The 261,451-nt window shown below is 37.6% G+C and overlaps 4 protein-coding genes and 2 long non-coding RNA genes across 14 annotated transcripts; 5 read left to right on the top strand and 1 right to left on the bottom strand.

The window, feature by feature from the left end:
* Positions 1-41,949: 41,949 nt before the first annotated feature.
* LOC100020922 (procathepsin L-like) lies at positions 41,950-51,943 on the top strand. Its single transcript, XM_007474710.3, has 8 exons — positions 41,950-42,095; positions 42,633-42,814; positions 43,604-43,726; positions 46,723-46,872; positions 47,271-47,483; positions 47,977-48,139; positions 50,345-50,504; positions 51,010-51,943. Exons 2-8 carry the CDS (start codon positions 42,689-42,691, stop codon positions 51,107-51,109), a joined length of 1,035 nt encoding a protein of 344 aa, XP_007474772.1. The 5' UTR covers positions 41,950-42,095; positions 42,633-42,688; the 3' UTR covers positions 51,110-51,943.
* Positions 51,944-81,015: 29,072 nt separating this feature from the next.
* Positions 81,016-91,088, top strand: LOC100020867 (cathepsin S-like). Its single transcript, XM_007474744.3, has 5 exons — positions 81,016-81,141; positions 82,293-82,415; positions 89,597-89,746; positions 90,149-90,361; positions 90,879-91,088. Exons 1-5 carry the CDS (start codon positions 81,016-81,018, stop codon positions 91,086-91,088), a joined length of 822 nt encoding a protein of 273 aa, XP_007474806.3.
* Positions 91,089-116,557: 25,469 nt separating this feature from the next.
* LOC103103265 (zinc finger protein 501-like) lies at positions 116,558-160,561 on the top strand. Of its 9 annotated transcripts, none has more exons than XM_007474706.2 (6): positions 116,558-116,670; positions 117,806-118,130; positions 118,587-118,675; positions 143,777-143,903; positions 144,250-144,345; positions 151,545-160,561. In XM_007474706.2, the coding sequence occupies exons 2-6, from the start codon at positions 118,115-118,117 to the stop codon at positions 152,765-152,767; spliced, it is 1,551 nt and encodes a 516-aa protein (XP_007474768.1). In that variant the 5' UTR covers positions 116,558-116,670; positions 117,806-118,114; the 3' UTR covers positions 152,768-160,561. The 9 variants fall into 9 exon arrangements, with proteins under 9 accessions (XP_007474768.1, XP_056678303.1, XP_056678307.1 ...); XM_056822325.1 differs by lacking the exon at positions 116,558-116,670 and adding an exon at positions 116,735-117,668; XM_056822329.1 differs by lacking the exon at positions 116,558-116,670 and adding an exon at positions 116,835-116,975.
* On the bottom strand, positions 145,416-169,380 carry LOC130458274 (uncharacterized). The gene is made up of 2 exons (XR_008917390.1): positions 168,949-169,380; positions 145,416-147,000 (listed from the first exon to the last, which is right to left on the bottom strand). It is a non-coding gene; the product is annotated as an uncharacterized LOC130458274 (long non-coding RNA).
* A 101-nt stretch (positions 169,381-169,481) lies between these two features.
* Positions 169,482-238,802, top strand: LOC100020729 (zinc finger protein 850-like). The gene is made up of 8 exons (XM_056822365.1): positions 169,482-169,836; positions 170,048-170,362; positions 171,080-171,271; positions 182,364-182,490; positions 182,833-182,928; positions 187,636-189,425; positions 231,656-231,661; positions 236,989-238,802. The coding sequence occupies exons 3-8, from the start codon at positions 171,161-171,163 to the stop codon at positions 238,501-238,503; spliced, it is 3,645 nt and encodes a 1,214-aa protein (XP_056678343.1). The 5' UTR covers positions 169,482-169,836; positions 170,048-170,362; positions 171,080-171,160; the 3' UTR covers positions 238,504-238,802.
* On the top strand, positions 204,928-218,611 carry LOC130458275 (uncharacterized). Its single transcript, XR_008917391.1, has 3 exons — positions 204,928-204,951; positions 207,363-207,421; positions 213,885-218,611. It is a non-coding gene; the product is annotated as an uncharacterized LOC130458275 (long non-coding RNA).
* Positions 238,803-261,451: the final 22,649 nt, after the last annotated feature.

The following is a 261,451-nucleotide window of genomic DNA, read 5'->3' as shown; positions in this document are numbered from 1 at the left end:
TCCATCCAGACCTCTTTGATATTCCTGAAGTTCCTTTGTATCCCCCAAGCTAAGCAGAGTCTGGTCTGCTGCCTGCATAAACAACTTGACCTCCTGGGGGAGGGAAGCCAGGTCTGGTCCCTAAAAAAAATGCTGTCAGGGTTTTTTTTTCATCTGTTTTATCTATTTCAATTTTTTTAATCTCTTTTTGGACTACTTCATTCCCTCCTCTTCTTGTTTGTAAGTCAAACCCTTGACTCATCAAACAGAGGAGAATAATGTGATCTTAAGGCCAAAAGATTAATAGCCTGAAGACACTGTTGGATATAGGTCATAAGACAGTTGATCAGGCAGGGTCCTATCAAGAGGCCCACTATTACTAATATGAGTGGTTCTGCCACGGCCATGATCAAGGTAGTCAGCCAAGGAGACCAAGAGAAAAGACTAGAATACCAGTTGCTGGATTGAGCACTAATCTGCTCGTCTCATGTATCCTTCCCTGGAGCAGGGCTAGAGATTCCTGTATAACCCAAGAATGATTAGTATAGAAACAACAGGATTCTCCCAATGCCATGCAGAGCCCCCCCTGCTTAAAGAAAAGGAGGTCAAGTCCTCGCCTATTTTGGAGAAACATTTCTGCCAGAGAGGCCAGTGATTTTTCTAGGAAATTAATAGACTTTTCTAATTCACTAAGGTCTAAATCAATCTGTTGAGAGACTGGAAATCCTGGTTTCCCTGAAACACGGCAGCAGTACTCAGGGCTGCAGTTCCTCCTATCCCCAGCCCTACTAGGATTGGGATAAGAATTGGCACTCTACGATGTCTGATAAGGCCCGTCATATATTCACACCCAGTGAATGGTCTGCATCCTTTCAAAGTGCTCTCTACCTCCCTCCCCTGAATAATAGTAAACCTGGGGAATAATATGAACCAGGATGCAAATTACAGGGTCACCTGCAGCATCCTTTGTTCTTAAGATATGAGGAGATAAACAAGGCATGAGACCTGAAGTGCAGGCGAACCATGTTCCAGGAGGGGCTTTCCAGTACCAATTCTCATAAGAGTCAACATTAGGTGCCGTGACAATGCTGACGCAGTGGGGAGCAAGAAATGAATGACTTAAATCTGCCCCAGACTCCATAAAACAAGTGCCATTTCCTTGCAAATCCCCTAAGTTAAGAATCGGCTCACGTCCCCACTTACATTGGACTTGGGCCTCAACATCAGTGATCACTGCGATATACAAAGCATTTGGGGAGACCAAGGGAAACAGGAACCTCTGGGCCCCAATACCAACATAATATGGAGGTTGAGGGTTCAAACAGCGCCAACAGTCTGATGTTGTCTGGGGGTGCTGGCATTTAAGAAGGAAAAGACAGTTGTGAGAATAGTGAGGAAGGATTGCTCTCTGTGAGGACACTCTATGGCAATTTTAACCGGTCACCCAGGTGCAAAGACAGTGGGGGTGGGTTCCAGCCCAAATCCCACGATGACCTCTTGGTTCTGGCCGACTGGTGAGGGTTGTGTTTTGTCAGCTCTTCACTGCACTGTAAATTCTATCCCTGGTCCTTGTCTCTCATATCTAGCCTAAGTCCCCAAGTCCAGCCTAGTAGCCATCCCTTATCCACTGGGTATCTAATAGTTAAAGAAAGGGGATTTCTGGAATCAAGGGGGGTGTCCCAGGCCCTGCTTTATTTCCTTTGTAGAATATCAGGGTCCCACCATGTGGCGATGGTTTCACATCCCCAGGCTGCGCAACAGGATTCTCTTGATGATTTGCATGACCGTGGCCCCGTGGATAGCAAGCATAGACAGGGGTTTTCGCTAGATACAGAGTCCCCAGCTGGAGTTGCGCACGAAAGTGTATGTGAGGGATCTATCCACTCACTCCCAAGAAAATCACACAGGTGAAAAAGAATTTAGGGGACTTTCTTCTCCCGGGTTGGTCTGGCACTAATTAATTCCTTCCCATCCCCTGTCCTACTGATTACCCATTGGTATTGAATTATCTGGAAGGGTAGACTAATTTCCAAAAATCCCAAGAGTACAAGTCCAAGCATAGCCCCATGCCATCCCATCTTCCCCTCCAAATATTTAAGGGGAAAGGGGCAATGGTGTCAGTCTTCTGTAGTTTCTTCAGACCTGAGAATGAGTGTAGAGCTGTTCCTGCCTATAGTCAGGAGAGAGGTATTGGCTGTAGCCAATGTCCAGGACTTCAGGCTGGAATAGTTGCCGAGGTTACAATGGCATCTGGGTGACTCCTCTGAGTGCTTCTATCCTAGAGAAGTGACAAGGTTACAAATGCAAAGTTCACATATCCCACAGGGGAGTAGCCAAAAATTGAACAGGGAGGGAAAGGCTATGGACACCAGGCCTTTAGGGACGTGTCCTCAGTGAATACCTGGGTCCTAGGTAGGTGGGGACCTGCTAGGAGATCTGAAGGATATCCAGCGACTGCTTCCCCCATTGGCAGACAGGTCATGAGGGGGAGAATCAGCCCCTAAGATAGAAGTGTAGAAACCAGGATTGGGGCAAAAACTAGAACACCAGATAGAAACAGAGAAAATTACTACAATAGTAATTGGCATTACACATTTGCATTTGGGTATCTTAGCCGACAGACTTCATCTTCAGAAATCATCTTCTGACAGGAATAGATACCTTTAGGAAATCGAATTCCTGAGTTGTTTGCAGAGTTGGTATGAAGTTAATAAACTCCACCTACTTTTCAAAGTATGTTCCCTAACAATTTGAGAATTTTCAATTATTAACCTAATAGGTTGTTGAGGAAATGGAAACTTTAATTTTAAAATTTGCATTATGTGCTGATTATGGGAATTTGTCACAAAGGAAAAGCCAATAGGGAAAATATTTCCTCATGTCCCAAGGGACACATAGTGAGGGCTTCATGTACAGGCCAAAGCTATCACTGGCTCATGCCATCATTGTATCACTCAAGGATTAACAGCCTAGATGGTCAGAAAAGGTCTATTCCCAGGTGAGCCCAGAATATGCCTCTGTAACCATCCCAGGACACTCTGTCCTTTGTATACTTTGTCACCATTAGATCCCAGAAGCCTTATTTTTCCTTAAAAGACAAGTCTCACCCATTACAGCTAAGAGAAATTCTCTTTATCAGCAGCCTAAAAACAAATTTCCATACCCTCAAACAAGCCTTTCATATCCCTACAAGGCTTATCAGTCAATTATTCTTATGTATTTTAGCAATAATTTACATATCACACTTTAGTCACAACACCTGAAATAAAGAATTATGAGTGCTGAATTGAATAGCTCCAATGTAATATAAATCAGAATTGTATCATTTCTTAGACCTAGACCATCTGAAAGACTAAGACAAGGCAATACAGGAATCATTTCAGGGTAACTGTCCAGAGAAATTAAAGAATCATGTGTGATTTTCCCACAACACATACATTAATTTTAGAAATTATCCCTAGGTCAGGGATCCAATTATAAGAGTAGATCTGTTCTCTTTTACCTCCCTATGTCTCTCTCTCTCTCTCTCTCTCTCTCTCTCTCTCTCTCTCTCTCTCTCTCTCTCTCTCTCTCTCTCTCTCTCTCTCTCTCTTTCTCTTTCTCTCTCTTTCTCTCTCTCTCTGTCTCTCCTTTCCAACCCTCTGCTTAAAAAGCAGAACAAGAATTCCATTCTTCCTTCACAAATCTGCATACTCAAGCTTTGATCTTTAGATCTCTAGATCAAAGTTCCTTTCTTCCAAATTCAAATCAAACACACCTTCCCACCTTCTCTGATTTGCTTAAGTCAAACAAACATACTGTTGGTATCACTTCAATTGCTAATCAGTAACCCAAAAGAATTTTGATTTAAAGGATTACATCATTGAACATCTTTAGCATAGTGCTCATCAATTATAAATTTCAGTTCATAGTACGAATTGGTGAACTGAGGTAACCACTGAGTATTGAACAAAATCTATGGTACAGTCAGGTTTACAATGAGCTTTTGTTTACATTCAAGCAATACTTAAAACACATGTTTTAGCAGCAACTCACATAACAATTGTAAAATCCTGAGCAAGCATTCTTCACATATATGCCATTTTTAACGTCCTACCCATTCCTTGGCTACTGTTTGCCATATATATCTTTATACAGATCAAAATGTAATCAAAATATCAACCAACATGTTCCCAAAGTTCGTGTGAGATAACATCAATTATCAACTCATTTTATCATTTCGGACATGGGATGTTTGCATTAAGATTCCACAGCTTCAAACAAGCTCCTTGGTCAGAAAGGGCTGGCAACATTTGTTTGCTTGAGCATCTTAAAACCTCCGAAATATACAATTAAAATATATACATCTTTAAGTTCTATCACACAGGGGTTGTCAACTCTTTGAGGTCCCTATTTCAGTCCCTAAGTTTCAATGGAACAATTATAAGCACTTCTTTCTCCTTCCTGTGTGCAAGGAAGGGGTTAATAACTTCTGAGCAATATTTCCTAAGGCTGCTTGACTCAATTTAGATTTTATTACTTAACAGTCTTGTCCCATCCTTCTTTAACCAGTGAACTTACTATAATTTAAAAGTTTGAATGTATCAAACCCCTTTCATAATAATTTACTCTCAGTGGATTTTAGTTTGAACTCTACAACTTCTGAATAACTTTAAGTCCTTTAGCAATGTTTCAGTGTGTAACCAAACTGAAGTTCAAATCATTTACCTGCACTCCTCTCAAACTTCTGTCTAAAGTAGAATAGAACCTCCAGTTTCGTCTTCTTTTAGCTCAAAACATTGCTGCATACCTGATTAAATTCCATCAACATTATTCCAATTTCTACTTTGTTGTATCTATTTCACACTAGAATTCATAGTATCAATTAGTATCTCTGTCCATTGTTCTTATTTCTTCTGGCTTCTCCTCTTTACCATTATTGTAAGTAGAGGAAAATTAATGTGCTGAATTGTATTAATCCTCATGACAACCCCTTCTTGATTTCAGGGCTGGTCAAATTTGTCTTGTTAAGGACATATAGTTTGCATATCATATACCCTTAACCTATTTAGGTGAAAAACTTAATTCTCTCTATAGTACAAATGCACATATAATTTGTATTCACTCCATTACTTTCCAGAAATTTGTCTCTGAATTCACGTTCACAAATTCCTTCCTATACATTGTGCACATTTTTTTAAACAATTCATATAACCTTAATCAAAGACAATAGCATCTAAAAATTTCCTCTTACAAAATACCAAATTCTTGGTACTTGTATTATTAAACCCCATGCACAGATTAACCACTTTAAAAACTTCTTGTGTGTCATATGATTTCTTGTTGCTAGTTCTGACAAAACATACATTAAAATAACATCTGATTTAAAGAAATCTCAAGTTTAAATTCTAGAATAAGTTCTCAACAACATAAAAACTTTTTCTGGATGACTTTTACATCTATAAAGTAGCCAGTACAATTTCTGTCCTTATAGAATAAAACATTCCCTCTCTGTGTCTGGCTGGCTATCAATCACATTTAAACAATTCTCAAATTCACTGAAACCATTATGCATTGCAAGGTCTAACAAAACAAATTTCTAACCATGAGTTTTTGTGCTCAATAAGATCTGGCTAACATTTCACATTTAACTAACAACCAGTAACCACAATACATGAAATTAAATTTGTACCATATCAAAATCATTAGCAATCCTCCAAAGTTGCATGCATCAACCATTAGAATTAATTTTAAGTGAAAATGGATAACTGTGGAGTAAAAATCTCCCTTTGCTGCTACGAATTTTTCTCTTTTTCACTCCTTTGGGGGGGTCCATCCAAAGGAAGAAAGAGGAAAAAAATCATTGAACAGGTAACTGCTTTTGTCCTTTGTTGAGGATTTTTCACCGTGGGAAGTTTAAACTTGCAACTCCCCCATTTTTACATAGAGACGAGACTGTGACAAAGACAAAGACAAACAGTAACCTACAACTTTGCAGAAAGCATGCTTTGAAAGGAAAAAAATAGGTGTTTTAGGATCCATTCTTAAGAAGGAATATTTGCAGGGAGAAAATTCATTAAAACAGTTTCAGCATACTGCCCCTTTAACTGAGGAAGCTGTGCTGAGCTAAACTACTGCGATTAGCCATCTGATTGGCTGAGCTGACTTTCTTGTTTCCTAACTTTCACTGAACTCTACATGCTGATCTATCTAAACTGTCTCTTTTTGACCATGATTTCTAACAAAATGCTCTTGTAGTATCTGGACAAAACTACTATCTGCTCCCAAATGGGGTTGGAGGTGAGCTGTTCATGAGGCTAGCTGGGTTTCTCAAGGAAAGAACTTTTAAATCCCCTCCTATTCAGATTCTCTCTCCAGCTTGGGAGCTTACTGCTGGAGCAGGTGCAGTCTCCTTCCTAGCCTGCCTGGTTGGGATGTAGGTGGAGGGAGCGGGGAACAGCCACGACAAAAGAAATTCCCCTTGGTGAAACTGCATCTTAAACTCTTTTTGCCTCTTTCTTTGTTTAATTTAGCCACACAAAAACAACAAAGATTCAACAGAAACCTATAGGACACACTCTCTCATACATTCATACACCTTTGAACCCAAAGGTTCCCCCAGAAGTCACTGAAAGACGTCTCTTTAGTGACCTGGCTGTGGGACTAAAGCTGCGTCCAGCAACCCAACAGCCTCTACTGAATCCGGACTTACAGAATAGAACAGAACTCCATGGCCAAACAGTACACCAGGCCAAAACAGGACTCTAGGGCCCAAACAGAACTTCAAGATAGAATCTTCAAGCTCAATCAAATTACCATAAAGATAAATTGATGACACAGGGGAAATAACACAAGATAGATCCAATAATTCATAGAGGTCAATATCCAGGAAGAAGGGAAGGAATAATACTCATGGTCTCAAATATCTACATACACATATTTGTGAAGAGAGAGGTCCAGAAAATTGGGAATTTTATGCAAGCAAATAAGGGCATCTGGGTGGCACAGTGGATAGAATGGTAGATTTAAAGTCTGGAAGACTCATCTTCCTGAGTTCAAATCTGGCCTCAGACACAGACCAGCTGTATGACCCTGGGAAGATAATTTCATCCCATTTGCCTCAGTTCCCTGATCTGTAAATGAGCTGAGAAAGAAAAGCTGAAAAAATAAAAGCTGAAGAAAGAAAAGGTAAACCATTACAGTAACTTTGCCAAGAAAATCCCAAATAGAGCCACCAAAAAAGTCAGACATGACTGAAATTATAACAACCAAAGTAGTTTTGCATGATTTCAGTCTTTGGAAGCTTTGTGCAATTAATTCTTTAAGAGAACTTTGTGTCCAGAATATAAAAGGTAGAACCCATTCATAGATCAGATAAGTGGTTACTTCTAGTAACCTCTCCACCAGTTCCTTACTTATTCATTTTTGTTGAAGATTCTTGAGTCGCTTAGAATCTTCAACTCACTAAAGATTTAACTTTATAAATAAAAAATTCGCACTTATCCTGTGTAAGATTGCTTAATGCTTCCCTGAACAGACATCCTTCTTTGCAAATGGGAACTAAAAGAAAGCTCAATAGACAGCTAAGAAACAGACTGATTGACTCTGTGTGAGACCAAGGGTAAATCCCAAATGGGACAAACACCCATATACACCTTATAGAGATTCTTGGGGGCAGTTCGTGGATTGAGAGCCAGGCCTAGAGATGGGAGGTCCTAGGTTCAAATCTGATCTCAGACACTTCCTAGCTGTGTGACCAAAATGACTTCCTGAAAGGAGACAAAAGGTGAAATCCAAAACAAGCGCCTTATACTACTACAATCTTCTATTCTTTTCATGAATTCATTATCTCATATCCAGTGTTCTTTCTTTCTGTACTTTCCTTTTCTTCTTTCCTTCCTTCCTTTCTCTTCCTTCTTTCCTTCCTTCCTTTTTTTCTTCCTTCCTTTCTTCCTCCCTCCCTCTCTCTCTCTCTCTTTCTTTCTTGCCCTTACCTTCCTTCTCAGAATCAATAATGTGCATTTGGTACCAAGGCAAAAGAACAGTAAAGACTAAGCAAGAGGGGTTAAGTGACTTGCCAGGGTCACAAAGCTAGGAAATGTCTGAGGTCATATTTGAACCTAGAACCTCCCATCTCTAGGCCTGGCTCTCAATCCACGAACTGCCCCCAAGAATCTCTCTTTCTAAATGAAGTTTTTTGAGATACAATCTTTGAAACCAACAGAGTTCGCAGGAGGGCTCTCTGGGGGAAAAAAATGGGGCTGCTATGATTCCTCTGTTTTTCAAGTGGAGGCCTGTGGTCTCAGATCAACTGGTTGAGGGGTGGTTGTGGGGATGTTGAAACATCCTAGATGGGTAGTACAGAGATATGTGGTCCCATATCAGCTTGTGGAAGATGGTAGTACCAGATGGGAGCTGCACCACCAAAGTCATGTCTGGCTTTCCCTTTAGTGTAGAAAAGATTCTAGTGTAGATTAGAATTATTCAATTTTCTTGTTCTTAGGGATTTGGGGCTAGGAATTACTTATAGGTAAGATTGATACCCACCTTGGTGGATATAGTCATTAGCCTCATGCATCTTGGCTGTATTGACTGGGCCATTACTGTAACCAGTATCTCCCAGGCTCTGTGACACTCATCAATCCACTCAAAGGAAGAAGGCAAGTTCAAGACATCTCTATGGTTTTGCTGCTATAAATATAAAGTTAGTTGAATGGTGGACTCCCCCAGGATCCTCCTTTGGGAATAAGGACTATAAGCAGATTTAACTGGAATGACTCAGATACACAGAAGTAGACTTGTAGCCGTCCACCCCTAGCTATGAGCAAGGGGAACAGTTGGTATGTACAGAGTCTTAGAAGAGATAATGCTCAGTCTTGAGCATGCTCAGTATTGCACATGGCTGGGAAAGCCTCTGACCCTTGACCCCAGCTTCCCCCAGGTTAGGTGGGAACACAGGTTTCTTTGTGCTCACCTGGTTAAGAGAAACCACACCTATACCTTGTCATTAACCAATGATGATCATCCCTATGTACTGTGTATATTTGCATATCAAAGAGATTAAATAGGGCCCAGCCAGCTCCGCCTCGCTCTCTTCTGCTCTTGCTCCCTTCCAGCTCACACTGATGGCTGTCCTTGCTGGAGCCTGGCCTTGAGCCAGGCTCCATCTTTAATCTTTCTCTATCATCTCTCTGACCTGTGTGGTATTGAATCTGGATCTCTGGACTGGTAAAAGCCTTCAGAAGGGTCCTTTGATTAGAGCTTGGCTGTGGTTTATTGGTAATTAATAAAGACTCATTCCTGCCACCTCATATCTATACTTCGACTCCGTCATCCCCCTTATGGTATCTAAAACTTCTATCCTTTCTCTATCTTCCTACCTTAAAGCTTCTCTCTCCCCTCTGAGGAAGCTTTAAGACTGAATCTGATCTTGCTTCTGTCACTTCTTGCCGCTCACCTTGCTGGTGAAAGCTAGGGCAACTAAGACATGGACTCCAAGGGGGACAAACACCTCCAAGTATACTCCATAAACTGTAGTTGTGACAAGGGGAAGAGGAGCAAAGCAGATGTTGCAGTGCTACAGACAAGATTCTCCTGATTTACACCCACATCACCCAAACACCAATTAATATAACATGCTCCTCCAGAAGGCAGAAATAAAGCCACTAAACTTCTTTTTTGTTTCCAACTTCTCTCTAAGGAATAATTTCTTGGGGGCAGCAACCAGGCCTAGAGATGGGAGGTCCTGGGTTCAATCCTGGCCTCAGACACTTCCTAGCTGTGTGACCCTGGCAAGTCATTTAATCCCTGTTGCCTAGCCCTTACCACTCTTCTGCCTTGGAAACACCCCCCCCCAAAAAAAAGAGTGTAACAGTTTAGTCCTAATATCTCTGATACCTCTCTATTCTCAATAATTACTCAAAACTTAATGACAGTGGACAGCTGTGCCTCAGTGGAATGAGCTCTGGACCTGGAATCAGGATGACCTGCATTCCAATGTGGCTTCAGACTCTAAATAACTAGGCAGCTAGATGGCAGCATCATATAAAGCTCTGGACCTGGAGTCAGCAGGACCTGCATTCCAATGTGATGGTAGACACTTACTAACTAACTGTGTGACCTTGGGCAAATCATTTTACTTGCTTCAGTTTCCACAACTGTAAAATAAGGATAATAACAGCATCTGTCTCAGGACTGTTGTGAGACTCAAGTGAGATAATATATAAATAATTGTAAAGAACTTAGCACACACTGTAGTGGTTAGCCCACCATTGGTGCTTAATAAATGCTTATTCTCTTTCCCACTAGCTCTGTTCCCTTGGACAAGTCACTGAAGCTCTGCCTCAATTTCCTCAAATGGAGATAATAATAATAATGCCTACCTCCCAAGGTTGTCAAGAGAATCAGATCAGATATTTGTAAAGCACTTAGCATAGTGCCTAGCATATAGTAGGTGCTTCATAAATGCTTGTTCCCTTCCTTCCAAAGAAGGTCAATAATAAAAATGAAGGTTCCATATACACAACACTAAAAAGAAGGAATCACTTTTTTTCACAGTACCAAAGAAGAGAAACTAGGTAACCCTCAGTTGTGGATTAACTAAGTAGATGGTAGTATATGAATGTTACTGTGTTGTAAGAAATGATGAATATAAAGTACAGGAAGCTATATATGAACTTCATATAAAATAGTCAACAGAACCAGGAAAACAATGACTACATGAAGGTCAATGGAAAGAGCACGAAAAATTTGAAATTGAGTGCAGTGAAATTATGCATAGGAAGCTTGGCCCTAAAGAAGGATCACAATGCACTTTTTTTTTTTTGCAGATGTGCAATACTGTGGATATGAAACATTGTCTAGAATATTATCCTTACTGTGTTTACAGAACTAGTCTTTCCCTCTTTGTTTTTCATTATAGTGGATGACTCTAGAGTGGGGAATGGGGAGGGATGAGATATATAATTCAATTGTAGGTGATGTGGAAATAAATGACAAATGAAAAAATTTTATAAGAATAAATTTTAAGTAAGCAAGCCAGACTTTAAGGAATTAAAAAAGTTTGTCTGAAAAAAGAATTGTAAGTTATCAATAACTATCTGAAGTTTTTAAGAGCACTAATCAAATTATTTTTATGCATCAATATAATATTTTATTTTAAAATGTTAATGATTATATAAAAAACTAAAATAAAACAGCAAAAATGGGGTAAATGTTCTGTTAATAACAAATACAAGAAATTAAGTAAAATCTTGGCTGTATCAAATAAAAACTTGAAATCAGTGAAAACCCAAATTAGCAAGTACATTTATACATCCATAACAAAAAAATGTTCAGTACACTGTATTTTTCCCTTTTCATTTGAGGATAAATTCTTGTTCTTTAAGAAATGGGGAAAGGGATGGATTCAGAGAAAAATGAGGCTTACATGAATTGATGAAAAGTAAGAGAACCAATACAACAAACATAATTACAACATTGTAAATAGACGTAATTTTGAGAGGCTTAACTCTGATCAATGCAGCGGCCATCTAGTATTCAAGAGCCTTACAGAGAGGTGGGGAACTTATAGAAGACTGAGATATACACTGAAATATATTTGGAGATGACCATCTCATTGTGTAGCTATATTTTCCTTTACTATGCTCATTTGTTACAAGGGAAGATTTTTCCCCCCTCAAATTTTGGGAGAAATCTGGGAAGGAGATTAGGATGAGGGATGCTGCCTTGCCCCATCAAAAAAGAAAAAAAAAACAAACAAGAAAATCAAGAGGTTCATTGTAGCATTTTAAAAAAATACACAGAGAACAGAAGGGAGTTCACAAAGAGACAAATAGGGTAATTAAAAAATTAACAGTGTTGAATTCATTATATTCTTCAAAAATGCAAGTTATACTAACCCTCTTCATTCAAGTGCCTTTCTTCTGTTATTTCTAATTTATCTTTTCTATAGTTTGCAGTTGGATATATTCCTTTGTATGTTGTCTTTCCTGTTGGATTGCAAGCTCCCTGAGGGCAGGGATTGTCCTCTCTTTTTTGTAGTAACAGCTCTACACATAGTCACTAATCAAATTAAAACAAGTATCACTGCAATTATTTCATTTGCAAATTTTGATAAAATATGGAATAATATAAGGTAGGGACTATTAGAAGATGGGCATGCTAATTTACCACTAGTGAAGCTATCATTATTATTATTATTACTGTCATTTTGGAAAATAATTTGGTCTCATACAAGAAAAGTTAACAGATGAAAGTTAACTACAACAAGGAAAATAAACTTAAGTACAACGATCTTTATAACAGCCAAAAATAGGCAACAAAATATATGCTCACCAGATGGGGAATAATTAGAAACTGTAGCATATTAATATAATGGAATATTTGTGCACTGTAAGGAATGACAACTATTAATGAAATCAAAGGATTCAATAAATATTAAGTACCTACTATATTTGAGCACAACTAGATGGTGCCGGGGATAGAGTGCGGGGTCTGGAGTCAGGAAGATTCATGTCCCCGAGTTCAAATCCGGTCTCAAACACTTATTAGCTATGTAACCCTGGGCAAGTCACTTCACCCTGTTTGCCTCAGTTTCCTCATTTGAAAATGAGCTGAAGAAGGAAATGGCAAATCACTACAGTATCTTTGCTGAGAAAACCACAAATAGTGTTACAAAGAATTGTACATTGCCAAACAACAACGATATTTAAGGTACTATGCAGGATGTTAGGGATGTAATAATTAAACACTCTAAACAGCCTCTGTCCTTCAGAAGCTTCATTCCACTAGGAGACAACATTTACAGACATGCACCAAGTATAGTTCTTGGTGGTTAAGAGGTACTTAATAAGTGTTTGTTAAATGAATAAATGATGAGTTACTGCAATTCAACTTAGGAAAAAAGAACACATTATAGGAAATATACCAGAGTATATGAAACCTTAACTAGACTTTGAAGGAGGCTAACAATGCTGGGATGTGAAGGATGTACATTCCTGGAATTAGGCATAGTTTGTGCAAAGGTATAGAGAAGGAAATGCAAGGCTGAGTTTGGGGAACAATGAGTAGGCCATTCTGGTTAAAGTGCAGTGAGCAAGAAGGGAAATAATGTTAAAATCAGTCTCGAGTGATTGACTACAGCCACATTGCAAAGAGTTTTATATGCCCATTTGTTCTAACTTTATGTGAACACTAGTTCCCCAGATCTCTGTCCTAGTGAGACCTCTCCCCCAACATTGAAATATTTAATTGAATTCCAATTTACCAATTGGAAAATTCACATTGACAAGATGTATTTTGGCCATGAGGTGGTGATTTCCTAGGGGAGGTACCTCAAAACCCTGGAAAATCCTGCTTAATTGAAGTCACTTGCAAGGTTCAAGTTATTAGAGTAAGACTACAGGTATCATAGGTGCCTTCTAGACCATGTCCATGTGGGAAAGTAATCACACTTAATTTAATCTTCTGCACAAGCCAGCTTTCAGAGAAAACCTTGCAAGGTGTAAATTTTTGCTCTATAACAAGGAGAAACTGCCTACCAATTCAAACTGACACAAAGTGTGTTACGCTGACAAAGAGTGTATTAAGATAATCAAGAATCTCAAAGGGAAAGACAGTTGCTCAAAAATATTTTAGAAAAGGATACTTTTAGATATGGATTGAATTCGATGACAACTGAGGTCACCCCTAGGTTTAAAGTTGCCAATTCCTCATCTTAGAATTCTATGTCCCAAAGACTACTTAAAGGTGACTCAATTTTGACTTAGTTGAAGAGGCAGTTTATGTCTCCACTGGAACATGTTTAAACTTTAAGAGTCTAAACATTGAGACCAGGCACTCGGAATTTTAGGGCAAAAAGAGCTCCTGGCCAGCTATCCCTTGTCATTATTACCTGTGGTTCTAAATTTTCCCAGAGGAGTCTTTCAAGAGTGAAATGTAGGAAAAGAACCTGAAATTAATGATCACAATCACCTGTATAGAAAAGGGAAGTAAAGCCACTACCTGGGGATGAATGCTTTAGGGGAATGGGGAATGGTAAGTGTATGGCAAATTCAATCACTCATTAATTCAATAAATATTTATAAAGTACCTATTATGTGCCAGGCACTGGATATAACAAAGAGGCAAAGATTATTGTTGTTTTGTTGTTGTTGTCATGTCCAACACTTTATGACCTCATTTGGAATTTTCTTAGAAAAGATATCAGTGTCATTTTCCATTTCCTTCTCCAGCTCATTTTATAGATGAGGAAACGGAGGCAAACAGGGATAAATGACTTATCCAGAGTCACCCAGCTAATAAGTGTCTGAGGTGGGATTTGAATTGAGGTCTTCCTGACTACAGGAAGAGCACTCTATTCACTATACCACTTCCTACCCAAATAGAGGAAATACAACAGGCAAACAAATATATGCAAAACAAGTTATATCAGGAAAAACAGGAAATATTCAAAAGAGGGAAAACACTGGAATGAAGAGAGGTTAAGGAAAGCTTCCAATAGAAAGTGGGATTTTGATTTAGACTTAAAGGAAGGCAAAGAAAGAGGTCAGTCATCAAGTTGGAGAAGAGGAGAGTGCATTCTAAGCATGATACACAATTAGAAAATACGTCTGGAGCCAAGAGATGGGGGTTTCTTGTTCCTAGAACAACCAAGGGGCTAGTGTCATGAAATCAAAGAGTATCTGATGGGGACCAAAGTATCAGAAGACTGAAAAAGTAGAAGGGGGCTAGGTTATGATGGACCTTGAATACCAAAAAGAGCATTTTGTATTTGATCCTGGAAGTAATAGAAAGACACAGGAGATTATTGAATAGGGGACGACATTATCATATCTGGGTTTTAGAAAAATCACTTTAGTGGCTACATGGAAAATGGATTGGAGTGTGAAGAGTCTTGAGGCAGGCAGACCTACTAGCAAGTATTGCAAAAGTCCAGGCATAAAGTGATTGAAGGCTCACAACAGGGGGAGGGTAGTATCAAAAGAGAGTAGGGAATATATTCAAGAATTACAAAGATTAAATCTCTGACCTATGTAAATATTTAGATATGGAGAATGAAAGATAATGAGGAATCCAGGGTGACTTTTGGTTTACAAAGCTGAAGGACTATGAGAATGTTATTGTCTTCTATTGTAACAGGGAGGAGAGTTTAGGGGGGAAAAAACAGGTCTGTTTTGGACATTTGGAATTTCAGATGTTGAGTTTAGATATCTGAAAGGCAATTAGAGAAAGGAGATTGAAGTCAGCAGAGAGACTGAGAAAGGAAAGGTAGATATGAGAATCATCAGCATAGATATATGGTCATTAAATCCATGAAAACTGATGAGATCACCAGGTGAAATAATATTGGAGAACAGACCCCAAGGTAGAACCCTAAGGGATATGTTGAATTAAAGGGTATGATTTGGAGGAGGATCCAGCAAAAAAAAAAAAAGAAAGGAATGTTCAGATAGGAGAAAAACAAGGAGAGTGATATTCCAAAAACCTAGAGAAAAGAGAGGGGTTCAAAAGTGTCAAAGCTGAAGAGAGGCAAAGGAGAATGAGGATTGACAAAAGTCATTGGATTTAGCAACTAAGATCATTAGTAATTTGGGGAAAAGAAATTTTGGCAAATTAATAAGATTGGAAGTCATATTATCAGGGATAAGAAGAGAGAAGATAGAAGAATTTATTGTAAATAGCCTTTTTGAGGAATTTCAATAAGAACAGAAGAGAAATAGGATGATAGTTATCAAGGAGAGAAGGATCAAGTGAAGGCTTTTTAAGGAGACACAGACAGGTTTATAAGCAATAGGAAGTGAGGCAATAAGCAGGGAGAGATTGAAAATAAGTGAAAAAATATGGAAGACAAAGGGGGCAAAACGTTGGAAGAGGCTGGTAAGGAATAGGGCCACGTCATCATGTAAAACAATGAGAAAGAGGAAAAAAATAGTAGAAGTCATCTCAGTCAGAGGAGAGGAATATTTTCTGTAAAATATGAGGTAATGATCTCCTCTGAGACAGCAGAGATATGGGGAGGTTTAAGGAGAAATGAAAAGATTTGGAAGAACTGCTACCAAGAATGGGACAGTAAGTTAATAAGGAAGATATAGAAGATTGTCTAGCAGCAATGAGTGCCCAGGTGAAGTTATTTAACAATTTATAATAGTCACAGTCAGATTGGTTGCATGATTTTCTATACCTTTAATCAACAGCATGTATGAAGGAGGGAAGGTGATGAATGAAGGGAATAATTCAAGGATGAAAAATGACAAGATGTAATCAGTAATATGATAAAAAGAATAGGGTTTCAAGAGAGGAGAAGAGTGTAGAACCAAATTCTTTCACCAAGGAATCAAAACAGAGAAGAGAAAGTAACCAATGGAGAGGACATAACAAGGAGAGAATTAAGGGGTCAAGGGATCATGGTAAGGATGAAGAATAAGAGTTATGTAAGAGAAGGCAGAAGGAGAGGTGAAAAGATAATAGGTTATGGTCACATATAAATTTTGTAATTCTTGAACACAAAGGCAGAACATTTATGGGTGATAGTAAAATTGATGGCATAAACATTTTTGAGTGTGACTGACTCAAGTGGAATGGAGAAATAGCTCATGGGAAGTTAGTATTTTGAGGTGTTGGGTGGTTAGGGAATTTGAGGGAGCATGAGTATGTGTGTTTAAAGATCCCTAGTATGAGGATAGGAGTTAGGGAGGAGAGGCAAACTGTAAGTCAGATATGAAATTCTTTGAGGAAAGAAGGAGAGTGACCTGGAGAGTCTGTAAATAATAGTTATAAGAATTTTTATTATTTAGTTTATATGAATAGCAGAAAACTTAAAGGAAGAGGGGGCGCTGTAAAGATTAAAATTTAGGAATATTGGGGAGACTGAGGCAAGGTAGAAATTAGTTTCTCTCTGCAAGGAGTATTATATTTTGTAGAGGTTTATTAAGGATTAAAGAAAAGACAGGATAAGAAACACGTGCCTAGGCCAGAGTGGCCTAGACAAAACCTCACCTACATTATGGAAAGAGCCATGTCTGCCCCAAATGGAAGTCCAAGAGAGAGTCCTCAAAAGCCTTTGAATCAGCTTAAATACCTTCTTGATCTGGGCCCAGGTGAGATTACAAGGCATTCTGGGGAAGTGGAGCAAAGGCTCGTGGGGATTGTAGTCCTGTATTCGAGTTTATTTTTTACAGCACCAAATGAAGGAGGAAAAGGAATAGAGAAATGACAATGGGGAGCAAGGAGTATTCTAAATCCCTAGCCTCTATCAGTGAGCAGAGGGGAAAGACTGAAGGTGCTACCAGTAATGGAAAAGGTGGCCAGGGAAGCTATATCATCAAAGAAATTACCATTCAGTGAACAAGGAACACTGATTCTGTACTCAACATAAGATAGCTTGCCATTTGGAATTCATTTGGATTTTTTATCTTAACCCAGTCCACATGAGAGTGTGATAGAGGCAGGCACTAGAGAAAAAGTGCTAAACTGAAGAGTATATGAAATTGATCACCTCCACAGGGGAGGGGCCCCAAGAGTGGAATCCTAAAGAGAGAAGACTCTGGTGAGGAGAGCAGCGAGAGAGAAGGTGGATAAAGACTTTCTCCTGAGGGTTACCTACTTTTTCTGATGGTGACTGGAAATCTTTACCCCCAATTGAATTCTTTACTTTATTGAATTCTTTACTGAAATCTTTACCCCCAATTGAAATCTTTACTTCCCAATTGAAGAGACTTTCTGAAGAGAAACCTGAGCAGATTTTACCTCAACTCCTGTTGCCATGGGGTGAGTCAACCTGACTTTCTCTCAGGGGGCTCAGGCTGCCAAGGCCTGAGTTCCTCCCAAACTCAAGGAGGGAGGAAAAGGGTTTAGATAGAGACAGGGACCCCCTTTTCCAATTTTTCTTTTCCCCATTCTTCCCTGCCTGTTATTTCCTTTTGTAGTACCTGATTGGGTTAACATTAAAAAGTTATCTGTTCCCCAAGCTGAGTGTGAGTGAACAGATCAAGGGGAGACCTTTTGGGTCTCAAGTAGTGGAGGGGGGACAAGAGGGGCAAAAGTGAATTGGGGAGAGCAGCTTTAGCTAAGGAGGGAAGGCAGAAGGGGGAAGATGTTCAAACCCCCTCTCCTCTCTCTGAACCAACCCGTTACATCTGCTATCTCCTCTTGAACCCTGCTTTGTGAAGAAAGGAGTTCTCTCTCTTTCCCTCTCTCTATACCTCGGGGTCTAAACTTCTTCCCTAGGGTGTATTCACTTCTCTTCTTTCCTTTTTTTATTTTTTAAAACAAGAGAGAGCTTCATATCTCCTTGATAGAACTGACTTTTCTCCACTTCTTTTATTGAACAAGGAATTGATTCCTTCATAGTAAAATAATGTTTCCTATACATTATTTACGAGCTGGACACTGAGCCAATCTTCCAGATCTTCCATGTACCTCAGGAATTTTCTCAAATTCTAATCTTTTCTATGTTCCTCTTATAATTAATGTCATACTTCCAGGAACAATGATAAAGTATCAAAATAATCTATTTCCATTCCTAAGGCTCATTCCTTGCACAACTATCTATGTACTAATTGACTCTATGCTCTTTCAACTAGGATGTGTAATGGGGTGAACAAGGCTACACATATATGGCAAGGGACAAGAACAACCGCTGTGGTATTGCTAGTGAAACTGTCTATACTATTTTGTAACCAGATGAAGAGATAATTTCCTGGGTTTTTCTTTGCTCTATGTATTGATTGATTGATGTGTTGATATTTATAAGAAGAAAATTTTGTTTAGCATTGGAGAGAAAGTGAATTACTTCCCTTCTGAGTATACCTTTATGTCCGTTGTGAATTAGAGCATCTCATCCATCTAATAGGAAAAAGAAACAGTTTAATAAAGAGGTTTCTTTTTTTAAGGCCACTCCAGGACACAGAGATATTTTAACTATCACTGCTAGAAGGCAAGAGGAGACCACAATATTCTAGTTATTTATAAATGGAAGCCAGAAGATTAGCATCACTGAAATCCAGACTACTTATCAGAGCTCCACTACAACCTTGTATCACCACTGCAAAAGATGTACTCACAGATTTATTTTTTCTTTTTTTTCTTTCTTTTTTTACCAATTACATATAATAAATTTCCACTTAGTTTTCAGAAGTTACATGATCCAAATCATCTCCTTCCTTCACTTCCCTCCCCCTCTTCCAGAGCTGGTAAGCAATTTGATCTGAGTTATACATGTATTAACATGCAAAACATTTCCATATTGTTCACTTTTGTGAATGAATAATCATATAAAACTAAAACCTCAAATAAAAATAAAAATAAACAAGTGAAAAACTGTATGCTTTCATTCACATTCCAACTCCAATAGTTCTTTCTCTTGCGGCGGATAGCATTCCTTGTCATAAGTCCCTTAGAATTGTCTTGCATCATTGCATTGCTGAGAGTAGCCAAGTCTATCACAGTTGATCATTCCACAATATTCCTGTTACTGTGTACAATATTCTCCTGGTACTACTTATTTCACTCTGCATCAATTCATGTAGGTCTTTCCAAGTCTCCCTGAAATCATCTTGTTCATGTTCATGTTCTTGTTCATTTCAACAATATTCCATCATCATCATATATCACAATTAGTCTGGCCATTCCCCAATTGATGGACACCCCTTCAATTTCCAATTCATTGCCACCACAAAAAAGTAGCTATAAATATATATTTTTTGCAAGTAGTTCCTTTCATCTTTTTTTTATCTGTTTGAGATACAGATCTAGTAGTGATATTACTGGATCAAAGGGTATGCACTGTTTTATAGCCCCTTGGGCATAGTCCAAAAATGCCCTCCAGAATGGTTGGATTGGTTCACAACTTTATCAGCAATGCATTAGTGCCTCAATTTTGCCACATCCCCTCCAACATTTGTTGCTGCTCTTTACTGTCATATTGGCCAATCTGGTAGGTGTGAGGTGGTACCTCAGAGTTATTTTGATTTGCATTTCTCAATTTGGGAGGGATTTAGAACATTTTTTTTTCATATGATTATTGATAGTTTTGATTTCTTCATCTGAAAAAGCTTATTCATATCCTTTGACCAAAAATTTGTCAAATAGGGAATGGTTTGTTTTCTTATAAATTTCACTTAGTTCTCCATATATTTGAGAAATGAGATCTTTATCAGTGAAATTTATCAAAAAAATTTTCCCAGCTTGTTGTTTCCCTTATAATTTGGTTACATTGGTTTTATTTATACAAACTCTTAAAAAAAACCAAAACCCTTACCTTCCATCTTAGAATCAATACTGAGTATTGGTTCCAAGGCAATGGGGGTCAAGTGATTTGCTCAGGGTCACACAGCTGGGAAGTGTCTGAGGCCAGATTTTAACCCAGAACTTCCCGTCTCTAGGCCTGGCTCTCAACCCACTGACCTACCCAACTGCCCCCCTACAAACCATTTTTAATTTAATATAATCAAAATTATTCATTTTATGTCTTATAATTTTCTCTATCTCATCTAGTCATAAATTCTTCCCTTCTCTATAGATCTGACAGGAAAACTATTCTGTTTCCCTAATTTTACTTATAATATCACCATATATGTCTAAATCATATATGCATTTTTACCTTATTTTGGTATAAGGTATGAGATACTGATATATGCACAATTTTTGCCTTACTATTTTCCAATTTTCCCAGGAGTTTTTGTCAAATACAGAATTCTTATCCCTAAAGCTGTGTTCTTTGGACGGGAATAACTTTTCAATCATTCCCCTTCTATCATCAAAAAATTCCCCATTTTCCTCCATGTCCAGAATTTTCCTACTTCATACTCCCATTTCTACTTTTCCTATTGATAACACCTCAGTCTCTCTCACATAAATAATGTTTACTTCCCTTTCTGTCCAATCATATCTGCCTCTCTAATCACAATTATGCAACTGAGCAACAGGCCTCCTCAAACAATATAAAATTAAACAATGCTAAATCCTGTCCAGATTTTTTTTAAGCTTGCCTATAATATTCATGATTGTATACACTTTAGTATTTATTTAGCATCTACTATGTGCTTGTTGATTGCTAAGCAATAGGTTCTTCTGCCCTTTATATCTTTCAGATGAAGGTATGATGGTGGAGTTGTTCACTATAAAAGCATAAAAGGACTGCTTGTTACCTACTAATACCCTCATCATGGATATCCTCAGTGTGTTTGTGGAAATGATTCTCAGGCAAATTTTTAAGTAATTAGAATTAGAAGTTTCTGTATTATAAAGTAGTGGTCATCAAAACAATTTGGTACTGGTTAAGAGACAGAAGGGAGGATCAATGGAATAGACTTGGGGTAAATAACCTGAGCAAGACAGTGTATGATAAACCCAAAGAGTTCAGCTTTGGGGACAAAAATCCACTATTTGACCAAAACTGCTGGGAAAATTGGAAAACAGTATGAAAGAGATTAGGTTTAGATCAACATCTCACACCCTACACCAAGATAAATTCAGAATGGGTGAATGACCTGAATATAAAGAAGGAAACTGTAAGTAAATTAGGTGAACGTAGAATAGTTTACATGTCAGATCTATGGGAAAGGAAAAATTTTAAGACCAAGCAAGACTTAGAAAGAGTCACAAAATATAAAATAAATAATGTTGATTACATTAAATTAAAAAGGTTTTGTACGAACAAAACCAATGTAATCAAAATTACAAAGGAAGCAACAAATTGGGAAAAAATATAACAAAACCTCTGACAAAGGTCTAATTACTCAAATTTATAAGGAGATAAATCAATTATACAAAAAATCAAGCCATTCCCAAATTGATAAATGGACAAGGGACATGAATAGATAATTTTCAGATAAAGAAATCAAAACTATCAATAAGCACATGAAAAATGTTCTAAATCTCTTATAGTTAGAGAAATGCAAATCAAAACAACTCTGAGGTACCACCTCACACCTAGCAGATTGGCTAAAATGACAGCAAAGGAAAATAATCAATGTTGGAGGGGATGTGGCAAAATTGAAACATTAACGCATTTCTGGTGGAGTTGTGAATTGATCCAACCATTCTGGAGGGAAATTTGGAACTATGCCCAAAGGACGCTAAAAGACTATGTGCCTTTTGATTCAGCTATACCACTGCTAGGTTTATACCCCAAAGAGATAATAAGGAAAAAGACCTGTACAAAAATATTTATAGCTGTGCTCTTTGTGGTGGAAAAAATTGAAAAATGAGGGGATGTCCTCTGATTGGGGAATGGCTGAACAAATTGTGGTATCTGTTATAGATGGAATACTATTGTACTAAAGAAATAATGAACTGGATGAATTCAGTGTGAACTGGAAGACCTCCAGGAATTGATGCAGAGTGAAAGGAGCAGAACCAGGAGAATATTATAAACAGAGACTGATACACTGTGGCACAATCGAATGTAATGGTCTTCTCTACTAGCAACAATGCAATGACCCAGGACAATTCTGAGGGACTTAGGAAAAAGAACAGTATTCGCATCCAGAGAAAGAACTGTGGAAGTAGAAACACAGAAGAAAAACATTTGCTTGATCACATGGTTTGATGGGGATATGATTAGGGATATAGATTCTAAATGATCACTCTGTTGCAAATATTAATAACATGGAAATAGGCCTTGATCAATGACACATGTAAAACTCAGTGGAATTGCTTGTTGGCTATGGGATGGGGGATGGGAGGAGGAGAGGGAAAGAACATGAATCATATAACTATGGGAAAAAATTCTAAATTAATTAATTAAATAAAGATTTTCAAATAAAAAAAGTTTCTGAAGCCGAAGTTATTAATGTTTTCCTTTTAGGTACTAAAAAGACTCCAAATCTTTGCCTTGCCTTATATAACTTCCTATCCAACAGGGAACTCAGGAATCAATTACTCAATACCCACAAACTGTCTCACTTGCCTCATATTTCCTCTATATATGGTTTATATAATCTGGTTCTTTTTCCTATCTTTATTCTGTTTACTATACTATTAACTTTATTCTATGTCTTATAAGCAGAAGAGATGGACTCAAGAATCAAAATAAGAGCATACATTTTCTGAAACAGTCAATATGGAAATTTGTTTTTCTTGACTATGCAAGTTTTCACAAATTTTTTCTTTGTTTCAAATTTAGCAGGAGTGGGAGGGAACAAAAAAATTTTGCTAACCAAAAAATGGGGAAAATTAGAAAAATATAATCATAATTTTTTAAATTCAGAGAGCAGGATGAAAACCAAAAAGAATAACAGAAAAACAATTGATTGTATATTTAGAAATCAATCTATGTGTCAGAGAGGTGCTAAGTCTTTGGGATACAAAGGGAAACAAAAGAGAGTCCAGACCCTTAAGGAGCTAACAATCTAAAAGGGAGACAACAAACAAAATTTTATTTGTGTGTGTCTAGTATGCAAATAATTTATATACAGGATAATTAGAAAATTATGGAAGTTAGAAGGATGGCATTACCACTTGAGGGGTTAAAATGCTTGAAGTAAAGATGAATTTTAGTTAGGACTTAACGGAAATCAGGGGGGTCAATAATTGGTTAAAGAGAGACACTATCCTAGTCATGGGGTACAAAAATTCCTGGTGCCAAGAGGTGGAATATCTTGTCCTTGGAACAGCAATTAGACCATTATCACTAGATCAAAAAGTACATGGTACTGAGAAAAGTATCAGAAGAAAGGAAGGAGTGAGATACTTTATGAAGCCCTTTAAATGTCAAATAAATGAAGTAGCATAAAAAGAGAAGAGAAAAGAACCTAGGAGAAAACCCTGCAGGCCACTTACAGGATGTGATTTGGATGAATGGTCCTAGCAGCTTGAGAAGAAGTAGTCAAATAGATAGGAAGATAATAAGGGAGATTGGCATCCCAAAAATCCTAGAGAGAAGAGAATAATTAGTAAGAGTAGGCTGATCAAGTGCCAAAGATTTCAGAGAGGTCAAAAAGAATGAGGATTGACAAAAGGTGGGCTATTAAGATCATTCCTAACTTTGGAGAGAGCAGTGTCAGTAGAATGACAAGATGGAAAGCCAGATTGTAAGGGACTAAGAAAAGAAGAAGAGGAATGAAATTGAGGACATCTATAATAAATGACCTTTCCAAGAAATTTCCAAAAAGCCAAAAACAAGATAATCAGAAGATTTTGAGGATTTTTGAAAGTGAAGCAGATAGGAGCATATTTCCCTGGGCAATAGAGAAGGAGCCAATTGACAGAGATTTAAAATAAGTGACATTATGGGGATAATAGAGAGGGCAATTTAATGGAGAAAATAGAATAGCAAAGGATCACTTGAATAGGTAGAAAGTTTCATAAGCTTTGTGAGTAAGGTCAGTACAGTCATTTATTTCCATAAATGGAAATGATCATTTTATTCAATGCATTTTAAGAATAAAAATTTCTAAAGAACACAAGTCAATAGTAAAATTAAACCCAAAGTTGTCACATCTCTAAAATCTTCCCTAATCAACCTACCCTTAAGTGTTCACTCCTTCAAATATCCTTGAGTCTCTCATGTTTATTCCTGATATGAGTCACTATATAGAGCTCTAATTTGTAGTTAATTGTGTACATGTCTTATTTGTCCTACTAGACCAGTGATGGCAAACCTATGACATACAGAATGCTCTCTGGGGGCAGATGCCCTGCTGTCCCCGACACCCCCAGAGGGACAGAGGGACTAGAAAGGCAGAGGGACTTGGAAAAGAGCCTCTTCCTTCCCCCTCTCCACTATGCCTAGTGACATTTTTTCACATCACCCATCTCTCTTCCTCCCTTCTCTGTCTGGGGGATTCCAGCAAGGCAAGATGGAGGGGGATAGGACACAGCATTTGTTCTGGGAGGGGGGGGGGGTGGCATGGAACTAGTTCTCTGGTGTGTTTGGGAATGGCACTCAGTCTCGGGGAGGGAGGGTGGACACAGCCCTTGGTCTTGGGGGAAGGGTTTGGGGGGGGGGCAGGGCCCGGCACTCCATATTTAAAAGGTTTGCCATCATTGTACTAGACTTTTAATCCTTTAGGGCAAGAACTAGCTCAAATCTGATTTCATTTTCCAAAGCACCAAAAACAAATCAATAAATGTTGGTTGAATAAATACATGATTTGGAGATGTTCCTGGTTACTTTTTCCTATATCAAGAGAATCTTGAAATCAGTTATTCTTTAATGTGATCTGGCCTTTTGCTAACATAACTGTAAAGCCAGTTAAGCCCATCAATACAAATGAACTTGCAACACTTTTAAGAAAACAAAATCTGCTGGTAGAAAGCAAAGGTTGAGAATTAGTGCAATAATTGTAGAAAGTAATTTGAATTATACAAATGCTAAAACTTAGGGAATTCATCAATTTTGCTTTCAACTACATCATGAAGAATAGAAAGATTGCCTCTGAGGAATGATTCCCTTATGTGCCTAAAAAATGAAGAAATACTATGCTGCTATTTTTGACATTAGGCTATTTTGTCATGGTACAAATACTAGCAAAAAGTCTCCATTACCCCAGATCTCTGAATAGGGATCAAATGAGGGTTCAGGGAAATAGGGCATGGAAATTATAAGGAAGCTGATAAAGGGTTTTGATCATTTGATTAATCCTTCTAAAAAGGGATCTTTTTTTTTTACATTTTTAAAAATTTTATTTAATTAGATGATTTAGAATATTTTTCCATGGTTACAAGACGCATGTTCTTTCCCTCCCCCCCCACCTCCTTCCCATATCTGATGCACAGTTCCACTGGATTTAACATGTGTCATTGATCAAGACCCATTTCCATATTATTAATATTTGCACTAGGATGATCATTTAGAGTCTACTTTCCCTGTCAGAGCCCCATCAACCAATGTGATCAAGCAGTTGTTTTTCTTCTGTGTTTCTATTCCCACAGTTCTTTCTCTGGATGTGGATAGTGTTCTTTCTCATATGTCCCTCTGAATAGTTCTGGATCATTGCATTTCTACTAGTAGAGAAGTCCATTACATTTGATTTTACCACAGTGTATCAGTCTCTGTGTACGATGTTCTCCTGGTTCTGCTCCTCTCACTCTGCATCAATTCCTGGAGGTCATTCCAGTTCCCATGGAATTCCTCCAGTTTATTATTCCTTTGGGCACAATAGTATTCCATCACCAACCTATACCACAATTTGTTCAGCCATTCCCCAATTGAAAGGCATCCCCTCATTTTCCATTTTTTTGCCACCACAAAGAGTGCAGCTATGAATACTCTTGTACAAGTCTTTTTACTTATTATCTTAAAGAGGGATCATTTAGGGAAGATTGTCTTTCCTCCAACACAGTGACTTCCCCTTTAAAAAGTGAAGAGAAGAGAATTTGACTGAGATTTTGCAACCACCACCCACCAAAAAATTATACAGCCTTGGATAAGGCATTTTAAAAAATTGTTCCAATAGTTGGTTGGTAGGGATCAATGTGTTTAGGAAGCCCTGTGAAGATAAAAGTTCCAGGCTTACATTGTAGCTTCACTTGATAGACATTGGTTCAGTGAACCCAGAGATGAACTTTTAATGAGTTCTTTTCCATAACCAAATTATGACAGCAAGAGCACAATACTCTGGGATTATAAATTCACCTTTTAAAAAATGTCTCTTGAGGTCTCCTCAGATGACATGTCATTTCATGAAAATCCAAGATCTCTATATCTATTTCTATGTATTCCAGAAATAGCCTCAGTACTCCTACAGACCTGAGTGTGCACCTTTTTTTCTTAAACCCTTATTGTCTTCCTTAGAATGAATATTGTGTATTGGTTCCAAGGCAGAAGAGTGGCAAGAGCTAAGCAATGGGGGTTAAGTGACTTGCCTAGGGTCACACAGCTGGGAAGTGTGGCTCAATCTACTGAGCTACCCACCTGTCCCCCTGAGTGTACACCTTTTAAGATCACTGAAATTGGAGACATTGCTTCTGAGGATGAATTGTCATTCATGTACAGTGTGGCCAAAGCCTGGTATCTGTGTCACTTGATGAGTTGATAGCAGGAGGTCATTTTTCCACTTTTATCAGTCAGGTTATGCCCTAGGGTTTATTTTATTTTGTTTTTTTTTTTTTACCACTCCTTGAATTTTCCAGGACTTTATTATGAACATTATTGCAGCAATCGATATTTGGTCCATACCATGCTGGGTCTGGGCTATGAATATGGAGAAAATCCAGGTGGACAAAAGTATCAAATCATTTAAAAATAGATAAACAACATTGTGATATTAGTGTATATATTGTCTGAGCTGAAAGAATGGCTTGGATATTGTATAAATGGAGATTTTGAGCCTTTGGACTTCATCCCCCAGAAGACCCTTAGTTTTTTCCTGAAATTTCATTTTCCTGCACCCCCATGTTTTGAGTGATTATATTTAAGTGGCTGTAACTCCTCCCTTTCTCTCTTTTGAACCTGTGACCAAGCTGAAGTCAGGCAGTTCTTTTGAGTTAGTTATTATTAATAAAACTTTATAAAATATAATATTTAATTATTAATTATAAATTTAAAAACCCAGAGTTTACAGTAGAAATTTCTCAGAAAGGAATCTTTAGGGAATCAGAATTCCTGCTTTCTACATAACAGAGTTTACCTACACTGTCATTTTGCTTCATGGACTATGGCAACTGAGGACATCACTTAGATTTTTCATCTCACTTCATTCCATTTGGAGGAAGCTAAACTTATCATTGATCTAGCTGATTTTTCTACCCACTTGCTCTTCTAGTCAAAAAAGGGTCACAATCTGAATCCCTACATGTGTAAGAGCTCTGTTTCCCCACTGTTAGGAAGTTTAGAAATGGAAACAATCTTTTTTTCGCCTCACCAAGTCTGTGGACATAGAGTTCTGGAATTTCTAGGAATTCAATTCTTAATTTCCCCAAATACTAAGTTTTTATTTGGGCCTCCTGGCACTCATTGTCACATTCACTGGACTGAGAGAAGAATAGAGAAAAATAATTTTCCTCCTAATTCTCATTTTCCTAATTTATGTGCCATAAGGACCCCATTGCTAACTGAGCTCTATGTTGCTTTTCAACTGAGATTAGGAATGAGGTGACCAAGGCTTTATCCTCATGGCAAAGGAACATTATGGGCCAGCGATTATGGCATTGCTACCAATGCCAACTATCCTTTGATGTAACCCAATGAAGACATCACTATGGGCAATTACAGTCTGTAGCCCACAGAATAAGAAATTCTCTTCAAGCATTCAGCTATGATAAGAAACACTGATATCTTGTCACATCTCCACATCATAACAATGTATCTTCAAAGTTTGGGGACATTTGTTTGCCACAAATGCTGTAAATAAATGTTAGCTGGTTATGCTAAAATTATAAGAAATAAAATGAACCATGCTTCTCGAACCCAGATATGATCAGAGAGTAACAGCTGGGGACAAGCCTCCCTCTTACAACTATGTACCTTCTGAATATGCTCAACATGTAAATAATGCCATGAATGTCATTTTGAGAACTTGTTTTTTTATGCACTGAATATCAAGTAGAATGTCTGGCAAATGTAAGGTATTAGGACATTACTTCCCTGCTAGAAGTAACTTTATGGTCACTGTGAAAGAAAATGTCTTATCTTGCCACTAGGAAAAGCAATTAATCCCTAAGAATATTACTTCCTTAAAGTCTCCACAGATCACAGAAAATTGCTAACTCTATCTCTGCCGAAAGTCAAGAGACCAAATGACTCTCAGTAATTGGAAGCCTGGAGATTAAAATCAAATTCAGGCTCCATCTCAACTTCACAATACCCTGTGGCTCCCAGCAAGGCAAGATTCCTACTCCAGATTGGGAAAGAACTCAAAGCCTATTGCCCCCTACCTGTCCTTGTTTCAACTCCTTTCTAGTCTATCTGCTGAATTCTTCCAATTTTCTTAATGTCTATTTCGTTGTCTTTGCTTCACAGATTGCCTGAGTCTCAGTCCTATTTACATAAAATGGTTTGACACCCCTCTCTCCCCTCAGTTCATCATTCTGCCTTTCTCATCTCACTTATGCAATATGCAAAAAAATTGAAAAATAGGTCTTCTACAGCATGATGAAATTAAATAGGGATAAATATAAAATCTTTTTAAGAGTTTAAAAAATATCATAGCCTTGATATTTATGATTTTATATATACTTTATTTATCAACATTTTATCCTCACTTACAGTATGTCACACAATTGATCAGAGTTGGAATCCCTGCAACTTTCAATCAACTGGGTGTATATCATGTAATATTGAAAAAAAAATTGCCTTCCTTTCCTGAGTAATGTAAACTAAGTAAAGTAAATTAAGGATATTTGAATGTTATATAGATTATGTTCACAAAAATAAAAAAAATATATAACATAGGTAGACAGATCTCTACTGATATTTTTTTTAGTCACATATTTTTGACATTAAAAATGTTCCATGGGACAGCTCTAGCTTGGCTCAATAAATTGAGAACTAAGCCTAGAGTCAAGGGGTCTTAGTTCAAATATGACCTGATACTTACTAGCTTTGTGACTCAGGGTAAGTCACTTAACCCGAATTGCCTAGCCCTTAAAACTAATCTCCTTTGGAATCAATTGGAATAAATACTTAGTATTGATTCCAAGATGGAAGGCAAGACTTTTTTGAAATGTTCCATGTCTTTGTTCCATGTCTTTCCATTTTCATCCTTAAAAGACCCTGTATGACTCTGCTTAGTTTAGCCTCTTATTAAGCTTTCCTTAAACTGGACTTCAAAAGAGAAATGCCATCAGTAGACCAGAAACTCTGTTGTAGAACTGAGTTGTAGTTTCATTAAGTTTCCATTAAGCTTTCTAAACAAATAGCATTTCTGTACATTTATTAAATGGCAAGGGGAGGAACAATCCTCTATCAAACAACAAAATTTAGAGAGGAAGTGGCTCCTGCTGAGCTTTAAAAGATTTACATGTATCTTAAAATAGATATATACCCCAACCAGGTTCACATTAATCAGTATCATCCAAAATATTAACTTTAAATATTTGTTATCAGTTTTCCAATATTAAGCATTACTAAATCTCATGATTAATAGATATGGTTAGAGAAGATGTAGCATGTTGCAGTAGATGGAAATTTTATGTAAGAGTCTGAAAGACTTGGATTCAAAGCTTTCTTCTGTCCCATACTGCTGAGTGGACCTTTGTAGATGGCTGACTATTTCAGAGTCCCAGACAACTCTCTTTCCCTTAGGTGCAGAGAAGATGACAGTCTGAATTGGTCAAGGGATTTCCTCACCCCAGGCTTCATACTTTGATGAACTCTCAAGGCCATTAAAAAATAGTGCATAGGATGACTTCCAGGTAGCATGGCGGCAGATTAGACACGGCTGGCTTTCCCTCCTCAGACCCAACAATATAGACAACCTCAAAAGACCCCAAAAAAACCATCCTCATAAGAACGGAGGGACTCTACACTAGGGCACAGCATTGAAGGTACGTGGGATTCGGGCATTTCCACATTTTAAGGGAATGAAAAAGCTCCCACCCAAAGTTGAGCTGATCTACCCTCCCCCACCACACCTACTGAGCCAGAGTTAAAGTCAGGGCATGCCAGAATCAACAAGTGAGGGAGGGGCACCCCAGGAGTGAGCAATGGACAGCTCCAGGTCTTGGGAGCTGACTAAGACCACCAAGGACTTACCCCTGAGAGCAGTAACACCTGAAACCCCGGCAGACAGGCAGGGGAGCTCAGATCATGGGCGCTTAGAACCAGCGCAACATAATCAATGAGTGTGCTAAGGGCACCCCTGAAGTGAGCAAGGGGCACCTATAGTTCTTGAGAGTTGACTAAGACCACCAAGGACTTACCCCTGAGAGCAGTAACACCCGAAACACTGTCAGGCAGGGGAGCGCAGACCATGGGCACCCCCGGGAAGGTAGCTTAGCTTTGGAGAATCAAGAGCTTGCCCCAGGCAAAAACCCTTGATCATTAGATCTATAAACAGAGAGCCAGACCTCCTCACTCAGATTTCTGACTGGAAAGTGAAGGAAAAACCATAGAGATGGCAAACAGTGCCCAGGAACAACTTCCCAATTCAAATACCAAGGAGCACCAATCAGGATCACACAAGACCTGGCAGCTTCCACACTGAATGACTGCAAGGCCTGGAACACAATATTCAGAAAGGCAAGAGAACTGGGTCTTCAACTAAGAATCACCTACACATCAAAACTGACTATACTTCCAGTTGAAAGTATGGACATTCAATAAAATAGAAGATTTCCAAGTATTTGTAAAGAAAAGATCAGAACTCAGGGGAAATTTTGATATCCAAACACAAAGAGCAAGAGAAACATGAAAAGGTAAATATGAAAGAAAGGGAACAGGAGAAAAATGGTTTTTTTCCTTCATTCAAACTCTCTTCTATAAGGGCCACAGTTAGATCAATTTATATATATTAGCATAGGGGGAAACATTATTTGTAAAGCTCAAAAATTGTATTCATAATTATAGTAATTAGAAGAATCACTCATAGGGAAAGATTGGAGCATTAAGGGCTAGAAGATGATGCATACAAAAAAAAAGAAGAAAAAAGGGGGGATCGAAGATGGTACCAAGAAATACTTGAAGAAATAGAAATAAAATAAATAGAATAATCTTTTCCACACAAAGATACACATTGGAAGGGGAAGGGGAAAATACTCTTATAAGAAGGAGAGGAAGAAAGTGCTAATAGATAATACTTAAACCTAACTCTCAGTGAAATCAACTCTGAGAGGGAAGAGCATCTAGATCCATTGGGATCCTGAATTCTATCTTATCCTACAGGTTAGGGGAGAACGGTAAACTAAGGGGGGTAGGTGGAGGGAGTACAAAAAGGGAGGGTAGGAGAGGGGGGAGGGAACTTAACAGACCCTGAAAAAAAAAACAAGAAGGGAACAAAAAGGGAAGGACCAGAAAGGGAAGCATATCAACGGAGGGAATTAAGGGGATTGATTAAAAGTAAACCACTGGTTTAAAAGGTTATAGCAAAGGAAGAAAGGACAGAACTAGGAAAGGATATCAAAATGCTAGGGAATTCACAAGTGACAATCATAACCTTGAACATAAATGGGATGAACTCACCCATATAATGTAGACAAATAGGAGAGTGGATTAGAATCCAAAATCCTACCATATGTTGTCTGCAAGAAACACACCTGAGGAGGATAGATATTCACAAGCTCAGAATTAAAGGTTGGAGCAAGACCTATTGGGCCTCAACTGCTAGAAGGCAGGAGTTGCAATTATGATATCTGACAAAGCCAAAGTAAAAATAGACCTGATTAAAAGGGATAGGGAAGGTAAATTCATCCTGATAAAAGGGAGTATAGACAATGAGGAAATATCACTAATCAATGGTATAGCACCCAAATTTCTAATGGAGAAACTAGAAGAATTGAAGGAGGAAATAGATAGTAAACCTATACTAGTGGGAGATCTGAACCTACCACTATCAAATTTAGATAAATCAAATCAAAAAATAAATAAGAAAGAAGTAAAAGAGGTGAATGAAATCTTGGAAAAATTAGAGTTAATAGATATATGGAAAAAATAAATAGGGACAAAAAGGAATACACCTTCTTTTCAGCAGCACATGGTACATTCAAAAAGATTGACCATATACTAGGCCATAAAAACATGGCATACAAATGCAAAAAAGCAGAAATAATAAATGCCACCTTTTCAGATCATAAGGCAAAAAAAATAATGATCAATAATGGTACATGGAGAGCCAAATCAAAAATTAATTGGAAATTAAATAATATGATTCTCCAAAATTAGTTAGTTAGAGAACAAATCATAGACACAATTAATAATTTCATTGAAGACAATGACAATGATGAGACATCCTTTCAAACCTATGGGATTCAGCCAAAGCAGTATTCAGGGGGACATTTATATCCTTGAGTTCATATATTAACAAATTAGGGAGGGCAGAGGTTAATGAATTGGACATATAAATCAAAAAACTTGAAAGCGAACAAATTAAAAACCCCCAGAAGAAAACCAAATTAGAGATCCTAAAAGTTAAGGGAGAAATCAATAAAATCAAAAGTGAAAGAACCATTAAACTAATAAATAAGACTAAAAGCTGGTATTTTGAAAAAACAAACAAAATAGACAAAGTACTGGTCAATCTAATTTTAAGCAAAACAGTCTATGACAAACTCAAAGAGCCCAATTTTGGGGACAAAAATCCACTATTTGACAAAAACTGCTGAGAAAATTGGAAGACAGTGTGGAAGAGATTAGGTTTGGATCAACACCTCACACCCTACACCAAGATAAACTCAGAATAGGTGAGTGACTTGAACATAAAGAAGGAAACTATAAGTAAACTAGGTGAACACAGAATAGTATACATGTCAGATCTCTGGGAAGGGAAAGATTTTAAAACCAAGCAAGACTTAGAAAGAGCCACAAAATGTAAAATCAATAATTTCGACTACATCAAATTAAAAGGCTTTTGTACAAACAAAACCAATGTAACCAAAATCAGAAAGTAAATAACAATTTGGGAAACAATATTCATAACAAAAACCTCTGACAAAGGTCTAATTACTCAAATTTACGAAAAACTAAACCAATTGTACAAAAAATCAAGCCATTCTCCTATTGATAAATGGGCAAGGGACAGGAACAGGCAATTCTCAGTCAAAAAAATCAAAACCATTAATAAGCACATGAAAAAGTGTTCTAAATCTCTTATAATCAGAGAAATGCAAATCAAAACAACTCTGAGGTATCACCTCAAACCTAGCATATTGGCTAACATGACAGCAAAGGAAAGTAATGAATGCTGGAGGGGATGTGGCAAAGTGGGGACATTAATTCATTGCTGGTGGAGTTGTGAATTGATCCAACCATTCTGGAGGGCAATTTGGAACTATGCCCAAAGGGTGATAAAAGACTGTCTGCCCTTTGATCCAGCCATAGCACTGCTGGGATTGTACCCCAAAGAGATAATAAGGAAAAAGACATGTACAAAAATATTCATAGCTGTGCTCTTTGTGGTGGCAAAGAATTGGAAAATGAGGGGATGCCCTTCAATTGGGGAATGGCTGAACAAATTGTGGTATATGTTGATAATGGAATACTATTGTACTCAAGGGAGTAAAAAAGTGGAGGAATTCCATGGGGACTGGAACAACCTCCAGGAAGTGATGCAGAGCGAAAGGAGAAGAACCAGGAGAACATTATTCACAGAGACTGACACACTGTGGTACAATCGAATGTAATGGACTCCTCCATTAGTGGTAATGCATTGATCTTGAACAACCTGGAGGGATACAGGAGAAAAAACCCTAACCACATTCAGAGGAAAAACTGTGCAAGTGAAAACACCAAAGAAAAACAACTGCTCAATGACATGGGTCAAAGGGGATATGATTGGGGATATAGACTCTAAATGATTAGTCTAGTGCAAATACCAACAACATGGAAATGGGTTCTGATCAAGGACACATGCAATACCCAGTGGAATTGCGCGTCGGCTATGGAAAGGGAGAGGGGAAGGGAGGGAGGAATAGAAAATGATTTTTGTAACCAAGGAATAATGTTTGAAAATGACCAAATAAAAAAATAAGTACAAAAAATAATGCATAAAATGTGTGATCTGACTAAGAAAGAAGTGGCAAAACTCTTAGCAAAACTTTCTAATCATTATCCAGAGAAGTCTAATTAAACCAGGGCTGTGTAAAAATTGTATCTTCTGGTCTCCCTGACTATTTCTTCCACCTTTCTAGTTAGCATAGTAAATAAGTTTATAGGGAGGCAGTATACAGCAGCAATAGCAGGAGGTAAGGTTACAAAGGGGGATCTAGAAGTCATTTATAGACTGCCCCATAGATCAAAGGAGCAAAATAATGGTTACTTACAAATTGTCTTCTAATTATCTAAAGGCACATCCTGAGAAGTGCTAAATTAGGGGAAGCCAGCTAGACCTTATTGTAAGGATATTTTGGTCCTGCTAATTGCTAATGGTTGATAGCCTTAGACAAGCTCCAGACTTCCCAAGACCAGCAGAACACCAGATATTGCTAATCTGTTCGAGCTAATGTGAATGTTATAAATTAAATCCAAGGTGACACAAATAAGAATTTGTTCCCCTACCAACACATGATTGATGAGGCCTCAAAGTTCTGCTTCCAATTACTCTTCCATCTTCTCAAAGTCCATGCTACTTGAGTGCTTCCAACTCCAGTCAATGGTTGTGTGACACTCTGTACCTCTCCTCCACCTCATTACAATTCCCATGCCCTACCGCATATCACTGAGTCTCTTCTCTATATACTATCTATGTTCTTTGTCTCTGAACCTCTGTCCTTTATTAAAGTGTTATGTGGTCTTTTCTAGTGCTTAACATTTCATGCAGCAGTGAAACATAATGAGTGCCATGAACAAGGTAAGCATTTACATGATAAATCATTTCCTTTAACCAAATAATTATTTTTAAATTAATTTATTTAGTCAATTTAGAACATTATTTCCTTGGTTACAATAATCACATTATTTCCCTCCCTCCCCTCTACCCACCCTTCAGGCAGCCAACACACAATTTCATTGGGTATTACTTGTGTCCTTAATCAGAATCCATTTCCATATTGTTGATGTTTGCACTAAGATGTTCATTTAGAGTCTACATCCCCAGCCATATCCCCTTGACCCATGTATTCAAGCAGTTGTTTTCTTCTGTGTTTCTACTCCCACAGTTTTTCCTCTGAATGTGGATAGTGTTCTTTCTCGTAGATCCCTCCAAGTTGTTCAGGATCACTGTATTGCCACTAATGGAGACGTCCATTACATTCGATTGTGCCACAGTGTCTGTGTACAATGTTTTCCTGGTTTTGCTCCTTTCACTCTGCATCACTTCCTGGAGGTTGTTCCAGTCCCCATGGAATTCCTCCAGTTCATTATTCCTTTGAGCACAATAGTATTCCATCACCAACATATACCACAATTTGTTCAGCCATTCCCCAATTGAAGGGCATCCCCTCATTTTCCAAATTTTTGGCCACCACAAAGAGCACAGCTATGAATATTCTTGTACAAGTCTTTTTCCTTATTATCTCTTTGGGGTACAAACCCAGGAGTGCTATGGCTGGATCAAAGGGCAGACAGTCATTTATCACCCTTTGGGCATAGTTCCAAATTGCCCTCCAGAATGGTTGGATCAATTCACAACTCCACCAGCAATGAATTAGTGTCCCTACTTTGCCGCATCCCCTCCAGCATTCATTACTTTCCATTGCTGTCATGTTAGCCAATCTGCTGGGTGTGAAGTTATACCTCAGAGTTGTTTTGATTTGCATTTCTCTGATTATAAGAGATTTAGAACACTTTTTCATGTGCTTATTAATCATTTTTATTTCTTTAACTGAAAATTGTAACCAAATAATTCTTGCTGATTAGAGAATACACAAATGTAATACTAGTAGGACAGCATTCATTGTCTATTCATTTCTTTATGTCCACCAGATAACTAATACCAAAGAGGAACAAATAGTCCATGCGGCAAAGCCTTCAAGAAATATTACCTCTTTCCTTGCCTAAGTCCAAAAACTGACTTTAGACACTACCTAGCTCTGTAATCTTGGGCAAGCCATTTATCCTCAATTGCCCAGCCTTATCACTCTTCTATCTTAGAACTAATACTGAGCACTGATTCTAAGATGGAAGGTAAAGGGTTTTGTTTTATTTTTTAATAGAAAAGAAATTCAGTCTGACACCAAGGGCAGTATTCAGGGCAGGTCCATTGTATAGACTTGATTGATAGAAGCATAAGAATGGGCTCCTAGCATCAATTGACACAAACATTGGCCCCACAGCTGCCTGCATGAAAATTGGTTCATGTTCAAAAGGTATATCCACAAATCCACTCAATTTAGCGATTGCACACTTGGGTTGATGGGAAGACTGGGCCTCTTCCTAAACCAGATAGAATTTTGGGGGGGTAGGTAAGCTTTGATTACTATATGTGGTTTGCCTGCTTCCTCTCAAATTCTGGCATTGCTATTTGTCACTATGGGTAATTCAGTTCATTTCTGTCCTAAATGCCAGGTACCGGGGAGTAAATCCCCTCAAAGGACCCAAGATTCTCTTATTGGGGTATTTGGAATCTCTGCAGAGAAATAAAACAAAAGATCATCTGAAGAGACAACAAGCACTAATAACATGTGGAGTTAGAGAAGGCTTTACAGAGGATCTGGCAACTGAGTTCAGTGCTGAAGAAAGATAGGAGATGGAGAAATGGAAGGAAAAAGTTCATTTTAGTCATGGCTGGTGATGGTGATGGCAGTTTATATTGAGTCAGCCTATGTAATGTTCAGTTTAAGCAATAGAGTGGAACAGTTTGAATAAAACACAGACAACTCCCACATGGGCAAATTGCAAACCTTTCCCTCCTTTATCACAATAGGCAGTTTGGATACAGATTCTGGAAAGTCATTAAAGGCTAGGCTGAGGAGCCCATATTAAATCTTAGAGGGGACAGGGACTTACTGAAGGATTTTTAAGCAGGGAAGAGATGTGGTCAGAACTATGCTTTAGGAAGATAACTTTGACAGCTATGGAAATAATGAGAGAAAGGAGAAACTGAAAGGAGGAAGGCTAATTAGGAGGCCATTGCAAGGGTCAAAGAGAGAGATTATGAGGGCCTGAATCTGAATGTCTTCCAGGTAAATGGAGAGAAGAATGCAGAAGATATGATGGAAAGTGTGGAGGAGAGAATTTACAATGCATGCAAAGGGCAAAAGGCTGGAGACAGAAGCTGTCAGTCAAAATGAAGATCCCATTTAGAATGTGACTGGGAGACAGTTGGAGTCAAGCCAACAGCTGAACTGGGATGAGGGGCTTTTGGCTTCTGACAGAGGTGGAGAACAAGCTACTTGTATTTCTGGGACTGATTTGACTGATTTGAAAGAAGAAGAAAGACAGTTGTCCTCATATCTCTCTGACTGACTCTGTTTCACAAGAGTGACTGGATTGCTATTTCTCCCAATATCCTCCTAACCCTCATTTTAGAGAATAGTAAACCCTATCCCTTTTACCTCATCCTCCATCTTTGTCCTGTCTTCCCCAAATAAACCCCTTGCTGAGAAAAGAAGATTAAGAACTATTTCATTGAAATCTCCTAGCTCACACTGAGTGAAACTGAAGAAAAGGAGGGAGGGGAAGCTGAAAGGCTTCTGAAGAAAGGAAGGAAACCAGGAGGATATCAAGGGAGGAGGGTAGAAAAACTTGATCTATTAGTTATTTAGTACACACCAATATTCCCCCCCAAAAAAATGCCATCTATTACAAGAGTCAACAAGACTTGGGAACTGATAGAATACTGAGGATGAGGAAGATGAGAAAGTAGATCACTTAGGCTCCCGGAAACAAGAATGTCCTCAATGGAAATAAAGGTTTGGAGGAGTAATGGATTCAAGAAATAAGATAATGAGTTTATTTTTTGACACATTGAATTCAAGATGTCTACAAAAGAATGCAGGAAAAGATAGGTAGTTCGTGGTGCAAGTGAGTTCAGGAAGAGTTGGAGGGAGAGGTTAAGGTTGGCTATATAGATTTGGGAATCATCTATATAGAGATGGTACTTGTACCCATGGGAGTAGATAATATCCCCAAGAGAGTGCCAATAAAATGGGGGAAAAAAAACAAGGGCAGGGATCTAAAAAAGGTCATACTAAGGAGATAGGAGATTTTTAAAAATTATCTAGCAAAGAAGACTAAGAAAGAACCAGGAGAGAATGGTGTCCCAGAAAGTTAAAATAAAATGTGATCCAAGAAGAAGACTTTGAGTTCCATGGTTAAAAGGTTTGGGAGGGAAAAACACTGAAGAAAGAGGTGTCAGTAGTTTCCAGAAGTTTGTAATTTCCAATGGAACTGCTCATTGACTATAGAAGGGAGGAGGGAAAGAACATGAATCATGTAACCATGGAAAAATATTCCAAATTAATTAAATAAATAAACTTTAATTTAAAAAATAAATTAAAAACCTCAAAGGATACTGCCTCATATTGTCAAAGATTTCTCTGCATCTATTTGTACTATTATGATTTTTAGGATTTTGTATTATGGGATATTAGTTTTACAGTTTTTTCTCCATTTAACTTACACTGAATCTGTTAAATAAATTTAAAAAAAAAGAAGTTGGTAACATACTTATGGCAAATTCTATGGCAGGCATTTTTTAAAACTATTTATTACATTTAAATAGCTAGTTAGCTCCTTGTCCCCCCATTAGAGAAGATATCATTTGACAAAAAGATACCTGTACATATAAAACTGTGCCTCATATTTCAATTAATTAGTTCTTTTTCTGAAGGTGACATACCCAAGTCATTCTTCAAATAATATTTATGTTACTGTATATAATGTTCTCTTGGGTCTGCTCCTTTCACTCTTCATAATTTCATGTAGGTCTTTCCATGTTTTCACAAAATTAACCTGTCATTTCTTACAGTGCAGTAGTATTCTATTACAATCATATACCATTCACCAATTGATGGGCAGTCCTTCAATTTCTAGATCTTTGCCGCCAGAAATAGAGATGCTATAAATATTTTAGGACATATAGATTCTTTTTCTTTTTTTTTCTGATCACCTTAGGAAATAAGCCATTGCTACATCAAAAAGTATACACAGTTTTAAACTCTTGGGCCATAATTCCAGATTGCTTTCCAAAATGATTGGGGCAGTTCACAATCCCACCATGAGAGTTTTAGTGTCCCCATTTTTCCATATCCCCTCCAACATTTGTCATTTTTCCCTTTTATCATTTTATCCAATCTGATAGGTAAATGATATCTGAGTTGTTTTGTTTTGCATTTATCTAATCAATATTTTTAGCATGTTTCATATAGTTATAGTTTTGATTTTTTTATCCAAAAACTGTCTCTTCATATCTTTTGTCCACTCATCAATTCGGGGGAATGGCTCATGTTCCTATAAATTCGATGAAGTTCTCTATACATTTTAGATAGGTGATCTCTATCAGAGAAACTCTATAAATTTTTTTCCAATTTACTGATTTCCTTTTTGTCCCTTCTTTTTTTATTCAACCGTTACTAACTGTTTTAGGATAAATTACACACACACACACACACACACACACACACACACACACACACACATATATATATATATAGGTTTCAAGGCAGAGGAGCAATAAGGCCTGGGAAATTGGGGTTAAGTGATTTGCCCAAGAAGTCCAAAGCCAGGAAGTGTCTAAGGCCACATTTGAACCTAAGACTTCCCATTCCTAGGTCTGGCTCTTTATCCATTGAGCCACTTAGGTGCCCCATCAACTTGATTTAAAAAAAAAATACAAATTACCAGTAGCAAAAATGAAAAGAGTAAATTCAAAACCAATGAAGAGGAAATTAAAGCAATTATTAGGAATTATTTTGCTCAAATTACATGCTAATAAATGATAATATAAGTGAAATAAATATTCTGAAATATATCAATTGCCCTGATTAACATAACAGGAAATAGAATACTTAAACAATCCCACCTAACTGACACTTCTCTATTTTTTTTATCACAACCTTGCATTTTTTTTTAGGAATATATTATGAGCTAAACTGCAACAGCTTGTATTTGGATCATTCCTTTTGGGTCATGGGTTATGTATACAAAGGAGAAAACATGGATGGATGGAAGTTTTGGATCATTAAAAATAGATATGGAGGATTGTGAGATAAATATATATAAGGATATATATATATATATATATATATATATTATACACACATGTGTGTATGGGTGTATGGGTGTGGGTAGCTTTGTGCATGAGTATTGTTAGAGCCAAAAGATTGTCATCTTTGTATAGTGGAAAGCATCTTATAGAGATATGGTGGGAGAAAAAAGGCTTCTTCATTCAGAAGGATTTGCTTCTTCTATTCAAATGTGCAAGGAGTATGGGAATTGGTGACCTTACTTAATATTTAGTTCACCCACCCATGAGGAGCTAGACATAATTTTGACATATATGACTCTCTGGCACTCCACAAGAGAATTTTCTGTTTCCCTTCAGTTAGAAAGTTTAAACATGGAGCCATTTTCTGTCCACCTCAACAATACTACCTGACTGACTAGTGGGACATTTTCAGTGCTTCTTTTCCCTATTTCCTCAATTACTAAGCTTATCTTTGGGCTTACTGCCACACTTCAGGCTAGCAAATGACTATGCTCCCTTTAATCCCCCATTTTCATGGCTCCTGAGCTATATCACATTAATATAATTAATACTGAAAACTATTTCAATTGTTTCTTCTAAGCAAAAACCAAGCATAGGCTTCCCTGCTCCATAAACCTTGAAGTCTATTCAAGTACTTCTAAACTTGGTATCCTTTTATACTCAGTATCTTCACCAACTTCTCATTCTCTCAACATAGGAAGTATTGCAAGTGGGTAACTCATTAATATTAGATAGCAGTGAACATTCAGCCTATCATATTTCTTGGCAGACTATCATATAGAGGGATTTACCTAAAGGGGCCAAGAACCTTCCCTTGATTGGCTGATAGCTGCACTAGATGGGGGCCCTTTTACCAACCATCAAAAGAGCTTTCCATTCCATTACAAGCCTGGTAATTTCCCAAAAGTCACCTCTACCTTATCTGTCACAAGGGGTAGGAGTAATACCCCATAATCCCACCTAGGAATGACTAAGGGAGGGCAAAAATATATAGGGACCTCTGTTTAGGAGGTCCCATACAAACTTTCTGAACAAAAGCACCTAAACTTTCATCATGCAACTTGATTCAAAAAAGAAATAATATCTCATATTCCTTTTGGATCTATCCTCCACTCACCTATGAATATAGATAATCTCAGTCAATAATCAATCAGTAATTTCATCTTGAATTCCTGAAGGCCTGTAAAAGGAAGGGATTTCGTTTTTTCAGTCCCTTCCTGATAACCTAAGTCCTCAAGGGCAAACAACCTATAATCTTTCTGCAAGAGACTCAGCCCTGAGGCTGGTTAGGCTAAAAACTAGGTATAAATAGGATGAGGAATAGGTATGGAGCTAAATCCAAATGTGGAGCATGAATAGAGTTTGTGGGAAGAAAGAAATCAGATTTCTCAGCATTTCAACATCGAAAAGCTTTCCTCTCCATTCCCTTGTGACTACAGCTTTTTCTGTCAGGTGAGTTATGGTACAGCTTTGGTTCTCTTTGTAGTGGGGCTGAAGTCTGGAGGGAATAGCCAAGGACAAGAAGCAGAAGAAATATGCCAGTTATTTTGGAAAGGGTTTCCTTTGGGAGTAGTGCATGTGCAGTTCAGTTACTGCCCATGCTTTGTGTTATTCAATAGCAAGCTTTGCATATAAGAGGTTAAGGTATTAAAATGATATATAAATATTTGGATTCTGAAAGAAATAAAAATCTAGGAATAGTAGAGACATACTAGGCTTAGAATAGGAAAACAGACTAAGGAATAATGGAAAAGGTAACCAGATACTTAAGAAACACTGACCCACCCTTACATCCTGCACTCATCACTAGCTTTACTCTCTCAACTCTTTTGACTTTCAAGTGAACTAAAAATTGCATGAGACCTCTTCTCACTTATCCCACCATCCAAAGACATTAAACAAGAATGGGAAAGAAGAGAGAGGTTTTCATATGTTGTAAGGATGAAGTTAGACATTCTTGTAAAAAGTTTGTGAATGTTTTTGACATAGGTTCCAGCAGTAAGAAGAGTCTCTAACTGCTTTATTAGCAGCAAAAGGTTGCTGACATGAGGCGATTTCTTTGTCTGCTTTCCCTTTGCTGGGGACTTTCATATTGTTTGTCCCCCAAAAATGAGAAGCTGGATGCTGAATGGGAAGCATGGAAGACCACATATGGCAAGAACTATTCTGAGGTGGGTGATATCTCGTTTGTGAGAGTCCACTAGTTATAGATGGGAATGTGCACATTTCAAAGAACTGAATGAAGATATAGTTCCCCTGAAATTTGCCCTACTCAGACTTGCCCCACCCCATTGGAATATTGAGTTCAATTTCTGGTGACCAACTGGAGAATTCATATTCACAGAATGTATTTTGGCCATGAGATAGTGACTACCAAGAGGAAGAACCTCAAAATCATGACATATATTGCTTAGTTGAAGTTGCTTAGAAGTTAGAATAGAACCTATGGGTATCATAGGTGCCTTCTAGTATATGATAATATGGGAAAGCAATCCAACTTAGTTTACTTTTCTAAACAAGTAACTATCAGGAAAAATAAACCTTGAAGGTATAGATCTTCACTCTCTAATAAGGAGAAATTAACTATCAATCTGAAAGGTCACAAAGTGGATTGAGCTGTCCTGGCATGTATAACAAAGACCTCAAAGATAAAGTCAGCTGCTCAAAATATTTTAGAGAAAATTAATTTTAGTCTTTAGATTGAATTAGATGACACCTATGGGGGTTCCTCCTGGGTTTGGAATTGGGCTACCAGTGTTCCACATCTTAGAATTCCAAGTCCCAAAGCCATAGAGACCACTTGAAGGTGACTCAACTTTGTGTTGAGAGGCAATTTAGGTACCCCATAGGACTATGCTATAAGAGTCTAGATAATGTGATTAGACCCTCAGAACTTTAAGGCAAAGAGAGCTCTTGGCCAGCTATCCATTCTTATCATGTGGTTCTAAATTTTCCCATAGAAAGAGGAGTCTTTCAGGAGACAAGTGTGGGAGAAGAACCTGAAATTAATTAATGATCACAACCGTTTGTTTAAAGAAGGAAAGAAGAGCTACTTCATGGGAATGAATCAATTTGGAGACATGGTAGGCTCCTGGTAAATTCATTCATTTGTGAATACAATAGATATTTATCAAGTCCTTACTATGTGTCAGGAACTGGCTATGTGTTAAGGATACAAAAAGGCACAATACTGTTGTGGAATCCTATCCCACCTTTTATGACTTCATTTGGGTTGTCTTGGCAAAGATACTGGAAAGGTTTGCTATTTCCTTCTCAGCTCATTTTATGAATGAATGAACTAAGGCAAAAATGACTTACCCAGAGTCATAACTAGCTATTGTCTGAAGCTGGATTTAAGATCAGATCTTCCTAACTCCAGGCCAGGAACTCTTAATTACTGATTTTTGTAATTCCACTCAAAGAGGAAGAGATGGTAGGAGAGAGCTTCTAGTCCAAATGGGAGACAACATACAAACAATATATACAAAGTAAGTTATGTACAGGATAAATAGGAACTAACTAAAAGAGGGAAAGCCCTGGATTGAAGAGATGTTAAGGAAGTAAGTCTTTCTATAGAAGGCAGAATTTTAACTGAGATGTAAATGAAGACAAAGAGGTCAACAGCTAAATTGGAACAGAAGAGAGAGCATTCAAGGCACAACCAAAAAAAAAAAACAGAAAAAAATACCTGGAGCCAAGGTGTCAGAAGACTGGAAAGGGAAGAGAGGGGTAGGTTATGAAAAGCTCTGAATGCCAATCTGTGCATTTCATATTTGCTCCTGGAGTCAATAGAAAGAACTAAAGTTTATTGAATAGAGGCTGACATGATCAGATTTGCATTTCAGGAAAATTACCTTTTTGGTTGAATGCAAAACAGATTGGAGTGGGGAGAGACTTGAGGCAGGCAGACCCATAAGCAGGTTATTTAAATAGTTCAAGCATGAGGTGATGAGAGCTGACACCAGAAAGGGGATAATATCAGAGGAGAGAAGGGACATACACAAGAATGTTGCAAAGGTAAAGTCTCAAGCCTTGGAAAATATATGGTTATGGAGAAGAAGAGATAGTGAGGAATCCAATCCAAGATGACTCTTAGATTGCAATCCTGAAGGAATGGGAGTATGGTGTTTTCCTCTATAGTAATATAGAATTTGGGTGAAGGGAAGTTTATGTGAAAGATAATGAATCTGATTTGGACATCAGGAGTTTCAGACATCTAGTTTGAGAGTTCTAAAAAGCAATTGGAGATGAGAGATTGGAAGTCAGCAGAGAGATTAATATAGAAAAGCTGGATTTGAGAATCATCAGCACAGATGGAAATTAAATCCATGAAAATTGATGAAATGATGAACAAGTGAAGTAATATAGAGGGAGAAGAAAAGATGGCCTGGGGCAGAACACTGAGGGGCACATATCACTAGAGGGCATTATCTGGAGAAAGATACAGCAAAGAGACAGAGAAGAAATTATTTGATAGGTAGGAAGAAAACCAGGAGAGACTGGTATCCCAGAAACCTAGAGAAAAAAAGGATCCAGGAATGACCAACAGTGTCATAGGCTGCAGAGAAGTAAAGAATGATGATTGACAAAAAAAGCCATTGTATTTGGGAATTAAGAGATCATTAGCAACTTTGGAGAGACAGTTTGGGCAAATTGAGAAGCCTGGAGGACAGATTGTAAAGGGATAAGAAGACAGGAGGAAAAGTGGATGTACTTATTTTAGATAGTTTTTGAGTAATTTTGATAATGGCAGAAGAATAATGGGAAAATTATTATGAGGGATAGCAAGACCAAGTGAGGGTTTTTTAAGGACAGAGGAAACATAAACATGTTTATTGGCAATGGGAAATAAGCCAGTAGGCATAGCGAGATTGCAAATAAATGAAAGAGTAGGGAAGACAGAGAGGGCAATGTATTAGAAGAATTAAATGGAAGGCAATCACTTGAAAATGTAGAGAATTTAACCTTGGTAAGGAGTAAGGCCACTTCATAATATGAAACAAGAACAAAGAAAGAAAAAGTGTCAGAAAACATCTCAGTGTTGGGAGATGAATATGTTTTCTGTAAAATATGAAGTAAGATTCTCCAATAAGATAATGGAGATGTTGAGGAGCAATGGACAGTTTGAGGAAAGATGAAAAGAGTTAGGGAAACCACTGTGAAGAGTGGAAGAATGAGCAGTGAGTAGCTAGGTGAGGCTATGTAACATAATTTACAGTGGAACTTATCTGAATGGTTGTATGACTTACTCCAACTTCTTTAAGCAGCATGTATAATGAAGGGGGAGGTAATGAAGGGCAGGAGGGATTTAAGGCTGAGATTTGACTGAGTTTAATCAATGGGATTAGAGATTCAAGAGAGAACAGTATAGAGTGAAATTGGTTCACCAAGGAGTCAAGATGGGGAGGAGAAGAGAGAGTGGTCAGTGCAGAAGAGATGACCTAGAAGAGAACTTAGAGGTCAAGGGCTTGGAAATCATGGTAAAGATGGAAAAATATTCATTATATAAGAGAAATCAAAGGGAAAGGTGAAAAAACACTCAATTATGTTAAGATAAGGGGAGACGTCTTTAACACAAAAAACATATATTTGTGGGGAATTACAAAATTGAAGCCATAACCACCTTTGTGTCTGACTGACTGAGGAAAGGTGGGAGGAGTGAGAGGTAAATTGGTTGAGAGATTGAGTGGCTACCATAATTGAGGGAGCATCAGTATGTATGCTGAAATCCCTCAGTACAAGGATAGGAGCTGGGGAAGAGAAACAAATCCCAAGGCAGGTATCAAACTCATTTAGGAAGGAAGGGAAGTGATCTGGCAAGAGGGGTTGTCTGTATTCAGTAGTTACAGGGATTTTGACTAATTTTGAATAGCAGTAACAAAGAAAGAGAAGTTGCCAAATTGAGGCAGAGGAATGGGGAAGTGGCAATGGGGAATAAGGAACTCCACTACCTCTGCCAATGAGCAAAAGGAAATGAGTAAAGATACAGCCATAACCAGAAAGGGTGGTGAGGGAAGCTGTATCATCAAAACACTTTCACTCAACAAGGAACACTTTGCCCAACTTGCCTTTCTTTCAGACTGATAAAGAATTTGAGAGTAGACTGAATCTCCGTATTGCACCAGTAAGGACAAGGAGAAATTATACATTCAAGAGGAGAATTTATTATCGCCTTCCTAAATCTGTGGACTGGAGAACACATGGCTATGTGACCCCCATTAGAAACCAGGTACTATCTCTTATTCAATGTTACTCTTTGGAGTTTTACATTTCCTGAGGATATTTTCTTCTAGTGTTACCACCTATGGACATTTATGACAATCCCTCCTTGCAAGAATCAGGACCAGGAAACAGTGAAACTTCAACTGACTGATCACTGGACCTAGGATATTGACCTTCACAGTAGACGATTAGGCATGGAACATAAATCAGGGCAATTCTACTCAGGGATCAGAAAAAAACAAGAATCTCTTTCCTGGGACCTTACCACATCTTTTTGCTTCCCATGAATTCATTTGTTCTTCCAGCAGATATTGATCTGTTCTGTCATATTCAGAGTCTTGCACTAAGCTAAGCATTATAAGACTTTGAGTACAAAAATCTTTTAGGTCCTATCTTATCTTTCAGGGAGAATGCGGTGCCTGCTGGGCATTTAGTACAATTGGATCTCTGGAAGGTCAGCTCTTTCGGAAAACAGGCAGACTTGTGGAACTGAGTAAACAGATGCTGATTGACTGTTCTGGATACTATACCTGTATGGGAGGATCTCTCACTGGGGCTCTCGATTTCATCCGACGTTATGGAGTTGTCTCTGAACGCTGCTACCCTTATATGAACGGGGTAAATAAAGACACATCTGGCATTGCCATGGTCAAATTTGCCAAGGCTTGGGAGAGGTGAACTCAGGTCCTCAATCTTGTGGATAAGACTAAAGAGACTGAGTTGCTGATAAAGCCAATAAAAAGTTTATAGAGGGACTATTTCCTATAGCCAAGAATACTGTTATAATATATGATGGTAATAACACACACAAAAAAGAAAACCTGAAGAGAATTTGACAAGGATTGGGAGTCTGGCATTTTCTTTTAAATCTGACAAATCTGAAGTGAATGGACCAGTAATTAGGAAGCTCCTCTAATAAATAGGTGAAGTCTTATAGTTCTGCTTCCCACAGGCAGAACTTCCTGAAACTTGATATACTGGTTATGAAAGTAAGACCACAATCATCTATGTATAAAAGTTTGACTAGATACTGAGGTTTCCTCAGATCCCTAGTTAGTGTATTTCCATTAAAAACCTCTGCTGACTTCCTCCAATTAACTATCTCTTACAGCAAAATTGGTGGTGCTACAGGCGTCAGTGTCCATTTGTTCGAATCCGAGACTATGTGACACTCCCCTCTGGAGATGAACGAGCTCTGATGCAAGCTGTGGCAACTGTGGGACCAGTGGCAGTGGCGATTCATGCCCCACCATCCTTCCGCTACTATCAAGGAGGTATGAGATCAGCTGCCTATGGTGTCAATCAGATATGGTGTCAAAAAATTTAATGCCCAAATATGTCAGCCTGAGTTTAGTAATAAACACATTTATATAGCACCTACTATGTATCAGACACAGTGCTAAGTGCTATTTACAAACATTATCTTTCATTGATCATCGCAACAACACTGAGAGAAACAAATTGTTATCATTTCCATATTACTAATGAGGAAACTGAGGCAAATAGAAGTTAAGTGACTTGCACAAGGTCACACAGCTAGGAAGTGACTGTTTTAACTTATGTCTTCCTAACACCAGTCCTGGTGCTCTTTCTTTTTTATCTTAAATTTATTTATTTGTTTATGTTAAAATTTCCAGGTAACTGCATCCTTCCCTCAAAATTCCACAAGCTAGAGAAGCCATCATTTGACAAAAATATATATGTACATATAAAACTATATCTTTAGTTCTTTCTCTGGAGGTGGATATGCATGTCATTATTCAAACAATATTTCTGTTGCTGTATATAATGTTTTCTTGATTCTGTTTATTACATTCTTCATAATTTCATGTAGACGTTTCCATATTTTTAAGTTACTAGTTCATCATTTCTTATAGTACAGTTACATTCCATCACAATTATATGCCATAACTTTCTTAGCCATTCCCAAATGATGAGCATTCCCTCAATTTCCAGTTCTTTGCCACTACAGAGAGCATTATCAATGTTCTAGAACATATTCTTTTTCTTTTTCCCCTTATCACCTAAGGAAATAAACTTAATAATTGTATTTCTGGATCAAAACCTATATATAGTTTTATAACACGTGGGGCATAATTCCAGATTTCTCTCCAAAATGGTTGGATCAGTTTTCAGTTTCAACAACAGTGTATTAGTGTCCTCATTTTTCCACATATCCTCCATGTGTCATTTTTCCCTTTTTCCATTTTTGCCAATCTGATAGGTGTGAGATAATATTTCATAGTTGTTTTGTTTTGCATTTCTCTAATAAATAATGGTTTAGAACATTTTTCATATAGTTGCATGTAACTTTCATTTCTTCATCCAAAAATTATCTGTTCACATATTTTAACCATTTACTGATTAAGGGGAATAGCTCATATTCTTATATTTTTTACCAAGTCTCTATGTATTTTAGGTATGAGACCTCTCTGAGAAACTGTTCATAAAATTTTTTTCCCAATTAACTGACTTCCTTCTTTTTCTTAAGCCCTTATCATCTGTTTTAGAATTGATACAAAGTATTGATTCCAAGGCAGAAGAGTGGTAAGGACCAGTCAATCAGAGTTAAGTGACTTGCCCAGGAAGTCCACAGCTAGGAAGGCCAGATTTGAAACCAGGATCTCCTCTCTGCAGACATAGCTCTCTATTTACTCAGTCACTTACCTTCCTCCTACTGCTTTCCTTCTAATCATGGCTATATTTGTTTTATTTGTGCAAAATCTCTTAATGTATTCAAAGTTATATATTTTATATCTCACAAAACTTTCTATCTTTTGTTTATTCATAAAGTCTTATTCTATCCATAAATCTGATGGATAATGTTTCCTGTTCTAATTTCCTTATGATATCCCCATTCATGCCTAAGTTCTATGTCCATTTTTTATCTTATCTTGGTAAATAATGCAAGATATTGGTCTATATCTAGTTTCTGACAATTTTCCAATTTTCCCAATAATTTTTACCAAATACTTAATTCTTATTCCAAAAGCTCAAATCTTTACTTTTGCCAAACACAAGGTTATTATAATCCTATACAACTGTTTGTTGTATGTTGTTCTGTTCCACTAATCCACCTTTCTATTTCTTAGTCAGTATGAGATAGTTTTAATAATTGTTACTTTATAAAACAGTTTAAAATCTGATAAGTTAGATCAACTTCCTTTACATGTTTTTCATTAATTCATTTCATATTATTAACCTTTTGTTCTTCCAAATGAATTTTATTATTTCGTCTATATGAATAAATTTTTTTGGTAATTTAATTAGAATGACATTGAATAACTAGATTAGGCAGGAATGTCATTTTAATTATAATGGCTCTACCCACCCACGAACAATAAATAAATATTTCTCACAGTATTTAAATCTAACTTTATTTGTGTAAAAAGTACTTTATAATTATGATCATGCTTTTCCACTGAGCTACCTCATTGACTCAGAGATTTTTTTCTTTATTCAAACCTCACATTCTCTAGGACCTTACATTGAACCAAGATGCAGACTGAGTTACATGAGTAATATGAACCATGCTTTACTTGTGGTTGGATATGGACCTCTAGAAAGAAGCAAATATGAAGAATTTGGATTGCAAGCATACATGCATAAAGATAACAAATTCTGGATTGCTAAAAATAGGTACGGAAGAAGGAAGATGACAGAGATAGAATGAAAAGGAATGTCTCTTGAAAAGAGAATTCCTTATAGAGGGAGAAGGGGTAAAGTAGGCTCTTTTCCCTAATAGAACTGGCTAAATTTAAGAACTGGGGCCCTCATTTAGTTTTTTTCATCTAAACATAGACCCTGTGAGGTAGATCTTCATATCTCCTTAACAGAGCTAACTCATCTCTAATTTTTTTTATTGATACCAAGGAATTGATTCATTCTGAGTCTTCATAGTAAAATTTTGTTTCTCCAAAACTAGTCACAGGTTGGACATTGAACTATTCTCTCATCTTCCATGCACCTCAAGATTTTTCCAAAGCCTAGTTTTTTGCATGGGCTTCTTAGACTATCATATTCCCAAGAATGAAGATATAACTTCATAATGAATCTTCATAAATAATCACTTATATTTCTAAGGCTCATTTCCTGCCCACCTCTATGTACTAATCAAATTGTTTTGTTTCTTTTTCCCTTTCAGCTGGGGTGAGCAGTGGGGTGATAGAGGCTACATCTATATTCCAAAGGACAGATACAACCAGTGTGGTATTGCTAGCAACGCCAACTATCCTATTCTGTAACCAGATGGAGAGATTAGTTCCTGTTGTTGGAATCTGGGACCCATAGAAGAAAAAATCCTCTTCCATAAACATTCAGCAGAGATATAAGAGCCTGATACCTCTTATCAGCAGAGAAGATAGAAATCAAGAAGGAAAATAAAAATATACCCTCTCTAAGAAAGCCAATATGGGAATTTGTTCCCTTTGACTATGAATGTTTTCATAAAACTTTTCTTTGTTTCATATCTGATAGGAGTGGGAGGCAAAGAAGATTATTGGTTAGTTAAGACAAAAGAAAAATTAAAGAAAAAAGAATCATTGGATCTTTTTTTTTTTATTCAGTGACTATGATAACAGAAAAACAATTGATTATATATTTAGAAATCGATCCATTTGTCAGTTACTAAGCACTGGGGGGTAGAAAGGAAAGCAAAAGTCATTCCCTCTCCTCAAGGAGCTTGAAATAAAGTAGGGAGACACATACAAACAAGCTATACAGGTTAATTTTAAAATTAGGGGAGTTAGAAGGAAGGCATTAGAATTGAGGGGTTATAAAGAACACATCCAGATGTGTTCTAGCCAGAGCAGAGGACAGCAGAATTGTCATCTGGCTAGTGCTTGAGATGAGATGTTTCAAAGCAGTTTCAGATCACATTTCTTTTTTTGGTATTATTAGTCATATTGTTGATTTGTATAGAGCTGATAAATAATCCATTAAACTCCCCAGGTATCTTTTAGACGAATTATCCTGCCATGCTTCTCACATCTCAGAATTATGAAGTTTATTTACTTCCTGAACATATTCAGACTTTATATTTATCTCTATGAAATTTTATCATGTTAGATTTGGATATATTCATTATAGGACAATGCATATGTTTGCATTTGTCTTCCCTTTTATACTTTTTCTTCAATCCTCTGTACATTTCTTTTCAAGTTTAAATTAGCTGAGTTCCCTTGAATTCACAATACACTTTTTAAAAGTAATTACCTTCCGAATTTTATTCTTGAAAGACTACAATACTTCATTGCTTAAATTTCACAATAGGATTTTAATCTATGTCATGCTGTCTGTCCTTTTTCTGGTCACTGACATTTGCTTTCCCCAGTATTAAGAGTATGAGAATCAATAACCTCTGTTAGAAATTCTAAGATGGAATTAATATATTAGTTGATTTACTTTGGGAAAATAGAAAACTCTAGCAGTATGAAGACAACATGACATGGTCAAAGATGGCATGGGCATTGTACCTGCAAAACTATAGAAGTGTTTCAGGCAAACTATGATCAGGGAAATTCCTTTGCTCCCTTCTATCCTTGTGACTCCTAACCCAAAACATCTCATAATTCCTATAAGACCCTGAGAGAATGGATCTCCTTGCACCATCCTTTAGATGTGAGATGGACAGAGAGATATATACCTCCTTGCTTCCATCAAGTTATATCTCAGATATCCATCTGTCCTCTAAACTATGAGGGTCATCCCCTATGTCTTCAGGCAAACCTTACCCCACCCCACAACCACCACAGGCACCCTTCCTGAACCCTGAGGGTTTCCACAAGTCCCCCAAAACAAAAAGATGCAGAAAAGTAGAGGACTTCACCACATGGTACCTATCAACAGGAAAATTATACTTTCTACTTCCTGGATTCTAGGGATTCAGAACCATCATTTCCCAGCATCTTTCTGCTACTTTTGCCAATATTCCCCAACCTGCTCGATCCTAGCATTGCCTAGACATATTCTTTTTTTTCTTTGTCCTTCTTTTGTATTTTAGAACTCTCACTGTCATTCATACATTTCCCTTCTCAAGCTAGGTCTAATTTAGGCGGTCCAGTGGTCCAGACTAAGGATTGACATGAAATAAAAAAACTTGTAGATCATCTAGCATTTAACAAAAAAGAAGATCACTTAAGAATAACATGGAAGGATATTCAACCAGGATACATACAGTACTGTTTCAGGCAGATGCAATCCTTTTCATCTCCATGTAAAAATGTATCTTCATCAGGAGTATGTTGATTCACCCAGTAGTATGATATGTGTTAAATCAGAGACTTCTCCTGGACAAGGTTTGGGTGACTAGAAGCTGAGTTAACATCAGAAGCCCTGGTGTCCTGGACCTATAACTTCATCAAGATGGCTTCCTTGACTTTTAGATGAAAACTAGAACAGTTTATATGGCAGGAACCTAGTTCATATTATGCTTCTCATATTCAACCTGCTTTGTGACAGGATACTAAAGGTCCTCTAGACCAGTGATGGTGAACATATGGGGCATGGGCCAAAGATGGTATGCAGGGAGCTCTCTGTGGGCAAGCACAGTACCCACCCCCACCCCAAGTTTGTTACTAGAAAGGCAGAGAGACTCAGGCAGAGCTACTCCTCTCTCTCCACCTGATGACATTTTGTCATATCACCCACCTTTTGCCCAGTAGCCCAATGGGAGCTCTTTCTCCCTCACATGTATAGGGTAAGGTTGTGATTTTAACTGAGAATTAAGGGAAGACAAAGAGGTCATTAGTCAAGTAGGAACAAAAGAAAGATTATTCTAGGCATGATAGACAACCAGAGAAAAAATTTGGAGTCGAGATGTCTTGTCTTTTTCATGGAGCAATCTTGAGGCCAGTGTCACTGGATCAAAGAGCACCTTGTGAAGGGAGTAAGGTGTCAGAAGACTGGAAAATGTAGGAGGGGCTAGGTTATAAAGGGCTTTGAATGCCATCTAGAACACTTTATATTTGCTCCTGAAGGCAATAGAAAAACATTAGATTTTATTGAGGCTGAAGTGATCAGATCTGGGTTTTAGGAAAATCTTCCTGTTGTCTGAATGGAGGATGGATTGGAGTGGGAAAAGACCTGAGTAGGGCAGGCCTTCCCACCAGCAGTATTGCAAAAGAGTACAGTTGTGAGGTAAGGCTCAATACCAAGGTGAGAGTAGTATCAGGGGAATAGAGGGTGTATTCCAGAGATACTACAAAGGAGAAATCTCAGCCCTTAGCAAACATCTGGTTATGGGAAGTGAGATAATGAGGAATCCAGCATGATTTCTAAATGGTTAGCCTGGAGGCCTGGGAGGATGTGGAAATTTAGACAGAGTGGAAGGTTTAGGGGAAAGCCTAGAGGAGTTAGCTATGGTAAGGAATGAGACTACTTCACCATATGAACCAAGGACAATGAAGGAAAAAGTAACAGAAGGTATCACAGTGAAAGGAAATGAGGTGGGTGTTTTTTTTTCTGTAGTATATGAGGTAACGTTCTCAACTGAGACAATGGAGGGATAGGGGAGCAATTTAAGATTTGAGGAAGGATGAAAAGATGTAGAAGAGGCCATGTAGTGAGTGGAACAGTGAGTTCATAAGGGAGGTATAGAATTGCCCAGTAGCATTGAGTGCCCAAGTCAAGGAATAAGTATATTTGAAAGTGGACCTAGTCATAAGGGCTGTGTGATTTTTCTCCACCTTCGATCAGCAGCATGTATGAAGTAAGGAAGGTGATGACAAAGGGTGGGAGTGATGAGGCTGAGGCTTGACTGGTTGCCCTTGACTGGTTGCCCTATCATGAGGAGAAGAGGAGAGAGTGGTTGGTGCAGGGATGTCCTGGGAGAGAATTGAGGGGGACAAGGGAATAGAGGTCAGAGTAAGGATGAAGAATAGGGTTACGTTAGAGAAGGCAAGGAAGAGGTGAAAAGGCAAAAGATTATGGTTGGACAAGAGACTTTCATAATTCTTAAACACAGAGGTGGTACATTTGTGAGCGATGGCAAAATTAAAGATATGATTATCTTTGTGTATGGATGACTAAGGTGGGGTGGAGGAGCTTATGGTAGATGACTAGGCTGAGTGTTTGAGGGAACATCACTATATATGTTGAAGTCCCCTAGTTTGAGTCTAGAAGTGGAAGAAAAAAGAAAAACTGAACAAAGTAACAAACTCATTGAGGAAGGAAGGGAAATAACCTGAGGGGGGGTCTGTAGACAATAATTACAAGGATTTTGACTGGGTGGCAGATATGGAGAGCAGAAACCTCAAAGGAAGAGAGTTTGCCAAGTGAAGGAGGAAGGGGAATGGAGAAATGGCAATGGGGATCAAAGATTAATCCAAATCCCTCGCCTCTACCACTGAGCAGAGAAGAAAGACTGAAGGTCTAGCCAGTACTAGGCCAGGAAAGCTGTATTGTAAACCTTAAAATTTCTTAGACTTATAAATGTTGGAAATTTCACCATTGGGAAATTTCATACTTGGAAAATTTCTTACTGATAGTCTATTGGAATGTGAACCCCATTGGCATGGGAGGTTCCTCCTCCTCCCTTCTTAAGATTACTTTAGGACAGAAACCTTTTGCTGAACAATGGAAAGGGCTTTGACCTATGCTTAAGCATAGAACAGGAATTTCTTTGAGTCATGATTGATTTTAGAATTGATACAATAGAGATACTTGGAATGACAGAACCAGGTCTTGGAAATTACAATCTCCACCCTACTCAGTCCTAACAGGATTTAGGAAGGGCTGCAGCACAGATCAAAATTTAATTATTCCAATCTCCACCCTACTCAGGGTAACAGGATTTAGGAAGGGCTGCAGCAAAGGATCAAGATTTAATTATTTGAGAATATGGCCTTCAACAGACATGTGCAAAGCCACAGACCTCTGGGCGGTCCTGGGTTAAGGTAGAGCCACCACTGGCACAGGGAAGACATGAACAGTGATTGGTAGATGTGAGAACTGAGGGGAGGGAACTTGGATGGTTTCCTTAAAGATAGCGGGGTCTGAGGACTAGAGGCTGTGGGTTGGAGAGGTTGTGCTCTGAGAAGCTTGCTTTGAAGGAAGCTGGAGGTGGAGGCCCCTGAGACTGTTTCTCCATTTTAGTCACGTGAGTGATAGGGACTGATCTCTTTTCTTTGCCTCAGCTATCTAAGGGCTTGGGCCTTTTGGCCCAGCCTAAACAGAAGGGGTATTTAAGCCCTATTCCCTTCTCTCCCCTTTCTCTCTCCCTCTCTCTCTCTATCTCTAATACCTTTCTTCCTCCTGTTTGTAATTAAACTCCATAAAAGGTTGACTGCTGACTTGAGTTTTCATTTAGGAATTACATAACTGAATTCCTTGGCGACCGTAAATTGATATATATCAGTCTTTTAAAGTGATTTCCTTGTCACAGTATCAACAAACACAATTATCTTTCACTGAACAAGGAATACCGATTCTGTGCCCTCTGTAAGTGCTGACATTCTTACAGACTATTAACAAAACTGCAAGAATGTTGAGCATCGCTACAGCAAGAATAAGAAGAGATACAAAGCTCAAAACATCAACTTTTCCTGACCTTCCTACAAGTGTGGACTGGAGGGAGCATGGCTTCATGACCCCTGTTAGAGCTCAGGTATTATTCCTCATTCAATGTGACTCTTTGGGGTTTGTAGTTGCCAAGGATATTTCCCTCTAGTGTTCTCTCCTATGGACATATACAACAATCCCTCCTGCAAAAATTTGACCAAGGAAACAGTAAGGCATCACGTAAGTGACCACTGAGCACAGGATATCGGTCACGTCCCCTTCATAATGAATGATTCGGCATGGAGAATAAACAAAAGGAATCCTACTTGGTTCAGAAAAACCAAGAATCCCTTTCCTGAAACCTTACCAGAACTCTCTTGCTTCTCATGAATTCATTTGTTCTTTGAACAAATATTGATCTCTCCTGACATATCCAGTCTTGCACTAAGCCAGGATTTGTAGGAGTTTGAGAGCAAAGATCACTTACTTCCTTTCTTATCTTTCAGTGGACATGCGCTTCCTGCTGGGCATTCAGTGCAGTTGGATCTCTGGAAGGCCAGCTCTTCCGGAAATCAGGCAAACCTTTGGAAATGAGTAAACAAATGCTGATTGACTGTGATAGACGCCAAAGCTGTCGAGGGGGAAGTGTCATTTTGGCTTTCAAGTATATGAAAAAAAAGGCATTGTCTTTGAGCAATGTTATCCTTATAAGGACAAGGTAAATGAAGACACACTCTACATTGCCATCCTGATGTTGGGCTGGCCAGCTTTACCAAAATCAGGAAAAGGTGAACTCGAGTCTTCTGACCTATGAATAAGACCAAAGGGATGAAGTTACTCAGCAAACCAATAAGTTTATGGAGGGAATATTTTTCCTAAAATACAGTCATCAAGCATATGACTGCAAGAACAACAAAATCTTGAAGGGTATTTGACAGATTCTAACTACATTTTCTTTTTCATTAGGGTAAGCCCAAATTGAAAGGACCAATAATTTAGGAAGGCCCTCTAATTAGTAGGTGAAATCTTACAGTTCTGCTTCACCAAAGAGATGATAATAACTAGGAACCCTTAGACAGAACTTCCTGAAACTTAATTCACAGGTTTTGATGGTGAGGCCACAATCGTCTTTGTATAGAAGTTTGACTACATATTGAGGTTTCCTCAGATTCCTAGTTAATGTCTTTTCATTTTAAGTCTATGTTGACTTCTTTTAATCGATTGTTTCTTTCAGAAAAATCAGTCGTGCTTGAACAAAACATGTCCAGTTACTCAAATCAAGAAATACGTGGTCCTCCCCTCTGGAAATGAACAAGCTCTGATGCGTGCTGTGGCAAATGTTGGACCAGTGTCTGTGACAGTTCATGCCATACGCTCTTTCTTCTACTATCGAGGAGGTATGGAATCAGCTATGATGCCAGTCAGATATGCTGACAAAAATTAATGCCCAAATGTGCCCAAATGTATTTAATTATATTCATATAGTGCCTATTATGTGCCAGGCACTGTGCTAAGTGTTATTAAAAATATGATCTTTCATGTGATCCTTGCAAAAACCCTGAGAGATAAGTACTATTTTCACTCCCATATTATAAATGATGCTGATACACAGGTGTATAGGGTGTTCTAGGAGGACTAGTTCTTCTGGGATAAGATTCTTTTCAGGGCTGATAATCCACCTTTGGTGTCCACTTTTCAACCAACTCTCACCTGTGGCTCTAAGAATCTATAGCATGTGCAGAAGCCATACCTGGGTGAAACTACCCCAGCAGGTGAGCTAAACCAAGTAACCAGTAGGTCTCAGACCCTTTATGAGATTATCTATCCTGAGTATGGGAGGATACTCCCTGGCAGAATAGGTAGCTTGTTCCAGAGACCAAAAAGGGGGCTGAAGCATGTGCCATGGAGTGCTTAGAAACTGGTCAAACACAAAGGATGCCATCCACTCACCTTAGGATGACTATTCAAATCATTCACTGCATCCCAGGTCATCATCAGTTGTCCTGATTTTGTCTTGTCAATGGATTTCAATGACTTTGGAAGAAAGATTAAGGCTGAAAACTTTGTGCCACTCTGCCTCACTTAAATCTAATTCACAGGGATGTTAAGATACCACCCTGGTCATCCTCTGAAAAGAAAGGAGGAAAAACAAATACAAATGAGGAAACTGAGACAAATAGAGGTTAAATGATTTGTCCAGGGCCATGTACATAGGAAGTAGCTGTTCAAAGTTGGGTCTTCCTAGCACCAGCCTTGGTGCTCTTTTCATTGAGCTGCCTAACTGACCCAAAAAGCTTTTTTCGTTACTATAATCTTGTATTTTCTAGGAGTTTACACTGAACCAAAATGTAAAAAGAAGTATATAAACCATTCTGTGCTTGTAGTTGGATATGGATATGAAAAAGAAAAATGAAAATAAAAAATACTGGATTCTTAAAAATAGGTAAGGATGATAAGGATAAAATGAAAAGAAAAGCCTCTTGAATAGAGGATTCTTTGTGGAGTGGGGAGGAATCAATTGGACTCTTTTTGTACTCAGTATGATCTGCCCAGACTCAAGAACTGAGGCCCTTATATGGAATTTTCATCTCAACCCAGTCCACTTGAGGTAGAGTTTCATGTATTCTCGGAAGAGCTGTCTTCTGTCCATTAGTTTTACTTAACAACAAGGAATTGATTCCTTCTGAGTCTTCATAAGAAAATTCTGTTTCCCTTACATTAGTACAGGTAGGACATTGAGCCAATCTCTCATCACCAATTTCTCCCCTTATGCACCTCAGGCTTTTTCCAAATGTGAGTTTTTTGTACGGACTTCTTAGATTCACTACCCTACTAATAGGAATGAAGACAGAGCATGAAAATCATCCATTTCCATTTCTTAAAAAAAAAAAAACCTCTACTTTGTATCTTAGAATTAATACTGTGGAAGGGGCAAAGCCAAGATGGCAGAGTAGCACAGAAAGCTGGAATCACTCTCAGAATCCACTCAAACCAACCTTAAAATAGTGCCTTAAAATGAATATTGTAGTTACAGAACCAAACAGTATCTGTTCTAAGGAAGAAGAGTGGGAAGGGCTAGATAATGGGGGTCAAGTGAATTACCCAGGGTCACACAGCTAGGAAGTGTCTGCGGACAGATTTGAACCCAGGACCTCCCGTCTCAAGGTCTGACTCTTAATACACTGAGCCACAGCTGCCCCCAACAGTAAATTTTTATGGAGACAAAAAAAAAAACAACCACAGACTCAGTAGGGGACAGTGAAATTAAAGCAGTCACACGCAAAACTTGAAAGAAAAATGGGAATTATTCTCAGGCACTGGAAGAGCTCAAAAAAGGAATTCCAAAATCAAATAAAAGAGATGGAAGAAAAATGGAGAAAAGAAATTAAAGTAATACAAAAAGAAAATGATGACTTAAAAAAGATGAATTGGTCGTGGGAAACAAGGCACAAAAAGCCAATGAAGAAAAGAATTCTGTGAAAAGTGGAACTGACCAAATGGAAAAGGAGATTCAAAAGGTCATGGAAGAAAATCAGTCTTTAAAAATTAGAATTGAGCAGATAGAAATTAATGATTACATGAGACATCAAGAAACAATAAAACAAAAATCAAAAGAATGAAAAAAAATACTGAGTATTAGTTTCAAAGCAAAATAGCAGTAAGGGCTATGCAATGGGGGTTAAGTGACTTGTCCAATGTCACACACCTAGGAAATGTCCATGGTCACATTTGAATCCAAGACCTCCAATCTCTAAGTCTGGCTCTCAGTTCACAAATCTACCTATCTGCTTCCTGTCCATTTCCATTTCTAAGGCTCACTACCTGATTAGTAATCTATGTATTAATTGATTCTGTTCCCTTTCAGCTGGAATGCAAGATGGAGTGAAAAAGTTTTCAAAAGGACTACAACAACCAATGTGGTATTGCTACCATCGCCATCTATCCTGTTCTGTAATGTGATGGATACATCATTCTGTTTAGCTAAAATTTTAGGCCTATAGAAGAAAAAAATCTTCTATAAGCATTCAGCAGTGATATGAAATCCAGACATCTGGGACCAAGTCTTGCCATCGCCATCGTAAGAATGCACTTTCATAAATGTTAGAGCAGCTATTAGCTAATTATGCTTAAATTGGAAATAATAAAGTGAATATTGTGTTAAGGACTGGTTTTTTTCTGTTCTCTATGCATTGAATAATAGATGCATTGATGTCTGGCAGATGAAAATTATTAGAGTTCATCTTGAAGAGAATACATTCCGTCCCTTCTTTGAATACTTAATATACACTATAAATTGAGACCTCTTATCCAGGAACACAGAGAAATTTAACTCTAGCCCTGCTGAAAAGCCAAGAGAAGACTACAATATTTTCTGTATTTTTTAATTTTTTTAAAGCTTTATCTTCCCTCTTATAATCAATGCTGTGTATTGGTTTCAAGGCAGAAGAGTGGTAAGGGTGAGGCAATGGGGCAGTAATGGCAAACCTTTTAGAGACAGAGGGCCATGCCTCACCCTACCACTGTACCTGCACCCCAACTCTGCCCGCCTTATGCCAGGGTGGGGAGGGAAGAAGCCCTCCCATTGGGCCGCTGGGCAAAGGATGAGTAAAGTGAGGAATGTCCTCAGGCACATGGAGAGTTTCTGGTGGTGACTGCAGGCATGCCCACAGAGGGGGCTCTGCATGCCCTTTTGGCACAATTGCCATAGGTTCTCCATGATGGCAATAGGGGTTAAGTGACTTGCCTAGTCCCACACAGCTAGGATATGTCTGGCCACATTCAAACCCAAGACCTCCCATCTTGAGGCCTGGCTCTCAATCCAATGAGCCATCTAAATACCCTCAATACTTTAACCCTTACCATCTGGCTAAGAGTCAATACTAAATATTGATTCTAAGGCAGAAGAGCAATAAGGGCTAGGCAATTGGGGTTAAATGACTTGCTCAGGGTCACATAACTAGGAAGTGTCTGAGACCACATTTGAACCATGGTCCATCTGGCTCTAGGTCTGGCATTGTAACCACTGTGCTACCTAGACATCCCTCTCTTTTTCTTAAATGGGCTCTATTCTAAGATATTGGAAGTCATGTTTGAAAGTAGGAATCTTTTTAGTAAAAATAATGTTGTAAATGGTGATTTAAATTCTTAACTGAGATCACAGAAGTCTACTTCATCCAGAATACAGCTGAACTATGGAACTTAATCACCATTTATAAAAGTGTATCTATGGCACATTTTGGGTGCTAGTGTAGGATGGCAAAAACATAATCTTTCTTAGCCACATCCCTGGCAATGGTCATTCTCCCTTCCCATTTGTATGCCTCTAAATGGTGATTTCTAGAGCAAGAGTTCCTGCCAAATGGGGTGATAAATGATAGGGATGGAGTCTACATTGGGGGAAAATGAGGAGTAGTCAGAAGTATTGTTCTGTTACAAGGGAATCACTTTAAAAGACTGATATATATTAATTTAAGGTCGCCAAGGAATTCAGCTATGTAATTCCTAAATGAAAACAAGTCAGCAGTAAATCTTTTATGGAGTTTAATTACAATAGGAGTAAGAAAGGAATTAGAGATAGAGAGAGAGAAAAAGGGAGAGAAGGGAATAGGGCTTAAATACCCCTTCTATTTAGGCTGGGCCAAAAGGCCCAAGCCCTTAGATAGCTGGGGCAAAGAAAAGAGATCAGTCCCTATTACTCAGGTGACCAAAATGGAGAAACAGTCTCAGAGGCCCCCACCTTCAGCTTCCTTCAGAGCAAACTTCTCAGAGCACACCGCAACCACTCTGGCCAACTCCTCCACCCCCCCCCCCACTCCCCCGAGTCTTCAGACCCCCCTGATCTTTAAGGAAACCATCCAAGTTGCCTCCCCTCAGTTCTCACATCTACCAATCCCTATCCATCAATTTCCCTGTGCCAATGGAGGCTCTAGCTTAACCCAGGAGCGCCCAGAGGCTTTGCACATGTCTGTTGAAGGTCATATTTTCAAATAATTAAATCTTTGCTCCTTTGCTACAGCCCTTTCTAAATCCTGTTAACCTGAGTAGGGTAGAGATGGGAATGATTAAATTTTGATCTAGGCTGCAGCCCTTACTCAATCCTGTTAGGACTGAATAGGGTGGAGATTGATTCCAAGTATCTCCATTGTATCAATTCTAAAATCAATCATGACTCAAAGAAATTCCTGTTCTATGCTTAAGCATAGGTCAAAGTCCTTTCCATTGTTCAGCAAAAGGTTTCTGTCCTAAAGTAATCTTAAGAAGGAAAGAGAAGGAACCTCCCATGCCAATGGGGTTCACATTCCAATAGTCAAGACCCACTATCAATAGGAACTTTTTCAAGTATGAAATTTCCCAATGGTGAAATTTCCAACATTTATAAGTCTAAGAAATTTTGAGGTTTACAGTTCTTAAAAGCAGCAATAGGATGATGTTTTCTCTTCTCTTTTCCTTGTCTCCTAATGGATTATCTTGTTGCTGTAAATCTAGGAACTTGGGTGTAGAAGAGCTCTGGTAGGGAGAGGAATGAAAAGTAGCTCAGAAGAATGAGACTGACTAGCAGGATGAAGTGTTCCTGCATCTGTGCTCATGTATGTACAGGGGGAAGTATAAGTGTCTGGCTGACAATATATTTTTGTGGGGACTTCTTGTATTTGCAAGATCCAAAGACTCTTAGCATCCTACTCAGTCACTTCTAAAATGCATTAAGAAATTGTACTTTTATTTTGTTATTATGCCTTAAAACTTGATTTTTAAATGCAAGTGGTGCCAACATTTTTTCTAGAACTATGTCTAGAAACTTTGCACTTATATTTCACAGTGTAAATTTTATGAGACATATTCTTACTTTTGCAGGGCAGAAATGAGAATAACAGTTGCACTAAAACTAGCAATTATATAACAAAAAAAAAAGACTATTTTAGAGGAAATTACTGTTTAGGCATGGCTTGGATTCAAAGGAATACTGGTTCTGTGTCTAACACAAGACATTTCCTTTTCGATTGATGAAGAATATATGCAAATATTGAAGACTAGTACCTGGGAAAGATTTTTCCTATTTAGTGACTGAAAAGCCAAAATATTTGAATATCTCAAGTTCCATAGATTAGAGGAAGCAAGGCTACATAATTCCTGTTAAGTTCTAGGCATTGTCCCTGACTTTCCATATCTGTATAGAGTTAGAATTAACTGAGGAAATTTCTTTAGAGTGTCACCATAGCTGGACAAATTGGATATACTCTTTCCTTAAGGAAACTGGGCAGACTGAAATTGATGATTGGGAAGAGATTATTGACCGCACTATGTCATCTTCATGTTTCTTTTTGAGGACCACCCTCATATTCTGCTTGCTTCCCATGAATTATTTTGTTTATACAACAGTTCCTTACCTATCTTATGTTTAGGGACTTGCTTCTGGGCACTGTGGGTGAAGCAAAGATCAATTAATGACTGTCTTATTTTTCAGGATAAATATGGCTCCTGCTGGGCCACATTGGGTCTCTGGAAGGTCAGCAAGTGGTGAGCCTGAGTGACTAAAACCTGATAGATTGTTCATAGACTCAAGGGAATTATGGCTGTACTGGGAGATTCATCAATTTTGCTTTTTGTTATAACATGAAGAACAGAAGCATTGCCTCTAAGGAGTGATAACCTTATGTGGCCAAGGTAAATGAAGAAATTCTATGTTGCAGACATTAAGCTGGCCAATTGTGCAAAGACTAGCAAAAAATTTCTGTTACCCTAGATCTCTGCCTAGGAATCAGATGAGGGTGCAGGGAAGTGGGTCATAGGTATGATAAAGAAAGTCAGCAAGAGTCTTTTCATTATTCTCCTTAAAGACAGATCTTTTAGTTACACTCCACCACAGTGACTTCCCCTTTTAAAAGTGAAGAAGTTAGAATTTGACTGGCATTCTGCATCCACCATCCACGAAATGATTATGTAGCCTTGGGTAAGGCTTTTTTTTTTTAATTATTCTAATAGTTGATTGGTCTGAAGAGATCAATGTATTTAGGAAGTTCTGTGTAGATGGCAAGTTCAGTCGTACATTGCAACTACATTTAATAGATTGGTTCGGTGAACCCAGAGCTGAAGTTGCAAATATTGGGACTTTTTTTCCATAACCAAATTATGACAGCAAGACTACAATACTGTGGAATTAAAATGTGAACAAATATTCACCTTTTAAAAGGTGTCTGTTGAGGTCTCCTCAAGTGACTCATAACATTTATGAGGATCCACTGAGTTCTTTGTATCTATTCTATTCCAGAAATAGCCCCCCACTATTCCTACAGACCTGAGTGTGCAGCTATTAAGGTCAATAGAATTGGAGATATTCCTCCTGAAGATGAATGATTTGTAATGGAAGGTATAGTAGAAGCCCATTGTCTGTATCAGTTGATCAGATAGCAGGAAGCCATTGTTCTGTTTTTATCAATCAGGTATGGGGGTGGAACTGCCCTGAATTCTGCCTATGATTTTGTTTCTTCCTTCCTTCCTTCCGTCCTCCCTCCCTCCCTCCCTTCCTTCTTTCCTTCCATCCTCCCTTCCTCCCTTCCTTCCTTCCTTCTTTCCTTTCTTGCTTCCTTCCTTCCTTCCATCCTTTCTCTCTCTCTCTCTTTTCTTTCTTTCTTCCTTTCTTTCCATTTTGCAGTCATCAATATTTGGACCATGCCATACTAGTCATGAGCTATATATTAGAAGGAGAAAATCCAGATGGACAGAAGTGTCAGGTCACTAAAAATAGGTAAGTAGCATTGTGGTGTTCAGGTGCATACTGTCTGAACTAAAAGAATGACTTAGGTAGAGAGTGGAAGCCTCTCTAACTTCATGAGGAATGAGATTCATGAGATTCTTTGGTCCTTTGATTCCTACAACTAGAGTACAATAATGTGACTGAGTCAACAGGAGCCAACAACATGTTACACTATAAGAAAACTGAGGAGAAAAGTGTTGTTCTTCTCTTCCTCTTCGACAGAATTTGTTGCTTTGCATTCTGACAGCATTCCTTGGACTTCAAACAAGAGTAAGAGGGGCTTTTCTACTTCTCTTCTGCAAGACAATTGCCTTCTCTAAGAAAACAAAATTAAACAGGGATGAATGTAAAATCCTATCAATAGTTAGAGATTTCCTTCAAGATTTCTGATTTTATATTCTCTTCATTTATCAACATGTTATCTGTAATTACTTAATGTGACACAATTGATAAATGTTGGTATATCTGATATTTCAGTCAACTGGATACTTGAAAAAGTATTGTACATCATGGACTATTGAAAAATAAAAGCTTTCCTCTTTCTAACTCATGTTCCCATCAAAGACATGAAATGGAATTCCAAACTCAAGGAAGACCTGAGTTAACCTCAGGCAAAGGAAGTAGTTATACTCTTAACTCCTTGTGGATCAAAGAAAGTATTTGGAACTGGGAGCAGAATGAATAGAAACAGATATCTAAAGTAAAAGGGCTTCTCCAATTCCAAGCAAAAATTAGGGTTTTGAAGAAGCAAAATATCAGGCCAAGGTTAGAACTCTAACGTAGTTTTATTGTTGTTCCATTAAGCTTAAGTGATGGAGTTCTCAACCTCTTTCTGTGTGACACATCCTCAAATGAAGACATCTATTTCCATCATGTCCTGAGAGCAGAAGGCTATGCCATTGTCTGCCGAGAAAATGTCCCATCTAAGGGTTTCAGAGAGCTCAATCCCTTAGCTTTGTATACAAAATGCAGTCCAAGGCCTGAAGAACCTGGTTTGACAGAATTGGGTCTTCCTTCCCAGCAGCATTACTTTAATGAAGATCAAGAAATAACAAGCCCAGAAAATGAAATGGTACCTCCGACGGAAGAAACCAACAAGAAGGTTCAACAGCTGAGATGGTGATGCAGCAAAGCACTGTGGAGTGCTTAGGGTGTGTTGGAACACAAAAGACAACACGGCCATCCAATGCAGCTGAGGAAGTCTCCAGGTGTAACGACTTTTCGTGCCACTGGACCCAGACTTCCAACGCCGAGAGAGTGGGACTGTCTCTGTGCATCGACTTTTCCACTTAAATCTCCTTCATGCACAAGTGTCTTTGTGCACACTCAACTACACTACAGATGAAAACTCACAAAGACAATCGTCATTCTCAGTTACCAAGAGACTACTACTATATTAAGCTTTATAAGCTAATACCATTTCTGCACATTAATTAAATGGCTAAGTGAGGAAGGACCCTTTATCAGGCAACAGAATTTAGAAATTGACGGCCCTTCTTAATTTTTAAAGAGTTTACATCTATCTTGTAATATCACTCCCATTAGGTTCACACTAAAAACTTACTTCAGTAAATGACTATCATCCATAGTATTAACTTTGAATATTTGATCTTCTCAGTTTCTCAGACTTTAGTTTTATGAGTAAATCTCATGATGAATAGAGAGTTAGGAAAAAGATAGGGTGCTATTGTAGGTCGAGATTTCATCTAAGGGTCTTGAATTCAAAGCCTGATTCTGTTCCATCCTGCTGGGTGGACCTTAGCAGGCCATTGACAATCTTGGGGTCCTAGGCAACTCTCTCTATATAAATTGCAGAGAAGGTGACAATCTCAATTGGTAGAGGAATTCTTCACCAGGAGTTTTACACTTTAATGATATCTCAGGCCCAGCAAAGGAAAGAAAGAAAGAAAGAAAGAAAGAAAGAAAGAAAGAAAGAAAGAAAGAAAGAAAGAAAGAAAGAAAGAAAGAAAGAAAGAAAGAAAGAAAGAAAGAAAGAAAGAAAGAAAGAAAGAAAGAAAGAAAGAAAGAAAGAAAGAAAGAAAGAAAGAAAGAAAGAAAGAAAGAAAGAAAGAAAGAAAGAAAGGAAGGAAGGAAGAAAGGAAGAAAGAAAGAAACTTTAATGGATAAAATGTGTGATCAAATGAGGAACTCCTTTCAAATCTGGTCTCAGACACTCCACTTTCTTCCCTGAGTTATCCTGTGCAAGTTACTTAACCCTGATTGCCAAAACCCTTGCCCTTCAGTCTTAGAGTTGTTACTAAGAAAGTAAGAATTTTTTTTAAAATCTGTCCTCCACCAAAACACTAGATGTAAGATGTCTCAAAGTCCTGCCTCTGAGTACTCTTTCATCTTTTAAGGGTCCTTGATACTGGAGTGCTTCCAGCACTAATTCATGCTTATTTAAGTGACTCTTTGTTCCTCAATCTTTCCCATTCCCAACACCATGCTATCTGTATCTCATATCTCTGCATCTTTGGTCTCTATGACATGGGCACTGTACCCCAGAAACCCATGCAAACTATTGTCAAGGGAACTCCCTTGTTGTTTTCTAACTCTGAGCCTAAAAACATCCAATGACCCCACCTAGGGTCCTGAGATGACTATCTTCCTTTGATCATCCTCTAGATGGTCAGAAAGATGCACCTTCAGACCACACCTCTATCCTATGGGATATCTGTTTGTCCCCTAAAACTAAGGAATCTTTATGTCCCCAGGCAGACCCCAGTATGATCACCCCACCTCATGCCTGAGTAACTAACTGTTGTGAAGAATGTATAAAATCCCCAGAACTGATGTTGTCTGGAGGACAGCCTCTCCATCCATGCTGTCCCCATGGAGGAACAGCCTTTCCTTTCATGCTGTCCTCCCAGGGAACTGCTCCCCACCTTGCTGTTCTACCTTGCTATCCTCCTGGCCACTCTCAACATTACTTTCTAAATTAATAAATCTCTTTTTGTTTTTAAGCTAAGTTTGGAATCATTGCATGCTTGGAAAAGGTATCCTTCCCGAACCCAAAGGGTATCCTTCCTGCCCATAACATTTATACTTCTGTGTCCCTTATCTCTGTCCCCTCTGTGCCTTTAAATCCGATTGATTGTGGAGTATTTCTGTCCTCCCCTGATCCAAAGGGGCCCTTTCTAGTCTCATGGAAGAGTCCCATTCTCTTATTTAGTCAATAATTCCATAAATTAATTAGCAACTCAAGAGTCCTAAGAGAGGAAACTGAAGCAGTGAACGTGGTAATGGAACCAGGAACAAAGATGGGGTAGAAGAAAAGTTTTACTTGACAAAAGAATGTGACAGCAAACTTCTTATCACAATTATCACCAAAATGCACCAAAATTCCATAATTAATTCTTTCTCTAAGGGAATACCAGTTTACTGAATAACAGATTCTCCTCAAAGAAATGTCCTTTTCTGGCCTCACATTCAGTTTTCATTCTAGAGACTTCCTAGCTTGTCAGTCACCTTAGGTGAGTGAAATGCTACAGCAGAATTGGTTTATAACTAAAAACTAATGCCTAGCTTCATTCATCCTGGAGCCTCCCCTAATACCAAGGCTCCACCTTTGGCCAGAATGAAAGTATTGCTTTTGTAAGAAATTGAAGAAATTAGGACAGCAAGTTGTTAATTGTGGGAATTGAGTGAAACACTGAATCCATCTTGTGACTCAGTACTGGAGTTAGCTTGGTTCCCTTTCTATTCAAATATAGGCCTAATCCAAATTCTGTCCTGCAAGAAAACTTTATTCAATTGTAGGAATTGGGAGAAAACCTCATTGCATCCTTTGAATTTAACCCTGCATGGCTAGGAGACTAAACCACTGGAATCTGTAGTTAAGAAACCCCTAAGCAAGGACCCAGTTTATGTTGACCAGAAATGCAACTGGATTTTAAGACTGATGAAGGCAGTTTTCCAATAGCTGTACATCTCAAGCAACCTATATGTCTTCACTAAGCCTGGCACCATTCTGATCAATTAGCTATTGTTTATGTTGCCTTTGAATGTTGATAGAACCTTAGGGAGGAGTGGGGCAATTTTTTTTTTTTACTGAATTCAGGCAACTGTACTCATTCACTCTAACCTTCCCAATCTTTCCTCCAATAAGAAATCAGATTACCTAATGTTGTATTGTTTCCTTTAAATTAATTGATCTTGGTTAAATAATTGTTCTTAATGTATAAAAGGCTTCCCCTGGATATATATATATATATATAGGTTCCAGCTCTAAGGTGAGGAAGGGGTCTAGTCCCACTTTGTTAGGCAATTGGCATGCATTGCTTAATAAATTAATATATTCAGAAGAACACTCCTTTGTTTCCTCAATTCATCTTTTGCCTGTTTTTTAAACAATTTTTTAAAATTTAATTTTAAGTATGTTTATTAGCTTTGTTTCCCATTGTCCTAAGACATACAAATTAACTGTTAGTGGCACTATGACCTGGAATTGGAGAAATTTGGAATGAAGTAATCAGTCACTAAAATTTCTCATATCATTTGACAAAGATAAGTTATAAATGGAAGTTAACTACCCCCAAAAGTATACAAATATTCCAGTATTCTAATTGATCTGTGATCTCATCAGGCCTCCACATCGCTTCCTGATCTTTTCTAAAACATTGTCTTCAATCCAGTCATTCTCTTTTCTCCTCCTGCCACCTCTAACAGAACCTTGAACTCTATCCCCTGGGTTGCTGGCCTCCAATAGAGGAGCTTTCACCTCATCTTTCCTAGAACCAGGTTTCTAATCAGTTCCTGGCCATTTCTAAACCATGCCACTATGTGCATTCCCTCAATCTTTCCCAGACTACCTCTATGTCCTAGCTCTCCTTTATGTCCCTTATCAGAATGTATGATCCTTAAGGACAAAGATTATCTTGTTTGCTTGTATATCTCAAGCAGAGCACTTAGTACCAGGCAGATAGTAAACTCTTAATAAACCTTTTATCCTTCATTCATCAGTGTAAGAATCCTCTCTAGTTATGCAGATCCTAAGCCATTCATGTCTGCCCATCCTGTGTGACTTTTCACAGTGGGTTCACCTCTTCTGCATTGTTAGAAATAACAAGCTGGAGCAGTAGGATACTGTTGTGGGGTGAAGAGGTACACCCCTGGGGTTTGAAAAGGATACCTTTTGGAAGAATGTAAGACTCTAAATTTAGCTTAAAAGTAAAGAGAGATTTATTAGTAATGTTGCTTTTTTGGCAAGCAAGACAGCATGCCTCCGTTCTGGGGATTTTATATTCAATGAAGACTTGACTCTGGGGCAAGGGGTTGGGGAGGAGTTTTCCCTGAAGGCATGGGGGTGGTTCTTATGATTTGGATCAAAGGGACAATCAAAGGAGGATAATCCTCTCAAGGTCGGATGCTTTGGATTGGGAGTCAGAGGGTGTAAGGGAGCAAAGGAATTTCCCTGATAATAGTTTGTCTGAGTTTCTGGGGGTACAAGGCCCAGGACAATACTACCTCGCACAAATAGTCATGCACTATAGTTTCATGAGAATTGAGACAGATCCTTAGAAACATCCAGCACTACATGAAGGACATGCGTTTGTTAAGGGGGGTGGGGGGCTGGCAAGAAAAACATAGAGCAGGGAGAAAATAAAAGCAAAGACACAGAGAGAAAACATGCACAAAGTTATCAAGTGGGAAGGAGCCCAAACCACTTCTCCTTAAGCAGAGGCTGAGCAGTTTGTATTTCAATGCAAATCAACCAATAAAAGTCATGCAAATTGGGGGCAGCTGGGTAGCTCAGTGGATTGAGAGCTAGCCCTAGAGACAGGAGGTCCTAGGTTCAAATTTGGCCTCAGCCACTTCCTAGCTGTGTGACCCTGGGCAAGTCATTGACCCCCATAAAGTCATGCAAACTCAAAAAACAATAGATGAAATAAATCAACATTTGTTTGTACAAAATCCTGGGGAAAGCTGGTTTATCCCTACTTTTGCTGATTCTAAAGCAAGATACTATATGCCAGTCTGTTTCCTGTAGTTTATACCTATCTACCCAGTTCTATCTATAGGAAGCCTTTCCTAGGATCATTGATATGTGAGAGTTTCCTGCTTCTAGACTTTTGGAAAACTGGTAGATAAGCAATTGGCTTGCTCAGCTGTTGAGTGAGAGGATGTGCCTCTTTGTATAAAGAGATAAAATATTGGCTTGATACTTTAGCCCCAAATCAACTCTTTGATTGAAATGTTGTGGGGTGCTAGAGGTGAACTCCCAGCGTTTGGGAATGGTACCTTTTGCAAGAATGCAAGATTCTGAAACTTAGCTTAAAAGTAAAAAGAGAGATTTCTTAATAATGTTGATTTTTGACCAGCAAGACAGCATGCGAGTAACAACCTGGAGGATTACTCCCAGAATGCCTCAGTTCTGGGGTGCTTCTACTCTTTACAACAGTGAGGATGTGACTTTGTGCCAAGTGTGGACGTAACTTAAGAGTGGTAAACACTCAGGCATTCGATTGGGGTGGGGGGGTCTGTCTGATTGGATCTTCCTGGAGACACAGTGGGTGACCCTGTCAACTAGGAAAAACACAGAACTATTAAATAGTCAAAATCACTCTTTAATCAAGGGAAAAGGGGTTAGCGCTACTAATACAACAACAGAGCTGCTTCCCAAGACTGCACAGAGTCAAGACGCCCTGGTCACCAGCCCCTGGGAGTGCCACCAACTCAGGATAGACTCCGGGGAACAAAAGAACTTGGGGAACCTATATACCTTTTGGGAAATCCAGGGGCAGGGAAAGATGATTGACATTACTATGGCTACAAGGAAAATGGGAGTGTTCAAACTACACTGACAAAATACAATCAAGCTAGGGAAAAGAATCATAGCTAGAAGCTAGGGTGAAAGAGAAGGGGCTGCTTACAATAGATACTGAAGGATGGTTCCAGCTCAGGTCTGACCTTCCTGAGAAAGGCTCTAATACAATAGGGGATGCTACCTAAAACAAAGAATGTGCTTAGCATATTGCTTATCTCACCCAGGGTCATCATTTCCCTTCAGGGTAGATTCCATGGGAACAGGGAACAAGGACAAGCTTTTGGGGTCTCCAATCTACAAACTAAATCTAAAATTGGGGTTCATCAGATCTTACTAGGTAACAAGTTTGGGATTCCTACATTCCATGTTGACACACACCCCTTTTGGTCAAGACCAAAAGTCGCTGACCAAACAAATGGACAAATGGGTAATGCTATATCAGATTGGACTCCATCCCTAATGGTGGGAAAGCTCGGGGATACCAGTTTGGGGAACTGGCTTTTGGGGGCATCCCCCAATGCCTCTGACTCATTGACATTTGAGCCAGAAAGGCAGGCAGTCTGCCTTTGGCAAAAAACTAGCAATCAAAACACTACCCCCATTTCCCAAAGTCTTTCACATCTGGCGGGTCCTGATGATGCCTTCAGCCTTCTCTCTCACATACTTCTATCCTCTGGCAGGCCCCTCCTTTGGTATCAGCCAGCTTCCTTGCCTGCTGCAAGAGAAAATTAAGAGAAATCCATAAACACATTTTTAACAAGACTTGATCAACTCCCTATATACTCACTCACTACAAAGATCATCCACGCTGCTAACCTTAAATCTGCAATCCCATCTCTTTATATTCTAGCAATGTCTTTTCCACACAAATTATAAAATTAGGTAATTTACATGCTTAATCAGAAAGATTACCTTAATTTAGCTAAATAAAAAATCCTACAAACTATAGAAATATAAAAGCAGAAACATCCACATCACAGGTTATTCAGGACTTTGTAAATCTGGAAATGGCCCTATCTCCTGTTTGTGGCCAAAAATTAAAATATTATTTAGCACCAAGTAATATTCTAACTAGATATTCTATCACCCCAAAATCCAAAACCACATTAGAATGACTTTCATGGCAACTTCAGCTTCAAAACTATTTTTAAAGTCAAATATAAGTTTCAATATTGAAATGAACTCCAAAAATTCTCACGATTACAAATGCTTCTAAATTTTCCTTAATTTTAAAACCTCATACACACCTCACACACACCCCTTTGGGGAGATTGAGATGCTAGGGATTTTAAAAGGTTTTCATTCACCTTTAATCACTTTAACAACCATAACCATGCTTAAATAGCTTAGGCTTTTTACTTCTATTAACTATTACCTAGTATGAAAAAAATGTTGCTAATGAGTCAGCTAATGTACAGTCTGTAGATAAAAATTTGTTAAAATAATTTTCCTGATTTGACTGAGTTATAGCCTTAAATTAGTTTTGGATACACATTTCATTGTCCTGAGTATTTATTTATTGGCAATAAGGATTCATTTACCATTGAACTTCTGCCTAAATCTATAGATGAATAGATTAGCTATCCTAGTCACAAAGGTTCTCTTCTTATCCCCCTTGTTTCCTGCCTTGAGGCTTCAAGATGTATAAACTTTACTGGTACTAGGGACAATTCAGTGTTCTATCAGAACCTTGTTTATTAAAAATGCTGCTTATAAGCTACTATTATGTGCAAGACCTCCCCCCTTTTGGCACTGGTATTTGGCCAGTTTTTCCTTATGACCTAAAACTCTTGAGAAAAGGGACCTCTTTTCTTGAGTTTCTTGAGTTTACTTATTCATAATGGCTAAAAATTTCTATCTGCCTCCACATTTTCCATAGTCTGCCTTGCCTTCCTGAGGCTCCTTTCATCATACAGAAAATTTGCTACTAACAGAAGAAAAGTGGGAAGTAACTTAAAATGAGGGAGAATTGGCCATGATCAGCAGTCACCTGTAGAATTTGGCATTAACTCTGCCTTTCCATTCACCCTTGTGACTGTATCAATAACCAATTTCCTCCATAGCTTTTCTTTTTCCCAATTATCTTCCAATACAATTCACTATTAGATGGCAATTCTCTCTAACCATGCTCCAGATTTGAAATATTTATCTTGTATTTCTAACAATCATTTCTAGGCTCCATCATTTCTTCCTAACTTCTGATACTACTTGGAGACAAACTAGCACTCTGGAATCTTTGCTGCAAATTCTCCAACAGATGTTACATTCGAACCTTAGTCAGGTAAATATGTTCCCATTTTAAACTTTTCCTACTTCAACTAAGTTTGGGAAATAGCTCTGTCCTTTCTAGGCTCTCTACTTAAAGGGATTTTGCTCAGGATAAATAGAATTTTCAGGGGAAATAAAATGGTCAGTTTTATGTCTGCTACAGAAACATTTCTAAAGTCAATGAAAATGATGAGAAACAATACTTATCCAGATCCAAATTTTGGGGTTCCTTTGGATTTCTTGTAGAGATCTTTTCTTCAGGAATCCTTCAGATTCTAGGGTGCAGGAAAATCTTGTCCAGGCTTTTGGCTCCTAAGAAATATCTTGAGGTAAAACTTAACTTTAATACGTTTTAATCACTTCACCCACACTCCAGAATTGGGGTGGTAAAATACAGGACATTCCTAGAAATTTGAGTTTCCCAGGTGAGAAATTCCTTTATTAGTGGTCATGTGCCAATGATCATCAGAAATAATGATCACAAAACCATTAGTTCTCTCCACTTAAAAGTAAAATTATCAGTATTCACTGGACTTTTAAAGCAAAAATTTATCTATTGTACTAGTTGCACTCTGGAAATTTACCTTAAAAATTCAAAATCAGGTAATAGTTCATGATCCTTTTTACCTTTAAAAAACCAAAACCCATCGTATCTTTCCTCCAAAACATAGGATTACTAAGAAAGCTTAAAAGTTACCTTTAACTCTGAATACCTATACAATTCTTTTTTTTTATTTGTTTTTTTTGTTGTTGGTGGTGGTGGTGGTTTTTATTTTGCTCTAATTAACTTTTGGCTCCAAGTTGTGTCTTTCTCTTAGCCTTGCCTCAAACCACTTTGGCCTATGGCTAAAGCCACTCCTAAAGAGGAAATTTGTTGGGTCAGTTTAAAATGTTCAGGGTTTCCTTACCATTTAAAGCAACGCCTTTTCTCCAATATTTCTTGTCACTTACAACAATTCAATGACCAGTCAGGTCTGCAGTTGATCATCCTAAAAAACCTCCTTTTGCCTCCTGCTGGATATCCCCAGCTCCAGATCACCAGTTGTGGTCTCACCTCATCAAACTTTTGGGAGGAATTCATTGTTAACACAACTTACAGACATTATTGGCTAATGTTTAAATCACAAGCATTTGAAGTTATTAGTGAAGTCTCCACCTAAGAAATCCATTAGACATATAATACAAGCAAAAGCCCACAGAAAAAAAATTTGAGAAGAAATCCAGAACTTAAGTTCTTAAGCTTCTATGAGAAGCTTTTTTTTTTTTAATAGTCAGAAAAACCAAGTCTTTAATCAGGATAGGGATAAGTCCAATTTGGCCCTTTACTCAGAGTCGGCGCCACCACTTTTTCAGGGTGCAAACCCTGGACTCTGGGGGTGTTATCCCTAGGGAGCGCCACAAGGCTAGATGATAACTCCGAGGAACAAAAGAACTTGGGGAACCTATATACCTTTTGGGAAATCCAGGGGCAGGGAAAGATGATTGACATTACTATGGCTACAAGGAAAATGGGAGTGTTCAAACTACACTGACAAAATACAATCAAGCTAGGGAAAAGAATCATAGCTAGAAGCTAGGGTGAAAGAGAAGGGGCTGCTTACAATAGATACTGAAGGATGGTTCCAGCTCAGGTCTGACCTTCCTGAGAAAGGCTCTAATACAATAGGGGATGCTACCTAAAAAGAATGTGCTTAGCATATGCTTATCTCACCCAGGGTCATCATTTCCCTTCAGGGTAGATTTCTCATGGGAACAGGGAATGAGGACAAGCTTTTAGGGTCTCCAATCTACAAGCTAAATCTAAAATTGCGGTTTATCAGATCTCACTAGGTAACAAGTTTGGGATTCCTAGATTCCACGTTGACAGCCTTCACAGTTTAGGGGACAGATGGATGTTCCAGATATAATTTGATGATATCAAGGAGGTGTATCTCTCTGTTCATCTAAAGTACAACCCAAGGAGAATAATTCTCTCAGGGTCTTATAGGAGTTAGGATTCCCAAGGCCCTAAGGGAGCAAAGGATATCCCTGCTAATAGTTTTCCTGAGTTTATGGGGGTGCAATGCCCATGCCAGAAAGATCCAGTACAAATCAATCTTGTGAATTATTAAATATAGCCATAACAAGAAAATTGTTTTGCAAACATATCTTGCCTTCACTGTCCCTCAACCATTGTTTATTGGCATCAGCTTTCACCATATTTTCATAATCCTCAGGATTCCTGGTGTCTGATTCCTATAGTACGTTCATCCTTACTTCTATAGTACAAGAAAGAAAACTGGTAACTAACAGGAGGCACCAACTTATTAGACATTTAGAACACTGAAAAGTTTTGTCCTTCTCTTGTTCTTTTATAATGTGTTGCTTGGGATCCTGACCACATTCCTTGGACTTCCAACAAAGGGGAGGAGGTGATTAAGTACAGGGGAGAAACAAGATGAAGACAATGAACATTGGACAGTTCTCAAGTCATGCTTCTTTCAATATAATTGAACAGGAAAAAGTTTTAGGATAAATCATACTTTTCAATCAAAATCAGGGAACTCATACTAGAGAAAAAGTCTTTGAATATGATTCATGTAACAAGAATTTTACTGACACTCCATTCTTGGTTAGGCATCATAGAAACCAAAGTAGAAAACAAAAAAACATAAAAATATGCTCATGAGTTTTCAGTTTCAGGTTGTTAACATAAAAATAATGAACTACCAAAGTAGTCAGAAAATCCAAGTCTTTAATCAGGAAAGAGATAAGTCCAATATTTGGCCCTTTACTCAAGAGTTTGGCGCCACAACTTTTAGAGGGTTTACACCCTGGAATCTGGGGATATTATCCCTAGGAGTGCCACAGAGCTAGCTGACCACTCCAAGGAACAAAAGAATTTGGGGAACTGATGTACCATCTGGGGAGATCCAGGGGCAGGGAAAGATGATTGACATTACTATAGCATCAAGGAAATGGGAGTGTTCAAACTATAGGGACAAAACACTAGGGAGCAAGGGAAAGGAATCCTAGCTAGAGGCTAAGGTGTGAGAAGGGGTTTCTTAGGTGTGGTCTTCTTGGGGGAAAGTCTCTAATACAATAGGGGAGACTACCTAAGACAAAGAGAGTCCTTAGCATATGCTTAATCCATTCCTACTAAGATTGTCATTCACCAGAGGGTCCTTTATTCAGTCCTGATAGCCTGAGATCCCCTTCAGGGTGAATTTTCATAGGAACCCTGAACCAGAACAAACTTTGGGGTCTCCAATTTATAATCTAGTCCTGAAACTTGGGTTCATCAGATCTTACTAGGTTACAAGTTTGGGGTTTCTAGATTCCATGTTGACGAGGTCAACCCATTGAATATCACAGAATTCCCACTGGGGAGAAATCTTATGAATTAAATTCATTTGGCAAGACTGTCAACTGGAGCTGAAGCTTTACTGGAAATGATAGAATTCATATTGGTAAGAAACTCTAAAAATATAAGGAATACAGGAAAACCACAAACTGGGGCTCATGACTTACTCAATACTTCATATGGCAATGGAAAATAAAGTAAAATTTTATAAGATAAATCATTCACTCTGTGTGAGGGGGAAATTGAGGAGCCCATGGAAATTTCAAAGTTCATCCTTCTTTACCACTTATTAACAAAAATATAACCGAGGAAATCAATCCTTTAAAATATAAGGTTTTGTTAGAGAGAGAGAGAGAGAGAGAGAGAGAGAGAGAGAGAGAGAGAGAGAGAAGAGGGGCATTGTTTCAGGTCGAAGACTCAAGACAGATGCCCCAAGGAATTACAGAAAATGTGGGGCACTGCCTCAAGTTGTGACCCAAGACAAATGTGTGTGTGTGTGTGTGTGTGTGTGTGTGTGTGTGTGTGTGTGTGTGTGTTGGGCAAAAGAATGGCATCTTTGTATAATGGGAAAAATAGTTGGGGCAAAGGAGACTTCTCTCTACTTAGAAGGGCTTTCCTCTATTGTGCAAATCTGCTAAGAGGAGTACGGAAATTAATTTTCAATTTACCCTATACTATTTGTGGGGAGCTAGACATAACCATGAGAGTATGTGGAGTGAGAAATTAGTGTGTTATTCTCAAGTTATTAAAAGTTGTTAATATCTAAGGTTGGTGTTGTTCCCCTCCTCCCCCCCATTCTTACCAAAGCTTTGCAGCTTTAAGGGAGCTTGACCAAAACTCAAGTTCCAATCTTGGATACCCTTTTGTCCCCAAAGACTCTCCTATTGTCTCTTTGTATCCCCTCCTAGACAATCCAGTCCTGGTTTGTATCTCTTTGTATCTGTCTCCAACTACCTGGTCATTTCTTTAAAAGATTGATTTGTTTTGAGCACAATAGTATTCCATCATCAACAGGTACCACAATTTGTTCAGCCATTCCCCAGTTGAAAGGCATCCCCTCATTTTCCAATTTTTTGCCACCACAAAGAGTGCAGCTAAGAATATTTTTGTACATGTCTTTTTCCTTATTATCTCTTTGGGGTACAAAGGAAGTCCATGGGGACTGAAACAACCTCCAGGAATTGATGCAGAGTGAGAGGAGCAGAACCAGGAAAACATTGTACAGAGACTGATACACTGTGGTACAATCAAATGTAATGAACTTCTCCATTAGTGGCAATGCAATGACCCTGAACAACTTGGAGGAATCCAGGAGAAAAAACCACTATCCATACCCAGAGGAAACACTGTGGGAGTAAAAACACTGAAGAAAAACAATTGCTTGAATACATGGGTCTAAGGGATATGGTTGGGGATGTAGAATTTAAATTAACATCCTAGTGCAAACAACAACATGTAAATAGGTTCTGATCAAGGACACAAGTAATACCCAATGAAATTGGGTGTTGGCTACAGGGGAAGGGTGGGTTGAGGGTAGGGAGGGAAATAATGTGATTATTGTAACCAAGAAATAATGTTCTAAATTGACTAAATAAACTAATTCAAATGGAAAAAAAAAGAAGCCAATTATGTGGAAAAAACAAATAAATGGATAAATAAATAAATAAAATAAAATAAAATATTGATTTGTTTGGATGTATCCATTGAAGCTATTCTCCAATTTCTTGAAGATGTTAATAAGTTTGAACTTCAGGGGCAGCTGGGTAACTCAGAGAATTGAGAGCCAGGCCGAGAGATGGGAGGTTCTAGGTTCAAATCTGGCCTCAGACACTTTCCAGCTGTGTGACCCTGAGCAAGTCATTTATCCCCCATTGCTAGCCCTTACAAACTAATATATAGTACTAAGGCAGAAGGTAAAGGTTTTTAAAAAATTAAAATTAAAAAAATAACTTGAGAATAACACATTAATTTCTCACTCCACACAGCTATGAAATCCAATCAAGTACTTCTATACTCAGCATCTTTATCAGCTTCTCATTCTCTCAATACAGGAAGTATTGCAAGTGGAGAAATTCATTAATATAAGTTAGCAGTAAACATTCATTCTGCAATATTTCTTGGTTGGCTCTCATTGCATTTTTTCTTATACAGGAAATGTACCTGAAATGGTAAGACCCTCCCTTGACTGGCTGATAGCTACACTGCCATTCCATTGCTGGCCTACTGATTTCCCAAAAGTCACCTCCAGCTTATCTTTCAAAAAGGGAAATGATATACTCCCCAATTATACTCAGGAATAGAGAAATTAAAACTAGTAGGGGCCCCTAACTAAGTACACAAACTTCTAAATTAGGAGCATCTAAACTTTCATCAGGCAGTTGGAACCAAGAAAGAGATTCTACCTAACACTCCCCTGGGACTATCTAACCCATAAGTTTACATAAACTGAGCCAATAATCAATCAATCAATAATTTTATCCTAAATGCTTTAAGGCATGCTAAAGAGACACAGATTGAATTTTTAGCATCTCCCTGATGCCTCAAGTAATGAAGATAGAGCAATTTATGACTTTTGTAAAGGATACTCAATCTTGAGACTGAATAAGCTGATACAGCACAAGATAAATTGAGGAAAAGGCCTGGAACTTGTTATATTGGGAATTTTGGTGAGGAAAGAACAAGAGGGAACATATAAGTAATTCAGATCCCATGTGACCCTTAGTCACATGCTCCTGTAAGTCACTCACTCTGACCTCTCAGTTTTTTGCAAACCATTCATCCTTTGTCACAAACTAAAACAAAAGGTGGAGTATAAATAGAGTTTGAGGGATGGGAGAAAGTCTTATTCCTCCTTATTGTTGAAGAGCCTTTCTCTGCACTCCTTTTTCACTACAACTCCTTCAGCCAGGTAAGTTACAGAACACCTTTGGGCCACCTCTTTGCAATGGATCTAAAGTCTAGGGGGATAGGCAAGAATAGGGAGAAATATGCCAAGAATTTTGGAAAGGATTTCACAGAGGGTAGGGGAATGGTACACACCAAGCCCAAGTTGTCACTGACCATATTTTGTGTCATTCATTAACAATCTTTACATAGAAGAGGTTAGGGTTTTTTAAATGACATATGAACATTTAGATTCAGAAAGAAGTCAAAATCTAGGAAACCTGGAGTCAGAGTCAGACTAGATCTAGATTAGGTAAACAGGGTGAGGAATGAAGAGAAGGGTGGCTAGACATTTAGGAAGCACTGACCACCCTCACATCTTCCGTTCCTCACTCTAGTTTCACTCTCAACTACTTTGATCTCCAACTGAACCAAAAACTGGCATGAGACCTCTTCTCACTTATTCAACTATTCAAAGATATTTAACATGGAGAAAGGGGAAATGTAGCTTTCACAAATTGTAAGAGTAAGGTCAGACATTCTTTTAACACATCTAACAATCTGTGAATTTTTTTGACCTAGGTTCCAGCAGTAAGGCAAGTCTCTGGCAACTCCAAGAGCAGCTAAAAAGGTAGCTGCCATGAAGTTCTCTCTTTGCCTCCTTCTTCTTTGCTGGGGACTTTCATATTGCTTTTCCACAAAAGACCCAAAGCTGGACTCTGAATGGGAATCATGGAAGACCACATATGGCAAGAACTATTCTGAGGTGGGTGATAAGAGAACTCTCTAGATAATAAGAATGTGCTTACCTCAAAGAACCGAGTGAGGCTTTCCAGAACTTTGTCCTAGTGTCCCCTCTGCCCTCCCACCCATTACAGAATTGAGTTCAATTTCTGGTGATCCAACTGGGGAAAAAAGTCACCTTAACAGGCTAGGCATGCAAACACTCCAAATTGAAGCATTTAAGCTTCTATCAGGGGGATTGAATAAAGAAAGAGATTGTACCTCCCCTTGGATTACCTAATTCAATCACCTATGCATTTGCATAAACTGAGTCAATAATCAAAAATTTTATCCTAAATGCCTTATAGAATGCTAAAGGGATTAAGATTTTGTTTTCATCCCCATCCTGATGTCTCAGGTAGGGAAGGTAGATAAATTTATGATTGCTATAAGTAAGGTGCAGGACCTGGAAACACTGACTTCTTCTTAGTTGAGTCACTAGGAAGATTCAAGTCTTGATAAGTGCCCTCCATGTGGGAAAGCAACCAAAAGCTTACTTTTCCTGACAAGGCAGCTTTCAGAGAAAAGCTTGGAAAATGGCTCTAGAATGAGGAGAAACTGCTTACTAATTTAAACTTTCCCCAAGTGACCCAAGGACCTCCAAGACGAAAACAGCTGCTCAAAAGATTTTTGAGAAGACTGCTTCTTAGGTATGGATTGGATTAGATGACCCATGAGGTCTCTCCCAATTTAAAGCTGCCAGGTCCACATCTTAGAATTCTATGTCCACAGGACATAGAAACCACTTGAAATAGATTCAACTTCAACTTGGTATTGAAGAGGCAGTTTGTTTCCACTAGGATATGCCCAGACTTTCAAAGTCTAGATAGTGAGTTGGGGGCAGTTGGGTGGCTCACTGGATTAAGAGCCAGGCCTAGAGACTGGAAGTCCTGGGTTTGAATCCTACCTCAGATACTTCCTAGCTGTGTGATCCAAGGCAAGTCATTTAACTTCCATTGCCTAGCCCTGACCACTTTTCTGCCTTAGAACTAATACACAGTATTGATTCTAAGACTGAAGGTAAAGATTTTTTTTAATGTCTAGATAGTGTGAATGGGCACTCAAAACATTGGGGCAAAGAAAGTTCATGACCAACTATCTTATGATTTCTTGTGGTTCTAAATTTTCTCACAGAAAGAGGAATCTTTCAGGAGAGGGGTGTGGGAGAAGAACCTGAAATTCATTAATGATCACAATCGCTTGCATAAGGAGGGAAAGATAACCTACTATCTGGGAATGAATGCTTTTGGGGACATGGTAAGTACATGGCAAATTCATTCATTAATTGAATAAACATTTATTTATCAGTTACTTATATGCCAATTATGTACCAAGTGTTAGGGATACAGAGTTTAAAAGACTCTTGTTGAGTCATGTTTAACTCTTCATGATCTGAGGGTTTTCTTGAAAAAAATACTACCAGAAATTGCCATTTCCTAGGCTCTTTTACAGATAAAGAAATGGAAGCAAAAAAGTGTTAAGTGACTTGCCCAGGTCACAAAACTAATAAATACCTTAGGCAGAAGTTGACCTCAGGTCTTCCTGATTCTAGGCCTGGTACTCTATCCATTGTGCCACTTAGCTGCCCAAATAAAGGATAACATAAGAGAAAGTTCACAATCTACTGGGAGAGAGAACATGCACACAAATATATTAAAATCAATCATTAAGTATAATTGATATATATATATATATATATATATATATATATGTATATATAAATCTATAAGCAAGAGGTCAGTCTAATTCAAATTAGACCCAGTCAAAATCAGTTTGTTTTTCCCCACCTTCATTCAGCAGCACATGTGAAGGTGATGAATGCTGGAAGTGATCCAAGTTTGAGGCTTGACTGGGTGCAATTGGGTCTAGGGATTCAAGAGAGGAGGGAAGTGTAGAGTTGGAGGAGAGAGTGGCCAGTGTAGAGGAAATGCTCTCTGTATAAGTGTGAAAACTCCCTAACCCCCTTCTATGAGGATTAGATTATAATGTTAGCACTAGTTCTTAGATAATCATAATTGTAATTCTAGGATAGATGAATAATGTGTAAATGAATTAATATCATAATACTCCTTATGATTTTAATGGTGTTTTTATGATTATTTTAGTATAAGTTTTATATAAAGATAACTGCTTGAGTATAGTTAATCATTGTTAGCCTGGGTCTCAACTCTAGGCCTAGCTTCAATTTACTCTATCATACAATCTCAGCAATAATTATGGTCTTGAACTTGTGATCCAGTATAGGTCCCTAGGCCTGACCAGGGTTCAAAAGCATCACCCATTCTTATCATTTACATTATCACTTCAGGCTCTCCAGCTCCCCCCTGGTCTATCACACCCAAACAATATCCTAAAGCTAACCATGAATATGTTTTATACAGTAATGATTTTTGATTCTCAGTGAATCTCCATGGAAATAAATTCATATAAAAATCTATGAAAAATTAACACTTAAGAGATCCTCATCTAGGGAATCTAGGTGGTTCAGTGGATTGAGAGCCAGGCCTAGAAATGGCAGGACCTGGATTCAAAACTGGCCTCAGATACTTCCCAGCTGTGTGACCTTGGGTAAGTCACTTGACCTTCATTGCCTAGCCCTTACTGCTCTTCTGCCTTGGAACCAATACACAGTATTGATTCTAAGATAGAAGGTAAGGGTTTAAAAAAAAAAAAGAAAGACTTCCAGGTGACCTCTTCAGTATATTTAGTAAGCACTATTCTCTAAGAAAAATTAGGGAGGGATCCTACAATCTCTATACCTCTATCTAGAATATGAATCAAATATGTGCTACACCGTTAAAATTCCAGACAAATTTTTGCTAATTATTGTGAGTGATTAAGGATACTTTCAATGCCTCTAAGGCCAATTCTCATATTTCATGAAGATGAAAAAAATTGTAACTTGAAAGCCAAAAAAAAAAATTAATTAAGATGAGGAGCTTTTAAAATAATAACTGATAAATAGTTAGCTAATTTGATTTTTTAAGAGGGGAAAATTGTATCAAAAGTGATAAAATGAATGCTCACAACTTTTGAAAAGGAATTAAGGGAATTATTAGAAATAATTCTGCCCAGGTAAATACTAACAAAGCTCTAACAAAAACTTAGAGGAAATAGATGAATCCATCACAATTATAAAATATCCAGATGATAAAAAAAGCAATAAATGAATTATGTAACTCAATAACAAAAAATAGATAAATAAGTCAAAAGTAAATTTACAAAGGAAAAAAATATAGGACCAGATTTATGAGTGAATCACCCAAAATAATAAATGAACAATTAATTCTAATATTATATAAAACAATTTAAGTAATAAAGAATAAGGGCAACCTTCCAAACTCTCTGTATCATAGAAATATGATCTTGATACCTAAAAACAGGAAGAATCAGGAAAGAAAATTCTTAATAAGTTTTCCTAACAAATATTTATGTAAAAATGAAAATAAAATATTTGCTATGATATAATCCCTAAAGACAGAATATACATTGTGACCAGTTTATACTTGAAATACAGGGTTGGTTCAACATAATGAATACTATACATCTAATAACTCATTAAATAATAAGCTAAAAACATATCAATAAATGGTGAAACTATTTTTGAAAAACTCTAGGAAACAAACAAAAAAAATCCTTTCCTGAAAAATATGATACAGAAATCCATTTTAATCTTTACACCCTGTAAGGTAGTTCATTCCACTTTGGGGTATTTTTAATTCTCAGTAAGGTTTTCCTTTGCAATTCCACCCATTGTTGCTGGCTGTGACCTCTAGATCTAAAAAAAATCAATCTTTTAATACATGGCAATTCAAAATATAAAATATAAAAATGTCAGCTACCATGCCTCAATCAACTCCTTTCATTTTCAAGAAAAAAGATACTACTCCCCACTGATCTTTATAGATAGAGCAAACTATTGAGGCCCTCTACCATCTTGTTTGCTATTCTCTGAATAATTTCCATCATAATAATGGTCCTTCATAATGCCCTGTCCAGAATTTTAATAAATACATCCAGATGTGTTCTAGTCAGAGCAGAGGACAGCAGAATTGTCATCTGGTTAGTGCTTGAGATGAGATGTTTCAAAGCAGTTTCAGATCACATTTCTTTTTTTGGTACTATTAGTCATATTGTTGATTTGTATAGAGCTGATAAATAGTCCATTAAACTCCCCAGGTATCTTTTAACAAAGCTATTATCCTGCCTTACCTTTCACATCTCAGGATTATGAAACTTACTTCCTGAACATTTCAGACTTTATATTTATCTCTATGAAATTTTATCATGTTAGATTTGGATAAAGTCATTATAGGACAATGCATATGTTTGCATTTGTCTTCCCCTTTAAACTTTTTCTTCAAACTTTTGTACATTTCTTTTCAAGTTTAAATTAGCTGAGTTCCCTTGAATTCACAATACACTTTTTAAAAGTAATTACCTTCCGAATTTTATTCTTGAAAGACTACAATACTTCATTGCTTAAATTTCACAATAGGATTTTAATCTATATCATGCTGTCTGTCCTTTTTCTGGTCACTGACATTTGCTTTCCCCAGTATGAGATATGAGACTATAAGAGTATGAGAATCAATAACCTCTGTTACAAATTCTAAGATGGAATTAAAATATTAGTTGATTTACTTTGGGAAAATAGAAAATTCTAGCAGTATGAAGACAATATGACATGGTCAAAGATGGAATGGGCATTGTACCTGCAAAATTATAGAAGAGTTTCAGGCAAACTATGATCAGGAAAATTCCTTTGCTCCCTTCTATCCTTGTGACTCCTAACCCAAAACATCTGATAATTCCTATAAGACCCTGAGAGAATGAATCTCCTTGCACCATCCCTTAGATTTGAGATGGACAGAGAGAGAGATATATACTTCCTTGCTTCCATCAAGTTATATCTCAGATATCCATCTGTCCTGAAGACATAGGGGATGAGGGTCATCCCCTATGTCTTCAGGCAAACCTTACCCCACCCCACAACCACCACAGGCACCCTTCCTGAACCCTGAGGGTTTCCACAAGTCCCCAAAAACAAAAAGATGCAGAAAAGTAGAGGACTTCACCACATGGTACCTATCAACAGGAAATTTATACTTTCTATTATCTGGATTCCAGGGATTCAGAACCATCATTTCCCAGCATCTTTCTGCTACTTTTACCAATATTCCCCAACCTGCTCAATCCTAAAAAATCCTAAAATCCTAAAATTCTTGTAGACCATCTAGCATTTAACAGATCACTTAAGAATAGCAAGGAAGGATATTCAACCAGGATACTGTAAGAATTAAATTAGTTGAAGGTATAAACTGTAGTGATTAAAATAGTTGAAGACTTAAATTGTAGTAGATATGAGTGCATGAGTAAGTTGTGACCTCAGGAAATATGTTTTCACTACAGTATTTTGTTTTTAAATCAAATATAATGTGGTCGCCAGGGAAATATTCCCAATTATTCAATATACCCAAGTCAGCTGGGTTTTAGAGATTTTAATTAATGCAAATGAAGAATTAAAGAAAAAGGAGAGAAAGAGAGAAAAGGGGGAATAATGAGAAAAGGATAGACCAGCCAGGACAGCCCTAGCCAACCCAGGCCTAAGCCCTTAAGAGAAAGATCAGTCAGTCCTTAATCACACACCACAAGATCTGTCCAAGCAAGAATTCTAGTGACACCAGGCCAGCATCATTTTAGCTGCCTCCATCAGCTCAATCCTCAATCTGAATGCCGTACTGAATGAATCTGAGCTCCTATTAAAAGGGCATTTTCTCCTATGTCACCTTCCCTAAATTCTTACATCTACCAATCATAGTAGGTGGTTTTCAAAGGACAGACCATTCTAAGAAGCTGTAAATTTTTGAGTAATTCACACCAGGAAAGCTCTGAGTAAGTTTCTCACCTCTTTGTGCCTTGTAAATTCACAAGTTCCTTGACCTTTATAGGTATTTATCACCCTTTTGTATTAGTCCTATAATAGGCATGGCTTAAAGAACTTTTGTCCTACTATAAGTATGGGTTTAAGTATCTTTCATTGTTCAGCAAGGAGTTTCTTCCCCTAAAGCAGGCTTAAGTAGGGTTGGAGTAGAGTTTTCACATTCCTGATCTAAGTTACTTTCATTGCCCGAATGGGGAATGGTCCCAATGGGGAATTTTTAAGGTTTACAATCCTAACCCTATGAAGTAGGGTCTGAAATTTTTTAAAGTTCACAATATATACAGTACTATTTCAGGCAGATGCAATCCCTTTCATCTCCATGCAATAGTGCATCTTCAGGAGTATGTTGATTCACCCAGTAGAATGATATGTGTTAAATCACACACTCCTCCTGTACCAGGTTTGAGTGACTAGAAGCTGAGTCAACATCGGAAGGCCTGGTGTCCTGGACCTACAACTTCATCAAGATGGCTTCCTTGACTTTTAGATGAAAACTAGCCCAGCCTATATGGCAGGACCCTAGTTCATATTATGCTTGTCATATTGATCTGCTTTGTGGCAGGATACTAAAGGTCCTCTAGACCAGTGATGGTGAACATATGGAGCATGGGCCAAAGATGGTATGCAGGGTGCTCTCTGTGAGCAAGCGCAGTACCCACCCCTACCCCAAGTTTGTTACTAGAAAGGCAGAGGGACTCATGCAGAGCTGCTCCCTTCTCTCTCTCCACCTGATGACATTTTGTCATATCACCCACCTTTTGCCCAGTAGCCCAATGGGAGCTCTTTCTCCCTCACATGTATAGGGTAAGGTTGTGATTTTAACTGAGAATTAAGGGAAGACAAAGAGGTCATTAGTCAAGTAGGAACAAAAGAAAGATCATTCTAGGCATGATAGACAACCAGAGAAAAAATTTGGAGTCGAGATGTCTTGTCTTTTTCATGGAGCAATTTTGAGGCCAGTGTCACTGGATCAAAGAGCACCTTGTGAAGGGAGTAAGGTGTCAGAAGACTGGAAAATGTAGGAGGGGCTAAGTTATAAAGGGCTTTGAATGCCATCTAGAACACTAGTACATCTAGAACATGTAGGCAATAGAAAAACACTAGATTTTATTGAGGCTGAAGTGATCAGACCTGGGTTTTAGGAAAATCTTCCTGTTGTCTGAATGGAGGATGGATTGGAGTGGGAAAAGACCTGAGTAGGGCAGGCCTTCCCACCAGCAGTATTGCAAAAGAGTACAGTTGTGAGGTAAGGCTCAATACCAGGGTGAGAGTAGTATCAGGGGAATAGAGGGTGTATTCCAGAGATACTGCAAAGGAGAAATCTCAGCCCTTAGCAAACATCTGGTTATGGGAAGTGAGATAATGAGGAATCCAGCATGATTTCTAAATGGTTAGCCTGGAGGCCTGGGAGGATGTGGAAATTTAGACAAGAGTGGAAGGTTTAGGGGAAAGCCTAGAGGAGTTAGCTATGGTAAGGAATGAGACTACTTCACCATGTGAACCATAACAGAAGGTATCACAGTGAAAGGAAATGAGGTGGGGTTTTTTTTTCTGTAGTATATGAGGTAACATTCTCAACTGAGACAATGGAGGGATAGGGAGCAATTTAAGATTTGAGGAAGGATGAAAAGATGTAGAAGAGGTCATGTAGTGAGTGGAATAGTGAGCTGATAAGGGAGGTATAGAATTGCCCAGTAGCATTGAGTGCCCAAGTCAAGGAATAAGTATATTTGAAGTGGACCTAGTCATAAGGGCTGTGTGATTTTTCTCCACCCTCGATCAGCAGCATGTATGAAGTAAGGAAGGTGATGACAAAGGGTGGGAGTGATGAGGCTGAGGCTTGACTGGTTGCCCTATCATGAGGAGAAGAGGAGAAGAGTGGTTGGTGCAGGGAATAGGGTTATGTTAGAGAAGGCAAGGAAGAGGTGAAAAGGCAAAAGATTATGGTTGGACAAGAGACTTTAATAATTCTTAAACACAGAGGTGGTACATTTGTGAGCGATGGCAAAATTAAGGATATGATTATCTTTGTGTATGGATGACTGAGGTGGGGTGGAGGAGCTTATGTTAGATGACTAGGCTGAGTGTTTGAGGGAACATCACTATATATGTTGAAGTCCCCTAGTTTGAGTCTAGAAGTGGAAGAAAAAAGAAAAACTGAACAAAGTAACAAACTCATTGAGGAAGGAAGGGAAATAACCTGAGGGGGGGGTCTGTAGACCATAATTACAAGGATTTTGACTGGGTGGCAGATATGGATAGCAGGAACCTCAAAGGAAGAGAGTTTGCCAAGTGAAGGAGGGAGGGGAATGGAGAAATGGCAATGGGGATCAAAGTTTAATCCAAATCTCTCGCCTCTATCACTGAGCAGAGAAGAAAGACTGAAGGTCTAGCCAGTACTAGACCAGGAAAGCTGTATCAACAAACACAATTATCTTTCACCGAACAAGGAATACTGTTTCTGTGCCCACTGTAACTGCTGACATTCTTACAGACTATTAACGAAACTGTGAGAATGTTGAGCATCGCAACAGCACCAGCAAGGATAAGAAGAGATACAAAGCTCAAAACATCAACTTTTCCTGACCTTCCTACAAGTGTGGACTGGAGAGAGCATGGCTTCATGACCCCTGTTAGAGCTCAGGTATTATTCCTCATTCAATGTGACTCTTTGGGGTTTGTAGTTGCCAAGGATATTTCCCTCTAGTGTTCCCTCCTATGGACATATACAACAATCCCTCCTGCAAAAATTTGAACAAGGAAACAGTAAGGCATCACATAAGTGACCACTGAGCACAGGATATCGGCCACGTCCCCTTCATAATGAATGATTCGGCATGGAGAATAAACAAAAGGAATCCTACTTGGTTCAGAAAAACCAAGAATCCCTTTCCTGAAACCTTACCAGAACTCTCTTGCTTCTCATGAATTCATTTGTTCTTTGAACAAATATTGATCTCTCCTGACCTATCCAGAGTCTTGCACTAAGCCAGGATCTGTAGGAGTTTGAGTGCAAAGATCACTTACTTCCTTTCTTATCTTTCAGTGGACATGCGCTTCCTGCTGGGCATTCAGTGCAGTTGGATCTCTGGAAGGCCAGCTCTTCCGGAAATCAGGCAAACCTTTGGAAATGAGTAAACAAATGCTGATTGACTGTGATAGACGCCAAAGCTGTCGAGGGGGAAGTGTCATTTTGGCTTTCAAGTATATGAAAAAAAAAGGCATTGTCTCTGAGCAATGTTATCCTTATAAGGACAAGGTAAATGAAGACACACTCTACATTGCCATCCTTATTTTGGGCTGGCCAGCTTTACCAAAATCAGGAAAAGGTGAACTCCAAGTCTTCTGACCTATGAATAAGACCAAAGGGATGAAGTTACTCAGCAAACCAATAAGTTTATGGAGGGAATATTTTTCCTAAAATACAGTCATCAAGCATATGACTGCAAGAACAACAAAATCTTGAAGGGTATTTGACAGATTCTAACTACATTTTCTTTTTCATTAGGGTAAGCCCAAATTGAAAGGACCAATAATTTAGGAAGGCCCTCTAATTAGTAGGTGAAATCTTACAGTTCTGCTTCACCAAAGAGATGATAATAACTAGGAACCCTTAGACAGAACTTCCTGAAACTTAATTCACAGGTTTTGATGGTGAGGCCACAATCGTCTTTGTATAGAAGTTTGACTACATATTGAGGTTTCCTCAGATTCCTAGTTAATGTCTTTTCATTTTAAGTCTATGTTGACTTCTTTTAATCGATTGTTTCTTTCAGAAAAATCAGTCGTGCTTGAACAAAACATGTCCAGTTACTCAAATCAAGAAATACGTGGTCCTCCCCTCTGGAAATGAACAAGCTCTGATGCGTGCTGTGGCAAATGTTGGACCAGTGTCTGTGACAGTTCATGCCATACGCTCTTTCTTCTACTATCGAGGAGGTATGGAATCAGCTATGATGCCAGTCAGATATGCTGACAAAAATTAATGCCCAAATGTGCCCAAATGTATTTAATTATATTCATGAGATTATCTATCCTGAGTGGGAGGATACTCCCTGGCAGAATAGGTAGCTTGTTCCAGAGACCAAAAAGGGGGCTGAAGCATGTGCCATGGAGTGCTTAGAAACTGGTCAAACACAAAGGATGCCATCCACTCACCTTAGGATGACTATTCAAATCATTCACTGCATCCCAGGTCATCATCAGTTGTCCTGATTTTGTCTTGTCAATGGATTTCAATGACTTTGGAAGAAAGATTAAGGCTGAAAACTTTGTGCCACTCTGCCTCACTTAAATCTAATTCACAGGGATGCACCCTGGTCATCCTCTGAAAAGAAAGGAGGAAAAACAAATACAAATGAGGAAACTGAGACAAATAGAGGTTAAGTGACTTGTCCAGGGCCATGTACATAGGAAGTAGCTGTTCAAAGTTGGGTCTTCCTAGCACCAGCCATGGTGCTCTTTTAATTGAGCTGCCTAGCTGTCCCAAAAAGCTTTTTTTCTTTACTATAATCTTGTATTTTCTAGGAGTTTACACTGAACCAAAATGTAAAAAGAAGTATATAAACCATTCTGTGCTTGTAGTTGGATATGGATATGAAAAAGAAAAAGAAAATAAAAAATACTGGATTCTTAAAAATAGGTAAGGATGACGATAAAGTATAAAATGAAAAGAATAGCCTCTTGAATAGGAAATTGTGGAGTGGGGAGGGATCAAATGGACTCTTTTTATACTCAGTATGATCTACCAAGACTTGAGAACTGAGGCCCTTATATGGAATTTTCATCTCAACCCAGTCCACTTGAAGGAGAGTTTCATGTGTTCTCAGAAAAGCTCTTTTCTGTCCATTTGTTTTACTGAACAGAAGGAATTAATTCCTTTTGAGTCTTCATAGGAAAATTCTGTTTCCCCTACATTAGTATAGGTAGGACACTGAGCCAATCTCTCATCACCAAATTCTCCCCTTCTATGTACCTCAGGATATTCCCAAATCTGAGTTTTTTGTATGGATTTCTTAGATTCACTACCCTACTCATAGGAATGAAGACAGAGCATCATCTATTTCCATTTCTTAAAGAAAAAAAAACAAACCCTTTAATTTCTATCTTGGAATTAATACTGTGAGAGGGGCAAAGCCAAGATGGTAGTAGCACAGAAAACTAGAATCAATCTCAGAATCTAAGTCTGGCTCTCATTTCACTAATCTACCTATCTGCTCCCTGTCCATTTCCATTTCTAAGACTCACCACCTGCACAGTAATCTATGTATTAATTGATTCTGTTCCCTTTCAGCTGGGGTGCAAGATGGGGTGAAAAAGGCTACATGCGTTTTCAAAAGGACAACAACAACCAATGTGGTATTGCTACCATGGCCGTCTATCCTGTTCTGTGATGTGATGGATACATCATTCTATTTAGCGAAAATTTTAGTCCTATAGAGGAAAAAATCTTCTATAAGCATACAGCAGTGATATGAAATTCAGATATCTGGGACCAAGTCTTCCCATCATAAGAATGCACTTTCCTAACTTGCACATTGTTTTGCCTTAAATGTTGGAGCAGCTATTAGCTAATTATGCTTAAATTGTAAATAATAAAGTGAATATTTTGTCATGGACTGGGTTTTTTTCTGTTCTCTATGCATTGAATGATTGATGCATTGATGTCTGTCAGATGAGAGTTATGTTATGAGAGTTCATCTTGAAGAGAATACCTTCCTTCCCTTTTTTGAATACTTTATGTACACTATAAATTGAAACCTTTTGTCTAGGAACACAGAAATTTAACTCACTGCTGAAAAGTCAAGAGAAGACAATATTTTCTGTATTTTTTAAAGGTTTATCTTCCCTATTATAATCAATACTGGGTATTGGTGTCAAGGCAGAGGAGTGGTAAGGGTGAGGCAATGGTACAGTGATGGCAAACCTTCTAGAGACAGAGTGCCATGCCCCACCCAACCACTGTACCTGCACCACAGCTCTCTCCCCTTACACCAGACATGGAAGCGATCAAGCTCTCCCACTGGGCTTCTGGGCCTAGGAATGAGTAAATGAGGAATGTCCTCAGGTACATAGAGAGGGAGAAGGGAATAGCTCCACCCCAAATCCCTCTGGCTCTCTAGTAACAATTTCTGGTGGTGACTACAGGCATGCCTACAGAGAGGGCTCTGCATGCCCTTTTGTCACAAGTGCCATAGGTTCTCCTTCATGGCAATAGGGGTTAAGTGATTTACCCAGGCTCACACAGCTAGAACATATCTGGCCACATTCAAACCCAAGACTTCCCATCTTAAGGCCTGGCTCTCAATCCAATGAGCCATCTAAATACCCTCAATACTTTAACCCTTACCTTCTGGCTTAGAGTAGATACTAAATATTGATTCTAAGGCAGAAGAGTGGTAAGGGCTAGGCATTGGGGTTAAATGACTTGCTCAGGGTCACATAGCTAGAAAGTGTCTGAGGCCACATTTGAACCAAGGTTCATCTGGCTCTTGGTCTGGCATTGTAATCACTGTGCTACCTAGATGCCCCTCTCTTCTTAAATGGGCTCTATTCTAAGAAATTGGAAGTCATCTCCATTAGGGGCAGTGTAATGTCCCTGAACAACTTTCAGGGATCCAGGAGAAAAAAAAACACCATTCATAAGCAAAGGATAAACTATGGGAGTGGAAACACCGAGAAAAAGCAACTGCCTGAATACAGAGGTTGAGGGGACATGACAGAGGATAGACTTTAAATGAACACTCTAATGCAAATACTATCAACAAAGCAATGGGTTCAAATCAAGAAAACATCTAATGCCCAGTGGACTTACGCGTCGGCTATGGGGGGTGGGGGGGAGGAAAAGAAAATGATCTATGTCTTTAACGAATAATGCTTGGAAATGATCAAATAAAATATATTAAAAAAAAAAAATTGGAAGTCATGTTTGAAGATTTTTTACTAAAAACATTTGTTTTTAGTAAAAATAATGTTGTAAATGGTGATTTAAATTCTTAACCGAGATCACAGAAGTCTACTTAATCCAGAATATAGCTGAACTTTGGAACATAATCTTAATCATCATTTATAAAAGTTTGTCTATGGCACATTTTGGGTGCTAGTTTAGAATGGCAAAAGCATAATCTTTCTTAGCCACATCCCTGGCAATGGTCATTCTCCTTTCCCATTTGTATGCCAAAGTTCTAATCTAAATGGTGGTTTCTAGAATTCCCATCAAATGGAGTGATAAATCATATGGATGGAGTGTACATTGGGGGAAAATGAGGAATAGTCAGAAGCATTCTAAAAAGTAGCAGTAATATGATGTTTTCTCTTCTCTCCTGTTTTCCTTGTCTCCTGATGGATTATCTTATTGCTGTAAATCTAGGAACTTGGGTTTAGAAGAGCTCTGATAGGGAGAGGAATGAAAAGTAGCTCAAGAGAATGAGATTGACTAGGAGGATGAAGTGTTTCTACATCTGTGCTCATATGTAAAGGGGGAAGTATACATGTCTGGCTGATTACTTTTGTTGGGACTGCTTATATTTGCAAGATCCAAAGACTCAGCCTCCTACTCAGTCTCTTCTAAAATGCATTAAGAAATTATACTTGTATTTTTTTCCTTTGACCACAATAGTATTCCATCACCAATATATACCACAATCTGTTCAGCCATTCCCCAATTGAAGGACATCCCCTCATTTTCCAATTTTTTGTTACCACGAAAGCTCAGCTATGAATCTTCTTGTGCAAGTCTTTTTCCTTATCTCTTTGAGGTATAAACCCAGCAGTGCTATGGCTGGATCAAAAGGCAGACAGTCTTTTAGCTTTCTTTGGGCATAGTTCCAAATTGCCCTCCAGAATGGTTGAATCAATTCTCAACTCCAACAGAAGTGAATTAATGTCCCAACTTTGCCACATCCCCTCCAGAATTCATTACTTTCCTTTGTTATTGCTGTTGTGTTAACCAACCTGCTAGGTGTGAGATGATACCTCAGATTTATTTTGATTTGTATCTCTCTGGTTTAGAACACTTTTTCATGTGCTTATTAATAATTTTGATTTCTTTATCTGAAAATTTCTTATTCATGTACCTTACCTATTTATCAGTTGGAGAATGGCTTGATTTTCTGTACAATTGATTTAGTTCTTTATACATTTGAGTAATTAGACCTTTGTCAGAGGTTTTTGTTATAAAGATTTTTTCCCAGTTTGTTGCTTTGCTTCTAATTTTGGTTGCATTGGCTTTGTTTGTACAAAACCTTTTAAATTTAATAAAAAAAACTTGTAGGTTTTTTGTTTTGTTTGTTTTAATTTTAATTTTAATTTTATTTCATCAATTTAGAACAGTATTCTTTGGTTACAAGAATCATATTCTTTCCCTCCCTCCCCTCCACCCACCTTTCCCGCAGCCGACACACAATTCCACTGGATATTACATGTGTCATTTATCAGAACCTATTTCCATGTTGTTGATGTGTGCAATAGGATGATCATTTAGAGTCTACATCACCATTCCTATCCCTTCAACCCATGTAATCAAGCAGTTGTTTTTCTTTGTTGAAAAAACTTGTTTTTTATTTTGTCAGTCTTTTGACTCTGCTTTATTAATTCTTACTGTTTTGCAAGATCATTGTCTTCCAGTTGCCTAATTCTGGTCTTTAAAGACTGGTTTTCCTTTTCAGTTTGATCTATCCTGCTTTTCGTGGCTTCCAGCTGTTTCTCCAATTGGGAGTTCTTGTCCTTTGAACTGTTATTTTCTTTTTGAATTATTTCCCACTTTTCTTGCCAGAAGGCTTCCATCTTTTTGATAAGCTCCAATTTTAAATTCTTCAAGAGCTTGTGGACAATTTCCATTTTGGGGAGAAGGTTTGGAGTTTATTTGAATTTCCTCCTGTATTTCCTCTGTAGCTTGGGTTTTTCCTCCATTAAAATTTTCCAGGGGTCAACCCCTTCTTCCTGTTTTTCTTAGAGGGAGGTTGTTCCTGGGCACAATTTGCCATCAATATGAAAGTCTGTCCTTCCCTTTTTAGTCAGACATCTAAGTGAGATGTGCAGGCTCTCTGTGTATGGAACTAAGGAGAAAGGATTTTGCCTGAAGCAAGCTCTCAAATCTCCACAGCTGTTGTTTGCTGCCCTTCTCTGTGATATTTTCCCCTGAGGACCCATGATCTACGCTCTTCAGCCTGCTGGGGTTTTAGGTGTAGCTGCTCTCAGGGGTAGGTCTTTTGTGGTCTTAGTCAGCTCCCAAGGACCTAGAGGTGCCCCTTACTCACTCTAAAGGTGCCCCTCGCTCACTGATTCTGGCTTGCGCTGGCTCTGATTTGGGCTCCATAGGTAAGGTGGGGGAGGGTAGTTCAGCTTGGGAGCTTTTTCACCCTCTTAGTGGAAATGCCCAAATCCCATGTACCTTCAATGCTGCACCCTACTGTAGAGTCCCTTCCTTCTTATGAATTTTTTTTTTTGGTCTTTTGAGGTAGTCTATTCAGTGAGTGCTGAGGAGAGGTCTAGACTGCCACAATGTTTACCCGGAAGTCGCTCCAAAAATTTGTTTTTTAAATGCAAATGGTGCCAACATTTTTTCTAGAACTATGTCTAGAAACTTTGCACTTACATTTCACAGTGTAAATTTTATGTGGCATTTTCTTACTTTTGCAGGGCAGAAATGAGAATAACAGTTGCACTAAAACTAGCAATTATATAACAAAAAAAAAAGACTATTTTAGAGGAAATTACTGTTTAGGTATGGATTGGATTCAAAGGAACACTGGTTCTGTGTCTAACACAAGATATTTCCTTTTGGATTGATGAAGAATATATGCAAATATTGAAGACTAGTACCTGAGAAATATTTTTCCTATTTAGTGACTGAAAGGCCAAAATATTTGAATATCTCAAGTTCCATAGATTAGAGGAAGCAAGGCTACATAATTCCTGTTAAGTTCTAGGCATTGTCCCTGACTTTCCATACTTCTATAGAGTTGGAATTAACTGAGGAAATTTCTTTAGAGTGTCACCATAGCTGGACAAATTGGATATACTCTTTCCTTAAGGAAACTGGGCAGACTGAAATTGATGATGGGGAAGAGATTATTGACTGCACTATGTCATCTTCATGTTTCTTTTTGAGGACCACCCTCATCCTCTGCTTGCTTCCCATGAATACAACAGTTCCTGATCTGTCTTATTATGTTTAGGGACTTGCTTCTGGGCACTGTGGGTGAAGCAAAGATCGATTAATTACTGTCTTATTTTTCAGGATAAATATGGCTCCTGCTGGGCCACATTGGGTCTCTGGAAGGTCAGCAAGTGGTGAGCCTGAGTGACTAAAACCTGATAGATTGTTCATAGACTCAAGGGAATTATGGCTGTACTGGGAGATTCATCAATTTTGCTTTTTGTTATATCATGAAGAACAGAAGCATTGCCTCTAAGGAGTGATAACCTTATGTGGCCAAGGTAAATGAAGAAATTCTATGTTGCAGACATTAAGCTGGCCAATTGTGCAAAGTCCAGCAAAAAGTTTCTATTACCCTAGATCTCTGCCTATGAATCAGATGAGGGTGTGTGAATTTCAAAACTATTCCACCCTTATCAGACCATTCTTTAGAAGATCTGATTTAGCTATTTCCTGATCAATAACAATAGAGATACTTGGAATAACAGAATCAGGTCTTGGAAACTACATTTCTCCTCCCCTCGTAGTTTAAAAAGATTAGGAAGGTCTACATTAAACTCAAGATTTAATTATCTGAGGAGATGGCCTTCAACAGACATGTGCAAAAAAAAGACAGACCTCTGGGCGGTCCTAAGTCAAGTTTGAGCCACCATTGGCACATGTGAGACACAGGAAGTGAAGTAGAGAACAGACTCTAGAGTTCTCGTGATTTCTTGTAGAGAGGGCTAGAGTTCAGTTCGATCCTGAAGCTTGAGCTTGGAGGAGCCCTGCAGACAGCTTTCCTTCAGAATGGTCACATGAGTGATAAGGACTGATCCCTTTCTCTGCCTTGGCTTTCCAAGGCCTTAACGCCCGCTTTGGCTCAGCCTGAGCCAGAGTTGTTCTGAGTTAAATTCCTTTCCTTCCTTCCCTCTTTTCTTCTCTCTCTCTTTCCTTCTCTCCCTCTCTCTCTCCCCAATATTTTCTTCCTCCTGTTATAATTAAATCACCATAAAAACTTGGCAGCTGACTTGGGTATATGATTAGTTGGGATTTCCCTTGGTGACCATTTAAATTTAGATTTTTTTCAGTCTCAACTGTAACATTCACCCTTTACAGGTGCAGGGAAGTGGGTCATAGATATGATAAAGAAATTCAGCAAGAGTCTTTTCATTATCCTCCTTAAAGACAGATCTTTTAGTTACACTCCACCACAGTGACTTCCCCTTTTAAAAGTGAAGAAGTTAGAATTTGACTGGCATTGTGCATCTACCATCCACCAAATAATTATGGAGCCTTGGGTAAGGCTTTTTTTTTTTTAATTATTCTAATAGTTGATTGGTCTGAAGAAACCAATATATTTAGGAAGTTCTGTGTAGATGGCAAGTTCAGTCGTACATTGCAACTTCATTTAATAGATTGGTTCAGTGAACCCAGAGCTGAAGTTTCAAATATTGGGGCTTTTTTCCCATAACCAAATGGTGACAACAAGACTACAATATTGTGGAATTAAAACGTGAACAAATGTTCACCTTTTAAAAGGTGTCTGTTGAGGTCTCCTCAAGTGACTCATAACATTTATGAGGATCCACTGAGTTCTTTGTATCTATTCTATTCCCAAAATAGCCATCCACAATTTCTACAGACCTGAGTGTGCAGCTATTAAGGTCAATAGAATTGGAGATATTCCTCCTGAAGATGAATGATTTGGGTTTTTTTTGTTTTTCATTTTACTTTTAAACATTATTTTATTTGGTCATTTTCAAGCATTATTCATTCGAAACAAATATCATTTTCTTCCCCCCCCCCCCCCCGCCCACCACCCTCCCATAGCCGATGTGCGATTTCACTGGGTATCACATATGTCCTTGATCCAAACCCATTTCTATGTTGTTGGTATTTCCATTAGGGTGTTCATTTAGAGTCTCTCCTCAATCATATACCCTCAACCCCTGTAGTCAAGCAGTTGCCTTTTCTCAGTGTTTTAACTCCCACAGTTTGTCCTCAACTTGTGGATAGTGTTTTTTCTCCTAGATCTCTACAGATTGTTCAGGGACATTGCATTGACACTAATGGAGAAGTCCTTTACACTTGATTGTACCACAGTGTATCAGTCTGTGTACAATGTTTTCCTGGTTCTGCTCTTTTCACTCTGCATCACTTTCTGGAGATTGTTCCAGTCTCCATGGAATTCCTCCACTTTATTATTGCTTTTAGCACAACAGTATTCCATCACCAATATATACCATAATTTGTACAGCCATTCCCCAATTGAAGGGTATCCCCTCATTTTCTAATTTTTGGCCACCACAAAGAGTGCAGCTATGAATATTCTTGTACAAGTCTTTTTCCTTATTATCTCTTTGGGGTACAAACCCAGCAGTGCTATGGCTGCATCAAAGGGCAGACAGTCCTTTATCGCCCTTTGGGCATAGTTCCAAATTGTCCTCTAGAATGGCTGGATCAATTCACAACTCTACCAGCAATGAATTAATGTCTCTACTTTGCCACATCCCCTCCAGCATTCATTACTTTCCTTTGCTGTCATGTCAGCCAATGTGCTAGGTGTGAGGTGATACCTCAGAATTGTTTTGATTTGCATCTCTCTGATTATAAGAGATTTAAAACACTTTTTCATGTGCTTATTAATCGTTTTGATTTCTTTATCTGAAAAGTGCCTATTCATGTCCCTAGCCCATTTATCAATTGGAGAATGGCTTGATTTTTTGTACAATTGATTTAGCTCTTTGTAAATTTGAGTAATTAAACCTTTGTAAGAGGTTTTTGTTATGAAGATTGTTTCCCAATTTGTTGCTTCCCTTCTGATTTTAGTTACATTGGTTTTGTTTGTCCAAAAACTTTTTAATTTGATGTAGTCAAAATTATTTATTTTACATTTTGTGACTCTTTTTAAGTCATGCTTGGTTTTAAAATCTTTTCCTTCCCAAAGGTCTGACATGTATACTATTCTGTGTTCACCTAATTTACTTATAGTTTCCTTCTTTATGTTCAAGTCATTCACCCATTCTGAGATTATCTTGGTGTAGGGTGTGAGGTGTTGATACAAACCTAATCTCTCCCACACTATCTTCCAATTTTCCCCGAAGTTTTTATCAAATAATGGATTTTTGTCACAAAAGCTTGGGTTTTGGGGTTTGTCATAGACTGTCTTGCTGAGGTCATTTATCCCAACTCTATTCCACTGATATTCCTTTCTGTCTCATAGCCAGTACCAAATTATTTTGATGACCACTGCTTTATAGTATAGTTTGAGACCTGGGGCTGCAAGTCCTCCTTCCTTTGCATTTTTTTCATGATTTCCCGGCATATCCTTGATCTTTTGTTCTTCCAAATGAACTTTGTTATCATTTTTTCTAATTCATTAAAAAGGTTTTTTGGTAGTTCAATGGGTATGGCACTAAATAAGTAGATTAATTTGGTAGAACTGTCATTTTTATTATGTTAGCTCATCCCACCCATGAGCAGTCAATGTTTTTCCAGTTGTTTAGATCTAGTTTTAACTGTGTGGAGAGTGTTTTGTAGTTGTGTTCATATAGTTCCTTTGTTTGTCTCGGCAGATAGATTCCTAAGTATTTTATATTATCTAGGGTGATATTAAATGGTATTTCTCTTTCTAATTCTTGCTGCTGAAATGGGTTAGAGATATATAGAAATGCTGATGACATGTGAGTTTATTTTGTATTCTGTAACTTTTCTAAAATTGTTGATTATTTCTACTAGCTTTTTGGTTGATTCTCTAGGATTCCTTAAGTAAACCATCATATCATCTGCAAAGAGTGGTAGCTAGGTCTCCTCATTGCCAATTTTAATACCTTCAGTTTCTTTTTCTTCTCTAATTGCTATTGCTAGTGTTTCTAATACAATGTTAAATAATAGAGGTGATAATGTCCATCCTTGTTTTACTCCTGATCTTATTGGGAAGGCTTCTAGTTTATACCCATTGCAGATGATGTTTGCTAATGGTTTAGATATATACTGTTTATTATTTTTAGGAAAGGCCCTTCTATTCCTATACTTTCTAGTGTTTTCAATAAGAATGGGTGTTGTATTTTATCAAAGGCTTTTTCTGCATCTATTGAGATAATCATGTGATTTTTGTTGGTTTGCTTGTTGATATGGTCAATTATGTGGATGGTTTTCCTAATATTGAACCAGGCCTGCATCCCTGGTATAAATCCTACGTGATCATGGTGGATGACCCTTCTGATCACTTGCTGGAGTCTTTTTGCTAGTATCCTATTTATGATTTTTGCATCTATATTCATTAGGAAGATTGGTCTATAATTTTATTTCTCTCTTTTTGACCTGCCTGGTAGTACCGTGTTTGTGTCATAAAATGAATTTGGTAGAACTCCTTCTTACTTTATTCTGTCAAATAGTTTTTATATATTTGGATTAATTCTTCTTTCAGTGTTTGGTAGAATTCATTTGTGAATCCATCTGGACCTGGAGATTTTTTTCTTAGGGAGTTCTTTGATGGCTTGTTCAATTTCTTTTTCTGATATGGGGCTGTTTAGGTAATTTATTTCTTCCTCTTTTAGTCTAGGCAATTTGTATATTTGTAAGTATTCATCCATATCACCTAGATTGCCATATTTGTTGCCATATAATTGGGCACAGTAGTTTTTAATGATTGCCTTAATTTCCTCTTCATTAGAGGTGGTCTCCCTTTTCATCTTGGATACTGTTAATTTGGGTTTTTCTTTCCTTTTTTTAATTAGCCTGACTAGTACTTTGTCTACTTTATTTGTTTTTTCAAAGTACCAGCTTCTAGTCTTATTTATTAAATCAATAGTTCTTTGACTTTTAATTTTATTAATTTCTCCTTTGTGTTTTAGGATCTCTAATTTAGTCTTCATCTGAGGATTTTTAATTTGTTCCTTTCTAATTTTTTAATTTGCATGTCCAATTCATTGACCTTTGCTCTTCTCAATTTGGTAAAATATGAACTCAAGGATATAAATTTCCCCCTGAGTACTGCTTTGGCCGCATCCCATAGCTTTTGAAAGGATGTCTCATTATTGTCATTTTCTTCAATGAAGTTATTGTTTCTATGATTTGTTCTTTAACCAATTTTGGAAAATCGTATTGTTTAATTTCCATTAATTTTTGATTTACCTCTCCATGTTCCCTTACTAATTATTATTTTCATTGCATTGTGATCTGAGAAAGCTGCATTCATTATTTCTGCTCTTTTGCACTTGTTTGCAATGTTTTTATGCCCTAATATATTGTCAATCTTTTTGACTGTACCATGTGCTGCTGAAAAGAATGTATATTCCTTTTTGTCCCTATTTATTTTTCTCCACATGTCTACTAACTCTAATTTTTCAAAGATTTCATTCACTTCTCTTACCTCTTTCTTATTTATTTTTTGGTTTGATTTATCTAGTTTGGATAGAGGAAGGTTCAGGTCTCACACTAGTATAGTTTTTCTATCTATTTCATCCTTGAGCTCCTCTAGTTTCTCCTTTAGAAATTTGGATGCTATGCCATTTGGTGCATACATGTTGAGTACAGATATTTCCTCATTGTCTACACTGCCTTTTATCATGATGTAATTACCTTCCCTATCTCTTTTAACTAGATTTATTTTTACTTTGGCTTTGTCAGATATCATGATTATGACTCCTGCCTTCTTTTTATCAGTTGATGCCCAATAGATTTGGCTCCACCCTCTTACTTTCACCCTATGTGTATCTACCTTTCTCATGTTTGTTTCTTGTAAACAGTATATGGTAGGGTTTTGGATTCTAATCCACTCTGCTATTCACTTGCATTTTATGGGTGAGTTCATTACTTTCACATTCAGAGTTATGATTACTAGCTGTGTATTTCCCAGCATTTTGATTTCTACTCCTGGTCCTGCCTTTACTTCTTTCACTATTTCCTTCTACACCAATGTTTGTTTTTAATCAGTTCCCCTAGTTCCCACCCTTATTTTACTTCCCTTTCTACCCCCCTCCCTTCTTATCCCTCCCTTATTCTCCCAGTAGTCTTTCTAAAATTACACCTCACCCCCTCCCTCCCTTGTATTGCTTCCCTCTCCACCAGTCCATTTGTTACCCTTCTACTCCCCTATAGGGAGCAAATCTATTCTCTGCCCCAATGGATTGGATTGTTCTTCCCTCTTTGGGTCAATTTCAAAGCATGTAAGTGTTGAGTATTTCCTTTTTCTGACCTCTTACCCTTCCAGTGTATTGATGTTCTCCCCCCTCCCACCACGAGCTTCTTTGTGACATATAAATTTACCCCCATTTGTTTCTTTTCCCTTTTCTTTTAATATTAACCTATTTTCAAGCTCTAGTTTTATATATATATATATATATATATATATATGCATACACATGTGTTTGTATTTATGCATGCATATATCTATATACCTATTTATATCTTGTCCTTTCATCCTATACAGTTTTTCACTGTTCCCTCTAACTTCTTTTAGCTGCCCAGGTAATAACAACAGTTTTTAAGAGTTTCCAATAACCTTTTTTCTTAAAGGGATACATGTCATTTTAACTTATTGAGTCTCTCCAAAAAACATTTTTTGTTGTTTTGTTTTGTTTTTTCCCTCTTTTTTAATTATCTTTTGATGATTCTCTTGAGTTCTGTGCTTGGACATCAAATTTTCTGTTTAGGTCTGGTCTTTTCTTTACAAATTCTTGGAATTCTATTTTGTTGAATGACCATACTTTCCCCTGTAAGAATATAGTCAGTTTTGCTGGGTTGTTGATTCTTTGTTGTAGACCTAGTTCCCTTGCTTTCTGGAATATCATATTCCATGCCTTTCGGTCCTTCAGTGTGGATGCAGCTGTAAACCTTAAAATTTCTTAGACTTATAAATGTTGGAAATTTCACCATTGGGAAATTTCATACTTGAAAAATTTCCTATTGATAGTGGGAACTCTATTGGAATGTGAACCCCATTGGCATGGGAGGTTCCTCCTCCTCCCTTCTTAAGATTACTTTAGGACAGAAACCTTTTTTTTTTTTTAATATATTTTATTTGATCATTTCCAAGCATTATTCGTTAAAGACATAGATCATTTTCTTTTCCTTCCCCCCACCCCCCATAGCTGACGGGTAAATCCACTGGGCATTAGATGTTTTCTTGATTTGAACCCATTGCTTTGTTGATAATATTTGCATTAGAGTGTTCATTTAGAGTCTCTCCTCTGTCATGTCCCCTCAACCGCTGTATTCAGGCAGAGGACAGAAACCTTTTGCTGAACAATGGAAAGGGCTTTGACCTATGCTTAAGCATAGAACAGGAAGTTTTTTGAGTCATGATTGATTTTAGAATTGATACAATAGAGATACTTGGAATGACAGAACCAGGTCTTGGAAAATACAATTTCCACCCCACTAAGTCCTAACAGGATTTAGGAAGGGCCTCAGCAAAGGATCAAGATTTAATTATTTGAGAATATGACCTTCAACAGACATGTGCAAAGCCACAGACCTCTGGGCGGTCCTGGGTTAAGCTAGAGCCACCATTGGCACAGGGAAGACATGGACAGTGATTGGTAGATGTGAGAACTGAGGGGAGGAAACTTGGATGGTTTCCTTAAAGATAGAGGGGTCTGAGGACTGAAAGGTGGTTGGTTGGAGAGGTTTTGCTCTGAGAGGTTGTGCTCTGAGAAGCTTGCTCTAAAGGAAGCTTGAGGTGGAGGCCCCTGAGACTGTTTCTCCATTTTGGTCACGTGAGTGATAGGGACTGATCTCTTTTCTTTGCCTCAGCTATCTAAGGGCTTGGGCCTTTTGGCCCAGCCTAAACAGAAGGGGTATTTAAGCCCTATTCCCTTCTCTCCCCTTTCTTTCTCTCTCTCTCTCTCTCCCTCTCTCTCTCTATCTCTAATACCTTTCTTCCTCCTGTTTGTAATTAAACTCCATAAAAGGTTGACTGCTGACTTGAGTTTTCATTTAGGAATTACATAGCTGAATTCCTTGGCGACCTTAAATTAATATATATCAGTCTTTTAAAGTGATTTCCTTGTCACACAGCCAGATCCTGCTTTATCCTCACTGTGGTTCCATGGTATCTGAATAACTTCTTCTTGGCAGTTTGTAATATCTTTTATTTGGTCTGATAGTTCTTGAATTTCGCTATAACATTCCTGGGTGTTGTCAGTTGGGGATTAAGTAAAGGAGGTGATCTGTGGATTCTTTCAATCTCCACTTTACCCTCTTGTTCTAGGATATCGGAGCACTTTTCTTTAATTATTTCCTGTAGTATGATGTCCAGGATTTTTTTTTTTTGTCATGGTCTTCTGGTAGACTAATGATTCTTAAATTGTCTCTCCTTGAATGATTTTCTAAATCCTCTGTTTTGTGAATGAGATGCTTCATTGTTTCCTCAATTTTTTTATTCTTTTGGTTTTGTTTTATAGTGTTCTGCTGCCTTGTGAGGTCACTTAATTCTAGTTGATGTATTCTGGTTTTTAAAGACTGGATTTCATCCCTGGCTTTTTGGTTTTCCTTTTCCTTCTGGTCTGATTTTCTTTGGAGGTCATCTTTCATCTTCTTCACCTCATCTTTCATCTTCTTTGCCTCATTTTCCAGATGGTTGATTTTGGCTTTCAGGACACTATTTTCTGTTTCCAGATGACTTATCTTAGTTTTTAAGTTCTTTTCCCAATTGTCTTCAGCCTCTCTTAATTGTGTTTTGAATTGCATTTTGAGTTCTTCCAAAGCCTGTATTCAATTCCCTGGGATTTCTGATTTTTCCTTTGCTGATCACTCCCCCACTGTTTCATTTGCTCTTTGCTCGTTACCTGTACAGAAGCTGTTTATTCTTATTTCTTTTTTCTTTTTCTATTGTTTGCTCAAATTCACCCCTTCTTTGCTCCTCGTATTTGTCTGTGCTCTTGCTCCTCTCATTTTTTTTTTGTTTTGGGGCTTTCTGTTAGTCTCCCCTCTTGGAGCTTTGTCAGATCTCTCAGTACAGACTCTGGAGGAAGAATGTTGGCTTCCCTGTCCTCTGGAGGCTTTTGATTGGATTAAGTTCAGCTAGGTTGGGCTATATGTGCTCTGAGGCCAAAAACTCCTGGAAGGCTGGAGCCAAATGGAAGGTCTCAGCTGCCCAGGCTCTCTCCAGTTCTCTCCAGCTGCTTCCCTGCTGCCTGCATTCCATGCTCTGAACCTGGCACAGCCTTGTCTGCAAGGTACACCTTCTAGACCAGTGCCTTTACACACCCAGAGGTTCCTGTCTTTGTGGGAGGCCCTGCACTCTAGGGTGGGGAGGGGTCCTGGCCTCCCGGAGCTCTGAGGACTCCTGATGGGATTAGGTTCAAATGGGTTGGTCTGGATGTGCCCCAAGGCAAAAACCTCCAGTGAGATTGGAGCCAAATGGAAGGACCCAGACACTGGGGCTGCCAGCTCTTCGATCTCTCTCTGGCTGCTTCCCTGCAGCTTGTGTTGGATGTTCTGAACCTGGCACAGCCCTGCTCATAAGGTACACCCTCCAGACCAGCACCTTTGCCCGCGCAGAGGTTCCCGCTGCAGCTGGGGGCTCAGCTGTAGCTGAGGTTGGGGGGAGTGGCCCTGGGACCTTCCTTCTGCCTTCCCTTTAGATCTGAGTATTCTCAGATTCTGGCTTTTTTGGGGTGTACCTTTTGAATTGAGTCCAGAAAGAGGGTTCCCTGGCTCTGTCCTATTGTTAAGTTTGAATTTCAATCCCCTAGGAGCATTCAGTTTGTAATCGGTAAGGAAGGGTTTTCAGAGGTCTGAACTTTTGCTGCCATCTTGACTCTGCCCCATCTTGACTCTGCCCCAAGGTGAATGATTTGTAATGAAGGTGTGGTAGAAGTCCATTGTCTATATCAGTTGATCAGATAGCAGGAGGCCATTCTTCTGTTTTTATCAATCAGGTATGGGGGTGGAACTGCCCTGCATTCTGCCTATGATTTTGTTTCTTCCTTCCTTCCTTCCTTCCTTCCTTCCTTCCTTCCTTCCTTCCTTCATTCTCTTCTCTTCTTTCTTTCTTTCTTTCTTTCTTTCTTTCTTTCTTTCTTTCTTTCTTTCTTTCTTTCTTTCTTTCTTTCTTTCTTTCTTTCTTTCTTTCTTTCTTTCTTTCTTTCTTTCTTTCTTTCTTCCTTCCTTCCTTCCTTCCTTCCTTCCTTATCTATCTTTCTTTCTTTCTTTCTTTCTTTCTTTCTTTCTTTCTTTCTTTCTTTCTTTCTTTCTTTCTTTCTTTCTTTCTTTCTCTCTCTCTCTCTCTCTCTCTCTCTCTCTCTCTCTCTCTCTCTCTCTCTCTCTCTCTCTCTCTCTCTTTCCATTTTGCTGTCATCAATATTTGGACCATGCCATCCTAGTCATGAGCTATGTATCAGAAAGAGAAAATCTAGATGGACAAAAGTGCCAGATTATTAAAAATAAGTAAGTAGCATTGTGGCGACTTGGGTATAGAGTGGAAGCCTCTCTAACTTCATGAGGAATGGGACAGATTCTTTGGTCCTTTGATTCCTACAACTAGAGTACAATAAAGAAAACTGGTGACTGAGTCAATAGGAGCCAACAACATGTTACACCATAAGAAAACTGAGGAGAAAAGTGTTGTTCTTTTCTTCTTCTTCGACAAAATTTGTTGTTTTGCATTCTGACAGAATTTCTTGGCCATCTACCAAAGAGTGAGAAGGGCTTTTCTACTTCTCTTGTGCAAGACAATGGCACATAGCACTTATGACAGTGAAACCATATGCATACTAGAGAGAAACAATATGTATGCAATGAACATTGGAAAGCTCACAAGAAGAAATCATCCTTTATTCAACATCACTGGAAAAATCTTAAGATAAATTATTCTTCTCACACAAAATCAGCAAACTCATATTTCAGTTACAACCTTTGAATATATTTTCATATGTATATAATATAATTCATAAGACGAGAATTTCACTGACACTTCATTCTGTGGTAGGCATCATAGAAATCATACTAGAACAAAAATACCTGCCATAAAATTTTTCACTTTCAGGTCAGCCCTGAACAGTCTACCCAAGAACTAGGAAGAGAGCCTGGATGATAGTGATACAGCAAATGGGTTTAAAGAGATAGACAGATAGGAGAGTCAAGAAAGAGTAGAGTCCAAAAAGAAAGTCATAGAATTCCTACTGGTGAGAAATCTTATGAATCTAATTCATATGGCCAAGCTTTTAACTGGAGTAAAAAATTACAAAATTCATATTGGAAAAAAATATGTATTCATATATATGTATAAGTATGTTATATAAATGTAATGTATAATATATATTACAAATATATATGTTATATAAATATAAAGAATATGAGAAAAAACATCAACAGGGACTCATTCCTTACTCACCACTTCATAACAATGGAATAGAATGAATGCTATGTACACGGTAAGCATGTACATGATAAATCATTTCCTTTAACCTTATTATTCCTGCTTACTAGGGAATTTACCAATGCAATAAATATAGGACAGCGTTTTTTGCCAACTCATTCCTTTTCATCCACCATATAATTGATACTAGATAGCAATTCTATGGAAATAACTGATGGGACAAAGTCTTCAAGAAATGCTACCCGTATTAGTCAGAGAAATTATCAGAATGCATTCCAGAGAGAAAACTTAGGAATTTAATGTTGCTGTTGGTCATGCAATGACTTTTCATTATCCCAAGGTCTTCATAAGAAAGATACTAAAGAAGATTTTCTCCAGTGTGTCCCCATTTTATAAATAAGAGGGCTAAGTGACACAGAATCACATAACTTGTAAATGTCTAAGGCCAAATTTGGTTATTTAGTCAAACTTTTACCAGAATAGGAAATGGAATCCCCAACATTAGCAAGTAGTCATCTAAGTGATCCAAAGATATGAACAAAGAATACTTAAATAAAAACTTCTAAACTAAAAACAACAATATTAAAGACTGCTCCATATTACTAATAAGAGAAATGTAAATCAAAACAACTCTGAGATTTCACTTTACACCCAGCAAACTGTCATCCAAAAGTATAATGAAATATCACTGTGCTATAAGACACAACAAGTATGGGGATACAAAGAAGCACAGGAAGACTCATATGAAGAAGTCAAAGCCATATATTAAAAAAATACCCTAATTTATCACTGATTAAAGAAATGCAAATCAAAACACTTCTGAGATATCATTTGAAATATATCAGATAGGCTAAAATGATAAAAGGGCCAAATAACAAATGTTGAAGGGGATGTGAAAAAATGGGGACACTAATATACTGTTGGTAGAGCTGTGAACTGCTTCAACCATTTTGGAGAGCAATTTGGAATTATGTCCAGAGAATTCTAAAATAGTGTATACTCTTAGATTCAACACTATTGCTATTGGTGCTATTTCCCAAGGAAATCAGGGAAAAAGGAAAAGAACCTAAATGACCCAAAATATTTACATCAGCTTTCTCTGTGGTGATAAAGAACTGGAAATTGAGGAGATGTCCATCAATTGGGGAATTAATGAACAAGTTTTGGATTATGATTGTGATGAAATAATATTTTGTCATAAGAAATGATGATCAGGTTAATTTAAAAAAACTTGGAACTCATTGCCACATATCACAATCTTCTATATGAAATGATGAATATCAAAACAAGTAGAACCAAGAGAACATTATGTACAGCTATAAAATTGATATTTGAAGAATAAATTGTGAATTATTACCTCTAGAGAAGGAACTGATCAATATAAACATGAAAGACATCATCTATATATATAGATATTCTTTTGTTGGGTGATACCTTCATTGGTGTGGAAGGAGAGAGAAAAGGTAAGATACCTGGGAATTTTAATGTAACTAATTAATTTTTTAAAAAAAGACATATGAACTGATAGTGAATAAACATACTGATATCATAGGAACTTGCCCTCTAGACAATACCCAAAATAGAGTCCCTTATCCCAAGAACTAAAATTACCATGTCCTTATTTATGTACTGCCATATGTTATCTCAAGTCTTCAGGTTTCACTGACCTGACCTAGGTCACTGACCAACCAATGTTAAAAAGGAAACATCTGGGACTAAGATTGATGTGTCTTCACTTTTGGTGCTGGTTCTCAAGATAACCCCCCACCCCTAGCCCCACTATATAAACCAGATTTATGCAATGCTTGAGGTCTTGTAACTGGCAAAATGTGGTTTTCCAAGAATATGAATTGCCAAAACTGTAAATGTTTCAGCCAAACTGTAAAGATAATTTTTAATGTCTTCATTTAAAATCTAAAATTAAGTGGTCGCCATGGGAAAATTCCCAAATATGAAAATACCCAAGTCAGCTGGGTTTTATGGAGATTTTAATTAATACAAATGAAGGAATTAAGGGAAGGAGAGAGAAAGAGAAAGAAAAATATTAGAAAGAGCCTAGGTCAAATGGCCTAGGTCTGAACCTAAGGGAGAGCAAGTCAGTCTTTATCACTCACCACAAGATCATCTCAAGCAAGCTCCAGTCCTCCACCGAACTCCTGAACTCCAATTCAACTTCCAAACTGAACTAACTCCAAACTGAAATGAATTATCCTTTTAAAGAAATTTTCTCTTATGTCACCTCCCCTAAATTTTCACATCTACCAATCACAGTAGATGTTTTTTCCCAGAACTACCCATTCTTAGTTCTCATCTTCTTTGGATCTCACCTTCTCTGGTTCGACTAAAACTTCACATCTCTTTTGTTAAGCTTGCTTTTTGTAAGTTGCTTGACCTTTTAGTGATTAATTTAACCTTTATAGATACTTAGCATCCTTTTGTATTAGATCTAAAAATACACCTAACTTAAGGTTCTGGCTTTACTATAAGGTGTGAGTTAGGGACTTTTCATTGTTCAATGAGGAGTTTGCAACTTTATCTTCCCCTAAGGCACTGTCTGAGTAGGGTGGAGTAATTTTAAAAGTTATATTACATTCCTGACCAAGTACCTCCATTGTTAAAAATGGGGAATAGCTTAATCAAATCATCTGAAGTAGAGTCTGAGCAGTTTTAAGATTCACACTTCAGCTTCTTGTGGAGGCCCAAGCTATAGCTTGAATAAAGTACTTCTTGTGTATTGCATTACCGTGTGTGTCTCCTCCTTGGAATCCGAATCAGAACACTACAGGACAATACAAAGTAGAATAAGCAGAACTAGAAAACTGGTATGTAGACAATGACTATAACAATGGAAATAGAAAGAATAAAAAAGAAAGAAATTGTTTCTGTGTGATTATAATAAGAAAGTTTGTCCCCCACAGAGATAATAAACCTCCCTACCTTATTTTTGTTACTTTTTTCTTCATTTTTTGTTTCTTAAAAGGAATGGCTCTCTATAGAGGGGAACAAAAATATATATATTGGAAATGAAGCTGATGTAAAAACACAAGACAGCAATAAATTGTAACTTATATTTTTTAAAAATACAAATCCCCTGAGAGGGTAGAAGAATAACATGAAAAGAGAAAAAATATTAATATAAAGAAGTTATTGCTACCTAGTAGTTAAGATTTCTGATCTAGAAAGCCAAGAGACAGAACTGAGTCTTAGCCATTTTAATGTACTAAACTTTGATTTCTTTTTTAAAAATTATATTAGCTCCTTCGTTTCCCTCCAAGGGGTCTTAATAGACAGATAGCTTTTTACATGAACTTCAGAGAGGGTATGGAGACAGCCCTGAAAGGGCAGAGTAGAGTGGGAAGTACCCAATCTTTTCACCTCTTGCAGATCACTTCCTCCCTATTTTGCTGTATATGATGCAACTCACACAGTAATGTAGTTTCATATTCGATTTAAGATGCTGTCAATGTGGAAATCTAGAAATCTCCATTTTATTTAGTTGGGAGGTAGAAACCCCAGATTTTGACCTTGTCACAGGAGAGTTTTCCCCCTAGGGGAAGGTACTACTTCACCAGACAATAGACAATCCACTTCAGGTGGGAGATAAATCCAATCTGAAGACCAGTGACTCTTTGGTGCTATAGGCAGTACATCAGTCTTGCAAGCTGAATATGCTGAGTCCAATCCTCTGAAGGAGGGTGTGATATACTGGGACATACCCTTTTATCCATTAATACCACTAACAGGGCTATATTCCAAAGGGAAAAAAAAATAAATGGGAAAAGACCTATTTGTACAAAAATATTTACAACTGCCCTCTTTATGGTAGCCAAGAATTAGAAACTAAAGGGGTATCCCTCAATTAGGGAATAGCTGAACAAATTGGTGATCATGATGGTGATGGAATACTATTGTGCTATAAGGAATGATGGACAGGATAACTCCACTTTTTTTAAAAAAAACATTATTTTTTAGATATTTTCCCATGTTTACATGATTCATTTTCTTTCCCTTCCCTCTTCCCTCCCTTCTGCCAGTGCCAACAAGCAATTCCACTGGATTGTACAAATGTTATCACTTGATACTTATTTCCATATTATTCATTTTTGCAATCAAGCAATCTTTTAAAACCAAAAATAAATCATATGCCCATATAAATAAGTCATAAGTCATATGTTTTTCTTCTGCGTTTCTACTCCCACAGTTCTTTCTCTGTATGTGGATAGCATTCTTTCTTATAAGTCCCTCTCGATTGTCTTGGATCATTGTATTGCTACTGGTAGTAAAATCTATTACATTGGATGGTTCCACAATGTTTTACTTTCTGTGTACAATGTTCTCTTGGTTCTAAACAGGATAATTTCAGAAAGAGCTGGAATGAAGTATATGAACTGATACAGTATGAAATAAGCAGAACCAGGAAAACATTGTGCAAAAGCAATATTGTGGAATAGTCAAATGTGATAGACCTAGCAACTCTCAGGAATAAAATGATGTAGGACAGTTCTGAGGAATTTATGAAAAAGAATGCTCTTCACCTCCAGAGAAAAAACTGTTGGAGTAGGAATGCAAATGAAAAATATATTATTTATCCCTTGTTTATTTGGATATATGTTTGGGGCTTTTGGTTTTATGAGATTATTCACTTACAAAAATGAATAATATGGAAACCTGTTTTGTGTGATAATACATGTATAACCTATACTGAATTGCTTGCTAGCTCCAGGAGGGGAGAAAAGAAGAAAGGAAGGAGACAATTTGGATCATATAAGTAAGGAAAACTTATGTGGAAATTTATTATTAAAAATAAAAATATGCAACCATATACCACAATTTGTTCATCCTTTCCCCAAATAATAGACAATTCCTCAGTTTTGCCACTCTTTTGCCCTTTCAGATTGCATTTACTTTTGTCAGGGTATTCTCAGTTGTAAATCACTGATTTCTTGCTTTTTGGAACATTGTATTCCAAGTTCTCCTCTTTCTAATAATGGCAACTACTTAGGATTGTGTAATCCTTATTGTGGTTCTTTCATGTTTGTACTGCATTCAGCTTTTTTTCCTCTTTGATTTGGAAGCTCTGAATTTCAGAATGATATTCCTAAGAGTTTTTTTTATTATGGGGTTTCTTTCTGGAGGTTGCCAATGAGTCTTAACTTTGTCTTCTAGTTCAATGTGTTTTGGGTAACTTTCATTTAATCAGTAGTCAATAAACATTTATTAAGCATCTACTATGTGTTAGGCAATGTGTTAAACACTGTGAACATAAATACGAAAACTGGTCTCTAATCCAAAAGAGTTTGCACGAGGATATAATATTTGTGAAGCTGAAACCAAGCAAAGCAACTGATAGAAAATGAAGTTGGTTTGAAAGTTCTGAGCCTTCTATAAAGGAAAGCTTTGGAAGGAATTTATTGTTCTATACTCCAGTTCTCCAATCTAAGGAGAGAAATAACTGAGGGTCCTGAGACTATCAATATTATCAAAGCTGAAGCAGTCTTCAAGATGATTAGATTTCAGGTAAAAAGCTTATCCTGGGGGAGTTATGATGATCACGGATTCAAAACCAAGAGGAACAGCTAGCTGGTAGAAATTAAGTTTCTTTTTTCCTGAAATATGGCATCCATACTTTTTCTAATCATAATTTTCAGAGAATCTGATAATTCCTAGACTAGAAATCGTAGACAATTCTTTCTTTAATATGTCTAGATTAGTTATGTTTGATACTGTATTTCTTAGGATTTCTTCTCTTGTAAAATTTTGTTTTGTTTTAGTATTACATCTTGTATTGCCGAGTCATTTTTTTCTGCCTTCACCATTCTAATTTTCAGGGCATTCAGTTATTGAGTGAGATTTTCCATCTTCTGTTCTAAGGTGTCATTTTTCCTTGTAATTGTTTCCTTCCTAATTTTTCCTTTCTCTGTCTCTTTTTGCTTTTTCACCAAGTACTAAAAGTCCCTGAAAGCCCACAGGGCATTTTTTTCTCTGAAGCTTTATTTAAATTTATTGTGAGGTCACTATCCTCTCTGGGGTTTGTTTCTACATATTTCTCAAGCAAAGATAGTTCCTCGTGGCAGTTAAGCATTTTTCTTGGAAGTGAGCAGTAGGGATAGGAGTTATGCATGAGTCCAGCTCCCCAACCATGAGGCTTGTTTGCTCCAGGATATCTAGACTCCAGAAGTTTTGCTCTTGATTCCAGGATTGGGTGGTGGAATCTAGAGATGATTCTATCTCCTAGAAGAGCCTGACGGAGTGTTTGTGGAAATCTTTACCCAACAGGTAGACTAACTCTCTATTTCAGAGATGCTCACTTGCTCAGTCACTCACTTGCTCAGTCTCTCTCTTACCCTCCCCATGACTACTTTCCTACAATTTTACAATTTCTGTTTCTTATTTTCAAACCCCCTATTTGCACTCTCTCTCCTCCTCAAGATTCAAAGGTTAGCAATGGAAACCAGAAGAATAAGAAATAAAGAATTGCCTCTACTAATGCTAGGTATTTACCACTAAAATAGACACATCCATAAAGGCTTGAGATCTATGGATTTGAACTAATATAGACTTAAAGATTGTCTTGAACCTAGGGTAACTTTTCTGAGGAGATCCATGTGTGAGTCTGAGCTGCAAGGCAGGGATGGGTGCACTGCAGGAGGTTAAAGGGAGTCCTTTGAAATTTACCCTCCTAGGGAATGTGGCAAAATGGAAACATTAACGCATTTCTGGTGGAGTTGTGAATTGATCCAAACATTCTGGATGGCAATTTGGAACTATGCCCAAAGGGCACTAAAAGACTCTTTGATCCAGTCATAGCACTGCTGGGTTTGTACCCTAAAGAAATCATAAGGAAAAAGGCTTATACCAAAAAATTCATAGCTGTTCTCTGTGGAGGCAGAAAATGAGAAAATGAGGGATGCCCTTCAATTGGGGAATGGCTGAACAAATTATGGTATCTATTGGTATTGGAATACTATTGTGCTCAAGGGGATAATGAACTGGAGGAATTCCATGTGAACTGCAACGACCTGAAGCAGAGTGAAAGGAGAACCAGAGTAACACTATACACAGAGACTAATACACTGGGGTACAATCTAATGTAATGGACTTCTTTACTAGCAGCAATGCAATGACTCAGGACAATTTGAGGGACTTAGGAGAATGAACCCTATCCACATTCAGAGAAAGAACTATGCAAGTAGAAACACAGAAGAAAAACAACTGCTTGATCACAAGGGTCAATGGAGATATGATTGGGGATGTAGACTCTAAATGATCACCCTAGTGCAAATATCAATGGTATGAAAATGCGTCTTGATCAATGACACATGTAAAACCCAGAGGGATTGTGCATCTGCTAGGGGAGAGGGGTGGTAGGGAGGGAAGAACATGAATCTTTTAAGCATGGGAAAACATTCTAAGTTAATTAAATAAGTAAATTTAAAAAAAAAAGACATTTACCCTCCTAAAGCTTGGCATCTCATTTGAGGACTTGAAAATCTCACTTTTCATTTCTTCATTCAGTTCATTCATAAAAATGTTAAATTTCAAGTATCTGCCCTAAGCTCCTTTTTATTTCCCCTTTTCCCAGTTCAAATTCTAGAGGATCCAGGCTTCCACAAGTGATACTATGCAAAAAAACCCAAACCCTAACCATCCTTTTAGTCTACAGGCCCAGAAATGGTGAGAACCAGAAAGGGAGGCTTTAACCACTGTTAAGGAAACATGGCGTGATAAATGATGGAACAGAAAAGAGAAGAAATTTCAAAAACCACGATCAAGATTATCGAAAGATCGCTCATTACCCACAGAGTTTAGTTTTTGGCGTCCACGTCCTCTCCGTAGAGAGATCTGACAAGTTATCCCTAGTATTGGTTGAGATGTTTTGGCCCCAAGAGGCTAAAATTTGGGAAACTAGTCACAGAAATCCACGAGAAAAGGGAAGCGGTGCATTCTGGTTATTGTAGTCCTCACATTCTCAGGGCGCAGGCCCCCTCCCTGTCTGAGACGGCATGAAGAATGCGCGCGCAGCCTCGACGCCATGATTGGTTCTTTGGCCCCGAACCAGTTCTTTATCTGAGGTCAGGCCAGGCCCCGGACCCAATTCCAGGTATTTAGTGACCCGGGCCCAGTTCCTCGCAGCAATCTGAACCCGAACTGGGCGGGTCTAGGTGGATACTAGAGGCCTGGCTCGGGGCAGGCTATCGGGGTCATTCCCTCCCCTGAGAGGGGCGGGACAAGGGGAGGGCTTAAAGAGACTGAGAAGGCACGAGCGGGGTGGGGGGGAAGGGGAAATGTTGGGGTGTATTGTGTGGGTGTGAGTGTGGGTGTATACTCAGACTAGAGCTCTGTGAGTGGGTTTCATTTGTGTAAGAAGTTCACAAGATTCACCTGGTTTTGAGTTAGCAATAACAAGTATGTTCTCTGTGTCAGTCATTGTGATAGACATTGTGGGGTACAAAAGTCCTCATAAAATATAGGCCTTCCTCTTCCATCACAATTTCGTGGGGAAGAAAATATATGTGTCTACAAAGCTCTTACATTAAGGATTGTTCGATAGATGTAATAGGTTAAATTTTGAGGATAGGTTACTTTGAGCTGGATGGGTTGAATGAATGGAATGGGTGGAACTCCTGTAGGGCCTTGAAGAAAAGAGGGGCTTCAGTTAGTGGAGTTGGGGGTGAGGAGTCCAGTTCAGTTCTAGACGTTAAATACAGTAATGGTAAATGCTTAGGCAAGGGTTTAAGAAAAATTTAAGAAAAGGTTTGGGGAAGTTTTTTGTTGGAAGGTAGAGTACTGTCATTCACTTTCCAATTCAATGTCATGTGAATTACAGCTAGACAGTTTTAATAGTCAGTTTGTAAAGGACTTCCAATGACAGTTAAGTTGTTTTTATTTATTTTTGTATAGTGGGAAGCCACTATTTGTATCAGAGAAGACACCTATGACTATTTAAGTGATGATGAGAGTCAGTTTCAAGAGCTCTTTGGCATTGTATGCTGGACAACATCAGTATACTAGATCATTAGCTCCTTGTTTTTATTCATCCTTGTATCCTCAATTGCACCTTGTACACAGATTTTTATCATCATGGATATCCCTTACAAGGTTGTTAAATGAACAAAATCCATTATCATTATATTCCTATTTGTATAGCTCTCTCTACTTTTTACCTGTTAGATCTCAATTCATTACCAAGTCTGCTAGGTCCTTTTTACTGATTCCATCTTCTCTTTGTTCTCTAGAGATTCTACAGGTGTCCAACCTTGGGTACCAAAAGGAAGACTTCCTACTGAGATTCAGCACCAAAGAGAAGTGACCTTGCCTTGGAGCTCACAGGTCCTGGGGATCTGGAATCCATCCCAAGTAGAGATATCACTGACCTGAAACTTTTGGCCAAAGCATCAGTGCAGAACCTAGGAAAAAAGTGTATATCCTTTTGGGGCTGGTTCCAGAACAGTTCCTGACAATCCTGCCTGGGAAAACAGTGCTGAAGTGACATTAGATCATTGAGAACCCAGTGAGGAGTGAGTGTCTTTGAAGGATTGATCTAGATGCTCAGAGAGAAAGGTGAGCATTACAGTAAAAGTGGTACATATCCATTGTAGGGGCTGAAGTGGACCCTAACCCTGTATTCTCATCCTGCTTTCTTCAAGGGATGCTTCTTGGAAGGAGTTGAAGATAGGATATTCTAATGAATCATAACTTAGTCCCTCCCCTAAAGCAGGCCAGGGAAGAGTAGAGATTTTTAAAATTGCGAATATGGATAGGAAGTATGCAATAGAATGTTTTGGCTTTGATTGATTCTATGCCTGGAGTGGGCATCATATTAATATCAGTAGATCTTGATCCATAATGGAACTCGGAAGTTGTTCCTGGATTCCATTTGACTTTACTTATTATTTCATAAAATGTTTAAGGAGTGAGATGGGGCATTATACGAACTCTTTGCTAAGAATTTCTAGCCTGCTAAGTGAGAACCACAAAATAGGAAGAGCTATCTTATGGCTTCTTTCTCTTTCTCAGCTCTGCCTTCTCAAGACTTTGTCCCTTCCCACCAAGAAAGCTCTAAACAAAAGAGGATGAACTCTGGATTCCTGACAACCAGATTGAAGGTAAGTTGGCTTTCTCTCCTGAAATGCTGGCTTTGGTCTCAGAGGGTGGAAACTTTTCTTTCCTGTGTCCTCAAGCTTTTCTGCCTAATCACATCCTATTAAGGTACTTAAACTCCAATTGTTTGACCCAATACACTGGAAGTATTCCCAATTCGTCTGGTGACATTTTTTAGTGATTTTCTCCTCCTTTGCCAATGTATCAAACCATTAAGCAGATTATTTCATCTTTCTATGTTCTTAGATCTGTGTTGGCACATTTGAAGAAAAAAAGAATAATTGTTTCAGGAGAGAACTTAAAAGATGGGAGAGAATCAAAGTTGACCTTTTACACTAAATAATTAGCAGAATGAAGATGCTAGGAGTAAAGATAGATATGATATTTTAAAAATTGTTATTACAATATATAGTCATCTAAACAAGTCATATGTGAGGTTTTTGCTAATTTTTTTTTTCACATGCTGTGCTTGTTCTTGCAACTTTTGTAGCAATTTGTTGTTTAGTAGGATAGATGGACCTGGAGGCATCAATTCTATAAGCAAGACTTCAGAGCTAATTGTTATTTTCTTTGAAACTGCCAATTTATGCTATTCTTGACAAAAACAAAACAAAACTATACCTGGGTAATTTATTCCTGGGGAGATTAAATATAATAGCTTTAATTGCTTTTTTGTCCATGGTAAATTAAATATTCTGGTATTTGCCCAATAGGATTACTTATCAAAAGACAACTTCCCATTTAAGGGTAATTGTTTTATAATCACATATGACTCAAAGGAGCCAGTTTCTTTGGACTTTAGGAGAAAGGAAGAGTCGCAGTCCATTATATTTGTCAAGACAGCCTAGTGAACCTCAATATACTATATACTGTTCAGAGATTTATTTTTCATGAATATATCATGAAAATGGTATTCAAAATTAAGCCAGTGAAAATCTTTTACAATATTTTCAAAGATTTTAAAACAAAAAAAGTTTTTTTGTGGTGAGGAAGAGCTCTGAGAGTTCAGGAAGGGCCTCATGTAAAAAGTAGTATATAAGCTCAACCTTTCAAGGAATTTGAAATTCCAAGAATGAGGAAAGGAAGAAGATTCTAGGAATGGAGAAGTTTCCAGAGTTATAGTGGTGAGAGATGATGTAGTGTTTAGGCCACAGTGAATAGAACAGTCTTGCTAGAACATAGACTATGAAGAAGAGTAGTGTCTGGAAAATCTAGTAGTGCCTGGAGTCAGATTTTGAAGGGCTTTAAAGGTCTGAGAATTTTCTAGTTGATTCTAGAGAATCAGCAGAAAACCACTAAAGATTTTTGAACTGAGGGTGATAGCTCTAGAACTTTAGACATCTAAATTTGTTTTGGCATATATATATTTGACCTTCGTAGGGAGTATGTTTGAGAGAAAGGAGGAAAGGAAGATAAGAGGTTGTGGATATGAGAAAATGAGGGAGAACAAAGACTTGAAGATTATACTAAGGTTCTGAATCTAGATGACTATAAGAGTGGTGCCCCTGAATGAGGCATGAAATGAGGAAAGTGTGTTTAGAAGAAAGGAAATGACATGTCTAGTTTGAGATATTTAATGGACATTCAGGTAGAGAAGTCTTGGAACCTAGTTGGTGATGTAGATCTGGGCTCATAAGCCACCTGGTGGCTAGATATGCAGACTCTAGAACAGGCTTCATATATTCATCTCATCTGACAAGAATCTCCTCTACTAATCCCCAAAAAGATGTCATCCAGCATTTTTTTTTAAACCCTTACCTTCCGTCTTGGATGGTTCCAAGGCAGAAGAGTGGTAAGGGCTAGGCAATGGGGGTTAAGTGATTTGCCCAGGGTCCCACAGCTAGGAAGTGTCTGAGGCCAGATTTGAACCTAGGAGCTCCCATCTCTAGGCCTGGCTTTCAATCCACTGAGCTACCCAGCTGCCCCCTCATCTAGCCTTTCTTGAAAGACATTTAGTAGAAAGGTTCCTGCCCCTATGTGTTCTTGAACCTCCTGCTGGCTTGATTCCCCTAAGAGCTGAGGGCCGGCCCCCTTCCTTTCTATTCTCTCCCTATCTTCCCCACAGAAAAGGCAAATTTGCATTACAAAAAAATAATTTACACAGAGATCTGCAGAGTGGTCTATGTATTTAGAGCAAGAGTAGTTTGTATAGCATGATCTTGAGGCCCTACACCATCTTATTTATTCTTCTCTGAACAATCTCCACCTTGATAGTGGCCATGGACTGTTCAGAATTGAATATAGTTTTCTAGGTGTTCTGGCCAAAGCTGAGGACAATAGAATTGTTATTTGCCTAGGTCTGGGTATGACACAATTCAATGTGGCTTACCTTTTTTGGTACTTTGTCACACAGTTGATTCATATTGAGCTGAAAATAGTTTATTAAATTCCAGGTATTTTTCAGACAAAGTTATTATCCTGCTATGCCTTTCACATCTAAAGACTGTGAGAAGTTGACTTTTTTTTTTTAAGCACATGTCAGACTTTATACTTATCCCTATCAAATTTTATCACATTAGATTTGGACTAATGTTCATGTCTGTTGAGATCTTTTTTGGAAGCCTGATCTTATCAACAGTCTGTTGGCTATTCTTCCAGGCTATCATCTGCATATTTAATAAGCATACTAGGTGGTTGGCATAGTGAGTAGAATGGTTATCCTGGAGTCAGGAAGACCTGAATTCAAATCTAGCCTCAGTTATTTCCTAGTCATGTGACACCAGGCAAGTAATTTAACCCTGTTTCCCTCAGTTTCCTCATCTGTAAAATAAGCTGGAAAAGGAATAGCAAATTATTCCAGAATCCTTGCCAAGAAAACCCTGAAAGAAGACATACGTGTCAGATATACAACTAAACAACAATCTAAATCACAGATAAAAATGATAAATAGCACAAGGCCAAGGACCAGCATCTGGGACCTTGCACTAGAAATTTTCCAAGTTGACATGAACACATTAATGTATAATCTTTAGGTCTAATCATTCAAGCCCTTTTGAACCTACTAAAGTACATGATTATGTAGTTGGTAGTTCTGTACCTAATCCACATAAATAGCATTTGTCAAATGTTTTGTGGGAATGTAGGGAAACTAAATCTATAGTATTCCCTTATTCTACCATTTTTTAAAAAAACACTTACCTTCCATATTGGTTCTAAGACAGAAGAGTGGTAAGGGCTAGGCAATGGGGGTCAAATGACTTGCCCAGGGTCACACAGCTAGAAAGTGTCTGTATCAGATTTGAATCCAAGACCTCCAGTCTTTGAACCTGGCTCTCAATCCACTGAACCACCCAACTGCCCCCTTATTCTACCATTTTAAAAAAACAACCACAAAAGGGAATTTGGTTAATTTTAAATGAAGCTATACCTTACTGACTTTCTGTAGCCACAGTTTTCTTTTTCTAAAAATTTACAACCATCTCTTTAAGAATGTTGTCAGGAGTTAAATTCAAGTTCCCTGGCCCGAGGTTGTAGAGACCTCACTTCCCTCCCTACCCCCTTTTTTGAAAATCAGAACAACATTTTTTGCTCATCTACTGTTTATGGTACCTTATCACTTTTAAAAAAAAATTTTTATATAGAAACATTTTTTGACAATTGTTTTCTGACATCTTGCAATTCAGATTCTCTCTCCCTTTCTCCTTCTTTCCCCTTTTCTCCTCCATGAGGCTGTAAATAGTCTGCTATAGATTATACCAGTACTTCCATGCAATACATATTTACATATTACTCCTGCCTTAACAGAAGACACACATAACACCTGCAATAAAAAAAAACCTCATGAAGGAAATAAAGTGAAAGATGCTGTGCTTTGATCAAATTTCAACAGTTCCTTCCTTGGCTGTGGATAACATTTTTTTTTCCATGAGTTTCTTGGGGTTATCTTGAAACTTTGTTTTGTTCATAATAGTTTTAGTCCTTCACAATTGATTATACAGTATTTCTCTTACTGTATACACTGTTCTCCTGGTTGTGCTCACTTCACATTGCATCAGTTTGTATAAGTCTTTCCAGGTTTTTTATATTCATCTTGTTTGTCATTTCTTATGGTGCAATAGTATTCCATTACAACCATATACCATATGCTTGTTTTAGCCATTCCTCAACTGATGGATACCCCCACAATTTCCAATTCTTTGCCAGTACAAAAAGAGCTGGTAAAAATAGATTCCCCCCTTCCCCCCCCCTTTTCCTTATATCTTACTTTATCACTTTTTTGTTTCTCTGGATGTAGTGTTGTTCACTAATTTCAGACTTTGTCATTTGAGGTTTTCTTGTCAAAGATACTGGTATGGTTTGCCATTTCCTTCTCTAGCTTATTTTACAGATAAGGAAACTGAGGCAAAGAGGGTTAAGTCACTTATGTGAGGTTATACAGCTAGTAAGTAGACACTTACTAGATGGATCTAAAGTCAGGTAGATGAGTCTTCCTTATCCAATCTACCATTTTCCTGCCTCTGGGCCTAGTGACTTGATCTTTTCAAGGGCACAAAATGATATCTTACTGTCTCCTTTTTTGTGTTGGGTTTCAGATGCCTTTATGTATTTTTATTTATTTTTATACTGTCTTTTCCAGTTCAAAGATTTTTCTTTGAGAGAGAAAACAGAAGCAGAAAAGGAACTGAGCATTTCTACTTTCTATACATTATTGCCATACCTTCCACCTGAAGCAGTGGCCCCATGCCTTCTTTGAACATGCTATTTTAACTAGAATGGCTGAAGAGCTCTTTTTATTGTTCTTAACATTCCTGAATAGCCTCAGTTTATTCTGAATTATAGCATTCCTAACATAGTTTTAATAGAATAATGTATTGTTCTACATTTGTCTTCAGTTTTGTGCCTGCCTTTTCCTTCTATCCTTTGTACGTGTAATTTTCAAGTTTAATTGGCTGATGAGTTCCTTTGAATTTATGTTGGACTTTTTTTTAATTCCAAGGTATCTAATCTCCTTCCCTTCTCACACCATAGAAAGTACCACCTTACCAAAAAAATTGGATATATAAATAATGTCTTTCTTGTGTCTGTTTATTAGTTCTTTCTCTGGAAGTGAATATTTACAAGTTATTCTTCAAATATTAATTCTGTAGCTGTATACAATGTTCTCTTGGTTCTATTCATTTCACTCTTCGTTATTTCATATAGGTCTTTCCAAGTCTTTTTTAAGATTAACCTGATTGGGGGGCAGCTGGATAGCCCAGTGGATTGAGAGCCAGGCCTAGATACGGGAGGTCCTAGGTTCAAATCTGGGCTCAGACACTTCCCAGCTGTATGACCCTGGGCAAGTCACTTGACCCCCATTGCCTAGCCCTTACCACACTTCTGCCTTGGAACCAAAACACAATATTGATTCCAAGATGGAAGGTAAGGGCTTTAAAAAAAAAAAAGATTAACCTGATCATCATTTCTTATGGTGCAGTAGTAGTCTATCACAATCATATACCACAGCTTGTTCAGCCATTCTCCCATTGATAGATTCCAGTTCTTTGTCACCACAAAGAGAGCTGTTATAAATATTTTGGAACATATATGTTCTTTTTCCTTTTTCCCTGATTTCCTTGGGAAATACATCCAACAGTGGTATTGATGGGTTGAAGGGTATACTGAATTTTATAACTCCCTGGGCATAATTCCAAGTTGTCTTCCAAAATGGTTAGATCAGTTTACAGTTCCACCAATAGGGTATTAGTGTCTCCATTTTTCTACTTCCCCTCCAATATTTGTCATTTTACCCTTTTATCATTTTTAGACAATCTGATGGGTATGAGATAACTCAGAATTATTTTGATTTGCATTTCTTTGATTAGTAATGTAGAACATTTTTTTCATATACCTGTGGTTTGGCTTTGGAATTTTTTCTTTAGAATTTAGAATTAGAATCCCTCTTTATCATAATTGTTTCTGTTTGGGTATTAAGAATTCTTTTTTCTAAACTCTTACCTTCCATTTTAGAATCAATACTGTGTATTGACTTGTCCAGGGTCATATAGCCAGGAAATGTCTGAGGCCAGATTTGAACCTAGGACTTCCCATCTTTGGACCTAGCTTTCAATCCACTGAGTCACCTGGCTACCGCCCAGAAAATTTTATTCTTCAAAGATTCCCATAATTTATTGGTTGAATTCAGCAGTAGGATTTTAATCTATATGATCTTCTTTGTCCTTTCTCTGGACACTTTAAAACTTGCTTTCCCCAATCTAGAGTACATGCTAGATTATATTCAACACTTCTTACCTTCTATAAAAATTTTAATTGGAAATTCATATATTAGTTGATTTCCTTTGGGAATAATAGAGAACTCTAGCAATTATGATGGTCTTCCATCACTACCATATCATGTCTTTCTGCTAGGCTTGCAGTGTTTCCCAAATTTATAATTTATAAGGATGAACTCATCTTCTGTCCAAGTAGTCCATAATTTACTCCAACAAAATTGCTTCTGTTTCATTCTAATGGCTTCTGTATGTTACCATGCTTCTCTCACCTTAAACCTTTTCCTAGGAATACATTAGGAACACAACAGGCCATCATCAAAGAATCCAGAAAATTAGAGACCCTAACCCTAACCTGATACCTCTCTATAGCAAATTTTTACTTTCTGCTCCCAAAATTTCAGTGATTCAGAATAATCATTTCCCAGGATGAGTATTTCCCTGCTTCTTTACCCAATATTCTCATCTAGTACAATCCTACCATTCCTTAATTTTATTTCCTTTTTTTTCTCTTTTCTCCTTTTGTGCTTTGGAATACTCACTCTGATTACCAAATTTCCCTTTTCAGGCGAGGTCTGATTTGGTTGGTCCAGTGGTCCAGGCTGAGGATTTAAATGAGATATCTGTAGTTCATCTTTAACACTCAACAGAAAGGATATGCAGCAAGAATACAGCACTGATTCAGAAGCAGCCTTTTTCTTCTGGTCAAAAAAATGTGTTGATTCTCACAGAAATTGTATATTTGTTAAATCTGAAAAGCACACAGACTTCTCTTGGATCAGTCTCGGGTGACAACAAACTAAGTCCACATTTGGAGCCTTGGTCTCCTGTACCTGTAAATTTGTGAAGCTGGCTTCCCTGTCTTTTAGATGAAAGCTAGCCCAGCCTATATTATTCCTGCCATACTCTACTTCTTTGTGGTGAGATGTTAAAGATCTTCTAGACCTTCAACCTCTTAATTGGCTTTAGGGCCATTCTGTATAGCACTAATATCTGTTATAAGAAACTTGGTGTAGGCAGCACTGGAAATTAGTGTAGGAAAAAATATAAACAAAAACAGAAAGAAGTTTTTTTAAATGATACTATAATAGCCCCCCTGGAAAATGAACAAATATGAAGGAAAACAAAGATTAGAAATCTGAGACTATATCTATCCCATTCAGAATCTTGATCATCAGGAACATATGATGGGTGATACCAGATTATTCCAATTCAAAATGGGTAAAGTAGTGAGTCTGAGCAAAAGTAGTACTAGGAACATGAGAGCCACAGCACAGATGACATTCCCAGCACAGTCATGGTCCTTATCTTGGGTCAGGGTCCATGTGGTAAAAGTAGATAAGAAATCATCAAATTTTTGTATGCAGCCTGTCCTGGTGGCAGGGTTAGTACCAATGCTTGCCCTATAGCATCAACAATTCATTGTTTTCTGGCCAACTAGACAATACTTCTCTATCCCTGGGAAGAAAGGAGACCCCCAAATCTTTTCTCTTTTACATACCAATGCTAAGGGGCTCCCCTTTCTATCCTAGGAGCTGGTCAAGGACTTTTCCTCACCTTGACGCAGGGATTCAGAAGTGTTAATCAGCTAAGGGTACTCTTTTCTTCCAGGTAAAAACACATTTGCTATAATAGTGCTGATAAAGTTTTATCTCCTCCATGCCATTAAAAAACAAGGCATCGCCAAACAATTCTATCTTTTGAAAGGAGTAAAGAGAAAAGGAAAAGAAACATTTATTAAGCACCTGCTATGTTCCAGACACTGTGCTAAGCACTTTACAAATATTATCATTTCATCCTCACAACAACCCTATGTAATAATTGAAATAATATTTCTACCCAGATATATATTTTATCAAGTTTAACTTCCTTGACACACCTATGAGTAAGATGTCACTTTTATTCCCATTTTACAGTTAAGGAAACTAAGGCAGACAGAAATTAAGTGATTTGTACAAGGTCAAACAGATAATAATTGTCTGAGGTCAGATTTGAACTTGGGTCTTCTTGACTCTAGACCTAGCTTGCTATCCACTGTGCCACCAACCTGCCTTGGAAAAGAAATGCATTAATTACAGTTGACCCAAGCTGTTTCTTCAAGTTGTATGAAGCCTCTTAGTCAGTGGAAGAGATCCCTTGCTACTCTCTTCTAGGGAGAGAATAAGAAAGGGCCACTTGTCAGTCAGAATTATGTCCAAAAGCAGTCCATCATTATCTAAAGTCTTAGAAGCCAAGTCTAAGGGGCAGCTGGGTAGCTCAGTGGATTGAGAGCCAGTCCTAGAGATGGGAGGTCCTAAGTTCAAATCTGGCCTCAGACACTTCTTAGCTGTGTGACCCCGAGCAAGTCACTTGACCCCCATTGCCTAGCCTTTACCACACTAATGCCTTGACACCAATACACAATATTGACTCCAATACAGAAGATTTAAAGAAGAAGAAGAAGAAGCCAAGTCTAAGAAACCTCTGGAAGATGGGCTTTCAGAAGAGTAGGAGGCCAGGGCTAGAACTAGAGAGGCCTCAGCCTCTAGTAAATTGCTTCCTGTACATGAACATTGCCAATAATACCATCAGCTCATGCTACTATGATACTTTCCACTGTGTGTGCTTGCATTGCTGCTGCTACTGGGCTTCAGTGCTTGTGGGTGCCTACTGTTTTCAAACTTCTGCTACCACTGTGACCTATTGCCAATGCCTGCTGTGCTAGCAAATATTAGTAGCTTGTCCTAGGTTGCATATAGGCTAATCTAGCTTCTCCCCATCTACTGTATTCCCCCAAACTTAACTGAATAGGAGTATCACAGTGGGTAGAGTGGAGTTGGGAGGACCTAGCTTCAAATCTGGACTCAGATACTTCCTAGTTGAGTGACCCTAGGCAATTAATAAACCCATTTGTCTAACTCTTACCCATAGAGTTGTAACTAAGATAGAAAATAAGGATTAAAAAAAAAAACAAAAAAAACTTGACCTAATGTTGATTTCCCACCCCTTAGCTTTTGGGCTACCATACAACCTATGGGCTTTGTCACCATGACCTTGTCTGATCTGGCCAAAATTATGTCACTGATGTAATAGTGGATGTCATTGTCCTTAGGAAGTGATGTCTCTTTTGGGTCTCTATCAGAGTAACTAAGAGGAAAAGTTGAGGTAGTAGCTGCAGAGAACAATTTGGAAGGTATATTAGAGTTTTTTCTAGGTAAATATAAACTGTTCCTGACTAGTCAGCCACAGAAATAGGCAAAAGCCAGTAAAAACAGACTATTCCATTTATGTGGAGCTTGGGGAACCACCACATTGAAAAAGTCAGGAAGGCCTCAGTGATTGTTGTGACAGTTTTGCCCAGGTCTCTGATATACTGTAAGTCATCAGGTGCCACCAACCTCCTTATTGGCTACATGAGTTTATTGTAAGGGGAGTTAGTGAAGTACTCTGGCTAGCTTTTACCTGTCCTAGAATTTGGGGTTGTTTAGGATTGACCTCACAGACTGGCTTTAGCCATATGGTGCTTTCCATCTGACCCCACCCAAAATACTTGCCATAGAACTTGTCAGAGGCACTTACTGACTTCCAAGAACTCCTGCTACCTCTTTCCTCAGTAATCTGTCCCTTCAAATCTCTTAACTGCTAAATCCATTTGCTGCTTCTCAGTACAGAGTTTATTTGAACTTTATGGAACACCATTCTGTCCTGGTTCTCCTGACTGCCAGACTGTTCCTCTATGGTCTCCTTTGCTGGATCATTATTTATCTCCTGCCCTCTTAGTGTGACCCTTTTTTAGGACCTTGCCCTTGGCTTTTTGTTCTCTTTAGAGCACTCTTTTAGAGATATTATTTGCTCCCATTAGTATAAATATCACCTCTACATAGATGGTTCCCAAATCTTTATGTCCAACCTTAGTCTCTTTCTCCAGCTCTTCCTGAACCATCTTCCACCATCAACTCCCTATCTCTCTGGATAGTTGTGTAGGCATCTCAAATTCAGTATGTCCAAAATGAAATGTATTTTCTTCCCTAAGGAAGCCATCATTCCTCCAAATCCCTATTTCTATCAAAGGAACTCTTTTTCCAGGTACGTAGGCTATCAACTTCGTAGTCTTCTTCATCTCTCATAACCAATCAGTTCCCAAGTCTTGTTCCTTGCACTCTTCTCTCCACTCACCTGGATAACATTCAGATTCAGCCCCATGTTCTCTCATGGACTCTTATAGTGGCCTCCTAATTAGCCTTCCTTCTTTCAGTCTCTCCCCTCTCTTAATCATCCCTCTGTAGCTGCCAAAGTCACCTTCTTTAAGCACAGGGTTTTTTTCTTTATTCAAAGATATTTTCCCCAATTACATGTAATAACAATTTTCAACATACCTTTCCCCAAATTAAAAGATCCAAATTGTCTTTCTCTGCCTTCCCTTCCCTCTCTTGGAGATGGTAAGCAATTTGCTCTGGGTTATGCATATATTATCATGCAAAACAGACTTCCATATTTGTCACTGTTATAAGAGAATACTCATATAAAACCAAAAAGCATAAATAAACTAATGGGAAAAGCAGTATGGTTTGATCTGCATCCAATTCCAACGGTTTTTTCTCTGGAGGTAGATAGCATTCATTAAAGTACAGTTCTAACAATGCCACTCCTCTGCTAAAAATCTCTTGGTGACTTTCTGTTCCTTCTAAGACTTAATATGAGCTCCTCAGCCTGGCCCTAAAGCTTCCAGTCTGCATCCAAACTGCCTTTCCAACATTATTTCATATTTATATACTCTGTATTTTATTCAAACTGCTCTACTCTATTCCTTGAGCTCAGCATGAGCTCAGTATGAGCTCAGCTCATACATATACTAATTCAGTATAAGCTGCTGCTGCTGCCACTGCCACCACCACCACCACCTATGCCTAAAATGAACTTATTTCTTCCTTTTAAGGCAACCATCTCTTAACTTTTTTTCAACACTGAGTTCAGCTGCCAGCTTCTAGCTTCTCTGTAAAGCCTTTCCTAACTTCACTTTTTGTTAGTGTTTATTACTCTTCAGATTATGTTCTATTTTTCTGCATAGATGCCATATACCCCTGTAATCGAATCTAGGCTTTTTGAGGACAGATATTATTTTTGTTTTTATATCCCAGTGCCTGGGATTTAGTGCATAATTTAATTGATTTGCCCATAGTAGCAGATAGATTGGCCATTGGCTTCACCATTGGCCCATGGGGTAGCTCTCTGCCAGAATAGGTAAGCTAGACCCAGGATCCTCAAAGGAACTTAGATACTATCTCTCATTTCCCCTAGTCACATAACAGGATAGTAGTGGTTAGGCCAAGAGAAAATTGGAGGACTCAACCTTGACCATAACCAAAGGCAAGTGTTATTTTTGGTCTGTTGTGAAAATGCCTACTCCTCTGCAGCTTTCCCCAAGTACTGGAAGATTGAACTCAGTTATGAAAGATACATGGCTCTGAAGACAAGTGTGCAAGGCATATCTTCACCATCCCCTCCGGATTATACTCTTTGGTCTGGCTTCCACTTGGATCTCTTAGGATCTACACTGAAGCTCTCAAAAGGGTGTCATTCTGCCCAGCATATGCCAACACTGACAACAGTGTAAAGCTGGCTAAAAGAACTTTTTGGATGTGTGTGGAGTCCATGATGCTAACTAAGCTCCAGTGCCTTGTGCTTAGTACTTTCACAATGATACTCATCTCTAGTACATAACTCTAGCTGAGCTCCTCTACTTCAGGTATTTTGCTAACCTATTCCCTGCTCTAACAACTTCCTCACTCATAGAGAAAGGAGGTTATGGCCTTTCTGCGTATTCTTAGTGAAAGCATTTAACTAGCATCAAAACATGAAAGTCAACAAGCTATCACCATATCTGGTCCTTGAGGCTGTAATCTTTCCATACTATCAGATAATACCAGTATCCTCTCTGTCATTTTTAGTCTAGGATCTCCCTTAACTCAGATTCTTCCTGTGACCCAACATGAATGGAGACTGGTCTGCTATTGTGACAATTCTAAAGGATATGCAGGTTTAAGGTAAGAGATGTGGACCACAGAGTGACTTTTTCAAGACTTATATATTACTTGATTCAGCCATCCACAATCATAAAGGGCTCTGACTAATTCTTATCAAGAACCCAGCAAAGCCTTGATACCTGATAAACATGTGTGGTCTAACTAGACCAAATTTTATTTTCCAGCAAAGGAATACCTACTGAATGTAGTTTTCAGCCTCTCAGATCTCCTACCATTATTGAACCAGGTCTTGTGATGTTATAAACAGTCTTGCTTCTAGGTGTTGTGATAAAAATTATCCAGGGGTTCTATTGATTATGTGCTGCTGCCAACTGCATCAGGAAAAATTGAACTTCTCAAGCCTGAAGTTTATAACCCAAGCTTGATTGTACAGTTGGTGTGGTAGAAGCAGTGTCTTTGAATATCACACTCATGGCAAGAACTCTGAGCCAGAATTTCTTTCACAGTGATGAAAAGAGCCATATTCTTATGTTACTAAGACAATCAAATGTGATCATTCCTTTGTATCAGCTAAACTTTGGATGTAGTTTCTTTCTTTTTTTAAAAACCCTTACCTTCCATTTTGGAATCAATATCAAATATTGGTTTCAAGGCAGAAGAGCCCAAAGGGATAGGCAATTGGAGTTAAGTGACTTGCCCAGGTCAAACAGCTAGGATATGTCTGAGGTGGAATTTGAATCCAGAATCTCCCATCTCTATAAGCCTGGCTCTCAATGCACTGAGACACCTAGATGCCTCTATATATAGTTTTTATATACCTTTCTATGTATATATATCCCCAATAGAATATAAGCTTCTTGAGGTCTAAATCTGTTTTGTTTTTGCTTCTTGTCCCCAGTACACCTTATGTACTAGAAGCCCCTGGTACATGATAGGTGCTTCACAAATGTTTGTTATATAAATTAATGCTCGGGCACTGCCCACAATACTGAGGCAGAGGTTTAGTTCCCCACATTTAAAACAAGAGTGATGTTTTGTCTTGGCCAAGTGAATAGATCTTCCTTTATGTTCCCATTCGGTTCAGTTCTAGAAACCCCTTCTTTTTAACCAAGATTCCAGGTAAACTCAAAGTATAATACATGAACTCTTGAGTATTCTCTTAGAATTTACAGCAGTCAGGATCCCACACTAAGTTTGACAAAGGAAAGAGGGAAAATCAGACCACCATAGCCGAGTCAAAGATTCTCGAAACCTTACTCTTCTTCCTTAGTCTCATACACCTCAGCAAAACCCTCATGTATTGGACTTTGCACTAACAGTGACAAGAAGATTTAGATGCCTGCTAGATCTGGGTCAAGTCTCTGATGTTCATCTCCATGGTACAGAACTCAACAAGTTCCAAATCTGTGTTTGCTGCTTATTAAAGCTCTCCAAAAGTAGAATTAACTTCCTTCAAAGGAAATATGTTACTTCTCACTTGAATTTCTCAAGCTTGTCAGCAGTGTAGTAGAAGAAATTCTTGTTCAAGTACAGGTTGGACTAAATGGCCTCTGATTATGCTCTAAACAGCCTATATTATGCAGTTGCAGAAATAATCTTGCTAATCCTAGATCTATGTAACTTTTCTGCTGATTAGATATTACCTGATTTCATTTTATACTCTTCTACCTCTTTTGCAACCATATAGATCATTGTGCATAGCTTGAAAACACTCCCTATCCCATCTCTGCCTATTGAAATCTTTCTCTTCAAGATGCACCTCAGATACCATCTCTTCTATAAAACCTTTCCTAATATCCATAGCAAAAAGTGAACTTTCCCTCCTAAAATTTTCTTAGAGGCTTTTGATTCTTTTTGGTATTTGATTATGTTCTGTGTTATAGGATTATATAGATCTAGAGCTGGAAGAAACTTCAGAAGCCATATAATCCAACTGTTATGATTAAAATTAGGGGTTGAAACTGAGTATAATAATTATAGGTCACCAAGGATTTTTTACTTATAAAATCCTAAAATGAAACTCTCAAGTCAGAATGGAGTTTTATGGTGATTTAATTACAACAGGAGGAAGAAATTATTAGAGGGAGAGAGAGAGGGAGAGGAAGAAAAGGAGGCTAACTCAAAAACCACTCTGGCTCAGGCTGAGCCAAGGCAGGAGTCTAAGGTCTTGGAGAGCCAAGGCAGAGAAGGGAGTCAGTCCTTATCACTCACGTGATCAATCTGAAGAGAAGCTGTCTGCGGGGCTCCTCTAAGCTCAAGCTCCAGGATAGAACTGGCGTCTAGCCCTCTCCACAGGAAGTGATGAGAACTCCAGAGGCTATTCTCTACCTCACTTCCTGTGTCTCACATGTGCCAATGGTGGCTCAAGCTTGGCTTAGGAAAGCCCAGAGGGGCAGTTAGTTGTTTCTGATTTGTCATTAGCTAGCACATGCTTGTGTAGTGTGGGTGTGCACATTCCTGGGTGCTAGACCAAACAAGATGGAGAGAATTTAAAAATCACAATCCCCCCTGATGATGATTAGGGGACTAGTCTCCCCAATTGATCACTAAACATAAGTGTCCTGCACCCCAAAAATTTCCAACTGCAGGTGTATACAAAATTTTACCCTCTAAGAGGAAAACTACAATAGTTATAGATAAGGGGGAAATAGAGGAGAGCTAGAGACAGCAAAACCAATGTTTTTTTCTGGGCACATTGACAAAAGCCAATTAGGGGGCAGTTCCCTTTGGCATAAGAGTGTACATTCAAAATAAATGTTCAGTCAACTGCACCCCAAGGTTCATTCTGGATCTTCCTGTAGTGTAAGGGTTTAGGTATCTTTCTATAAACAGTTCATTCTCTGGATTCAGGAGTTAGCAAGCAATTATTGGTTTTGTTCTTTTCGTCTTATCCTCAAATTATTGTAATCTTTAAGTTGATTATGTTTTCATGATCCTTTTTGGGGAAACTTTTCCCAATAATGATCAAATAGGGGGATGTAAAAATGGAGATTTGAACCCCAGACTTCAATTCCCAGAAGTCCTTGGCAGTTCCCAGAATTCCCTATAATCTCACCTGAGTCCTCACCCGAGTGTGAGATCACAAATTATTATTTAAAGGGCTCTCCGCCTACTTTGGGTTCTCTTCCTATACTCGGAGATTGCAAGGATGTAGTGAGTATATTAAGCACGGGGGTTCTGAATTTGGCTAAATCAGCCATGGGCATGTGGTTTATTATTTTTGTATCCTTGATTTCTAATAATCTTAATAATCCTCTAAAAATATAATACTTTTATTACTAGAGACTAATTTAACTGTTACACAACTCCTTCATTTTTCAGATGAAGAAACTGAGTGTATGTATCATATCACTATTATTAGCTTATATACTCTTCATTGTAAGGTCCATTTTTCATCTTTGTAACAGCAGGATCTAGTATAGCACCTTGTACATAATAGATGATTAAAACTTGTCATTCAAATTGAATTATCTGTGTTTCTGATGTAGAGTCCCAGATCATAGAGCCATATGGTCAATTCTGGGTTCCAGATAAGAAAAGGGAGAGAAGCAGGAAAAAGCAGGAATGGAAACCAAATTAGTAAGGGTAAACCCATGACCTCAGTTCCCTATGTAATTACTGTATATATTTGGGCCCATGTTTCCTGGATGGTAGTATTGCCTTCAACTTACTGAGAGATTAAAAACCTAGATTAGACTGAAAAAGGTGAATCTCTGACCACTTCCATATTCTAGGATATTTGCATTAGTAAATGAATGAACGAAAAAAAGCATCTACCTGACACTATGTTAAATTCTAAGGCTAAAAAAAAAATTAAGCTAGAAAGTCCCTGCCCTCAAGGAATTTATATCACATAAAGGGGAGGTAGATGTAAAAAAGGAGATGAGAGGATGGAGGGTAAAATATTAATGACTTGCTTAGGGGTGATTGGAACTGGGCTAAATAAGATGAAAAAATTCATTAATCAGAGCTCAGAGCCCTAGAGGTGGGAATCTGAAGTCTGACTAGAGAAGAAGGCTGTAGTAAATCTAATTCACTTAACTGGGAATAGGAGATGCAAGATGCTAAGATCTATAGTAGATTCTGAGGTGGGATAGAGCTAACCCACATTATGCTGACCCAAAACAAAGAGATCTTGCATACAGAGATGAGGAAAAACTCTAGTTGACAAACCTTTTAAATCACCTAGGCTTCTCCTAGGTGGAGAAAACCTAGTGGGAGAAGAGGATGCAAGAGCCAAAAAACACTCTTTTTTGGCAAAACCCTGAGCATTCCTTCCTTCTTTCTTTGCCGAAATTATTTTATATATTTTTTGCATCTTATATGTGTACCTGTGCTTTCAGTAGACTGTAAGCTCATTGAGGGTAGGGAATATTTTATTTTTATTCTTGTATTCCAATATCAGGCACATAGTAGGCACTTAATCGTTTATTGACTGGTGGATACAAAAAAGATAGAGTAATTAGAGAGATCTTTCTCATATTTCAACTGTAAAGATTAAAATTTAGGGGAAACGGGGAGACTGAGGCAGGTAGAAATTAGTTTCTCTCTGCAAGGAGTATTATATTTTTTAGAGTTTATTAAAGGCTAAAGATTAAAGAATATACAAGTAAGAAACATGTGCCTAGGCCAGAGGCCTAGACAAAATAACCTCACATCATGCAAGAGACGAGCCTGCTCCAAAACGGAAGTCAAAAAAGAGCCAAAAAACCTCAAAAGCCTTTGAATCAGCTTAAATACCTTCTCGATCTCGGCCCAGGTGAGATTACAAGGCATTCTGGGGAAGTGGAGCAAAGGCTCATGGGGATTGTAGTCCTGTATTCGAGTCTATTTTTTACATTCCTCCGTTTGATCATTTGCAAAAAAATTAATTTTTTTTCCAAAGGATCATGAAAACATAATCAATTTAAAGATTATAATAATTTGAGGATAAGAGAAAGAAAAGAATAAAACCAATAATTACTGGATACATTGACAGAAAGCCAGTTAGGGGGCAGTCCCCTTTGGCATGAAAGTATGCATGCAAATAAATGTTCATTAACCACACCCAAAGTTCAATTTTGTGCAACTTGTGGTCTGGAGGTTTCTTCATGGTGGCTTCTCCAACAGTTCAGTTCTGGATTCAGAGAGGTAGCATCTTCTTTACCTAAAATTCTTCTCAAAAGGAATCTAAACTTTGCAATTTAAATAATGATATGTTTTTACATTCTCCCCCCCCCCCCCCCCCGTTAAGAGGGCGATTTAAAAAAAAAAAGATCACTTAGGGATGCATGGCTGAGGTATGAGGTATGTGAATCAATTGGCAAGAAATATTAAAAAGACATCAGAAAAATCAAAAGGAAAGAAAAATTTCTGGATGAAAATATAGACTATCAAAGTCTTATGTGTAAAAATTCCAAGTAAAAGAAAAATAAATCTATAACAGGGCCCAATTAAAATGATCTAGCAATGATGCATTTACCTAGTCAGTAGCTAGGACTACAGAAAGGTACCACACTATGAGAGGCAGAAAAGAAAGGGACCAGATTATAGAAGCCAAGTAGGAGCCAAGGTTTTGGGGATACTCATCTGTGAGTATCTTCAGGGTGAGTGTGGATACAAGAAAAGCCTATGTCTTAACACATGTTAAACATAGTAACCTCGAGTCTTCACACTAGGTTCAAGATCTTTGTATTGGCCTAGAAGTGCATCAATCCATCCTAGATTGGCCTTTCTTTGGCTCTGTGAAATGGCTCTTGTGTGTATATCTTGTCCTGGAATCAGACAGAATCATTAAGCAAAGTCCCATAATTTATTTAAATAATTAGTGGCATCATTTTTATAGTCACAAGCTTTTTGGGCATGCTCTAACAAATGTATCTTACACTTGTAATACTGAAAAATCAAAAGGTTAAAGAAAATCTTAATGCTGGTGACATGTGCTTCAAATATAAAAAGGAGAGAAAAAATAATAAAAAAAACCTGAAAAAGTATATTGCACATGCAAGAAAAATATAATAATAAAAGAGCTTTAAAAAATTCAAAAATATAGCTTATAATCATTGACATTCTGTGTCAGTTAAGAAAATATAAAATACAAGGCTTTCTCACCAAAAAATGAGATCCATTTTCTCTTTGTATCTGGCCATGATCACTGTGAGTAGAAGGCAAATGAATTGAACAAGGTTAATAATTTTTTCATCTTTAAAAATACAGTAGTACAAATATGTAGATATCAAAATCCCCAAATTCTCAATAGCCCAATTAATTACAATAGCAAACAAACACACTTTCATATTTCACATAAGTTGCTGTATGACATTTTTAAAAACCTATGAATTGATGGACATTTGTCACAATTTTTACAAACATAGCAATCCTTCAACCTTGGTATTTAAACATATTTTTTAAAACAAAGTAAAACTCATCTTGGGTTAAGAACATAATCAAGAAATCTATATATCATTCTGGTAGAAGTAAAATAGTGAGCTGAAGAGTATAAATAAAGGGGTGCTCCTTTTTCGGAGGCTTTTAGGGATACAAATGCCCTGAGATTAACTGCCCAACTTCCATTCACATATTTAGAAATGCGGGAAGGTTGGGGGTTATAAAATGTATTTCACTTCAGCTACTAGGCCTTACCTCGTGGTAGGGCAGGCAAAAATAACCAGATTGTTAAAAAAAAATTCCAAAAATCATATTTAAAAAACCCTTAAAATCAAATCATTTGAGGTATTTAGCACATTAAATTTTCCAAGGTTGTTAATACAATTATAACCAGTTCTGAAGTCTATCTATCCTCGGCAAAATAGAAAAAGGCTGTTTTTTCATATATGGGCTTATTCACAATAATATTTGTTCAATAGTTATAGGGGAAAAACAACAGAATTTTTAAAACTAAGTACATTCAAAATAAATTCAATCAACCTTCAGTTCAAGCAGAATAATATTGAATCCAGTAATATATGAACTTAAAATCACAAAGTTAAACCATAACAAAAAATGCAATAGAATACAGAGATTTTTATAAACCATTGGAGTCTAAAATGCCTCAAAATATAGGCTTTAGTCTCTTCAAAGTTCCTTGGGGTTTTTTGTTTGTTTGTTTGTTTGTAATTATCCATTTAAATGTCTATTGTCCGAAGGTAGAGTCGTAAAGGCTAGGCTATGGGGTTCAAGGGATCTGTCCAGGGCCCCATAGCTGGGAAGCACCGGAGGCCAGATTTTAACTAGAGACCTCCCGTCTCTGGGCCTGGCTTCCAGTTTGCTGGGCCACCCATTTTCCTCCCCAAAGTTAAAGTTGAATCTTTGGGCTGAGTCTGCTCCCTGACAGGCAGGTAAAATCAATGAAATTGCCAGAAGAGTCAAAAATCCTTTTAAACCCATTGCTTTTTAGGTTTCTGTTTGAAAAGATCTGTTTCTTCTCTCTAGTCTTTTCTCTCTTTCCCCTCTCTGATCCCCCTGTGGCCAATACCCCCATCCACGTGGAGGCTTAGCCTAAGGGAAAATTGCCCCTTCTCCTTTCCCTCTTGTCTCTCCCCTCCGCCCATGTGGCCAATACTGTTACCAGCTGGTCGCAATGAGTCCTGAGCGATCTGCTCCAAGGATCTGGGTGATGAGCCAACTGAGGTTGTGCTCGTGGGTCTGGGGCGCAGAAATAGGCAGGCATCGGGCCAGTGAGAGGCCAGGAGCAGGAGCTGGAGCAGCTGCGGGTGTGGGCAAGGCCGGGACCAGGTACCAGGTGAGGACAATCGGGGCTGAAGGCTGCAGGCAGGAAGCGGCGGGGCCGAGCCAGGTGGGGTGGGCAGCAGGTCCGGAGCCTGTAGCAGCTTTGCGAGGGTAGAAAACCTTGGCCAGAGAGATATGGCTCAAAAAATTTTTTTCTAGGCACTAGATATTAAAAGTTGAACTAAAGATCAGAAAAGAATTCAGAAGATTGAGTTTTTTGTCCCTTCGTGGTCGCCAAACTGTAAAGATTAAAATTTAGGGGAAACGGGGAGACTGAGGCAGGTAGAAATTAGTTTCTCTCTGCAAGGAGTATTATATTTTTTAGAGGTTTATTAAAGGCTAAAGATTAAAGAATATACAAGTAAGAAACATGTGCCTAGGCCAGAGGCCTAGACAAAATAACCTCACATCACGCAAGAGACGAGCCTGCTCCAAAACGGAAGTCAAAAAAGAGCCAAAAAACCTCAAAAGCCTTTGAATCAGCTTAAATACCTTCTCGATCTCGGCCCAGGTGAGATTACAAGGCATTCTGGGGAAGTGGAGCAAAGGCTCATGGGGATTGTAGTCCTGTATTCGAGTCTATTTTTTACACAACCCTCCAAGTAAACCAAGAAGAATATTGAAACTGGGTTGGACAGCAAAGCACCAAAATTAGCCATAGATGGTTTTTCTTATGCGGACCAACTGCTTAGTTTTCTAAGGAAATAGTAGACCAACTTAGCCTAGTGTGCTAAAGCAAGGAAGATCTTTGTAGCCACTAGGCATTTCCCACTTCTACCCCCAGCAAGCCAGAAACTGGTTTCTTCCTGCCTCCCAGAAGGAAGGGAGGATAAATCTTAGAGTAGGAACATTGTCGATATAATTGGAAAAGGGCATTGAAGAGTACAGAGACCCAAGATAGCCCAGGTGGCATTTTGCACTGCATTTACATTCCCTAAGATTCTCCTGAAAGTACTAAGCCTTTGATAGACAGATGAGTGATGTAGCCACAAAAAGAACTATCACTATTTTAAAGGTATTTAAGAACCAAATAAGAGGAAAGAACCTGATGTACATTGTATAATCCAGTCAATATTATGGTGGTGAAAAATCACATGGTAAGAGTCATGGAAAGAGAATAGGTTGTGGCTGATTAAGGTAGAAAAGTTGTATAGCTTCAGTGTTTTGTTTCAGATTACCACCACCCTCCTTGTGCCATTTCAGTAATTGGGGGACAGTTCATAGAGTACTTATTTTGGTCTTCAAAGGGCCACAAATTATGACCTACCAACCAAATCTGGACCACTTGTTTTCATGCAGTCTGTGAACTAAGAATGTAGATTTTTAAAAATGTATTTTTAAAGACAAAAAATGTTTTTAGATAAAATGAAAATGTATTCTTAGTTCACAGATCATACAAAAACAAATAACAGGTCAGATTTGGTCCATGAGCCAACTGCTGGTTTGTCAGTCCCTTGTCTAAATCATAGTTTATACTACTTCAGAGCCCACACATAGGATGCACCAGAATTGAGGAAGTAAATAATGATGAAATTTTTTATATCTACCATAGTTCTGCACAACTGTTTGAATTGTATTAGCTAAACTTACTTCATATTTCACCTTGTGAAAAGTGTTAAATGTGACATGGTAAAGAAATGAGAGAATAGGGAGAAGTAATGGACATGGGGTCATTTTGAAGACAGAGTAGGTTTAGTAGGAGAAAGTTCAGAGATCTGGAAGAAAATTGTGGGTGTCAAGATCTTGGAAGATGGGTGCTTTTTTCTGAACACAGAAAGCAAACCCCCCCAAAACACACAAACTAGCCACCAGAAAAGTTGCTTAAGAGTTATTGTTACCCACACTACAAATAACTTCATATTTTTATGGTTAAAACCAACATTGTTACTTTTATTTGACCAACTCAAGTTTTTTGTTGTTTTAATGTTGTCTTTATTTACCTAGTTGTGGTCATTGCAGAATCTTTGGCTCTGAGAAATGTATGTGTTCTTATATTTCTTGAGTACTACACATTTATTATTCCTTATAATAATATACATTTTATTCCTATAATTCATTTTGTTTAGCCATTCCCTAGTCATTAAGCACATAGTTTGTTTTCACCCTTTTGCTATTTCAAATATTGCTTCTATTAGTATTTCTTATAAATGTGCCTTTTATTGCTGTCAGTAATTTCCTTAAAGTTATTAACCCAGTGATAGGTTCACTAAAGCAAAAAGAATGAAGTTTTGTAAGTCATCTACATTTAAAAATTATTTTCCAAAATGGTGAGATCACTTTACAATTGGTTACTTCTGAGGAATAAGGTTTAAAGTATAACCAAGTTGAGAAATTAAGTTAAGTTGAGAAATAGAATTCAAGAGTGGAAAAGGTCCATGAATTAAAAGTTTTAGGTCATTGGAAGGTCATCAACATGGCTGTTGAGGTTATCAGTAATTGTGAAGGCAAGGGATGAAATCAAAAGGAAGATTGATCCAGGCACTTGAAGTCATTGAAGAAGATTGGTGACTAGTCAAGAGATCAAAACATGAATTCAAAATGGGTGAGGGAGAAAGTTACAAACTTTTTATGAACTTCAAAAGAGGAGAATCAGAGTAGTAATTTGTAAGTAACAATACAAGCAAAAAATATATATGTGGTTAAGGTTTATGAGTGGAGTGGGAGAACTAGGCGAGGGTTATACAGATGATGCTTTGTCCTCAGTATTCTTCTGAGGATTCTCAAGAAGTTAAAACCTGGGTGAGTAAAACTGATCTCATTGAAAATAGTAGAGCAGTGTCCCCAATATGCTTGGCATGGAGAACCTGTGTAAGCATTACTTATTTACCCCTGGCCCAGGCATGATACAGTTGTCTCCCTCTTCCAGAAGGAGAGAGTAAGTCAGAGTAAATATGTATTATAGCCAGACTAAGCCTTGGCTCTGTACTAGTCACCTGCTTCATTCCTTTAGTTGTATCAGAAAGCCTTTTAGTACTGTTGAGTGCTAGGTCATTGATGTTTTTCTTAGCTAGCCTGGGCATTTCTTTAATAGTTCTCAGACACATTCACCAAAAAGAGACAAGGAATAAAGTCTGAGTGCACCACACTTCTTGGTATACTCCATGTAAAGAATGTAGTTAGACATACTGCAATTGTATAGAATGTAGCCTTGTTGGAATTTCCAGATGTCCTGATATTCTCTTTCCACTTATCCATTAGCTTATGAACAATACATTATCACAAGTAAGAACTGTGCCCCAACCCTTCTTCCATAAGCATCTCCTAAATCTGATTATGAATAATGACTCTTGGTTTTCTATTATTTGCACTGTAGCCTGTACTTCATCCTTCAAAAAAAATACAGGCTTTCTCTAAAGTGGACAGCAGATTCAGTTTCTTGTGGCACAATGGAGAGAAATAATTGACCACCACAAATTCAGTGTGACCACTATATATTTGGCTGAAAGAGTATTAAATTCATTTGAAGTCTAGCCCTTTGTAATATTTAGAGTTGTGAGAGGAGGTCCCGAGTCTGCCAAGAGTATCCAGGGTCTTTTGGTGTCATAGTGCAGATATCCACTCCTGTAACTTCCTTATCCCATTCCAGCCACCAAGAATGCTATGAATTAAAATTTTCAACCATGATAGCTCAGGTGACCTACAAATAAGGTATCTTGTGGTATGCCTTAAGGCCTGGCACATGACAGAATTGCAGTGTCATGATAAAAAAAAAAGATGGAATTGTTTTGTGTTTTTTTCCATATACTGTGAGTACCCCAGATTATATATATCCCCTTTATGATATTAAAATGCCATCTGCTACAAAAATGGTCTCTAGTTGAACAAGCAGTCTGCCTCTCATAGCATTGCAAGATTGATGTTCTTAAACAGGGTTGATAATCTCTCCCTCACAGTCCTTCACTGAATAATTTCTATACAGTCAATACACTCCATCTTACTTATTTCTAAAAAGGCAGTCAGCATTGATTCATGAGAGACTGGCAGTGATAAGTTCTTTTGGAGCCATGTCAACACATTGTGCTTCACCCATTTATTAATATAGTTTAACCTGCCCTCATAAAGTGTCCTTCTAACTGAAGATATCTTGGAAATCCTGGTATTCTTTGGGCTCTACCCAAAAGATTCTTTGAGCAAGGAAACTACTGCTAATGTAGATTCTTGGAGGGCCTTGAAAACATGTTAATGAAAACAGAAAAATATATGCCATACTTTGTGGATACATTGAATATCTCCAATATTATATTGCCCAAGGGGCTATCCTAACTGCCTGTTAATCAACTGCAAGCTTCTTTTAAGGTAATATATTGCTACCTTCCTCCTCTAAATAGCAGTTTCAGCATCGGCTTCCTTAATAGAACAAATAGTATATAGAACAAGAGAGATGAAAGATTTACTTACTATGGATTGACCACACTATTATGGTGGGTTGTATTTTGTGTGCCACATTTTGATAGAGTCATTGACAGACAAAAGAAAAGGAAAGAGATGTGATATGAGAAATGACTGTCTGAATGACATGAGTGATCTTCAGCTAGTTGGAGGGACTATTTCATAAACTGAATATGATTGATTCTTTTTGTTTCAGATGGAAGAATTAGGAAGAGTACATAGGAATTGTAAAGGAGACAGGTGGTAGGTAGCTCAGTAGAAGTAGGAAGACCTGAACACTTGTGCATGAAAATGGATTGGGCCCCTTTATGAAAATGATTCCTTTAAGGTGTTCAAACTGAAATTAAATTATTTCACAGGATCAGTAGGTCAGAGAGGTTATAAAGCATAAGTATTCATCTATTAGATAAGGTTTGTGAGATAACCTTCAGACTTTGAAGTTTTATAATTTAATGAGGTCTTCACTTGCTTTCCTAACCTAGGCAACTCCCCTTCTGCTCTGGACTTACTTTACTTATTCATGTGCACTGGCTTTCTTTACTTTTATAACTTAAAACTTAGTCATACTCCAATTGTGCTGTGTCTGCTTTCCTCTCTGGCAAAACTATATCCTCACCAAAGACACTGACAATGTATTTACGTTTTTTTGAACTACTTATTTAGTTAGGAATATGAAGACATAATATGAAGACAATAAGTAATTTACTTTGGAATACAGATATATCTGAAAATTGTCACAACATTCAGTCCTGCTCACCTTTTCTGACTCTAGCAACTCTCTCCAAAGCCATGTCAATAAATGGTGCCAGATTGAGCAGAAATGTTTTTGGCATTTCAGGAATCATTGACCTTCAAGGATGTGGCTGTGGACTTCACCCAGGAAGAGTGGGGGCAACTAGACCATGACCAGAGATATCTATACAAGGATGTAATGCTGGAGAACTATAGGAACCTGGTCTCAGTTGGTAAGTGTGGTTTTCCTGTGTTACAGGATTATTTTGTTTCCTCTGTCATTAAATGGTATAAAACTTCTCAGTCTAAAACAGTTATCTGTTTAGGGACTTGGGGTGAAATGATCAGAAATTCCCAACTAACTATGGGCACAAAACCAGGATATTCTTGTTCTTTCTTTCCATGTGAAAATTTCCTTTTAAGAGTATAAAATAGATCACTTTATTTTGTGCTGTCCATGATACTCCACTTTCTCATCCTTCAGTAACCTTAAGGTACAAGAAGATAGAACTTAATGTAGGAGTGACTTTTCCTTTTTAGCACAGACATCCAAGTTTTTTTGTTTTTCCCTATGAGCAGGACATCAAGTTTATAAGCCAAATTTGATATCCCAGTTGGAGCAAGGAGAAGAACCTTGGATTGTAGATGGAGAAGTCCCAAGAGATGCCTTCCCAGGTAAGTGAGAAAGACCAAAGCTAATAAATCATTGTAAGTAGTAGAAGAGATTATTGTCTGGCTTTTTAAATGGTCTTTGAAGCCATCTAGGCATGTGGATAAAACTGAGGTCATTTGACATAAACTCCCTGAACAACCTTGAGCTTATTTGATTCCATATGTTGAAGTAATCTTAAAACTTAAAAGAGATTTTAGAATTCATAGAGATCAAGCTCTTGGAATACAAAGAAAACAAAACTGTATGATCTTTACTTTCAAGGAGTTTATATTCTATTAGGGGAGAAAGTATATCTGTATATACATATATATACAGGATATAGTAAAATTAATACAAAGTAGTTATGGAGGAGAGGACTAGCATTTGGGAAGATCAGAAGTAATCAAGTTAGGAAAAGTAATTTAGGAGCATGATAGATGAATTCAGGTTTTGGATATGTTCATTTTGAGGTTCTGATGGAACATCCAGATGGGGGCATCCTATAAGAAATTGAAAGTATGAGTCTTGAGCTCAGAAGGGAGATCAAAACTGGAGACAGAGAAATGAGAGCATAAATTGGAGTTAAAGTAGTGGAAATAAGTTAGATTACCAAAGGAAAGATCTGAGAGAGAGAGAAAGAGAGAGAGAGAGAAGAGGGCCAAAGAGTGGAATGTCCATTCCAACAAATAGAACAGATAAGAAAGAGAAGGAATTACATAGGATTATGTAGGGCCTCTGAACCTGAGGAAGAAGAAAGAATTCAGTAGAAAGTGAAAGTCAGTAATGTCAAAAGCTAGAAGGAAGATCAAAGAGAATGATGACTTAAAAAGTCTAAGCTAGACTGATAAACAATTTGTAGTTAACTACTTAACACTTCCCCATCTGTAAAATTTAGAACTTTGGCATTTGGGACTCTGTGCTTCCCATAAGGTCTCTTCTTCAGGTACACAAAGTTTCCTTGATTGAGTAAGAAGGACTGCAGGTATCTGTGCCCTAGCATTTTGGGCTCTAAGGAAGAAGAAGGTTAATGTAAAGATTAAAATTTTTGGGGAAACTGAGGCAGGTAGAAATTAGTTTCTCTCAGCAAGGAGTATTGTATTTTTAGAGGTTTATTTAAGATAAGGAATTTAGGAAAATACAAATAAGAAAGGCACGTGCTAGGCCTAGAGAGCCTATTCACGATCACTCACATCTTGCCTGCTAGGTGGAGAACCGCGTGTGCTCCGAAGTGGAAGTAGGAAAGAGACCCAGTAGCCTTTACAGCCAGGTTAAATAGAAATTCTTGACCTCGCCCAGATGGAAATCTCAGTGAGATTAGAGGGCATTCTGGGAGCTAGCAAGGACTCCTGGGGATTGGAGTCCGGAGTTCAAATCTCCATTTTTATATCCCTCCATATTATCGTTTGGGGAAAAAAATATTTTTCCCCCAAAGGATCATGAAAACATAATCAATTGAAAAATTACAATAATTTGAGGATAAGAGGGGGGAAAAAAGAACAAAACCAATAATTGCTGGACGCATTGACAAAAAACCAGTTAGGGGGCAGTCCCTTTTGGCATGAAAGTATACATACAAATAAATGTTCAATCAACTGCACCCAAAGTTCATTCTTGTGCAGCTTGTGGTCTCGAGGCTTCTTCATGGTGTCTTCTCCAACAGTTCAGTTTCTGGATTCAGAGAGGTAGCATCTTTCTTTACCTAAAATTCTTCTCAAAAGGAATTTAAACTTTGCAATTTAAAATAATATTTTTTACATTTCCCCATGTTGTGGGTGATTGGAAAAAAAAAACACAGGATCACTTAGGGATGCATGGTTGAGGTGAATCAATTGGTAAGGGAAATTAAAAAGAATCAGAAAAATCCAAATAAAAAAGAAAATTTTCTGGATGAAAATATAGACTATCAAAGTCTTATGTGTAAAAATTCTAAGTGAAGGAAAAATAAATCTATAACAAGTCCTTGAATCAGGGCCCAATTAAAATGATCTAAGTAATGATGCATTTACCCAGTCAGTAGCCAGGACTACAGAAAGTTACCACACGTTCAAAGACAGAAAAAAGGGACTAGATTGTAGGAGCCAAATTTAAGATACTTGGTAAAATGTGGAACAAGGAAGACCTGCCTTTAACACATGTTAAACAGCTGCAACCTCAAACCCCAAACATGTTCAAGTCCTCTTTGTCTAGGCTCAAAATTACATCAATCCCACCCAAGACCACCCAAGGTCTCTTTGACCTTGTGCTCGATTAGCACTATGCAGTTTAGCTTTGTGCTTCTTTGGCACTGTGCAATGGCTCTTTTGTGTATATCTTGTCCTGGAGTCAGACAGAATTATTAAGTAAAGTCCCATAATTTTTAAAAAATAATTAGTAGCATCATTTTTATAGTCTCAAGCTTTGAGGGCATGCATTAGCAAATGTATTTTAAACTTATATTACTGCAAAAGAAAATCTTAATGCTGGTGACATGTGCTTTAAATATAAAAAGGAGAGAAAAAATTAAAAAAACTGAAAAAGTATATTACACATGCAAGAAAAATATAATAATAAAAGTTTTTTAAAATTAAAAAATATAGCTTGTAATCATTGACACACTATGTCAGGTAAGAAAATATAGAATGCAAGGCTTTCTCACCAAAAATGAGATCCATTTCCTCTTCATATCTGGCCATGATCCACTGTAAGTATGAGCAAATAAATTGAACAAGGTAACATTTTTCATTTTTAAAGAACAGTATTACAAATATGTAGTTATCAATATCCCCAAAATTCTCAATAGCCCAGTTAATTACAATAACAAACAAACACACTATCATATTTCACATAAGTTGCTGTATGACATTTTTAAAAACCTATGAATTGATGGATATTTGTCACAATTTTTTACATACATAGCAAATCTTTCAGCCTTGGTGAATATATTTTTAAACAAAGTAAAACTCATTTTGAGTGTAGAACATCATTAAGAAATCTAGATATCGTTCTGGTGGAAGTAAAGTAGTGAGCTAAAGAGTATAAATGTGAGATGCTCCTTTTTTGGAGGCTTTTTAGGGGTACAAAGGCCCTGAGATTAACTGCCCAACTTCCATTCACATATTTAGAAATGCAGGAAGGTTGGGGGTTATAATTGTATTTCATTTCAGCTACTAGAATGGACCTTACACCTAGTGTTACGGGCAGGCAAAATGAATAGAGATTGTAAAAAAAAATTTCTAAAAATCATGTTTTTTAAAAAAAAAAGCCCTTAAAATCAATTGAACTATTTAGCGCATTAAATTTTCCAAAGGTTGTTATAGCAATTGTAACCAGTTCTGAAGTCCATCTATCCTCTATGTGACAATTTACAAAGTCAAAATAGAAAAGCTGTTTTTTCATATATGGGCTTAATTACAATGATATTTGTTCAGTATGGTTATTGGGGAAAAGCAACAGAATATAACAGTAGTTAAAACTCAGTACATTAAAATTATTCAGTGTAACAGAATAATATTGATTGCAGTAATATATGAATTTAAAATCACAAAGTTAAACCTTAAGCAAAGCAAACAGTAAAATGCAATAGAATATAGAGATTTTTTTATAAACCATTGGAGTCTGAAATGCCTTAAAAATATAACCTCCAGTCTCTTTAAAGTTCCTTGGGTTTTTTATCCATTTAGATGCCTATTATCCGAAGGCAAATTGATATGGGCTAGGCAATGGGGGTTAAGCGATCTGTCCAAGGCCACACCACCAGGAAGTGTCTCAGGCCAGATTTTAACCAAATATCTCCCGTCTCTAGGCCTGGCTCTCAGGCCACTGAGACACCCAGCTGCCTCCCCAAAAAAATTAGCTAAAGGGTTATACGGAGCTGAATTGTTTCCCTGACAAGCAGGTGAAGTCAATAAAAGGATCAATGCAATTAAGAGATATCCTTGTAAAATAGCCATGTTTTTAAGTTCCCACTTGGAAAAAAACCTTTCTTATTTCCCTTTTTCTCTCTCCCCTCCTACGATCCGCCCACGTGGAGGCCAATACCCCTGTTTTTTACCAGCCGGTTTTTTATCCTGAAGAAACTGGGTCTGCTACCAGCAGCCTAGTTGATGAGCCAGGTGGGGTCTGGGGAAATGAGTCGGAGGCAAGTTTTTGCTGGACCGGGATCAGCTGGGCCAGATGGGCGAGAGATCACTGGGGGTGGGCAGGGCTGGGACAGGAATGCAGGAAAGCAGGGCCAGGAGCCGGAGCACCAGGTGAGAACGGAGAGAGGCCAGGAGCAGGAGCCAGAGCTGGTGCGGTCAGCCGGGGTGGGCAGGGCTGGGACCAAGTGGGTGATATCAATCAAACAGGTCCAGATTACAGGCAACAGTAGCTGGGCCAGAAGTGCTGTGACCAGGTGATCGATATTGAATCAAGAAAGTCCAAAGCGGATGGCTGCTGGCAGGAGCTGATCAAGATGGTTTTCTAAAAAAGCATCTTGGAGAAAAAAAAATTTCTAGGCAGTAGCTATTAAAGGCTGATCAGTAAAGAAAAGAATCAGAAGATTGAGAGTATTTCGTTTTTCTGATGTGGAAAGCCAAACTGTAATAATTAAATTGGGGGGGAAACTGAGGCAGGTAGAAATTTAGTTTCTCTCTGCAAGGAGTATTATATTTTATAAGGTTTTATTAAAGATTAAAATATAAAGAAAATACAAGTCAGGAAAGCACATGGGCCGAGAGGCCCATTTGACCTTACCTACACATGATGGGACCGTCTGCTCCGAAGCGGAAGTAGGAAAGAGAGCCAATAACCTTTACAGCCATGTTAAATAGAAATTCTTGACCTTGTCCAGGTGGAAATCTCAGTGAGATTAGAGGGCATTCTGGGAGCTAGCAAGGACTCCTGGGGATTGGAGTCCAGAGTTCAAGTCTCCATTTTTACAGTAAAGTGCTTTAGAAAAGATGTCCCATACCCTACACTTTCTCAAGGTCCCTTGAAGATAGTGACCCATACTAAAGTACACCTTGGAGTAACAGTTCATAGGTAGTTCACAAGTGATTGTTTTTAGGAGAGGGATTACCATATATCAGGTAAGAAATGTCCTAGTTAAAACAGCTCCATAGGCTTCCTTGGGGCAAAACCAATGGCAGAGGTTTAACTAAAACTTCCCTCCCCTCAAAAAATATATTTTGATTATCCCAATATTTGCCACCAGTAATCATTTATTAAATACCTCCAATGTGACAGGCATTGTACTAAGTGCTAGGGATACAAAGAAAAAATAGTCTTCACCCTCAAAGAACTCACAGTCAAAATGGAAAGCAAACATGCAAATAACTATGTAGGAATAAGATACATAAAGGATAAATTGAAGATGATCTCAAAGGAAGGTACTTGCCTAAAGGAGACTGGAAAAAAGTTTCTTGCAGAAAGAGATTTTAGCTAAGACTTAAAGGAAGCCTAGGAGACCAGAATGTAGAGACAGGGTGAGAATACCAGGCATGGGGGAAAGGCAATGAAAATGCATATAGTTGGGAGACAGAACATATTAGACAAGAGCAAGAATGCTGCTGTCACTGGATCACAGAATGTGAATATTCTGTGAAAGAGAGTAAGGTGTAAAAAACTGGAAAGATTGGGGAGGTCCAGGTTAGGGATTTAAAAACCAAACATTTCGAGAAGGCTGAGGATTGAGAAAAATCCATTAGTTTGGGCAATTAATAGATCATTGAAAAAAGCAGCTTCATTTAAATGATCAACTGAGTTTTTTAAGGAAGGGGATGGATATATTTATAGGCATAAAGGAAACAACTAGTAGTCAGGAAGAGATTGAAAATTAATAAGAGGGGACAATAGAGGGGGCAATCTGCTAATGAATATAGGACTAGTATATCACTAGTATATATATCACTAGTAGATATAGAGATATATTAAGGTCTACCTTGACTAGGGAAGATCCATCTCTTCATGTGAAAGAGGGATGAAAGAGGAGATAGTGGTGAATGACATGAAATGAGGAAGAGAGATTAAGAGAGTTTTTTGACAAAGGGCCTGTTTTTTTCATGAAACACAGCAGGTTTCCCAGTTCATAGATTGGGTATCAAGGTGAATTACATAAAGTTTGAGGAAGGATGAAAAGATTTGGAAAAGTTACTCTAGTGAGTGAAAAAATAAATTGATTTAAGGACATCTAAAAGACTTCCTAGCTACAGGGAGACCCAGTTCAAATTATAAAAAATAAATTTGTGTTGGACCTAGTCAAACACAGTTCCATGATTTTCTCCAGTGTAATTCTTCTGCACATGAATAGGAACAAAAGCAGGATAATGGAAGTAATCCAAAGCTGGGGCATGGCAGGGAAAGATTGGTGATAAGAAAGCAAGGAACTCAAGAAAAGATTATTATTGTAGTTGAACTGGTTTACCAAAGGATCATTATGGAGAAGGGAGAAAAGTATAACCTATGCAAGGGTGCTGTCCCGGGACAGAACATGAGGGATAGGAAGTCAGAGTGAGGATGAAGGACAGGGTTTGGGGTCATAGAGGCAGAAAGAAAGATGGCATGATAAAAGATTATGATCAGATAAAGTAGTTTCTAGAGTACAGAATACTTTGTGGGTGTTGACAAGATCAAGAATATGACCACCTCTGTGTAGCCAAATTGAAGTGAACGAATTTATCATCAAAAATTAGCAAATTTAGGAACTGGAAAATTAGAGTGCCTGAGGGAGTATCAGTATGTAGGTTGAAATCCTCTAGATTCAAGGTAGGAATTGTGGGAAAGAGACTTCGAGCAGGATACTGAACTCATTGAAAAAAAGGAGTGGGGGCAGCTGGGTAGCTCAGTGGATTAAGAGCCAGGCCTAGAGACGGGGGAGGTCCTAGGTTCAAATATGACCTTAGACACTTCCTAGATGTATGACCCTGGGCAAATCACTTAACCCCCATTGCCTAGCCCATACCACACTTCTGCCTCAGAACCAATACACAGCATTGATTCTAAGATGGAAGGTAAGGGTTTAATAAAAATTAAAATAAAAAAATTTGTAAATTTTAAAAAGGAGAATGTCCTAGAGTTTGAACTTTATAAAAATTGAATGAACCTCAGAAGATGAAAAGTTATCCCTTTATCATCTCCTTTTCCAGACGCCAAGGCCATTATTTGAAAGTTGGCAAGCATTGTATTTATTATTATTATATTCATTTTCCTTTTCTTGCTTTAGTGAATTCCTTTTTCAGGCCTAATCAACGATACTTTCTTTCAGACTTGGAGATTAGGCCAGAAACCAAGAAGTTAACTGCAGAGCATATCATTTTTGAAGAGGAGTCATCCCAGAAGATAGAAGTTGAAAGATTCACAAGGGATAGTCCATGGCACTCTAAGCAAGATGAAATCTGGATATTTGGAGACCAGCTTGGGGTCCCACAAGCAATACGTGAGGGATATATAAAACAAACTAACATTTCCCAGAATAAAATCTTACCTGAGAAGAAAGGCCCTGAATATAATCAGTTTAATCTTGACTCAATTGTTGTTACAGAGCAAAATATTCCCACTAGAGAGAGGTACCATGAATACAATATATATGGAAAATCTTTTGAATGTGATTCACACCTAATTAACCAGGAGAAAATCTGTATACCGAAGTCTTATGAATGTACTGAATGTAGGAAAATTTTCAGTAAAGGTGCACTACTTGCACAGCATTGGAGAGTCCATACTGGGGAGAAACCCTATAAATGTAGTGACTGTGAAAAAGCTTTCAGTAAGGCTACACTCCTTATACAGCATCAGAGAATCCATACTGGAGAGAAACCTTATAAATGTAACGAATGTGGAAAAGCTTTCAGCCAAAGTATATGTCTTACTCGACATAAAAGAATTCACACCGGGGAAAAACCATATGAATGCAATGAATGTGGGAGAGCTTTTAGACTGCGTGGACATCTTACTCAACATCAGAGAATTCATACCGGAGAGAAACCCTATAAATGTAGTGAATGTGAGAAAACTTTTAGTCAGAGTACAGACCGTACTCAACATGAAAGAATTCATACTGGAGAAAAGCCCTATAAATGTATTGAATGTGGGAAAGCCTTTAGATGTAGTACACATCTAACTCAGCATCAGAGAATTCATACTGGAGAGAAACCTTATGAATGTAGTGAGTGCAGAAAAGCATTTTGTGATAGGTCATCCCTTAATAAACACCAGAGGATTCATACTGGAGAGAAACCTTATGAATGTAGTGAATGTGGGAAAGCCTTCATTCGAAGTTCAGACCTTACCCAACATTATAGAACTCATACTGGTGAGAAACCTTATGAATGTAATGAATGTGGAAAAGTCTTCAGCCTGCATGTACATCTTACTCGACATCAAAGAATCCATACAGGAGAGAAACCTTACAAATGTATTCAATGTGGAAATGCCTTCAGACACAGTTCAGCCTTGGTCAGACACCTGAGACTTCATAGTGGAGAATAATCCTAGGAGTTTATTAGCAAGTCTTTTGGACTTAACTCATTCAGATATCCTGTGGTCATAATAGCACTGGAAATGATTTTGTTTGGTGTTCTTAAATGAGAAACATGCTGCTTCTTCCCCATCACTTTCCCCTCTAAATATCTTTCTCCTATAGTAGATTCCCTAGTTTTCACAAGGGGTTCTACATCATTTCATCCAATAGCAGTTCCTCTTAAAACCAATTTGCTTACTTATTCATTTAAAACTAATTTGACTAAGTTTATGAAGCGTTTTACTAGGTAGTTATTTTTTGTGGGGGGTGGGGAGGGTTCTACCTAATTTTTTATTTGGGTCTCCTACTAAATATTTTGCATTGTTTTTTGGTGAAGAAACAACAAAAGTAATGTGTGAGTCTTTATAGGGTTAAGGAAGTTGATCATTAGGTGTACTGACTTTTTAAGTGAATTGGCTTGTTCCTTAGCATTAGAATTGTATTGGTGTAGAGAGTGGACTTATTTCCACACTTTCTTTAAAGATGCAAAAATCAGTTTATTTTTAAAATAAAAATCATCTTTAGACAAGTACATTTTATGAAGCAATCTGTTGAGGCATGGAAAATTGGTTTTGCATGCTGGTAAAAGGAATATTACCCACAGTGATAAAATCACAGAGCTTTGAAGTAGAATAATAAATGTAGAACTGGAAGGAACTTCAAAGGTCATCTCTTCTAACCCTCTTCTTTTGTTTTTGTTTGTTTCTTAAACCCTTACCTTCTATCTTAAAATTAATTCTAAGACAGAGTAATAAGGGTTGGCAATTGGGGTTAAGTGACTTGCTCACGGTCACACAGCTAGGAAGTGTCTAGGGCCACATTTGAACCCAGCATTGTGTCTGGTGCTCTATCCACTGTGCTATGTAACTGTCCTTAACCCTTTTATTTTATAAAGGAGGGAACAGGCCCAGGAAGGGGAAGTGATTTCCCAGGGTCACACAAATAAAAAGCATCAAATGAGCAATTTGAACCCAAGCCCTCTGACTAGTGTCAATGGCTTTTAAGAAAATAGCCTTTGAGAACCAAAGAAATGAAAACTTAAAGGCAGTACTCTTGGATATGGCAAGTTATGTTACTGGAAGAAATACTTTAAAAGTTCAGCTGGTCACATCTACTTTTCTCATAAAAACAACAGGAATCACATTCCTGTCAACATTTTAGTGATCAATTTTTTATAGAAATAAGAACAAAAATGATAAATTGCCAAATTTTACTGCTAAAACTGAATGATATCAGGCTTTATAAATTATATAAATTGCTATAAAAGAGCAATTCAACAACATAGTTAACATATTTAATGATAGTTCAGAATATATTATACCAAAATTATATCTGGCTTCTTCATAAAATCCTGCCTTACTTTGAATTGTAGCAAATTAGATGATGAGGGAAATCCTTCATTACAAAATTCAGAAAGTTTCCTTTGACTAGATTTTTTCAGGCACTTCTGGTAAAGGTTTTGAGAAATGTTGGGTCACTAAATGGCTTTTTAAGAGACTAATTCAGATATCTATTTGTTACACTGATCTTATTGTGAATTTTCCCATAGAAGAAGCCATAGGAATTGAAAAGATCAGTGTGTTGAACATTCTGCTGTTTGATAACACAATGTCTCTTCTATTTTGGATCTACCATTTATTTCATCATCACTAACAGCTTCAATTTGTACTTTAATGTTAGGTAGGGCACACTTGCCCTTGAAATAGATAAATCAGCCCTTGCTGGAACTTAAATTTTCCTTCTTTGATGTTGAAATACAAAGGCCACAATCATAAGTTTAGTTCTGAATTCACAAAATGAAAAAATCAATGTAAGGTATTGGGCAGAACTTTAAATTTGAAGTTAAAATCTTTGATCTACTGTTTACTACCAAGATGATCTTAAACAAGTCACATTATGATTCTAAGTTTTGTCCTCCTCATCCTTAAAATAAAGGTGTCAGACTAGATGATCACTGAGGCCTCTTTCAGGTCTAATCTATGATCCTTTTACCTCCCCACATAAGTATATCTTCCCCAGTTTCCATAATCTAACCCTTAATTCTGCGTGCTGTCTTGGAATAGTGGATTGCAATTAGAACATATGTTTTTCCTTGTTTCCAGTAATTTTTGAGGATTTCATATGAGAAATGGTGAATTGTAAGACACTACCCAGTTACTTGGGGAGAAAATTATATGTTGATTTAATTGATCTATGTTCTTTGTCTTTGTGTTTGTATTTATATTTGAGTCTGTAATTTATGTAAAATTTTATTTTTCCTGATTATTGGAAAAGTGAGACTTTTTTGCTATTTCTGGAATGCAGCGTAATGAGAGGTTTGCTGAGCCACAAGCCTAGATGATCCACAAAGTCTAAGAACTGATTTTATGCTTTGAGTGTCATTCAAATCCAGGCCTAGAGATATATGGTAGTCTAAGCCCTAAAGATACTGCAGTTGGGAAGATTCAACTAAACAGATTGTTTCATTTAAACTGAAGAATAGAGACTATGGAGTGAAATGTCAAAGTAAACTTTCAGGGAGATATCTTCAACCAAAGGATATTTGAGGCACAAGAACTGAAATCTGGAACAAGAAGATGATTTAGGGATTCAGGAAGTAAATCTTAGAAATCAAAGAAGCAAAGCTCTATAGACAATGGCTGTAGACCAGTGACTGCCAATCATAGATTAAAGTTTCAAATTATGAATAATCTAACTGTAGTAACATAAGGAGATACTGACCTTAGCCTTTTTTTTATTTTTCCCCATTTACCAATGGAGGAAGATAGGATTGGGTAGCCTTGAAGTGCTCTCCTTTCTGGTGCTAAACATCTTGTTAATTGGGAATAACCACATGGAAGCAACATAGGAAAATGGGTGGAGACTCTGAAAGCACATCTCTCAAAGCATGTAACACATCAAAATTGACAGAGGAGACTGGTATTTGGGGTTCAAGGTTGGAATGAAATGAGACACTTGGGGAACATAAACCAGTAAACAAAAGAAGGTTAATAGTCATAGCAAGGAAAAAATATCCAACAAGGATACAGCACTTGTCTGAAGGAAATGTACTACACCTTGTCTCCATACAGAAATATATTTGATCAACAGGGCATGGTGTGGAAACTTTGGTGGAACAGCCACCAAGTCTATAGGTGAAAAAGGAAGTCACATCAGTCTTTGTCCCCTGGGCCAATCACCTCTCAGGTCAGTTTTCTGGTTTAATCTATCCTGTATGGCAGTCACTCTGGTAGATATTGGTCCTACCACACCTTGTTTTCTACAAGATCTCTTCCCTCTTAAAAGGATATATAACCTTTACTGGACTGTAATCTCTAGAATGGGAAAAGTCTGATATAGGCAGCACTGGAGAGAGGGTAGGGTGGGGCAGAAGCTAAACCAGAAAGAGAGAGGGTAAAAAAATCAGCAACCCCTTAAAAGAGTGATATAATAGGAAAGAGACTGAAAAAAATTGAAATCTCAGACTATACTTTTCCACTTTGGGAGAACCAAGCCCTATGTTGCATATCTAATCCATAGTGGTTTTCTCTGGTGAATAGCAGGAACAGCACCAGAGATATCAGAGTCACAGTACAGATGGTGATACACCTAGCCTAGTCATCAATTATCACAGATCAGGTTCATCTGTAGTAAAGGTAGCTAGGAAGTCATTACTCTCTTGTATGCAGCCCGTCCAGATGTAAGCACTGATTCCAAGCCTGAGAGAACTGGGCTGGATGATCAACATTCTTTCTCCCTCCTAGGAAGCTCCATTGGGATGGTAATACCAGAATCTTTTAGAGGCTTCTGCTAAGGGGTTGCCCCCTTCCCCAGGGGCCTGAATAATTTCCACCTTGGTTTAGGGATCTCCCTTTCTTCCAAGTAAATAGAAATTCATCATTATACAATTTCACCTCCCCAAATCTGTTAGGAACTCTCACACTTCCCCCAACAATACCACACTTTGTTCCTTCAAACCCTTTCTGGAAAGGACTTGTATTAACTGGGGACAGGAGGCCTTACCATTTCCCAAGAGTTATGGAGCCACCTGAGAGGAGCTACCTGAGAAAGCAAGGTCCTCCAGGCTTGGCCAACTACAGGGTACAGAATAAGAAAGGGCCAGAGAGGGTCAACCAGAACCATGTCCAAAAGTGTCCCTATCAGGTGAGTCCTAGAAGTTGGATCTAAGTAACTGCAGAACTAAAGAGACTTTCTAAGGAGGCATTGATTCATTATGACAATGGCTTCTAGAAAGTGGGACATGTGACTCCTGGTAATCAGGCATGATGGCCAAGTTCTTGATTAATAGTAGTAAATCTGTTTATGGTAGAAGAGGGCCAATTTGCCAGTTTAGGTCAAGGACCAAATGAATTTTCAAAAACAGACATTCTCCCCCTGAATGTCAGAAGTTTGTTCTAGATTGTGTCCAGAATCATCTTGGTTCTTAACTACTGTATTCCCAAACACTTGTCTGAGCAGGCTGTACTGTGGCTTTTCTTAGATCTGATCTTCTGGTACCATAGGCAGCACTGGAGGAGGAGAATCCTATATATGAGCCACCTAATAAGGTCTCTCATCACTAGATTATCTGACCTAATGAATGTTATCAATATAGTGTGTATACTAATACAGTTGGCAAGTAGGGGTTTTCAGGTCTCTACCTATGACTGGTAGTGAGGAAAGTTCAAATAGCACTTAAGTACAATGAAGCTATAACTGGACTCTTACCCAGATAAAAGCAAAGTATTAATAGCCTCAGATTTAGGAATAGGGAGGGAAAAAAGACATTATTGAGGACAACCCATTGGAAGCATGGATAGGACAGGTACAACAAAAGAGCATGACAACTTCCACAGATCCTTATAGTTTATTGTAAGTTTCTGGGGACAATCAACAGGCTTGTTGTAAAGGAAGTTAGCTTAACAAAATATTTTGGTCATTTTTGTAACTTGAGAGGAAATGGTTTTACCTCTACTTGGGATAAGGTATTTTGGCAATTCAAATGCTTTCCATTTGATCTTATCAACAATGACTACCATGGAGGTTGTTAAAAAGGCCCAGATAGGTAACTCCCAAGAGCCCATTATGTCCTTTCCCTTGAGTCCTGCTGGAAAAGACTTCATGGACTGGGAAACCCTAATAAGCCCATGGGGAGGGGGTCACCTGCTATGACAATAGCCTGTTTACATGCCTAGGAGTCCCAAATATACAAATAGGGCAGGAAGCCTTAAGGAATGCCTTAGACTCAGGACTGAAGGGACTTACAGCCCTTGGGCTGGATTTTGTGATACTGTTTTACCTGAACCCTCATAGGCTGAGGATTGGTTTGTCAATCCCATGTGGTAAGAGCCATATCCTTGGCTAAGAGGGTCAGGGGAGGGGTATTTTCAGAAGTTTGAGGAGAAATAAAAGCTGTTGTGTAGACTGGAATAGTTATTTGATTAGAAAGTAGAATGATTGTCTTGCTATGGCGAAGGCCCAGTTCAGAAAATTTATATATTTGTAGTATACCCTACTGAAACATGTAGCTTGTTAGTTTTGGAGATCCTTTTCCTTAAGTTGCATTATTACAGAGCTAGGCTTCATCTACCCTTTTGATGTTCTTTCTAGAGGTTCCCCTGAGGAGTAAGGGTTGATTTTCTAGTGCTTATATATATATATATAATGTATAAAGCTTCATCTGAAGTGCTTAAGATTATCACTTGAAAATCATTTTAGCTCACCTTTTAAAAAAGGTATTTAATACTAAGGTGGTATAGTAAGAAGTAAATATAAAACATATCCCCAGAAGTTTGTGAAAAACTCATATAGAGAATCCTAAGGGAAGTGGGCTCACGCTTATAGAGTAATTGTGGCAAAGGAGTAATTGACAGCTCCTAGTTGCTGGAAATATTTTTTCCCCCTTCATAGGATCCTCAAAAAATTCTTTAGCATGGTATAATTTTTTTTGTTGAACTTGTAGAACTGTGAAATGTGTCTGGTCTGACCTTCCCAAAAGAGACAGACATCAGCTGACATAGGATACTGCTAATAGTGGGATGATGTGAAGTTTCACATTTTCCAGACTTGATGAATTTCACACAATCTTCCAGTAGCTAAGGAAGAAGGAGCAAAGTAGGAATAGAGATGATGTCCAAGGTTTTAAAAAGGCTTCTCTCTCAAGTGCTTACTTAGAAATTTTACTAGAGAAATTAGGGGGAGTTCAGGAAGGATTATCACCTCTGGTGTGAGGGCTTGCTGAGCCCTTTTCAGGGCTGCTTATCACCCTTTCATGTCAAACTCAATTCTCACCTGTGGCTTCAAGAAATTATGACATGCACAGCATCCATACCCCAATAAACCCATCTCAGCAGGCAGGCTAAACCAGTTTAGAGGCAACAAGAGGTCTTAAGTCTTTTGGTAAGTAATGGGGATGAGGATGCCTACTCCAAGCATGTGAAGACTTCCCCTGGACAGATGGTCCCAAGGCCCACCAAGATGGTTGAAGCAGGTGCTATAGCGTACCTACAGCTTGGTCAAACATCAAAGACACCAAGGTCTTCCACTGCATCCCAGATTCTTGTCCTGCCACTAGACTTCAGTGACTCTGAAAGAGGGAGTGAGGCCAACAGTTTTGTACAACTCTGCCTCATTTAAATCTACCTCACACTCAAGTCAAGATACCTCCTAAATGATGTCATTGGTTTTCTTCAGAAATGAAGGACAAACAACTGGAAAGCCATACTAACTTGATAATTTATAGACAGTCCCAGATGCACACACAAGTATTAAAATTCAGGACAATCATTCCAGTCCCAATTACTTTTAGAACTTAATTTGAAAGTGATATTGATAGAATTCTTATCATATTAAGTAGGATGGGATCACGTGAAAGGAGTAAATCAATCAATCCTACTCTTACTTGAGGATACTTCCTCCCCTTCCCCAGTTCCATCAGCAAAATGTATATAAGAATACTCCAATCTTTGGATGTAGTTGCTAGGCTGGGGTCCTTCCTCTTTGTATGAATGACAACTCCAGCATTATACACTATAGGCACTTAATATTTTCAATATTATTTCAATGATATTTTCAACTTAACTTTTTGTCTCAGTTCCTCATCTGTAAAATGAGCTGGAAAAGGAAATGGCAAATCATTCCAGTACCTTTGCCAAGGAAATTCCCAAATGGAGTCATGAAGAGTCAGTCACGACCAAAAGGACTGAACAACAAAAATATTTTCAATAAATTTTAAGTTCATTTTAAGGGTACTAGTGGCACACTGAGTAGGGGCATGGTTCTAGAGTCAAGAAGACCTGAATTCAAATTCAGACCCCAAGTAAGTAATTTAACTGTTGCCTTAGTTTCCTCAACTGAAGAATGGAGAACATAATAGCACCTACTTCAAAGGGTTGATATTATTAAATAATATTGTCTAGCACATAGTAGACTCTGTATAAAAAGGCTTATCTCCCCTTCCCCCTAGCATGTGCTTTGTAAACCTTAAAGCACTACATAAATGTTACCTGTTATCATTGGTAGAGACCTTATCTTATTAATCATTGTATTTTCCATAAATTAGCATAGATGTGATCTAGTTGTACTGTTTTGAGTCATCAGTGTATTCAGTCAAAAGACCTAGATTCAAGCCTTCTGACACAAGATGTATGGCCTCCTCATCCTCAGTCGTGGTTTCTTCTATAAAAAGAGTGCTACTTGTCTCTATTAAAATATTTTCACTAATATAGTGCTATTGTGAAGACAAAATGAGAAAATAAACCACATGATACTTTTTGTAATCATAAGCTGTTACATAACTGAGTTTTTATTATACTAATCTGCCCCATGAATATTTGTTGATCAAAAAATAAAAGACTAAAAATGGTTATTTTCTATTCCTCCTTGAGGAACAGAAAGAATAATGAAAGCTATAAGATATATATATTAATCTATGTGCCCAGAACAGCATACATACTCAGTAGTACTAAAAACTATTTAATTGCGAAGGCTCCCCGGTAGCATTTAAGGCCTCAAAGTGGCAAAAAGTTCTGTGCAAAGAAATCTTTTCTATTCAATGGTTGCAGCTTTGGGTTCTAATCTGATCAAAAAGGAAGGGGAATGGAATGCAATGGAAAATGGAGCTAGACTGAATTGAGATGAAACATCTTCATATCATGATGGAGTTCATGATGGGGATATCTGATAAGATTAAAAAGAAAACTCTGTACTCTGGGTCTAGGCTCTCCTACTAATTAGCTGTTCCTAGAGATCCCCTGAGATGACATTGTTAGGTCCTATTCTCCTCATGGCATGGCACTCTAAAGCTCGCTTTGGCTCCCAATATTCTTTAGGGTAAAATATATCACTACCAGATATATAGTAAGGACTATCTTTGAAGTGCTTTGTGTAAGAAAATAGAACTTTTCATCAATGTTGTGCCAAATGTTGTCATACAAAACCAAACACCCAAGAGAAACATTTTAGTTATTTAGTTATTTTCAGCCCAATCCTTCATGACCCCATTTTGGTTTTCTTGACAAAGATACTGAAATTGTTTGCTATTTCCTTCTCCAGATGATTTTATGGATGAGGAAACTAAGGCAAATAGGAATAAGTGACTTGTCTAGGGTCACTGTCTGAGGCCAGATTAGAACTCAGAAAGATTCTTCCTCTTGACTATAGGCCTGACACTCTATGTACTACTTACCTGCCCCTAGAAAAACTTCTGATCTTGATACCTTTTTTTCTAGTCAGTACACTGTGGAAGAGATATAGAATACCCACATGAGGGAATTGTTTCTAAGAAGTCCAGCTGACACACCCTTTTCAGGAGGTTGGTCTTATCTTGTGTCTGAATTTCATTCCTCTAAAAGTCCAAAAAGTCTAAAGGTACCCAAGTCAACCATCCTGACTAATTCACTAGTAACTAGTATCAGCCTTTCTTGCTCCTTAAATAAACTGTACTAGAGAATGCTACCCCAGCATATTCCAGCAATGGTAGTACTGCTGTGTAGCTCAATCATCATAGCCAAAGCATTTTTCATTCTTATTGCTGACTAAAAGATAGGGACTACAATTTCACTGGTACAGATAACTGGATAAAGAAATTCCCTCTACTAATGCAGGTTACAGCCTTTTCAAAACATTTCAAAACAGCCTTTTCAAAAAATTTAATTACCAAGAAAAATTGCATTTTCATACAGATGACAGGACACAAAGATATTTCTTAGTGAAATTTTAAATCTTTCTCATAGAGCTTGCTTTTTAAAAATGTATTTAATAATTTCTACATGCTATTGTAAGCATTCTTCTTATCTGTGATGACTTTTGAACTACTTTATGTTTTCTGTGCTTTTAAAAAAATGTTATAATGGTTTTGTTTCTTTTTGCAAGACTCCCTTTTCTCCATTTTTCTCTACTCATACCATTTTAAAAAGTGAGAGAGATAGAGGGGGTTAAAAACCCATAACAAGCATTATCAGAGAAAATGAATCCACACAGTGGCAACATCCAAAAACATCTTTCTTCTTCTGCATCTTGTGTCCATCATCTCTCTGTCAAGATAGGAGTAGCATGCTTTGTCATAGGTCCTTTGAAGATAGAAAGATTGTACCGATGACAGATTTTTCATCATTTTTGAAAAAGTTCTCCAAACTTGTTTTTCTTTACGATGTTGTTGTCCTTGTAGGAAAAGTTGTAATTACCCCCAACTGCATCGTTCACATTACCCAGGATTCTCTGAAATAATTTCCATCAATTCTTAGGGCAACATAATATTTCATTACATTCATATACCACAATTTGTTCATCTATTCCTCAATTGTCTAATAATAATGCTTTCCTTTTCTTTTAGTCTTCTCTCTTCCTTCTCCCCACGTTTCAGGATCAGAAAGTTTGTTTTGCTTGTGAGTATTAATAGGTATAATGATAATATAGCTAGCATTTATATAGTGCCTACCATGTGTCAAGTACTGTAGTAAGCAATTTACAAGTATCTTTTTTTTTCCTTAAAGAAACCCTTACCTTCTGCTTTAGAATCAATACTGTGTATTGGTTCCAAGGCAGAAGAATGGTAAGGGAAAGGCAATAAAGGTTAAGTGATTTGCCTAGGCTCACACAGCTAGAAAATGTCTGAGGTCACATTTAAACCCAGGACCTCCCATCTGTGAATTTTAGATTTACTCCACCCTGCTTAGTCTTTAGAATTTTAGCAACCAGATAATCGAACGTAATGGACTTCTCCATTAGTGGCGGTGTAATGTCCCTGAACAACTTGCAGGGATCCAGGAGAAAAAAACACCATTCATAAGCAAAGGATAAACTATGGGAGTGGAAACACCGAGAAAAAGCAACTGCCTGAATACAGAGGTTGAGGGGACATGACAGAGGATAGACTCTAAATGAACACTCTAATGCAAATACTATCAACAAAGCAATGGGTTCAAATCAAGAAAACATCTAATGCCCAGTGGACTTACGCGTCGGTTATGGGGGGTGGGGGGGAGGAAAAGAAAATGATCTATGTCTTTAATGAATAATGCTTGGAAATGATCAAATAAAATATATTTAAAAAAAAAACAAAAAACAAAAAAAAAGAATTTTAGCAACCAGGAATATATACACCCCCACTTAAGGATTGAGTGTTGGGGAGGAAGATCTATGACCTGCGTGTGCTAGCAAGTGACAAATCAGAAACAACTGACTGACCCCCTGGGCTGTCCTAAGCCCAGTTTAAGACACCATTGGTACATGTGAGACACAGGAAGTAATGTAAAGAACTGCCTTTATATTTTGCATACTTCCTGTGAGAGAACCTTTTTCAGACTTTGGTGGTAGAACGTGAGTTGGAGGAGCTGGAAACGTGGGTCTTGAGACTGCTTCCCTTAGGTGAGTGATAAGGTTGACTGCCCTTTCCCTTGACCCTTCTGAAGGCACCAGCCTCCAAGGAGGCCCTTGAAGCTGAGCTAGATTTAATCTTCTGGGAAGGCCCCTGGGCTGAGACCTCTGAACTCCCCCTGGCTCAGACCAGGCCAGAGCAGATCTTCTTCCCTTTTTCTTTCTCTCTCCCTCATTCTTAATTTTTTCCTTCTATTGTAAGTAAACCACCATAAATTCTGACTTGAGTGTTTCATTGGGGTTTAGAATTTAAATCCCAGGCAACCAACTAAAAAATATATTCAGTTTCAACCCTAAAATTTAACCTTAACAGTCTGGCAATTATCTATAGGCCTGGCTCTCAATCCCTTACAAATATTTTCTTGTTTGATACTCACAACAACTCTGTGAGATAAATGCTATTATAATCTCTATTTTACAGTTAAGGAAAACTGTGGCAAATAAAAATTTAATCTAGTAAATATCTTGGGCCAGATTTTAACTTGGGTCTTCCTGACACCAGATCCAGCACTCTATCTGTGGGGCCATCTAGCTGCAGAATATGTTCCACCCTCTTCCAGTATTATCCTCCTTCTTTACCCTCCTATCTGAAGCCTCTTTCCTCCACTATTTCCATCATGTCTATATAACTTTTTTTCATGTATCCTAGCAATGAGAAATTGTAAATTCTACCCTCTTATGTTCACTTTCCTTTCTCTTCAAACTCTAAGAATAGAACCAATCTTTTCCTAGGGCCTCTGTTTTTCTTATTTAACTCCTTCAATGGCTTTTGAAGACATGAAGGCTCTGAAGAAATACTTGTTTCCTTTCCCTATTAGACTGTTATATTACCTCATTATGACAGAACTTCTTCAAATTGCTTAAATAAATTAACCTTTCTAGCTTACTCTGAATTCCTCTATTTGTATTTCCAAGTTCATAATCAACTCTGGCCTTTTCTACTAGAAACATTAAACGACCTTTATTACAATAAAAATTAATTTTTGTTTTGTAGACTTTTCAGAGTAAGTTATTCTTTGTTATAAGTCTATTATCCTTTGCCTTTTAGAATACTCCAAGTTCTCCTTCCATTTATCTAAAAGCTACAAAGGATTTGTATAGTCCTATGATTTCATGGCATTTTTTTAATGTTTATAGCATTTTTTCATTGATATCAAAGCTCTGGATTTTGATTCCTGAGACTTGTTTTGTGGGTTGTTTATCTTTCAAGACGTGACCAGTCAATTTTATCTTTCTTTTATAGTTCTAATAGATCTGAACAAGTTCAGGTTTTCACTTAAAATTTCTTGAAATATAATGGCTAGGCTTTTTACAGATCATCAAATTTTACATTTTCTTTTATTAATCTTTTTTTTTATTCTAATATTTATTGCTATTTCATGAAGTCATTGTTTTCTACTTGATTTATTCTAATTTTCAGGGACTTCATTACTTGGGTGATATTTTCCATTTTTTTGGTCTAAGCTATTTATTTACCTTCTAATTTTCTGGTCTGGAGCTTTTTTTTTTTTTTAAACCCTTACTTTCTGTTTTGTATTGGTTCCAAGGCAGAAGAGTGGTAAGGGCTAGGCATTGGAGGTGAAGTGATTTACCCAGGGTCACACAGCTAGGAAGTATCTGAGCCATCACTAGGCCTGGCTCTTAATCCATTGTGCTACCCAGCTGCCCCTGGAGCTTTAAAAAAAAAAACTCCACTTTTTTTCCTTGGTTTTCATATAGTCCTCATAGAAAATGTATTTTTTTCCTTTGAGTTTCTGCTTCTACAAATTATACTCTTAAATGCTAAGTAAGGGTCTTCTTGTTTTTGTATAGCCCTCAGAAATGTTTTTTTTTTACATTTTAAATACTTTAAAACTTTTAAAAAATTTAAAAATACAATAAAACTTTATTTTTAAATGTAATTACCATTCTTAACTCATAGGAGCACAAATAGGAAGATATCCAAAGGCTGTTTGCTCACTCCAGGTCTAAAACATGAAGTTAAATGCCTTGCCAAAGGTCACAGAACCACTAAGTGTCAGAAACAGAACCTGAATGCAGTCCTTCCTGGCTTTGAGGCTAGCTAGCTCTCTTATTTCCCTGCACTATTCTGCTTCTCAAATTTATAAAAAACAGTATGCAGAGTTTAAGTATAGAGCATCAGAATTACTTCTGGGTAGAATCTAACCTCTCCAATCCCCAGATTCTCTATTGCAATGAAAAGAAAAATTTAAATGCCAGCTTTTAAACTCCAGAGTTGTGGTATGCTACTTCTCTTAATAAAGTGTGAACCCACAGCTTCTCCATTGCCTTCAAGTCTTTTTCACCTGGCATTTTCCAGTAAAACCCAACTTTTTAGTCATACTTCCATAGGGAAATCACTGATCATGATCCTGTTCTTGCTAGAAAACAAGGAGAAAGCTCTCTTGGGCTGATATTTCAACAAGCTGATCACCCAGAACCTTAGAGTCCTATTGTCTTTTTTGTTATCTCTGTTAAAGGGCTGACACTAGACCTAGTATGGAAGTCCCCAATCAAACAGAATAACTATACTTGATATTTGTACTACAACCACAAATCCACTGAGCTCTGAAGGAGACGATCAAGTCTCCTTGACCTCTTTTCTAGTCTGTCAGTCAACAAGCATTTATTAGAGCAGCTATTGGCAGAGTGGATAAGTCATTGGGCCTACAGTCTGGTGTAAAGATTGGATTTAGTATTTCCTATTTGTAACAATGAAGATACTTAGTTTAACAAAATAAAATCAGGAATGTCTTGGGAACTCTAAATTATTCCACCCTACTTAGACCATACTTTAGGGGAAAATAAAGTTGTAATCTCCTGATGGAACATTGAAGGTACTTAATTCTCCCCTTATAGTGAAGCTAGAACTTTAAGCTAAGTCTATTTTTAGATCTTAATACAAAAAGGTGTTAAGTAACTATAAAGGTTAAATTAATCACAAAAAAAGGTCAAGTAACTCACAAAAGGTGAACTTAACAAAGAAGTGTTAAGTAACTCTAAAGATATAATCAAATCAAAGAAGATGAGAACTAAAAGTATGGGCAGTCCTAGAGAAAAGTCTTTGATATGACTGGTAGACATGAAAATTTAGAGGAGACACAAGGGTGAAAGGTCTATATATTTGGGATTTTTGCTCTCTCTGGCACCTTATTGGCGGTGGAGAGTTAGCTGAGAGCAGCGTGCTGAGCCTTCCGGCATCTTAGCATGGCTACAAGCTATCTGTCCAGTTCGGTGGTGAGTTTCTGGTAGAGTTTCCTCCTTTATTTTTCCAACTTTATCCCCTTAAAAGCCTCTAATCTTCTTCAGAGACCTAGAGGCAGGAATTTTAAACTCCCCCTGACATAGGCCAGGCAGGAGGAATCCAATATCCTCTTCCTTCTTTCTCCTTAAATTCCTTCCCTCTATATTAATTAAATTACCATAAATTTCCAGACTGACTTGGGTATTTTATTTTGGATTTTCCCCGGCGACCAATTAAATCTAGATTTTAAGTCACAACCCTAAAATTATCTTGACACTGGAAAACTTGAGTTCAAATTGTGAAAGGGAATTCTTTATTCTCTTTGTCTATTTTAAATAATCAATCAAGAAACCCCTATTTAATTAACACTTTGTTAGCAATCAAGTGAGAGAATTCACAAGTCACTTACTTAGAGAGCTCTACCTTTTTAACTCAATCAGTCAGAAACTTGTGAATCCTTTGACAAGAGTTTATACCCTCAAAGGATGAGAGGTAGATCCCACAGACACTGTCCCCTGGGTAGTGGTAGGCAATTTGGAAGCTGATTGGCCCCTGTGAAGAGGGGAAAGGACAGGAAGTGACATGGAAAAAAGGACTATAAAAAATCCAGAACTTTCTGTTCTCATAACTTCTTTGGAGGACTACTCCTTGGGGCTTCTTTGGACTTCTGTCTTGGAAAGATTCCTGCCTTGGTGGCTCTGCAAGGAGACCCTCTTTGTTAGTGCTTCAGTGGGACACTCCCTTCTGCATGCGTTCTGTGGAGAGACTCTTCCTTGGATCCTTGCTGGTGAGTAACTCAGACTTCCATGTGGAGATTGGAACTTTGTTGGGGAGCAAGCTGAATTTCATCGAATCAGCACTTAGTGTAGGTCAGGCAACTCCTTACCACTTTCCCTCCTACATTTCATATTTAGCAACTCTTTCTCTTTCTTGTTATAAATAAAAGCTGCTAACAGGTTTTTTTTCCCTTTGGATTAGTTTTATTATTTATATTATATATATATATAATATATGTTATATGCATAACATATATTATATATATATATATAAAATTAATATTTTGAATACAGGGACCACAACATTGAATTTATAAACCTCTTATTTAGTCAAAATCCCAATTTAACTCTTACATAATCCTGCCATAGACAATTACTAGCTATGTGATCTCAAGAAAGTAATTTAACCTCTGTTTGCTTCAGTTTCCTCAACTATAAAATGGGCATAATAACAGCACCTACATTGCAAGGTTGTAGTACAAATCAAAGAGATTATTTATAAAGCATTTAGCACAGTGCCTGGTACATAGTAGGTATTATATAAATACGTATTCCTTTCTTCTATTAAGGACTTATTTCATGCCAGGATTCCTGCTAAGCACTAGGGATACAATGGTCAAAAAACAACCAAACCACATAGTCCCTTGCTCTTGAGAAATTCACAGTCTAATGAGAGAGAAAACAGCAATAATTATGTACAAATGGCAGATATATACAGGATAAATTTGAAGTGAAATAAGGGGGAAGGGACTAGCATTAAGGGAGATCTGGAAAGGCTTGTTGTACAAGGTGGTGCCGGCACTAAGGAAAGGTTTTTGTGTTAAGGAGTTAGGGGTAAAAGCTGTTCTTTAGTACTATTATTTTAGCAACTATGTGGGAGGATGGATTAGAGGCAGGAAAGGCTAGAGCGAGGGGAGCCTCATAAGGTGAACTAGGTGAGAAGTGATTGACCTGAAATAGAGAGTGAAGTGAAGAAAAATGGGTGAAAGTGAGAGATATAGCAGAAATGAACAAAACTTAGCACAGGGTTATAAGGGTGGAAGGTTGCAGGAGAGAATGACAAATGACTGATCTGGGGAAACTAGATAATTGCTCTTGATGTTGATGCCCTATTGGGAAATTTAAAACAGGAGTGATTTGAAGTTGCATCTCTTGGGTTCTCTTTTGGCTCTCGAATATCTCTAGAAGTTTACACTTCATTTCTCCTTTTGGATACGCAATTACTTATCCCCAAATCGGATTTCGTTTGCGCAAGTCCTAAAGCCTCTTAAAATACCTTCTGGGCCTCATCCCAAAAATCAATTCCATCTTCTGCCTTCTTTCAGGGATTCGGTTTCCTCAGCCTTTTCCCACGGGGGCGAAATTTCCGAGGTCATACTTCCATTTCCGTTTCCTTTCAGGGAAATGCTGATTTGGTTGCCATAGAGACGCACTGAGAGGTTGTTGAAAGCTGGAGCAAGGATTAGAGACTGCATTCTGATTGGCTCAAAGACCATTCGCTTCCCCGCCCTTCCTCTGATTTAAGGATTAGTACCAAGTTTAACTCTTGAGGTCTTTATGCTCTTTGTCGGAAAACCGGACCAGTCTTTCGTGTGCTAGGAAAGGAGGTAATGTGGCCGCAAGAACTACTCCGTAGCTCCAGGAAAAAAGCCCCAGAACAACCCACATCAGTCTGGAAATTGTAGTTCTTTGGTTCCTCGTGCGCATGCGCACTTTTGAAACTTGTCTGAGGATGCGCGCGCGTTCCCGTCACCCCAAACCAGTTCCTTTTCCGAGGTCAGTCCGGGTCCCAGTGCCAGGTATTTGATGACCCGGCCTGATCCTTGACCCCGCCCCGAGCCACAACTGGGCGGGTCTAGGAGGGATCAGAAGTCGAGGGAGGGAGGGGGCAGGTTTGTCTAAGACGGAGAAAATTGACATGTGGGACCCGCTCCCTTCCCCAGAAGCTGTTTAACTCGGACTCTTCGTCTTGTGCCGCCGAAGCCCCAGTGCATCGGCTCGAGAACGGCCTAGGCCTCAATTTTATTCACCTTGTGTTTATACATCACAGCAGCTAGCACGGAGCCTTAAACACAGCTGGTGCCCATCTTCTCCATCTTTAGATTATCTTGTATTCACTTGTGCACCGAAGTTGTACACCCTTCCCATCTTGCTCCTTGAGAATGTAATCTCTGTGAGCCCTGGGACTGTCTCCTAGGGCTTTGTATATATAATAAGTGCTTTTTAAATGTTTGTTGAATTAAATTAAGGCTTTTATGATGAAACTCATCATGTGTTCATTGTGCCTCTAAGCCTGGCCCTCTGACTTCAATAATATGTAAGAATTTGAGGTTGATAGTTTTAGTCTGCTAATTTTATCTTCTCTTTGTCCACAGCAGTCCTGCATAGAATCTGTAGTTACTACCTGGCAGAGGAAGGGTTCCTGCTGAAGAGACAAGAGACCTCAGCCCCTGAATGAAAATCTCAAATAAAGTGACTTTGCCTCAGAGGCCCTTAGGCTTTTGGAGAACAAACAGAAATAAGACCCAGAAGGAGACACATTTGGCTTTAAACCTTTGGCGAAAACTTCAAGAGGTGGTTGTTCAATTTATGACCGTCTTGCCTGGCTAAAGAGGACTGGAGTGAATTAATAATATCTAGAATAGGAAGTGTGACCTGCAAGGATCTGACCCAAATGCTGGGGGAGAAAGGTGAGACTTAAAGAAGCAGAGAAAAAAATGTGAATAAGCTAGAGAAAACATTATAGACCATTTGCTATGGCTTTGTCCCTATTGAAAAGTAAACATCCTTTTATCTGTTTCCTTCGATTTTACAAAGTTTGTTCAATAAAGGAAATACCATACTTCCTGGCCATGGGATGGGAATAAAATTTCACCTAACATGAGAAGGGGCCAAAAGAAGAGTATTCTAACACATTGCCATGAACCATATCCTGGAATAATGTAGGGCATAGTAGGAATGGGCATTTTCTGAGATTATGACTCTTGGAACAAAAGCATATGACCAAATACTTTGGCTTTAGTGGAACCTCTGCAAGTAAGTGGAAATCATATTGATAAAAACTTTCCGAACTGATCTTCAAGTGGTTTGGTTGATGTTGAAGTGGTATTTGACTGAGACTATGATTTTAACACCTAGTATCCCAGTATGACATAGATCTGATTTGTGCATATTTGTTTGCTGTTGTTCCCTCCATTAGATGGCGAGTTCCTTGAGTCCAGGGACTTGTCTTTTACCTCTTTTTGTTTCCTTAGCACTAAGCACAATGTCTGGCACATAATAGACATTTACTAAAGAATGTGACTGACTGATTGACAGTATTATGAATCCATTCTGATCCTGACCACTAGATGGGGACTGCTGGGGGTGACAGAAGGGTCCATTTGACTTTTCTTTTTCTCCATAAGGTGTATGGAAGACACAGCCATTGGCACTATGAAGATTTATAGTCTAGTGAGTCTGGGAACTACAAGGCTGGAGAATCTCTGATGGTTCCTTCCTCTTTCACAGTTTTGCCTTCTCGGGAATATGCACTTATCCAAGAGAGAAACATTAAGGAGGAAAGAAAGACTTCTGAATTTCTTACAGTCATGTTCCAGGTGAGTTGAGATTTATTGTTCTCTTTTTCACCTAATTCTGTCTCTCTTCTCTCTCAAATGGCATCTCCTGTTGGAGGATAGAATATATCCTTTCTATAATTGAGAGTGTATCCTATCCAAAAAGGGGGCCCCAGTTCTTCTGTCCAGTGAGATTGGGAATGTGTCCAATTTATGTAGTGCCATTTCATAGGGACCCTCTTCTTCTCCCGCAAGATCCTCCCATATAAAAGGTTATTAAGTTCTACTGTGTGCTCAGTACTGTGTCTGAGTGAAGAAAAGCAGAAGACATAATCCATGTCTTCAAGGGCCCTGCCCTTCCCTTTAATTGGGAAGTATATATATATATATACATACAAGTAATAATTCAAAATGATTTAATATAGGGAAAAGTTAATATAACAAGGTATATGAGTCAAGGCCAAAATAAATACTGTAGATAATAAATATCATAAGAATTCAAAGGAGGGAGGGGGAAATATGGCCATGGAGGGCTTTCTAATGAGCTAGTATTGATTTGACCCTGAGAACGGATACAGAATAGTATTTCAGAGAAAGTGAACTATTGCCTACTTGGAGCTCTGGTGGCATTTAAATAATACACATTCTAAGTTTTTATGGATTTTTAAAACTACTGCATATAAAATATGATATTACTTATCAACTTACATCACTCTTAAAATATTATATACCTGAAGGAAGCCAATTGTTGCTTTGGAAGAAAGCATCATACCTCCTATCTACATATAAATAAGTGTGAACTCATGTGCACACAAACATCTCTATCCAATCCACACATTTTACTACAGTATTCTTGTAACCTCCATCATTAAATAATTTTTAGAAAGCAATTTCTGTTTTATAATAGGAACAATGTTATGATTGGGGTGAGGGAGGGAGATGGATTTAAGTTTACCAAATATTAAGTGCTAACTATGTGTAGTGCACTGGATAGATTAGAACTGAGAAGAACTTAAAGATCATCCTCCCTTAAAAGAAAAGAAAGCTAGGAAAAGGTATTAGATTTGGATGCAAGAAAATATGAGCTTAAATCTTGTCTTAGACACTTAACTGTGTGACCCTGGATAAGTTACTTAACTGACTCCAAATCAATTTCCTCATTTATGAAATGCAGAAATAATAATAGTACCTATCTCTCAGGGTTGTTGTGAAAATCAAATGAGATAATATATATAAAACACTTTGCAAATCTTAGAGTGCTTTATAATCATTAGCTATTACTATGAGTAAGTGAAGGCCTAAAAGAAGCAAATTGAACTAAAAATGGCATAACTAAGTTATAGCAGAATCATGATTAGAACCCAAGATTCAGTAGAGTCCAATTGCAGAGTAGCAGGAAGAAACACAGCCTCAGTCCCCAACCAAATATCCTCCACAAAGATCTAGAAAACATACCGGACTGAATTCTAGTCAGGAAATCTAAGATTTCAGTGAGTTATTTGTCCAGCCCAAGGAGACTAAAAGATCTGCAGACACGTAGACAGGGTATGACCAGGCACAGACTGGATTCAAAACATTGAAGTGCTCAGAGACTGAAAAAAGAGCTAAGGCTGTGCACCAGGGAAAGAATCCTATAGAATCACTGAACTAGTGCAGGTGTAGGAACAGGAGCCATCTGACAATTCTGTAACCTACTAGCTAATTCCTTATCATAGTGAAGGGGGGAATCTGCACATGGCAAACTGGAGAGGAAGGAGCAATTGCAAACTAGCCTGGTGCTGAACAAGGAACAAGTTCTGGAGCAAATAGTAGTTGTGTGGATTTGATTCTAGGAGCAGAGTGGAGACATGATTATGGCCATCCCAGGGCAGAAACCTACAGTGTAATAATAAGAGCATTAGTCCCAAAACACAGCACTGCCTACAATTATTATTCTGAGCCTGTAGATTCTCTCAGGAACCACTAGAGGCTGATTCCAGCAGTAATCTGCAGAAACTCCCAAATATAGATGAGCCTACAGAATCAAACATTGATCAAGAATTTGCAGAGCCCTGACCATAAGGGCAGTGAGTAAACTTCATCAGAAACATTTTGGGAGTGCTGAAAACTTATAGGCCCCCAGCCTAAGCTCTGAAATCAGTAGAATGATATAGGAGAACAGAAGCTGAGACCAAATATCTCTTCCCTGGGTCCAGAAGTGCCCAAAGTTAAGCAGAGTTAAAAAGTAGGCTGGGAAAGTGAGCAACCATAAAAAGAATCCCATCATAAAGAACTATTATGGTGACAGGGGAGCTTAAGACACAAACCCAAAAGAAAATGATTTGAAAACATCTATAAGTCAGACCTCAAAGAAAAGTAGCTTAAACAGAAATCCAAACGATTTTTGGAAGAATTCAATTAAAGCAAAAAGAACTAAAAAAAATGAGAATGGTAAAGGGAAAAATGCAAAATGAAATTAGAGTTATTAAAGAAAATTTTGAAAGGAGAATTAATAGCTTGAAATAAGAAGTACAAAATCTTTCCCAAGAAAATCAACCTCTGAAAATTAACCATAACCCAATAGAAACTAATGACTATGAAATATCAAGAAATGACATATCAAGAAAAATTAAAGTCAAAAGACTGAAAAAATAGAAAATGTGAGTTATCTCATAGCATAAATAAATAAATTGACATGGAAAACAGAAAAGGAGAAAAAAATTAAGAACCATTGTACTAGGGTAATTAGATGGCTCAGTGGATAGAGTATGAAGCCTGGAATCAGGAGGGCCTGGATTCAAATTTGACCTCAGATACTTCCTAACTATGTGATCCTGGGCAAATCACTTAACCTCTGTAGACTAACCCTTACCACTCTTTTGCCTTGAAACTGTATTTGTATTGATTCTAAGATAGAAGGTAAAGGATTAAAATTTTTTTAAAAATCATTGGACTACCTCAAAAGCTATAACCAAAAAATAGCTTAGACATCATCTTTCAAGAAACTGGCTTTTTAAAAACTGCTTATATCCCTCAGAACCAGAGGGCAAAATGGAAATGGAAAGAATCCACAAATCATCTTCTGAAAGAAACCTCAAAATGAAAACAACTAGAAGTATTGTAGTAAAAATCCAGAACCCTCCAGTCAAAGAAAATCTACTGCAAGCAGCCAGAAAAAAAAGAAAGTACTAAGAACCTACAATTGGGATCACACAAGATTTAGCAGCCATCAACATAAAAGAGCACAGACACAGTTGGATATAGAAGTACATCTTACACAACAGGGAAATAGGAGGGAAAGCAGTTAAGGGAAAAGGGATGATCAAGAGAGAATAGGTTTAGAAAGGGATTGGTCAGAAGAAAAAATTACTAAAGGATGGGCAAGGAAAAAGGAAAACTGTAAGAATAGGATAGAGTGAGAATAACACATTTAGTGATCTTGAATGTGAATAAGATAAACTCACCCTTAAAATGAAAGAGAATGGGTTAGAAAATAGAATACATAAATATACTATGAGAAATATATATATAGAAAGATACACACAGAATTACAATAAAGGGCTGGAGCAGATCTGTTATGCTTCAGCTGAAGTAAACATGAGGTTAGCAATCATGATCTCAGATAAAGTAATAACAAAAATATAACTAATAGTGATAAATATAGAAACTACATTTTTGCTGAAAGGTAACACAAATTAATATTAATGCTGAACATATATGCACCAAATGGCATAGCCCTTAAATTCTTAAAAGAAGTTAAATGAGTTATAAGATGAAATAATAAAACTATCAATAAACTTCTCTCTGACCTAGATAAATCCACAAAAAAGAAAAAAAAAGAAATAAAGGAACTGAATAGAATTTTAGAAATATTAGGAAAAATCTCTGGAGAATATATGGAAATAGAAAGTAGTATATCTGTTTTTCAGCTGCACATGGCACCTTTTCAAAAATCAACCACATATTAGAACATAAAGACCTCAACAAATGTAGAAAAGTAGAAATATTAACTTCATCTTTTACCAACCATAATGCAATTAAAATTATATTCAATAAAATGTCTTAGAAGCAAATATTAAAAGCTAATTAGAGGGAGCAGCTGGGTAGCTCAGTGGGTTGAGATCCAGGAAGGAAGCCCTTTATCACCATTACTATTGAATATAAAATTAGAAATACTAATTATATTTTGTTGTTATTGTTCAGTTGTGTATAGCTATTTGAGAGTGCATTTAGGGTTTTCTTGGGAAAGATACAGGAGTGATTTGCCATTTCCTTCTCCAGCTCATTTTACAAATGAGGGAACAGATACAAATAGGGTTAAGGGACTTGCCTAGGGTGATACAGCTACTAAATGTCTAAGACTGGATTTGAACTCAGAACTTCCTGATTCCAGGCCTTGCACTATCTACCTCACCACCTAGCTACCCAAGCTCTCATTAGACACATGAAAAAAATGGTCCTAAATAATGAATAATTAGAGAAATGTAAAATTAAAACAACTCGGAGGTAGCATTATACTGGTTAAGTTGTCAGAAAAGGAAAATTGCAACTGCTCAGTGGTCATATGGAAAAATGAGAAGGGTCAGGAGAACAATTTATGCTATTACCATAATACTGTGAAGGAAAATAATAATAAGAGACATCAGAACTTTAATAGGGCTAATAGTGAAGCATGTCCCAACTGTTTGGCAGAGAAGTGGTGAAGCAATGAAGCAACATTGTCAGATATGATCAGTATGTTGATTTGTTTTGCTTAAATGTATCTTTCTCAAAAGGGAGAATTCTACTGAGGTAAGCCTTTGGGAAATGAGTGATTTTTTGAAAAAAGAACATTAATTTAAAAAATATTTTAAAAATAAAAAAAATAATGAATTGGGAGGCTTGTAGGTTATTCCCAAGAAAATTAAAACTGAAGTTTCTTTCCATGTTTTTGGTAGGAAAAAGGGAGGTGGGGTGGTCAAATAAACAGTTAACAACAAAAGATCAATCAGCTACAATGTTAGACTTCTATAAAGAACCTGATCATACCTTGCTGTTTTCTTTTCTGGGCCCCATATTTTGAGAGTGCATTTGGGGTTTTCTTGGGAAACATTCCAAAGGGAATTCCAAGGGAACATTCCAAAAGATACTATGCTAAACACAGAAGTTGAAACTATTTAGCCTGGAGAAAAGAAAGTTTTCTTATGAGAGAGTAATTAGATTCATTCTAGTTTTAGGAGAAGAATTTGGATTTTTGAGAAGAAAGAAAAAATGAAAGCAATGGTTTTGGCAGAATGGGCGACCTGTTCTCAAAGAGTTTATATTCTAATGGGAGAGACATGTATCCATATAGATATATATAAGACATGTACTGAGTATTTCATTTCATATTATTGTCTTTTCATTTGTATAGTTGCATTCATGTATATTATTTTCCTGGCTCTGCTTGCTTATTTTTAGCATTAGTTCATGTAAGTCTTCCAAGATTTCTCTGAATTTTTTATTTTTGTTTTTTTATTATGGAATAGTGTAATTTCATTACATTCTTATTTCAATTTTTTTAGCTATTCTACAAGCAGTAGGTATGTACTTTATAATTTTGTGATACCACAAAATAGTGCTACAGTTACTATTTTAATATATTTGGGGCCCCTCTATCCTTAACCTCATTACTATATATAACCAGAAGTAGAATATTGATCTTTTGTAGATCAAGAGATCATAATCTAGGCTATGAGTGTCAAACTTGCTACCTTGGCTACAAGAAAACACTAAAATTCCCAAAAACATCCTGAACCAGATTAAAAATGTAATTGGAAAAACAATAAATGAATGAATGAATAAATACATTAAAGATTCAATATATAAATAAATAACAATATATACATCAAATAAAATACAACATAAATAATATTAACTTGTGGATTTTGAAGTCAATATACAACAGCTGAAATCTATTTCTATTTAATACCACTGAGATTCTAGAGCTGAAAGGGAACCTAGAAGTTGTTGGTTGCTAAATGTCATACAAATAGGAAGTAGCAGAAACAGGGTTCAAACTTACATCTTATAATTCTAAAATCAGCACTCTTTCCACTATCACTTCCTTTTTTGAATCTTTTCTTCCTTGTTTTTGTTTGAAAAGCTGAGTTTTTGTGGGTTTCTTTTATTACCTGATATTTAACTGAATTATTGTTTCTTTTGAATTAATTTTGTTAAATTTCTCACATTCTGTAAGTAAATCATATCCTGTACAAATATATATTATATAATTTTTCTGGTTTCTCTAAATCAATTCAGGGGTGAGTTTATGATGTTTCAAATGAAATACTTTTTCTCTTCTCTATCTTAAAAAAAGGGTTTATTCGGGAAGACGGGAAGGATAAGGAAATGGAAGGAAAGAGGATTTTGGGGTTTCTCTACTGTTACATTTAAAATTATATTTCTAATAATAAAAATATTATATTTTATAAGGTTTATTAAGGATTATTAGAAATCAAGGATACAAAATAAAAAACCATGTGCCCATGGCTGATTAGCCAATTCAGAATCCCCATGCTTAGCTTACCACTAACTTCCTACATCATTGCAATTGAAAAGAGAGAGGGAGACTACTGCCAGTTAAATACCAATTGTGATCTCACCAACCTGGGGACTCAAGTGAGATTATAGGAAATTCTGGGAAACACCAAGGACTTCTGGGGATTGAAGTCTGGGGTTCCAAAATCTCCATTTATACACTATCACTAGAAGGAGTCTTAGATTGGAGGATGGTGGAATATAGTTCAATTGGAGAAATGGCTGATAGGTCTGGAAGTTCAGTCACTATCACAACAGAGCAAGTCAGAGAGAGTTGGACTTTTGTCCTTCTTTCTTCAGTCTTCAAAAATCAAAGACCACCTTCCTTTCTTCAGTCTCCAAAACTAAGAGAGAAAAACAACCTTCTTTTCTCTTTCAAGCCAAAAAGGATCAGCCAACAGTTGGTCTGGCTTCCAACTGCCTTTCCCCGTAACATTCCAAATAGAACACTCTCATTTGACTGACAGGTCATCACTAAGCTGCTCCAAACTCCTGCTACAAAATCATCCTCAATTTCTTACTTCCACAGTCTTCATAGAAACCCGTCAGAAACAATTCCTCCTAAGCCACAATGTTTGACTAAATGCTAGACAAAGATCTCTCAGTAATAAATTCCGTCTTATTGTGTAAACAGAAATAGGCATAATAAGGTATTAGCCAAAAGATGAGAATGATTTAGTAGTTTTATTCTTTCACTCAACATGAATGTGCTTACTCATAGTGAGTTACTGGAGGCAGGATTGGCAGTTTCACAAAAACTGCTGAGAAAGCTGGTTAGCAGTTTGGCAGAAATTAGGTTTTCACTGACACCTCACACCACATGCCAAGATAAGCTGCAAGGAAGAAATTACCTTTCAGATCTATGGTTAAGGGGAAAGTTCAGGAGTAAATAAGCAGTAAAAGATTACACAAGATAAAAATGGAAAAATCTTGATTATATAAGGGTTCTTTTAAAATAACATATTAAAAATTAGAAGGAAAACAGGTAACTCAAAAAATCTTTGTAAGTTGAGTTTCTCTGATAAAGACCTTATATCTATGATATATAAGAAAGTCATACAAATTTATAAGAACAAGAGTTTTTCACCAATAAGTAGTCAAAGGATATGAAGAGGCACTTTTCAAAGGAAAGGGGAAAAAAATCAATGGTTCCATGAAACAATATTCTAAACCACAAATAATTAGAGGAATGCAAAATAAAGCTACTTAACAGTTCTTTCTCACTTCATCTGTCAGACTAGCAATGGCAAAGTAGGAAAATGACAAATGTTGGGGGTGGGTATAGGAAAACAAGTACATTGATGCACTGTTGGAGTTGTATTTTGGCTCAACCATTCTGGAAGACAATTTGGAACCATAACCAAAAAGCAATGAAGTTTAGCATATACCCTTTGTTCCACCTATACTATTATTAGGGCTATACTCTAAAGAAATCAAAGAAAGTGTAAAAGGACCTTTATGTATAAATATATTTGTAGCAGCTCTTTTTTTTTGGTAGCCAAAAATTTAAAACTTAAGAGAAATTGACCTACTAGAAAAAGCCTAAACAAATTATGGTATATAAATGTCATGGAATATTGTTGTTTCATAAAAAACGATAAAATAGTTTCAGAGAAACCTGAAGTGGAAGAGTTCTGTGAAATGATGTAGAGCAAAATAAGGAGAATTATTTATACAATGATAACATTATAGAGAACAACAACTTTGAAGGATTTTTTGAACTTTGATAAAGAATCCCAAACCATAAAGATGTAAAATGCTACTCTCCTGACAGAGAAAGCAATACAGAATGAGGTATATGTATATTTTTTTTATTTAAATTAATTTATTTAGCCAATTTACAACATTATTTCTTGTTTACAAGAATCATATTATTTCCCTCCCTCCCCTACCTGCACCATCCCATAGCTGATGTGCAATTCCACCGGGTGGAATTGTCCACATGTCCACACATGTGTCCTTGATCAATACCTATTTCCACGTTGTTGGTGTTTGCATTAGGATGTTCATTTAGAGTCTACATCCTCAATCATATCCCCATCGACCCATGTCATCAAGCAGTTGTTTTTCTTCTATGTTTCTATTCCCACAATTTTTCCTCTGAATGTGGATAGTGTTCTTTCTTGTAGATCCCTCCAGGTTGTTCATGTTCATGTTCATTGCCACCAATAGAGAAGTCCATTACATTCAATTGTACCACAGTGTATCAGTCTCTGCTCCTGGTTCTGCTCCTTTCTCTCAGTATCACTTCCTGGAGGTTGTTCCAGTTCACATGGAATTCCTCCACTTTATTATTCCTTTTAGCACAATAATATTCCATCACCAACAGATACCACAATTTGTTCAGCCATTCCCCAATTGAAGGGCATCCCTTCATTTTCCAATTTTTTGCCACCACAAAGAGTGCAGCTATGAATATTCTTGTACAAGTCTTTTTCCTCATGATCTCTTTGGGGTGCAAACCCAGCAGTGCTATGGCTGGATCAAAGGGCAAACAGTCTTTTAGCGCCCTTTGGGCATAGTTCCAAATTGCCCTCCAGAATGGTTGGATCAATTCACAACTCCACCAGCAATGCATTAATGTCCCAACTTTGCCACATCCCCTCCAGCATTCATTACTTTCTGTTGCTGTCATATTAGCCAATCTGCTAGGTGTGAGATGATATTAGGTATATATTTTTAAATATGACTAATGTAGGAATTTTTGCTCAACTATGCTGCTATGTATTGACAACTTTTATTTTTTCATTTACATGAAGAGAATATTAATTTTTAAAATAAGAAAACATATGCCATAACATGTTGCATTTATTTCTATGTAATTTATTGCTATGTAGTACTGTCACTCTGAGTTAATCACATCACCAAAAAGGAATGGTAGAAATATCCTGTGTCATCTTGATAATTTTTTTAAAAGGTATTTCAATGTATTGCTTTAATGGAGTGTGGCTACTATTGATGTTATTGTTATTGGAAAGGAATAGGAAATATTTATTGAAAAAATGTATTACATGCATAGGATTTAAAGTGGATACCATTTGTATTTTTTAATCCTTGCATTGATAAAACACATATGTTGTATAATAAAATAAAAACAAAAGTCTGCCATAACCATGTACACAAAATATATGAGATAATTTCCTATTATATCCTATATACCACAAGGAGGTTAAAGACAGATGAAATAGTCCCATACATAAAATATTTGTGAGAGTTTTGGTAGTATCAAGGAGCTGGAGAAAAAAGGAAGGTAGCACCTATCATTTGGTAATGGTTGAACAAATTGTAATATGAATATACTAAAATATTGCATGATGCAAAATAAGAAATAAGAATTCAGAGAAATTTAGGAATTCATGTATAAACTAAGATAGAATAAAATAAGCTGGAAATTTTACATGGGAATCACAATAATGTAAAAAAGCAATACTGAAAGATTTTTAAAGTCTATTCAATGTCATAACTAATCATGACTTTAGAGGATCTCTAGGTCATTCCTCTTCCTTCCTCAATGAGTTCAGTGTGTGGCTTTCCTCTCCAATTCCTGTCCTCTTACTAGGGGATTCAATACATGCACATATACATGCACACATACATATATAACATATATGAATGACCATCATGAAAAAAATCATGAGAAATTGTTAAAGGAACTAAAATATTTGGTTTTAAAAAAAGTTTAGCCTAACTATAATAGTCATCTTTAATTATTTGAGAAGCTGATATATAAAAGATCAATTTGTTTTATTCCTTTAACTTCCAAAGAATACAACTAGGAATAATGGCAAGATATTCTAGGTAAGGATATTGCAGATCAATAAAAAAAGAAATGTATAACATTTAAAGAATCACAAAAATGGATTGGGCTGCCTCATGAAACAATGACCTCACTGAAAGTTCAAGCACAGGTCACAGGTAAGATGAAGATACCTGATAGGAAGGAAATGTTAGAGATAGGAGACAGGATTTCTTAACTTGGGGTTCATAAACTTGATTTTAAAAAATACTTTAAAAACTGCATTTCAATATAACATATTTTTTTGTAATCCTATGTAATTTATTTTGTTCTTTTAAAAGCATTATTCTGAGAAGAGTTCATAAGCTTCACTAGAATACCAAAAGTGTCCATCACACACACACACACACACACACACACAAAAGGTTCCGTGTTGTAGTAAGTATTCCTCTAATGATTAGAAGAATTACACTAGATGTTCTCCCAGGTCCTTTCTAATTTTATAATTCTTTTATATGATTCCTTTGCTTTCCTATGGATCTCTTTCTTTTCTCACTTGATGTCTGTATCATGCAATTAAGCACTTTAATAAGTAATGTGTCCTCATTTATGTCATGCATATGTTTTTCTCCCAGTCAAAACAATATACCCTTTAAGAACAATGTCTCAACTGTATTTTGTACCTCATATGGTCAGAAGAGGAACCAGACACAAAGTAGGAAATGAAATAATTTACTTAAGTTAGAATAGTTAGATTATGGATTATTATCCAAATTTAATAATCCCGTCTCCTGCTTTTGAAGCTTCCAAGGCCATTTCAATAGGTTTCCCTAAATTGAACATGGATGTGTGTCATTTCAGAAATCACTGACATTCAAGGATGTGGCTGTGGATTTCACCCAGGAGGAATGGCAGCAATTGAACTCTGATCAGCGATACCTGTATAGGGATGTAATGCTGGAGAACTATAGGAACCTGGTCTCTTTAGGTAAGGGAGGCTTTCCTGTATAACTAAATATCAAATTCCCATTAAATACAATTTTTCCTCAGTTCTCCAAAGTTGTTAAGCCTCTGAGATCAGTGTCAGAACCCAGAGTTCTGTGATCATATATTCCTAACCCCTTTGGAGCATAGAAACAGTATATTTTGCTTCTTTACAAGGAAAAACTCTACTTTGTACAGTAAGAAGTAAATACTATTGGTGTTCTAATTTTAATGTGGTACATTTTATATATTTCATAGAACTTGAAGAAGAAAGGCTTGGGACTTTTATGAAAGTTACTTTTTTCTAACAAAAACATTTGAATCTTTTTCCTTTACACATGGACAGGGCATCAGTTTTCCAAACCAAATGTGATCTCCCAGTTGGAGCAAGGAGAAGAGCCTTGGATAGTAGAAAAAGAAGTTTCAGCACATAGTTTCCTAGGTGGGTAAGAAAACTAAGTAGATGGAATGTCTAACTATAATAATTATGATGGTTGAAATAAATTTTAGATAAAATTTGGATTTTTGTAATTTTTCAATTGAACAATAACTTAGAGGTTGTCTTGCTTAATGCTAGAACCACCAAATCCAAGAGCCCTGATAAACCAAGATCAAAGAGAAAGTCTGTCATGAGGCAGGAAGCATGTTAGTGTCAATAATGATTCCAAGAGATTTGCATATAAGACTCCTAGTTCTTTGTCTGATATATAATTTTATTTCAGACTCAGGTCTGTAGAGAGATGTGATTATGCAATTTCTTTAAAAGATAGTTGTCCAGCCTTTGCTGTCATTTTTGGGGATAAGGAACTCTTTTACTTTGCAAAATAACTGGATTATTTACTTACTTAATTTTTTAAACCCTTACCTTTCATCTTAGAATCAATACTGGGTATTGGTTCCAAGGCAGAAGAGTAGTAAGGGCTAGGCAATGGCGGTTAAGTGACTTGCCCAGAGTTACACAGCTAGAAAGTATCTGAGATCAGATTCGAACCCAAGACCTCCCATCTCTGGGCCTGGCTCTCAATCCACTGAGTCACCCAGCTTTCCCCGTAACCAATTTATTTTAAGGCAGTTACAATGATTAGATTCTTAATATTGACATGAAATTTTACCTTCTGGGAGCTGCTTATTTATTTATCCTCATTCTGCCCTCTGGAGTAAAGCAGAATGGGTCAGGTTCAAATTATTCTAAATATTTCAGAAACCCCTCAGTTTGAACCTGACCTTTAGGGTCTAAAGTATTCTAATCTCTTTTGAACAGAGATAGAATGTCTCTATTCCATTTTTTCAAGATTTTATTTTGATACATAAAAAACAAATAAGTGAAAATCTGAGACTGATAACACTTGTGACATTCCAATAGGCAGAGAATGATTTGTAGGAAAAGCTTCATTCTATCCATTGCCCTCTTTAAAAAAACTCCTTATTACTTGTTATATCACATCTCTTTTTTCCTTCTACTTTTTAAGAGAAGCCATTCCTCTTTGTAATTTTAATAACTCCCAACTAATAATACACTTTCTTTGCTGACTCTAGGTTATAATAAACTTTCTCTTCTCTGAAGTCCTAGACCTCTTAAAATCAGTATAAAGTCTTATTCTCTTTTTCTTGTCTCAATTCTATTTCTATTTAATCTTTTTCTGTGGTTTCAGTTATCACCTTTATATAATTCTGAAATCTGTTTCTTCAGACCTGACTTCTCCCTTAATCAGTAGAGCTGCATTTACTGAATACTTCAACTGAGAAGTCTGGTTGTCGTGTCACACCCTTGTTACTATCTTACATCCAAAGTAATTCTTCTTGCTTGTTTCTGTTGATATAACCACCATTCTTCCAGTCATCCTAGTTTAAGTGCCAGGCCTGGAATCAAGAAGACTCATCCTCATGAGTTCAAATTGGCCTCTGACACTTAGTAGCCATGTGACCTTGGGCAAGTCTCTTAACCTTTTTTGCCTTAGTGTCTTCATCTGTAAAATGAGCTGCAGAAGGAATTGGCAAACCACTCTAGAATCTTTGTGAAGAAAATCCTGAATGGGGTCATGAAGAGTCAGGCATGACTGAAATACAGCTGAACCCATAAAGCCTGTAAAAAGGAACTATCACTACGAGCTCAGAAGTCAGTGAAACCTTTTTTTTTTTGACAACTGGATATTTATTCCTTGAAAAGTCTTTTATTTTTTGTTTTTTTGGTATTTTTTGGATTTAAATAGGAAAGAAGTAGATATATTCTAGGTAAAGAGAACAGGATGAATAAAAGCTTGGAGGAAGGAATTAGTATGGTATCAATCAACAGGCATCTCTTAAGCCACTCCTATGTCCAGATACTGTGCTTAAGTACTTGGAATACCTTTTATAAGAAGCCTTTTCCAATCCTCCCTAATCTCAATGTCTTTCCTCAGAAATTATATCTAGTATATATCTTGTTTGCATATTGCCTCCTTATTAGACTGAGAGCTCCTTAAGGGACATTTTTTCCCTTAATAAATATTTGTTGTCTTAATATAGGCAAAAAACAAACAAACAAAGAGTGAAGAAATCCCTATTCCCAAGAAGTTTACTTTCTTTTGCTAAAATAGCATCATCAATAGCATGAACATCTACTATGTGTCAGGCACTGTGCTGAGCACTTTACAAATATCTCATTTGATCACAATAACCATAGCAGGTAGGTACTATTATAATCCCCATTTTACATTTGTAGAAACTGAGGCAAACAGAGGTTAAGTGACTTGCCCCAGGTCACACAGTAAGTGTCTAAAGCTAGATTTTTGAACAGTCTTTCTGACTCCAGACCCAGCACTCTAACTATTGTGCCACATATCTACCTAGTATGTAAATGCTCAAGAAAAACATTCTATGTGTGGAATAAATGCAAAATAAATGTGAAGTAATTAGGTAGGGAGGACATTAATAACTGGGGAAGATCACATAAGGCTTTGTACTAGAGTCAAAAGTAAAAGATTCTGTTAAGCAGAGGTCAAAAGGGACTGTCCCAGGCATGGAAACTGGCCAGTACAAAGACACAAGAGAGTGCTGTGTGTCAGAGTATCAGAGAGGAGGCCAATTTGGCTGGATTTTGGAGTCTGGGAAAGGGAATAATTTATAACAAGGCTGGAAAGATAGGACCAAATGGCAAAAGTAAAACAGAGCAGTTGGTATTTTATCCTAAAGGCAATAGAGACCCAGTGGATTTCATTATGTAGGGAAGAAACATGATCAGGAACCTACTTAAGATTATATTGAGTTATCTTGAGGATATATTAGAATGGGAAGAGACTTGAGGCAGGGAGAACAACTGGAGGCAGTTATAAAAGTCTAGACTTTAGCATGTATGAGAGGCAATTAAGAGAGGGCCTGACCAATAATATTACTAGCACCAATTATAATAATGGATTATATAATGCTTCATGGTTCACAAGGTATGATATATATATATATATATATGCATATATTTTACTAGTTAACCCTCACAACAACCCTGTCAGGTAGATCTTACAGGTATTATTCCCATTTTACAGATGAGAAAATTAAGGCCCAATGAGAGGAAGTGACTTGGCATTTTTACACTGCCTTTTTTCATTCTACTCCTGCTAATACCCTTGACTAGATCATGTCTCTTGGCATGTAAGTAAGAGTAAATACATAATGTGAAGCCAGTTTGTGAAGGACTTAGACTTCCAGACTAAAGATTGATCTTCATTTTAGAGGCCAATGATGGCAAACTTTTAAAAAACTAAGTGCCAGGCCTCGCCCCCATCGCAAACCCCAGAACAAATGCTATGCCCCTCCCTGCTAAGTGCTGGGCCTGCCCCTCCTCCCCCTCTTACCCCACACAGGAGAGGGAGAAAGAGTTCCCATTGGGCTGCTGCGCAGACAGGCGGGTGAAGTACAGAATGTCTTCAGTGAATGTAGAGAAGGGGAAGGGAATAGCCTGAGCACTCAGCACCCCTCCAGCTCTACTGCCTATGAGCTGCCCATTTTACTACCTGTGTGCTCCCATTGGCTGTTGGGCAGAAGGATGGATGATGTGAAAAAATATCATCAGACTTGGTGGAGAGGGGAAGGAGCAGCTCTGCCCCAGTCTCTCTGCCTTTCTAGTAATGAACTCTGGGAGGGGTGGAGAGCGGCTGTGTGCTCACAGAGAACCTCTTTGCATGCCATCTTTGGTACCTATGCCATAGCTTCACCATCACTGTTATAGGCAGTAGGGGAGCATTTTAGGATTTTCATTAAGGAGAGTTATATTATCGTATGGGGGCATTGGTGGCAAGAGTTCCTAGTGGTGAGACTGCCCAGTACAAGGAGGGAATTAAGTAGAGATGCAGCTGTAGGAAACCCAACCTTTTTACCTCCGTGTTAGCCAAAAATCTGAGGATGGCCACAGGTTCAAGATTCAGAAAGTCCAGGTAGCATAAAGGAAGGCTACACTCACTGAACAAAAGTGCATTTTTCAATTTCAAGAGAATAAAAAAATACCAACATTCAGATAGTAGAGATAAGTAGTAGTGAAACTGATAAAAAAAAAAAAGCCATTGGTTTCCCCTCTAGGCATTTGCATGGAAAAAATGCAACTGAATGGAAATAGAATCATTGTAACTGCAAAAAGCCCTAAGTGTGGATAAAGGATCCATGGGATTCTTCTTATAGAAATGAAATTATCTTTCATGAAAGATTTCTTTGTTATTAATGTATAAAAATGCTTGGAAAGGATAAGACCTAGAATAAAATTAGGATTCTATTACAATAACCAGAATGTAGGTTAAGGAAGTCCTAGACTTAGATTCCACCTTCTTCCCACAATCCTGATATTTGATCTTAGCCATAGTCTCTTTCTTTTAGTCTAGCCAATAGTAACCTTTCTTACCTTCTGCTCTCATCAATAGATCAAAATTGTTGAATTGTCTGTGCTCACTTATTGGATCAACTTTTTCTTCAACCACTTATGTTTACATTTCACTGCTCCTTGACACATTTCCTATTTTGTGTCTAAATATCAAATTTGAATTCAATATTTAAAAGTTTCCAAAGCCACCTGCAGGTTATTATCATTATTATCACTTTTACTCTTCTCACTTTAGTGGTTTCTTTAATCCCAGAACAGGTAGCAGGGCACAGTTTCATTTTTTCTTTCTTTCTTTTTTTTTCCCAGAATGGGAGACTAGGAATAAAACCAAGGAGTCAACTCTAAAGCAAGACATTCCTGAAGCAGAATCATCCCATAAAGTGACATTGGAAAAATTCACAACAGTTGGCATATGGTACTCTGATCTAGAAGAAACTAGGACATCTGATTCCCAATTTGGAACACAGCAGAATATTGAGGAGGCAGAGCTGAGACAAATTACAGTTTCCCAAGCAAAGATAATCTTTAGGAATACACACCACAAATGTAGTGAATTTAATCTGGATGCAGAACAGATTGCTCCTTCAAAAGAAATTGGTCATAAATGTGATATATATAGGAAAACCTTCTACTGTAATTCACAATTAATTGATCAAAAAATCTGTATAGAGAAAAAGCTCTTTGAGTGTAATGAATGTGGGAAAGCTTTCATTAAAAATACAATACTTAAGAACCATCAGAGAATCCATACTGGTGAGAAACCCTATAAATGTAATGAATGTGGAAAAGCCTTCAGACTTCGTGGAAACCTTACTCGACATAATAGAGTTCATACTGGAGAGAAGCCCTATGAATGTAATGAATGTGGGAAAACTTTCAGACTGCGTGGAAACCTTAATCAACATAAGAGAATTCATACTGGGGAGAAGCCCTATGAATGTAGTGAATGTGGGAAAGCCTTCCGATTATATGCACACCTTACTCAACATAAAAGAATTCATACTGGAGAGAAACCTTATAAATGTAATGAATGTGGGAAAACTTTTAGACTGCAGGGGCATCTTACTAAACATAAGAGCATTCATCCTGGAAAGAAACCCTATAAATGTAGTGATTGTGATAAGACTTTCAGCAAGGGCTCACTACTGGTGAGTCATCAGAGAATCCATACTGGAGAAGAACCCCATAAATGTAATGAATGTGGGAAAGCCTTCAGTTCACGTGCAAGCCTTACTCAACATAAAAGAATTCATACGGGAGAGAAACCCTATGAATGTAATGAATGTGGAAAAGCCTTCAGCCAGAATGTATGCCTTACTCAACATAAGACAGTCCATACAGGAGAAAAACCTTATGAATGTAATCAATGTGGGAAAGCCTTCAGTCAGAGCAGACACTTAAATCGGCATCAAAGAATTCATACAGGAGAAAAACCATATAAATGTGATGATTGTGGGAAATCATTTAGTAATGGTGAATTCCTTCGACAACATCAGAGAGTCCATACTGGAGAGAAACCCTATAGTTGTAATGAATGTGGGAAAGACTTTAGACTTCGTGTACACCTTACTAGACATAAAAGCATTCATACTGGAGAAAAACCCTACAAATGTAACGAATGTGAGAAAACCTTTCGTCTGAGTACACACCTAACTCAGCATAAGACCATTCATACTGGAGAGAAACCTTACAAATGTAATGAATGTGGGAAAACCTTCAGATTGAGTACAGACTGTACTCAACATCAGAGAATTCATACTGGAGAAAGACCCTATATATGTAATGAATGTGGGAAAGCATTTTGGGACAGGTCATCCTTTACTAAACATCAGAAGATTCATACTGGGGAAAAGCCCTATGAATGTAAGGAATGTGGAAAAGCTTTCGTTCAAAGTTCATCCTTTATTCAACATTGTATTACTCATACTGGAGAGAAACCCTATGAATGTAATACTTGTGGGAAAGCCTTCAGCCTTCATGCAAATCTTATTCGACATCAGAGAATTCATACAGGAGAAAAACCCTATAAGTGTGATCAATGTGGGAATGTCTTTAGGCACAGTTCAACCTTGATAAGACATCAAAGACTTCACAGTGTGGACTAATCTTGGGAATTTAGTGAGTGAAGGGAAAACTGTTATTAGATAGTCTTTCTTCAAATACCCCATTGCCATTATGTTACTATCACCAGCCATGATTTTGTTCAGTGTGTTTTCATAAGACATATGCTTCCTTTCACATTGTTCGCCCCTTATATTCCATGTGGATGGGGAATTGACTTGTTCTGCTTGGCCCCTGAGAACAGACATAGGAAAAGTGAGTGAAAGTTATAGAAACTGAATTTTGCTGATAGTAATGTTGTGTAGAATAAGCCAGGCAGGTTTTCTAACCTGTTTATTTCTGAAGAAAAGAAGAAGAAAGTGGGTGGTATGGGGGAAGATTTAAGTTTACTAACAGTGGTAGCCATCTTGGGGGAGGAGCTAAGTTACTCACTGAGAGTCTACCCAGCAACAACAGTCAGCCAATCAGAATAGCACTCATTCTGAAAGTTAGGTTGACTCTTAAAGGGACAGACTTAAAGACACAAAAGCAGCAAAATTTCCTTTGACTAGAGATTTTTATCCCAAGACAAAATGAAGAGGAAAATATTTACAACAATGAGTTACCTTGATCTTATGGGGCAGGTGGCATGCATGTTATAGTTTCTTCTTTATTATAATACTGGATGATGTGTACTTCTAAACCTATATGACAGCTTCACTTGGTTAAAAATAGAACTTGATAGACTGATTTTTTACATTCCTGGGACAATTGGGATTCTTTATTCCATAATTCAATTGTACCATTCCCTGAAAATATGCATAAACAAGATTCTAGGCAGAAAGGCAAACAGGTTGATGTGTCAATTATGATACCAGCAATGAGGGAGGAAATCTCACAATTAACTGAGATACTTAAACAACTAAAAGAAGAAAGGAATACCAATAAAGTAAATGACCAAAACACAGAAAATTCAGAACCTGTAGCAAAGGAAGAGAAAGTAGAGGAGGCCGAAGCAGCTGTACCAATCTTGCCAATAAGGGATCACACAACCTTCCTAGCTGGCTTGCCAAAAACTGTTGTGTAGAAACAGTCAAGGGTGAACTAAAAGGGAGCAATGATGGGGGGAGAGACCAAAGGTGTATGATGAACAGTAGAGAGTAAACGCCTGTTTAGCTCTCCTCCTTCACTAATGGAGTCACAAGGGGTGTCCCAATGATGACATTGCGAACAGGGATGGACAGAAACCAATATCCTGGTAAGGGGCTTCTATGGGTGAAGTATAGACTTTTCCCCAGAGCTTTGCATAATGCCTGGGACCCGAGAAGCCTCTCCTGGACACAGTCCTTGTCAGGGAAGACTGAATGACTTTCAGCTTTGGGTTTGATGTGACCAAAGCTTACTAGATAGTCTTTCTCCAATTCCCTCTTTCTGTTATTATTTCTCTTCTTAATCCTCCAAAAGAAAAATTTTTTTTTCTGACTGTATTTTCTCAAAAGGGGTGGTTTATTAAGCAAGAACAGGGAAGGTTAGGATGGAGGGATTAGGAGTCCCTAAGAGACACACAGGCAGTTTGTATCTTCTCTGCCCAGCTGAGCCAAATGCCCGTGTCTTCTGTGTTCTTCCCTTCCTCTAAACTCTCTGCTTGTCTAAAGGCAGGATGTTAGTGTCTTTCTTGGGAAGGCACAGGTCAGGACAGGTCTACAGGGTGACCCACCTGAGGTTTCAGGGTTGAACACCCCTCACATGGCAAATGATGGTCACTCTGCTCCTTTGATAGATGTTCAGGTGAATTCAGGAATGCTTTCTGATCTTCCAGTACAAGGGAAAGATAAGGAAATCCTCAAGTAACTCAGGGTTGGGTCCCAGGCTCAGGTCTCTGTCTCCCATCTCTAACAGAGTCCAGAAAGCAAAGACCCCTTCCTATGGTCTATTTCCCACATGCCTCTTTTCTCCTTCCAACTGTCACACTCCTGTCCTTCAAACTTGCTTGTAATGTTCCAAAGGGTCCCTTTCTGTGCCACGCTTATTCCTATAGTAAGGAAATACTTTCTAACAATAAATCAATCCCAAAGCACAATCAACTGCCTCAGCAGAGCTCAGATTCCTTTTCACTAGGAATCTAGTGAAGTCTGTGATGGCCATTTGGTAGTGAGTAGATGATGATAGATATGGACCAACCTAGATGGCCTACAAGGTCTCTTTTCAACTTCATGATTCTGTTGTCTCTCCTTTACTCAAGATAAAGCCATAAAAGAAATACATATAGTCCATTGGTCTGGCAGGGGAGACCAAATGATGTGATATCACGTCATTTCTAAGCTATTAATTGTAGCAATCTCCAACCTCTTTATATTCATGCATTCCATCCTCCATGCCAAGAATATATTCCCACTTCATATATGTCTTAAAACTACAACTTTGATGACACTTTTCCCTCAAAGCCTAACTTCTCCACTGCCTACAGTTGAAAAACCACCTTTCACTCTTCAAATTCTATTATTTTCTTGCGGGAATCACTTCTATATCCTTATCACCTTTACCTTGTATCATATTTCTTTGTGTGTACGTCTTATTCCCTTTAATATATATTATAAGCTCCTTGAAGTCAGATACTGACATTTTTCCTTGTATCCTTAGACTTCGGCACAGTACCTTGCACATTGTAGATGCTTAATAAATATTTGTTGAATTTAGTTGAATTAGTCAGGGTTAGTGATAGGTATCCAAGATCTGTGCTCTAGATGTGGAGCCCTGGTTTGGCCTGACACTGTAGCTAAGATTGGGATGTGAATAAGATTGGGGGTATTTAAAAAGGCAGAAGATATGGGGACTAGATTAATGAAGGTTAATCCAGAGACCTTAGCTCTCCACAATTAAGTGTATTGGACCTATAAGAATGGGATTATAGAATGATAAACATAGATAAGGTTAAATTTAAGAATATTGGATGCTGTCTCCGGAGCTACTAGCATGAGCTTATTCCAAGAATCCTGGAAGGGATCTTGGAATGTACAGGGAGCTGGAGGAAGCTGTTTGAGTGAGCAACTGGTACTTCCTGTCCTGAGGTGGGAAAGGAAGGCTGCTCTCTTCTGAGTTTTTCCTACCTTAACTTTTTGTGGGAGAAGGAAACTGTAAATTGCTTTTGGAGGTTCCTTTTTCCACTAGAGAGAACATCTTACAGAAGATCTATACCTGCTGTTTTACCAACACTGCCTGAGAGAAGATTTACCAGAAGATCCTGTTTGTTGGGCTCTGAAGGTCCCACCTCAGAGCCAGACTTAGCTCTGAGTGAACTCAGCCATCTTGGGTTCCTTCTTAGGAAATTTGGAAACAACTTCTGATATAACAAACTAAACCAACAACTGAGGATTGTGGTCAGGTAGATTAGAAAGGCTTGGTGGGAAACTACCTAAAGCCAGGAAGAAATAGGGGAGCCTGAAGACTCCATCATGAGATGGACATAGATTGAAGTGTTGGAATATTAGGACTTAGAATCGGGGCATCCTTGTATTTTAATTCTCATATTTTACCCTTGGTGTCTCAATAAACATAGATACTTTTTATATAATTAAGTCTCCAAGGTTTGTGTGTTCTGGCCCAGTGAAGGAAGGCTCACTTTGCCTTCCCTTCACAAAAGGGGAACTGAGATACTTACAGTCAATTAAGTATCTAACTCAGTTTGCCATCATGGATAACACCATCTATCCACATTATTTATTCAGACCCTTTCACACCAACATTTTCTATGGTAGCACTACCCCAACATATACACATACACATTTCAGTGAAAGACCAAAGCTGTTCACCTCCCCCAGATTGAACCCAAGCAGGTCTGAGCCTCTTTCAATTATACTGCAGGACTGCAATTCATTGTTACATAAGAATAAGAATTATAAGGTGCTGTGACCTAGAAGAAGACTTATGGTGGGTTAGACTTGACTAAAATCTTCTTACTCATAACAGGGTGACCAAAATACCTTGCCTAAAGGGGAAAGAATAAAATCCTAGGGAGAAAAAACATTGAATTTAAGTTTCCATCTGTAGTGAAGAAGCCCAAGAGAGAGAAAAGAGCTGGCAGATTACCCTTTTTTGACAAATCTCTGAACATAATTCAGAATGATTAGGGGACCCTTTAGCACAATCCAGTCCCCAAGAACACATGAAAGAAGTTGAAGAGGATGTTGGATAGAAAATCATTGCTACCTAGTATGTTAAGCAATAACAAATCTATACAGGTGTTAATCATTCTTCTTACCTCCCCATCCTACCCCTTTACTTTGCCATGTCAGAAGCATTTTTCTACCTTCCTTCTGAGGAGGAAAAAAGATGAGTCTTAAAATGATATTAAAATGTACTTTCATTACAATACCTTTTTTTATTTTCTTCCTTAAAGAGAGACGTGACCTGGTTCCACAAAAGCCAAAGTGTGATGAAACTAGCTTTAGACGGGATAAAACTGATATAAAATCTAGTAGAGATATGTGAAAGACCACATATTGTATAGTTCCTGAGTGTGTGTAATATATATATATATATATATATATATATATATATATTACACACACATACATATGTGTAATATATATACATAATATGCCCTCCATTCATTCCCACATATAGCCTTCTTTTTTGTACCCCTTTTATTTGTTTATTTTTTTTTAAACCTTTACCTTCCATATTGGAATCAATACTGTGGGGCAGAAGAGTGGTAAGGGCTAGGCAATGGGGGTTAAGTGACTTGGACACACGGCTTGGAGGTGTCTGAAGCCAGATTTGAACCTAAGACCTCCCCTCTCTAGTCCTGACTCTCAATCCACTGAGCTACCCAGCTGCCCCCTTGGTACCCCTTTTAAGAACATACTAACTTCCTCTTTCTCTTAGAGTTCAAAATTATCTTTATCTCATCATTTCCAGGTACTCTTTAGTCATTCCTCTTGCTACAGAAATTCTGGTTGGCATAGCAATTTGGTACAAATTGATACATGAAGGTCAAATCAAATTTCCAGTTGTGGACAATCTTATTTCATAACTGATTATGGTAAACATCCATGTCATAATAAGAAGCCTCAAGTTTGTATATTCCAGGCAAATTGAATTCCCAAATAAGAGGAGAGCTTTGGTTCCCAGGGTTCCTACTAGATTCCTTCAACTACAAAAAAGTTGCTTTCTTTGCTTGAACTATAGTCTGCAAGTACTTTGCTCAGTTATGGCAGTTAGTGTTGACTTGGGCACATATGCCAAACCGATGAATTCTATAGCATTGAGCACAGTGCTTGGCACATAGTAGGTACTTAAATGCTTATTGAATGATGGATAGGATGATAATCCCTAATACTGAGTTCATAGGATTTTTATTGGCTAATCCTACTGTATCTGCTCAGTATAACATTGCAGGAACTGCTTTCATCTTTCCTTTTTCCCATTAGTTCTCTGATGTTTCAAGCAAGAATTGGGCCCCTGCAACTTCTTTAGGCTTCTACAAAATTGCAAAATTTGGTCATGAATTTGGTCTTTGGTGTTGCAGCCAAGGACTTGTACCACTTCATTTGAATTTTATAGTCCTCTTTTTGATGTAATATTTAGCTTATTCTTCTAAAATGCAGAAGAATAAGGATTTGGGACTTTTAGGGTTGGGTCTTTGACCTCAGAACAAGCTCCCAAGCCCTTTTTCTTTCCATATGGACAGGGTATTAAATTTCTAAGCCAGATGTGATCTCCCAATTGTAACAGAAAAGGTTTCAAATAGTAAAAACACACATCCCAAGAAGAACTTGCCCAAGTGACTAGAAAAAAAAACCAATAACTTTTTTTTAATGCCGATCCTTCTTGACTTTTATACAGCATGTGACAATACTGACCATTCTTTTTTGATAGATATTCTTTTCTCAGATTTCAAGATGTGGCCTTGTCTTGGTTCTCCTCCTATCTGTCTGACAGTTCCTCGTTTTTCTTTGCTGGATCATCATTCACGATCTACCTACTGACTTTCATCCCTGTCCTGCTCTCCTTTTTTTGTCCCAGAGAAGCACACCTATTGGTGGAGTCATATTGAATAAGTATCAGGGGAATAGATTTGGAAAGATTTCGATTACCAGCCTAAGAACACACAGATTTTCACATTGTAGGTAGTAGAGAGATAGTTTGTGATTATCAGTAAGAAAGAAATATTGTTACATGGGGATATTAATGGCAAGAATCTATCATGATTAGAGGAAGCTCAGGTTCTGCTGGGACATTGATGGTGAAGGGGTCCAATAACAGGATTCCAGAGTTTTAAACCTCTGCACTTATCAAAAGTCTGAGGCTGTCCTAAAAGTCTTACAATCTTAAAGTAGAAAAGAATTTTATTAATGAAGAGAAAAAGTGAAAGCAGTCTATAGTCAAGGCAAATGTGTGCCCACAATCCAGTAATTGCAAGAGAAAAAAAAAATAAATGCCAGTGCTTAGAGCATAGTCATGATGATATTAATCATGGGATATCAATAGATATCAATAGATTTCCCCTTAATTCTTTTGATAATTCTTACTGAATATGGGCAGCTCTGATCTTATATGTATATGAATGCAGGGAGTACATGATATAATGGAGATAGGGTTATTGTAGTTGCAGAACCCTGATAGTTTATGGTTAAGGTTTTATGGTTTAGGGCAGGGGTTCCCAAACTTTTTACACAGGGGACCAGTTCACTGTCCCTCAGACCATTGGAGGGTCCGACTATAAAAAAACAAACAAACTATGAACAAATCCCTATGCACACTGCACATATCTTATTTTTTTTTTAAATGGGAACAAATACAATATTTAAAATAAAGAACAAGTAAATTTTAAACAACAAACTGACCAGTATTTCAATGGGAAGTATGGGCCTGCTTTTGGCTAATGATATGGTCAATGTCCGGTTCCATATTTGTCACTGCTAGCTGTAACAATTGATGCAAGTGTGCATCAGTTAGTCTAGATCTGGTTGGAGATTTCAGATGTTTCATTCTGGAAAAAATCTGTTCACAGACAGAAGTGCTGCCAAAGATGGTTGAGTGCATGTTTCCTGAGATTAGGATATGTCTCAGAAAGGAGAGATGCATAGAAACTAGGCAAGCTGCTTGACTTGAATGTGTCTTTCAGAGTTACAATTGTGCAGTTAAGCCTGTTCCCTTTGGTAAATTGTATCCACATTTTCAATGTCAATAGAAAATGGGTTACGGAAAAGCTGTATGTCCTGTTCATGGAGATGAAGCTCTTTAAATCTGAACTTTTGCAACTTTTCCAGGGAATCCACACATTTCTTTTGGGAATGCAATCAAGGGTTTTTTCCGCTAACAGATTTTGAGTTAAGGGGAGATGGCAGAAATTTTCCTCCTTCACTTGTTTGATAAGGAGGCATAATTTTACTTCAAATGCTTTCACATGTGATTGCATATCACAGATGAGCTTTCCTTTTCTTTGAAGTTGCACATTGAAATTGTTGAGTAGCTCTGTTACATCTGTCAGAAAGTCAAAGTGCCATTTCTATTCTGCATCATTGAGCTCTGGTACTTTTTTGGTTTTTGAAAGCATAAAAGCTGTAATCTGTGGAAGTAAGTCATAGAAATGTCTCAAAACTCTCCCTTGACTCAGCCAATGAACTTCTGTATGGTACAGAACATCTTCACAGGCAACATTTAGCTCAGACAGAAATTCCTGAAATTGTCTGTGGTTTAGCGCATTAGCTCTAATGAAGTTAACACAAGAGACCACAATTTTCATAACAGTCCCACTTCACTGATTTACTACTTGTTGGTGGATAAGGCAGTGTATGGCTATTGGATGAGAATGGTTACGTTTGTCCATCTCTTGGTTAATGCAAGCAATTACTCCTTTCTCAGACCCCACCATGCTAGGAGCACCATCAGTTGTCACACTGGCTAGTTTAGCCCAGTCTAGCTCCAAATCCTTTATAGTTTGGGAAACCTTTTCATAGATATCCTCTCCTGAAGTTGTTCCTTTGATGCTTTGCAGTGCAGCAAGCTCTTCTATGACTTTGAAATTGTCATTCGTCCTACAAATAAAAATTAGAAGTTGGGCAGAATCACAAACATCATTGCTCTCATTGAGTGCCAAGGAAAAATAGGAAAGTTTTCTTGCAGAGTTTTGCAAATGCTGATGCAAATTGTCTCCCATTTCTTCAATCTTTCATGTAATTGTAGATCCTGAAAGACTAACTGTACTAAATAAGTCTACCTTTTCTGGACACATCTCTTTGGCAACAGAAAGAAGGCACTCTTTAACAAATTCTCCCTCCAGGAATGGTCTACCAGTACACGCTATTAGCTTGGCAATTTGAAAACTTGCTCTCAGTGATGAAATATTTAGCTGCTTCTGCTTCACAAAAGTATTTTGCTGTCGTCAATGTATTTTTCAGTTTTAATATTTTGTCTTTTCTCACATCTTCGACCAAACAATCATATTTATCTTTATGTTGAGTTTGATAGTGTTGACACAACTTGTATTCTTTGAACATAGACACTATATTCTGGCATATCAAACACACAGCTCTTTCCTTGTACTGCATGAAAAAGCAATCATAAGTCCACTGTTCTTTGAATATCTTACACTCCGAGTCAATTTTTCTCTTTCTTGATGTCATTGTTTCCTAGGGATTTCAAATTGCTATTAGTAAAATACATACATACACACATATATATATATACACACACACATATATAATATACAACCCTACATAAACAATATACCAACAATATTTTTGCCCACACAGAGGAATACAGACTGCACTACCCATTAATGCAGTCTGATCTGTGTTCATCAATGCAGCCTTCCCAGTCCACATCATTTCAGCCTTACCAGTGGCCATATTGGTGGAACTCCACTTTTACTTTAGGCTCACACTGGTGTAGTGCGAGAACCGACATGATTACAGATCCAGTTCCTCCACCACCTTTCCAGTTCACACCACCCTGTGTGAATCGCACTGTGATCTGTGAAATCACATAGGAATTCCATGGCAGGAAAAAAGAAGGCATGACCTTATTGTGTGTCCTCTTGTGGTATGTGACAAGGAAATCACTTTAAAAGCCTGATATATATTAATTTAAGGTCGCCAAGGAATTCAGCTATGTAATTCCTAAATGAAAACTCAAGTCAGCAGTCAACCTTTTATGGAGTTTAATTACAAATAGGAGGAAGAAAGGAATTAGAGATAGAGAGAGAGAAAAGGGAGAGAAGGGAATAGGGCTTAAATACCCCTTCTGTTTAGGCCGGGCCAAAAGGCCCAAGACCTTAGATAGCTGGGCAAAGAAAAGAGAGCAGTCCCTATTACTCACGTGACCAAAATGGAGAAACAGTTTCAAAGGCCCCCACCTTCAGCTTCCTTCAGAGCAAGCTTCTCAGAGCACACTCCAACCACTCAGACAAACTCCTCAACCACCACCCTGAGTCTTCAGACCCTTCTATCTTTAAGGAAACCATCCAAGTTCCCTCCCCTCAGTTCTCACATCTACCAATCACTGTCCATCAATTTCCCTGTGCCAATGGAGGCTCTAGCTTAACCCAGGACCGCCCAGAGGTCTCTGGCTTTGCACATGTCTGTTGAAGGTCATATTTTCAAATAATTAAATCTTTGATCCTTTGCTACAGCCCTTCCTAAATCCTGTTAACCTGAGTAGGGTAGAGATTGGAATAATTAAATTTTGATCTATGCTGCAGCCCTTCCTCAATCCTGTTAGGACTGAGTAGGGTGGAGATTGATTCCAAGTATCTCCATTGTGTCAATTCTAAAATCAATCATGACTCAAAGAAATTCCTGTTCTATGCTTAAGCATAGGTCAAAGTCCTTTCCATTGTTCAGCAAAAGGTTTCTGTCCTAAAGTAATCTTAAGAAGGGAGGAGGAGGAAACTCTCATGCCAATGGGGTTCACATTCCAATAGCCAAGACCCACTATCAATAGGAAATTTTTCAAGTATGAAATTTCCCAATGGTGAAATTTCCAACATTTATAAGTCTAAGAAATTTTGAGGTTTACAGGTATGTATTTATGGATCTGTAATTATAGACTGTAATACAAAAAACACATGCCTCACTTCCCCCACATAGTACAATGGTAACCATACTCCCCCTGATGCACAATATAATGGCCCCTATAACCTCTCTTTGCCCAAAAGTCTCTCCCCACATTACTACACAATACAATGGCCCCCCTACTCTCCCATAGGGGCCATTATGTTGTGCATCTGGGGAAGTATGGGGGCCATTGTACTACCATGTTTCCCTAAAAATAAGACACTGTCTTATATTAATTTGATCCCCCCCCAAAATGGGGTGTCTTATAAAATACCCAGTGGCAGTGGTGGGCTTCTCACAGTAGAGGCTCACCGCTGATGTCACAGGCCAGATCACCGCTATCTGATGCCTGTATACAGTACTCCAGGCAGTGCTGGGCCTGTGACACTGTGTACTGATGTCTGGGATAATGGAGACTGCAGCACTGGCTGTGATGGGCCTGTCACACCTTGCACAGGCCCATCACTGCTACCACTATACCAGGCAGCAGTACACACAGTGCGGAATCCCCTCCCCCAGATCACCGCTCACCATACTGACATCTTCCATTGTGCAGCCACATAATCCGTTGTGCAGCTCCTCGTTCTTGTTCAGTTACTCTCAGAACAAGGTGCCATGAAAAAGATTATGTTACTGGAAGTAGTACTGTACATGAGCGACGCTGTGCTTTGTGGTGCCTCCACATACAGTACTCGAGGAGCACAGAATGTGGAAGTATACTGTGCTTCTCTCACTGACCACCAATGAAAGAGGTGCCCCTTCAGGAAGTGTGGTGGGGGCCAGATAAATGGCCTCAGGGGGCCGCATGTGGCCCATGGGCAGTAGTTTGGGGACCCCTGGTTTAGGGGAACTGAGGTGGAGATGGAACTATAGAAGTGTTCTTACAGAAACAAAATTACTTTTTATGAAGGATTCATTTGGTATCAGAGTACAGGATCACTTGGAGGCAGTAAGTCAAAGAACCCAAGAGATCAGTAAGGACCCTATTATAATAACTGAAGCACAAAGTGATAAGATTCTGAGCTCTGGTCCCCAGACAATCTCCCACAATTTTGATATCTTCCTTAAGTCACATGCCCTCTTTTTTTTTTGTCTCTCCAGCAATCTCTCACTTTCAGATTCCCCTAAACTTGAGTTGTCTGTTTTTATGTTCATTTAGTTTTTTTTAGCTTCTATTGAACCACTTTTGCTCCCTTCTCACGGATCCTTCTCTATTTCTTTCCCCCAATTCTCAAGTCCATATTTTAAAAGTTTCCAAAGCCACCTTTGTGCTATGTTCATTATCATTTTTATTTTTTTCTTCTAAATTCAGTAATGTCCATATTCCTAGCACAGGCACCAAGACAATGTGGCCTTTTTTCATCTTCTTTCAGAGAGGTGTAAAAACCAAAATAAAATCTGAAGCAAGATATTTCTGAAGAAAAATCATGCCAAAAAGTAACAATGGAAATATTCATAAGGGGAGGTATCTAAGCTGAGACAAGTGTGAAAATTTGGTGGCAGCAAAATATCAAGAAAAAATGTCTGACACTTCCCAGCTGTGTGACCCTGGGCAAGCCACTTAACCCCCATTGCCTAGCCCTTACCACTCTTTTGCCTTGGAGCCAGTATACAGTATTGACTCCAAGATGGAAGGTAAGGGTTTTAAAAAAAATGTCTGAGACTGATGATGATTTTTCCAAAGACTTTCACAAAAACAGCATAAAATAACCTATGTTTAAAAGCATATCCATCATTTATTTGTAATAGCAGAAATAATAGTGATTAAATAAATTATGGTATATTAATAAATATAATGGTGCCATAAAAACAATAAATATAAATCACATGAAGAAATATGGAAGGGGGCAGCTAGATGGTTCAGATTATTGAAAGCCAGGCCTAGAGACAGAAGGTCCTAGGTTCAAATGTGACCTTAGATATTTTTCCTGGTTGTGTGACCCTGGGCAAGTTACTTAACTCCCATTGCCTAGTCCTTTCAATATACTGTATTGATTTTAAGATGGAAGGTAAGGATTAAGAAAGGAAGAAAGGAGGGGGCAGCTGAGTAGCTAAGTGGATTGAGCCAGGCCTAGAGATGGGAGGTCCTAGGTTAAAATCTGGTCTCAGACACTTCCCAGCTGTGTGACCCTGGGCAAGTCACTTGACCCCCATTGCCTAGCCCTTACCACTCTTCTGCCTTGGAGCCAATATACAGTATTGACTCCAAGACGGAAGGTAAGGGTTTAAAAAAAAAGATTAAAAAAAAAAAGGAAGGAAGAAAAGAAATATGTAAAGATCTTCCTTTAATGGTGCAGAGTGAAATTAATATACCAGAACCATATGTACCCTGACTACAACTTTTACAAGAAAAAAGAAGAAAGGAAAATGGCCATTTAGAATTTGGGATAGGCTTGTAAGGAGATTGAGGATAAATATATTTTCTTTATTTATCATTTGTTCATTTGTTTTTTATGTTAATTTCATTGTTTCTTTTTGTTGGTGGTTATTAAAGTTATCCTGTAAGTAAAATATGAAATCAGCCTAGAAATTATTGATTGGAACTCATCTCCAGAAGACAGCTACTTCTCCTAGTTCCTGGTTCCCAGCTTAATGATACCAGACTGGGATGTTCTCCCCATCCCTCCTCATCCCACTTGTATTCAGAGTATTGTTAATTTAAGTTAGTTATTAATTGGCTATCTAGTCTAATTAGAAGCGGAGATCAATACCAGAGAAAGGATTTTTTTCCTTGTTCCCTTTACGGCCGGGCCAGGCTCTTTAAGGAAATTTATATATTGGGAAGGCAGTTACAGAACTCTTGGCCTGTCTCTTGAACTCCCTATCTTGAGCAGGTTGCTGGAGATTGTTTTTGGAGACTATCTGTTAGTGATTTCTGTAAGCGTTAACTTTGAGAAGTTGGATGAACATCTGTGAAGCTGCAGAAAGATATTGGAAAGTGAGAGCTTTCTCCCAGAGAGAGAAAAGCTGCCAGGAGGCGTCTCTATTTCCTCTCACTGAAGCAACATCAGTGTCTGGCTCCCTGCTGGGAGTATGACAGGCTAGTGATTTCTAACAGTCACATTGGACAATTAGCTGAGACAGCTTGTGGATTTTCATAGCTATTTTAAGGAGTTAATATAAATCGAAGTTCATAGTTTTAAAATAGGCTAATAAAATAGAATTTAATCTATAGTCAGTCAGTGTATGAAAGTGTAGTGTCTACCTGGTAGACAAAGAAGACACCCCATCAGGGGGCAGTTTGGGTTTTGGGTTTTAGTTAGAAATATTAGTATTAGGATAAGGTATTTCCTGCTTTATTCCTACCTGTTTTATCCTGTCCCTGCCTCTCCTCCTAGTTATAAATAAATAAGTGTTGGATTAAGCTGTGTCCAGCCAGTTCATCCACCGCCTTCAACTAGGCTACCCTAACTGCTTTAGCTCATACCTAACACCTGATCAGTATCAATCAGCTATTAATATAAAAAACCCATACAAGATAAATATTGTCCATAACAGTACAAAACAAGAATCTGGAACAGAAGTATAATCATAGAATATCAATGTTCCTAAGACTATTGCAGATGGCATGTTTGGGATTTAAAAGGCCATGATAATGAGGCATTGTGATGACTGATGATGGCAACATTCTCCAAGAGATTAAGTCCAACATCTAGCCCCCAAATCTATGATTGAAATGAGTCAGATTTAGGATGAGAAGTTGGGAATGGGATTACATTAATCATTATTCCTGCTAGAGAGCTGCTGTAGTAGATGCTAGCTAAACTTTTTTTTTTCCATTTGAATTAGTTTATTTAGTCAATTTAGAACATTATTCCTTGGTTACAATAATCACATTATTTCCCTCACTCCCCTCCACCCACCCTTCCCACAGTCCATGCGCAATTCCATTGGGCATTACATGTGTCCTTGATCAAAACTTATTTCCATGTTGTTGATGTTTGCACTAGGATGTCTACATCCCCAACCATATATTCAGGCAGTTGTTTTTCTTCGGTGTTTTTACTCCCACATTGTTTCCTCTGAAAGTGGATAGTGGTTTTTCTCGTAGATTCCTCCAAGTTGTTCAGGATCACTGCACTGCCACTAATGGAGACATCCATTATGTTTGATTATACCACAGTGTATCAGTCTCTGTGTATGTTTTCCTGGTTCTGCTCCTCTCACTCTGCATCAATTCCTGGAGATCATTCCAGTTCCCATGGAATTCCTTCACTTTATTATTCCTTTGAGCACAATAGTATTCCATCACCAACATATACCATAATTTGTTCAGCCATTCCCCAATTGAAGGGCATCCTGGGTTCAGGACAATTTCTTTGGCTTTCCCCTCTGCCTGGAACCCTCTCTCTTCCCAAATCCATCCCATTTTTCATAGGAAGCTTTCCCCAACCCCTCTTAATTCTAACACCTTCCCTCTGAACATTATTTCCTATTCATTATATAGCTTGTGTGTACAGCTTTGTTTGTATGTTGCCTCTCCCATTAGACAGTAAGCTTCTTGAGGGTAGGGACTGCCTTTCTTTTTAGTAATTGTATTCCCAGTACTTGGTATTTGCACTTAATAAAAGTTTATAGACGCTGTTTTGAACGTACATATCTTCCTCCTAAATACAAATATTCATATCCATCACTATGAATTAACTTTATGCTTCTGAGTTGATATTGACCTATTCAGTGCCAGGTACTGAAGTAGCTTTTCTGGGGTCACTCCTATGTAGCAGGTTCCAGGTTGCATTTATGAAGTGTCAAAACACATAAAAGGACTTCGAAGTCCATCTAGCGGACTTCCAAGTCAAAGATTTGGTAACGAAATCACAGATACATTTTAAATGTCGAAGTGGATACTGCCCGTGTTTCTTCCACACCGCCCCCCCCCCCCCCAAGATCTATAAGAGGCTACCCATATATAATTTCTTTTCGAAGCTCTATTATATTTTCCACAGAAGGTTGTTTGCTGCTCTTCTAACCCGACCAGTCTTGACCTGACTGGCTCCACACCTGGTCTAGTTTCTCAAATTCATTTCCCACGATGGCTCCTCTGGGAGGGTCGGGAGGGATGGATTGCCGAAAGGTTCCTAAAGTCACCTGCTCAAGTCGTTTACACTTCTGGTCCTTAACTATGTGAGTGTCGGGCGGGACAGGGCTACGGAGACTGTCGAGAATGCGGGATGCAAGGGTATGTTAACATGGTGACTCCTAGTTCTCTTCCGGCTGTGTTACGTTCTTGAGCCAGGAATAACTCTAACGTCGAGAGAAAGGTCTGACCGGCCTTCCAGAGGCTGGAATAACCTACAATTTAGCTTGGCAGACCAAAAAATTTTGGGGGAAAGGAGTTCCAGGAACTGAAATAGAAGAAACACAGGTCACGTCATTTGCGGAGTTGTAGTGCCGAAGAGTCGATCTTCAGCGCAGGCGCACTCCTCCTGAGGATGCGCACGCAACGTAGACGCCATGATTTGCTTTTAGTCTTTGAACCCAGCTCTTTATTATAGGTCAGTCCAGGCTTCGGACTCAGCTTCAGGTATTTAGCAGCCCAACCCCATGGCCTGCCGCCGCAGGATCCGCCTGGGGAGCGCGTATCCAGGAGGGGCTGGAGGTGGGCGGGCTAATCTAAGGTTGAGAGGACGCGGGGGGCGGGGCGGGCGGAGCAGCTTCCCGAGTTCCGAGTGCGTGGATGAGTGAGTGACGGGCTGGGCCCTTGGCGGCTCCGTTTGCGTCCGTGCTTTGACCACAGCGTCACGTGCGTTGCGGGGTGAAGCGCAGGGTCTGACGCTCCTCGGCATCGAGACCTCGATTGCTTCGGCCTTGTATCTGTCAGTCAGCAACTATTAGATGCCTACTAAGTGACAGGTACCTTGAATAGATGAATGAATGAATGAATGAATGAATATTAAGCGCTTTGTCTAGTTCCACGCACCTTGTTAACGACTGGAGAAACAAATCCAAAAGCGAATATCTGCCCTCAAAGTGCTTACTTTTTAAACAGGGCAAGACCGGAGTCATAGCTAGGAGTAGTGTTTGGGTTTGTAAAGGTACAGTGTTATAAGGGGCATAGAGAACTTTTTAAAGGAATTTGAAAAAGGAGGCGAGATCGAGGTTAACTAGGTTGTTTTTGTTTTTCAAGAAATGAGGGAAATGCGCTTTTTTTTTTAAGTAAGCCTCCAGGAAACAACATGTAGATAGGAAGATACTGAAGATTAGAAAAATAAAAAGATGAATGTGGAAGCAGTCTAATAGAGAGACTGGGAGAGAATGGAGCAGGGATATGTGTGTGAAGAGGATGGCCTTGTTGAAAAGATTTTACTTTGGAGAATGGAATAAAGGAGAAGATAGTGGGAGAATCACATTCTGCCTCTCACAAATACACATACAACAGCTAGCACTGGGCATTGAATACAATGGAGGTATCCATTAGTTCTTCTGGTGTACCCTTTAGTGCTCTTATCATATTTATTTACCTATGTATTTGTATCTCAATCCCAATCCAAAAAAAAAAAAAACTCCAAGGGCTTACCCTGTAGGAAGCAGGGGGAGGGGGAGTAGAAAGAAAAACAGTTCCTGTCTTCAAGAAACTTAAATTGTATTAAAGGAATATATCATGTATGGAGGTAAATAAAAAGACAATGCGGAGGACTAGGCTTTGAGGGACTTGGGAAAACCTAGAATTTGACTGGGCAGGGCTAAACAAATTTTTGGGAAAGAGGAATCAGGCAGGGTATTGAATGATGGCACATGAGATGAGCCTTTAAAGAAGCTAGGGATTCTAAGAGGTTAAGGGGAGAATGGAGTACATTCCAGGAATGTAAGATAGCCTGTGCAAAGGCATGGACAGGACATGAAATACTAAATTCTGGTAAGAGTATAAGAAGGGGAGTAATATGCAGTGAGTCTATAAAGGTAGACTCAGGAAGAATTTTCAGTGCAAATTGAGGAATTTGTAGTGTATCATAGCAATGGGGTTGAGGGTGGCACTGAAGAATCTAAACTTCTTAAGAGCATGGGCTGTTTTATTTTTTTCTCCCATTATCCCTGGAGCCCAGCCTCATGCCTTGCATGTATGTAGTAGATGCTTAATAAACATTGGTGAAATTAAATTTTATTTTTGTTTAATGAATTAAATTCATCATATGCCCATTTGTATTGCTGGCTATCTCTAATACTTTGTAGGACTTAGATGCTAGGTCCATATCTTTGACTCTGTCTTCTTTCTGCTTATATCACTTCTGTATTGAGATAATAGGTATCCACCTCCAAGCACCAGAGAAAGGGCCCTGGATTGAGGAGGCAGAAATCTCAACCTTAGAGTTAAGGTACCAGATAAAAATGATCTTACTTCTAGTCTCCCCCAGGTGCCAGGGAGCAGGGACACATCCCAGGAGGAGGCATACCTGGTCCAAAACCTTTGGTCAGAGTTTTAGGACAGAGCAAGTCCTGGAAGACTCATGTTCAGTTAGTTCCTGGTTATCTTGCCTAGGTAAACAGAATTGGGGTGACATCAGACTATCCAGAAACCAGTGAGTAGTGTGTAATCTTAGAGAATCTGACCTAAATGCTTCAAGAGAGGTGAGAATTACAGATGGTGTCATTTTCTTAACAAGGAAGTTGTGTCTTGAACCATTTGATAGGACCATGCCCTCTAATGTTGACAAGATTGAGTCTGAGAGTGTGTCTATGTATATGTGTGATGTTAAAGGCCTATGTCTTTGTGGGTACTCAAGCAGACACCTGGGTCCACATGTCTGGGTACTGGAGCAGAGGCATGAGTCTATGTGGGTATCAGTGCAGAGACCTGGGTTTGTGTGTATAACTTCTTTCTTTCATTAAGTTTATAACTTAGTTAAGTTATAAATTCTTCTGTGAGAAGCCTTAGCTTGATCAGTGTGGGAACCACAAGACTAGAACATCTCCCTTCATTTCTTTTCTTTTCCACAGCTTGACCTTTTGAGGAATCTGCCTTTCTCCTAGCATCATTACTGACAATGAGATCCCAGGTAAGTAGGGGTTTCTTCTTTGCCTCCAGAAATACCATCTTATGACAAGAATGTTTAGTTTTGCCTGCAGAAGACTGGGAGTACTTCACAGAATTCCTTTTTTCTTTTAATGACCATGTACTCATTCAGCAGGATGTCAAGTCTACTGTCTGCTTAGTACTTTCTGTGAACATGTCCTAGCCAGTGAGTAAAACAAAATTAGTAAAATATTGGAAGACAGTCCTTAACCTCAGGGACCTTGCAGTCTGTTAGATAGGATTTGGGTGAGGGAAACACAAGAGGAAAAAACATATAAAAATCTGTTTTATTGTTTTGGAAGGGAAAGGAATAAGGGCTTAGGGAATTGCTTATGCTTATTCTTACTTAAAACTAACTAAACTATACTAACTAGGTTACTAAACTAAAAAACTTAACCAAATACCCAAATCTCACAGTGTAAATGTAGAAATTTTAGGCTTCTGGGAGAGGTTATAATATTTTAATGGCTAAAAATGTGGCTACAGGATTTATGTAATATTGAACAATGGCCGCCAAGGAATTTACTTATGAAATTCCTAAAATGAAACACTCAAGTCAGAATGGAGTTTATGGAGGTTTAATCACACGGGAAGTAGAGAAAGGAGAGGGAGAGAAGGAGAGAAGAGAAAAGGGAAAGGGGCTACTCAACCTCTGACCAAGGCAGAGGGAGTTTTAGGCCCAAAGGCCCAGGTGGAAAGAATCAGTCCTTAACTCACGTGACCGATCTGAAGGAAAGCTGTCTGCGGGCGTCCTCCCTCTCCAAGCTCCTAACACCAACCCCTCCTCAGCTCTCTCCTCAGGAAGTCAGCGAATTCAGAGGCTGTTCCCTACCTCACTTCCTGTGTCTCACAAATGCCAATGGTTGGCTCTAGCTTGGCTTAGGACAGCCCAGGTGGGCAGTTAGTTATTTCTGATTTGTTATTGACTAGCACATGCCCGTGTAGTGTGGGTGTGCACAATTTTTGGGTGCTAGACCAAGATGGAGACTTTTAAAATTCACACAGCATGAGTCCAAAAACAATTAGAGCCAGGATCTGTTGTTAGATGTCCAAGAAAGTCCTGATGTCCAAGTAAAACTGATGCTGCCATCAGCCAGATACAGGAACTCAGTTTGAACACAGGGAAATCCTTTTCATGCCTTCCTCTCAACTTCCTCAGGAGAGAAGACAGTTGGAAAGATGGAATCTTCACCTAGATCCCTCAGGCTCTGACTCCCATGTGACCTTTGGTCACATGCCACTGTCAATCATTCCTAGGTTTGCATTTCTCAGTTCTTTGCACCAGTTTTGCAAATTGCAAACCTCTTCATCCTTTATCACAAGTCTTACCAAGAGAGAAGACATATATGTAAAATTATTATTTTGATTATTGTTTTTTAACAAAGGTGAAAAACTCAATGCTGAGAAATGTATGAGTCAAGGTTGAGAAGAATGGGGCAAAAGATAAACGCAAAAATTTCAGAGGAAGGAACTAACATTATAGGAAATGTATGTGCTCCTACTTGTTCTTATTTGTATCCAAGCCCCTACTTTCTCCTCTAAGTTCCTCTAAAATGTGTTAACAAATTGTGGGCCCCCACTGTTATATAATCTATACTAAGGACCCATAGTCCTAAATCATTTCCTTCAGATTAAAAAGGTTTTCTGTGAAGGAAATATCAGGTTCTTGATCAGGAGGGACAAAAAGAAACAATTGGCCATCAAGTATTCTTGTAGAAGGTGACAACTTCAAATGATAACAGGATTCATGGAAAAACAAGTCTTTGATTTTAAAATTTAATTTAATTTTAATTTTTTAAAAAATAAACCCTTACTTTCTGTCTTAGAATCAATCCTGTGTATCGGTTCCAAGGCAGAAGAGTGGTAAGGACTAGGCAATGGGGGTTAAGTAACTTGCCCAGGGTCATATAGCTAGGAAGTGTCTGAGACCAGATTTGAACCTAGGACATCCCATCTCTAGGCCTGGCTCTCAATCCACTGAGCCACCCAGCTACCCACTCTGATTTTTTTTTTTTAACCTATACCTTATCCCAAGACAGAAGAGCAGTCAAGCTAGGTAATGAGAGTTGTGACTTACCCAGGGTCACACAGCTCAGCTGTCTGGTATCTTTTTCTGAGAGATTTTGGTTTGCTGGCATTGCCTAATCCAGACAATTAGAAGTTAGGTAAGGTAACTATACATAAATCCCTACACTAATTTGAAAATACCACATAACCCCTTCCCAGCAAAAAAATTTTAAGGGGGAAAAATAGAAAAAAGAAAAAGAGCATTTGGAGAATAATAGTAATAATAGGTATCATTTACGTAGCTCTTTAATTTTTTTCTTCAGAGCTTTATGAGTATTTGTTCCTCACAACAACACTGTGAGGTGGGTGCTATTATTATCCTCATTTTATAGATGAGGAAACTAAAGATGAGAAACATTAAGTAACTTGTCCAGCGACACAGCTGGTAAATGACTGAGACAAGATTCAACCTCAAGTTAATGTCTTCAAGTCCAATACTTCATCTATTACCTTAAGTTCCAGAGCTTTCTCTAAATGTGACACCAGTAGACCAAAATGAGGAAGAGATGCCCTCTAGATTCATTGACAGAATAATTGAGTTTGGGGGTAGATACCTGGATTTTGACCTATCTAAAGAAAATTGCATAAGACAAGTTAGAAGGCACTTTGTCAATAACTCTTGCAAAGTGCTTAGGGATTATTTTAGAACACATTGCCCAAGATGGCCGGAGATGGACCTTGAAGAATTGCAGAAAACAGCTCTATATGTTTCAAAGGGAATCAAAGAAAAGGAGAAAGAAAATAATAATCTCATGGAGGAAATGAAGAAAGAATTGAGATATTTAAAAGATATGATTACTAAACTGAACAGTGGGCATGATACTCAACCAATGGCACTTGCCCCTCTCCAGGAATCTAATTATTGATCCATTACCTGCCAGTTCTGTGAGTAGAAGGGCCACAGTTCTACACACAGAGAGTGTAGAACTTTACTCAGGGCACTCAGAAGGAATATGCAGTTTAATAACTCCAGAAGTGATAATTATAGAAATAACTATAATACCACAACTTTAGGAATGATAACTATAGGAATAGATATTGGGAAAATGATAGCTCAAACCAAATGAATACACAATAATATAATTTAAGTGGTGCTTGTCCAAAAAGTACTTGGGGTGCTAATGCCACCCAGCAGGGTGTCCTTCAGGGGGGTGCCCAAGGAACTTCCCAAATACAATGAAAGTGTCTAAGGGGGCTGGGGCACAGGAATCAGAGGATACAACCTTTGATTTTCTAGACCCTGATGTCCTACTACCCGTTGTCCCTATCCACTGCCCCCTCCCCCCATACTAATGAACACCATGTTACCTTAAAGGTGGGTAACACCTATTATGATTGCCTTTTAGACACCGGAGCTTCCAGGTCTGTATTAAAGAGTACACCTGATTTACATTGTTATTCCATTGGCTCAGAGAGTGTAATGGGAGTGTCAGGAATACCTCAAAGAGTTAAAAAACTTTCCCCTAGAATGGTGTCTGTAGGACCCCTAGAGGCACAACATTCCTTCCTTTTGATGCCTGACTCCCCTTTAAATTTGCTGGGGAGGGACCTTCTATGCAAACTCAGAGCCACAATAACTTACTCCCCAGATGGTTCCTTATCATTGGAAGTACCTGAGGAATCTTTAAATTTACTCCCTGTAATTCTCTCAGAGAGTCAGGAGGGGAAAGAGCATCCCACCTTTGTAATACCTATAGATATACCGAAGTCTCTTTGGGCCACATCTTCTTCCGATGTAGGCTTACTTAAGTTAGCTGTTCCTGTGCAGATAAAAACTAAATCTAGCCCACTTCCTTCCATTCTTCAGTATCCCCTCTCAAAAGAGGCAATTGAGGGTATTACCCCAGTAATAAACTCATTAATTGATCAGGGAATAATAATCCCTTGTAAATCTGAATACAACACGCCCATCCTGCCTGATAAAAAACCAAAAAGGGGGCTCAATGGCAAGTACCTCTGTAGATTTGTACAGGATCTGAGGGCTGTGAACAACCACGTTATAAAGAGACACTCCATAGTTTCCAACACACATATGATTATTTCTTCTATTCATAGCACAGCTACATACTTTACAGTAGTAGACATGCTCAGCCTTCTTTTCCATACCCATACATGAGAACTCCAGGCATATCTTTGTTTTCACCTGGAAGGGCTTAAATATACATGGAGTCGTCTGCCCCAGGGTTACGTGGAAAGCCCAAGTTTATTTGCATACATTTTGAGCCAAGACACAGATAATATAACATTTAAAAATAGCAAATTAATCAAATAAGTAGATGATCTACTCTTGGCTTCAACAGATGCAGAAGCATGTCAGGAAGATAGTAAACACCTTTTGGAATTGCACAAAAGAGGGCATAAGATTCAAAATTTAAGTGCTCCTACTACTAAGAAACAGTTGAGAGCAATTTTAGGAGCAACAGCGTTTTACAGACAATGGATTCCTTGCTATGGGGAAATTACTAAACCCCCTATAGCACTAACAAGGGATTCAGTTCCTGAACCACTGAAATTAGAGCCAGAACACTTGTCAGCTCTATCAGATCTAAAACAGGCTATCCCGTCTGCCCCTGCTCTAGGCATCCCAGATTACAACAAACTATTTACTTTGTATTTACAATAGCGAAGAAGGGTAGCTTCAGGTGTTTGAACTCAGACTTTGGGACTTTCTCAGCACCCAGTTGCTTATTATTCTGCTCATTTGGACCCAATAGCGTCAGGAGCACCACCATGCCTTTGAGGAGTAGCTTACTAGTGACAAAAACTGTTGATCTAGTATTGGGATGCCTATTAAAAATTATGTTCCCACATGAGGTAGAAGCATTGTTGCTAAGGCATAAAACACAGGCATTCTCGGATCAGCGAATTACAAGATATGAAATAACCTTGTTAAATAGTGAAAATATCACCTTGAAATGCTGTACAACCCTTAACCCTGCCAACTTGCTTCCAGATTTACCAACTTCAGGAGAACCATTACATAATTGTGAAACACTAGTGTCCATGGCAGAAAAGCCTCAAGACAATCTCTTGGACAGTCCCTTAGACAATCCAGATCTAGTCTTATTTACTGATGGTTCCTCTTTTATGAGAGATGACATATGCTACACTGGAACTGCTGTAGTCACAGAATTTGCCACTGAGTGGTCAACTTCACTGCCCTCTAATATTAGCGTTCAAGGGGCAGAACTCATTGCTCTGAAACACGCCTGTATAATTGCCAAGGATAAAAAGGCAACAATTTATATGGATTCTAGATATGCTTTTGGCATTTATCACTCAGTTGGGATGCTATGGCTCCAGAGAGGATTTTTAACCTCAGCTGGAAAATCTATAGCTAATGCAGAAATTATTAATGAAGTTCATTCTGCTATCTAGCTGCCTGAAGCCCTAGCTATAGTTTATTGCTCTGCCCATACAGGTGGCACTGACCTTATCTCTAAGGGAAATGATTGAGCAGATGCTGCTGCAAAGCTAGCAGCCATAGAGGGCCTGAATTAATTTTAACATTAACAACCACTGATGACTTAAATTTATTACTTTCCTATAATGAAAAGGAAGTGGAAAAATGGAAGCAAAAATTCAAACCAAAACGGATTAATGGAGTATGGGTGTCATATGAAGGAAAACCCCTGCTCCATAGAAGTTTCTATCACCAAATTTGCCAATCTATTCATAAAAATGGTCACTGGCATGCAGGGCATTGTGGACTCTGTTAAGAGAGTATGGATAGTCCCTGATGTAACTACTATAGCCTCTAAAGTGTGTACAACCTGCTCTACCTGCCAAGCATTTATCAACATGCCTTTCGTGGCAAAGCTTTTGGTGGACGTCCTCTGGTTTACACACCTTTTGAACATCTTCAGATAGATTTCATAACAATGCCAAAGGCTGAACATTATAAATTTTGTCTAGTCATAGTAGATCAACTGACCAGATGGCCCAAAGCATTTTCTGCGACCCGAGCCACAGCAGCTTTTGTTCTTTTAAAATAAATTATTCCTCGCTTTGGCCTGCCAGCACATATTGATTCAGATAGAGGAAGTCATTTTACTGATTCTCTCCTAAATCAGATATATTCTTGCTTGGGGATAACTCCCTAAATCCATGTTCTATATCATCCCCAGAACTCAGGCCAAGTTGAAAGAATGAACAAAGAACTTAAAACTATGACTGGCAAATTATGCACTGAGACATATTTAAAATGGCCTGAAATTCTCTCTCTGGCCCTATTTTATCTTAGAAGCAGGCCTAGAGATGAACCTATACATCTCACCATTTGAGATGCTTTTTGGACATCCACCTATACAGGCTAAACCTTTCTCCCCCACATATATGTCACTATTAGGGGAGATACTACTATTGCTTCCTATATACAGGAATTACAGCACAAACTGCATGAACTCCATATATCCGGAGCTGCAGTACAAGCTGGACCTCTAGACTTTTCACTTCATGACCTGAAACCAGGAGACAAGGTGTATATTAAGAATTTCCAGCATCCTGGAGCAACTCAGCCTGCCTGGGAAGGGCCATTCCAAATATTGTTAACTACTCCAACATCTATAAAGATTGGAGAGAAGGACTCTTGGATTCATGGCTCACATGTAAAGAGAGCATCTTCTGTTGAGACTGATTGACTGTATCCTATCACATGCATTGGAGATAATAATCCATTGTCAAGTGGATGCTGGTTTTTTTTTTGAGAACACATTGAATTCATGATTTTTTTTCTTTCCCCCTTATTTTTATTATTGCTTTTCTTTTATTTTGATTAGAATATTTTATTTTTTTCCTCTTTATTTTTCTCATTTCTTGTACTAAAGGTACATACAATTAATATTAATTTTTCTGCATTAATATAAGTTTAATATACATGTATATATATATGTGTGTATATATACATATACTTGATTTAATATCAATGCATACCCAAAAAACTTTAAACTCAACCTGACATTTATTGATAAAATGTTATGGGACTATGGTTAATGTTTGTGTCTGATTCTAGGAAATGGCATAAAAACAAGGAGCACAGACTTAACCTGAATAGTGCAAAAAAGAGCACACAGGAAAAAAAAACTAGCGTGAGACTCAAGATTGTGATGCTTGACATATGTTAAGTCATAGAACTTCCTTGTATCTATATTTTTTGTGAAGTACTCAAACAAGTACCAAAGTTTGACTATCATCCTGGCTTCCCATATTGCTGAGAATAACAAAATATCAGACCAGGGAATGACACTTCCCTATCAAAAATAAAATTCTAGGTTTTTTTTTCTTTCTTATATTATGGCAACTTCCTGTAGTCTTGGCTGCAAATGGATAAGTGAAATATTACTGCATTCTGTCCTACAGACTTGTGGGATAAGAAATTACTTTAAATTGGACCTATACAATGGCCTGTTAGAAATTTATTAAACCCAAATAAGGGCCTATTTTGTGTTTTTTTTCTTTTTTCTTTCCATTTTTTCCCCTTTCCTTATGTTTTTGGTTGTTTTTTTCTTTTTTTGATAATTATCTCATACACCCCCATAACTCAACATTGCATCTGGAGCTGAACTGGATGTTTTTTAAACCCACTAAAGGGGGAAATTGTATTTTAATAAAAATCTGAGATTTTGAAATTTTGTTTGAGAAAGATCTTCAAGGAGGAAACTTGCTAACTCCTAAATCCAGAGAATGAACTGTTGCAGAAAGATGCCAGAAAACCTACACTACATCAAGAAGATCAAGAATGAACTTTGGATGTGGTTGATTGAACTGAAGTTTGATTGAACATGTATTGTAAATGTAAACTTTTATGCCAAAGGGGACTGCCCCCAATTTGGCTTTTTGTTAATGCACCTAGCAAAACATTGGTTTTGCTTTCTCTCTTTTCTATTTCTCCATAACTATTTTAATTTCCTCTTAGAAATTGAATATTGTATACATCTGTAGTTAGAAGTGCTTTAGAACTACAAGATGATTATGTTAAATGATAAATGGGGAGACTAGTCTCCCAGTGATTATCAGGGGGATTGTAAATTTTAAATTACTCCACCCTACTTAAACCTTACTTTTGGGGAAGATAAAGTTGTAATCTCCTGATTGAATAATGAAGGTACTTAGTTCTCACCTTATAGTGAAGCTAGAACTTTAAGCTAAGTTTATTTTTAGATCTTAATAAAAAAGATGTTAAGTAACTATAGAGGTTAAATTAATCACAAAAGGTCAAGTAACTTAACAAAAGGTGAACTTAACAAAGAAATGCTAAGTAACTCAAAAGATATAATCTAATCAAAGAAGGTGAGAACTAAAAGTATGGACAGTCCTGAAGAAAGCCTTTGATGTGATTGGTAGATGTGAAAGTTTAGAGGAAGAGACACAAGGGTTAAAGGTCTTTATATTTGGGATTTTTCGTCTCTCAAAAAAACCCCACTCTCTTTCCCTTATTGGCGGTGGAGAGTTAGCTGAGAGGAGCATGCTGAGCCTTTCGGCATCTTAGCATGGCTACAAGCTATTGTCTGGTTCGGTGGTGAGTTTCTGGCTGAGTTTTCCTCCTTTACTTTCCAATTTTATCCTCTTAGAAGCCTCTAATCTTCAGAGACTTAGAGGCAGGGATTTTTAAATGCCCCCCTGGCACAGGCCAGGTGGGAGAAATCCTATATCCCCTTCCTTCCCTCTCCTTAATTCCTTCCCTCTATATTAATTAAATTACCATAAAATGCCAGACTGACTTGGGTATTTTATTTGGGATTTCCCCTGGTGACCAATTAAATCTAGGTTTTAAGTCACAACTCTAAATTCATCTTTACATGCATGACTGCCTGGCCCTACCTTTGTGTGCTGAATAGGGGCCATTTGCCACTTTCAGTGTCCTTGCCAGTCTGGGTTAAGGAACTCCTGAATTATGTAAACTTATCTCCATTCTACCTTATATATAGGTCTAAACTTCCTAGCATGAAGCCACCAGCCATTGACAGGACACAGAGATACAAAGAATTCCTTAACCCACTAAACCTAAGGAATCTGGTCCCATTCCAACACAGGAAGATCTTCACTCTGGGTGCCCCAGGGAATCCTTAGAGTTCCTTGCCCATCTAAGCCCCTCCTGAGGACAGCTAAGATTCCATGCCAAGTCTCCTGCATATCCTCCATCCTCATCCTTACCAGATTAGAACATTCAACATCTCAGCCCTTTCTCTACCTTCCACCTTCTATTCCAGTACTCAGGGTCACTTTGCCAGAGATTTAAGCTTCTTTCTCCTCAAGTCATTCCATTTGTATTCCTAGCATTTGGCTGAAAGCTGTGAAATTCCGTATTTTTCCCCATAGTGGGGGAAATAGCAACAAAACCATAGGAAAAATTCAACTCTATTCCCAACTCTGAGCGGGACTAGAACCCCCTACTTCAACAACTACAGTTTAGACTTTGGTTAGGCTTCCTAGATCAGCTGCTTTATACCCTTCTAATTCCTGAAGAGAAAATTGAATAATGTTTTTAAAAATTATACTACAGTAAAGAAATTCTATAATGTAAAATATCCATGGGATAAAAATTCTTTTGGAAATGTAAGTTAAAACATTAATGAATGATAGAAACATAAAAGGATAATTAAGTTGAATAATAAATATATTGAGAAACAGCATGGTGTGGTAGATAAGGAGCCAACCTTAGAGTCAGAGAGAAACAACAAATTATAGAATAAATCAAGTTGAGGGAAAATAAATAAAGAAATAAATTTGGAAAACCAGTTTGTCAATAAAATTGAAAAAGCAGCTAATAGATATGCCTAACAAAGTAACACATTTGGAAAATAAAGAAAATTAGATGCATCAGACTAATTGTAATTTTACATACACCAAATAAGAAAAAACTTGCTCTTTCAAATTTAAGCACCAATTATGGGATGACACAGTTTAATTTTTGGAGTGGTATTGTAGAAAGTCTATATACATTAGATAGGAGTTTGTGCTAGACAACCTCATGTCTCTTCCAACCCTAAGGTTATATAGTTTTTAATGGATCTTATTTCTATGTTTTCGGAACAAATCAATTTTGTGAATTCATCAGTATTTATTGTCTATATCACAGCATTTATCAACTTAATGAATATTGCCTCACATTTTTTATAATCGAATGACTAATTTTTATAATAATAATATACTGAATAAAAATGACCAAAAAAGATTTTTTTCCCTGTCATATTCATAAAAACAGGTGAAACATGGTATTTTTGTGTTAATTTCAAATATGGTTTCACATATTGTTTTATCATATAGTCTTTTACAAGAATCTTGTATTTTTGTCAGCTAGGTAGCATAGTGCTGAGCCTGGAGTCAAGAAGACTTATCTTTTTGAATTCAAATGTAGATTTCCTCATACATTCCATTCACTTTTAGAACATTTCTTCTCATGATTGAAATAAAATAAGCCTGTGTGTTTGAAATACATTTGCCCCAGAAGTATTTTTCCATTGTGAAGATTTATTGATGGATTCATTCTTTCCCTTTGCCAAACACTAATAGCACCTAGGATTTTTTCTTTGTTTTGGCTAACTTTTATTTTTTAGAAAAATCTTGACAAACAAGATTAAAAAATTTTAACAAATGTGAAAATTTCCATATTTAAAGTAAAATAGAAAAGCTTATATATGGAATTGTCTATCTCAGATTTGAACCTAGAATCTCCTATCTCTAGGCCTGACTTTATCCACTGAACTACCTAGTGGCTCCTATTTCCAGTTCTTTTGCTGCAACAACAAAAAGTGCTGTCAACAATGTTTTACATATATGAGTTCTTTCAGAATTTGGTCTCTTTGGATAGAAGAGTTATTGCTTGATCAAAACGTATCCAGTTCAGTTTTTTTTTTTTTTTGAGAGAAGTGCTAAATTTATCCCTAAGAAAAGTAGAACTGGAAGTACTGGATCATTGTAAACATGGTGAAATGGCTCTGGATTTCTGATGTCAACCAAAGCTGCTTGTAGAAGAAATGATTTAATACATATATACACTAAGAATTCAAATAAGAGTATTTGATGAGTTTTAGATTGTTCAAAATGGAATGTTCATTTCTTTCTGCTGCTTCTAGTTGTGGCTACTCAAATAAAGATATTTAGTGTATCTATGTAGATTCCCTTCCTTGTGTTAAAGGGTCTTAACTGTCTGTGCTATACATTGGCACTTCTGCATGCCTGAAGGCTTTTTGGGTATCTTATAGAAGGAACATACTAAAAATAACTAACCTACTATATGTTGCCACAGAACAAAGACTAGCTCCAAGTAGAGGTTAGGAGGTAGAAAGATATATCCCAGAGAATAAAAAACACAACACCTAGACCTATCCCCAGTGGTATTCAGGATTAGACATTTTTCACTTGGAACACACATGGCTATGGAAGAGAGGCTACTCACAATGCCTGTTGTATACTAAGCAGCTTGGAGGATCACAGGGCCACCCAACAAAGTCAAAGGGGCCACCACTTGCATCCATGACACCAAAATGAATCATCCAAGTAAGATGTTTTAGGCTTCAATTTTTTTCACATTATATTGACTGGACTAGTGTTCTAGCTCCAATCATAACGGCAAAAGTTGCTCCAATTGCAAACAAGAGCATTTCATCATAAAGGTCATTAAACCAGGTGATCAGCTAACTGCTAAGACAGACAATGCTGTTAAACCAATACCTCCCTTCAAAATATATATGGGTGATATGAATTCTATCCTTCACATACAATGGCCAGATTACTGCTTTCTTTGGATATAGTTTCAAATTGCTTTTCTTAAGTGTTAGACCAATTCACAGTCAGTGTTAGACTAATTCATAGTCAGTACTGTTAGTGCGCCTACCTGTAACTGGGTGTATATTTTGCTTTCAAGGGAAACATAATGTTTTCTCTTTAAGGATACTGACTGTTTCATACTTCTTTTGGGTCTCCTATATGGTCAAGATCATTATTAGGTACATAGAAATACAATGATTTATTTGATTATTTTATTTGATTTATTTGAACATTATTCAGACAGGTAATCTTGTCCACTTAATCTAAAGTTCCCAATTGCCCCCAAAGCCATATCAGTGGATTGTCTCAGATTGAATAAGAATGTTTTGTCATTTTAGGAATCAGTGACATTCAAGGATGTGGCTGTGTACTTTACCCAGGAGGAGTGGGGACAACTAGACCCTGGTCAGAAATATTTATACAGAGATGTAATGCTAGAGAATTATAGGAATCTGGTCTCATTGGGTAAGTATTGTTTTATTGAGTGACTTAGAATCAGTTTTCCATTGAAATATCTTTCCTTCCTCAGTTAATAATGAAGGAATGGAATTCACACAGAGGAAGCCATGAGAGCAAGTGAACTGTGTAAAAGGCCAAAGGTCATTAGAACCCTGAGGGAGAGGCAGTTGGGGTGGGCCCAACAGACAATCTGGGAAGTCTTCTGGGTGTCTGGAGGAGCAAGAGCCACCAGAGAAGATTCTCCTCAAAGAACAGTGATTTCCCAGCTATTTTCCTAATACCTCAGTGAACTCAGCAGCCTGACATCTTGCTCTGAACCAAAGGGGAATCTGTGTCAAGTGTTTCAGCATCCAGCTTCTCAAGGGTTTTACCAGGAGAGGAACTGGGACCACTGAAGACTGGTCTCTCTCCTTGTGCCTGCTTATCTAAAGACTATCACCATTTCTTTAGATAGCTTAGAATAACAGAAGAATTCCATCTTTAGGCAGAGAGGGCAAAGACAAACCCTGACTTTAACTGGGGTTTGAAAAGGCTGAACAGATTGAATTTCATTCTAGTTAAGGACCCCTCATTCCTCTATCCAAACTTTCCCTTGTTATTCACTGTTAAATCACATTTCAACTCCAAAACAAATACAGTCAGATCAGTTACCAAAAGGGCAGAGGAGGACTGGTGGGAGAAGGAGTATTTGGAGGGAAATCTATTAGATCCAGGTTAAGTCAAATACTGGGTCTAAAGTCATTGATCTACCTCCAGCAAGGGGTTTAACTAGAAGGGCATCCAGGGGGGTTAGTTTTCGCAAAATTATCTAACCAGCTGACATTTCTCCACTCCTGTGGTGTTCCCTAATCTGGTACAGACTTCTGCATTTTCCTGTGCCTCCACTTTATGCAGTACAGGACACAGGGTAGCCATTGCTCTGTCTGGACAGTCAGGAAATACCCCTGAGGGTTAGCTCACCAATTCATTCTGACTAACCATTATATCAGCATTCAGGGGTTTCCCACCTTTCCTTTTAACAATAAAAGGTGCAGTACTGCTGATGTATTTAATGATAAAGAAACTTAGGGTTCAGTTATCAGATTCCTAAACCCTTTCTGGCAGAGAATTAGGGTGTTCCTGCTTTTCATGAGAGATCTATACCGTGTAGCATAAGAAATAGGTACATTATTTATTACTTTCTTTATTACTGTCTTATCTTTCAGAAGTCCTGAGGAATAGGGGCATGGAATTTTTGGGTGTTAATCTTTGTCCCTAGAAAAGAACACTTAACTCATTTTTCTTTCCACTTGAGCAGGGCATCACATTTCCAAACCAGATGTAATCTCCCATTTGGAGCAAGGAGAAGAGCCTTGGATGGTAGGGATAGAAATCCTAAGAGGTACTTCTCCAGGTAAGTGGAGAAGAACCAAGCATTTGACTATTACTACAAGTTGTGAAAGAAAACAAGCTTCACTCTGCATTTAACTAAAGTAAATCAGATACCTTTTTTCTTAAAACCTATTGCAAACAGAGGTATTGACCAACCATTTTCCCTGCTAATTTTATGGCTACCATTTTGGTTCTAGTTTGTTTTTTTTTGCAATCACAAAGTGTGTTTCTCTGAATTTATGGATGGATGTTATATCTTGCCTTCTGTCTGTGATTTTCTTGAGCAACGTGATCATGGAGAACTTTAAATGCCTAGTAAAGGAATTTGTGTTTTATCCAGTGGAGCTAACAGAATGTTTTGATCAGAGGAATCAAAGGAAATAACAATTTGACAACTAGGTGGGTGATAGATTGGAGAGGGGAGAGACCAGAGATAGGAAGAAAAATTAGGTAATTATTAGAGTACTCCAGATGCTAGTTAAGAACCGTCTCTAAATCTATTTCCAGCCCAAATTTATAGCAATTATGAAAAAAAGTGATGAAATTCCATAGTAACAAAAAGGACAAAAGTAGTCAGTTTTCAGTTATGCTTTCTTAATATTCATTTTGCAAAAAGACAGTATTGGTAATGTGGACACACGCTTCAGAAAAACCTCACTGAGAGACCAAGTATACTCTCCTCCCTCCCTTATCTTATCACTTTATATTAATCTATTCTTGCAATACAAAATAGGCTATAAGCTTTCTTCAATCATCAGACATTTTAGTTACGTAGAGCTCTTTTGATGCTATATACTTGTGGAGAAGACAATGAACACATAGCATGAGTTCCATCAAATATCATTCTTGACTTTATGTCAACGTAGCACAGTCTTAGTTATTCCTATTATTAGCTAGACTCTGGGAATTTATGAACACTGTTGGTTTCTGGTTTTATACATTGTTGTTTCTCCATAATCCTCAGCCCCAAGCCCTATCATTTTACCTCTACTTCCCACACACTCATTGAACCCTTTCTTGTAACAAAGAAAAACATTTCTGTAAAGCTAACCATATTCCTATTCATTTCCCCATTTCTCTACTGAGTGGAAGAATATGTTTCGTTGTCACTCCACTAAAATAAATATTGTTTGTTGTACTTCAGATTTCAGTTGCTTTTTAGTGTTGTTAATCATTTATGTTTTTGTAGCTATCGCCTATATTATTCTTTTGATTCTGCTTTCCTTACTGTATCACTTCATGTAGTCTTGCCATTTCTCAGGATTCCTTGTATTAGTCATTTCTTATAGGACAGTAATATTCTATTACATTAATATTCCTTAATTTCCTCTTCCATTTTCCAATTTTATAGTTTTTTGGTTCCACAATGAGTACATGTGACTGATTTGATAATGATATTGTTAAATTACAGGGTAAGAACAATTTAGTGATTTTTTCTTACCTAATTCCAAATTTTTTTCCAGAATAATAAGACCAATTCACATCTCTGTGTGCTACTCAACAGCTTTTTGTCCAAGCTGGATGCAGGGGTCCATACTCTTTAAGACAAAGGCTAGGATATAGTTGTTTGTATTCCAGTTTTGATCCCCACCCTATTTATGACCCACCTATAGTATCCATGAGGGCAGCATCAACTAGTCTTATTACAGTAGTGATTGGTTAGTCTCCAAAGACTTCTTTATCTGTAGCTATTAAATCCATATTAAGTCTCTATCTGGTGTACACTGTGATCTGTAAGTAGGTGGAATGGTTTTCTTAGTTTTTTTGCTGGATAACCAAATAGGCACATTAATGGAAAGGTTTTACTAGTACTGATTAGTAGAATATATACATTTTCTACTATATATATTCTTATACACACATATATATAAAAGACAATAAAATATGGAAGCTGATTGTACACAAAATATCTCTATGTAAGAGAGAAGTATTGGAATATAGGAATAATTGCAGAACATGATCTGGTTTTCAAAAGAGAATATGGAAACCAGCTGTTGCTTTGAAAAAACAAGCTATAGAAGAACAAACCTATGTTATTCATCATTCCAGACAAAGATTCAGCTATCATTTCCTGCATGGAGGCCAGTAAATCTATTAGTGGTTCTAGGCTGGCTAGGATATAAAGTCTGTGAAAGGGGAAAGGAAAGAAAAGGAAGATAATTAGGATTTAAATTTCTATTATGTGCCAGGAACAGTGTTAAGCACTTCATAAATATTATCTCATTTAATCTTACAACTCTGTAGGTGCTATTATTACCTACAATTTACTATTGAAAAAACAGAAGCAAATAGCAGTTAAGAGACTTGCCCAGGGACATACAGTTAGTATGTATCTGAGGCCATATTTGAACTTCAGTTTTCTTGATTTCAGGTCTGGTGCTCTATCCACTGTGACATCAAGATGTGAAATTCATGTAAAATAAATCTAAAAAGAGTAGAAGCCATTTATGGGGGACTTTAAACATGAGAAGAATTTATATTTTATCCTAGAGACAATAGGGAGCTGCTAGAACTTTATGATCAAAGGAATGACATGATCAGACCTGTGTCTTGGAATGTCAGTTTGGCAGCCAGGAAGATGATAGGTTGGAGAGGGGAGAGAACAGAGACAGGAATACTTATTAGGATGATTTTGAAGTAGTCTAGGCAAGAGGTAAGTGAGGATTATTGTATTATGAGTGAAAGTTATTGTAAGAGGTAAACTAGGATTATTGTAATATGAGTGAAAGTAAGGGGATGTATGTGAGATATGGACGAAGAATCGGCAAGACTTGATATCTAATTGGATATGGACAAAGTGTTAATGACTTGAATTTTGATGCTGGAAACCTGAAAGAATGTTGGTGCCTTTGACAGAAATAGATCATTTAAGAAGAAGGTTGGATGTAATGGTAAAGATAATAAGTTCTATCTTGGACAAATTGAGTTTGAAATGTCTATGGGACATCCAGTTGTAAATGTCTAAAAGGCAATAGGTTATGTGGGACCAGAGCTCAGGAGAGAGCTTGGGATTGTGTATACACAATTCTTGTTTTCTGTGAGTGAGCCATTTTGCAAACAATATAAAATATTTTTTACAGATGTGAAGGAGAGAGGGAGGCAGGAGAGGGGCCTTGAGTTCAGTTCAAAGACAGGTAGGGACAAACACCAGAGAAGCAAGAGCAAGAAGAAGAACATGCAGGGCTGAACTGAGAGGAAGAGCATTATGGGGGTGGGATGCAATGGAAGGAAAGGAAAAGTGACAGGTAAGAGCATGGAACAGACATACAGTTCCCAGGTGGGAATTGATGAAAGGTAGGCATTCAGGCATGTGAGCAGGTGTATAGAAAAGGGCAAAGGTCGCCTCTTTTGACTCCAGAGATCTTGGTGGTTGTCTCTCTGTATGTCTGTTTTTCTGCTTCTGTTTGGAGAGGTTGTTTTTTTTTTTTAAGGACCTTTTGGTGGGGAGGTGGTAGACTGTGGGGTTCTGAGCCATGGGGCAGGAGGGGAGAGAGAGCATAGTAAAGTTAACATAAGTTTACATATGGTCAAATTAACATAAGTGTTTTTTGGAAATTTTTAATTAATTTAGAATATTTTTTCATGGTTAAAAGATTCATGTTCTTTCCTTCCCCTCCCCCCATACTCCTCCCATAGCTGACGGGCAATTCCACTTAGTTTTACATATGACATTGATCAAGACCTATTTGCATATTAATAATATTTGCACTAGGGTGATCATTTAGACTCTATATCCCCAATCACATCCCCATCAGCCCATGTGATCAAGCTGTTCTGTTCTTTTTCTTCTATGTCTCTACTCCCACAGTTCTTCCTCTGAATGTGGATGTTGTTCTTTCTCATAAGTCTCTCAGAATTGCCCTGGATCATTGCATTGCTGCTAGTAAAGTGAAGTCCATTACATTCGATTGTACTACAGTGTATCAGTCTCTGTGTATAGTGTTCTGGTTCTGCTCCTTTCACTCTGCATTAATTCCTGGAGGTCATTCCAGTTTGCATGGAATTCCTCCAGTTTATTATTCCTTTGAGCAAAAAAGTGTTCCATTACTAACAGATACCACAATTTGTTCAGCCATTCTCCAATTGGAGGACATCCCTTCATTTTCCAATTTTGGGCCACCACAAAGAGCATATCTATGAATATTTTGGTACAAGTCTTTTCTTCATTATCTCTTTGGGGTACAAACCCAGCAGTGCTATGGCTGGATCAAAGGGTAGACAGTCTTTTAGAGCTCTTTGGGCATAGTTCCAAATTGCCATCTAGAATGGTTGGATTAATTCACAAATCCACCAGCAATGTACTAATGTCCCAATTTTGCCACATTCCCTTCAACATTTATTACTTTCCTTTGCTGTCATATTAACCAATCTGCTAGGTTTGAGGTGGTACCTCAAAGTTGTTTTGATTTGCATTTCTCTGATTAATTATGAGAGATTTAGAATACTTTTTTTTTTTAAACCCTTACCTTCCGTCTTGGAGTCAATACGGTGTATTGGCTCTAAGGCAGAAGAGTGGTAAGGGCTAGGCAATGGGGGTCAAGTGACTTGCCCAGGGTCACACAGCTAGGAAGTGGCTGAGGCCAGATTTGAAACTAGGACCTCCCATCTCTAGGCCTGGTTCTCAATCCACTGAGCTACCCAGTTTCCCCCTAGAATACTTTTTCATGTGCTAATACTTTTGATTTCTTTATCTGAAAATGGCCTATTAATGTCCCTTGCCCATTTATCAGTTGGGGAATGGCTTGATTTTTTGTACAGTTGATTTAGCTCCTTATAAATTTGAGTAATTAGACCTTTGTCAGAGGTTTTTGTTGTAAAGTTTTTTCCCCAGTTTGTTGCTTCCCTTCTAATTTTGGTTGTATTGGTTTTGTTTGTACAAAAATTTTTTAATTTAATGTAATTAAAATTATTTTACATTTTGTAATTTTTTTAAACTCTTACTTGATCTTAAAATCTTTCCTTTCCCAAAGATCTGACATGTATACTATTCTGTGTTCACCTAATTTACTTATAGTTTCCTTTTTTATATTCAAGTCATTCACCCATTCTGAATTTATCTTGGTGTAGGGTGTGAGGTATTGATCTAAAACCAATCTCTCCCATATTTTCTTCCAATTTTCCCAGCAATTTTTGTCAAATAGTGGATTTTTGTCCCCAAAGCTGGAATCTTTCGTCTTTCTGAGGTCACTTACCCCAAGTCTATTCCACTGATCCTCCTTTCTGTCTCATAGCCAGTACCATATTGTTTTGATGACCACTGTAGTACCACTCAAACTATACTGTATAGTATAGTTTGAGATCTGGTACTGCTAGGCCACCTTCCTTCACATTTTTTTCCCATTATTTCCCTGGATATGTCTTTGACCTTTTGTTCTTCCAAATGAACTTTGTTATGGTTTCTTGGTAGTTTGATGTTATAGCACTAAATGAGTAAATACGTTTGGGTAGGAGTGTCATTTTTATTATGTTAGCTCATCCTACCCATGAGCAATTAATGTTTTCCCAATTATTTGGATCTCGTTTTAATTGTGTGGAAAGTTGTGTTCATATAGTTCCTGTGTTTGCCTTGGCAGATAGATTCCTAAGTATTTTATATTATCTAGAATGGCTTTAAATGGAATTTCTCCTTTTAATTCTTGCTGCTGAAATGTATTGGAAATATATAGAAATGCTGATGATTTATGTAGGTTTATTTTGTATCTTGCAACTTTGCTAAAGTTGTTGATTATTTCCACTAGCTTTTTAGTTGATTCTCTAGGATTCTTTAAGTAGGCCATCATATCATCTGCAAAGAGTAATAGCGTGGTCTCCTCATTGCCTATTTTAATAACTTCAATTTCTTTTCCTTCTCTGATTGCTACTGCTAGTGTTTCTAGTACAATGTTAAATAATAGAGGTGATAATGGGCAACCTTGTTTCACTCCTGATCTTATTTGGAATGCTTCTAATTGGTCCCCATTGTAGATGATACTTGCTGATGGTTTTAGATATATACTGTTTATTATTTTTAGGAAAGGCCCTTCTTCTATTCCTTTACTTTCTAATGTTTTTAATAGGAATGACTGTTGTATTTTGTCAAAGGTTTTTCCTGCATCTATTGAGATAATCATGTGATTTCTGATGGTTTGGTTGTTGATATAGCCCATTATATGGATGGTTTTCCTAATATTGAACCATCCTTGCATTCCTGGTATAAATCCCACCTGATCATAATGAATAACCCTTGTAATCACTTGCTGGAGTCTTTTTGCTAGTATCATATTTCAGATTTTTGTATCTATGTTCATTAAAGAAATGGGTTTTCTTTCTCTGTTTTTGACCTGCCTGGCTTTGGAATCAGTACCATATTTGAGTCATGAAAGGAATTTGGTAGAACCCTTCTTTGCTTATTCTGTCAAGTAGTTTGTATAATATTGAGATTAGTTCTTTGAATGTTTGATAGAATTCACTTGTGAATCCATCAGGCCCTGGGGATTTTTTCTTAGGGAGTTCTTTGATAGTTTGTTCAATTTCTTTTTTTGATATGGGGTTAGTTAGGTATTCCATTTCTTCTTTTGTTAATCCAGGCAATTTATATTTTTGTTAATATTCATCCATATTACCTAGATTGCCATATAATTGGGCATAATGGTTTTTACTGATTGTCTTAATTTCCTCTTCACTAGAGGTGAGGTCTCCCTTTTCATCTTGGATACTGTTAATTTGGTTTTTGTCTTTCCTTTTTTTTAAAATTAGATTGACCAGTACATTGTCTATTTTACTTGTTTTTTCAAAATACCACCTTCTAGTCTTATTTATTAATTTCTCCTTTAATTTTTAGGATCTCTAATTTAGTTTTCATCTGGGGATTTTTAATTTGTTCACTTTCTAGTTTTTTAATTTGCAGGTCTAATTTGTTGACCTCTGCCCTCCCTAATTTGTTAGTATATGCACTCAAGGATATAAATTTCCCCCCTGTACTTCTTTGGCTGCATCCCATAGATTTTGAAAGGATGTCTCATTATTGCTATTCTCTTCAGTTAAATTATTAATTCTTTCTATGATTTGTTCTTTAATCAATTTTGTAGAATCATATTATTTAATTTCCAATTAATTTTTGATTTGCCTCTCCATGTACCCTTACTAATTATTATTTTCATTGCATTGTGATCTGAGAAGGTTGCATTTATTATTTCTCCTCTTTTGCATTTGTTTGCCATGTTTTTATTCCCTAGTACATGGTCAGTCTTTGTGCTGCTGAAAAGAAGGTATATTCCTTGTTACCCATATTTATTTTTCTCCACATATCTATTAATTATAATTTTTCTAAGTTATCATTTACATCTCTTACCTCTTATTTATTTTTTGGTTTGATTTATCTAGTTCTGATAGAGGAAGGTTCAGTTTTCCCAATAGTATAGTTTTACTATCTATTTAATCTTTGAGCTCCACTAGTTTCTCCTTTAGAAATCTGGATGCTTTACCATTTGGTGCATACATGTTGAGTATTGATATTTCCTCATTGTCTATACTGCCTTTTATCAGGATATAATTACCTTCCATATCTCTTTTAATTAGATCTATTTTTACTTTGGCTTTGTCAGATATCATGATTGCAACTTCTGCCTTCTTTTTCTAAGTTTAGTCCCAATATTTTGCTCCTTCCTTTTACCTTATCCTGTGTGTGTCTACCTGCCTCATGGGTGTTTCTTGTAGACAACATATGTTAGGATTTTGGTTTCTAATCCACTCTGCTATTTGCTTCCGTTTTATGGGTGGTCATCCCATTCATATTCAGAGTGATGATTACCACCATTGTATTCCCCAACATTTTTATTTCCTTTGCTAGTTCTGCCCTTTCTTCTTTCATTATTTCCATCTACACCAGTGTTTTGTTTTTAATCAGTCCCATTAATTCCCACCCTTATTTTACTTCCCTCCCCCCTTCTTATTCCCCTTTTATTTTTCTTTAGGATCTTTTTAAACTACCCCTCACACTCTCCCTCCTTTGTATTACTTCCCTCCCCACCAGTCTGTTTGTTACCCTTCTACTTCTCTATAGGGCATGAATCAATTATCCTCCCCAATGGATCTGATTGTTCAATTGTGTTAATTTCAGTGCATATAAGAAATGAGTATTTCCTGTCTCCAACCTCTTTACCCTTCCAGTGCATTGGTGTTCTCCCCCTCTCCTGCCATGAGCTTCTTTATGAAATATAAATGTATCCTATTACGTCTCTTTTCCTATTTCTCATTAGTATTAACCTCTTTTTTACCTCTAGTTTTATATATATTTATACACACACACACATATGTATATATATGTGTGTGTATATATATATATATATGTATATATATATATATATATCTTGACATTTTGTCCTATAAAGTTTGTCACTGTTCCCTTTAAGTATACCCAGTGTGATACCTAGTGACCCAGGTGATAATAACAATTTTTATTAGTTACCACTATCATCTTTTCTTCTAGGAATATAAATTCTTTAAAGTCCCTTTAAAAAAAAGTTATTTTTTTGTTCTTGTTTTGTTTTTTTCCCCCCTTTCTCAATTACTTTTTGGTAATTCTCTTGAGTTCTGTTTTTGGGCATCAAATTTTATGTTTAAGTCCAGTCTTTTCTTTATGAATGCTTAGAAGTCTTCTATTTTATTAAATGATCATACTTTCCCTTGCAAGAATATAGTCAGTTTTGCTGGGTAGTTGATTCTTGGTTGTAGACCCAGTTCCCGTGCTTTGTGGAATATTATATTCCATGCCTTCCAGTCCTTCAGTGTAGATGCAGCCAGATCCTGTGTTACTTAATTGTGGTTCCATGGTATCTAAATGACTTCTTAGAAGCATGTAATATTTTTTCCTTGATCAGGTAGTTCTTGAATTTGGCTATAACATTCCTGGGCATTGTCAATTGGGAATTAAATACAGTAGGTGATCTGTGGATTCTTTCCATTTCCACTTTTCCCTCTTGCTCAAGAATGTTGGGGCAGTTTTCTTGGATAATTTCCTGTAGAATGATGTCTAGGCTTTTTCTTTTGTCATGATCTTCTGGTAGTTCAATAATCCTTAAATTGTATCTCCTCAATCAGTTTTCAAGGTCTGATGTTTTGTCAAGGTGTCAATAAGGTGTTTCATATTTTCCTCAATTTTTTCATTCTTTTGATTTTGTTTTATAGATTCTTGCTGCCTTGTGAAGTCATTTGCTTCTAATTGTTGGACTCTAATTTTTAAAGATTGAATTTCATTCCTGGCTTTTTTTTCGTCCTTCTCCTCTGATTTTCTTTGTTGGTCATCTTGCATCTTATTTCCCTCGTTTTCAAGCTAGTTAATTTTGGCCTTCAGGACACTATTTTCTGTTTCTAGATGACTTGTTTTTCTTTTTAAGTTCTTTTCCCAGTTGTTTTCAGTCTCTCTTAATTGTTTTTTTTTTAATTGTATTTTGAGTTCTTCCAAAGCCTGTGTCCAATTTGCTGTAGTTTCTGGGTTTTTTTTTTGTTTTTTTTTTTTTTTGGCTTGGTGTTCCTTGGTCTTCCTCTGTTCCATTTGCTCTTTGTTCTTTATCTGGATAGAAGCTGTCCGTTGTAATTTCTTTTTTCTTTTTCTGTTGTTTACTCATATTTTTTCCTTCTTTCCCTTTTGTAATTGCCTGTAATCTTGCTCCTCTGATTATTTGCTGGATCTGTGGGTTTGGGCTATTCTGTCCTGAAGGAGCCTATTCTCTGCTCTGTTGATTGACTAGGTTAGGCTGATAGTATTGATGAGCCCTGAGTTCAGATCTTCCCCAGCTAGCAGCAGAAGCTGAAAATATGCTGGGATTCCCACCCTTTTAGCGAGGTTGTAGCTTGTAGTGGTTGCAGCCTTTGTCCTTGGAGCTTAGTCAGCAAGGCTCTCAGAGCAGTATATGAGGGAGTGTTGTTGAAGCTTGAGCTTCCCTACCCTCTGAATACTTCTTATCTGCCCTTTTGATAAGATTAAGCCAGGGCAGAGTTGATCTGCAGAGCTGGATGTGGCCTGAGGCCAAAACCTTGAGAAGGGGCGGGGGGGGGGGGCGGGAAGATGGAGTGTTTTGACTGTGACTAGGCTGCCCTCTTTGTGCTTATTCTCCAGCTGCCTCCATGTCATCTGTGTTCAATGCCCTGAGCCTGGTACAGCTGTGTCAGCAAGGCACTCACTCAGGACTAGGGCTCTTGCCTGCTCAGATATTCCAGCTACAGCTGGAGACTCAGTACTGGGGGTGTGGGGGTGTTCTTGGACCTTCCTTCTTCCTTGCCCTTGAACCCGAGTGTTCAAGAATTCAGGCTTTTGGAGGGTGTACTTTTTAAGTTGAATCCAGCAGGAAGGTTCCCTAGCTCTGTCCTGTTGTTAGATTTGATTTTCTGTCCCCTCAAAGTACTCTATTTTTGATTGGCGTGGAAGGGTTTCCAGAGGTCTGGATTTTGCTGTGTCTAAGCCACCATCTTCCATAAGTGTTTTTTTAATGAAGGCTTCTTTCAGAATTCTTTTATGTAAAGTCAAATTTATATCATATTATATATATTTATATTTTTTATACTTTATATAAAGCAAGAAGTGTCTGCATATAGATCTGGGGTATGTTTATATATAGCTGATAATTAAGTCTATGGACGCTAAAGAGGTCACCAAGAGAGAAAAGGGACCATGGCAGAGCCATCCTGGGTTTTAGGCACAGTTAAGATGCACCAAATAAAGAAGACTTAGACAAAGTGATTAGATAGATGGGAGAACCAGGAGAAGGTTGAGTGAAGAAAAACAAAAACAGAAGAGGGTATATAAGAAGGTAGCCAGCAGTGTCAGACATAGCCAGGAGCTCAAAAAGGATGAAGACTGAAAATACCTTCAGATTTCATAGATCAGAGATCATTGGATCTTTAGAGAGAACACTTTCAGATCAGTGTTAAGGTTGGAATCTAGATTGCAAAGGGTTGAGAAGTGAGAAAGAAGGAACATGTAAAGAACTTTTTCTGGAAGGTACATATTTACAAAGTAAATACTAAAGTTCAGAGGTACTAGAAGCTAGAGGACTCAGGAATGACTTCATATAAAGAGCTGAACTTTGAAGGCACTGAGGATTTCTAAGAGGAGTGTGGAGTGCAGGGCAGGCATGATAAGAAGCCTGGGTATAAAGGCAGCTAGAATTTTTTTTCATATGAGGAAAAGCAAGCAGGCATTTTGGATGGAACAGAGTATTTAAAGAGGAGTAATTTGTTATCAACCTGGAAATACAGGCTAGAACCAGCTTGTAAAGGGCTTTAAATGTCAATGGAGTTTTTATTTCTTTTTTATCTAGAGGCAATTGAAAACCATTAAAATTCTTGAGCAAGAGAGCATCATGGTCAAATCTATGCTTAGATATATTACATGGAGCAATTTCATGGAGAAGATTGTAGATAAAATTAAATAGAAAACTATTGTAATATTTTGGGTGATGAGAGCCTCAACTATGGTATGAGTAGAGAGAAGGTGATGAAAAGGAGTTGCTGTAAAAGTAGAATTGAATGGACTAGGTATCTAATTGCATTTGGGGAGTAAGTAAGAATAAAGAGTTTACAATGACTAAAGTTGCAAACCTAACTAGAAGGATAGTAGTACCCTTGATGATGTAAAGATTAAAATTCTTATTATTACAATGAAAAGAAGTTAAGTGAGGTTAAGGCCAAGAGATCAATTTAAAGGGAAACATATTGAATTCTGTTTAGGTTATATTTATTTTGAGATGTACATGGGGCACACAAGACTGAAATTCAAGACTGAAACTTTTTAATTTTATTTTTATTTTTAAAATTTTATTTAGTCAATTTAGAACATTATTCCTTGCTTACAAGAATTATATTCTTTCCTCCCCTACCCTCCCCCAACCCTTCCTTCCCATAGCCAATGTGCAATTCTACTGGGTATTACATGTGTACTTCATCAGAACCTATTTCCATGTTGTTGGTGTTTGCATTAGGATGTTCATTTATAGTCTATATTCCCAATCATAACCGCCTCAACCCATGTAATCAAGCAGTTGTTTTTCTTGTGTTTCTACTCCCACAGTTTCCTCTGAATGTGGATAGTGTTTTTTCTCGTAGATCCCTCCAAGTTGTTCAGGATCACTGCATTGCCATTAATGAAGAAGTCCATTACATTCGATTGTACCACAGTGTATCAGTCTCTGTGTACAATGTTCTGTTTCTGCTCCTTTCACTCTGCATTAATTCCTGGAGGTCATTCCAGTTCACATGGAATTCCTCCAGTTTATTATTCCTTTAAGCACAATAGTATTCTATCACCAACATATACCACAATTTGTTCAGCCATTCAGCCAATTTTTTGCCACCACAAAGAGCGCAGCTATGAATATTCTTGTATATGTCTTTTTCCTTATTATCTCTTTGGGGGACAAACCCAACAGTGCTATGGCTGGATCAAAGGGCAGACAAAGACTGAAACTCTTAAGAGAGTTAAGGACTCAATGTGAATATTGACCCATTTGAGTTGATACAACCTCCAAGAAAGAGAGGAGGAAAAAAGGGCCCTGGAGTAGATAGACATATAGGAACAGGACATGGATAATTAGTCTTCATGGCAGACTTGAGGGTTGGCCCAGTTGGAAGGGTAAAGATTAAAATTTGGGGGATACTGAGGCAGGTAGAAATTAGTTTCTCTCTGCAAGCGGTATTATTTTTATGAGGTTTATTAAAGGTCAAGGGTTAAAGAAAATACAAGCAAGAGAAGCACGTGCTAGGTGGGCCCTGAGGCCCACCCAAATTTCACTCACATAATGAGACATGTCTGTTTGCCAGGGAATCCAGGAAGAGAAGAGACCCTGCCATGGGCGGAGTCCCTTTAAATAATGATTTTGCTCTCGGCCCAGGTGAGAATTCAGTGAGATTACAAAGCATTCTGGGGAAGTGGAGCAAGGACATCTGGAAATTGGATTCAAGTCCTGGATTCAAGTCTATTTTTACAGGAGGAAAACCAAGAGAGAGTGGTGTTCCAGAAACCCCCAGAGAGAAGAAAGTATCCTCTAGAAGAGAGTTTGGTCAGAAACACTCCAATTATTCCTTTTTAAAAAACTTTTTGATAATAGTAATAATAGCTAACATTTATATATCACTTTAAGGTTTGTAGAGTACTTTATATACTTTACCTCATGTCACTCACAACAAGCTTAAGATTTTTCTTCTTAAAACTTCACTCAAAAAATGAGTGTAACCCATTGTCTCCTAGTAATAGTACTATATTCTCTGTATTCTCCTGCAACTCTGGCATCTGAAACATATCTTGATACCTACTCAAGCTTCCATCTGTCTTTGACATTTTAGATATTTAACGTCTGTATTTAGTGCAGTTTTTCCTTCCTTTTAAGTATCTGTAAGACTCAGTTATTATTCTCCGCTGCTACTACAATTTTTGGGTGGTTAATCATTCCTTACTACAACATAAAGTTGATTTCCATATTGGCAGGTTCTGTCTTCTCCAATCTATTTTATATTTTATTGTCAGATTATCTAAAAATACTTTCATTTCTTCTCTACTGATCATTTGAAAAGTAACTTCTCATGGTTAGCTACCTCATGTCTTAACTCTTCTGCTTAGCATTCTACAATGTTCCATAATCTTTGTGAAGCAAATTTTTTATTATTCTGTAATATCACATAGTAGAACCTAATCCTGAAAATTTAGGCTACATAACCTCAGCTTCATCATCATTGCTGATTGTCACTACACCCTTTAAACATTCACTAATTTCCAGGGTTGGTAGTATCCACCCATCTATCAGTCAACAACTATTTCTTAAAAACCTAGTGCCAAGTTTTGGGCTAAGTATTGGAGATACAAATGCAATGAATGAAATAATCCCTGTCACAAGGAATTTGCATTCTAAATCATTTCCATCAGACCTAGTATATGTCACTTTAGTTTTAAAATTTTTAAGTACTTTTCATATAATATACATTAAATTTTTAAAAATTTTCATTTATTTAATTAAGAATATTTTTCCATTACATGTGTTAATTTTTTGTGGTTGGACTTGAATTTTTAATTTGATGGTCGCCAGGGATTTAATTTCTAAATCCCAAAATGAATTACTAAAGTAAAAATGTAATTTATGGTAGTTTATTTTTACAATAGAGGGATGATATTAAGGAATAGATAAAAGAGAAAACTCTAGCTTACTCTGAGCCAGGTAGAAATTCTTAGGCCCTAATCAGGGAAAAGGAGTCTCAATATGATGGGCCTTTCTTGGAGGTTCACACCTCCAGAAAGGGCAAGGAACTAAGTTAGCCTTTCACTCACCAAGGTGATTGTCTAAAAGGAAAGCAGTCCGAGTTCTCCTGCACAAGCTCCTCCAGGGTTGAGTTCCACAGCCAAGTCCGAGGGTCTGTCTTCCAGTCTCTCCTCTGAGTGTCTCTTCTTCACTCAAAGCTCGAGAGAGCGATTGATCCTCCAGTCCAACTCCATGACAGAGATCTATATCTCCTCTGGCCTCTGTGGTCTTCTATTTAAAGATCTTTTTCTCTTGTGTCACCTCCCCTAAATTTTACACTACCAATCACAGCAGACGCTCTCTCCAGGACTGCCCACTCTTTAGTTCACACCTTTTTTTGGTTATATTATACTTTTTTGGTTATATCACACCTTTTGTAGTTAGTTCACACTTTTAGTAGTTAGTTTTCACTTTTAGTAGTTAGTTACTTTTTTGTAGATAAAAATGGGTAGATCTACTTCAAATACTGAGTTAATAGTTTTGGGGATTAAAATCTAAAAATAGACTGGGGATTACAATTTAATCTTCATAATCAAGGAAAAGCTAAGTGTATCTTCATTGTTACAATCAGGGGAGAGCTAAATCCAATCTTCACACATGATTCATGTTCTTTCCCTCCCCTCCTTCCACTCCCCTTCTGGAAACAATAAGCAGTTCCACTGGATTTTACATGTATCATTGTTCAAAACCTATTTCCATATTATTAATATTTGCAATAGAGTGATCATTTAAAGTCAACATCCTCAATCATATCCCCATCGAAACATGTGTTCAATAATATGTTTTTCTTATGCATTTCTACTCCCACAGTTATTTCTCAGGATGTGAATAGCATTCGTTCTCCTAAGTCCCTCAGAATTAACATACATTAAACTTTAATGTGTCACTGTGGTTTTCCTTCCAATCCCTTTGTCCTTATTGCACACTTTCCTCATCACTGATAATGTAGGTGTATGTAAGAAGTGTTTTACTTAGAGCAAGGCTACAGATAATCCCTGATTGTTTTTAGGAAGATTGTAAAACTAAGACTGAAGTGATATTCTTATAGCCATGAAATTGTTGCTTATGTAAGATTCCTTTGTTAATTAACAGTGTCTGTGATCAGTTATATGGGTTAAGCTATGAAGATCCAGGAAACTCTCTGGGCCAACAATTTGGATATGGGTTAATGGAACTCTAATACCAGACTGCCTCTCACAATTCTGATATTTGCTAATAGTTAAATCATTTCTGTTTTAATTTGTTAAACTGTTCACTATTATTTCTTCCAGGTGGAATGACCAGGCATGAAACCACAGAGTCACCTCCAAAGCAGGGTATTTCTGAAGAGGAATTATGCCAGATGACAGTAGAAGGATTTCCAAAATGTGTTATCTGGTATTCTGAGTTAAGAGATACCTGGAAATCTGTTAGCCCATTTGGAAGGCAAATGATAATTCCTCAGGAGAAAATTATCACACAGAAGATAGACAATGAGCATAATGAAATTAATCTGAATTCAGTCCTTGTTACAGAACAGAAAGTTTCTGCAAGAGAGAAATCCCAAGGATGTGATCTATATGGAAGAACCTTTCAATTCAGTTCACAGCTAATTCGACATCAGAAAATCTGTGTATGGAAGAAACCTTATGAATGTCATGAATGTGGGAAAGCTTTTAGTAAAGGTGCACTCCTAAGGCAGCATCAGAGAGTCCATACTGGAGAGAAACCCTATAAATGTAATGAATGTGGGAAAGCTTTCACACTTCGTGGAAGCCTTACTGGACATAAGAGTATTCACACTGGGGAAAAACCCTATGAATGTAATGAATGTGGGAAAGCCTTTAGATTGCATGCACATCTTACCCAACATATGAGAATTCATACTGGAGAGAAACCCTATGAATGCAACGAATGTGGGAAAGCTTTCAGATTACATGGGCACCTTACTAAACACCTGAACATTCATCCTGGAGAAAAACCCTATGAGTGTAATGAATGTGGAAAAGCTTTCAGTAAAGGTGCGCTCCTTAAGCAACATCAGAGAGTCCACACAGCAGAGAGACCCTATAAATGTGATGATTGTGGAAAAACTTTCAGTATGAGTGCACTTCTTAAGCAGCATCAAGGAGTTCATACTGGAGAGAAACCCTATGAATGTAGTGAATGTGGGAAAGCCTTCAGACTTCGTGGAAGCCTTACTCAACATAAGAGCATTCATACTGGAGAGAAACCCTATGAATGTAATGAATGTGGGAAAGCTTTCAGTACAGGTGCAATTCTTAAGCAACATCAAAGAATTCATACTGGAGAGAAGCCCTACAAATGTGATGAATGTGGGAAAGCCTTCAGTCGGAGTTCAAGCCTTACAGAACATAAGAGAATCCATACTGGAGAAAAACCATATGAATGTAATGAATGTGGAAAAGCCTTCAGACTGCATGGACATCTCACTAAACACCAGAGCATTCATCCTGGGGAGAAACCTTATGAATGTAATGAATGTGGAAAAGCCTTCAGACTTTGTGGAAAACTTACACAACATAAGAGAATTCATACTGGAGAAAAACCATATAAATGTAGTGATTGTGGCAAAGCTTTTGGAGATGGTGCACTCCTTATGCGGCATCAGAGAATTCATACTGGAGAGAAACCTTACAAATGTAATGAGTGTGGAAAAGCCTTTAGTCGTCGTGCAAACCTTACTCAACATAAAAGAGTTCATACTGGAGAAAAACCCTATGAATGTCAAGAATGTGGTGAAACTTTCAGTCAGAGTAAACAACTAAAGCGACATCAGACACTTCATACTGGAGAGAAACCCTATAGATGTAATGAATGTGGGAAAACCTTCCGTCAGAGTAGACAGTGTACTCAACATCAGAGAATTCATACTGGAGAGAGACCCTACACATGCAGTGAGTGTGGAAAGACCTTCAGACTGCATGCACAGCTTACTGAACACAAAAGCATTCATACTGGAGAGAAAGCTTATGAATGTAATGAATGTGGGAAAGCCTTCAGACTGCATGCAAACCTCTCTAGGCATCAAAGAATACATACAGGAGAGAAACCTTATAAATGTAATCAGTGTGGGAATGCCTTTAGGCATAGTTCAACTTTAGTCAGACATCAGAGACTTCATAGCGGAGAATAATCCTAGGGCTTTAGTGAATGGAGAAAATACTTCTGTTTAATTATCCTTTATCAAATATCTGCAGCCATTAAGTCATTGTCACTAATTGATCTTGTCATGTCTTGAAGAAAAAAAATGCTTCCTCTCCTATATTTCCTCTACTCTACACATCAGGGTCTACAAGGGACTTCACATCAATTCACCTCAAAGCATATCACCTTATAGCTAATGATTAGTTCAGCTAACATCAGTTTCCTGATAATATGAGTAAGTTTTTGTTGTTTGGATTCCTAAAAATTATCAAATTTTATAGTTTTCAACACTTACTGAAATGTTTGCATCTTTTCTGGTGTTAACACACTAGTAAGCAGAACTATCCACTAGTTAGGAAGTTGATCTTTAGCTTTAATTGGCTTTAAATGAATTGACCTGCTTTTTCTTAGAAGTAAAGTTAAATAAAGTGTGAGGTGAGTTGTATGCTTATAAAATCATTGTCAAGGATCATAGATTTTTTTTTTAAACTTTACCTTCTGCTTTAGAACCAATACACATTCTAAGGCAGAGGAACAGTAAGAGTTAGGCAATGGAGGTTAAATGACTTGCTCAGGGTCACAAAGCTAGGCACAAAGCTAGTGTCTACTGTCAGATTTGAACTCAGGACCTCCTGTCTAGGCCTGGCTCTCAATCCACTAAGCTACCTAGTTGCCCTCAAGGATCATAGATTTTAAATGGCAAGGGACCTAAGCAGCTATGTAGTCCAATCCTGTTTTACAAATGAGTAAACAGGCCCATATTGATTTTTCCAAGGTTACATGTAGTGACAGAGACAGGATTCAAATTTAAATGTCCAATTTGAGAGGATTAAACGGAGTCAGATTCTTTCACTTTTCTCTACTCCCTGAAATAAACAAAAGAAACAATAAAAGGAAGAAAAATAGCTAAAAATAAATTACACACATGAGGGGAGTGGAAACTGACCAAAATTTAATATGAACCAAAAAAAGTATTGATGCAGCTGAAAATACTTAAAAACAATTGAATCAGGTAAAGTACCTGGGAAAGGATGTTTTTTTCTTTTAATTGAGAGTTTGTCCTCCATTGGATATGTGACAGGTGAGATCTGAAGTAACCAAGAAAACAAAGTTTCAAGCTTCCAACCATATTGATTTATTACACAATGCATGCCAATTGCATAAAAGTTGGGCTCTGGCCTCCCCAGGTTGGCCCTGGATCCCAAAAACAGAGAGGAGTCAGATTTTGATGTATTGAAAGAAAACAACAGGATCTAAAATTGGGTAATCTGATTTTTAATTAAAGTAAAGATATGGGGCTTTTCAATTTGAGAAGGGGAGAGCAAGTGGATATAATTCCATGAAATCAGAAAAAGATGTCCCATTCCCCTCAAATGTCTATATTCAATGAAATGAGCAAGGAAACAAACTGATTGGTACAGTGCCAATTTTCAGATGGGTTGCTTGAAATGTATAACTGTGAGGAAATTCCTTGCATCAATCTTCAGTTCTGACTGGGTTCCTGGTCAGCATAACCTAGTTCCTTATTTAAGCAACAGGTAAAGGTGGTCCAGTTTCCCAGCCATGCAGGGCTAGGTTTAAACATAGCAATAAAGTTTTCTCACATTCCTCAATTGAATAAAGTTTTCTCACAAGACAGAAATTGGACATAATTGATCAGAAAGGGAACTAAGCTAGATCCAGCATTGGGTCATAAGATGAGTCAGTGTGGTTCCTACAAATCACTGAGAAAAGACAACCAAGTGAATTTGCTAAGAATTGGCAATGTTTACAAAATCACATGGTCAGAAAATAATAGCTATTAGACTAATAAATTATACAAAAAAGTTGACCTAAAAGAGGTACAAAAAATGAGCACAAACAAAATGACCAATGTGTAGAGTACAAAAGAAAATAACAGACCCCAAAGTGCAAGAAGTAGCACACAATACATTGGAGAATAGAATTGGGCATGGTTATGGAGCAGCAGGAAATACAAACTTCCTCTAAAAACTTAGTGAATTATCCAGACTACTGGAAAGGTCATAGATCTAAGTGCTGATTTATATGATAAATCAACACTAGTCAAGAATGCAAACAACCTAGAGGATTTAAAAAAATAAGAGAATTTAGATGCTGTTTCAGGAACTACTGAAGAAAATTTTTTCAGAATTTGCAAAAGTAATCAATGAAACAATTGGAAATAACCCACAGGATACAATAAAGTTAACCTTAAGAGCAAGGGCTTTTTTTATTGTATTCTCAGTATTTTTTGATTGATCAGTTCAAAAGAACCCCAAATTTAATACTACTAGAAGCTCCTCAGTTAAAATGCAACAATATAATAATAAAAATGACAGAAAGTGTGATATAAGAAATGAAAAAGTTAAATTGACAAGGATCACACCAGATTTCAAGGAGAAGGGAGGATAAAAAATTGGGAAAATGCATTTACAAAATTAGGCACAGACCTTTATTCCTAAATTATGTAGCCCACAGAATACATATTCTGTGAAAACAGAAGATACTTAAAGTGCAAACAACTGTTAGGATGATGAAAGATTTATAAATCCCATGCTTGGATGGAGTGATACTAAGAAAAGATAAAGAATATATGAGGGAAATGATGCTAAGAAAACAAAAATTTTTCTCAACGTGAAAAAAATAAGATTGATTATATTACCAAATGTAGAGAAAACATTTTTTTATTAAAAACATTTTAATGGAAAAAATATAGGGATAAAAGGCCCAATATTGGTTTTTTTAAGTATTTATTTGAACCATCGACTAGTATATTTAAAGGAGAAATTCTAGCAGCATTCCTATTCAGTATAGGTATTAAAAAGAACTTTGTATTCTTGACTTTCCTATTTTATAAATCTTAGTGCTAGTAATAAGACATGAAAAATAAGCATTGGTAATAAAGAGGTGGAAATATTTTCATTGGCTTATAACATGATTATATAGCCTCACAATCTTAGAAACAAGGGAATCGTTTTGCTAAAATAGCAAGATATTAAATATACTCACAGAAACATTCCCATGAATCAAAGAAAAGTGACGGAGAAAATAACCTTTATAATTTCATCAAAATATTAAGTATCAAATTAGCTTATGAAGGCAAATAGGCTTAAGTAATTTCTGAATGATTTAAACTAAAATGATTTTAATTTGTCTAAACTCAAAGAGATGCCTTTTGGCATGCATAAATTGGATTTAAGTGAGGCAGAGTTCTACAAAGTCATCATCTTCACTTGCTTCCAGAGTCACCAAAGTCCAGTGTTAAAAGTCAAGACAACTGGTGATGGCTAGAAGTGCAGTGAATAACCTTGGCTTCATTGATGTCTAACCAAGCTCTAGGTGCTCTACAGCAATTGCTTTCACTGCCTTCTGATCCTTCCATTCTGCTAGGGAAGTCTTCACATGCCTGTGGTAGACACCCAGCTAACTTCCCCAATGGGCTTAAGACCTGTTGGTTACCATCAATCTGGTTTGGCTTTTCTAGCCACTGTGTATGCTATAGCTTCTTGGAGGCATAGGTGAGAGCTGGATGGCAGGTGGACCCCAAAGTAGGAGAGAGCAGCCTTGAAAAGGGCTGAGCAAGTCCTTACACCAGAAGAATTGGGTTTTTCTGAACACCTCATATAACCTTTTAAAACTTTAAGAACTGAAGAAATGTATATTTACTACTTATGATTAACAATCATAGAACATAAAAATGGCAATACTTTCAAATTGACTTAGACATTAAGGAATAATAACTGTCAAAAGTCAAGTTTAGCTCTAGATTTCAAACAAAAGAATGAACCTACTTACAATGATGGGAAACCATAGATGTAGAACTCTTATTGACATAATACATGGTCAATGTGTTGATTGGTTTTGCTTATCTTTTCCAATCGTTCAAGTGATACATTGATAGGGTATTGGTGGAGGAATAGATTCATACAGGAGTGGAAAAAATTTTTTAACAGTAATGGTGGACTCGCACTTGTTCAGTCATCCAATCATGTCTTACTTTCCATGAGCCCACGGAGTATATAGCACACCAATCCTGTCACTAGGGTTTTCTTGGCAAAGATACTGGAGTGGTTTGCCATTTCCTCCAATGGATTGAGGCAGATGTTAAGTGACTTGCCCAGGATCAGGCCTTCCTGACCCCAGGTCCAGCACTATTCACTGAGCTACTGAGCCACCATCTCCGTTTAGCACTACCTGATATCAAAATTACTACATGAACAATAATTGTAAAAAGTGGCTAGTACTAGAAAAAATAATAGAGTAATAGAACAAGAGGACAAAAAAAGAAAAAACCTCCAAAAAAGACTCCAAAGATTAGAAACATTTAGTGTTTGGTAAATTTACAGAGAGGATAGGTGGAAATGAAATAATTATTTAATAAAACATTATGGCAAAATTAGATAACTACATGGCAGGGAAAAAGGTTTAGATTTACACAACACTATAGGCCATAATTAACCATAAGTGGGAACAGTAATCTTTTTTAGTAATAAAAAAAAAAATCAGTTTTCCAAATTGTAAAGAGGAACATTTTTTTTCACCAAATACAAAAACCCAACATGAAATCATCTGGATTTGATGATTAAAGAATTTTGCACAAGAAATCTATTATCTAAAAGTAAAAGAAAATAGATTGAGGAAAGTTTTAAAAAAATATATGGCAGCTAGGTAGTTCAGTGGATTGAGACCCAGAGATGGGAAGTCCTGGGTTCAAATCTGCCCTCAGGCACTTCCTAGCTGTGTGACCTTGGGCAAGTCACTTAATCCTCATTGCCTAGCCCTTACCACTCTTCTGCCTTAGAACCAACACCCAGTATTGATTCTAAGACAGAAGGTAAGGGTTTAAAAAAACAAAGGAGGTTAAAAGTCTGATATCTAGAATTTATAAAGTACTGATGACTTACCTATGGGGCTATAAAAACTTTCCCCTTGGAGCAAGATATGAAAATAGATAATTTATGAAGGAGAAAATGCAAAATAGTAATAACTAAGAAAAAATGCTCAACCTTGCTAGCAATCATAAATGCCCATCAAGGCAGCCTTACAGTACAAATTTATTCCACTAGAACAGCAAAAACACCAAAATTGGTAAAGTCCAATATTGGGCTCTAGGGAAATATTACTATTGGTAGAACCATAGAGTAGTGCAAATATTTTTGAGAACATAGCCACAAAACTGATTATTCCTTTTAACCTAGAAAGTTTACTTGATTTTTTTCTGGTGGAACTGGGGAGTTATAAGAGGTGGAGACAAAAAGCAAAAAGAGGATACATAATAGCAAAGAACTGAAAACAAGCCAAAGGACCAGCTATTACAAAATGGCTCAATAAATTATGACATATTCATGTAAAGGAATCAGGGCAGCTAGGCAGCATAGTGGATAGAGTACCAGTCCTGGAGTCAGAAAAACCATCTTCCTAAGTTAAAAACTGATCATGAACATTATGTGACTGGGCAAGACACATAACTGTTTGCCTCAGTTTCCTCATCTATAAAATAAGCTGCAAAAGGAAGTGGCATACCACTCCAGTATATTTGCCAAGAAAATCCCAAATGGGATCACAAAGAGATGCAACTAAAACAACTGAACAACATATAAAGGAATAGTGTGGTGCTCTAATACTCATGGATAGATGAGATATCTTGAGAGTTTCTTCCACTGATGTAGTTCATAACCCATCCATGTCCTCTGTGATGTCTTCATGTCCTCCCTTATGTTTGCCATAGGAAGTTTATCCAATATTCTTTAGACCTTTGCTTTCTCTTGACATTCTGAAAAGTCCTTTTGCTTAAACTTATCATGCTTTACCCTCAGGATGACCCACCCATATTCACTTTCTGTCATACATTTTTCCTCAATGCCATCTTTTATTCCATCAAAGTTCTTAATTTCTTAGATGTTTTAACCTGTTCACACCCACCAAGTGCTTCTCCATTGTCCTCTGTGTGATATTTAGTTTTAATTCTTTGGAGACTTTAATTTCATCTCTTGCTGTCATACTGTAATAGAAAGGATGGAGTTATTTAAGGGTTATTGTTCCCATGTTAAACCATTAAAGAAGCTTTGCAAATTCCTGAAGGCAATCCAACCCACTCTGCTTGACTCTCTTGCTTTAAAAATGATAGATATGAATAGTAAAGAAATACAAAAAATTAGTGAAATGACACAGAATAGAATCAATAAAGCCATAACTGAATATACATTAATTACAATAAAAAATGAAAACAAGGTTAAAAGTTGCAGAATATCAAATCTGTCAAAATAGGAAAGGGATATAAAGCAAAAGCATTTATTTGTGTGTGTGTGTGTGTGTGTGTGTGTGTGTGTATCCTATTTATATGTTTAGTTCCGCTTTGTAAAAGGTTGAAAGTTTGAGATAAAATTTTGTCCCTTGTTTTGTTTCTTGATTATTGTTTTTGTTTCTGAGGTAGTTATTCTATCCCTAATAAAAGTAAAATTTTAGAAAAAGAAATGGTTTTTAGTCAGAAATGTGTGAAACGTGTGGCATACTATTCATTGCTAGCATAAGTGCCCTGATGAAATCATAGATCTTTAAAGTCTATTATTTTAAAATCTAAATATATTGTAAAAAGAAATGTGACTATAAAGCATAAAGGAACTAAAATACAGGTTGCACTCAATTATCTCAGGTAATAGTGTAGGGAAGTGCTTTAAGTTCCAATTTTATTTTCACATAAAAACAATGATAGTAGATAGTAGGGGTGGAGAAGAGAGAAATTATAAGAAAATGCAGCAAGACAAGAAGCTGGAGATTGATCAGCTATCAAAGGAAGATTCCATTTGGAATGTGACTGGGAAACAATATAAAGCAAGAGCCAACTGCTTGACTTTTTCTGGGTTTCTTGGCTTTTGGTGGTGACTTTGAAGGAAGAAGCTGGGTTTATCTCTGGGACTTGGGATAATCAAGTTGGAAGTGGGCTGGCTCATTTGAAGGCAGAAGAAGAAGGACAATAAGTCCATATATCTCTCTGACTTGCTCTGTTTCATGGTAGTGACTGAATTGCCATTTCTCTCAGTATCCTCTAACCTAAGGCTCACTGTAGATAATAGGGAAACCTCCACCGCTCTTACCTCTATCCTCCATCTATTCCTGTTTTCCCCAATAAACCCTTACTTGAGATAAAGAAAAGAGTATTTCCTGTGAAACATCATAGCTCAACTCATCCTGAGTGACTTAGGAGGCTGAAGAAGAAAAGGGGAGGAGAAGCAGAGGGGAGGAAAGGAGATTGGAAGAGGGAGGAAGGGAGGTATACAGGGTTGAGGGTAGGCAAAAGAAAATTACCTGATCCATTAGTTATCTAGTATCCATCAAATATACCTTCCAATATATCATCTATCATCAATATATCATCAAGTTTTTATACATATGACAAGATTTAATCAACTTCCAATAATACATATCTCTGACATCAAGCTTTCACATAAATATATTCATAATGGTAGTAAATCACAAAAGACATTTATATGATACCTTGTAATAATAGATACCACCAAGTTTTCATATCTTTAGAATACCCTGTGTTGTTTTTTATACATATTGTATATTGTTGTTTTTTTAGCCAGTGACTCCAGCGCAGGTGGCAGTGCATCAGTCTAGTAAGCTGAAGGTCCCGAGTTCATCCTCAAAAGGAGGGTGTGATACAGAGGGAGAGGCTTCTGGAGACAAGAAGAGTCACTTGGCTTGGGCTTGGCCCCACCTGACAGGGATTGTCTTTTACCTTAGGGTCCATTATTTAGTCTGAACCTGTTGGTCTGAGATTCCCTTCAGGGCGGATTCTCACAGGAACAAGTACAAGCTTTGGGGTTTCCAACTTACAAGCTAGTCCTAAAACTTGGGGTTCATCAGCTCGTTGGGGTTTCTAGATTCCATGTTGACAGTTTCAACACAGAGTATCAACACTATTTTAGTCACTTCTAAGTCTCCACGAGGTGGAGTGTACCTTCATTTTTATTTATTTTATCCTTATATAATTTTAGTTAGTGTGAATCTCATTCTAAAAGCTATGTTTTCACTTTGCATTATTTTGTAAAGGATTTTCAAGTTATTCTCCATACCTGTTGGTGTTTAATTGCATTCTAATATTCCAAATGCATTAATGTATCATTTTTGTATCATATCTGAGGCCAGTCGCTACAAGGGAAACATTTTATTTTTTCAGTGTTAAATCTATCTCCATGTGTGTGCCTACTGATTTAATGTGTGCTAACAGTAAATCTGATTAGGAAAATAGCTTCTTTCCCTAATACTTCTAGAATCAAATATAAACTCTGATATTTAAAGTCCTTCAACCCGGGCCCCTACCAACTGCCTATTTTATTCAGCCTTATTCCAAATTACTCTCCTTCACACTCCCTAGAGTCTCATCACATTTCTTGCTGTTTCCCATACAGAGTACTCCATTTTCCATTGTCCTCCAGGGCACTCTCACCTTCCCTCCGCTTGCTTTCGTCTCCTTCAGACCTCTGCTGTTGCCCTCCCTCCGACCCCCGGCGCTCCGTTACCTTGCATATGTCTTCCTTAAAGAGTATGTCAGGGACTGTCCCCCTGGAAGTCAGGAGCGGTTCACTTCTATCCCCAGCATCCCTCAAAGCACTTGCCAAAGTTGGTGATGAATGGTGATTTACACCAAGAAATCAGCTTCCCATCCCAGGTCAGCCAGAAGAGTTTCCTAGATTCTTTGTGGGAAGACCAACTAGGATGCGGAGGAGAGCGATAATGGTGGTCTCGGATTGGTGGAGAGAGCCTCCTGTCCTGGCCCCGCCCCTACTCGTATAAGTAATACGGCCCAGTTTAGTTTAGGAGGTTTTTTCTTTCTTTACATTTATTTTTATCAGAATTTATTATTTCTTTCCTTCCATTGCCCTTCCTACCTCATTAGACCGTTTTTTAAATCCCTCGTAATAAATACATTTAGTACAGCAAAACAAATTCCCACATGGGTCACGCGCAAACATACATATCTATCTCCTCTCTGGCAGGAGGGGTTGGGGGAGGGGGAGGGAATAATGTGCAGAATCTGATCTATCTTTAGCCCTCAGGATATGCAATTTCACCTTTCACGTCTGGTGCCCGAACTCTGGAGACCAATAGAATCTCCCAGGTGCGGGGAGGAAAAGGGGATGGGGGTCAGGGAAGAACACATCCCGAGAACATCCAATAACCAGTGTCTTCACAAGAAAGAAGCCGCTTATCTCTTAGCATTCTGTAGCTCCTTTATTCCAGGTCCTGTACTCAGTCTCAAGCATTTAATGACTTGGCCTGTAGGCTTCTTGTCACGCTTGGACTCAACATGCTCATTCATTTCCATCTTCATTATTAATTAATGATGTAACCATTAATTAATATTAATTCATTATATATTCATATACATAACATGTTTTATTACATGTTTATATTATTCATTAATATTTACACATCATTAATAAATAATAGTAATGGTATAATTAATAGATAATTTATATCATAACAATTAATAATTGTTACTAATAATTGCAATTAATACTTGTTACAAATAATAATTCATAATTATTACTAAACATTATAATGACATGGGCATTGTACCCCCATAAGCTCAGGCAAACTATTATCAGGGAAATTCCTTTGCTCCCTTACATCCTCATGACTCCTAACCTAAAACATCTAATGACCCCATGGGACCCTGAGATGATTATCCTCCTTTGAGCCTCCTTTAGATTTAAGATGGAAGGAGAGATGCACCTCCAGGCTACACCTCAATACTATCAGACTGTATCTCAGATATCTGTCTGTTCCCTAAAATCAAAGAATCTTTTATGAGAATCATTTCCTATGCCTCCAGGCAGACCCCAGTCAGAAGACCAAACCCCTGACTGAATGCCTGAGTGGCTACCACTCTAGAGTCACGTCTACACCATGACACAGTATCTGTTGTAAGAGTATAAAATCCTCAGAATTGATAGGTTCTGGGAGTAGCTTTCCATCTTGCTCTTCCACCAGTACTATCCTCCTGGCCATTCTCAACATTACTTTCTAAATTAATAGATTTCTCTTTTTATTTTTAAGCTAAGTTTTGGGGTCTTGCACTCTTGCAGAAAAGTATCCTTCCCAAACCCCAGGGGTGCACCTCTTCACCCCACAACAATAATACAACAAATAAATTTAATGAATAAATAAAATTAATATTTAGTGTTGATAATTATTACATATAATACATTTATATACATAATTAATTGGCCGTTCTCAATTTCCCTTGTACTTAATTATGTGTCTACCTGTTGTATTTTGCACCCAGTCTCCCACCGCTGGTATTTGTTAAATTTACTTGAATTGTATGTTTCTTGGACGAAGGAAACTCATCTTTGCCCTTTACCTATCTCTGAAGTGGCACATGAGACCCTTTCTGGGACTAAGGCTGCTAAAATCTGACTGTTGATTCCAACCTCTTTGTGCTCACAGCATTCCGGTTAATCTACAGGTGTCCAGCATGGAGCACTAAAAGGAGAATTCTACGAAGGAAGCACACATCTCCTCTAGAGTGAAAGTTTACCCAATAAGTGGCCTTGGCTCTGAGCTCCCAGGTCCTGAAAAGCAGGACTCCATCATCCTAGGAGGAGAAATACCTGCTTTGAGACCTTTGGCCAAAACCTCAGGAAAGAGCAGGGTCTGTAGTGGCTGATGTAGGCTCCCAACCATCCTAACTGAATAAACAGTATTATAGTGACATTGCAGTATTTCAGATATTAATGAGGAGCAGGTGATCTTAGAGCCCTGTTGGCAAAGGTGTGGCACACCTGCTGGAGGGGGCTGCTCCGTTCCCCCTCTCCACTGGGCCTGGGGACAATGTTCACGTGCCCCATCCCTCTGCCTAGCAGCCCAAAGCGAGCACTTCCTCCCTCCACTCTCTGGGTAATGGGGGGTAGGGGAACTTATAGGCAGCTTGAAGTTGCAGTTTGAGCACGTGATCTTCAAAAAATTCACCAATGCTGTCTTAGAGAATTTGACTTATATGCTCTGGTAGGAAAGTGAGAATTACAGAAATTAAGGTTGTTGCCTGGTTGAGCCATAAAGGAGATCACACCCTAAATTGACAGGAAAGGCCTTTTTCCTATAGAAGAGAATATTTTTTGACCCAGAATGACCTTTCTCCTTAGAAAGCTTACTTAGTAAGGTCAGTCCCATGTTCCCTGGTGGGACTTACATGTACTCTTTGCTGCACCCCTATTCTATACTCACCAAGGGATGATTCTGGGAAGACATTGAAGGCAGGGAATTCTAATATATCTTTTTTTTTTAAACCCTTACCTTCTGACTTGGAATCAGTACTGTGTATTGGCTCCAAGGCAGAAGAGTGGTAAGGGCTAGGAAATGGAGGTTAAGGGACTTGCCCAGGGTACACAGCTGGGAAGTGTCTGAGGCCAGATTTGAACCAAGGACCTCCCATCTCTAGGCCTGGCTCCCAATCCACTGAGCTACCCAGCTGCCCCGAATTCTAATATATCTTGATGGATATTGTGTCAAGTCTTGGAGTGGAGAGGAATCCAGAAAGAGAAGAATAGGGCAAAAAATGCTTTGGTTTTAGTAGATGCTTTGAAAATGGGCAAATATCACATTAAAAGCTTTTTGAACGTAGCTTGCTGGCTTGGTTGCCTTTGGAGGAGGATATATGCCATGTTCTTATTACTGAGAGAGTAGTAAGACCATAGTGATAGTATCTTCACTATGTAGACCTTCCCTCTAATTCAAGATTGAAAGTGTGACTACTCCTAGGTTCCCTTTGACCTCCAGCTTCCTTTCTAAGGCACAATATATTGAAGCAGACAAAGATCTATAGTTAGTACTAGGGAGAAGGAATGAGGAAACCTTTAAAGGCTTAATAAAGCATATGGTATGTGAGGAGATGACTCCAGGATGGAATGTACCCTGACCTATAGCAATGCTAATGGCACATTTGCTTCTGTCAGATAAGGTGTGCTTGCTTCTAGTATGTATGAAAGTATTTTAATCCACCTGATTCCTGCTTATCTGAACTCCTATAAAAGCTGCATAAAACTTCTGTTCAGGAGGGCTCTCATTAGGAAGGTGCCCTGGCCAGTATAAATAAATAAATAAAGATGCCATTAATTCAAACTTCTGGGTGTCTGGACATTGTTACATGAAGTGCTCCACTTCAATATATCCCTTTGACATCAAGCTTTTGTGTATATATATATATATATGTATTTGTGTATTTATATACATATATAATACACACATACTCATAATGGTAGCAAATCACAAAAAACACATTTTATATGAAACTTTGTGTATTAGGGAAGTACTTCTTTAAATATTTTGTGGCCCTGTAAGATTATGGGGCAACCCTACAGACCGATGGGATGTTGAGGATTCAGACTCTGCCTCCCACTTTCAGTTAGGTTTCAGATGGAGTCCAACTGAAGTTCAGTAATGAGTAAGTTGTCTGATTTTGTTGATATATAACTCACTCACTCTTTACTTATTGGAATAAGGGTTATTTAAGGGAGGGAAGGAAGGGTATTTGGACGGGAGAGAAGGTTTAAGTGTTTCCCTGATCTTGAGTAGTCTTAACCAGAGAATAAAATTATAAAGTCCTAAATGAAAAGACAGGGCTGACAAGGTTGAGGATCTTTGAGTTCTTCTAGAAAGAAAAGTCAATAACAGGCAAGGGCCAAAGGAAAAGTCAATATCTTCCAGGTATCAGGAGAGAAAGGTTCAGAAATCTCTAGGTGCCAAGAGCCAAGAGAAAGAGAGACAGAAGTCTTTCCAGGAAGTTTTTAAAATCTCTTTTCAACTGCTTCTTCCTGGTGACATTCTCTTCCAGAATGCACCTTGACTGACAGCTCTGCAAACTTGCATCCCCTTGCCTCTGTTTGTAGGCTTCATTCATTTCACTTTTCCACATACCTTGTAACAATATATGCCAAAGACCTACCCCTATGTTAGTTTTATATTATGGTTGGATTGAATATTTAATTGGTGGTCACCAGGAATTTAATTTCTAAATGCCCAAAATGAATTACTCAAGCAAATGGAATTAATAGCAATTTATTTTTACCATAGAGTCTAAAATATTAAGGAAGAGAGAAAAGGAGAGAAAGAGAGAGACAGAGAGACAGAGACAGAGACAGAGACAGAGAGAGACACAGAGAGAGAGAGAGACACACACACACACACACACACACACACACACACACACACACACACACACAGAGAGAGAGAGAGAGACAGAGTCCTCAGAGCCAGGTAGAAATTCTAAGCCCTAGCCTGGGAAAGGAGTCTCAAGATGATGGGCCTTTCTTGGAGGTTCCTCCAGAAAGGCAAGGAAACTAAGTCAGCCTTTCACTCACCAACCTGACCATCTAAAAGAAAAGCATCCTGAGGTCTCCTACACGAGCTCCTCCAGGGGTACAGTTCCATAGCCAAATGTCTTCACTCCAAGTCTGAGTGTCTGTCTTCTAGTCTCTCCTCCGAGTAACTCTTCTTCGCTCCAAGCCCAAGTGACTGATCTTGATTCCAGTCTGTAAACCTTAAAATTTCTTAGACTTATGAACGTTGGAAATTTCCCCATTGGGAAATTTCATACTTGAAAAAATTTCCTACTGATAGTAAGAACTCCATTGGAATATGAAACTCCTTGGCATGGGAGGATCCTTCTCCTCCCTACTTAAGACTACTTTAGGACAGAAACCTTTTGCTAAACAATGGAAAGGGCTTTGACCTATGCTTAAGCATAGAACAGGAAGTTCTTTGAGTCATGATTGATTTTAGAATTGATACAATAGAGATACTTGGAATGACAGAACCAGGTCTTGGAAATTACAATCTCCACCCTACTCAGAGTAACAGGATTTAGGAAGGGTTGCAGCAAAGATCAAGATTTAATTATTTGAGAATATGACCTTTAACAGACATGTGCAAAGAGGACAGACCTCTGGGCGGTCCTGGATTAAGCTAGAGCCACCATTGGCACAGGGGAGACATCGACAGTGATTGGTAGATGTGAGAACTGAGGGGAGGGAACTTAGATTGTTGGCTTAAAGATAGCAGGGCCTGAGGACTGAGGGGAGAGGAGCTTATGCTCCGAAGGAGGTCTGAGAGGAGAGAAGTCCTGGAGAGAGAGTGGCTGGAGAGGTCTTGAAGGAGGCTATGGAAGGAGAACTCAGGAGGAGTCAGGAGGAGAATTCTCTGAAAACATTTCTTGAAAGGAGGCTCTCTTGAAGGTGGAGCCTGAGGTTGGCATGAGAAGCCTTAGCTAGAGAGATCTTGGGTGAGTGATAAAACCAACTGACTGATTTATCTCTTAGGACTGAGGTCTAGGCCTTATTGGTTTGAGGCCCTTCATTCTTATTCCTTTCTTACTTTCTCTCTTTTTCTATTGATTAATCAGTGTATTATAAATTAAATTTCTCTATAAAACCCAGTTGGCTTGGGCATATTCATAAATTGGGAATATATTCCCTGGCGACCATATTATATTTATATAAACCCAAGACACAGTAGAAAACATATTTCAGCGGTCATAATTGATATATATATTTCCCTTGCTCCCAAACATTTTAATTATCACAGTTTATGGCTCCCACTCTCTTATCTACAACTATTTAACGCTCAAAACTATTTTAAATCTAACAAGTCCAACTCTGAGTGACTGAATCTTCTATCCATTGATCTCCTCCTTGTATGCTTCTGTTTCCTCTATTTAAAGATCTTTTTCTCTTTTGTCACCTCTCCTAAATTTTACATCTACCAGTCATAGCAGATGCTCCTCTCCAGGACTATCCACTCAATGTATGAAATGGGTGTTCACACCTTTTGTAGTTAGTTAACACTTTTTGTGGTTATTTAACACCTTTTGTGGTTAGTTAACACTTTTGTAGTTAGCTAAAACTTTTTGTAGTTAAAATGGGTAGATCTACTTTAAATACTGAGTTAACACTTTGGGGATTAAAATCTAAAAATAATTATAATTATAATTTTATATTATAATTATAATTTATATTATAATTATGATTTTATCTTCACAATAAAGGAAGCTCTAAGTACCTTCATTCTTACAATCAGGGGAGAGCTAAATCCAATCTTCACACCTGAGGGCAGATAGACCTGAGACCCCAGCAGGCTGAAGAGCACAGACCTTGGGTGTGCACATGGAGATAGCATAGAGAAGGGCAGCAAACAGTAGAAGCTGCAGAGACTGGAGAGGTGGCCTCAGGCAAAAACTGCCTTCCTTAGCTCCATACATAGAGAGCCTTCCCTCCTCACTTAGACTTCTAACTAGAAAGGGAAGGAAAAACTACCATAGTGATGGCAAACAATGCCCAGGAAAAACAACTTCCCAACACCAAGAAGAACAAAAAGAAGGCATTGACCCTGGATAATATTTATGGTGGAAAAATCCAGACTACAGAGGAAATAGCAGAAAAGGACAAACAAATAAATGCATCCAAACCTTCAAAAAATGGAAATTGGCCATAAGCTCTTGAAGAATTTAAATCAGAGCTTATAAAAAATATGGAAGAATTTTAGTAAGAAAAGTGGGAAATAGTTCAAAAAGAAAATAACCATTGAAAGTATAGGAACTCCCTATACTTTAGAGAAGCAGCTGGAAGCCATGAAAAGCAGGATAGACTAAACCAAAAAGGAAAATCAAAAGATTATAGTGGAAAACCAGTCCTTAAAGACCAGAATTAGGCAATTGGAAGGCAATGGTCTGGCAAAACAGCAAGAATTAATAAAGCAAAGTCAAAAGATTGGCAAAATAGAAGAAAACATAAAATATCTCACTGACAAGATGATAGACCATGAAAACTGGTATTGAAGAGACATCTTGAGAATCATTGGTCTACCTGAAAACTCAAAAATAAACAGAAATCTTGACATCATACTACAAGAAATTATCCAAGAAAATTGCCCTGATATTCTTGAACAAGGGGCAAAATAGACATTGAAAGAGTTCATAGAACACTCTCTACACTAACTTGTCAAAAGACAACCCCCAGAAATGTAATTGTCAAATTCAAGAGCTTCCAAGATAAGGAGAAATTTTTACAAGTAGCCAAAAAGAGAAAATTCAGCTATAAAGGAGCATCCAACCAGGATTACACAAGATCTGGCAGCTTCCATATTAAAAGACCACAAGATTTGGAATATGATATTCAGAAAGGCAAAAGACTTGGGTCTTCAACCAAGGATCACTTACTCATCAAAACTGACTATATACTTCCAGGGGAAAAGTATGGGTAGCATTCAACAAAATAGAAAATTTCCAAGTATTTGTAAAGAAAAGAGCATAACTAAGTGGAAAGTTTGATATCCAAACACAAAAATAAAGAGAAACATGAAAATGTAAATAAGAAAGGGATGGGAAAGGAAAAAATGTTTTTTTAACTTAAATTTTCTTCTTTAAGGGCTTCAATAAGATAAAGTTGTTTATATCAATATATGGAAAAATGTTATTTGTAACTCTCAAAAATTATATTCACTATTATAGTAATTAGAAGAATCATTCACAGGTAGAGATTGGGGTAATAAGTGGTCTAAGATAATATGCAAAAAAAAAGAAAAAGAAAAATGGAGAGCAAAATAGAAGATGGCACCAAGAGAAACTTGAAGGAATAAGATAAATAGGATAATCTATATCACACAAAGAGGAACATGGGAAGGGGAGGTGAAGAATGCTATTATAATAAGGAGATGAAGAGAGTGCTAATAGGTAATACTTAAACCTTAATCTCAGTGAAATAAATTCTGAGTGGGAAGAGTATCTAAATCAATTGGGGTATTGAATTCTATATTACCCTACAGGTAAAGTGAGAAGGGAAAAACCAATGGGGGGGATAGGGCAGTGAGTACAAAAAGGGAGGGGAATGGAGAGGGGAGGAACTTAACACACCCTTAAAAAATAAGAAGGAGGGAACAAAAAGGGATGGACCAGAAAGGGAAGTATATTAAGAGAGGGGATTAGGGGAACTGACGAAAAGCAAACCACTGGTATAAAAGGATATAGTGAAAGAAGAAAGGGAAGAACTAGGAGAGGAAATCAAAATGCTGGGGAATACACAAGTGGCAATCATAACTTTGAATGTGAATGGAATGAACTCACCCATAAAACAAAAGCAAATAGCAGAGTGGATTATAAATCAAAACCCTACTATATGTTGTCTACAAGAAACACACATGAGGCAGGCTGACACACACAGGGTAAGGGCAAAAGGCTGAAGCAAAATCTATTGGGCCTCAACTGAGAAAAAGAAGGCAGGAGTTGCAATCATGATATCTGAAAAAGCCAAAGTAAAAATAGATCTGATTAAAAGAGATAGGGAAGGTAATTACATCCTGATAAAAGGCAGTATAGACAATGAGGAAATATCACTAATCAACATATATGCATCAAATGGTATAGCATCCAAATTTCTAAAGGAGAAACTAGTGGAGTTGAAGAAGGAAATAAATAGTAAAACTATCTTAGTGGGAGACCAGAACTTTCCTCTATCAAATCTAGATAAATCAAACCAAAAAATAAATAAGAGGTAAGAGATGTGAACAAAATCTTAGAAAAATTAGAGTTAATACATATATGGAGAAAAATAAATAGGGACAAAAAGGAATACACCTTCTTTTTCAAAAGCACATGGTACATTCACTATGATTGACCATGTACTAGGGCATAAAAACATGGCAAACAAGTGCAAAAAAGCAGAAATAATAAATGCAATCTTTCCAGATCATAATGAAATAAAAATAATAATTAGTCAGGGTACATGGAAAGGCAAATAAAAATTAATTGGAAATTAAATAATATGATTCTACAAAATTGGTTAAAGAAAAAATCATAGAAACAATCATTTCATTGAAGAAAATGACAAAGATGAGACATCCTTTCAAAATCTGTGGGATGCAGTCAAAGCAGTACTCAGGGGAAAATGTATATCCTTGAGTTCACATAATTACAAATTAGGGAGGGTAGAGGTTAACAAATTAGATATGCAAATCAAAAAACTTGAAAGTGAACAAATTAAAACCCCCCAAATGAAAACTAAATTAGAGATCCTAAAATTAAAGGAGAAATTAATAAAATTGAAAGTCAAAGAACTATTGAATTAATAAATAAGACTAGAAGCTGATATTTTGAAAAAACAAATAAAATAGACAATGTACTGGTCAATCTAATAAAAAAAAGGAAAGAAGAAAACCAAATTAACAGTATCTAAGATAAAAGGGTGACCTCACCTCTAATGAAGAGGAAATCAAGACAATCATTAAAAACAATTTTGCCCATTTATATGGCAATAAATATGGCAATCTATGTAATATGGATGAATATTTACAAAAATATAAATTGCCTAGATTAACAGAAGAAGAAATTGAATACCTAAATAAGCCCATATCAGAAAAAGAAATTGAACAACCCATCAAAGAACTCCCTAAGAAAAAATTCCCAGGGCGTGATGGATTCACAAGTGAATTCTGTCAAACATTCAAAGAACAACTAATCCCAATATTATACAAATTACTTGACAGAATAAGCAAAGAAGGAGTTCTACCAAATTCTTTTCATGACACAAATATGGTACTGATTTCAAAGCCAGGCAGGTCAAAAACAGAGAAAGAAAACCCATTTCTTTTTTTTTAAGCATTATTTTATTTGGTCATTTCCAAATATTATTCATTGGAAACAAAAATCATTTTCTTTTCCTCCCCCACCCCCACCTCTCCCATAGCCGGTGCATGACTCCACTGGGTATCATATGAAGAAAACCCATTTCTTTAATAAACATAGATACAAAAATATGAAATACGATACCTGCAAAAAGACTCCAGCAAGTGATCACAAAGGTTATTCATTATGAGCAGGTGGGATTTATACCAGGAATGCAAGGATGGTTCAATATTAGGAAAACCATCCACATAATGGTCCATATCAACAACCAAACCATCAGAAATCACGTGATTATCTTAATAGATGCAGAAAAAGCCTTTGACAAAATACAACAGTCATTCCTATTGAAAACACTAGAAAGTATAGGAATAGAAGAAGGGCCTTTCCTAAAAATAATAAACAGTATATATCTAAAACCATCAGCAAGTATTATCCGCAATGGGGATCAATTAGAAGCATTCCAAATAAGATCAGGAGTGAAACAAGGTTGCCCATTGTCATCTCTATTATTTAACATTGTACTAGAAACACTAGCAGTAGCAATCAGAGAAGGAAAAGAAATTGAAAGTATTAAAATAGGCAATGAGGAGACCACGCTATTACTCTTTGCAGATGATATGATGACCTACTTAAAGAGTCCTAGAGAATCAACTAAAAAGCTAGTGGAAATAATCAACAACTTTAGCAAAGTTGCAAGATACAAAATAAACCTACACAAATCATCAGCATTTCTATGTATTTCCAATACATTTCAGCAGCAAGAGTTAAAAAGAGAAATTTCATTTAAAGCCACTCTAGATAATATAAAATACTTAGGAATCTATCTGCCAAGACAAACACAGGAACTATATGAACACAACTTTCCACACAATTAAAACTAGATATAAATAATTGGGAAAACATTAATTGCTCATGGGTAGGATGAGCTAACATAATAAAAATGACACTCCTACTCAAATTTATTTACTCATTTAGTGCCATACCCATCAAACTACCAAGAAACTTTTTTTTACTGAATTAGAAAAAAACATAACAAAGTTCATTTAGAAGAACAAAAGATCAAGGATATATCCAGGGAAATAATGGGAAAAAAATGTGAAGGACGATGGCCTAGCAGTACCAGATCTCAAACTATACTATAAAGCAGTGGTCATCAAAACAAAATGGTACTGGCTAAGAGACAGAAAGGAGGATCAGTGGAATCGACTTGAGGTATGTGGCCTCAGCAAGTCTAAAGATTCCAGTTTTGGGGACAAAAATCCACTATTTGACAAAAATTGCTGGGAAAATTAGAAGACAGTATGGGAGAGATGGGGTTTAGATCAACACCTCACACCCTACACCAAGATAAATTCAGAATGGGCAAATGACTTGAACATAAAGAAGGAAACTACAAGTAAATTAGGTGAACACAGAATAGTATACTTGTTAGATCTTTGGGAAAGGGAAGATTTTAGGACCAAGCAAGAGTTAGAAAAAAATTAAAATAAATAATTTTGATTACATTAAATTAAAAAGGTTTTGTACAAACAAAACCAATACAACTAAAATAAGAAGGTAAGCAACAAATTGGGGGAAAATATTTTCATAACAAAAACCTCTCACAAAGGTCTAATTACTCAAATTTATAAAGAGCTAAATCAATTGTACAAACAATCAAGTCATTCCCCAATTGATAAATGGGCAAGGGACATGAATAGGCAATTTTCAGATAAAGAAATCAAAACTATTAATAAGCACATGAAAAGTGTTCTAAATCTTTTATAATCAGAGAAATCAAAACAATTCTCTGGTACCACCTCACACCCAGTAGATTGTCTAATGTTACAATTAAAATTAGTTTCTCTGCTAAAGTATTATATTTTATGAGGTTTATTAAAGATTAAGAAATAAAGAAAATACCAAATAAGAAAGCACGTGCCTAGGCACAGAGCCCTCTCACAACCACTTACTCTACATCTTGCCTGCTAGGTAGAGAGCCGCGTGTGCTTAGAAGCGGAAGCAGAGAGAGGGCCGAAGTAGGTGGAGAGTTAGTTTAAATACAAATTGTGTTCTCGCACTCAGGTGAGGACTCAGGGTTATATTATAGGGGATTCTGGAAACTACCAAGGACTTCTGGGAATTGAAGTCTGGGGTTCAAATCTCCATTTTACACTAACAATACATCAAAGGAAAGTAATGAATGTTGGGGGGGGATGTGTGGCAAAATTGGGACATTATTGCATTGCTGGTAGAGTTGTAAAGTGATTCCAACCTTTCTGGAGGGCAATTTAAAACTATGCCTAAAGGGTTCTAAAAGACTGTCTGCCCTTTGGTCCAGTCATAGGACTGCTGGGTTTTCCCCCCAAAGAGATAAGGGAAAAGACTTGTACAAGAATATTCATAGCTGCCCTCTTTGTGGTGGCAAAAAAGTGGAAAATGCGGGGATGCCCTCCAATTGGGGAATGGCTGAACAAATTGTGGTTCATGTTGGTAATGGAATACTTTTGTGCTCAAAGGAATAATGACTTGGAGGAATTCTATGTGAACAGGAATAACCTCCAGGAATTGATGCAGAGTGAAAGGAGCAGAACCAGGACCTATTTAAATAAAAATATATTTAAATAAATAGTTGTTATTCTGGGAGGGTGGTTTAGTGAGAAATCCTATCACATCCTATCAAAATGGAGTTTTATCCTTGTCAATAATATACCATGCCCCCCCTTCCATGCTAATAAAGGAGTTTATGTCTGTGGACCTCAAAATAAGCTTCTGTTCAATTTGTCTATTGATTATTTTGCCTTACACCAACTATATGCCTTTTACTTTTATATTGTTTCAAGTTACCTAATTTTATAAATTTTTGTTCCTTACTACATAGTTTTATATGATTTTTGGTGATGCAAAAATAGTAATACCTACATATCTAATATTGATAGATATTTTAAAAGTTGATCTTTAGCCTTAATGATTTTAAGTAAATTGGTTTGCTTTTTTTTATTTGGAAAAGTTTGTGGTTTGCTTTTTTAGAAGTAAAGTTGTTACATGTATGATGGAAGTTATGCTTAAATGAATTATTAAATAATAGTTGCTTTTTTTTCTTTAGAAGCATAAGAATTATTTTACTTTTGACTTTTACTTTTGACATTAGGAACCCCTGGTCCAAGAAGACAGCGTGGACTGAAAAGATCTAAAACTCTTCACAAAGGAATAGGATTAGGAATACCAAAGAAAAGAAAACCAGCAAAAACAAACAGAAGAGCCCCCATCCCATCAAACCAACTAAAATTTAAAATAAATAGAGTAAAAAAAGGCTCAGAAAAATTGATTTTAAAATATTGTAGAACAACTGAATCAGATAAATTACCAGAAGCAATGAAAATGAAAAAAGAAAGCACAGAATATCTCTCAGATCATATTCTCAGATAGGATGACTTTCACCATTTAAAGAAATCAAACCATAATTGGCAATGCTGTGAACACTGAACATTCTATAGGGAAATAAAGTTACTATTAAGAGATATTAAAAACAAATGATAGGAAATAAAGAATATTTCCAATATGGAAAATATAATAGAACATCAAAAAATTGATAGCAACAACAAACATCAAACTTACTAAAATGGAAAATAGAATGGCACACAATTCAAATGCAGCTTCAAATGTAGACTCAAAGAAATGGAAATAATCCTATTCAAAAACACACAGATTCAGGTGACAGCCCTTAAGAATAGATATTGTTATAATGCTGTCTGGGTGACTTAAATTTCAGAGAATTTAGAAAACCAAAATTATTAAGAAACTATTTTAAAAAATCATTAGGGAAACTATCTCCCAAGTGGTTAAAATGCTTAGTCAGATCCAAATATGAAGAATTCAAAGGATACCCCATGTGTCTAAACATACTTGACATATAGTTAATATCCAACACAAAATTGATGAGGAAAAAATAATATTGTTAGAAGTGAAAAAATGATATGGTAAGAAATAATAATCATAAAATCATAAAATGTTTTTCAATAATAAGGAAGTATTTCTGAAATGGAAGTATAACTTACATGGAATTAATAATGATGGGTAATTGAGTACATAACTTAACCCTGTTTGCCTCAGTTTCCTTATCTGTAAAATGAATTGGAAAAGGAAATGACAAACCACTCCAAGTTCTTTTGCCAAGAAAACCCCAAAAGGGATTACAAAGAGTCGGATACTACTGAAAATGACTGAATAACAGTGTGTATACCGTGAATTTTAGATTTACTCCACCCTGCTTAGTCTT

This window comes from Monodelphis domestica, chromosome 1, assembly GCF_027887165.1.
Source record: "Monodelphis domestica isolate mMonDom1 chromosome 1, mMonDom1.pri, whole genome shotgun sequence".
In the NCBI taxonomy this organism is placed as follows: Eukaryota; Metazoa; Chordata; class Mammalia; order Didelphimorphia; family Didelphidae; genus Monodelphis; species Monodelphis domestica.
Note: the sequence above shows the minus strand (reverse complement) of the source record. Positions and strands in the feature narration are given on the sequence as shown.

What these genes read in the sequence shown, in the direction of transcription:
- LOC100020922 (XM_007474710.3), top strand. Translation starts at nt 42,689, where the DNA reads ATGAGGCGATTTCTTTGTCTGCTTTCCCTTTGCTGGGGACTTTCATAT. An exon ending in ATGGCAAGAACTATTCTGAG is followed by an intron (nt 42,815 to 43,603) that starts GTGGGTGATATC and finishes ATTTTCCCATAG; the next exon opens with AAAGAGGAGTCTTTCAGGAG. An exon ending in TGAATCAATTTGGAGACATG is followed by an intron (nt 43,727 to 46,722) that starts GTAGGCTCCTGG and finishes CCTTTCTTTCAG; the next exon opens with ACTGATAAAGAATTTGAGAG.
- LOC100020867 (XM_007474744.3), top strand. Translation starts at nt 81,016, where the DNA reads ATGAAGTTCTCTCTTTGCCTCCTTCTTCTTTGCTGGGGACTTTCATAT. An exon ending in ATGGCAAGAACTATTCTGAG is followed by an intron (nt 81,142 to 82,292) that starts GTGGGTGATAAG and finishes ATTTTCTCACAG; the next exon opens with AAAGAGGAATCTTTCAGGAG. An exon ending in GTTATCCTTATAAGGACAAG is followed by an intron (nt 90,362 to 90,878) that starts GTAAATGAAGAC and finishes TGTTTCTTTCAG; the next exon opens with AAAAATCAGTCGTGCTTGAA.
- LOC103103265 (XM_007474706.2), top strand. An exon ending in TCCTGACAACCAGATTGAAG is followed by an intron (nt 118,676 to 143,776) that starts GTAAGTTGGCTT and finishes TTGGCATTTCAG; the next exon opens with GAATCATTGACCTTCAAGGA. An exon ending in TAGGAACCTGGTCTCAGTTG is followed by an intron (nt 143,904 to 144,249) that starts GTAAGTGTGGTT and finishes CCCTATGAGCAG; the next exon opens with GACATCAAGTTTATAAGCCA.
- LOC100020729 (XM_056822365.1), top strand. Translation starts at nt 171,161, where the DNA reads ATGGTTCCTTCCTCTTTCACAGTTTTGCCTTCTCGGGAATATGCACTT. An exon ending in TTCTTACAGTCATGTTCCAG is followed by an intron (nt 171,272 to 182,363) that starts GTGAGTTGAGAT and finishes GTGTCATTTCAG; the next exon opens with AAATCACTGACATTCAAGGA. An exon ending in TTCAGCACATAGTTTCCTAG is followed by an intron (nt 182,929 to 187,635) that starts GTGGGTAAGAAA and finishes TTTTTTTCCCAG; the next exon opens with AATGGGAGACTAGGAATAAA.